Source organism: Haematobia irritans, chromosome 3 (assembly GCF_050003625.1).
Source record: "Haematobia irritans isolate KBUSLIRL chromosome 3, ASM5000362v1, whole genome shotgun sequence".
Classification (NCBI taxonomy): Eukaryota; Metazoa; Arthropoda; class Insecta; order Diptera; family Muscidae; genus Haematobia; species Haematobia irritans.
In genome coordinates, this window is record NC_134399.1 from 38333918 (window position 1) to 38622275 (window position 288358).

At 33.1% G+C, this 288358-nt stretch overlaps 7 protein-coding genes and 2 long non-coding RNA genes across 16 annotated transcripts; 3 read left to right on the forward strand and 6 right to left on the reverse strand.

The window, feature by feature from the left end:
* Positions 1-412: 412 nt before the first annotated feature.
* On the reverse strand, positions 413-102483 carry acj6 (abnormal chemosensory protein 6). 4 transcript variants are annotated; one of them, XM_075300359.1, is made up of 9 exons: positions 100717-102483; positions 72454-72510; positions 64819-64998; positions 7220-7397; positions 6996-7136; positions 6701-6932; positions 4946-5109; positions 4552-4888; positions 413-1411 (listed from the first exon to the last, which is right to left on the reverse strand). In XM_075300359.1, exons 1-8 carry the CDS (start codon positions 100840-100842, stop codon positions 4827-4829), a joined length of 1140 nt encoding a protein of 379 aa, XP_075156474.1. In that variant the 5' UTR covers positions 100843-102483; the 3' UTR covers positions 413-1411; positions 4552-4826. The 4 variants fall into 4 exon arrangements, with proteins under 4 accessions (XP_075156474.1, XP_075156475.1, XP_075156476.1 ...); XM_075300360.1 differs by having other exon boundaries at positions 4946-5103; positions 100717-102480; XM_075300361.1 differs by lacking the exon at positions 72454-72510.
* On the forward strand, positions 102354-114723 carry LOC142229783 (uncharacterized). The gene is made up of 2 exons (XR_012720490.1): positions 102354-102392; positions 114350-114723. It is a non-coding gene; the product is annotated as an uncharacterized LOC142229783 (long non-coding RNA).
* Positions 105042-105973, reverse strand: LOC142230338 (uncharacterized). The gene is made up of 3 exons (XR_012720658.1): positions 105678-105973; positions 105548-105625; positions 105042-105488 (listed from the first exon to the last, which is right to left on the reverse strand). It is a non-coding gene; the product is annotated as an uncharacterized LOC142230338 (long non-coding RNA).
* Positions 114724-115352: 629 nt separating the features above from the next.
* Spg7 (SPG7 matrix AAA peptidase subunit, paraplegin) lies at positions 115353-121163 on the reverse strand. 4 transcript variants are annotated; one of them, XM_075298990.1, is made up of 9 exons: positions 121014-121163; positions 120699-120917; positions 120314-120643; positions 120027-120261; positions 119813-119946; positions 119216-119752; positions 118568-119161; positions 115618-115809; positions 115353-115558 (listed from the first exon to the last, which is right to left on the reverse strand). In XM_075298990.1, the coding sequence occupies exons 2-9, from the start codon at positions 120816-120818 to the stop codon at positions 115409-115411; spliced, it is 2292 nt and encodes a 763-aa protein (XP_075155105.1). In that variant the 5' UTR covers positions 120819-120917; positions 121014-121163; the 3' UTR covers positions 115353-115408. The 4 variants fall into 4 exon arrangements, with proteins under 4 accessions (XP_075155105.1, XP_075155106.1, XP_075155104.1 ...); XM_075298991.1 differs by having other exon boundaries at positions 121007-121128; XM_075298989.1 differs by having other exon boundaries at positions 120699-121092.
* Positions 121164-133090: 11927 nt separating this feature from the next.
* Positions 133091-148112, reverse strand: LOC142229545 (uncharacterized). Of its 2 annotated transcripts, XM_075300111.1 has the most exons (7): positions 147680-148112; positions 142783-142912; positions 142573-142714; positions 136617-136815; positions 136394-136559; positions 133705-133815; positions 133091-133643 (listed from the first exon to the last, which is right to left on the reverse strand). In XM_075300111.1, the coding sequence occupies exons 1-6, from the start codon at positions 147803-147805 to the stop codon at positions 133706-133708; spliced, it is 873 nt and encodes a 290-aa protein (XP_075156226.1). In that variant the 5' UTR covers positions 147806-148112; the 3' UTR covers positions 133091-133643; position 133705. The 2 variants fall into 2 exon arrangements, with proteins under 2 accessions (XP_075156226.1, XP_075156225.1); XM_075300110.1 differs by having other exon boundaries at positions 133091-133815; positions 147680-148111.
* Positions 148113-154251: 6139 nt separating this feature from the next.
* On the reverse strand, positions 154252-170620 carry LOC142228273 (WSCD family member GA21586). The gene is made up of 7 exons (XM_075298662.1): positions 170195-170620; positions 162050-162202; positions 161859-161988; positions 161689-161799; positions 161379-161630; positions 158220-158389; positions 154252-158143 (listed from the first exon to the last, which is right to left on the reverse strand). The coding sequence occupies exons 2-7, from the start codon at positions 162182-162184 to the stop codon at positions 157985-157987; spliced, it is 957 nt and encodes a 318-aa protein (XP_075154777.1). The 5' UTR covers positions 162185-162202; positions 170195-170620; the 3' UTR covers positions 154252-157984.
* Positions 170621-184587: 13967 nt separating this feature from the next.
* Positions 184588-256716, reverse strand: Cngl (Cyclic nucleotide-gated ion channel-like). Its single transcript, XM_075298663.1, has 20 exons — positions 256382-256716; positions 229669-230150; positions 229387-229595; positions 224890-225316; positions 216275-216412; positions 206148-206351; positions 205971-206078; positions 205766-205906; positions 205422-205574; positions 205221-205367; positions 201513-201577; positions 200996-201149; positions 200528-200928; positions 200142-200459; positions 199794-200010; positions 194271-194483; positions 192995-194211; positions 192654-192934; positions 186097-186428; positions 184588-186035 (listed from the first exon to the last, which is right to left on the reverse strand). Exons 2-20 carry the CDS (start codon positions 229810-229812, stop codon positions 185385-185387), a joined length of 5520 nt encoding a protein of 1839 aa, XP_075154778.1. The 5' UTR covers positions 229813-230150; positions 256382-256716; the 3' UTR covers positions 184588-185384.
* On the forward strand, positions 249024-250666 carry LOC142229015 (pH-sensitive chloride channel 2-like). Its single transcript, XM_075299547.1, has one exon. It carries the CDS (start codon positions 249111-249113, stop codon positions 250632-250634), a length of 1524 nt encoding a protein of 507 aa, XP_075155662.1. The 5' UTR covers positions 249024-249110; the 3' UTR covers positions 250635-250666.
* Positions 256717-269464: 12748 nt separating the features above from the next.
* Positions 269465-273499, forward strand: LOC142230845 (uncharacterized). The gene is made up of 6 exons (XM_075301468.1): positions 269465-270387; positions 270978-271612; positions 272449-272517; positions 272578-272894; positions 272981-273140; positions 273210-273499. Exons 1-6 carry the CDS (start codon positions 269465-269467, stop codon positions 273317-273319), a joined length of 2214 nt encoding a protein of 737 aa, XP_075157583.1. The 3' UTR covers positions 273320-273499.
* Positions 273500-288358: the final 14859 nt, after the last annotated feature.

Consider the following 288358-nt stretch of genomic DNA (forward strand, 5'->3'; position numbering starts at 1 on the left):
GATAAAGCGGTAAAATTGGCAGTACTGAAATTGAAATTTTAAAGTAATATGTGATGGGCAAAATATTCAATCTGAAACAAAAGTTTAAAGAAATACCTTGAAAGGTTCGCTAGTTTTTGGCAATATAAAATGTTGAATTTTGCCTTTTTTTGATTCAGTGTATGCACGGGCTACGAAATTCATACGAAACACCATTCGCCATAATAATCATTTCGTCTATTGTCTTCAGAAGACATACCTGAAAAATCGACCAAAACCATATTTGCGGAATTCCCTTGGAACTCTAAGCTTATCGAAGAATTTCTTATTCCGCTGTACACAGTAAAGTAGAATGGTTTTCAACTAAACTTTATTATCCGCTACATTTGGTAATAGTACATCTACAGTTAGTATTTAATTGAAATTAACAAGATAATTTTTTTATATTTATTATTGTTTTTTTTTGTTTGTTTTTGTTAGTTTCATTTTGCTTGTTACATATTTACAAATTTCAATTTGAAAGAAGATGGAAAAAAGAATACTTGTGGATTTGGAATAAAGTAAAACTGCGGTTGGGGTATTAAAATTTATTGCTACTTATGTAGATACAAAACTACTTAAAAGTAAATCTATTAAATTGTTTACTTTTATAATATAATTCTTTCTCTTTAATTTTTATTTTATTCACTTTTTAGCTTTTACATTTTCTTTTATTTATTTGTTTATTTTTTGTTTTTCATATAAAGAATATATGACGTACATAATTTTATATGTACGTATATGTTTCTATACATAGGTATGTATGGATGTCAGTATGTATAGGAATATGTACATACATATCCAAATAGTAAGTTTGTTTGGTTTTTGGTTTTTTGCATTTGTAAATCTAGTATTCTGTACATCTCTAGTCTTAGGAGTATTTTGTAAAAATTTATTAAAAATTTAAAACGGTCTCCATTATGACAGTCATCGATAGATCCGACTAACCAAAGTTTCTTCTGGCCATCGTCCTCATTTGTTATCTCCAAAGGCGACCTTGTCCTCAATTGTTTATAATTAAATTAAATATTAATTGTTATACTTATAGTTTGGCAACAGGTTAAATTCGTTGCATTTCCGAGTGCATGGGTGTGCTTTCATTTGAAGTTCCATCATTCCAGTTTCAAAGAAATGTTCCTCTCTCATGCAGTAGATGTAGGACTTGCACGTACACATACATACATACATACATAGATTGAATGCATTTCAATTAAGTGGCTTGCATGGGTGTGCATAGTACTCTAAAGGAAGCATAGAGACCACGACATTGTTATTCCTTAAAAAAATAAACTTAAAGAGAATTCCAGAAATCCTTGAAGGCTTCCGAATTTGATATACATATTTAATTTCACTATACACATCAATGTCGTAGTTCCCGGGTTTAAAAAATTATCTGTAATGAATAGAAAAAAAAGAGAGAAATGAAAATTCAATTGCTATACTTTGAAAATGAATAAGGATTTCTTCTGTAAACACTGTTTTTCATATATTCAGAAGCAAACAAAAAAATTTTAGAGGTGGAAATTCTTATAAATTCATATAAAATATTTGGGAAACATATATTGGAATGGGGGGGGGTCTACCGTGGTGCACTGGTCAAACCCAGTTTCGACCAAAAATCAAAAAGTTTTTCAGCGGAGAACTATCCCCTCTCTCTGCTGGTGACATTTCTGACCGTTTGGGAGCCACAGTGGTGCAATGGTTAGCATGCCCGCCTTGTATACACAAGGTCGTGGGCATAAGCGTAGGAAGGCCTCTGGGGAGGGGGCTTAGACCCCCCCAGAAAAATTTTAGCCCCCCCCCAGAATTTGAAAACCTATTTACGATTTTACATTTTTCTAAAAATTAAACAAGTATATACAACCGCACAAAGTTTCCGCTTGGTTGTGGTAGCAGTTGCCGATGGCAATGTTTGAAATCTGATATTTATAAAATAAATCTGTGGTTGAACTTTTGATTTAGTTGAATAACTAAAGCTCCTTTATTATTTTGTTTAGTCTGGTTTAGTCAATTTAATTAAAAAATAGTAATTGATACTATTCTTTCATAAATTAATATCTTAATAATGCTGCAAAAAAGCATAGCCAAAAAGAAGTGAAAATCTTCTTTTTGGGTCCGGAAGTGGTGCAAAATTGGCGGAGAAGCGATGAATGTAATATGAAATTGTCATAGAACGAATGTCCACCGTTTCAAAAGCCGTTGAAATGAATTTGCATCACTTCTTAAGTTGTGATCCAAATTCAGTGTTTTGAATGTGAATTAAAAAATTTTGTTTTGTTTTCCCAAATAATTAATTTTTATATTTTTTATGATTTTTAATGCATTCTAACGCTTGTTTGAAACGTTTTCCCTCGAATATTTTCAAAAATTCTATAAAAATTTCTATAATGAATTTAGCATTTTTGTGGCAAAATTTGAATAATTTGTACCATTTTATTTATTCTTACCTTTTTTAAAAGAAAAATTACGCATTAAAATATGAAAAAATGAAGTAAAAAACTTCCTGTGCAGTTAAAATAATTAACTTCTTTGTGAGGACATTTTTGGAAGTGCTTTTAAAGTTGTGACATTAGAACAACTCCCAATTTTTTTGCTGGGAAAAGTGTGGAACTACTTTATTTGCTTTATTATAAATTAATTGTCGAGTTATTTTGATGCCTATATTGTTATTCATTTTTATGAAATAAAACATTAATTGAACCTATAAGTTCAGTATATAAATTTTCAGCTAGGGGGGCTATAGCCCCCCCTAGGAAAATTGTCTAGCTACGCTAATGGTCGTGGGTTCGATTCCTGCTTCGACCGAACACCAAACAATTTTTCAGCGGTGGATTATCCCACCTCAGTAATGCTGGTGACATTTCTGAGGGTCTCAAAACTTCTCTAAGTGGTTTCACTGCAATGTGGAACGCCGTTCGGACTCGGCTATAAAAAGGAGGAATCGGGCAGCACTCAGTGATAAGAGAGAAGTTCACCAATGTGGTATCACAATGGACTGTATAGTCTAAGTGAACCTGATACATCGAGCTGCTACCTAACCTAACCTAACCTAATCTCTGACTGTTTCAAATCTTCTCTAAGTGGTTTCACCGCAATGTGGAATGCCGCACAGTGGTTCCAAATCGCTTTTTTTAGGAAATAATTCTGCAACTTTTGAACGGATAAAGATATCAACATAATTTCTTCTGTGTGTGAAAGCTGAGGTGTTTTTCTCTAAGTTTGCATTTGTGGGTCCCTAGTGGGTCCACGGGCTGACCTGTAGGCGTTGAAAGTTGGTCACCTCGGGGGTATGAAATTTCGTTTTAGCTGTCAACTCCGCTATTTTGAAACGATTTCTGGCTTCTGCAGTAACACCGGATTTTGCCAATATTTTACATGGCCCCAGAAGCCAAAGTTTTGCTTAGATTTGCTTGAACTTCTGCACGAGGAGTCCATTTAGTAGAACCCCACATAAATCGACTCTCCCAATATGGGATTTTGAGCATCGCAATTGTTGTCCGATTTTCCTAAAAATTGGAAATCTATATATAGGTTTATAGGCCCATAACTAGGTATGCTGAATGTGATGTGAATCGGTCCATGTTTAGGTATATCTCTCATATAGACCGATATCCCGTTTTGACTTTTTGAGAGTCTAGAAACTGCAATTTTGATCAGATTTGTCTGAAATTGAAAATCTAGAGGTATTTTACAGGCGAGCGAATATGGTGTACATCGGTCTATGTTGTGCTATAGCCCCCGGTCTAGACATCGTAATTTTTGTCCGATTTACCTGAAATTGGAAATATAGAGGTGTTTATGTGCCGAATATGGTGTGTATCGGTCCATGATTTGATATAGCTCCCATATGGACCAATCTATCGATTTTAATTCTTGTCAGTCTACCGGTGTAACTTCTTGAGGTGATAGATCAGTGCGTCGATCATCCAAATTGTACGACTCTAGGAGTAAACCTTCTAAAGAATTTTTTACATCAGATTTTCTTGCGCTCTTATTCGAGATTCCTGCACAACAAAAATTGTTCTTATAAATCCAAGATCCGAAGTCGGCTCCATATGTAAAAACTTTAAATTTAACACCAGCGTAACATTTGGACCGATCAGCTTGCTAATGTATCTGTGATCAAATCCACCCTCCTCAAATTCTATGTATCCAAAATTGGTCCACTATGACGAAGAGTTTTATAAGGAAACTATAATATTTGATTCATGATGGTGGGTATTTAAGATTCGACCGGCTGAACTTAAGGTCGAACGAATTTTCTGTTCATCAACGTAACCTTTCGTACTATTAACGAATATTTTCATTGTATTAATGAAAATATTTCGTTATATCAATGAACATTTTTTGTTCTCTTAATTTTAATGAAATTTTCTTTTCAGAAGCAATCAAATTTAAATGGGCGATTCTTCAATATATGAAAAACATTATTTTTTGTCTGTCTATAGAAGAAGAGATGTTAGTGCTAAGGGGTATAGAAGAAATGTTTGAGATGTACGATCTTTCTTTGTTTGTCATAAGTGAAAAATTTACCATTAGTTGTAATGTTATTGCATTTGATATGTTGGTCCATTGTTTGCTTTGATCGTTCCATAAATAATCGCATTTGATTGTTGGCATCATAAAGAGTGTGAGTCCATGAAGGCGGTCTTCGAAGTGGGTTATAAGTGCACGCTCTCTGGTGTCCGTCTTCATGGTCATCATGGTTAGGGGGGTGCTCACGTCCTCGTCTAGGGGCTTCTTTGGTGTTAGAGGTGGTGTTGTTGGGTGGAAATCTACATGTAGTGGTCTCCAGGAAACATCGGCTATCAGTAACCAAACCCCGCAGATCCGTGTCCAGTCATCGAGGGTGTAACACTGCTAACTATACCTAATTGTGTTGTTGTATTAGTTGAATGTCATTGTTGTTGTGTTGCAAATTTCATACGTTTTTGTTTTTGTCTCTGATTACAAAACCAGACTCGAACCACATTCTTCTTCAGGTCCAACTTCTCAGCAATGGCAGCTATCTTCTCACCAGATGGTCTCGGTTGAACGGCAAAGTACGCTTCCAGAGATCGCTTTTCAGGTGCCGCAATGGAAGTCCTTTTTCTTGAAAAAAGACTCGATATAGATTACTTTAGAAAAACAATTATTCCAATATCACTATACTCTATATGAAATTTATGGCTACTATAGCTTGTCAGTCAGTTTGTATTATTCTCGATCTGTTTAGTTAATTGTATTACGTTTGTGATACATTTGGGACGATATTAAGATTGCTTAGGTTCAACGCTGGTTTAGCTTTCAGAGCCATCTGACGGTCCATAATAGCATTCTTATGAAAATGAGTCAAGTGGCGGTTGCCAAAGTCGGTAGAATTCTACCAAAAATGGTGAATTTTTTTGGTAGATTGGTAGAATTCTTGATGTTTTGGTAGATTTTGAAAAATATTCCTCTCCAAAAATTTTCTATAGAAATAAAATTTTGACCAAATTTTCTACAGAAATAACATTTTGACAATTTTTTTATAGAAACAAAATTTTGACAAAATTTTCTATAGAAAGAAAATTTGACAAAATTTTCTATAGAAATAAAATTTTGGCAAAATTTTCTATAGAAATAAAATTTTGACAAAATTTTCTATAGAAATAAAATTTTGGCAAAATTTTCTATATAAAGAAAAATTTTACAACATTTTTTATAGAACCAAAATTTTTACAAAATATTCTATAGAACTAAAATTTTGACAAAATATTCTATAGAACTAAAATTTTGACAAAACTTTCTATAGAAATAAAAATTTGACAAAATTGTCTGTAGAAATAAAAATTTGACAAAATTTTCTACAGAAATAAAATTTTGACAAATTTTCTACAGAAATAAAATTGTTTGGCAGTTTGGCAGGTAGAATTTTCTCCAGTCTCGTTAGCTGAGTTAACGAGTGAACGTATGTGTGGTCTTATGACACAGTCGAAAGTTTGATATTATTTTATGGGGGAAACAGAAAGAGAATAGTCATATGTAATGTGATGTTAATTAGAAGAGGCGAATGTAGAATGTCTGTTTAGAATTTTAGCATATCATCGGTTACAGTCCCGCTTTTAAAACGTAACGTAACGTAATTTGGGTTGGAATACAGATACTGAGGGATTGGAGTTCATAATAAAAAAAAAAAAACATAGAACGAGAGAAAAAGTATGTCTGTCGTCATGAGGCTGAGCTGAACCCAATCCTATTTTTAACATAACCATTTGGGAAACGGGGAGTTAAAAGAAATCCTTGACGTTTGGTCAGTGTCTGGTCCCTCTCAAGAATACTGTTGATATTCTATGAGCTGTTCCACACTTTTGTTAGGTGATGCCATGCTCTGTGACAAGATCGCTTTATAATGAACTGCAAATATAATCGAGTTGTACTCTGTATGATGTATGAATCGCTTTAACTGAACAGATCTAAGCTTTGGTCTCAAAAATGTTTTAAGAGTATAGTGACATATTGGGTAAAATTTTGGGCATACTCCAGTGTTCCATGTGAATCACATGGCAACGAAATGCTACGTTTCCAATATCATTCAAATACATTTTTATTTTATTAAATTTTCATTACTGAGGGCATATGCAATTGATAGGCTCACTGGAGTTGCGATGCTCTCTTAATTTCTGAATTGCGATGTATTGACATTAACCAGAACGCTGTCTACCTTTTCTTTTCGCCGGCAGGAAGTACACTCGGTGCATCAGGATCTCGCCGTTTGTTTTTCGCTTGAGCCTCCGCTTCCTCAAGCCAGGCTTGTAAGATAGGCTTTAATGCAATCATGTTATTGTGTGATAGTGTGAGACTTTCAAATCGACATATTGTACTTTGTGAGAGGGCCCCTACTCCAGGTAACTTTAAATTCGCTAGTGCTTTTCCAACATCGGCTTGTGTGACACCTAGATTTTGAAATAGTTTTATTAGTCACACTCTTCCGGATATCAATCCATTCCAAAACATACCCAGTTTTATTCGACGCTGTTTAAATCTTTCGGCAAATGCCTCCAGCTCTCTAGGATCTGTATCGGTGTCGGGATGTAGACCCGCTGCAGCAACTGCTGCCGTTATCACAGGATGATGTACCGCAGAATGACCATGATGACCTAAAGAGCGAAAGAGAAAGATAGTCGATACAATGAATAAATATTCGAACGAAAACGATGGTCAAAACAATGACCCCGCTTACCCGTTGAATGTCCACTTAAACCGCTCGGATGATGATGTGACATCATGTGGTTCATACTGTGGTAGGATCCATGTAAATGCTGGTGCGTAGGTGTTAAAGGTGTTTCTGATATGGGAGCAAGCGTAGTCATCGAACCCGTCGGATCCAACATGTCTAACTGATCCATTGAATGATGCATCTGAAAAATACAACAAAAAAATATTATATGAAATAGATAGCCTGCAATTTGGAATCTAGTATTCTCTTTGGCCTTTGGATGGAATTATTCCCAGCATTGTAAAACTTGTTTAGTTGCAGCCCGATATTTCAGGCTCACTTAGACTATTCGTCCATTGTGTACACAGTAGTGAACTTATCTTTTATCACTGAAATATTTATCACTGAGTGCTGCCCGATTCTATGTTAAGCTCAATGACAAGGGACCTTCTTTTTATAGCCGAGTCCGAACGGCGTTCCACATTGCAGTGAAACCACTTAGAGCAGCTTTGAAATGCTCAGAAATGTCACCTGAAAAAAATTTGGGGTTTGGTCGATTTCTGAGTGTGTGTCACTGACAAGCCCTTGGGACAAAAGACGGCACTGGATACTAGCCAAACATCAAAAATATTTTGACACAAGAAAACAACTATAAAAGGAGATTTACACTGGGGATGCTACACTGAACGAGGTCAAAGAATTTTGCTTAGCATAGGGGACACTTTTCTCTGATATAAATTTTTTTCCTCGTCAATGAAGTCGTTTTGTCCTTACACCCAGAAAAAAGTGCCTTCGAAACCAAAGGAAAAAATATTCATCAATTTAGTTTAGCCATTTTATTTCCATTAAGTTAAACTTTTGTGTAAAATAATAAAATATACATGTTTCAGTAAATAAATCCTAAACTGAAAGCAGTTAGGAATAGTTCATTAACTAAATAGAATAAGGAATGGAATTTTACTAACACTGTTTTCTTCGCTGGGTATAAGAATTTACTACTGAACAAGAAAATTTTATTCACTGATGACAAAGCATTCGTAAAAATAAACAAAATCCGAACTAAAACCAAGTTTCCTCAAATTTAGTAAAATTTCTTATGAAATGATAATTCTGACTTCCTTTATTATAGAAAGCTTATCATACACACAAAAAAAAATTTCTGATTCAATCACGAAATTAATTGATCCAATTAATTTTTTAATTGAAATGTCTTCAATCACGAAAATGATAGTATCAATCACAGTTTTAATTGGGCATAGAAAAAATTCTTGATTAAAAAATTAATTGATGTTATTAGCAATTTTCAATTAATTTTTTAATTGATTCAATTAAAAATTTAATTGATTTTGAATGCAAACCCCAATTAATTTTTTATTTAAAAAGTTAACTATTTTCAATTACTTTCTGAAATGTTCATCACTTTTTTTAACTGACTTAGTCTTCCGAATTTGATTAAAACGTTAATTGTATCAATTAATTTTTTAATTAAAAATTTTAAAATTTTTAATCATTGACTTAATTAATTTAATGTTTCTATCTTGATTAAAAAGTTAATTGTATCAATTAATTTATTAATTGAAAAAACATTCACCTTCAATTAACTTTTTAATTGGAAATATTTTGGTGAAATTTTTTTCTGTGTACATACGAATAACACTTGGCATAGAAAAATATTTTAGTTAATTCATACTATGAAGTATTCAATCCTTTCAAAACTTAAGGGAACACACTTGTTAGAATATAGGAAATTTTCCTATATTTCTTTTATCTACCTGCAATCGATACCTGTCATCGATGTAATCGATATGTTTGCGCGTGTGTTGTTTTTTTAGTTGGAATCGCGTTGTTATGGTATACGGAGAGATTGCTAAAAAATAATAAAACAACAAATAAAATTTTCGTTTTTTGAAAATTATTGAACATAAATAATAATAAGTCTATCAATGTTCGTGATGTTGTATAAACAAAGAAAACACCAACATTTTGGAATCAATTATCAGGTAATATTCAGTGACACTAACCTTTTGTGAAAAAATTGGTTTATGATTTTTTTATATTTGTAGGTATTGAAATTGTAAAAGGAGGACAAAATCGTTACGCAGCAATTTATTAAAAGTGAAATGTACAAGAAAAAGAAAAAAAATTACGTTTCACAGTGGAATAATAAACTAATATTTCAAGGCCAATCGATCCTGTTGATTCTTAATGAATATATTTAATATATTAATAAAACATGTATTTTATTGAAGAAAAAATTATATAGGCAATTTATAAAATTGTATTTAAAAACTAAGGTAAGCAGTTCTAATTTTGAAATAAAAGGTTTACCACAAATATGTAAGATTTGTCCAAATGAATGAAAAGAGATCAATAAAATCATTCATATATGAATTCAATTCAGTTAAATTCTTTCATTCTGTAGTATAGTGGTACAAAAAAATAGGAAAATGTTAACTAATATATGGAATGCATTCTACCTAATTTCGACGAAAATCACATCGTTCAAAAAAATAAAAATGTCTTTGGCGCTATACGAAGTTCAACTTTCTTCACAATGAGCTCATTTTAACTTAAAGAAGGGGTCACTTTTTTCTGGGAGTATAGTTGTGATTCGAGTAAAATTTGGGTATCCTAACATGAAAGAAAATTTCGTTTTACTAAGGTTAACTTGGCTTTAATACTTCTGAAAAAATCTTCAAAATTAATGAAATCGTCTTTAAATTTGTTGGCTTTTTACATCATGGCTACAAAGACAAAATCGTTTAAAAATAGGCGATGTTTTTTAACACTTTATTTTAAAGGCGTCTTTTACTTGAAATATAGCATAATTTTTAATTGCAATCGAGTCGAATTTGGAAATTTATATTGTCGTTAACAAATTTTGGACATTGATAGCACGTGAAGAAAAAAGCTAAAAAACACAATATATTAAAATATGTTTCCTAGAATCAAATAGGCAAAGCTCAAATTTAAAGAGAATTCTGCCCTTACTTCAATTATCACCTTCTTTGGCTCGTAATCAATACAAGCAAGTAAGGAAAGCCTAAAGTCGGGCGGGGCCGACTATATTATACCCTGCACCACTTTGTAGATCTAAATTTTCGATACCATATCACATCCGTCAAATGTGTAGGGGCTATATAAATGTTTGTCCCAAATACATACATTTAAATGTCACTCGATCTGGACAGAATTTGATAGACTTCTACAAAATCTATAGACTCAAAATTTAAGTCGGCTAATGCACTAGGATGGACCACAATGTTAGTAAAAAAAAAATATGGGAAACATTTAAATCTGAAGCAATTTTAAGGAAACTTCGCAAAAGTTTATTTATGATTTATCGCTCGATATATATTTATTAGAAGTTTAGGAAAATTAGAGTCATTTTTACAACTTTTCGACTAAGCAGTGGTGATTTTACAAGGAAAATGTTGGTATTTTGACCATTTTTGTCGAAATCAGAAAAACATATATATGGGAGCTATATCTAAATCTGAACCGATTTCAACCAAATTTGGCACGCATAGCTACAATTCTAATTCTACTCCCTGTGCAAAATTTCAACTAAATCGGAGTTAAAATTGGCCTCTGTGGTCATATGAGTGTAAATCGGGCGAAAGCTATATATGGGAGATATATCTAAATCTGAACCGATTTCAACCAAATTTGACACGCATAGCTACAATGCTAATTCTACTCCCTGTGCAAAATTTCAACTAAATCGGAGCAAAAAATTGGCCTCTGTGGTCATATGAGTGTAAATCGGGAGAAAGGTATATATGGGAGCTATATCTAAATCTGAACTGACCAATTGTAGTGCAAAATTTCAACCAAATTGGGTAAAACTCTCGCTTCTGGGGCCATATAAGTCCATATCGAGCGAAATATATATATGGGGCTATATATAAATCTGAACCGATTTCTTCCAAAATCAATAGGATTCTATTCTGAGCTAAAACACATACTTGTGCCAAATTTGATGTCGATTGGACTAAAACTGCGACCTAGACTGTGCCACCGTGGTGCAATGGTTAGCATGCCCGCCTTGCATACACAAGGTCGTGTGTTCGATTCCTGCTTCGACCGAACACCAAAAAGTTTTTCAGCGGTGGATTATCCCACCTCAGTAATGCTGGTGATATTTCTGAGGGGTTCAAAGCTTCTCTAAGTGGTTTCACTGTAATGTGAAACGCCGTTCGGACTCGGCTATAAAAAGGAGGTCCCTTGTCATTGAGCTTAACATGGAATCGGGCAGCACTCAGTGATAAGAGAGAAGTTCACCAATGTGGTATCACAATGGACTGAATAGTCTAAGTGAGCCCGATACATCGGGCTGCCACCTAACCTAACCTAACCTAGACTTTGATTACAAAAATGTGTTCACGGACAGACGGACATGGCTATATCGTCTCAGGAGCCCACTCTGAGCATTTTTGCCAAAGACTCCTTCTTCTCCTTCTGGGTGTTGCAAACATATGCACTAACTTATAATACCCTGTTCCACAGTGTGGCGCAGGGTATAAAAATGTAGGGACAAAATCTTTGGAAGCGGGTATGCTTTTTTTCAGTGTACATATTATAAATGTACTGTAAAAAGACGAATGCATTTTATGACTGATACGGATCATTATAGAAATATGTTATTTTATAAAAATATAGAAAGAATAATTAGATTTTAGTTGTAAATGTACACTAAAAAACCTGAACTACTTATGTTATTTCACTAAAGCCAATTTAACTTTTTGTTAGTTCATGGAATTATCAACATATATTTGGGAAAAGTTTCCTTTTCTCTTATATTTTTTTGCGTACGTTAGTTAAATGAACTAAACAACGGGAAAAATTATACACAAATAAAGCATGAAGAATTACTAAATTCGTAATTCATTATTTCTTTAAATGTGTAAATTTTACTACAAACGCGCCCGTCTTGAACTTCTTAAGGCACTAAAGACATTCTTGCAATTTTGAACTCCAATTGTTTCCTTCAAACTACAAAATTTTCTTTAACATGTTAAAAAAAATAATTACATTTAACAAATTTCCTTGAATTTGTCGAAAAACATTTACTTATTTTTGTGATATCGTCGTGATGTCAGCGTTTGCAATATTGTTTAGTTACAATTTTCTAAAAATAATTTAAATTTTCTAAAATTAACCAAAATTTTTCTTCATGGTGGGTTCACTGTTTTTTCGGTATACTCTGTTGTGAATTAGTTCATTGGCTTTAATATCAGTATTTTGTCGAATCTTCACTAAAAAAATATTGTCGTAAGGCCAAAGAAGGTAGAAGTCGCATTCGGATATAAAGTTTTTTCCTCGGATATAAATTTTTTTCCTTGTCCAAAAGTCCATAAACTTTTCATTGTAGTCGTTTTGTCCTTAAGTTAAAATTTGATATTTTAACATGAAAGTAAACTTCGTTTTACTAAGGTCAACTTGACTTTAATAATTTTGAACAGTTCTTTAAAACTAATGAGATCACCTTTAAGATTGTTGACTACAAAGCAAAAAGCGTTCAAAAATAGGAGATGTTTTTCAACACTTAAATTTAAAAACGTTTCTTACTTGAAACTTAGCAAAATTTCTATTTGAAGTCGATTCTGAGTGTGGAAATTTAAGTTGTCGATAACACGGTTTTAAAGGACTTTAATAGTACATGAAGGATAAAATTGAAAAAAAAAAACCAAATAGATTAAATTTGTTTCCCAGACTCAAGTACCCAAAACTTAAATTTATAAGAGAATTGTGTTTTAAAATATCATTAGATCAATTCTCCGCTTCTTTGGCTCAGAATCAATATCAAAATCATTAGTGTGTATATACAAAATCTTTGAAACTGGGAATGTTTTTTTAGTGTTGAGATATTTTGTTAACTAAAGGTGGGATTAAGTTCAAGTTTAGCCTAAATCTAAAATCGGAAATTTATCATTAAAAACAGTTTAAAATTATACCCCCTTTGATGCAAATTTTATTAAAACTAGATGGGGAATACCCTAGAATACCCTAGAATGTAATCGTGAAAAAATGAAAAAACTCGAACTTAATACTCACCTTAATGTGTTAATTGTTTTCTGTTATTTGTTAAAGTAATTACTCTGAGGACGAGCATCGGAGATGTTTCGAAATATTGGATATATTTGAATAAAATTACAACAACAACATCTGCTTTTATTCCCATGACCTAGAGCTGAACTAAACAAACATAATTTCTTAAAATTTATAACTTTTGTCACAAATGCGCCAATCTCGAACTTTTTTATATTTTTGGTTCGAAGTTAAGGAAAACATTTCTTACTGTTATAATTTGGGTTTTTAACTGGCATTTATTTGTACGTGAATAGCGATGTTACTATGTTACATGTTCCCCGTGAAAAAGTAACATTATGATCTAGGGCGACAGTTTCTATATTTCTCTTTAAAGGACTGTTCGTACAGACAGACTAAGGTTTGAGAGTTAACACCTGTCTGACTGATGGTTCAACCCATGATGTGATAACAAGATGGCATCCCTGCCATAAATTTTTTTTATAAAATTATTCTCCAAACGTCTTGTCGGTCTTCTAATATTTTCAAATATCGGTAAATTTTATCAGAGACGTTTTCTATATTTCTCTTTAAAGGACTGTTCGTACAGACAGACAAAGGTTTGGGAGTTAACACCTGTCTGACTGATGGTTCAACCCATGATGTGATAACAAGATAGCATCCCTGCCATAATTTTTTTTATAAAATTATTCTCCAAACGTCTTGTCGGTCTTCTATTATTTTAAAATACCGGCAGCCACCGTGGTGCAATGGTTAGCATGCCCGCCGTGCATACACAAGGTCGTGGGTTCGATTCCTGCTTCGACCGAACACGAAAAAGTTTTTCAGCGGTGGATTATACCACCTCAGTAATGCTGGTGACATTTCTGATGGTTTTAAAAAGCTTCTCTAAGTGGTTTCACTGCAATGTAGAACGCCGTTCGGACTCGGATATAAAAAGGAGGTCCCTTGTCATTAAGCATAACATGGAATCGGGCAGCACTCAGTGATAAGAGAGAAGTTCACCAATGTGGTATCACAATGGACTGAATAGTTTAAGTGAGCCTGGTACATCGGGCTGCCACCTAACCTAACCTAACCTAAATACCGGCAAATTTTACCAACAATATTCTATTAGCAGTGAATAAGGACAATGAATAAACAATACTCTGGCTATGACGATTTTCCACTTAAATAAAAAAAATATAAATACTTCCGGTGTAACCGGAAGTTATAATTATTTACTTTTGTAGGATAAACATTTTTCAAGAAAGGGCTCTACCTATCCTATTTTATCACGGCTCAATCCAAGATTTTTAGAGAAGGGATAGATATTCTTAGTAAATGAAAAATACGTTCATTCTAAAACTCGTCGCTGGCTTCCAAAGGTATTCAACATTTAGTTACCTAAGATCGTGTTTTATACTGAAAAAAGTTTAATTAAAATGGAAAATAAATTAAATGCCTTGCAAAAATGTTCCACTTTTAAGAGTGCCCTAGTTTGACAGGTCGGATTGCATATAAAAATATATAGACAACAAGGAAAATCATTGTTCTACAGTGTATTTATTGGTAGCAAGTGTTCTAATAAACCCTTCCATTTCATGCTAGGCCTCGCTCTATCATCTATACTTCACTTGTAATTACTTTCGATAATAGCTCGTAATGCGTTTTTGTGCCGTCCATAGTATTATATGTAAATATTTACACATACATATATAAATTGAAGCGATTGCGGGTGTTTGTATGTGTGTGTGTGTGTGTTGGTGTATGGGTATACTTAAATTAATTAGTAATTTTACTTTAAAATCGTATTTACATAGTTAAATACAATACAGACAGACAGACAAGTGGAGGGATAGACGGACGAACGAATGAACATGTACCACAACATGCTTAAAGCTCTCTTTTATTCAGGAGCAAATAAATTGACACAATATAGAATGGGACAGGAAGACAGCACAAGAGCGAGAATGAAAGAGCTTTGAATATTGGGAAAGAGCACAACGCACACAGGCAACATGTGCAAGAGAGAGGGCACACAATAACAATAAGACAATAATACATAATGTCGTTAAAGTGGAGCTCTTCAATTATAAACCAATCCCAAAATTAGAAAGGCTTTCAATTGGTTTCACCCTTGGCTCTATCTCTATGCGAAATGAGCTGTTATTTATGCAGGAAGCGTGAGTGTGTATACATTCCAGTAAGTAAGGATGTATGTATGTGCGTGGGTATGTACAAATGTATCCATGCAATGGTCTACTGGGAGCCAGTACGCCGTCGCAAAATTTGCAACCCCTTGTGTTGGAATATTTTGAACAGAGCCCAACCACCACCCGAAATATCACCAGTGCGAACTGCCCTTATCGCCACAACTACTATTGTGATGTTTCACTGTAATCGAAATACATATCTACGCCAATACAACTATACACAGCCAGCCACACAAGCCAAAGCATAGGGAAATCATTTGAATCTGTTCTGTGGTTGGCTGGAGTGGCTGTAAAATGTCAGTGTGACGATGGGTATGTTCGTTTAGAATTGAATCAAATCCTCTTCGTTGTTGATGGGGTTTTGTTGCTGTTTCCATTTTTACACTACAACAAATGCGCCAACAACAACAAAAACAACAATGCCATCCAACATTGAATGCATTTTATTGGGAGGTCCATTAACAATTCCATGTTCCATAGTGTATCACCAACAACAACAATATTGATAAGAAAGGCAATACATACGCACGCACATACATAAATACAATGCATTCAGAGAGAATACATAAAACGACATAAAGATGGACGGACATTAGCGCTATGGAACATTTAAATCCTAATACATTGTGGAGCATGGAGAAAATGTGGGTTTTCTATGCATACTGCCCCAAAGGGCTGAGATAGTATTTGGTTGTGCCATAGATAGGCCTATCCTAGAGATTTGTGTATAAATTTTCAGACTGCAAATGCCACACACATTCATTCGGCCAAATTAAAATGCTTTGTATACAAATGATTAGAATATATATGTATGTCCACTGTGTGCGTTTGTAGTAAGTAGGTGGGTGTAGGTGTTAGGGGGCCCATAACTTTGTACTGAAACCCCAGTGAAGTTTCATGCACATTGTTAACAGCACCCTAGGTTTAATTAAGCTCCGATTCGCCATCGCATGGACCCCAAAATTGTATAGGAAATTTCCAAATTCATTTGTATACCATGGGCTGGCTGAGAAGCTAGTGTTGTAGAATGAGAGGAAAATTATCTAATTTGTTCTTTCGACACAAAGTATTGATGGGCGTTTATCATTAACATGATAATTGTATGAGCAATTTTTGTATGGTAATGTATCTAAAACACTAGCATTATGCAGCACACAATAAATTTGCAATATAGGAAAATTTGATTAAATGTAAGCAAGCATCGCAAAACCAAGAGAATACAAAATTTCGTTATATTTGGAGAGACAGACGATATTGGTTTTAATTGTGGGCGAGTATACAAGTTGGGGGTGATAGTGTTGTTGTCAATTCCAATTAGTTGTTGCCAATTTGATAGTGTTGTTGCCAATTCCATTTAAGAACGATTGCAAAATATATTTGTAGTTTTGACTATATATCAACTGGGACTATATAACATACCACCCTGTAGGGCTTGCTATCTATTTCTAAAATTTTAATTAGTTTTTATAGAACAAACCGAAAAACCTAATTTGAATTTAAATTGATATGAATTTAATTCTGGTGCTCTATCTGGTCAAAGTCGTGATTAACGTCACGTTGTGATTAAAGTCGACTTTTCAATAATCGCAAAATTTGATTTTTTTATTAATTTAAAAGAACCGTCATTTGCAAAAGTCGGAAGTCAAAAGACGATATTTCCAGAATTTGGAAAACTCGGAAGTCGAAAGAAGGCAATTTAAAAATTTGGAAAAGTCATCTCAAACATCTCATCTTAAACACAATCACTACACTGAAAAAAATATTAACGTGATATTAAAGATTACGCAACCAAAGACAAGGACAAATTTCTTTAAAATAATTAAAATTTTAATTACAATAAAATTTATAATCTTTGCTTCAAATTTTTTTATTAAATTTGGGACACAAAGTTTGGATATTTATATTTAAAGGCAATTTTTCCATAATGGAAAGAAAGGCATTCTTGATTTAAAGAAATCGTCATTAAATTTACTGAAATAATGAATCTTTAGATTTAAGATAAAAACGCTTCAAATATAGGCTAAGACTGTTTTTTAAGGATTCTTTTTTGAATTTTTATTTCAAAGTATCCGTTATAATGTGGATTTGTAAACTGGCATTTGTTTCTACGTGAATAGCATTTTTAATATAACGCGAAAATAGAATGGAAATTTGATAAATGAGATCTGTATGCTAATATTAATTTTATAGATCCTAGATTTATAGCCAAATAGGTTGCTAAAATGTCTTTATTTTAAAGAAGCCACATCTTTGACTAATCGACTTTTAAAGACAGGCGAATATTAATCGATACAGGAATGTCATGTAGATCTTTTTATGCTGATAACTCAGCAAAATTCAGAACGTCAAAAGTCGAATTTTCAATAATTGCAAAAGTCAAAAATTGAATTTTTCCGAAATTGAAAAAAATGGGCTTTTTCAATTTCTGAAAAATTTAATTTTTGAATTTTGCAATTATTGAAAGTTTTGCAAAACTCGAATATCGGGTTTTTGATTCTAATCACAATCACGAGAGTGAAGCTCTCAGCAAAATTCGGAACGTCAAAAGTTGAATTTTCAATAATTGCAAAAGTCAAAAGTTGAATTTTTCAGAAATTGAAAAAGCCCATTCTGCAAAACTCGAATGTCGACTTTTTGATTCTAATCGCAATCACGAGAGTGAAACTGGAGCTGCACAACTAAAATATTAGTTAATGAAGTAAAATTTTTAATCGAAAATGTTTACATTTTTAATTCAAATATCTATTATCTCAATATTTTAATTTAATAAAAAATATGTCCTATTAAAAATATAATTTAAAAAGGTCGGAGTTTTAAAAATAAAAATTGAATTGATACAGTTACAATTGCATACATCGCCATTAAGGATTTAATTATTTCTATTATATATGTATTTATTTAAATGAAATATTAAAAATATTAAAAAAAAATTATTGCTTCAAGAAAAAATTAGCTGAAAATTAAGTTGAAGTTCAAATAAATATTTTCTAGTATATATAATTAAAAATTTTATTGAATTTTGCGATCAAAATCAATTAAATTTTTGATTTAATTAAATAAAAAGATAATTGAAATGGCAAAAAAAAAATAATTGTTTTTATCATCTATATTAGTTATATTTAATTGAATTTTTGATTGACACTTTCGTTCTCGTAAATAATTTTTTTTGGCAAATTCGCGAAAATTTATTAGACATTTATTATTATTATTATTATTTTATTTATTAATAGATTTATTCAATTCACATTTACAATGTTACTTGTGACGCTAATTGTAATCTATATATGGCATAGCTGATGCGCTGTTGCCAGTGTTAGTGTATAAATATAAATTAAATTATTCGTACATACTTCACATTTGAGTATTGTTTCAATTAAATTCGTTCTGTATAAGGTTTCTGTATTTAATACTAGACTCTAAATATTTATGTAATGATTCGAAGTTTGTGCCGTTTAGTATCTCTATTACTTCTTTTTGGACAGTATGGTTTTACCAAAATGTGTCATTCTATAGTCATTATATATAGGGCATACACCAATAAAATGAAAAGTGTTTTCTGGTTCATCTAGGTTGCAGATTGTACATATCCCATCCGTGTTTTTCTTAAAACATTTCGAGTTAATGTCTAGTAAACCGCCACGGGCTCTTATTATCAAGCTTGTGGCACGAGTGGATAGTTTTTCCATTTTTAAGAATATTCCATCGTGTTCCAATTGGTAGTACATATCATGAAATTGAGAAAGCGATGCGTTCTCCATGAATTCAAGTTTCTCCCTTTGTTTAAGTCGCTCAATTATCTCCACCGAATGGGAGCATATAGAGGCGCCATCATTTGGTGAACGGTACTGAACAAAAGCACATACATTTGACCATTATTTAGCCCAGTAGGTCCCTAGGGAAATTATTTTTTCTGCCAATTTTCTTGGGAGTCTATTCGAATCGAGATGCAATATCTTGTTGATATAGTCTAGATGTATCCCTAACGTTGATGTATATAAAGAACACATTCCTGTTTCTAGATGCAACATATAGTTTGGCGTATTGCTAGGAAGATACAACATCTTTTTGATAAAATATCTTAATAACTTCTCAACATTTTCATCCCGAACAAAGCCCCAAACTTGTGCTGCATAGAGCATGATTGCTGCATAGAGCATCTTTAACTTATTCTGTTTGGAAATCAGAGGGTTATTTATATACTTCGATCATGTAGAAGCGACAGCTATTTTCGACGCAGATAGCTTTTTCAATAGATGCCTTCTAAATGACATGTTGTAGGTAACCTCAACCCCTAAATATATGTAACTGTTCACAATTTCGATATTCTGTTCTCCATAATGCCAAGCTAAATCCCTAGCGATTCTTGTACCTATGCGAAATATTAACACTTTTGTTTTGGACAAATTGACTTTCAGGTCCCACTTATTACAGTAAACTTGTAGCGCATCAATCATCTCTTGCAGGCCAGTTGGGTTATCGGATAGAAGAACAATGTCGTCAGCGTATAGTAATACCTTAACGTTGGTATCTGCAATGTTAACTCCCCCAGGGAGAAAATCCGGCAAGTCATTTACGTATAAAGAAAATAGTACAGGACTAAGTACGCAGCCCTGTTTTACTCCAGTTTCCATAATGAAATCGTCCGAAAATGTATTACCATACCAAATCTTGCTCTTCGTCTCAGCGTACAGTAGTTGGATTATTCTTACTATTTTCGATGAAAGGCCTATTTGAGACAGTTTGTATAATAAGCTATTTCTTGAAAGAGAATCAAAGGCAGTTGAAAAGTCGACAAAGAGAGAGTATGTTTTCTTGTTATTTAGACTATTAAGATGAACTATATTTGTAAGGTTAAAAATATTGTCTACTGTGGAATAGTTTTTTCTAAAGCCCGCCTGATATTCGTTTAAAATGGAGTTCCGAGTGAGCCAATCCGATATTCGATTTAACAGAATATTGCAAAAGATTTTTCCTAGCCCCCTATAATTTGACGTTATGTTCGGGTTGTCTTTCTTATACAATGGTAACAGTATAGAACTCTTGAAAGACATGGGTATTTTCTCTGAGATGAATATTTCATTGAGCACTGAAAGCATTTCCCTCAAAAAACAATACGGTGCATATTTATAAAATTCGTATTGAATACCATCAAATCCTGGAGATTTCCTCTTTTTCAAACTCCTCACTACAGTCTTTATCTCACAAAATTCGAAGGGAGAGTCCAGAATTGGGTCAACAAAACAAGGGAGACACCAATTTAATAATACTACATCCGATTGCTTAGAGAAACTGGTTCGGAAATGTTGTAAGAAATCATTTGCTGTTAGATTTCCTTTTGGAGTAGGTGTATGCATCCGCATCGAGTTTGACAAATCCCACCATTCTTTGCTATTATTGACAAGATCTAATTTTCCGAGATTTCTATTATGATATTCACGTTTCCTTGCCGAACAGATTCTACGGAATTTCGCTCTTTGGGAGAAATAATTCGTTCTATTAGTTGTGTTGTGGTTCCTTCTGTACTTCTTGAGAGCTTTGATCATAAGCTTTCGTTGACGGTAGCATGACCAATCGAACCACTTCTGGCTTGGTTCAAAATGTTTCCTGCAATTGTTCTTGGGGTATGCTAGTCTTATCTTGGTCTTTAAATTCAATATTCTTTCATCTACCGTTACTCTATCTTCGGGATTGTTTCTCTCACATAGATCTCTTAACTTCCTTTTATACTGAGCCTGATATCTATCGTTCCAATGTAGCTTTTTCCAAGCATTCTCGTGACGTACAGTGGATACTGAGGCGGGGAATCTCATCTCAAGACATAGAGGCATGTGGTCAGAGAAAGCTTTTGGAGGAATGGTCAATTCATGTACAAAAGGCAATAAATCTAGTGAACAAATAAAGTAATCAATTACTGAACTCCCCATCGCTCCACAAAATGTATATTTCCCTTCTAAATTTCCCATTGTTCTGCCATTTAAAAATATCCCACCCACATCTTCTACCATAGTAATCAGATCCCTGCCAGACATTTATTATTTTCTTTCACTGTTAAATAATAAGTTGTAGATTGAAGGAAAAATTTACGAAGATGGGCGAATTTGTAGGAATTACGAATTTAGTAAATCTTTATGCTTCATATAATTTCCACTTCTTTTAATTAATTTAAATTTTAATTTAGTTACTATTCTCAAAACATAATAATCCCATTAACTAAAATTGAGTTAAATTGGCTTTAGTACACCGGTGGTTTCACTTTTTTAGAGTGTATGTTTGGTAGACGCTACAATAGAAAAATATATGGTACTTGTTTTACACGAAGTAGTTCCTATTCACATGAATGTAATTCACTTGTGTTTCTGTATGTGTAACACATGTGAGAAAAGAATACATCCATGCAGGTACTTTAACTTGAATTTGCAAAAAAATTTGCACTATTCCTGCCGTTCACACCATGATGTATTTGTTACGAAATGTTTGTTAAAGATTCATGACATTATAAATCATTAATTTATTCATGAGGAGTCATGAGGAAAGATGAAAAAATGTTTGTAAACTGGGACAAAGGTTGATTTGTATTTATATATGCATTGTTAAAGTGACCTGAAAATGATGCATACACTGAAAACAAGTTCATCATCACAAAAAAAAACAAAACATCCTATATTGAAAAAAAAAAAATTGTCATGAGTAATTTAAAAATAAAAGTTATTATGAGTATTTCTTCAAGTGCACATGATTGGATAAATTAAACACATGCCTGACCTTTGAGGAATACAATAAATAAATATTTTAATATATGACGCTTGTATGTGAGAAACACATAAGCTGCAGTATTGCAGTTTATTTTTGAATGGGAGAATATGATATTCGGTCGCGGTCTTTTATATTATATCGTGCACCACTTTGCATAATCCGTGTTGTGAATATGGTTGTTCCCGATTTGGGGACAAAATGTCGACAAAGAGACCTCTAAGCATGTAGGGGTAATCATACACAGATAAAAATAAGTTTGAGAACCAATAACTTTTGTTGGAAAACCAATAACAAAATTTGTTAATTTTCCTGTAACAAACTAATTTGTACTTTTAATAACCATTATGACAAAAAAGTTGTTAGCAATCGTTACCAGCAGAAGGCAACAAATAATTTGTGTTCTCAATAACATAATTTGTAAGTAATTTGTTGAGCATCCAACAGTACAAAATATTTGTTGTTGAACGTTACGTTTAATCCTCAACAAATATTTTTGAATTTGAACGAAAAAATTTGTTTGTGGTTTGTTGGAGTCTATCAATGACCTGTAATAAATGTATTGGTGTATTGATAAAAAATTAAATTGAAATTAAAATTGACATAATTATGCTATGAATTGCACCAAAATTGCAAAATTGCCGGAACAATTTTGGAGATATTTTGTTAAGTACACACAGAGAAGGAATATGACCAAAATGTTATTTTTGGAGGGGAACATGTAACATTTTTGTGTCGAAAATCCTATACTCCGTTTTGTAAATGTTTGAAATTTGAGTATTCCCGGGTCTAGCAAGCATTTTGACAACTTTTTGCCCAGTGCTATATATTCTAGTTAATTAGAATTGTAATAATTCTAATCCCGATATTAATATAGTTTTATTATTTATCTCATACAAAAACACATTTAAGAAACTACCATATTGAAAAATATACATTTTCACAGCCATTTATAAATGCCTTTCTGTATTCTCTGATGAGTGAGCTCTTTGCTTGCTATCATACACGTGCATGTGCTCATACTCATTTTGTTCTAACGGTATTCTCCGCATACTTCTTTTAGCTTTCGTACATATTCTCAGCGATGTGCGCGTAACCAGTCTTGTATTTTTGTTCTTGTTTTCATATCGATAGCAGTCAACTATTTTCGCAACAAAACAATTTGTTAAAAATTCAGAATATTTCTATTATTTCCTCTGTGAAGCATCTACAAACACATTTCAACAACAAATGCCTCATGTTCAATAGACAAATTTGTTGAGCATCAGCAGATTCTACATACAAATAAAGTTGTTAATAGTTATTTGCAATTATTTTTTGTGTGTAGATCTATATATAATACAGAAGATTATGCATCCTATGTTTTTAGAAACTCAATTTACACAATATTAGGAAAATTTCTTTAAAATATTGAAATTATGATTAAAAGAAAGTTTGTAAGCTTCCAAAATTTGTTTCATTAAATTTACGACACAAATCTTGGAAACTTGTGTCCCTCCGTTAAATTTGTAGGTAATTGAAGTAAGGTAAAAAAGGCATTTTTAATTTAAAGAAATCGTCTTTAAATTAAGTGATATATTAAACCTTTAGCTTCGAATATAGCCTTAGAATCATTAGACTTTGCATCTTTGGTTAAAAGTTTTTTTTTTTTTTCTGGAACAGAGAAAACATTTTTTATTTTGAAGTATAAGCTATAATTTGGATTTTCGAACTTGTATTTGGTTTTACGCGATAAATGAGATCTGTATTATAATTTTAATTTTATTTATCCTACACTGTCCCAATATGAAAGTTTATGCAACCTAAATTTAAATCTAAAGGTTACGCAATTTACACAATATTCTTCAAATTTCTTCAAAATAAAGACATTTCGATTAAAAGGAAGTTCAAAATCTTTGCTCTAAAAATGTACGTCTTTAAATTGAACACACGAATCCTTGAAATTTGCGTCCCTTCATTAAAATCGTGTGTCTTTGAAATAAGGAAAATTTCCCTTAAAATAAAGAAAAACATTTTTGATTTAAAGAGTTAATCTTTAAGTTAACTGAGATGTTGAATCGTAAGATTAAAAATAAAAAAATTTTAAATGTAAGCTAAAATTTAGTTTGAAGATTTTGCGTCTTGGTTTAACGTTTTTTGAAATTGGTTTACTTTGATGTATCTATTTTATGTTGGATTTTTAAACTCGCATATGCTTGTATGTGAATAGCTTTATTAATATATCGCAGTGATTGAAAATTTAATAAACGAGATTCGTGTCCTAATTTTAAATGTCCATGGTTAAACTGAAGCCGAATTATAATATTTTTTTTTGTTAATTATTTCGGTTTGGTTTAATTTTATTATTTTATTTCAAAAAATTTCTCTGTCTTAATTTTATGAACTTAACGTTACCTACGTAAAATTCAATGTCTAATGTTCAAAAAGGAAATTTGAAACAAAATATCCTAACGCAACTTAAGGTGGGGGATGCATAAGATTCGGGTATTTATTATGAAGACTCCATGGAATTTTCATTAATATGTTTATGATGTTGTCTTACACATATTTCCCCACAAATAATTTGGATAATGTGGTGTCGTTTTAATGCGAATATTTTTGTTAATTAAGATTTTTACTTCTCCGCCATTAACGCTAGAAGTGCAATGCATTCATATATTTAAAAAGTTCATTCATCAAAGGGAAATTATGGTCAAGTGTAATACGGTAAATATGTGGAAATTTTCTAATTGATTGAACCATTGGGCGTATGAAAAACAGATATTTTTAAAAATCAAATCACGTATACGTATGGCGACCCATGATTTCATGAGAATTATTGTGCACTTCATTGATTTGACTTTAATGTTTCGAGGAATGAAATGAAATTTTGATATGTACGTGGGTGGTCTAATAAATATTTAGCATTACAAAATATTTAGCATTAATTAAAAGCACGCGGTGGCGACAATATCATACCCTACAGCAACCCTACTAAATTAGTAAACCCAAGCATTCGTGGGATTTTATTAAAATGAGTTTGCTAGATACATCCATAACTCAGACGATATGGCTGATGCTTCATACTTCCAAGCTATATTCTAAAACATTGCTTAATAAGTAAATCCGTATTTAAGAAAATTAAGGGGGGCTATTGTTCCGAATTGTTTTTGAATAGTTTTGCGACACATATATATGGGAGCTATCTATGAGTCCGATGCGATATGAACAAGAATTGCAGGGAAGCTTCTTGTAAATTTTTCGTTAAATAGAGTATTATCAATAAAAACAAACAGCAAAATATCAGAAATAAAACATTTTTTTTTTTAATTTAAATTTTTTTCTTGAATATAATTATAAAATAAGATAAATATGAAAAAATGAGACAAATAATTATTGCGTGTGAGTGTATTTTAGGTGGCTAAAAAATGTTTTTGTTTTAAAGAGGCCACACTTTGGCTCGGAAAATATTTGTTTGAGTGTATGTGGTAAATTCGAATCTCCCAACTGTTTTTTTATTTCCTAGTTTCAGTGCCGGTACAACCTTATCTCTTTTCAGGATGTTGAGCTATATGATATTCTCACCAAAGTGCTTCAGAATCCTCGCAGCCAGAACAAATGGAAAGGCTTCCCAACAATAACTCTTGGCATTTCTGAACCCCATAAGCGAGAGTTTAACTTGTTGACGTAGTTATGTTACAAGGTGGAAATGGGTAACCCAAGAGGGCTTTAATTTTGCGGTCTGCAATATTTCTACCATGTTCGTAGAGAATTTTAATAAATGAAAAACATTCTCGAAACGTGTATCGTTCCATTTTTAGTAATGTCTTCTCATTATACCCTAAACCACATAGGGGTCAGGGTATAATAACTTTGCTCCGCCAAAAAAATGTGCATACCAGAAATATTGATTTTAGACCCCATAAAATATATACCGATCGACTCAGAATCACCTCCTGAGTCGATCTAGCCCTTGGTGACCGTCCGTCCATGTTTTTGTTGTTCGCAGGATTCCGGTCGCAATTATTAATCGATTTGGATGAAATTTGGTATGTGGCGCTTTTTTTTGGCACAAGGACGAACGCTATTGAATTGGGAAAAAATCGGATCAAATTTAGATATAGCTCCCATATATGTGTATCGCCCGATTTCGATAAATGGGGTCAGATTGCGCTCCAAGTAATCCAATGGACAACTCTTTAAGTTTGCAAAATTTCATCGAAATCGGTTCAGATCTAGATATATCTCCCATATATATATGTATAGCCCGATTTTGCAAAATTTGGCCATAAGTCCCTTATTTATCAAGCGATCTGACTCAAAGTTGGCCAAATATAATTTTCTATAGCACTTACTGTATGTGCAACAAATCATCGAAATCGGTTCACATTTAGCTATAGGTCCCATCGCTCCATTTTCGAAAATTTGGCCATAAACACCTTATTTATCAACCGATCTTACTCAAATTTGGCTTACTCTAATCTTCTATAGTACTGACTTTATTTGCAAAATATCATCCACATCGGTTCAGATTTAGATATAGCTCCCATATATATGTAGCGACGATTTTCAAAAATTTGCCCCTTATAACCTTATTTTTGACCATAGTGGCCTCATTTCTTAACTGATCTTACTCAAATTTAGCACAAGGTAATCTCCTGTAATATCAACAAAACCTACAAAATATAATCCAAATCGATCCAAATTTACATATAGCTCCCGTATATATAACATACATCGCTCGATTTTCCCAAATTTGGCCATAATATTTCATATTATTCGTATTCATATCTAGCCTATTTTCAGAAAATTGGATTTATTACCAGATTTACTCTTTTTTAATAATGGACTAAATATTAGTCGCATACTAACTCTGTAGGTTCGGAATCAACTATAACTCCTAATATCAGACATTTCTGTTCAGATTGTGATAAAACTCCTATAACCAGGTGCCCCATAAAGTTCTTAAATATGGAAATGCGGTTTATCTCCCAAACCTTACCATTGATACCCCACAAACAATGTTTACTAAATCAGTAGGGGTGGTTTTGGGTATGATATAGTCGGCCCCGCCCGACTTTCTACTTTACTCACTTGTATGAAAGCTTCAGCAGTGACATCTAAAGAAATACTGACCTGAAAAAAATATTGACGTAATATGAAAGATTATGCAACCAACATTTTTGGTAACGCATTTTACACAATATTAAGGACACATCTCTTTCATTTTTCGTGTCCTAGATCTTCTTTAAATTTAGGACACGAATTTTTGAAATGCTATACTAAAGTCAAATGGACAAAATTTAGTATTGATATAATTGGTAGTCAAAAAAAAGTGTTTTCGTATATTGCAATATATGACGGTGGACTCGTCTATCTCAATTGCTGCAAATTATATTGTTCCCTACCATATAGTAGTGTAGTATAGGGGACATTTTAAGCATCATTTAAAAAAATCCGAAAAGGTAAAAAGTGTTACATTGACCAGCTGTAACTTTTTATATCCTAAACTACATAGTGGTCAAGGTTTAATAACTTTGATCTGCTAAAAAATGTGCCGAAATCGGTTCAGATTTAGATACAGCTCCCATATATATGTATCGCCCGATTTTCCCAAATTTAGTCATAAGTCCCTTATTTATCAACCGATCTTAAAGTTGGCCAAATCTAATTTTCTATAGTACTTATTATATGTGCAAAAAATCATCGATATCGCTTCGGATTTAGCTATAGCTCCCACACTCAGGAAAAAATTGAAGTTATACCACAAACATTTCTTTTAAAGCGCATCCCGGAATCGCCCATCAATTTTTTCCACTTCCTTTGTGATAAGTTCACAAACATTTGCTTAAAGCGCATTCCTGGATCCCCTATCGATTTTTTCCATTTCAGATGCAGTTCTTTTGAACAAGTCTTAGTAAGAATGGAATTAGGCCGTTGTAAGTGAAAATTTAAGTTTTAGACAAGTAAACTTCGTAAAAAGAATAGTAAAATCAATAAAAAAAAAAGTACAAAATAATAGTAAATATAAAAACAATCATCCTCGCTGACATTTGAACCTGTGCCGTTTGAATTTTTCCTTCCATTGAAGGTCTTTTGAAAAGGTTTTGCAAATTACGATAATTTTTAATGTTTTGTTGATTTTTAATGAAAAAACAAAAATATTTATACAAAAATATATGGCGAACAAACTAAAATAAAAACAATGTATAACATAAAAATAAAGTATTTTTTTATAAAAAAAAATATTTAATAAAAAAAATTCCGCTGCCGAGATTGGAACCAGTGCTCTTTATTTTTCATTAATAATAATAATAAAGAACATCTCAGGAAGTAGTTAGGATGTCATGCCGTTGTGTCGTATTAGATTCATATAACAAACATTTGAATAGACGTTTTGATCCATCGTGTTCAATGGCGTTTGTGGCTGAGTGTGCTAATGCGTTCTGTAATGGTGCCAACAGACCCAGGTTCAACCCCCGGTGAAAGCGAAGAAGTTCTTCAATTTGTAAAAAGTAGATAATATGAAAATAAAAGTGTAGGACGGAAGTACTCCCTTTTTGGATCCTTTGCATTACTTTAGAAGTTTTGCCCTGGAAGTTAATTTGAATGAAGAAATTTAAAAAGCAAAAAAATTTTTTTTTCTTCAACCAATTTCACTTTTTTTCAACCATATGTTTTATTACACTATTATTTTCCTATTATCTAATTTTTACAATTTGAAAAACGTTTTCGCTCCGACCAGGGGTTGAACCTGGGTTTGCTGGCACCATAACAGAACACCTTAGCACATTGTTTTTATTTTTTATTTTCGGCATATATTTTCGTATAAATATATTTTTTTCATTACAAATTAACAAAAAAAATTAAAAATTCTCATAATTTGCAAAATCTTCTCAAAAGAACTTCCATGGAAGCGAAAAAGTCAAACGGCACAGGTTCAAATGAAATTTATTTTTTTGTTATTATTATTTTTTTACTTTTTTATTAATTTTCTATTTTTTATTAGTTTTTTTTATTTAATTGTCCAAAATTTGCATTTACACAGAAAAAAAAAATATCACCAAAATATTTCCAATTAAAAAGTTAATTGAAGTTGAATGTTTTTTCAATTAATAAATTAATTGATACAATTAACTTTTAAATCAAGATTGAAACATTAAGTTAATTAAGTCAATGATTGAACATTTTAAAATTTTTAATTAAAAAATTAATTGATACAATTAACTTTTTAATAAAATTCGGAAGACTAAGTCAGTTAAAAAAGTGATGAACATTTCTTAATCCAAATAAAAACTCTAAGCCAATTCAGAAAGTAATTGAAAATAGTTACCTATTTAAATAACAAATTAATTGGGGTTTTCATTCACAATCAAATAAATTTTTAATTGAATCAATTAAAAAATTAATTGAAAATTGCTAATGACATCAATTAATTTTTTAATCAAGAATTTTTTCTATGCCCAATTAAAACTGTGATTGATACTATCATTTTCGTGATTGAAGACATTTCAATTAAAAAATTAATTGGATCAATTAATTTCGTGATTGAATCAGAATTTTTTTTTTGTGTATGTTAAAATACCCCGATTGCGTTCTTTCTAATGGCGATTTCGTTTCACAAAAAATATGTTGCCTTGGTGTTACACTACTTTTTCCCTCATTGTATTTTCGGCCAAAAGATAGTGTCATTCCAAAGCTATTGTTAATTCATAATATTCTGAAGGATACAGGACTTAAAATCTTGAATAGTGTTCTTCATATTTTGCAATCAATTCGGAGAATGTTGCACCTTTTATTCCAATCGAAATCGCCATTATACTCGTCCAAAAGGACTGCATCGCAAGTAGAAACAAATCATTGGGGGATCCCAAGATGCGCTTTAGAAGAAATGTTTGTGCACTTGTCCAAAAGGACTGCACCGGAAGTGGAAAAAAATCATTGGGGGATACCACGATGCGCTTTAGAAGAAATGTTTGTGGACTTGTTCAAAAGGACTGCATCGGAAGTTGAAGAAACTCGATGGGGGATCCTAGGATGGGCTTTAAAAGAAATGTTTGTGGAACAACTTCCAATTTTCTTTGCTGGGAAATACTGAATTTAGTTTTTTAAATTTCGTCATCCAAATGAACTTCGAAAGCACAACTTCTAAAGCAATGCAAAGGATCCAAAAATGGAGTACTTCCGTCCTATGACAAGTCCATGTAAAATTCATTGTAGACGATCCAAGTTTGCACTATTTCTGGATCACAAATTGGGAATCAAAACTACTTTTTTGGAAGCTCTTTTTTTGCTGGGTATATATTAGGGCTGTCATTCGGGATCGATTTTTATAAATTCCGGGATTCGGGATTTCAAAATATAGAATCCCGGAATTTTCTGGGATTTGTTTGGGATCCCGAAATTTTCGGGATTCTTTAAATATTTTATGCAATAACAATCTACAGCGCCAAAAAAATTCAATTTTATTAACAAAAAACTAAAAGAACATAAGAGTTCATTAAAAACCAATTACAAATTGCTATCATACTTAACGAACACGTAGTCCAACTGAACAATATGAAGAAAAGAAAAACAAAATTAGGACAAAATAAATGAAAACCCAATTTCATTTCGCTATCTTACTCAGCAAAACATTTTAACCCTTAAATGCACACTGTATCTTTTAAGATACAACCAGAAAAAAAATTCGAATTCTATGAAATCAAGTTTTTTGCATTTACAACATCATAACGCTATTTCTAAAAATATTTTTTTCCGGAAAGTTTTTAGTACTTCTGAATAATCTGCATTCAAATTTGAAAATCAAATTTTAACCAAAAATTCAAAAAACTGCAGATTGGAAGTTAAATAATATTTACCATAAATGAGAGTAATGTTGGTAAAAAAAAACTGTGTAGTGTAAAAATATCTCTATTCTCTATTATCTACTACAATCAAATTGTTTATTTGTAAATAAAAACTTAGTTCAATGCGCACTGCACTTTTTAAGATATCAACACTATTTTTTCAAAAAAACACATAAAAATTTAAAAAAAAATGTGGTATGCAGATGTTCTTTTTTTACCATTTTGCCTATTATATATTTTTTTCGGAGAAATCGGTGATCTTTTGCTTTTAAGGGTTAAGGACTTTGATTAGATTAGGTCTATTTTCGTACACTGTGTTAATCCTTTTGTACTTCATTGTTTTAAGTAACTTCTTAAAAATATCAAAGCATTCAAATTTTTATCAGATAATCTCGATCTTGCCATGAACTCATTGTTCAAAGGAGGACCTTATTTTTTAGTTCGATTTTTTATGAAATTGTGTTTTTTTTGTAGTATACCTCATGTCTAATACATTCTTACTCAGTTTGTACCATAAATTTGTCGGGTATGAAATCTAAGGGCCGTTTGTACTGAATGAAGACTCCAATTTATTAATAACAAATTGAAATTAGTTTTTCGGGATCCCGAAAAATCCCGGGATTAAAAATAAAAATTCTCGGGATTCGGGATTAATCCCCTCCTGAAAATCCCGGGATTTTCGGGACGGGAAATCCCGGGATACGAGTAATGATAACATGTTTTCATCTAGACGTTCGCGTATATTTTCTACAACATCAATTAGCGCTGTAATGCAGTTCCGTTTCTTCCTGAAACCAAATTTCTTTGTTGGTAATAAATCAAGTGTTTCCAAGTAATTTGATAGTTGGGTGTTCATTGTGTGCTCTAAATCTTTGAAAAGAAACGGGAGAATAGCTATTGGTCTATAGTCTTTGTTACCCTTAGGTACGGGTATAATTTTTGCCAATTTCCATCCTTGAGGAAAAATGGACTTGATTAAGCAGGTGTTGAATAAATGTGTGACAAAAGTTTTGGGAGCACAAGTTGAATAAATTTGGCATTTAATTCATCAGCGCCAATAGGCGGATATGCTAACCAGGAGTAAAGTTTAAATCACGAAAAGCCCTGGAAAATCAAAAACGTCAAAAGATTTACACTGATGGAAACTTGGACACCTCTTGAGACGTTTGCTACATGAACTTAACATATTACAATTAACCTCTCATAAATGGACACCTCTCAAATGTGAACAAAATTTAGACAACCGTGGTTATTCATTTCTCGGGGGTTCCACAATATATATAGGGTTCAATATACTTTATTATAAATTTGAAAAAAAAAAATGTGAATTGAAATTTGAAATTTTTTCATTAGACCTTTGAAAAATTCGGACAAAATTCCGTGTTGCACGGTGTTATCAACTATTTATGATATCTAGAAACATGTACTCTAATCTGTCGTAAAGCTTTGATCAGCAATACAGGAGAGCAAAGGCCATGCATGTGAATCTTTGAGGCATCCATTAAAACACAATACACAAACAAGAGCGATAATTGTTAAATGGTTGCATGCATGATGGCCAAAGCAAACATCACAAATCATCGTCATCATCATCGTCGTCAATATGCAACAGCAGCCATCATCTCACCATTCAGTGAGGCAACCATCCAATCGACCAACATTAATTGCAACAAACACTAATGAGTAATTTTCAAGTAGTTTAAATATTTACACAATTGTAATTTGCCCAAACAAAAAGAGAGCATGAATGGACATTTGTTTGCATAGTCCCGGCCGCCACTTGGGAGTGTATGGATGGATGGATGCCAGCACAAGGTCGGGAAGGGTAAAAGAGCTGTGCAAACATCCGACAAGAATCTATTGTCAACCATTAATAATTTTCGACAGTGAATAATAATAGAGGAGTGAGGAGAATGTAGTAGAGCTGTTAGCATCTGTTATTATTCCAAACAAATCAAAACAAGTGCATCAATAGTACGAACTTAGGATTCATTACCACCACCACCATATACCTTGAATCTTGTATCCTTAGAGTACGACCGACCGAGAAGATCCCATAGACAGTATTCAACAACAACAACAACAATGAGTACACAAATCTTTCTAAATTGAAACTGTGGCAGCGGTTGAGTATATCCAATTGAGGAGGCAAAGTAGCATGAGGGTTGCGTACACTGCAGCGGTGTGGTGAAACAAATGGGAAAATGATACACTTTATTTTTACGCATTCTACACAATCATAAAACAACAAATTGCCACATAAATATGGGGTGGTTTGCCACGTAATAGATTTTATTTTCCCCCTTTTGTTTTTTTTTTGATTTCTCAAAGGTAATTCCTGGTCGTAGCATTGCAAAGAGGTTTATCGCCGTAATATCATACCACCAGATACTCTCTATGGGGCATAGAAGCAACAGTGCATAGATGAATGCCACAACCAGCACTGACGACGCGAACGTCAATGTGCAACAGCTTTTTTGGTGTGCCTTTTCCTCCTTTGTATCCTGATAATAAGTACAACGAAAATTTATGAGGATTATGCGGAATATAACTACCCCATGCTGGTACATAGGCAATAACAGGTACTACAGTAAGATCCAGAACGGAAATGGAAATTAACGAATTAATTGTACGCTATTCTCGGCCCAAAAGTATCGGATTTCATATGGCCGATCGGATTGTATTTTAAATTTAAGGGCATAGACATCGCCTTATCAGACAACTTTAGCCACTCCACACGCAAAAAAAATAATTCTTTCCTCCCAAACGAAATTTTAAACAAAGTTCGTTTCTCATTTGATTTTCGCTGTAAGGAAGTGTATTTGGAAGAAAAGTATATACTTTTTGTGATAAACGTTTATTCTTTTCCAGGATGTAAAAACAATTTCATAAAGACAAAGTCAAAAAAAAAAACATTGTTTTCTTGCTAATTGCATTTTCCCTCACATCTTTCTCACATCCACGAGGTTTTTTAGTTCTTAACACCTTTTCCTGTAATACCAACAATGTAGAAGAAATTATACGATTTTATAAATTTTGTAAGCCAACACACTAACCACTGAGCTATGTACCTGTTATGGTCATCAATAGATAAATATCCATATAAGTTATATTTATATAGTATAGCTTGCGGCGCCCACAAAGTGTATTTAACAGAAACAAACATTTAGTTTGGCACCGTGGAGCAGTGGTTGCTACGTCCGACTTGCATGTCAGGGGTCGACCCCTGCTTCGACCAAAGTTTTTTTTTGTTTTTTTTTTTTTTACATATATTCCAGATATGTTCGGAAGATTCCGAAAAAATGTTCAACATTACATTGTAGTATATTAAATTTTGAACTGTAAAATGTGTCTTATTAAAGACTTAAAGTCAGAAAAGAACAGTGTTTGATATAAACGAAATGGACTGTGTTGTTATTTCAAAAATAACTTATTTTATTGAAAAAATAAAAAAATTGTAACAAACGAATTTTTTTGGTGATAAAAGTTTAACATTTTCGAAGCAATTCAAAAAACTCTAAAAAAAAAGAAAAACGTTTTCGGTACACGTTTTCCAAACGTTTTTTTCTTTGCGTGCAGTAACAATATACATTGGAAAATCGTACCTAGGTTTCAAATTGTAGGGGGGCTAATTTTTTCTGGAGGGAGCTAAGCCCTTCCCCCATAGGCCTTTCTACGGGCATGGGCATAAAGAACAAATAGTCAAAAAAGATCAAAATGCGTTTTTTTTTTGTATGGGGAAAATTTTTTTGCCTCAGAAATGTTGTTTTATGGCCAAACTAAAATGCGAATTAGATATACAATGTCCGAGAAAATAACACGGTTGCGACAAACCATTACGCGTTAATCATTCCAAAATAATAGTTTGCTCTTGAGATATACTACTCATATCACAAAAGAAAAAATATAATTCTGTTATTGAAGACATTTCAATTAATAATTAATTAGGTTTTTAATAATAAAGACAAAAACATTTTTTGGTACATATTGAATTGTACGACAATTTTAAACAACGTAAATTCCAAACCACCTAAATTGAAAACATTGGATTTAATAAGAAAGATTACACTGAAAAAAATATTGTCGTGAAGCCAAAGATTTTATATCCTTAAAATACGAATTCGAATTTTGTTTAGGATAGAATATGGATTTCTCTGATATAAAGTTTTTTCCTTGTCCAAAATCTTAGAAACTTTTCAGTGAAGTCGTTTTGTCCTTATAGTTAAGTGATTCTACTTAAAATTGGGTACTCTAACATAAAAAAAAATTTGATTTACTAAGGTCAACTTGGCTTACTTGAAACATATCATAATTTTTACTTGAAGTGGGAAACAGAATAGAATCAATTAGAAAAAAATACACTTGCGACAAAAATGTTTTTGTTCAACGTCCAATTATAACATTTTGCTCTTGAAACATGTTTGAGGTGATCATATTCCTACTCTGCGTGTGCTAGTTGTGGGGAATCCAAATAACCGGTTGTTTTGAAAATTCGGTTGTTGGTTTATCCGGGTTATTATTTTGCTCAAAACCGGGTTAAACAGAAAATATAAAAATTAGTGAAAATTAGTTTTAAATACTCATTTTATTAAAAAAAAAAACAAAGAACTTACAATTCCTTGTAATAAAATGAAAATTTAAATCAAAACAAGTAAGGAAACTCTAAAGTTGGGCCGGGCCGACTATATTATATTATATGCACCACTTGTAGAGCCACATTTTCGATACCATATCAAATCCGTCAAATGTGTTTGGTGCTATATATAAACTTTATGTTCCCATGTACATATATTTAAATCTGACTCGATCTGGACAAAATTTGTTAGACTTATGTTTAGTTAAAATTTAAGTGGGCTAATGCACTGGGGTGGAAGAAAATGTTAGTAAATAAATATGGGAAACATTGTAATCTGAAGGATTTTTTTAGGCAACATTGCAAAAGTGTATTTAAAATTTATCGGTCGATAGATATGTATTAGATGTATAGGAAAATTGGAGTAATTTTTACAAGTTTTCGACTAAGCCATGTCATTTTTATAAGGAAAATGTGGATATTTTGGCCAATTTTGCCGAAATCACAAAAAACATATATATGGGAGTTATATCTAAATCTGAACCGATTTCAACCAAATTAGGCGTGCAAAACTACAATGTTAATTCTATTCCCTGTGCAAAATTTAAAGTAAATTAGGGCAAAACTCTGGCTTCTGGGGCAATATCGGGCGAAAGATATATATGGGAGCCTTAACTAAATCTGAACCGATTTCAACCAAATTCGGCACACTTTACGGCACTATCAATTGCACTTCTTGTGCAAAATTTAAAGTAAATCAGGCTGAAATTCTGGCTTCTGGGGCCATATTAGTAAATATTGGGCGAAAAATATATATGGGAGCTATATCTAAAACTTAACCGATTTCTTCCAAAATCAATAGGATTCTATTCTGACCTAAAATACATACTTGTGCCAAATTTGAAGTCGATTGGACTAGACTTTGATTACAAACATGTGTTCACAGACAGACTGACATGGCTAGATCGACTCAGGGGCCGACCCTGAACAATATTGCCAAAGACACCATATGTCTATCTCGTCTCCTTCTGGGTGTTGCAAACATATGCACGGTGTGGCGCAGGGTATAATAAGGATTAACCCTTTCACTACCGAAATAAACCTAACGTTAAAAACAATAATTTTTCTTCTATCTTTACTTGTACTAACAGCATATACACTGAAAAAACAGTGAACCCACCAGGAAGAAAACATTTAGTTAATTTTAGAAAATTTTTAATATTTTTAGAAAATTTTAACTAAACAGTATTACAAACGCTGACATCACGCCGATATCACAAAAATAAGTAAATATTTTTCGACAATTCAAGAAAATTTATTATACATAATTATTTTTTTCCACTTATTAAAGAAAATTTTGTAGTTTGAGAGACATTTGAGTTCAAAATTGCAAGAATTTCTTTAGTGACAATCGAAGTTCATGATGGTCCAAGCAAGAAGAGCAGCGTATCAAAATTTTGCTCGCGCATCGCGAAAATCCGAGCTACTCGCACGCAAAGCTGGCAAAATCGCTAAAAGTTGCCAAATCAACCGTTACAAATGTAGTTAAAGTGTTTGGGGAACGTTTGTCGACAGCCGGAAGTCTGGATCGGGGGGAAATCGAAAACCGGAAGCCGCTGAGACGACAAAGAGAGTTGCCGGTTGTTTCAAGCGAAACCCTAACATCTCTCTCCGAGATGCCGCAAATAAGCTGGGTGTATCGTCTATAACCGTGCATCGAGCCAAAAAACGAGCCGGACTATCGACTTACAAAAAGGTAGTGACTCCAAATCGCGATGATAAACAAAATACGACGGCCAAAGCGCGATCCCGGAGGCTGTACACGACGATGCTGACGAAGTTTGACTGCGTGGTAATGGACGACGAAACCTACGTCAAAGCCGACTACAAGCAGCTTCCGGGACAGGAGTTTTATACGACAAAAGGAAGGGGAAAGGTAGCAGATATTTTCAAGCACATAAAACTGTCAAAGTTCGCAAAGAAATATCTGGTTTGGCAAGCCATCTGTACCTGTGGCTTGAAAAGCAGCATTTTCATAGCTTCCGGGACTGTCAACCAAGAAATTTACGTGAAAGAGTGTTTGAATAAACGTCTGCTGCCTTTCCTGAAGAAACACGGTTGTTCCGTATTATTTTGGCCGGATTTTGGCATCTTGCCATTACGGTAAAAAGGCCATGGAGTGGTACGCCGCCAACAACGTGCAGGTGGTTCCCAAGGACAAGAACCCTCCCAACACGCCAGAGCTCCGCCCAATTGAGAAATACTGGGCTATTGTCAAGCGGAACCTAAAGAAGACCAGAAAAACTGCTAAGGACGAGCAGCAGTTCAAGGCAAACTGGCTTTCTGCGGCGAAGAAGGTGGACAAGGTGGCTGTACAAAATCTGATGGCAGGTGTCAAGCGTGAGACCCGGCAATTCGGATTTGGAAAAGCGAAAGCCTAACTGAATATTTTTCCTGAATTTTATACTAATTGAACTTGAAAAAGAAATTTAATTTGATTTTTTAAATAAACGATTTCGCCGATTTACACGCGTTTTCCCTTGACCAAAATTTGACCGCATCACCCTTTATATAATAATTCCATGAACTAAGACAAAGTTAAATTGGCTTTAGTGAAATACAGTGTTCACTTTTTTTGAGTGTAGAACAAAGATTATTATTTTGAGGACCTACCTCAGTTACTTCAAGAGCTATATGAGTTTTTTTTTTTGTTTACTTGATGCTTGAATTGTCACCAAATGAGCTTGCGAAAATAAGTACTATTTACTCTGATCCAGGGAAATCAACAATAATTGATTGGTATGCAAAATTCAAGCGTGGTGAAATGAGCACGGAGGACGGTGAACGCAGTGGACGCCCGAAAGAGGTGGTTACCGACGACAACATCAAAAAAATCCACAACATGATTTTGAATGACCGTAAAATGAAGTTGATCGAGATAGCAGAGGCCTTAAAGATATCAAAGGAACGTGTTGATCATATCATTCATCAAAGTTTGGATATGCGGAAGCTCTGTGAAAAATGGGTGCCGCGCGAGCTCACATTTGACCAAAAACAACAACGTGTTGATGATTCTGAGCGGTGTTAACTCGTAATACATCCGAGTTTTTCCGTCGATATTTGACAATGGATGAAACATGGCTCCATCACTACACTCCTGAGTCCAATCGACAGTCGGCTGAGTGGACAGCGACCGGTGAACCGTCTCCGAAGCGTGGAAAGACTCAAAAGTCCGCTGGCAAAGTAATGGCCTCTGTTTTTTGGGATGCGCATGGAATAATTTTTATCGATTATCTTGAGAAGGGAAAAACCATCAACAGTGACTATTATATGGCGTTATTGGAGCGTTTGAAGATCGAAATCGCGGCAAAACGGACCCATATGAAGAAGAAAAAAGTGTTGTTCCACAAGTCATGGAGGACGATGGCAAAAATTCATGAATTGGGCTTCGAATTGCTTCCCCACCCACCGTATTCTCCAGATCTGGCCCCAGCGACTTTTTCTTGTTCTCAGACCTCAAAAGGATGCTCGCAGGGAAAAAATTTGGCTGCAATGAAGAGGTGATCGCCGAAACTGAGGCCTATTTTGAGGTGAAACCGAAGGAGTACTACCAAAATGGTATCAAAAAATTGGAAGGTCGTTATAATCGTTGTATCGCTCTTGAAGGGAATTATGTTGAATAATAAAAACGAATTTTGACAAAAAAAAGTGTTTTTTTTTGTTAGACCGGGGACTTATCAGCCAACCTAGATAGATAGAAATTTCATTGAAATACAGAAACCCGGTTAACCCTTTGTAAAAAACCGGGTTTCGCAATTCCAATTTTTTCGGTTTGCATAATTGAATCCGGTTAACCGGTGTAGGTTTTGAACACTCTAGCTGGTAGGTTACTCTTGCATTAGGCGCTATTATATTCCTCAATAATTTTTTTGCGTTATTAACTATTAACTACAACTACAAAAATCGGATATGAACAAACAAATTTTCGATAGATTTATTAATTTTAAACTCACATTTACGAAATTTTTACTTATCATAAAAGCAAAAATGAACTAAGAGTAAAGAAAAAACCATTGGCGCCAAATCATTATCATATTAACCACGTCGCAGTTCATTTTTACCATTTTTTGAGAAGTGTACGAAGATGTTCTTGCGCCTGAGTTAACATTAAATAAGTGGCTTTTTTCTGTGTAATAATTCATTTGAAAGAAAATAAATTTTTAGAATTGGTACCTTGGATCATTCTCCTTTCAAGCTCTAACGAAATGTACCAAAATATATAATTCCATTCTTGATTTTAGTACAATTTTTGGTTTAGAGTTTCTCCTTAAATTATACATACATTATGTGTACAAATAATTTTTTATTAAACAAATTTCATTTGAAATGTTTTAATCGAAAATTTCAATTTAAAATTTTCAATATAAGCTTATTTTCTTTAGCACCAAATGTGTATATCCTGAATACGTAAAATACTATGCAACCCTGTGCTTTTCATATGGTATAAGTTATTCACAATAAACTACTATTGTGAATCAAGGAAACTTTGTTTTATAAAAATTCGACTGGCAAAATGGACAAAATTTATAATTCATTATTTGTATACACTTATGCATTTGTTTGGAAACTTAAAAATCTATACTCGTATTATCCCTTGTCAATCATAATGCATAAGTCGTTTTATGTCGACCTAAAGTACTTTCACTTATTCTATTTGCTGTTTTTATTTTCAATTTCCCACAAGCGAAAAACAAGAAAAGGAAAAATCAAGACTTTAAGCAATCGAAAAAAAATGCAGGTACTTTTCAGTTCACTAGCACTTACTCACCCATGTAGGTAGGAAGAGACAAGTTTTACAAACCAGTGGCTGCTTTAATACGTTTCTGGGTTAACATATTGTCGGGGTAGTTATTGCACGAAGCGACAACAAAAAATCACCCTCTTGAATTTAACGCCATAATTTTATTCACATATTGCGGTCCCCATGCAGTTCATTTAAACTTATTTCCTACCAAATACCCGAAATAGAACTTAGGTACACTTTTGGGAACCATATAAAGTACGCCCCAACCACCTCACCTATGTTTTGCCATCAAATTTACTGGTAACATCATGCGGCAACAACCTGCGGCAGACGACAACACGGCATGAAAATTGCCGCTACTTTGCCAGCATCTCACGTCACACAGGGCAATAAAAGAACAGTATGTTTGACCGACCAAATGTCAGAGGGGAGGGGGGCGGAAGGACGTGGCATCATGGGACAACAAGTGTAATGGATAACAAATGAGATGATGTGGTGTGGGTGAGGGTTTTAGATGGAAAACATGCGTAACAAACACAAGCACGAGAACAGGTTACCCACGAGCACGGCTAGAATGAAGGAAAGCATTAAGGAAAGATGCATTAAACACATTAGCCAGGGTTATAACCTTGCTCCTTTCTTATTTGGATGTGAGCAGCAATGATGGTGGTAGTGACAAGAGCACATTTAGCGGCAAGCCGAAGTGGAAAGAGGAAAGGGGGCGCACAGAATATTATGATTTATTTTTATTACAGCGGGTGTTTTACGTGGCGAGCCAACCTTGAAGCCTTAACACACAAACCAAAAGCCATGGAAAAGGCAAGAGTGGCAGCAGCAGTACGGGTATCAGCATCACCATCGACTGATAAGCACTTGCTACCCATCCTACTCGAAGTTGTTAATTCGATGGGTGGATTTGCACTTGTTACCGATGCGGCGGCACAAGTTGCCGTTGTTGCTATCATCCTTTTTGAGCCTTTTGCTTTCATTTATTGGTATTGCCTGGGAATTCCTTTGGGATTGTCTAACAAATTGTGTACATTCATAGCCATAAAAAACGATTGTGGCTCTACAAGTTCCCTTTCGTATGAGCACTACTGGCAATATCTGCCACAGACTCATTGTCGCCGCCATGGTATGAATCAACTACAGTGGTTTGCTGGGTCCGATTATTAAGTAGGCCAAAACTCATGAAACTTCAAACGGGATAAAAGGTAAAATATTAAAATCCAGAAATATGACATTTAAGGCACATTTTCTTTAATACAAGGACATTAATTTATTAATGAAATAGTTTTTAAATTAAATAAAGATTTTTGGGATGTTATATCTCTAATTTAAAGTTTTTCTGAAATCAAGATAATATTTTTTTACTTTCACAAGAGAACACGGTTTCCTACTACAAAAAATTATTTGCCTATTTTTAGGCGTCACAATTGTCCGTTTGAGAATGAAAAGACTCAAAATTATAGTATTGAACACTGAAAAAATGTTGTCGTGAGGCCAAAGATTTCATGTCCTTAAAATACGAATGAGATGTTCTTCAACATTTTATTTAAAGACGTTTTATACTTGAAACATAATATAATATCTTGAAGTCGAGTCTGAATTTGAAAATTTAAGTCGTTGTTGACACGTTTTTAGAGGACTCTAATAGCACATGAGGAAAAAAAAGCAGAAAAAATAACGAATAAAATAAAATTCGTTTCCTACACTGAAAAAAATATTGTCGTGAGGTCAAAGATTTCATGTCTTTAAAATACGAATACAAATTTTGCTTAGCATTGATGACGCATTTCTATAAAATAAAGTTATTTTCCTTGTCCAAAAGTCGATAAACTTTTCAATGAAGTCGTATTGTCCTTATAATTAAGTGATTTGACTTAAAAATGGGTATCTTAACTTGAAAGAAAAAATTTATAGGCTAAGATCAACTTGACTTTAATAATTCAGAAAAATTCTTTAAAATTAATGAAATTGTCTTTAAATTTGTTGTCTTTTTGCATCTTGACTACAAAGCAAAAAATCGTTCAAATATATGATGTTTTTCAAAACTTTATTTTAAAGAAGTTTTTTACTTCAAACATAGCATAATTTCTACTGGAAGTCGAGTCCTAATTTGGAAAATAAAGTTGCCGTTAACTCGTTTTTAAAGGTCTTTGATAGCATATGAAGGAAAAAAGCTGAGAAAGCGAAAAACTAAATTTGCTTCCTAGAAGCAAGTACACAAAACCTAAATTTAAAAGAGAATTGTGTCTTAAAAGTATCCTTACTTGTATTCTCCGCTTCTTTGGCTCGGAATCAATACCAAATTTTTTAAAGTAAAGACAAAATCTTTGGAACCGAGTATGCTTTTTTTTGTGTAGTACCACGTACGCAAAAATTTAATTGATCCAATTAAAAAATTAATTGATACTATTAATTTTTGTTTCAATTAAAAAATTTGTTGAATTAATTAAATTTTTAATTGAATATTTTTAAAACTCAATTAAGATTTTCATTGGAAAAGTGTTCGTGAAATGTTTTTCTGTGCGGATGTATGAAATTTTGTTCTAGCTGTCAAATGCGTAATAATGAACCGATTTCACGATATCTCTAAACCATACTTCTAAACCAAAAAACTGTCGCGTGAGAGTGTGAATACACACAAAAAAATTTCACGAAAATTTTTCCAATTAAAATTTTAATTGAGTTTTAAAAAATATTCAATTAAAAATTTATTTGATTCAACAAATTTTTTAATTGAAACAAATTGAAATCAATCACAAAAATAATAGCATCAATTAATTGGAACAATTAACTTTTTAATTGACCTTCAATTAATTTTTTAATTGATACTATCATTTCTGTGATTGAAGACATTTCAATTAAAAATTAAGTGGATCAATTAATTTCGTGATTGAATCAGAAAAATTTTTTGTGTGTACATACAATTTTTTTCTGATTCAATCACAAAATTAATTGATCCAATCAATCACGAAAATAATAGTATCAATTTTTACAGTTTTAATTGGTCACAAAATCAGATACTTGATTAAAAAATTAATTGATTAGTAGTAAAATTCAAATTTTTTAATTGATTCAATTAAAAAAATAATTGATATTGATTGCAAAACTCAATTAATTTTTCATTAAAAACGTTGCTATTTTCAATCACTTTCGATTTAGTGTTTTCAATTTGATTAAAAAATTAATTGTCTGAAATAAATGTTTAATTAAAAATTAAAAACATTGCCATTTTTTTTAACTGACTTAGTCTTCGAGTTTTATTAAAAAGTCGATGGTATCAATTGATTTTTTAATTAAAAATGTTCAAATGTTTAATCATTGACGTAATTAACTAACTAATTGCATGAACGAAAATACAGGTAAACAGCTGAGAAATATGCAAATTAGAAGATTTGGAATCATTGTGCGGGGAGGCGATCTTCCGCCTGTGAGACACCTTCGATTTACTTAATTATATTTGTCGACAAACTTCACATAGAACATTCTTCATGAATGACTAAAGAAACCCCAGCATGTCAGATATATAGCCTAATTCAAAATAAATTCCAAACCACTGTGCAACATATGTTCATAAAGGTTATCATCTGTCTTCATATCTGTCTATGTGTGTGTTTACATTTGTTTCGTACCAATTTCTATTTTAGGATTTATTTGCTCCTTTACTTATGTGGAATTGCCAAGAGTGGCGGACAATTGAGACAGCTCCGCAGAGTATGTGAGCGGTTGTTAAATCGAAAAAGAATGTTTCAACGACTGGCAATATTGGAATTGCATTAATGTCCTTGTACAACAAACACAACAACAAAAGGATTTTTATCCATTCTATTCTTGTCTTTAAACCTCTCAACTATCTGTCCGTCCCCGTCTCTCTCCCCCCTTATCAATTTACTGGTTTCGTTCGATTGTGTTAGATATCAACGTGTAAAGGAAGAGAACCCATATCAATGCCTCATTTGTCAGTGTCTCTTGTTGTTGTTGTTGTGCTCAGCTCTAATTCTATTTTATTCGCTCGTTGATGCTGTTGTTATCCTTCCTTGTTTTAGTTGTGAGTGTTTTTTGTTTTTGTCTTGTGTGATGGGTTGTTGTTTTTGTTTGTTTTGTCTTTTTTGTTCGCTCTGTGATTCATGCTTTTTGCTGTTTTTATTTTCGGTTAATGGAAATCTGCGTATAATCCTCCCCGAGTTGATAAGATGGGTGGGATAAACTAGTTATTGCCATTAATACGATCAATTTGATGTGCATTTCACATTTCGGTGTTCAGCAAGTACCTTGGACCCGTAACAACCTTATTGAAAACATTAAAGCTTACCACCGAGCAAAAGGGACAGACTGTGTGGACGGACAGAAAAACATAGATAGGAGTGGAAAATACAACGAGCAAATACTTAATATTATGCATGTACTTGTCGTAGTACTTTTCTTGTGGGTATATGTATAGAGGGCGAGGGCAACGAAGCGTAGACAACAAAACAAGTGCTTAATGTTACATTTCCGTTGTTGTTTTTTTATTTTTCATTTTATTTGGCCTTTTACCCGTCCTGTTTGGCAGCAGGTTGTTGCTGTCATACCACCTTTGATGGACTCTATGAAGCTGGTGATGTTGCCATTGCCATCCGCCGTCTTTCATCCGTTGGACATTAAGATGTTCTTAAAAAGGTTTAAATACTTTTGAGATGTCAAAGTTCTTGTTTGTGCGTTTGAGCACTTTACGCTTAATGGAAGCTGACTGAATGGATGACTGACTGGTGGAGAGGACATCGTCAGATTTATCAATAAATGTAAGCAGCTTGTACAACTTTAATTCACTTTGAAGTACTTAGGTCCCTTGAATATGGACCGAAGAAAGTGAAATGTAGCAATGGTTTTTCTGTGCTAAATCCTCATCTCTTTACTGGCACGTTTAAATGCATTAAGTGTTTAGTCTCTTTGTCCGGTAATCATATGAATTCGGTTATCATACGACATCTATTACTATTGACATATTTAGGTTAGTTAGTTTTATTGCAAGAACGAATATCATTTTTAGATTTTAATTTTTTTTTTTGATATTCATATAAAAGTAAATGGAAGAGATTATTGACCTTCGCAAAACCTTTTAGGATAATTTAAATGTTACTTTCCCTAAGACCAAATCGCGACTCATTGTGGAGGCAAGAGCTCCACGAAATAATGTCCTAATAAAGCAAACCCTCAAACCAGTGTACAGCAAAAACCAAAAAATATTTCTCAATTCATGATTATGGGGATTGGAAGAAAATGTAAAAAGTAATAGGGCCTCACACAACGATTAAAATCAGTGTTATCTATATCACAATGGACTGAATAGACTAAGTGAGCCTGACTCTTAATCGGGCTGCCACTTTAACTTTAACCTTAGTGTTATCTAATTTACAAAAAAATTTTATTTTTTCATGTACACGGACGAAAAAGCATGTTTTTCATATGTTTGGGTGTAAAAATTTTATGTTTGGAACTCAAATTTTTTAACACAATATTTTTAAGTGCAAGCATATAATGTCCATAAACTAGCATAACATGTTTTGGACATGTATGTTAATATGTTAGAACATAACAGGTTGGCTGATAAGTCCCCAGTCTGACACATAGACGACGTCGCTAATATTAAATGCATATTATTTTTATATAGTACTAACCTTCAAATGATTCGTGTCAAAATTTGACTTCTGTAAGTCAGTTAATTTGTGAGATAGAGCGTCTTTTGTGAAGCAACTTTTGTTATTGTGAAAAAAATGAAAAAAAAGGAATTTCGCGTTTTGATAAAATACTGTTTTCTGAAGGGAAAAAATACGGTGGAAGCAAAAACTTGGCTTGATAATGAGTTTCCGGACTCTGCCCCAGGGAAATCAACAATAATTGATTGGTATGCAAAATTCAAGCGTGGTGAAATGAGCACGGAGGACGGTGAACGCAGTGGAAGCCCGAAAGAGGTGGTTATCGACGAAAACATCAAAAAAATCCACGAAATGATTTTGAATGACCGTAAAATGAAGTTGATCGAGATAGCAGAGGCCTTAAAGATATCACTGGAACTTGTTGGTCATATCATTCATCAATATTTGGATATGCGGAAGCTCTGTGCAAAATGGGTTGCGCGCGAGCTCACATCACAATCACCAAAACCAACAACGTGTTGATGATTCTGAGCGGTGTTTGCAGCTGTTAACTCGTAATACACCCGAGTTTTTCCGTCGATATGTGACAATGGATGAAACATGGCTCCATCACTACACTCCTGAGTCCAATCGACAGTTGGCTGAGTGGACAGCGACCGGTGAACTGTCTCCGAAGCGTGGAAAGACTCAAAAGTCCGCTGGCAAAGTAATGGCCTCTGGTTTTTGGGATGCGCATGGAATAAATAATTTTTATAGATTATCTTGCACTGAAAAAAATTTTGTCGTGAGGTCAAAGATTTCATGTCTTTAAAATACGAATACAAATTTTGCTTAGCATAGAAGACGCATTTCTCTAAAATAGAGTTATTTTCCTTGTCCAAAAGTCGATAAAGTCGTATTGTCCTTATAATTAAATGATTTGACTTAAAAATGTGTATCTTAACATGCAAGAAAAAATTTAAGGTCAACTTGACTTTAATAATTCAGAAGAATTCTTTAAATTTAATGAAATTGTCTTTAAATTTGTTGTCTTTTTTTGCATCTTGACTACAAAGCAAAAAATCGTTCAAATATAAGACATGTTTTTCAAAACTTTATTTTAAAGACGTTTCTTACTTGAAACATAGCATAATTTCTACTGGAAGTCGAGTCCTAATTTGGAAAATAAAGTTGCCGTTAACTCGTTTTTAAAGGACTTTGATAGCATATGAAGAAAAAAAGCTGAGAAAGCGAAAAATTAAAATTTTCTTCCTAGAAGCAAGTATAGAAAACCTAAATTTAAAAGAGAATTGTGTCTTAAAAGTATCCTTATTTGTATTCTCCGCTTCTTTGGCTCGGAATCAATACCAATTTTTTTAAAGTAAAGGCAAAATCTTTGGAACCGAGTATGCTTTTTTTCAGTGTGAGAAGGGAAAAACCATCAACAGTGACTATTATATGGCGTTATTGGAGCGTTTGAAGGCCGAAATCGCGGCAAAACGGCCCCGTATGAAGAAAAAAAAAGTGTTGTTCCACCAAAACAACGCACCATGCCACAAGTCATTGAGAAGGATGGCAAAAATTCATGAATTGGGCTTCGAATTGCTTCCCCACCCACCGTATTCTCCAGATCTGGCCCCCAGCGACTTTTTCTTGTTCTCAGACCTCAAAAGGATGCTCGCAGGGAAACCATTTGACTGCAATGAAGAGGTGATCGCCGAAACTGAGGCCTATTTTGAGGCAAAACCGAAGGAGTACTACCAAAATGGTATCAAAAAATTGGAAGGTCGTTATAATCATTGTATCGCTCTTGAAGGGAACTATGTTGAATAATAAAAACGAATTTTGCCAAAAAAAGGGTTTTTCTTTGTTAGACCGGGGACTTATCAGCCAACCTGTTACATCAATAACAACTACTTAGAAGTTAGCGTGATTTCCAAAGACGGATGGACAGCCGGACAGACGGACGAACATAGCTAGATCCACTCAGAATTTCACCACGACCCACTATATATATATGTACACCTTATGGGGTCTTAGAGTATAAAAATAATATTTTATGAAAAAATTATCGCGGGTCATATTTAAACCTTCGTTCTTTATTTTTTTTAGGTCGAAATAATTTATTATGATTGTAAATATATAAATAAATAAATAATTCTTTAGTTTTTATTTATAATAATAAAGAATATTTCGAGAAGTAGTTAGAAAGTTATGACTTGGTGTCATTTAACGATCATAACATATAATATCACAAACATTTTAATTGACCTTTGGTGGCTTCATGTTAAATAGCGTCTGTGACTGAGTGTGCTAAAGCGTTCTGTTATGGTGCCAACAAAACAGGTTCAACAACTAATAGAAATACAATTTTGACAAAATTTTCTATAGAAATATTTTTTTTTGCAAAATTATCTATAGAAATAGAATTTTGACAAAATTTTCTATAGATATAAAATGTTGACAAAATTTTCTATAAAAATAAAATTTTGACAAAATTTTCTATAGAAATAAAATTTTGACAAAATCTTCTATATAAATATTTTTTTTTTACAAAATTGTCTATAGAAATAAAATTTTGACAAAATTTAAATTTAATAAAATTTTGGCTAAATTTTCTATCGAAATAAAATTTTTAAAAAAATTTTCTATAGAAATAAATTTTTGTTGTTGTTTGTTTTTTGAAAGAATATTCCTCTTCTCAACGCTCAAATAAAACCCAGCCAACTGCACTCAAATCGATGATTTGACAGTGGCATAGGAAAAGAGATATGTTTGTTTCGAATTTATTTCGGCATAAGCCGGCTATCAATGTCAAACCTTTTTTCGGAGGGTTCAAGTGTGGTTTTTGTTGGGTTTAATAAACTGCCTGAATTTATTCTGATAATTGGTTGATAGTTTTGCTGCAAGTATAGGATGCTGATGAGGAATGTGGTAATTCCGAAACGTGCGTCCATCCAACCATCTTGCAGTCTATAGGGCTTTGCCCAAATAAATTTGACAAACATTATTTTCCTCTGTTGGTTAAGCTACACTTGTAGTTTAGTCAATGCATGGTTTTAAGCTGAACTCAAAAAACAACAACAATGATTAAAGAACAAAACCAACAATAACAAAACAAAACGAACGGAAAAATAAAATTTTCACAAAATTTTCTATAGAAATAAAATTTTGACAAAATTTTCTATATAAATATTTTTTTTTACAAAATTTTCTATAGAAATAAAATTTTGACAAAATTTAAATTTAATAAAATTTTGGCAAAATTTTCTATCAAAATAAAATTTTGGCAAAATTTTCTATCAAATTAAAATTTTGGCAAAATTTTCTATCAAAATAAAATTTTGGAAAAATTTTCTATCAAAATAAATTTTTTTAAAAATTTTCAATAGAAATAATTTTTTTTTTTAATTTGGTGGAGTTTTGGTATTTTTTTTAATTTTTTGATAGTTTGTTTTTGGCACGATCACGATCTTTTGATCCCTAATCACGAACTTAATTTATCCAATTAATTTTTACATTTTTTTTCAATCACAGAAATTATAGGGCCAATCACCAACGGCAATTAAGAATAAATATATGTTGATGCAATTAATTTTTGGGTTGATTTTTGTTTTAACTAAAAAGTTAGTTGAATCAATGTTTAATAGAATTTTTTTTAATTATGTAATTATATTATATATATTCGGAAAATTTCTGGCGATAGTTCGTTCTTTAAGGGGAAAATTCCCAGATGAAAATATAAATATTGTACAGAGTAGGGATTGTAATCAAAGTCAAAATGTCGACCTTTCAAAACTTGGAAAAGTTGATATTGCGATTTTTAGATTTTTTTTTTCAAATGTGGCAATAACGACTTTTCGAAATCGGCTTTCCAATTTTTCCAAATAATAACGATAATTTTACTCCAACAGCATATGCAACTCTGCTTTTAAGGGCAATCGCAGCACTTTCATTTGTCGGCGGTGCCCTCAATTTGCCATTGTGCGAGGCCCTAGTTATTTTCATAACAGAATTCCAAGCCTTTTCGAATTGTTGCATGTTTGCCTTAAAAGGTGTTATTACGGTCAAAATGCAAAATAGAGGGGCATATTTTACAAGAAAACGCCATAAGTGAGTCTGAAATATGGGGTATCCACTTTAATTTAAACTTTTATTTTACAGCATTTACTTTTGTTTTGTTAATAAAGAGAAAATCTGAACGAACAAAATTAAATTTTGTATTTTGCGGCTTTGGCGGCAATTCTTCTCCAAAATTTACCTCCAAATATTTAATTTATTTATAAATGGTCTGGTGCAATATATGTTTTTATTTTAGATAAAATTGTGAAAAGTCAAATGAAAAGAAAACGTAAACGTGCTCTTATTTTCTTTGTTTTATTTTTTAATCTTTGGAACTGTCAAACAGCATTTGACACTAATGAGCCATCTATGCAATCTATGGTTATTTCTACATGATATGCTCTATTACATAGATTTCGTTATTTTTTACTTGATATTTATATGTTTTTCTTCATGTGTATAGAGCTACGAAGAAAGAAGGACTAATACGTGAATAAATGGATACAATCGTTTGTGGTTTATACGAGGGCGTTAGTTGGAACCACAAACAACCATACATATGAACTAGCTATGTATGTATGTATATACATATGCATGTTATGAGAATTTATACATGTGTGGTATATGTTTATATATTAGTTTGTGGGTTGTCCATTTGGTTGTTTTTCCACTTTATTTTGCTATCCCTTCGATATATTTCACTTTCCTCTTTCCGTTCACGTCGTTGATAGCACGAATGACAATTTTACGAAACAACGACGTTGTTGTTTTTTTTTGTTCCTTTCACTATAATGTGACATGTGAGAAATATCATAACATATTCTGACAATTGTAATTTCATTAATTTGTTCTCAAATTGTCATCCAATGGTCATAAATCAGTTCTTGAAGAGGGGACATGAAAACTGAGGAAAAAAAAAGAATGGGAGATTTGAGTAAACCAAAAATAGCACGAGAAAAATAATTTAGCAAAAAATGACTACAAAAAAAACTTCTTTGAAGAGATCTAGGTAACATAAACTAAGCTTTGTCAACAAGGAATTTTATTATTCCATCAATTACCTGTAATTAAGTAGGTAACCTATTAGAAGTTGTGGTAAAAATGAAAGTAAAAGTAATTGAAATAAAGTAATCTGGGCGATTATATTCTAATAACTTCAGGTTATATGGTTATTCAATGAACACATTCCACATTCAATAAACACGTCGCATATAACACTGAATACACTCTCTCCACATTACCAATCATTCATCTGGAAAAGGAATGACGAATTTTCTTGTGAATGCAAGGAAAAGCCAAAGAACGAGACATGCATTTCTTTCTACGATCTCTCCCATTCGCCAACAGACAATTTTTTTCTTTTTATTGAAATTTGAAATTGGCAAACCGTTTTTGTGTATATATATGTCAATATCTGTTGGAATATTATTTTTTAGCCAATTCGCCAACTCTAGGTAATTTTTTTGAAGTTCCAAGTCTTTTGAGTATAAACAAAAACTCACTGTCCCCTCAATTGGGAGACATTTCTATAGAAATCTATATAATTTTTATATCTGTGTGTACCAGGTTGCACTGTTGGGAATTAGTGTTTCAAATTTCATGTCGATAAAAGGAATAGTCAGTCGACCACAGCGATAGCTTGCGCAACCGTACAGCCAAGAGGTTGAATCACGATTGCAAAAACAAAAATTTCAATATATTGTTTACAATTTTAAGAAGTCAAAATCAGCTGATAAAAGAATCGTATGGCATTGATAAAAGTGGAAATTATTTATTCTTTCAATTGTCCTGAAAAAAAAAAACAATTCTAAGAAAAGTGAAGGTTCAAAGTTAATTGCGTCACCTATGAGTGATTGTGATGTGGATAATTCATCCGGGGAACGCCGATATGAGACAAATAGAACTATAATACCCACCAAAGTTAAAAATGGAAGTCAGTCAAATGGCTCTTCGCCAGCTATTAACTAAAACAGTTCATGATGCAGTTTAAAAAAATGATGTGCATGGTATTTTGGGACTGGAATATGCTATCAAGATACTAAAGTCATCTTCGAACAATTCTCCAGCTATGAATGCCTGAGTTGTTTTTAGATGCATTTGCTATGCAGTGTCATTTGGAGAGCTGCAACCACCATAAACATATGATATTGACATCTTAAAATTTTGTCGAAATAAAAAAAGTTTAATCATATGGGCCCATGATTTAACCTTCTTGTTCAGTCATGCGTACATCCATTGTTGCAGCTGACTATTTAGCCATTATGTCTAAAGTCAATAGATGCAACATGACATAAAGAGATTCTGTTCCTGTCATACTGATTGTGCCTGAGATACACAAACACGCCATTTGCTGTACTTTATCTAAACTTGTCGACTGTTGAAGTGCCGGTCACCAGACCACTTATACGGCGCGTCTAACCACTGTCACATACAGTCAATACACAATTTTCGGTTTTGCTTTTCTCGCCCTTACAGCAATATTAAACATAAGATACAGCAGCTGTCCAATATAACTTCGAGGTATCTTGTACACTCACCAAAGGGATTTTAATGCCACCTAATTAGATGAACTTAACACTGTGGGAATTTTTGGTTCTTTGCAGTACATGACTACACGGAAAGAAAAAAAAAACGTTTGGAAAACGTGTACCGAAAACGTTTTTCTTTTGTTAGAGTTTTTTGAATTGCTTCAAAAAGTATACACTTTTATCACCAAAAAAATTCGTTTGTTACAAAGTGTTAATTTTTTTAATAAAAAAAAGTTATTTTTTGAACCAACAACACAGTCCATTTCGTTGATATCAAACACTGTTCTTTTCTGACTTTAGGTTTATAATAAGACACATTTTACAGTTCACAATTTAATATACTACAATGTAATGTTGAACATTTTTTCGGAATCTTCCTAACATATCTGGAATATATGTAAAAAAAAAACAAAATAAAAAAACTTTGGTCGAAGCAGGGATCGAACCCACGACCCTTGGCATGCAAGTCAGACGTAGCAACCACTGCTCCATGGTGCCCAACTAAATGTATTTTTCTGTGAAATAAACTTTATTTAATCGGCTCGTGGGCGCCGCAAGCTATGCTATATAAATATAACTTATATGGGTAATTGTCTATTGATGACAATAACGGCTACATAGCTCAGTGGATAGTGTGTTGGCTTACAAATTGCATGGTCCGCGGTTCGATTCTCCGTCCAGGCGAAAGGTATTTATAAAATCGTATAATTTCTTCTACATTGTTTGTATTACAGAAAAAGGTGCTAAGAACTAAAAAAACTTCGTGGAAGTGAGAAAGATGTGAGGGAAAATGCAATTAGCCAGAAAAAAAATTTTTGAGTTAGTCTTTATGAAATTGTTTTTACATCCTGGAAAAGAATAAACGTTTATCACAAAAAGTATATACTTTTCTTCCAAATACACTTCCTTTCAACGAAAAGCAAATGAGAAACGAACTTTGTTTGTCTAAAATTTCGTTTGGAAGGAAAGAATTATTTTTTTGCGTGTACTTCTATGGACAGTCGAGACAGGTGACGCGCAGTAGAATAGCATACAGACCTATCGGATCATTGCCCTTAGAACTGTAACAAGATGTCTCCGCATTGCACCCCTGGATCTTCTTTATGTGGAGATCAAGTTTACACTGAAAAAAATATTTGCGTGATATTAAAGATTACGCAACCTAAATTTTAGGAAGCGAAATTTACAAAATATTAAGGACAAATTCTTTTAAAATAATGAAATTTTAATTAAAATAAAGTTTATAATCTTTGCTTCAAAAACCTTTTTCATTAAATTTAGGACACAAATTTTCTAAATTTAATGAAAAAAGTTTTAGAAAATTTGTGTCCCTTCGTTAAAGTCGCATGTGAACTAAGGCTAATTTTCCTTAAAGTAACGAAACACATTTTTGACTTAAAGAAATTGTCCTTAAATTAACTGAAATATTGACTATATGGACTAAGACTTATTTTGAGGATTTAGCGTCTTTGGTTTAAGGCGCAAGAATGTGAGGTTGATATTAACCTTCTAGAGGGCGAGATCATGGAAGAGAGCATCTAGATCAGGCATTATACCCAGCATGGGAACCACCGTGGTGCAATCGTTAGCATGTCTACATAGCCAAGTCCGAACGGCGTTCCACATTTCAGTGAAAAAACTTAGAGAAGCTTTGAAACCCTCAGAAATGTCACCTCAGTAATGCTGGTGACATTTCTGAGGGTTTCAAAGCTTCTCTAAGTGGTTTCACTGGAATGTGGAACGCCGTTCGGACTCGGCTATAAAAAGGAGGTCCCTTGTCATTGAGCTTAACATGGAATCGGGCAGCACGCAGTGATAAGAGAGAAGTTCACCACTGTGGTATCACAATGGACTGAATAGTCTAAGTGAGCCTGAACTGCCACATAACCTAACCTGGGGTCGTGGATACAATCCCAGTTTCGACCGAACACTAAAAAGTTGTTCAGGGGTGGATTATCCCCTCTCAGTAATGCTGGTGACATGACGGAGTGTTTCAAAGCTTCTCTAAGTGGTTTCACCCATAGACCATATATATTGGTAGATGAACCGTCGGTGTCAAAGGAAGATTAAGATTAAACGAGGAAAATAAGAAAACACTTACGTTCTCTTCGTTTTCTGTTTTGTAGTTTGCTAATTTTACACAAAATTAGAACGTTTATGATACACCCGAGGATTTATAAATAAATTAATATATTAAAAGATCATATTTGAACAAAAAAATGTTGACCGAAACCGCGAAAATACGAAATTTCATTTTGAGTAGCATTGCCCTTTTCGATCAACACAAAAGCAAATGCCGGAAAATTAATGTTTAGGACTGCCTTTTTACGAAAAAATGAGAACGAAATATCATAAAATTAAATTTTAGAACTGGCACAGAGAAGAGGTCCATCTGTCTGTCTAGTGTCTATGGTTTCACCGCAACGTAGAACGCCGTTCGGACTCGGCAATAAAAATGAGGTCCTTGTCTTGAGTTAAACATACAATCGGGCAGCACTCAGTGATAAGAAAGAAGATCACCACTGTGATATCACAATGGACTGAATAGTCTAAGTGTGCGTGATAATAGGCTGCCACTATATATAACCTAACCTAAGGGCTACATGGCACGCATCACATTTTTGCTTGTCCCGGCAAATCTACCGACTTACCACCAGATTACCCTAGGCGCATTCTTTCTTCGTCGCAGATTTCCTTAATTTGGATACACGCTGATCCACCAAAGGCTTAACACAAAATGGATGATAACACTATACACTGTTACAACAACAACTAGCTCTAGATCTTTATAGGATTTATTCCTAAATCCACCTTCGCCTATTTCCCAATCATCCAGAAGACTCACTGTATAATAACTCTAATTGTAGCTGGGAATTTTCCCCTGACTGCTAAACGAGACCATGGTCTACTATTCCTACACTGAAAGAAGAGTTTTCTTCTCCGAGGAACATTTCTTTTGCCACCAAAAAACTTTCTTTAGAAATAAATAAAAAAATTAGAGACAATCGTTTAATTATTTGCATAATAAATTTGGGATTCATTGCTCTCAAAGAGAATACTTTATAAGAAAGGAGAATTTCGTTTGTCTAAAATTTCGTTCTGAAGGAAAGTGTTTTTTCTTTGCGTGTCAATATCATTACGCAACCTGAGTTGTATCCGTGTGGCTTCGGGAATGCTAAACCTTTGATATTTTTAAATAGACAAATTAGTTTGTTTCGTCGTTTTTGCTTATTCCCCTTTTTAGAATGATGGAGACAAGTTTCGAGTTTTAAATCTTATTTGCTTCAACTTGATGGCCTACACCTAACGATGTCAATTTCACCAAACTCTGGGTACGTCATATGTCAAATTCTCAATAATCGCAAAAAAATTGGCTTTTCTAAAATTTGAAAAAGTAGAAAGATCAAAAAGTCATATATTTGATTTTGCTGATCAGAGTATAGTATATGGTCTAGAAGCAAAATGTATAAGCCTACATGGTGTAGTAGTTAATTTAGCTCATATCCTTGAAGCATTATGACGGAACAATTAATACAATACAAAGGGTGAACGTTCTGAAAAAGCAAAAGAATGAAAAACTAAAAGACAAACAGGTGCACCAAATGATTTCTTCCACTAAACCACTTGTGGTTTGTACAATGACACGACAATGTCTACTTGCACAAGGCGTGACCGAGGACGTATGTCCATGGCCCCCAGGAAAATTTGTTAAATGGAAATTAAACCATATGTTAGCCAAATATCAATGGCCTACGAAAACAGCGGCGACGGTGGCGAGTACAACCATGATGATGAGGACAATGTTAACTCCTAACCGGAAGCATATGAGTGTAATTTAAATTGAATTAGATTTCATTAAGGGTGGGTGGATGGGTAATCTGCGGAAGGACATAAAATCGAACAAGGAAAACATTGTTGGTTATATAAAAAAAGGAAACCAGTTTCAACGATACACAAGAGTGTATAAATTGCAACATATTTTTATGATTACAAATCATAATTTGTGTAATCACAGTTTATAGAGTTGCAGTAAGTTGTAGATGTTAGTACTTGTCAGTCTATGCTAATTCGAATACAATTTACTTCCCCAACCCACAATCTTTTTGGTGTCAATTTTTCCTAGGCGAACATTACAAAGTAAAATTACTTTCCTCCGGAATGAAATTTGGAACAAACGAAATTCCCTTTTATTACAAAGTATTTTCAGTAAGAGCAAATAAGCCTCTAATCTCTTTTATTTGCTTTAAAATGAATTTCTTGTGTGTCAAAGAAAAACTTCGTTTGTCTAAAATATGCCATTCAAGATTTAGCTTCAACTACAAAATTAATTGATCCAATTAATTAATAATTAATTGCTGCAATCACAGAAACGATAGTGTCAATTACCTAGGTGAATTAATAAATTAATTGTCTATGTTCCGGTGTAAAAAAATAGGTTCCGGTCTAAATATTTCACGCTTAGGTCTCACACAAACTGCACGACATTCACACAACAGATTTTTAGTTGATTCCTTTTTCTGCGCATCGTGCCCACTCGACTGTAAGTCAGCAACCGCTTATTATAGATGGGGCCATATTTGCTTTGTGTCGTTACAACCCTTGCAATTCTGCCATTGGACATTCGTCATCATAACAGACTCAAGCAGTATAAGCCCGAGGCATACCAACAGAATATAAATCGCCTCGAATGTGTAAAGTAGTTCCTAACCTCGATATTCTCTTTGTAGTCCCCTGGTAATTTCATCCATATTAGGTGAATACTGTACTGCTGAGTTATCTCGTTGAGAGATTTGGGGCAGTCTATCCTGTAGTTGAGAAACACAGAGACCAAGGATTTTATTACACGTTATCAGTCTGCATATGAACTTATGCCATCATTTATTAGGTTAGGTTGACGGGGGAGGTATAAGCCAGTATTCGCCTCGCTTTGGGCTCTAACTTCTTTCCATCGCACCCTTTTTGATTCCAGGAACTCTGTCGCTGGTACAAGTCCCAAATCACCTCTTCACCGCCTTATAAAGGCAGGACAGTAACAAAGGTAGTGTTCCAAGGTCTCATAATTCTCAAAACACGAACTACATGAACCATACTCTGCTGCTCCAATTCGGGGCAGATGTCCTCTCAATTCTAGGGGGTCATTATTTCCACGACCCTCCCGATTGTCGTCCTACTTTCCTTGAGTAGTTTTACAGTTTATTTATAGCCTGGTAATCGGAATAGAATATCGGTGTCTGGGTCCTCCACATAACATATATGTTCAGGGATCCCACTCTCCCATGACCATCTTACTGGCGTCAGACTGTCATACTCAGCAGCTATGGCCACACTCATCAAGTATACAGCCATTAAAACTTTACTTCTCAGGCAATTTGCCACTAAACTCTAGGTGGATTTAATCTAGAGAATTTTTAACATAGTTTGTTTAACCATAAATCAAAAATTTATTTATTGCTGTGGCCCAGCAATGTTTTCAGTTGTTAGAAAGTACATGAATATTCCCCCTTTATCTCATTAACTAGAGAACCTACGCATCTGACATTTTGGAGAGGGGATTCTACTAGCTTGGAGAGCCACCGTGGTGCAATAGTTAGCATGCCCGCCTTGCATACACAAGGTCGTGGGTTCGATTCCTGCTTCGACCGAACACCAAAAAGCTACCAGCACCTCAGTAATGCTGGTGTCATTTCTGAGTGTTTCAAAGCTTCTCCACACAGAAAAAATGTTCACGAAAATGTTTCCAATTAAAATCTTAATTGAGTTTTAAAAAATATTCAATTAAAACTTTAATTGATTCAACAAATTTTTTTATTGAAATAAAAATCAATCACACAAATTAATATTATCAATTAATTTTTTAATTGGATCAATTAATTTTTTAATTGACTGTCAATTATCAGTAATGCAGGTGTCATTTCTGAGTGTTTCAAAGCTTCTCTACACAGAAAAAATGTTCACGAAAATGTTTCTAATTAAAATCTTAATTGAGTTTTAACAAATATTCAATTAAAACGTTAATTGATTCAACAATTTTTTTATTGAAATAAAAAACAATCACACAAAATAATATTATCAATTAATTTTTTAATTGGATTAATTAATTTCTTAATTGACTGTCAATTATTTTTTTAAATTGATACTATCATTTCTGTGATTGAAGACATTTCAATTAAAAAATTAATTGGATCAATTACTTTCGTGATTGAATCAGATTTTTTTTTATGTGTAAGGGAATGCAATGTGGAACGCCGTTCGGACTCAGCTATAAAAAGGAGGTCCCTTGTCATTGAGTTTAACATGGAATCGGACAGCACTCAGTGACAAGAGAGAGAAGGAAGAAAAGAAGTCTAAGTGAGCCTCATATATCGGACTGCCACCTAATAGCACCTTACCTATAAGCTTGGGCCTAATATATCACTTTTAACTTTTCCTATAAATGCCCAAACATCGGTTTTCGGTGTATGCGTAAATCACAATTTTTTAAAAACTGGTTTTCGGTTTTTTATTTTGTTTATAACCGGTTAAAACCGAAAAAAAATTAGTGAAAATAAGTTTAAACACATAAATTTTATTAAAAAAAGCTAAGGATTAATTCATGCTGTAATAGAAAATTTGAATATTTGAAATTAAAAATTTTCCTTAGAAGCAAATAACAATGATTTTGGACAATCGTCACAAAGCTTCCCAGAAGTTGGATCCGGAAATTGTGCCAAATTGACGCAGAAGCGATGAATTTAACATGGGCTTGTCATAGGACGGAAGTCCTCCATTTCAACAGCCGTTGCACTGAATTTGCATCACTTCTTTAGGTGTGATCCGAATTCAATGTTTTGGATGTAAATTAAAAAATTCTGTGATATTTTGTCAAATAAATAATTTTTATAATTTTTTATAATTTTTAATGGATTCTAACGCTTGTCGGAAACGTTTGACCTCAAATATTTTCAAAAATTCACAATTTTTTCAGAATGGATTTAGCATTTTTCTCGACAAAATTTAAATGATTTGTACCATTTTATGAATTCTTACACTGTTTTTAACCTATTTGAAACAAAAAAAGTTAAAGTTATTCATTAAAAGTATGAAAAAACCAAGTTATAAAAAATTTAATTAAAATAACTTCCTGGGTAGTTAAAATAAAGAACATCATTGGAAGTGCTTCTTCTGGAAGTGCTTTTAAAGTTGTGCCTTTGGAAGAACTTCCAAATTTTTTTGCTGGGTTCTAATATATTCGGGTTTATTTGGTCTCAAAAAAAGGACTTAACAACAAAGCGGAATTTCATATGACCAAAATTTCGTTCCGAAGGAGAATATTTCTTCTTAGAGTGAAGGATACAATATATCTCTTCAATTTTATCGAATAATGTGAAAATCAGTTTACGTTTAATTCAGATATTTTATTAAATATTGATAAATTCATATACCGTACAGAAGAACGATGGAGCTTCGATGATGGATAAAAAGAGAAGGAAAGTTTTGACAGACGGAAGTACAAAAGTTTGATTTATCTTTTAAAATATCATATTTACATGATTAGAATTTAGATAACGTCAAATAAAAATAATTCAGAAAGTTGTCATATTTATAATTTAATAAAAGCTCTAAATTCAACAAAAACTATGGAGAATAGAGTAGTAAAATATTATTTCGTGTTACTCAGTGAAAAAGAGTTGTAAGTCGTCAGTTGTAGCTCATTTTCAGTACTTTTCTACAAAAGTTCGACATCGGAAGAAACAAAGAAACCCCATTGAGGTATACAAAACCGTTTAACCGATGGTCAAAACCCGGTTTTTGCGGTTAACAGAAAATACCAATTTCTTCAAAACATACGCCTCTTCCTTCTTTAAGGTGGGTATTAAGTTTGAGTTTAGCCGCTAAAATCGAATATAAATCTGCAAAAGCAGAATGATATCACAACTCTTATGACAAATTTTTACTATAACTTGGTGAGGAATGATCCAAAGCAACAATTGGAAAAGTTAATTTTCTTTAAAATGATTACTTTTCTTAAAGAGGAATTAAATGCCCGAAAAGTCCCATGAATGTATAAGTGACTCCCCCAAACATAAAACACAGCTAGGCTCATTAAAACTTCAGAATAGGATTCTACAGCCTTAAGGACAATATTCTCAATTAAATTCTTTTTTAATAACTGTGTCCAGCAATCTTTGTAACTAGATGACCTACGGTTCTGGAATGTCAGAGAGCACACTCTCCATGAGACTAACATGCTATAAACCTTTTGACTCATTTTGGACATGCCTGAAAATAGAAATATCACTCCCCCAGACTTAAAGCTCAGCTAGGCCCATGAAATAGGAATAGGGTTAGGTTTTTCAAAATTTGGAATTTCGAGTTAACAACTTAAAAAAAAATGATGTTATCGACACACATTCTCACAGTTAATAAAAAGATTTGCATTATATTCCCTCTATTGATCGATTTGATTTTTTGACTTTTTCACAATTTCGACAAAAATTAAATAATCGAAAAGTCGATTTTTGTATCCCTAATTCGAATGGAACTAGTCACATTTTTGGAAACTCTTTTTCACTAGAATTGTATACCGATACATGGAATATTTATCGTAGAATTTAATATACGTGAGTACAAGAGGCAACCCTTAGCGAATACATAGAGGTTAACGGTGATTACAGGTAGCGAATGAGTTGCAGATTATTATACTCAATGTCATCAGTGGATCTCATCGTTGCTCTTAACTCCTTCATTATTATAATTATAATATGAAATGTTTCTGAGTTGAAAGATGTTGTTGTTGTTGTTGTTGTTGCTGGTGTGTTTGCTGTTTGATTAATTATTATTAGTGTTGTTATGGTTGGTCGTAATTGTAGCATAATACCACCTAAACCACCCACATTCTCAACCACCACCAAACTACAATCACTCGGGCACACACACTCTTCCTCTCTCTCTCTCACATCGTCTTGTCATTTTCCACCGGCGAAAGATAGAACCCTAGCTCAAGCAGTCCTAGTTGATTTTATTGTTGTTTTAATTGAATTTTTGACAGTTTGGCTAATAACGAGAATGAGTTTCATTTGGCTTTCGATTTTTTAATACAATTAAAGCAATACACATACATACATATGTATAGAGTAAACTAGACACACACACAAACATAACTGGCCCAACGAGTGTTACCAAACACGGTGGTTTTCCTCCTGGGAAATGGACACGTGACGGTCGTTCGTCAGGTAAGTACTGGGAATTGTGTCGTTAATTGTATTGTTGTTACACGGGTACTTCTGTATGTCTGATGGAGTGAGTCCAACTTGGCACAAACCCATACCTGGCCGTTAAAAATGTCAGTGAAATACATAAGGCATGTGGAATATTCTCATCGTACAATTGCTACTTTATCAAATCAAGGGGTTCATCGCTCAAAGGCTCTTAAGTTATTGGTTTGCCTAAAACTTGATTGTAATCAAATTTCAAATTGCACAACCTGTTTGTCTTTTCATTTCTTCTCTGGGTGGAAAACAATGAACCGGGGAAGGAAGAAACTATTACAAGTACGAAGTGTGTGGATGTTTACACGCCCATTCCTTGAACACGCTCCCACACTTCAATCAAATTGTAAGGTGTCGTCTGGAACTTATGTCAAGTGGAACGACGCGCTTTCGATGCAACCCCTGACGCCTGTAATGATGATGCTCTTCATTATGTCTTTCCATTCGAGGAAATTTTCCAATTATCTACGTATGCTAATCGCAAGATGCCTTGAAGGTCCAATGCGGCAATTCATCAATGGGGCCGTAATACTACAACTCAAAAAAGGTTACTCGGATCCAAAGATGTTCATCCTCATTTAAGGATTTTTGTATTGATTCCAAGTCTGTGTCAAAGGGTCTACAGATCATGCATTTAATCTTCTCTCCGGAATCAAACCAATTAGTTTGTGTTGGGTCTTCTCTCTTTCTCAATCCAGATATTAATTACGCAGTCACTCTGATTTCACCGAAAAAAAGTAAACTGTTTTATAGTATTAAGAATGAACTACCTCGTGCGAAAATTGAACTAAATTCTACTCCACATTTTGAGATTTCCACAAAGCGTTGCTAAAATCAGAAAAATTGAATGGCCTGTTGTACATTTTAACTGCAGTTCACGAAATTACATCCTCCCATGGAAGAAGAAATTAACTAAAAGTAAAGAAGAAAATCATTGGCGCCAAATCATGACCATTTTAACCATACAGTAGTTCATTCTTACTTTTTTTGGGAATTGTACGAAAATGTTCTTTTGTCCTAGTTCATATTGAACTAATGTGTACGCTTATTGAACTTTATACCCACGTTTAGTTCATAAAATGTTTGAGACATACTCAAAAATTGGGAAAATTGGAATTTCAATGGCCAGCTGCGGAACATTTCAATGTTGGCCAGCTGTTGAATATTATTTCTTTAAAAAAATATTCTGAAAAATATTCAGAAACTCATAACGGCTATAGAAAATTGCACAAATATTCTTTAGTACCTTGCAAAATAAGCAAAGTGATGTCTATAATTATTTTAATACATTTTGATAATAATTAATATATTTTGATTATTTGGCGGATACATTTTAATCGAGGTAAGTCGCCATCATCCTTAGCGACGCCGTTTACTCAAAAGTAATCGGCAGTAGCTAAAATCGGCGGAGTGACTCGGCAGTTTCATTCTCTGCCAACAACCCAAAAAAAAAAAATAAATCAGGCCTGTTCCCAATTTCACAAAATTTTTGCGATTTATATCGAAAATAAAATCGTGCGATTTATAATTGCTTGTTCTGGAAATCGCGGGAAAGTGTATGGAATTGAAAATCGCAAAATTTCAATTCCAAAATGTGTCATAGCTGTTAAAATCAGCTGTTAAAGAAAAAACATTTTAGTCCAGCAATTTTTTTTTGAAAAAGAAAACAATAAATGAATCTGCAAGTTACAACGAATGGCTTTGTGAATGCAATTGTCTGTTTCGAAATACATCGACGCCGCAAAATTAGCAAAATTACAAAATAATTATGGCGCCACGCTACTCAGTGTTGCATTGAGTTTCATTCTCACCAGTTTCTAAATAAAATCGTAATATTTGGAACACGATATGCGAATCGCAAAACTTTCCTTCAGTAGATTGTGTCAAAATGGGGTCGCTCCAAAATATACACGATTATTACTTTACAAGTACATTATTTCGATATTTTATATTTTTGATTTACTGCCAAGACATATAGCAATTAATTGTTAAGCATGTTTTATCCAAACTGCACAATATCTTTGAAAAAATTATTAATTTATTTTGAATGCACAGAGGCAAGTCTTATCGATTTGAAATTGGAAAATTTTTGCGATTTGCGATGACCGGAACAAGTCTAATTGGAGAAATCGCAAATTTTTTGCGATTACGATTATGGGAACAGGCCTGAATATCAGTGCAATGAAAATCTCTCGTCACCTTCAATCAATTGATTTTACTCAACAAAAAAAAAAATAATAATAATAAATAAGATTTTAATCGAAATTAGTCTGGAATTCTGACTAAAGGTTTAATTCAAAGAATGACATGAATTCATTTGGATGTGAGTGAAAAAGAGGACATGGTATAAAATGTGCGATATAAAGGAATTTCATATGAAATGATGTGAAGATAGCGAATTATGCTCATTCTTTTTCTGGGAAATTGTTTTAACATTTCCGCCACCCCACAAAAAAGAATTTAATTCATTTTTATCTCTGGAGTATTTCATTCCTACACATAGTTTCTTCATTAACATTGCCATATAAAAAAAAACTCTCGCATGTCGGCAATAAAACGATTCCTTCCGTTTCCCAAGGAAACAAAAACTGGGAGCATACATCCTGTTTGTCGAGCATGTTATTTTTTATTTTTATTTGTATAATTTTTCTTTAAACACAAACCTACAAATTTCAATGAAATGCAGGGGGATAAATGCTTCAGTTTTATGCCACATTGCAGACGAAAGAGTAATAAATAAAAAATGACTTCGGTGAATGGCAGACAGACACATTGCCCCAATTGGATTGTTGACTAGCTGAAATTGGTACTGGTATACCTCCCACACACACACCCACGCCTCTGTTTCGCACTCAAATTAAACTTTATAATCAAGTGTTGTGTTGTGTTGTGTATAGAGGAGTGAACGAATGACTATATTTAATTTATTTGCCATGGTAATGTGTCTGCATGAGAGATCTTACCTGCAATGGCCTTTGCGGAGGACCTCCCATGCTATGATGATGGTACATAACATCATGTTTCATTTGGGAGGTCATTTGCGAGGGATGTACATGAGGCGCTTGGTGTTTTCCTATGTCTATCGCTGAAAGCGCTTCCGCTCTGCTTAATATGCCATCATTGATTCCAGCAAAAATATCACCCTGTAATGATAGAAAATGCATTCATACATAATTTCAGTAGAAAATTTAAATAAAAGAAGCTTAGAAAAGTGTATAAAATTGGAATAGTACTATAAAAACTTTTGAATTTAATTAAATATAAAAATTAAAATTACAATAAAATTAATAAGAAATATTAAAATATGGACGGAGCTGTACAAGTAAAAAATTTTAGACCAACGAATTTTTTTCGTTCTCGTTGGGGACAAATGTGGCAACGGGTGCCAATTTATTTTCCTTTTGACATTTACCAATAAAAAAACTTTCATTTCGGAGGAAAAAATAAATAATTTTCTGTGCGTATACAAGATAATGTTAGTAGGGTTCGAAGATAGGCTATATTTTGAGATAGCCCCAATATAAAACAACACCCCGATTTGGGGTTTTGAGCATCTAAGCACCGGAATTTTCATCCGATTTACCTGAAATTGGAAATCTAGAGCTATTTTAGGTCCACAAAGATGTGTGCCGAATATGGTTTATATCGGTTCATGGTTTGGTATAGCCCCCATATAGACCGATCTTTCGATTTGACTTCTTGGGCGTCTAATAACCCCAATTTTTCTCCGATTTGGCTGAAACTCAAATTGTTCTGAAATTTTAAATCTACAACAACAGTATTACAACAGTGAACCCACCAGGACCCAACAGTATTATAAACGCTTACATCACGCCAAAATAAGTAAATATGTTTCAACAAATTCAAGAAAATAGTTTAAACATAATTATGTTCTTTTTTTTCATTTCTTAAAGAAAATTTTGTAGTTTGAAGGAACAAGTTGGAGTTCAAAATTGTAAGAATGTATTTAGTACCATACGATGTTCAATATGGGCGCATTTGTAGTAAAATTTACACATTTAAAGATATAATGAACTATTTTGTGAGAAGTACGAATTTGCGAAAAAAAGTGAAATCTCTATTTCACTAAAGCCAATTTAACTTTATTTTAGTTCGTGGAATTATTATGTTTGGAGAAAGTTTCTTTTACTCCAATAATTTTTTGCGTACGTTAGTTAAATTAACTAAAACCCAAATGAAGCATAAATATTAACTAAATTCGTGTCTTCCACAAAATAGTTCAGTATTTCTTTAAATTTGCAAATATTTTTACAAATGCGTTCATCATGAACTTCGTATGTCACTAAAGACATTCTTGCAATTTTGAACTCCATTTTTTCCTTCAAACTACAAATTTTTCTTTAACAAGTGAAAATACTTAATTATGTCTAATAAATTTTCTTGAATTTGTCGAAAAATATTTACTTATTTTAATGACATCGGAGTGATGCCAGCGTTTGTAATACTGTTTAGTTAAAATTTTCTAAAAATATTAAAATTTTTCTAAAATTAACCGAAAGTTTTCTTCCTGGAGGGTTCACTTTTTTTCAGTGTGGTGGTGGGTATTTAGAAAATATTTTTTTTACTTTAAAGTAATAATTTTGATTTTTTAAACTTGCATTAGTAAAGGAAAAAAAATCATTGCCGCCATATCATGACCATTTTAACCATACAGTAGTTCATGGTTACTATTTTTGGGAATCGTACGAAAATTCACTTCTGCTTTAGTTCATATTAAACTGATATGTACGGTCATTGTACTTTATACCCATGTTTAGTTCATAAAATGTTTGAGACATACTTAAAAATATAAATAAAATGGGCTGCGGAAAATATATTATAAAAAATAATAAATTTTATAATAAAATAATAAAATGTAACTACCCTACGGGAAATGGATCAACCACAGAACTGGTACAGGACTAGTCCCTGGTGTGTATGGACCAGTCCCAGTTCTGGTCTAAACGTATGGAAGGGACCGGTCACTTTAACATGGGTTTGTCATTGACGGGGTAAATTTACATTTTAAAACGCGTCTTAGACTCATCCCAAAGGAAACGTCCTGGGACAATTTAGCAAGAGCACCCCATAGACAGGTCCTCAGGAACCAGTCTCGGACAAACTCTTAGAAATCTGTTTCAATTTGGGCATCCCAATCGAACCCGAAATGAAAGCAAGTACATACGGCCGTAAGTTCGGCCAGGCCAGGCCATGGATTGCGTAGAAACTTCTACTGAAGACTGTCATCCACAATCGAATTACTTGGGTTGCGGTAACACTTGCCGATGGCAAGGTATCTTAAAACTTACTAACACCGTAATATATACCACATAGTCCATACGTGGTATATATTAAACTAAATAAGGCGGATTAAATACGTATATAATTAAGTTTAAAGTTTCTATAGAAACAAAATTTTGACAACATTTTCTATAGAAGTAAAATTTGGAAAAAAAATTCTATAGAAATAAAATTTGGAAAAAATTGTCTATAGAAATAAAATTTGAAAAAATTTTCTATAGAAATAAAATTTTAACAAAATTTTCTATAGAAATAAAATTATGACAAAATTTTCAATAGAAATAAAATTTGACAAAATTTTCTATAGAAATAAAATTTTGACAAAATTTTCTATAGGAATAACATTTTGACAATATTTTCTATAAAAATAAAATTTTGGTAGATTATTTTTGGCTCAAGTGGCAACCATGATTATGAACCGATATGGACCAATTTTTGTGTGATTGGGGATCGGCTATATATAACTTAGACCGATATGGACCAATTTTGGCATGGTTATTAGCGGCCTTATACTAACACCACGTTGCAAATTTCAACCGGATCGGATGAATTTTGCTCCTCCAAGAGGCTCCGGAGATCAAATCTGGGGAACGGTTTATATGGGGGCTATATATAATTATGGACCGATATTGACCAATTCGTGCGTGTTTGTTCGAGACCACATTCTAACACCATGATCCAAATTTCAACCGGATCGGATGAATTTTGCTCCTCCAAGATGCTCCGGAGGACAAATCTGGGGATCGATTTATATGGGGGCTATATATAATTATGGACCGATATGGACCAATTCCTGCATGGTTGTTGGATACCATATACTAACACCACGTACCAAATTTCAACCGGATCGGATGAATTTTGCTCCTCTAAGAAGCTCCGGAGGTCAAATTTGGGGACCGTTTTATATGGGGGCTATATATAATTATGAGCCGATGTGGACCAATTTTTGCATGGTCATTAGAGAACATATACCAACACCATGTACCAAGTTTCAGCCGGATCGGATGAAATTTGCTTCTCTTAGAGGCTTCGCAAGCCAAATCGGGGGATCGATTTTTATGGAGGCTATATATAATTATGGACCGATGTGGACCAATTTTTGCATGGTTGTTAGAGACCATATACTAACACCATGTACCACATTTCAGCCGTATCGGATGAAATTTGGTTTTCTTAGAGGCTCCGCAAACCAAATCGGGGGATCGGTTTATATGGGGGCTATATGTAATTATGGACCGATATTAACCAATTTCTGCATGGTTGTTAGAGACCATATACTAACACTATGTACCAAATTTTAGCCGGATCGGATGAAATGTGCTTCTCTTAGAGGCCTCGCAAGCCAAATCTGGGGGTCTGTTTATATGGGGGCTATACGTAAAAGTGGACCGATATGGCCCATTTGCAATACCATCCGACCTACATCAATAACAACTACTTGTGCCAAGTTTCAAGTCGATAGCTTGTTTCGTTCGGAAGTTAGCGTGATTTCAACAGACGGACGGACGGACGGACATGCTTAGATCGACTCAGAATTTCACCACGACCCAGAATATATATACTTTATGGGGTCTTAGAGCAATATTTCGTTGTGTTACAAACGGAATGACAAAGTTAATATACCCGCATCCTATGGTGGAGGGTATAAAAATATATTCCTATTTTGTACTACACTTCCATTATCCATTACCATTGTTAAATATATTTCACACATTGAAGAAAATATTTACGTGGTAATAAAGATTGCGTAACCTAAATTTGATTGCGTAACCTAAAATGCGCAATTTACACAATACTAAGGACAAATTACTTTAAAATAATGAAATTTTAATTAAAATAAAGTTTATAATTTTTGTTTTTATTAAATTTAAGACACAAATTTTAGAAAATTTCGTCCCTCCGTTAAATGTATATATCTTTGAACTAATACACATTTTCTTTAAAGTAAAGAAAAACATTTTTGAGTTAAAGAAACATTGAGTCTGTTACACCCAGAGAAGAAATATGATCCCTCAAGCATGTTTCAAGAGCAAAATGTCATTTTTGGACGGCAAACATGTAACATAGTTTCCGCAACTATGTTATTTTCTCGGAAATTATGTATATTATTTCAGCAACCATGTACATTTTTGGCGAGAAAATAATATTTTGCTCCCGAAATAGATTGGATTTTTAAAATGGAATTTGTTTGTACATGAAATTCTTTATAATATATTTAATATTATTAATATATCGTAAAAAGAGAATGAAAATTTCATAAGTGAGATCTAATTTTAATTTAATTTAATCCCAGATTTAAAGGTACACTGAAAAAAAGCATGACCGGTTCCAAAGATTTTGTCTTTACTTTAAAAATTTTGGTATTTATTCCGAGCCAAAGAAGCGGAGAATACAAGTAAGGATACTTTTAAGACACAATTCTCTTTTAAATTTGGGTTTTGTGTACTTGTTTCTAGGAAGCAAATTTTAATTTTTCATTTTCAGCTTTTTTTTCTTCATATGCTATCAAAGTCCTTTAAAAACGAGTTAACGAAAACTTTATTTTCCAAATTAATACTCGACTTCCAGTAGAAATTATGCTATGTTTCAAGTAAGAAACGTCTTTAAAATAAAGTGTTGGAAAACATGTCCTATTTTTGAACGTTTTTTTGCTTTGTAGTCAAGATGCAAAAAAGACAACAAATTTAAAGACAATTTCATTAAATTTAAAGAATTTTTCTGAATTATTAAAGTCAAGTTGACCTTAGCCCAAACATTTTTTCTTTCATACCCATGATACCCATTTTTAAGTCAAATCACTTAACTATAAGGCACAACGACTTTATTGAAAAGTTTATCGACTTTTGGACAAGGAAAAAAAAACTTTATATTAGACAAATACGTCTTCTATGCTAAGCAAAATGTGCATTCGTATTTTAAAGATATGAAATCTTTGACCTCACGACAATATTTTTTTCAGTGTACAAAAAAAAAACTTTATATTAGAGAAATACGTCTTCTATGCCAAGCAAAATGTGCATTCGTATTTTAAAGACATGAAATCTTTGACCTCACGACAATATTTTTTTCAGTGTACAAAGATACCTAACAAATTTCCTTTTTTAAATAAGCCGCATCTTTGGCTTGGAATCAATACCAAAATCCTTAAATGACGGTCAAAATCGTTGGATCCAAGTAAACTTTTTTTGAGTGTAAATGATTTGCTTTTGAGTAAAACAACTGATAATTGTGTGTTATCTGTTGCAAGTTGTTTTCTGGAAAAACAATTTCCTGTCTTTGTTGGAACAATTCTGGAAACCGTGATCCCAATTTTAATTTTTAGAGCCTAGATTTAAATTTAGATAGCTTCCTAAAAAAGTTTGTATTTTAAAGTCGCATCTTTGGCTCGGAATCAATATCAAAATCAATGTTAGGATCCCAGCAAAAAAAACCTGCTGAATTTTCAGCAGCTTTGTAAGGTGTTTTATATAAAACACCATCAATGATAAGTTTTTCGACTTTTGGTCAAGTAATAAATCTTTTTATCAGATAAATTCCTCTTTTGTTCTAAACAAACATCACATCCTATAAGAAATCTTTGTGTTCACGCCAAAAATTGTTTTAGTGAACATTCGTCTAACAGATATTGGTCTGACTCTTGAATGGCATTAAATTCCTAAGGTACGAGTATGTCTACTCTGAATTAAAATACCTGGTCGAATGAAATGTTATGCGCTTTAGAGACTATCAGTTATTCCGGACGGAATGTCGGTGTTTGTAAAGAATCTTACAGTGTTTCGGATCGATACGACTTGTCGGCGATGACTAAATAATCGGTAAATGTGTTATCGATCCCATAAACATGTAGCAGTATCGATTATGCCTTCGGACTTAACTTATAATGTGCACAATACGAGTGTATGGGATATGTTCGACACGAGCACTGTCGTCCGGAATAACTGATAGTCTGTAAAGCGCATTAAATGTGGTTCATGGCAAGTTATTTTTTTGTTCACTTTTGCTTTCGCTTGATGTTTTAATTTCGTAATAAACAAACGCAATAATAGTGGACAATGCGACAGTAAACATAAAATTCAGTAACACAGCAACAAGACCGGAATAGTAAAAACGCCACAAAACGCTTGTATTTTTATTAAATATTTGCATGTTTTATGCACACACACACACACAATCTCTCGCATATTCATACACATTAAACCTATTTAGGTGTATGTGTGTGTGTCTATGAGTAAATTCATGTATGTATAAGTAGATGCAACGGATATCCTTAAATTCGACATACACACTCATAAAAAGTATATGTGTAAAATATACACATAGAAGATGCCATGTTAAAATACATGTTAACCTCTGCCTATATGTATGTATCGCACTCGCTTGTATACTAGAGGTGTGCACGTGAGTAATAGTTTACTCACGCTCACGCACACTCACGACTGAAAAATCATATTCACGCACACTCACGCACGATATTTTTTGGTAGGACTCACGCTCACGCACACTCACGAAAAGAAAATTTGTACTCACGCACACTCACGCACGAAAACGTCGTGAATCACGAAAAATACCGTGACACACGAAAAATATCGTGATTCACGAAAAATATCGTGACTCACGAATAATTTTATGATTAATTTACCTTACCGAAGTGTCGGAAAACATGAGCATTATTAAAATCGAGAGTGTTATTAAACTCTTAACATCCTAGGTGTCACTAAAATTGTAATTGAATTTAACTCTTAAGGGTTTTATGTTGGTGAGCAGGAATATTTTCGTGAGTGTAATTGGTTACTCACGCACACTCACGAAGATATTATTTTCGTGACTCACGCTCACGCACGACATTTTGGTTTGTTAATCACGCTCACGCACACTCACGCTGTTTTCATGAGCGTGACTCACGACTCACGCACGAATCACGAAAATGTTCGTGAGTCACGATAATTTCGTGTCACGTGCACACCTCTATTGTATACACAACCATACCTGGCCATGTATATGAGAAGGAGCTTACATACATATATACTTCACCTTATAAGTATGCATATCGCAGAGCTTATAAATCATAAATGTTTAATTTAGTTTTTCTTTTCTGTTTTTTTCCTCTTCTTTGTCCTGAACAACAAACAATAACAAAAAAAGGAGGAGAATAATCACTGAAATTTTTGAGTCGGCACACATACAGACAAACATACGCACAAAAGGGCTTTCTTTGGCATACAAGTGAGAATGTTTATATGCAGTGGCACACATGGAGATATGGAAAGGAGATTGTTTTGTCTGTTGACTTCACTTACATTTTGGCGTGCTGACCATGAATTACATAGAAGGGATGCATCTTCTAACAAGCGGCTCTGAAAAGATTGAGAGAGAAAGAGATGGAACAATACACAGAGAGTTGTAAGCATGGTTGAATATATTATTTATTTATTTTTTGTTTTGTTTTTTTTTGTTTTGTTTTTGTTTGCCTAGTTTTAATTTTTCATTAGATTACATTCATATGTTAGTTTAAATAAAGAGATAAATTTATTCTTTAAACAAAATGAAATATTTTGTATGGTAATCAAGGTCAATAGGCGCTTGATAATTGCTGGTCAATAACTCTATTTTTAAATCGTATATTTTAAATTTTATATACGAAGTACTTCTCAATGATACAGCATCGCAACCTGTATTTTTCCTAGGCAATAGGAATTCGATACTTTCTGTAGCTTTCTTGGATTATACTCTGGTGCTATTAGGCAAATATTATAGCAATATCCAATAAATTCAACGGTCCGCTACATCAAGGGAATTATAATTAAATGCAAAATCGAAATGGCTTTAAGTGACATATACTGGGTGGTTGGTATGTGATGTACTATAGTAATGCGTTATATTTTCTTAATTTTATTGTTCAAAAGCAAAAAAGAAATAACATCAAATTTTAGAATCAGTTTATATTTGCTCGGCGCTATGAATGTGGGCCCATGAAAATTAACCCCACACCCTAAATCAAATGGGACCCCAAAAAATTATATGCTTTCAAAAAAAGTGAGGCCTCTAGGCCACTAAATTAGCTTTGGCTCTATTTTAGTATATGGAATTATTATGGTTTTGAGAAAGTTTTCTTGATTTTTTTGCGTACGTTAGTTAAAATTGTTCACAAATAAAGCATAAAGATTAACTAAATTCCTATTTCCCACAAAATAGTTCAGAAATTCTTAAAAGATGTCAATTTTATCACAAATGCTCCCATGTTGAACTTCGTATGTCGCTAAAGCATTTTTTTTCAATTTTGTACTCCAAATTTTTTCTTCAAACTACGACATTTTTTTAACAAGTGAAAAAATAATTATGTTTAAATAAATTTTCTTTAATTTGTCGAAAAATATTTACTTATTTTTTTGATATTAGCTTGATGTCGGTGTTTGTAATACATTTTAGTTAAATTTTTCTAAAATTAACCAGAATTTTCCTTTCTGATGGGTTCACTATTTTTTGAGTGTAGAAAACAACAACACTACATTTTTGTGTTTTATCGGGAGCAAGTTCATTTTCAGTTTTGGGGCGATTCCCAAGGGATTCGCATTCATGAACATATATTTAATTTTTTTTTTTATTAAAGCTTCATATTTTTCATCAGTTAAGGTGGGTACTAAGTTCGAGTTTAGCCGCTAAAATCGCTAAAGTGAAAACTAAATCAGTAAGAAAAAGGCATAATATTATACATATTTGTTGCAAATATTTTTATAACTTGATGGGGAATAGCCCAAAGCAAATTTTCACAAAGTTTGTATTCCTTCAAATAGATTATTAAAGAAAAGTAATCGTGAAAAATTGACGATTTTAGCGGCTAAACTCGAACTTAATACCCACCTTTAGTGTTTATTTTCAGATGATATTTTAAATCAAAAGAGAAAATCTTTCATATTTTTTCATCAGTTAGTGTTTATTTTCACACGATATTTTAAATCAAAAGCAGCGTTGCCAGAATTGTTTCACCAAAAAGCGCTAGATGTGTCCAAAAAAATAGCTAAAAAATAGCTAAAAAAAAGCTAAATTTTTTTGTATCAAAAGTCACATTTTTGATTGAAATTTAACAAACTTAAAGGCTTTATTTCACTTAAAATGCATATTAGTTTCATTTTAATTCCACTTCTGTGAGACTGTAACAATATCTAAGTCATATTAGCTCTATTTTTTCAAATTTTTACTGGAAGTCCTTCGTTTTGTGGGAACTACCTTCCCAACACCTCTATTTTATGTACATGTTATTTTAAAATATTAAATAATCTAAGTATGCTTTGGAGTTGGTAAAAAAAATGATTTGTCATTTTTTTTAAATAAATTTTTAGTTTCGTTTTGAAATTGTGAGAAATTCGAAATAAATTCCTTTTATTTAAATTGTAGGAAATACCTACAGTTTAAATTTCCCAGTAAAAACATTTTCCTTTTCTTCATGAGCTATCAAAGTGCTTTAAAAAGCGTGCTAACGCCAACTTAAATTTCCAAATTCAGACTCGACTTCAAGTAGAAATTATTGTATGTATACGTTTTTAAAATAAAGTGTTGAAAAACATCTTCTATTGTTGAACGCTATTTTGGTTTGTGGTCAAGATACAAAAACTCCTCACATTAAAAAAAATTAGTTTGTTAAAAATTTTTTATTTTTTCAATAAAAAAAGTTATTTTTGAAACAACAACACAGTCCATTTCGTTTATATCAAACACTGTTCTTTTCTGACTTTAGGTGTTTAATAAGACACATTTTACAGTCCAAATTTTAATATACTACAATGTAATGATGAACATTTTTTCGGAATCTTCCGAACATATCTGGAATATATGTAAAAAAAAAAAAAAAAACAACAAAAAAAAACTTTGGTCGAAGCAGAGATCGAACCCACAACCCTTGGCATGCAAGGGCGTAGCAACCACTGCTCCACGCTGCCAAACTAAATGTTTGTTTCTGTTAAATAACCTTTGTTTATTCGGTTCGTGGGCGCCGCAAGCTATGCTATATAAATATAACTTATATGGATAATTATCTATTGATGACCATATCAGGTACATAGTTCAGTGGTTGGTGTGTTGGCTTACAAAGTGCATGGTCCCCGGTACGATTCTCCGTCCAGGCGAAACGTAAAAAAAAATTTAAAAATTTATAAAATCGTATAATTTCTTCTACATTGTTGGTATTACAGGAAAAGGTGTTAAGAACTAAAAAACCTCGTCGATGTGAGGGAAAATGCAATTAGCAAGAAACCAATGTTTTTTTTTTTTTTTTTGAGTTTGTCTTTATGAAATTGTTTTTTACATCCTGGAAAAGAATAAACGTTTATCACAAAAAGTATATACTTTTCTCCCAAATACACTTCCTTACAGCGAAGAGCAAATGAGAAACGAACTTTGTTTGTCTAAAATTTCGTTTGGGAGGAAAAAATTATTCTTTTGCGTGTATAAATGAGAAATTCACAAATGCTATTATAACCAAAATTCGCGTTCGTATTTTAAGAAGACGAAATCTTTGGCCTCACGACAATATTTTTCAGTATACGAAGCAATTCACATCTACTATTTTAATTTAGTAATATCGTAATAACTTTAGAATATTATAATAAAATAACAAGTATATACGGCCGTAAGTTCGGCCAGGCCGAATCTTATGTACCCTCCATCATGGATTGCGTAGAAACTTCTACGAAAGACTGTCATCCACAAATTTCAACTCACATGGTTGTTAAATATCATTTACTACCACCACTTACCAAATTTCAACCAGATCGGATGAATTTTGCTTCTCCAAAAGGCACCGGAGGTCAAATCTGGGGATCTGTTTATATGGGAGCTATATATTATTATGGACTGATAGGAACCAATTCCTGCATGGTTGTTGGATACCCTATATCACGTACCAAATTTCAACCGAATGGGAAGAAAATGGGAAGAGGTCAAATCTGGGGATCGGTTTATATGGGGCCTATATATAATTATGGACCGATATCGACCAATTTTTGCATGGGTGTTTGAGGCCATATATTAACATCACGTACCAAATTTCAACTGAATCAGATAAATGTTGGTCTTCCAAGAGGCTCCGGAGGTCAAATCTGGTGATCGGTTTAGATCGGGGCTATATATAATTATGGACCGATATGGATCTATTTTTGCATGGTTGTTAGAGACCATATACTAACACCATGTACCAAATTTCAGGCGGATCGGATGAAATTTGCTTCTCTTAGAGGCTCCGCAAGCCAAATTTGGGGATCCGTTTATATGGGGGCTATATATAATTATGGACCGATGTGAACAAATTTTTGCATGGTTGTTACATACCATATACTAACACCATGTACCAAATTTCAGCCGGATCGGATGAAATTTGCTTCCCTTAGAGGCTTCGCAAGCCAAATCGGGGGATCGGTTTATATGGGGGCTATATATAATTATGAACCGATGTGGACCAACTTTTGCATGGTTTTTAGCGATCATATACTAACACCATGTACCAAATTTCAGCTGAATCGGATGAAATTTGCTTCTCGTAGAGGCCTCGCAAACCAAATTTGGGGGTCCGTTTATATGGGGGCTATACGTAAAAGTGGACCGATATGGCCCATTTGCAATACTATCCGACCTACATCAATAATAACTATTTGTGCCAAGTTTCAAGTCGATAGCTTGTTTCGTTCGGAAGTTAGCGTGGTTTCAACAGACGGACGGACGGACGGACGGACATGCTCAGATCGACTCAGAATTTCACCACGACCCAGAATATATATACTTTATGGGATCTTAGAGCAATATTTCCATCCTATGGTGGAGGGTATAAAAAGGATAATCGAGTCAAATGCTAATATTCCCAATAATTTACTGACAGTTTATCTAACAAAGTTGTATGGTAATAGTAGATTTAAAGTTTACAATAACTTTTATGAATATGAGGAAAAAACTTTACAACAAGATGTATTTGCTGCAAAAATGCCCGCATAATGGCTGGAATCATTATTAATGTTTCAACTGAGCTTTGAAATATGTGGAAACCCTAGGAGTTAAATCGGGAGATCGTTCTTATGGGGGCTATACTAAAATATGGACCAATACTCACCGTTTTCGGCACACCTCTTTATGACCCGAAAATACCTCTAGATTTCCAATTTCAGACAAATTGGATAAAAACTACGGTTTCTATAAGCCCAAGACCCCAAATCGGGAGGTCGTTTTATATGGGGACCATACCATAACATGGACCGATACTCACAATTTTTTGCACACGTATTTGTGGTCCTACAATACCTCTAGATTTCCAATTTCAGGTAAATTGAATAAAAACTGCGGTTTCTATAAGCCCAAGAAGTAAAATCGGGAGATCGGTCTATATGGGGGCTATACCAAAACATGGATACTCACCATTTTTAGCACACCTCTTTATGATCATAAAATACCTCTAGATTTCAAATTTCAGGCAAATTGGATAAAAACTACGATTTCTATAAGCCCAAGACCCCAAATAGGGAGGTCGGTTTATATGGGGACTATACAAAATCTGGACCGATATAGCCCACCTTCGAACTTGACCTGCCTGCAGACAAAAGACGAGTTTGTGCAAAATTTCAGAACGATTGCTTCATTATTGAAGACAGTAGCGTGATTACAACAGACAGACAAACGGACATCGTTGTATCGTCTTAGAATTTCTCCATGATCAAGAATATATATACTTTATATAGTCGGAAATCGATATTTCGATGTGCTACACACGGAATGACAAACTTATTATACCCCCGTCACCATTCTATGGTGGTGGGTATAAAAAAGCCAAATCTAGCGGGAAAATAGCTAAATTGGCAACGCTGATCAAAAAAGAAAATAAGAACTAATTTAATTTAACTTGAGGGCCGATTTGCATGCTTCAGTTATGTTTTTGGGACTCATATTCATTATAAAACGTCACCCCCCATTTGGGACCTTGGGTTTTGGGGCACGTTTTCTAGGGCCCATTTTCATATCTCCGATTCGCTCGAGTTGGTACGGATTATGTCCTTCAAACGGCCGACAAAACCATCACGCGCTGCATGAAAGTGGCGTGCCCTATTTTTGGAAACCTTACTCTTCAAAATGTGTCAGGCGCAAAAGTCTAACGGATTGAGGAACTTCCATTTTAAGTAATTTTTGTTGTAGGCATGCTGAGTTCTGTTGGAAGGTCCATGGCCTGCGGGTGGAATATTTGTCCTCCCAGGGCTTCTATACTGTCTTTAGGACATTTTTCCGATAATATTCGTTGGTTAAGGTTAGCCTAATTATGTACCTCTATATTCAATGTGTTATCTTTGTATTCAGGCTCCTTTTCAAACCTACCGTACTTCTACATAGAGGAATTTATAAAAAGTAGCGCATACCGTGAGAGTTTTTTGAATGTCTGCGAAACGTTAAAACTTTTATCACCAAACAAATTTTTGTTAAAAATTATTTTTGCAATAAAAAATAATTTTGGTCCAAAAACACAGTCCGTTTCGTTTATATCAAGCACTGTTACTTTTTTGATTTTAAGTCATTTTGAAGTTTCATAGAAAAAATTTAATATAGTAATGTTGGAATATATGTAAAAAACAAAAAAACTTTTTGGTGTTCCGTCGAAGCATTGATGAACCCACGACCCTTTGTATGTAAGGCGGGTATGCTAACCATTGCTCCACCGTGACCAACTAAACCGATGTTTCTGTTAAATAAAGTTTCTTTACATCGGTTCTTGGGCGCCCAAAACTATGCTTTATAAATCAACTGTTTGACTGCTTGCGTTGCTTGTGCGTTGATGGCTATAGCGATAATTGTTTGATGATGACAATAACAGCTACGCAGCCCAGTGGCTTTTAAACTGTCATCTTCGTCCATGCGAAAGACACTACTGAGGTATTTAAATCACAATACAGAATCAGATATGGGCATCTTAAGTTTCAGGAATTCTGAAAATTTATTTAAATCATTTCCGATGATTGTTTATTAATTGCTGCAACAAAAAAATCTTGCTCGACAGCGACAACAAGAACAGTAAAAATGTTAATTTAAAACCAAAAAACCCTCAATTTCACTAAATCTAACAGATAGCCAAACACAATGTGCCAAAATAAAGGCCAAGAGTTTTCGGTGGTTCATAGAGTGATGTTCAAGCTAAAATGCATTTTTCATTTTGTATTTTTGGTCAATGTGGGTACGGATATCTCTGTTCTTTTTGAAAACTACCACAAAATTTATTGGTTAATTAATTGTTTTGGCTGTGTTTTTGTTTTTTTTTTTTGTTATTGCACTGGAAATTAAGATAAATGAGCGTTGGTCCTTGACATTGAAATAGAGAAGCATTCACCACTGCCTATGGAATAGATTGGCTGGTATGAAACAGCAGCTAGCATAGGAAAAATGAAGTAGTAAAACAATAGGAAAATGCTCATCATAAATTTACTGTTGGCGCTTTAGACACAGAAAAATTACCTGTTGTTCTGAGGGAGTTATTGTGGCAGTTTCGTTACTCAACACAAACAGACAAAGTTTTAATGGTGTAATTTGTTTCTTCGATAAGTTCAAATAAAGCTGTAATTATGATAATCACCCTCACTTACCTCAATGTTCCAATTAATAAATGTTCACATTAATTTTATTTGTTCTCAAATCGGGAAAACAGGGGAATACTATTGCCGATGGTAACGCAACAAAGTGTAAAGACTAAATTAAATGATTTTTTCTTTGTGAACATGGCGAAACTTTCTACGCCCAAAGAAAAGTTAATATGGTTATGGTTCTAAAGATTGTGATCTTTATTGAAGGATTTTGATATTGATTCCGAAAGAGGTAGCTCATTAAAAAATGGCATTTCAAGGAAGGACATTGTTTATATTGCATAATTGTGCTATTTTATCAAAAGATCGCCCTAAAAAAGCTCACCAAGTTACATAAACTACTTTGGATTCCGAGCCGAATTCTATTGATTAATTTACGACATAATTCACTTTTACAATTTACTACGTACTTGGTACTGGAACACAAATATTAATTTTTTCGTTTTCCTGTCTGTTTTTGTCATGTACTTGTAAATTTTAAATCTACTATTACCATACAAATTCCTTCGATAAACCTACAGTAAATTATTATGAATATAGTCATAAGACTTTGAGCTTCACACTGAAAAAAAAGCATACTCGGTTCCAAAGATTTTGTCTTTACTTTAAAAAATTTGGTATTGATTCCGAGCCAAAGAAGCGGAGAATACAAGTAAGGATACTTTTAAGGCACAATTCTCTTTTAAATTTAGGTTTTGTGTACTTTCTTCTAGGAAGCAAATTTTAATTTTTCGCTTTCTCAGCTTTTTTCTTCATAGGACTCGACTTCCAGTAGAAATTATGCTATGTTTGAAGTAAAAAACTTCTTTAAAATAAAGTTTTGAAAAACGTGTCCTATATTTGAACGATTTTTTGCTTTGTAGTCAAGATGCAAAAAGACAACAAATTTAAAGACAATTTCATTAAATTTAAAGAAGTTTTCTGAATTATTAATGTCAAGTTGACCTTAGCCTATAAATTTTTTCTTTCATGTTAAGATACCCATTTTTAAGTCAAATCACTTAATTATAAGGACAATACGACTTCATTGAAAAATTTATCGACTTTTGGACAAGGAAAATAACTTTATTTTAGAGAAATGCGTCTTCTATGCTAAGCAAAATTTGTATTCGTATTTTAAAGACATGAAATCTGTGACCTCACGACAATATTTTTTTCAGTGCACTTAAGGATTTTGATATTGATTCCGAGCCAAAGATGCGGCTTCTTTAAAATAAACTTACTTTTTAGGAGACTACACTAAAAAAGTGAACCCTCTAGGAAACTAAAGCCAATTTAACACTGCTTTAGTTTATGGAATTATGTTTTGAGAAAGTTTCAATCACTTTAATAATGTTTTCTGTACGTTCGTTAAATTAACCCTTCATTGCATGATTTAATTTGAGCAAGGATAAAATTTTTTTGGTATGTTAGAATTGTTGTATATGGAGATATGATACCGTAAACCAATTTTCGTACGATTCTGATCACTGGAGAAAAAGTTGCGTAACATTGCATATATGCAATTTCATGCAGATAATCAATTTCTTCAGTGCACGTTGTTATCTTCACATATCACAGGCAGAGGAGGAATGTGATCAGATCAAACATGTTTTAAGTGAAAAATTTTATTGCTGGATGGGGAAAATGGAACACTTTTGCTAAAAAAAAATTGTTTTCTCGCCAAACATAAAATGTTTGCCAAAATCAGATACATAATTTCTGAGATAATAGCATGGTTGTGTCAAACATGTTACATGTTCTCTATCGAAAACTAACATTTTACTTCTGAAACATGTGATCATATTTCTTTCTGCCAAAAGTCAAACTTTTGGGATTCTAAATAATTTCTGTCTTTTTTGATGCATTTTTGAATTTAACGCAAAGGGAAGCGAACTTGGAGAACGCAATCCCATAAAGGCGGGACCCTTTGGCGGGCTTCGCAAAACTGTTCCACGTGGAACAGTGCAACGGTCGGAAGGGCGACAAATCTTCTAGGGGGTGACCCAAAACATGAAAAAGACTGGAGAACTACCATGCTTAAAGAAAAGAGGATGGCGAACAGAAACGTCATAGGAATCATTACCGGACACCTAGAGTTGGATCTGTGCTGAGTAAGAGCAGCGGATTATTGTGTATGCAACCGTATTTTGACGAAAAAGAGATTTTGGAACTCTGTATATGTCAAATACTACGCTTGTACAAGATATAGAAACCGCCATATCTTATAAAGGGTGGTTGAATTTTAAGGGCCGATGTTGAATGTGAACCGCACCTAAACGCCAAGTTTTTTTCCGAATTTTATTTGACATTTCTCTATTTCAGACTTACTCAATTTGAACCATGGAGAGATACACAATCCAACAACGCTGCAATGGTTCCAAGAAATGGCAACAGTGGATGATCAATTTTCGAAGAAAATCATCTTCAGTGATGAGGCACATTTTCACCTCAGTGGATTCGTCAATAAACAGAAATGCCGCATTTGGGCGAATGAGAATCCAAGAGTGATTGTCGAAAAACCAATGCACCCACAAAGAGTGACTGTTTTTTTTAAGAAAGTTAATAAAGTTTTAAGAAAGTTTCATAATATTAAAACAAATAAGTTAAATTTTTCGAGCTACTCAAAATACTTATTTTAATTTCGCTTTATTTAAATGAAAGTGTTACGATACTGGATAAAATTCCTATAAAATATAATCTACGGCTTCCAAAATGTGAATAACAAAAAAAAAATGGTAAAATATGTAAAAGAATAGGAGCTAGACAGGCAAGAAACTAACATTGCATATATGCAATGTCATGCAACGAAGGGTTAAATAAAAAAGGGAAAAACATTATACACAAATGAAGCATAATAATTTACAAAATAGTTCATAATTTCTTAAAAATTCAAAATTTTGCCTCACATGCGCTTATCCTGAACTTCGTATGGCGCTAAAGGCATTCTTGCAATTTTGAACTCCATTTTTCTTTCAAACTACGAAATTTTCCTTAACACGTGAATAAAATTATGTATGTCTAATAAATTTTCTTGGATTTATCGTAAAATATTTACTTATTTTTCTGTGATATCGGCGTGATAATGCAGTTTAGTTAAAATTTTCCCAAATTAACCAACATTTTCTTGTCTAGTGGGTTCAATGTTTTTCGAGTGTATTTTGTGCAAGTTTAAAATCCAAATACGCCAATAGCGTTAATTGCTAGCGCCTACCTTAATGTATTGTAATCTTAATTGTGATAAATCTGTAAATAAAAAATGTCTTCATCCAAATGAACTTCTAAGGCACAACTTCTAAAGCAATGCAAAGGACAAGCACATGTTAATTCATTGGAGATGATCCAAGTTTGCACTACTTCCGGATCACACCAAACTACTTTTTTGGAAGCTCTTTTTTTTTGCTGGGATGTAACGCGAAGAAGGACCAGTCTGTATCGTGTTAGAATTAAATTCTGAGTCGATTTACCGATGTCTGTCGCAGTTTACGTCCGTTTCGTCCTTAAATTTGGCTCAAGAACAATTTCTATTGATTTTGAAGAAAATCGGTTCACATATATGACAGATATAGCCTCTATGTATATTTATCAGCAATCTGGTCAAATCGACGTGTTTATCAGCCGATTTTCTTTAAATTTCGTACATCCGAATGTTTTTTAGGTCTCGCAAATCCTGCCAAATTGGTTCAGATTTAGATATGGCTCCCATATATATCATTCGCCCGCTGTGCACTTATATGGCCCCAGGGGCTAGAGTTCTATATTGATTGGCTTCACATTTTGCACAAAGTGTACATTTGATAATCCAGTCTAGTACACCCAGAAAAAAGTGGCTTCGAAACTAGAGGAAAACATGTTTATCAATTTAGTTTAGCCATTTTATTTCCATTAAGTTAAATTTTTGTGTGAAATAATAAAATTTACTTGTTTCAGTAAAAAAATCCTAAACTGAAAGAAGTTAGGAATAGTTCATTAACTAGAATAAGGCATGGAATTTTACTAATACTGTTTTCTTCGCTGGGTATAAGAATTTACTACTCAACAAGAAAATTTTATTCACTGATAACAAAGCATTCGTAAAAATAAACAAAAACCGAACAAAAACCAAGTTTCCTCAAATTTAGTAAAATTTCTTATAAAATGATAACACTGACTTCCGTTATTGTAGAAAGCTTATCATACATACGAATAACACTTGGCATAGAAAAATATTTTAGTTCATTCGTACTAAGAAGTATTAAATCCTTTCAAAACTTAAGGAAACACACTTGTTAGAATATAGGAAATTTTCTTATATTTATTTCTTTTATCTACCTGTAATCGATACCTGTCATCGATGTAATCGATATGATTGCGCGTGGGTTTTTTTTGGTTGAAATCGCGTTGTTATGGTATACGGAGAGATTTTTAAAAATATAATATAGTAAAATAATATAATAAATAACAAATAAAATATTTGTTATTTTAAATTAGTGAGAAATTTTTTCGTTTTTTTTCAAAATTATTGAACATAAATAACAAACATTCATTCGTCTTCAGTTTGGAATCTTCAATTATCAGGTAACATTCATACAGTGACGCTAGCCTTTTGTGAAAAAATTGGTTTATGATTTTTTATATTTGTAAAAGGAGGACAAAATCGTTACGCAGCATCTTATTAAAAGTGAAAGGAACAAGAAGAAGAAAATCATTACGTTTTACAGTTGGTAACTTTACATGGAAATTGGAAATAGTGGAATAATAAACTAATAATTCAAGGCCAGTCGATGCTGTTAATCCTTTATAAAAATATATTTAATATATTAATAAAACATGTCTTTTATTGAAGAAAAAATGCTTATATAAATACATAAAATTGTATTTAAAAACGAAGGTAAGCAGTTCTAATTTTGAAGTAAAAGGTTTACCACAAATATGTAAGATTTGTCCAAATGAATGAACAACTTTCAATAAATTCATTCCATATATGAATTCAATTCAGTTAAATTTTTTCATTCTGTAGTATAGTGGTACATAAATATAGGAAAATATTAACTAATAATAATGGAATGCAGTCTACCTAATTTCTACGAAAATCACATCGTTCAAACAAATAAAAATGTATTTGGCGCTATACGAAGTTCAACTTTCTTCACAATGAGTTCATTTTAACTTAAAAAAGTGGTCACTTTTTTCTGGGTGTATGCCAAATTTGATTGAAATCGGGTGAGATTAAGATAAAGCTCGCATATATATCTTTCGCCCGTTATACAATCTTATGACCGCGAATGTCAAAATTTCACTCCAATTAACGTGAAATTTTGCAGAGATAATATAAAAATAAAATATGAATTTATACATAAATTGAAACATTTTTAAAAATTTATAGAATCTTCCATACAATAGATGTACGTTTACGTAATATATTATTGCGTAAATACTAAAATTATTAAATTTTTAATAATGTACATGGACTCTTTCATACAATTTATGAAATTTTACATAATAAAATGGAAATACTGGAAATAAGTAATATAATATATTCATTAGTAGTCACTCAAAACCAGTATTTTTTCATACAATTTATGAATTCCATGTTTGGAAAATTTTTGTGAACACTATTCATAAAATAAATGTATTATTTTTTTGTGTGTAACTATGCATGCCACATATATATATATATATATATATATATATATATATATATATATATATATATATATATATATATATATATATATATATATATATATATATATATATATATATATATATATATATATATATATATATATATATATATATATATATATATATATATATATATATATATATATATATATATATATATATATATATATATATATATATATATATATATATATATATATATATATATATATATATATATATATATATATATATATATTGGGCCCATGTACACTTATATGGCTCTAGAGTCCAGAGCTTCACCTTGACTTGCTTCAAATTTTGCATATGCCAAGTATCGGGACTCATAATAATGAGTCCATGAGGAAATATGCTAAATATCGGTCAATTTTTGATTCCATTAACCCGTTGGCCACTACATAAGACATTCGAAAACTCCTCCTTTAAAATTTAATCTAAATACTCTAATCAACGAAAATGCGCAATATTGTCAATTAATTCCACCTTTATCCCCCATTCCACATGATTTATTTAGCTTTCACTACTTTCTTTTCTGTAAGAATCGAATCATAAACCATTAGCTTACAAAACTATACATATTGCCAAATAGCTCTTCTAGTCATCAACACATAAGTAACGCATACAGCCAAAGAAACTTCGTTTAAAGAAAACAAACTACTTTAGTTACAAATGTCTCCTCGTCTCTTTTTTGCAAACGATGGACCAAATACAATCTCTGGTTTACCGCTAAAAGACTAAAAAAATCAGATCTAGCAGGAAAAAGAGAATTTGGCAACACTGCATGATAAATTCAGATGTGTTATATATGTGGCGTAAAGGCCGGTATGCACCTCTAGCGAAATTTTCGGTAGCAAAAATTTATTTATGTCTACAACAAAAAAACAGGGCTGTGTACACAAATTTTAAACCAGCTAATCGCTTTTAAAAATTGTTAATATATGTTCCAAATATTCCTCAAATAAATTGTTTATTATTTACAGACCTTTTAAAACTTTTACGCACACAATGATTGTAATAAATTAAATGTTTGCTGCCAAAATATGCTTTTGACAACCCTGTTATTTTCATTAGAGGTGCGTACCAGCTTACGAAATTGAACGCTACCGAAAATTTCGTTAGCATAAATAGCAATGCATTTCTTATGGGAATGAAATTTTTCGCTGGAGGTGCATACCGGCCTTAAAGCCAATCGCTGTTTAGAAAAGAACTACAATTACCGGAGTCTATCGATTAAAATGTATGGTTGAAATTTGGCAAGTTTTGAGCCCTTCCGAACACAGCACCGCTTTCACTTATTATTTTTCTAGTAGTGAAATATCTCATTTTATTACAAATTTGGACGTTAATTATTTATAAAGCAATAAGAGAAAACAATCTTTTACACTTTAAGATGGGTACTATGTTCGGTTTTCGAGTTGAAAATCACTTTATTTTCGCGATTACTTCTCCTGAAATAAACACAATTATAAATGAAAACAAACATATTCCCATAATGTCTAACCGAAGTTTAGAAGAACAAGAAACTGCGCATGGATTGAGTTAATTTATCTGCTTTATATTGAACTGTTTTAATAAAGTAACCGCGAAAAATTCAATTCGAAAAGCGAACATAGTACTTACCTTTAAATGAAAAAGTACTCTTTTTATATACACTTTATTATTATTAATTTTTTTGTAGTTGCCTTTTCCTAGCTCAGTTTTTTTTCCAAGGATACAAATTATCCAAAACCAAGCAGTTGTGCAGCCAATCAACGAAAGTTGACCACCACTCAGATTCAACAAAAATAAAAAATACCTAAATTAATATTAATGGGAAGGACACAACAATAAAATCAAGTTAACGCTCAAAATCCTTTTAATGGCACAAAAAACTACCACCAATTACACTGCAAACCATAATGCGATGGACGAAACCCATCGACAGAAAAGTATTTAAGATCGCTTATGCTAATTTCTGCTGTCTTATCTCATTAAGAAACGATTTATGGCACACTCACTTGACACATTTTTGTTTTCACTTAACATTTTCTAATAAGCAATAACAAGTTTTTTTATTCCTTTGAAACAAATTATCGCTTACAATTATTAATTAAAATCTGGTACATCATAGTAGGAACATCTGGCCGAAAAGGGATATTTGAGATGGAATATTGTATTTTACAATTTCCAATTGGTAGTTTTGTACCCTATCTGTGTTACTACTTTTTTGTTCCAATCGAATGCTGTGAATTGATAATTATTTAAAAAAAGGTTGAAAAGTTTTTTTTTAATAATAAACTTTTAAATAAGTAAGTAGGACCGCCTTGCATTCCAAAAGATTTTCAGTGGTGGGTTTGGACCCAGTAATTCTGGTAACCTTTCTGAGTGTTTCAAAGCTTCTCTAAGTGGTTTTACCGTAATGTTAAAAGCCATTCGGACTCGGCAATAAAAAGGAGGAGGAGGTGAATAGTCTAATTGAGCCTGAAGTAACGAGCTGCCACACCTAACCTAGCTTAAAATAAAGTCTTCGCCAATTTAATGCCTTTTAATTTCAGGCTGATAAATAATAATAATATTTGCGCGATGTTTTTTCCAGACTTCGATGAACATGTTTGGGCTAGTTTAAATATAGTGACATCCCGTTATTTTAGGCTCAATTAGATTATTCGGTCTATTGTGATACCAATCATTGCTGCCCGAGTATATGTTTAAGTATTGAATCTGAACCTAATTCATTTCATTTCATTTCATTTTATTGAGTACCTACACAACAAGATTAAAATCTTATAATTACAGTGCAGGATTATAAATGTTAAAACATCTCCGATTAATAATAAGTACAATAATTAAATTTAAAGATAAAAAGAAAATAAATTAAAATTAAAATTAAAATAAATAAAAATTGTATTAATAGTAATAGAAAAAAAATATATATGGGAATTACTTTTAATATTCAATTGCATTGTATTATTGATGATTGAAATTGAAATTGTGATACTATATTATATCTACAAGTAAATTTTTAATAATAAATATTCTAATTTTGAAATAAATTTTGAATACTCGTCTTAAAAGATGATGCGTTGCTGATGCATTGTATATCGGGTGGTAGAGTGTTCCAGAGACGTATTGTGCCAATAAAGAACTGCCATTCGGATACAAGACTTGTCCTTATAAAGGGTATTATATTCCTATTTCTATCAGATCTGGTAAACCGAATTTTATCATAGAGATAGCAGGGTTTCCGTTTGTAAATCAAATTACAAACATTAAGCAGGGTATTAAAACTAAAGCCAAAGAGGGAGTTTGTAACATGCGAACCCATACCCATAACGAACTATACTATTGAATGCCACGTTAAGTCTATTTTTGCTCACGGAGTCACAATTCGCGAAGAGTTCAGATCCGTAAATTAAACCCGGTAACAAAAGACTTTTCGCCAGGAGAAGTCGAATATTGACTGGTGTGTAGGAATGAGTAACACATAAAGCACGTAGTTTTGCATATGTTTGTCCAACGGCTGTGACTTACATGACTTGACTAACTCAATGTGCTATTGAATACTACTCCAAGATTCTTAGCTAGTGACTACATCGATTTTTTTACCATTCAACATAATGTCAGCATTGGACAAAGAGAACCTTCTATTCTTGTGTATAATCAAACATTTAGACTTTTGTGGATTTAGTAGCAGACCATTCGCTGTTGCCCATCGAAGCACACGATCAAGGTCGTGGTTAAGTTTCCCCAAACACTCACTAGTATCACCTACCGGACTACTTAAAAAGATTTGTATGTCGTCTGTAAACATAAGTATCTGACTATGGACTATATCTAGAGGGAGGTCGTTTGCGTACATGCAAAATAATAGAGGTCCAATTATAGAACCCTGTGGAACCCCTTTCGTAACTGGTAATGGCAATGAAAAAGTATCTCTGGTGTAAACCGTCTGTAACCGATTGTTAAGATATGAAGTTATGAGAGAGGTAGCAGAGGGTGAGAAATTGAAAAATCTTTGAAGTTTTAGACATAACATTTTGTGATCAACAGTATCGAAAGCCTTTGAGTGATCTAAGAGTACAAGAAAACTAACATGGTTCTCATCAATATTTCTCCTAATTGACTCCGATACTTCGATCAGTGCACTCACACAATTATGATCTCTGCGGAAACCAGACTGCCTTTCAGATAACAAGTTACCGCGAAGAAGATAATCATATATCTGCTTATGTAAAATCTTTTCGAACACTTTAGAAACATAACACAAAATAGCAATGGGTCGTGACTCTGAATTAGATTTCGGTATCGGAATAATCTTTGCATGCTTCCATATCGTGGTATAAGTACTGGAGGTCAGAATTGTGTTAAATAAGTAGGTGAAAAGAGGTATAAGTTGAGGGAGCAGTATTCGTATAAACCTGGGGTCCATTCCATCCAGGCCAATAGCATTCGACTTAACCATGATAAAACTCGCTATAACCTCATCTTGGGTAACGCACCTGAACTCGAAATCGTTCCTCTCAGCCTTGATAACCGCCCGATGACCTAGACTTCCCGACGCCAATATCATGTATAATTCTCCATTTTTCTCTGGAATCCACAGCAGAGTTGAAACGCATAGAGTAATATTCAGTCTTCGCCGCATTGATATTTCTGTTCGCTATTCACCGCGCCGATCGATACTCCTCTAGAAGATGTGGTAATCTAAAGCGCTTCCATGGTGAGTATGCAATATCCCTTTCCCTAATAGCAGTCTTATGCCCTGTTCCTGTATATCGAAGGAAACCCCATTCGAAAGAAAGGCAGTCACTCGAATTCGAATGAACTTGAGTTTTTACATTTTTGAAAGTTCGTTTCGTTTGTATGAGAATACATTGATTGTCAAAAATGATTATTTTCAAATTTTTGGCCTGAGAATTCATTCAAATGTTAACAATGTTTTTACTTTTTTCTTGACACTTATTGTATATGTTCGTTTATTGCTCGACAACAAAATATGAAGTGACTTGCCTTTCGAAATAGGAGAACAAAACTCAATTTTCTTTCGTTTGGAATACGAATGAAAGCTTTCGTTCGATATACAGGAACAGGCCATTAATCATGTCGTTAAACCATGGTTTAGTACCTGATTTCACTTTGATCCTCTTAATAGGCACAGTTGCGTTATATAGATCTCATATAGCATTTCGCAAAAATTCGAATTGCTGGTCAACAGATATGAGTCCATACATGTCATGCCAATCTATTTGTCCAAACATATCCTGCAGTCCAATATAATTCAAATTACGAAAATCACGGTACGTGTATTCGATCTGATCCTTCTGTAATTCAAGATTATAAGACAGGAATATAAGGTCGTGTTTCGAGAAACAAGGAGCCGAAATCTGGTCGTATAGGAGGACGTCAGACAAATTATTTACAAAGAACAAGTCCCGAAGAGTATTAGAAGAGGAAGAAAAATGTGTCGGATTCGTTTTATTAGGTGTATATAACCCAATAGCCGACATATTATCTGTTAATGTGGAATTGACGAGAATATTCGAATTAAAATCACCGGTAATAATTACGTCTTCATACCCCAATGTAATGGATCCTAATTTAATCTGAAACTGATCCATACTTATCGTATTATTGGGTCGATAACAACATCCAACTAAAATCTTCCTTGAAGTAGACACAAGTTCAACAAATACATACTCTATTCTCTCATCGCGGGTAGATTTCGTACGAAACTTTGCCTTCAAGGTATTCCTCACAAATATTGCGACCCCTCCTCCACGGCTTTCCCTATCATATCTGAACACGGAATATCCCCTTAAATTTATCAATCCAATGCGAGTGGATGAGCTTAACCAGGTCTCTGAGACGCATATAATGTCAGTACCCGTATCCTCAAATATGTATCTGAATTCGTCTATCTTATTCGCTAAACTCTGCGCGTTAATGTGACAGATTGATACACCGTTCCAGATACTTTAAAGTCAAAAATATTTTTTTTTAATTGGAAATAAAAATCTTCAACCTAAAATGCAAAATTCTCAAAATATATACTACACTCAAAAAAAAGTGAACTCTCTATTTCACTAAAGCCAATTTAACTTTATTTTAGTTCGTGGAATTATTATGTTTGGAGAAAGTGTCCTTTACTCTAATAATTTTTTGTGCACGTAAGTTAAATTGACTAAAACCGAGGAAAAAAATATACTCAAATGAAGCATAGAGATGAACTAAATTTGTGTCTTCCACAAAATAGTTCAGAATTTCTTTAAATTTGTAAATTTTACCAAAAATGAGTCCATCATGAACTTCGTATGTCACTAAAGACATTCTTGCAATTTTGAACTCCAAGTTTTTCCTTCAAACTACACAATTTTCTTTAACAAATGAAAAAACTTAGTTATGTCTAATAAATTTTCTTGAATTTGTCGAAAAATATTTACTTATTTTTATGACATCGGCGTGATGCCAACGTTTGTAATACTGTTTAGTTAAAAATTTCTAAAAATATTCAAAATTTTCTAAAATCAACCGAAAGTTTTCTTCCTGGTGGGTTCACTGTTTTTTTTAGTGTAGTCTATATTCAAAGCGTTTTTATCTTTCATAAATGTCTTATAATAAAGATATTTTAAATAAATTAAAATTCTTTGCTATAAATTTGTTTCAGTTTTTGTAAAGTAATTGTAAGTAAAGTAATTTTTTCAGCAAAAACAATTTTGGTTTAAGAAATACTCTTTTAATTAACTGAATTATTGAATAGTTAATTTAAAGATTATTTCTTAAACCAAAATTGTTTTTGCTGAAAAAATTACTTTACTTAAAATTGCTTCAGGTTAGGTTAGGTGGCAGCCCGATGTATCAGGCTCACTTAGACTATTCAGTCCATTGTGATACCACATTGGTGAACTTCGCTCTTATCTCTGAGTTCTGCCCAATGATAAGCTCAATGACAAGGGACCTCCTTTTTAAAGCCGAGTCCGAACGGCGTTCCACATTGCAGTGAAACCACTTAGAGAAGCTTTGTAACCCTCAGAAATGTCACCAGCATTATTGAGGTAGGATAATCCACCGCTGAAAAACTTTTGGTGTTCGGTCGAAGCAGGAATCGAACCCACAAACGTGTGTATGTAAGGCGGGCATACTAACCATTGCATGGCTTGCTTTAAGAAAATTGAAACAAATTTATAGCAAAGAATTTTTAATGAAAGTTGCCCTTAATATTGTGTAAATCAAGTGTATTAACATTTCGCTTGCATAATCTTTCTTTTTTTTCAGTGTGCAATAGATGAGATATCATGCATCATACATGAACTCCTTTGGATAGAAATCGGACTACAAAGAAAGATTCGACACCCTGAAGAAATTTTCGCAACACTCAAAAAAGTGTAACTGGATCCAAAGATTTGTACCATCCCTTAAGGATTTTGGTATTGATTCCGGGCCAAAGATGCGGCTTCTTTAAATAAATGCAGTTTCTAGGGATCAATCTAGCTTTAAACCAATAACATTGAAACGATACAGATCTCATTATCGAGATTTCATTTTAGTTTTGCGACATATTAATTATGTTATACACGTACAAACAAAATAATCGAAGTTATATCAGATACTTCAAAGTAAAAAATGTTTTCTTATTTCCAAAAAATTAAACCAAAGACGCAAAATCTTCAAAAGCAACATAGGTCGCTAAAAAATGTCTTTATTTTACAGAAGCAGCATCTTTGGCTCGGAATCAATACCAAAATCCTTAAGGGAAGGTCAAAATCTTTGGTTTTAAGTTAATTTTTTTGAGTGTATGATAAAAGTTTTTTTATTTCAATCTTTTTTTTACAATTATTGTATTTACGAATTCCTTTTCCTTATAGAAAAGAGTAAAAAATGCTAATATCAACCAGAGTCGATATTAGCATTTTTTTAGTTCATTTAACTAACGTACGCAAAAAATATTAGATCAGTGCGCCTTCTATATCCTCAGGAAGTGAAATTGGTCTATATGGAGGCCTTTACCAAGTGGACCGAAAAAAACTAAATCCGTTACACGTTTTTGTGAGTCTAAAATACCAGTATATTTACAATTTCAGGCAAATCGGATAAAAAATCTACGGTTTCTATAAGCCTAAGAAGTAAAATCTGGAGATTGGTCTATATGAGGGCTATATCAATATATGGACCTATACTCGCCATTTTTGGCTGGCATACATTTTTATGGTCCTAAAACAACTCTATATTTCTAATGTTCACGCGAATTTGATCAAAACTACGGTTTCTGTAATCCCAAGAAATAAAATCTGGAGATCGGTCTATATGGGGGCTATATCAAAACATGGACCGATACTCACTATTTTCGGCATACCTCTTTGTGATCGTAAAATACCTCTAGATTTCCAATTTCAAGCAAATTGGATAGAAACTACGGTTTTTATAAGGTCGGTTTATATGGGGACTATATCAAAACTTGGACCGATATAGCCCATCTTCGAACTTGACCTGCCTGCAGACAAAAGAGGAGTTTGTGCGAAATTTATTGAAGACTGTAGCGTGATTACAAGAGAAAGACCGATAGACAGACAGACGGACATGGCTATATCTAGATTTCCAATTTCAAGCAAATTGGATAGAAACTACGGTTTTTATAAGGTCGGTTTATATGGGGACTATATTAAAACTTGGACCGATATAGCCCATCTTCGAACTTGACCTGCCTGCAGACAAAAGAGGAGTTTGTGCGAAATTTATTGAAGACTGTATCGCGATTACAACAGACAGATGGACATGGCTATATCGTCTTAGAATTTCTCAATGATCAAGAATATATAACTTTATATATATATTTATAGTCGGAAATCGATATTTCGATGTGTTACAAACGGAATGACAAACTTATTATACCCCGTCACCATTCTATGGTGGTGGGTACACCCTCAAAAAAAATCGCTTCTCTAACATATGTTCCAAACATATTTTGCAGGAAGCACATATATTATTGGATACTGCCGAAACATTAATATGTTTGTTTTATGTGAACATATTATATGTTTGGAAGCGTTTGAACCCAAAAATATTATATGCTTGGAAGAATTTTCCCCAAAGAAGATTGTGCTCATTCCCTCCCATAACTTTCACTTCCACGAAATTTTTAGTTCTTGGTACCTTTTTCTGTAATACAAATAATGTTGAAGAAATTATTCAATTTTATAAATTTTTTAAATTTTATCTTTCGTCTGGACGGAGAATCGAACCGAGGGCCATACAGTTTGTAAGCCAACACACTATCCACTGGGCTACGTAGCAGTTATAGTCACCAGTAGACAATTATCGTTATAAGTTACATTTATATAGCATAGTTTGCAGCGCCCACGAGCCCATGCAAACATAACATTATTTAAAAGAAACATACATTTATTGGCCACGTGGAGCAGTGGTTAGCATGTCTGCCATGCATGCAAAGGGTCGTGGGTTCAATTCCTGCTCCGACCGAACCAATTTTTTTTGTAATTTAGACATTTATACTATATTAAATTTTTATATGAAACTTCGAAATGCGGGTTATTAAATATTTACAGTCAGAAACAGTGCTTGATATAAACGAAATGGCTTTTGAATAAAATATTATTTTTTTACTGCAAAAATAACAATTTTATAACAAAAAACTTTTTTTGGTATAAAAGTTTGAAATTTTGGAAGAAAATCAAAAACTCTAACAAAAGAAGAGTACACAGAAAAAAATATCACCAGAATATTTCCAATTAAAAAGTTAATTGGAGTTGAATGTTTTTTCAATTAATAAATTAATTGATACAATTAACTTTTTAATCAAGATAGAAACATTAGGTTAATTAAGTCAATGATTGAAAATTTTAAAATTTTTAATTAAAAAATTAATTGATAGAATTAACTTTTTAATCAAATTCAGAAGACTAAGTCAGTTAAAAAAAGTGATGAACATTTCTTAATCAAAATAAAAACTCTAAGCCAATTCAGAAAGCATTTGAAAATAGTTACCTTGGGGTTTGCATTCAAAATCAATTAAATTTATAATTGAATCAATTAAAAAATTAATTGAAAATTGCTAATGACATCAATTAATTTTTTAATCAAGGATTTTTTCTATGCCCAATTAAAACTGTGATTGATACTATCATTTTCGTGATTGAAGACATTTCAATTAAAAAATTAATTGGATCAATTAATTTCGTGATTGAATCAGAAAAATATTTTTTTGTGTGTATAAACATACATAAAAAATTTTATAATGTACACATAAATTTATTTAGGCGTGAACCGTTTTTTTTACTAGCATTTTACACAATTTTAAATGCCTTTAAAACTTTTGTACTTAATTTCATTTTTACCTTTAAGGCCGTTAAAAATGTGTGTCCATAATGCCAAAATGATAAACAAAACACTTGTCCACGCATACATAAAATTCTCCTCTCAAGGCGAAAACACATGCTGTTTTTTTCAAATCTCTATGCTCTTGGTTCCGAATGTCTATTCTCTTTACTCCAAATACTCATTCTAATATTCAAATTAAATAATATTTAGACTTAAGCATATCAAATTATTGGCCTTATCATAAAGCAGTTTCCCGAAACAAGATACAACCGGTTCACAGAAATTGTAAACAAATATATGTTTACTCGAAATTTGTAAATTTATATATGTTTACATTCACACATATTATTTTTATGAAACATTCATGTCCCAAACATAATATATTTTAACATATTAACATATGTGTCCCAAACATTTAGTGTTAGTTTAGGAACATTACATGTTGGCACTTAAATATATTGTGTTTAAAAATTGTGCCCGAAAAACATTTTGTTTATATCGGAACATATGAAAAACATATTTTTCTAACAGTGTATAAAAATGTTACGGATTGTTGACCGCTAGACCACCAAATACAAAAATATAACAGCAAACACCGACTGTGGCTTTAGCAGAAATTTCTATGGGTATAGGGTTCCAAATTTGAGACTTCCCCGCAATTTATGAAACATTCTCAAAACAAAATCCAATATACATAAGAATCAGATACACAGAAAAAAAGTAAACTATAAACTGAAAATTTAAATAAATTGTACTTCACATTCTGAGATTTGTACAAAGTGTTGTTAAAATCAGGAAAATTGAATGCCTTCAATAGCCATTTTAATAAATTTTTGGGTACGGTCATTGAACTTTATACCCACGTTTAGTTCAAAATGTTTGAGACATACTTTAGTTAGGTTAGGTTAGGTTAGGTTAGGTGGCAGCCCGATGTATCAGGCTCACTTAGACTATTCAGTCCATTGTGATACCACATTGGTGAACTTCTCTCTTATCACTGAGTGCTGCCCGATTCCATGTTAAGCTCAATGACATGGGACCTCCTTTTTATTGCCGAGTCCGAACGATGTTCCACATTGCATTGAAACCACTTAGAGAAGCTTTGAAACACTCAGAAATGTCACAAGCATTACTGATGTGGGATAATCCACCGCTGAAAAACTTTTTGGTGTTTGGTCGAAACTGGGTTTGAATCCACGACCCTGTGTATGCAAGGCGGGCATGCTAACCATTGCACCACGGTGGCATACTTTAAAACGAACATTTCTTTGGGCTGTGGAAAATTTCGAAAAAAATAAAATTTAACTACAACCAAATTATTTTTGGCAATAGAAATAAATAAATTTATCGTTAATTTAACTACTGGCTATTTTTCAGTGTTCCTCCGTCGGCAAACTTTTTATTTATTTAATTTTTAACTTTTATTTATTATTGATTTTTTCTGATTTTTTAACAGCCGATTATAAAAAATATTTTCTTTTTATGAAAACAGAGTAATGTTACTTTTGTTAAAACATGTTCAAATATACTTTTTCTATTTTAAAGTAAAAACTACAGATATTTTAGCAGCATGTTTTCTGTATGTGAAAATGTTCATTTTTCTTAAAGTTGATAACGGATATAGGCACCTCTCATATATACTTAAAAAAAATATTATTAATAGTAAAAAAATAATGCAGCCTAAATTTTAGGACACGCAGTTTACTCAATATTAAGGTCAAATAAAAAAATTAATTAATAGAAAATTCATAATATTTGGTGTAAAAATTGTTTTCTCAAATTTAAGACACGAAATAAAAAAAGCAATTTTGATTTAAACAAGTAATCTTTAAATTTCAATATCTCAATTTTTGGATTATAGATAAAAAATCTTCAAATGTAGACTATGGATTGAGGGTTTTGTATCTTTGGTTTAACGTATTTCTGAAATTGATAAAATATTATTTTAACATAACATTTGGATAATATAAGCATTTTGTTGTACATGAAGAGCTTTTGTTAATATATCGTGAAAAGAGGATGAAAATTCGGTAAATCTGTATTAAATGTATTAAAATTTTAATTTTATAGAACCTACACGCAAAAAAATAATTCTTTCCTCCCAAACGAAATTTTAGACAAACAAAGTTCGTTTCTCATTTGCTTTTCGCTGTAAGGAAGTGCATTTGGAAGAAAAGTATATACTTTTTGTGATAAACGTTTATTCTTTTCCAGGATGTAAAAACAATTTCATAAAGACAAACTCAAAAAAAAACATTGTTTTCTTGCTACTTTTCCTCACATCTTTCTCACATCCACGAGGTTTTTAGTTCTTAACACCTTTTCCTGTAATACCAACAATGTAGAAGAAATTATACGATTTTATAAATTTTTAAAATGTTTATACCTTTCGCCTGGACAGAGAATCGAACCGCGGGCCATGCACTTTGTAAGCCAACACACTAACCACTGAGCTATGTACCTGTTATGGTCATCAATAGATAAATATCCATATAAGTTATATTTATATAGCATAGCTTGCGGCGCCCACGAACCGAATAAACAAAGTTTATTTAACAGAAACAAACATTTAGTTTGGCACCGTGGAGCAGTGGTTGCTACGTCCGACTTGCATGCCAAGGGTCGTGGGTTCGATCCCTGCTTCGACCAAAGTTTTTTGTTTTGTTTTTTTACATATATTCCAGATATGTTCAACATTACATTGTAGTGTATTAAATTTTGAACTGTAAAATGTGTCTTATTAAAGACCTAAAGTCAGAAAAGAACAGTGTTTAATATAAACGAAATGGACTGTGTTGTTGTTTCAAAAATAACTTTTTTTATTGAAAAATTAAAAATTTTGTAACAACCGTACCTTTAGCTCAGTATCAATACTAAAATCCTTAAAGGATTTTAGCGTAGCCAAAAAAGTAGTGAAAATGTTCTTTTTGGATCCGGAAGTGGTGCAAAATTGGCGTAGAAGCGATGAATTTAACATGGACTTGTCATAGGACGCATGTCCACCATTTAAATATCCGTTGCACTGAATTTGCATCACTTCTTAAGGTGTGATCCAAATTCAGAGTTTTAGATGTGAATTAAACAATTTTGTGATATTTTGCCAAATAAATAATGTTTATAACTTTTTATGAATTTTAATGTATTCTAATTCTTTTACCTCAAATAAATATATTATTTCTAGAATGGCTTCATCACTTTTTTTCGATAAAATTGTAATAATTTTTATCATTTTATTGTTTCGTAATCTGTTTTTGACCGATTTGAAAAAAACAAACTTAAAATTACCCATTTAAAATTTGATAAAAGCGAGTTATAAAAATTTGAATTAAGAAATTTGAATTAAGAAATTCCTGTACAGTTTAAATAAAGACCATCTTTGGGAGGACATTTTTGGAAGTCATTTTAAAGTTGTGCCTTAAGAAGAACTTCCAATTTTTTTTTGCTGGGTATATAAGAATCTGATAACCCCGGCGGGAAAATGTTTATTTTGTTTTTATTTTATTTTTAATTTTTATGCGACGGCAACTATTTTTAATCTCATCACTACAATGCATTTATAAGAATTTTTGGTTATAAGAATTTTTGGATATATCGGACCCCTCAGAAAAAATTCAACGAAATTTTCTATAGCGGATTTCATTTTACTTTAGTTCGTAAAATTTTTGGATATAATAAAAAATTTTGCGAAATGTTAGAAAATTTTACTAAAATGCGAAATAGAGTTTTATAAAAATGGAATATATCATTTTACTAAATTCGACACTAAACAACATTGTACATGGATCCAAAGATTTTGACCTTCCCTTAAGGATTTTGGTATTGATTCCTAGCCTAAGTTGCTGCCTCCTTAAAATAAATACATTGTTTAGCGACACATCTGTTAAATCTGGGATCAATAAAAGTAAAATTAGGATACAAATCTCATATATCGAATTTTCATTTTTTTTCGCGGTATAACGTGCAATCACATGCCAGTTTAAAAATCCAAATTATGACGGATACTTCAAAGTAAAAAATGTTTTCTCAATTCCGGACAAACTTTAAACCCGAGATGCTAAATCCTCAAAAAAAATCTTAGTCCATATTTGAAACGCTTTTATCTTAAATGTAAAGATTTAATATTTCAGTTAATTTAAGGACGATTTCTTTAAATCAAAAATGTGTTTCTTTACTTTAAGGAAATTTTGCTTAGTTCAAAGACATGTAATTTTGACGGAAGGATGCAATTTTATAAAATTTTCGTCCTAAATTTAACGAAAAAAATTTTGAAACAAAGATTCTAAACTTTATTTTAATTAAAATTTCATTATTTTAAAGAAATTCGTCTTTAATGTTTTGTAAATTGCGCATCCTCAAATTTAGGTTTGCTTAATCTTTAATATCAAGCAAATATTTTTTTAGTGGAAATTCGTACAAAATATGGTGGGTTCACTTTGATTTGAATGACTCTAGAAAGCAATCCGGTCCTTATCCTTTAAAAAGATTTTATGGTCTAATGGCGATAAAATTTAACACTTTCTGACGAGTGATACAATGATTGCTCTCAATTTTATTTATTTTCTTGTAATGAATATTTTTTTGTGTTAAAAAAAACTATAGTTGTCTAAAATTTCGTCCTTCAGAAGAGAAGGACGATTTTAAATTGAAATCACATTACACGTAATTCAATCTTCTTGGAATAAAAAAAAATAATAATCGTATAGATGAAAATGTTGTGCAAATATTAATATCAGATCAATGATGTAAGTTTTTTATTATCTAAAAATATGTTTGCCATTCTAAAAAAATGTTTACCGATCTAATTTCTCTTATATACAAAACTAATTCATTATATTTTCATTATTTGTCTTTTTATTAATTAATTATTAATTCTATTATGACAGTAAACAAACTGATTTAATAATTCTATTACATTCATTGTATTGAATGATTTCTTTTTTTTATAACTAATATGCTGTTTTTTGTTGATAGTTCGTATTAATTTTTAATAGAGTTCTAAATACTTACCGAAGGATTTGGCATGCAGCGCCTCATTTGTTCGGAACTTCTATAGGAAGGACTGTAGCGACCTGGAAAACAACTGGGCGCCGACATTTTCATTTTATCCGTCGATGAATACATCGACATGGTCATGCAGCCTCCCACGAAATCTTCTTCTAGTTTGAACGCCCTGGAGGCGTCAAAAGTCGTTGGAGAGTAAATTTTGAAGCACTTTTAGATAATTTCAAAAACAAATCCTGCTCAAGCAAAGCAGGACAACACAAATTTTGAACCGGTTCAAGGCCAGTGAAGGCTTTATATTTCTAAGATTTTTTTTTGAGGATCCAAAATTTGGGTACTTTAACTGCAATTCTGGGGTTTCTTTGTTTGTTTTGATTTGATCACCAGTTGCTGGGGCTTAATAGGGATTCCACGTACACTCACTCACACACACTCACATGCCTTGGAAAAAGGCGATTTTTTTCGATATATTCTAAATTTATTTAATGCACAATTAAAGGACGCAACACTTGAGAGGACAAACAAGGTCCTTTGGACGCCCTATATATTTTTTGTGTTTTCAATACGATTTTCCACTTGTTATCCTGGTATTTTGGGATGTATGTCGCTATGCAAATCATTCATTAATCATCATCTTCATCACCACCGCCGCCGCCGGATATGAAACTTTAATTATAAAATTGATCACAATTGATAATGAAATAACGAAGAATACTAACTATGAATCACAAATAAGCTTGATAAATTATGAAGTAGGTTGTTTGGCTGCCTTTTGGCTCGTTGGTTGGTTGGCTGGCTGGTTGACTGACTGCCTAGCTGGCTGCTCGGTCGTTTGGTCTGGTGGTGGTCGTGGTCGGCCACTTGGATAACAAACACGCACTGTTATGGGTATAATTATTGTATCTCGAGTAGGATTTGTTGGCCCACGAGTGAGTTGCAAGAAGCACTAAGTAAGTAAGTAAGTAAGTGTAAGTATCTGCTGCTATTGTTTAAACTAAACGGACCCGAACAGATTTCACAACTAGACAACGGCCGTGTGATAAAGAATTCTATGATGAGTTTTACTAACTCCAGTTTATTTTGGGGAGGACATGTTTCCATAATTTATAAGAGGCGTGCCCAGGCGCAAGTTCCACCCCCAATTTTCCAGAGGCCAAAAGGTGTCCATCAAGTGCCTCTGCCACGCCATAGTCTCAATCCTCATTGGCTCATCATGCATATTGTATGACAAACGGAAGTTTCTCGTTAGCTTTTTATCACAACAGTGTATATACAGCTATATTGACGATTCCAAGTATGCGTGTCTGTGTGTGAGTGTGATTGTATAGAGAGCCTATTTCCACATCACGGCAGTGTATGCAATATGCATGCATACAAATTCACCATCGAGAAGGGTTTGTTTTATTAAAAAAGCTTTTTTTCTCCACTTTCACTGCTATACACTCGCACTCACAAATCCAACTAAAGAAAGTAAGCGAACATGAAATCACACACTCGCTCACACACACACATACTCATATCAAACACAATCGCAGCCGCTAAAAAAGGATGTTCTGCTTTGTTTTATGGTCATGCGCATTGCAACTCTGCACCAATGGATTTCAGTTGAATGTTTCAATTTAAACCGGATACAACAAACGGTAGACGGCAAAGGCCTCCACATCGCACAACAGTTTTTGACGGTAACGACGACCATAATCTAGCTCAACCACTAGCCTGCAGCAGAGCCAGTACACAATATTCGTCATCTAAATACAGAGTCCAAGACCATTACATTGTTCTATGTCCGAGATTAGGCTACGTTTCTAGTTCGATCCTTTTGTTGTATTTGTCTTCGATGAATTGTCGAGTTTTCTTTTTTTTTTTTTGAAATGTAGTGGCAATTATTCGTTAACATTGTAAGGATTTTAGTTGAATATATCATCAATACATTGGGGTTTATTACATACGAATACTTGAGCAGAAAGTCACATCCGTTTTGCTAACTCGATTGTGTCCGAACTTTGTCCTCTATTCCATAAGGATTCATCATCAATGCACTCGAAGTTCAAATACATTGTTGGGCCGTGTTTGCCTAGTGAATATCTTCAAAGATTTGCATGAATAAAATGGAGCGTAATAAAAATACAGTGAAACCTCTTAAAGTTGGACACTGGGAAAAATGGATAGCCCTCAAAAGTGGACAATTTTTGTGATAATTTCATCACGTTAAAATAAATCTCTTACAAGCGGATACCTTCGAAATATGGGCAAAATATAGGCGACCGTTGGAATGTAATGAAATTCCGTCGGATATAAGAGATTTTTTGTTTGTTTCCTAATTGAAGAATATTTAAATTTGCATGCAAGAAAATAATTCTTTCCTCCCAAACGGAATTTTATGGCCATTTCGATTGGGAAAAAGGGGCAACATCCTCGAAATTGATTGCAAAATATGAAGGACACTATCATAGATTTTGGACCCTGTATCCTTCAAAATATTATGAATTAGCAATAACTTTGGAACGACACTGTCATTTGGGCGAAAATACAATGAGGAAAAAAGTAGTATAACACCAAGGCAACATATTTTTTGCAAATCGAAAACGCCATTAGACAAAGAAATATCGTTTCCCATTTGCTTTTCGATGTAAGGAAGTTTATTTGGAAGAAAAGTATATACTTTTTGTCATAAACCTTTATTCTTTTTCTGGCTAATTGCACCTTCCCTCACATCTTATTCACTTCCAAGAGGCTTTTTAGTTCTTTTTTACCTTTTTCTGTAATACAAACAATGTAGAAGAATTTATTCGATTTTATAAATTTTTAAAATTATTCCTTTCGCCTGGACGGAGAATCGAACCGCGGACCATGGAATTTGTAAGCCAATACACTATACACTGGGCTACGTACACGGAGGAAAAAGTGTGCTTTTTATATGTTTGGATACAAAATAAGAAGTTTGGGACAAAAAAAAAATTAACACAATATGTTTGTACCCACACATATTGTGTTTGAAAACTAGTATATTATGTTTGTAATCGATATGTTAATATGTTACAACATAATATGTTCACGTGAATAAATTTTTTAATACAAAAAATGTTTGCACAGAATCATATAATTCTTACAACGAACGTCCAAACGCGATATTTTTGGGAAAGTTACACTAAAAATAGAAATAATACTTGCCGCGGAAAAATATAATTTGACGACATTTAAAACATACATTTTATGTTTTCAGTAAAATTAAACTTAATTCCCAGCTTTTCAACCTACTCGAAATTATTAATTCCAATTTAGTGGTTGTGGTTGCGGTTGTCACCAATTGGCACAGAAAACTATTTTCATTTCGAAGATTTTATTATTAACGTCGTCTTTGCATCCAACCTGGAAATTACGTACAAAATCTAGAAATGATTAGAAATATAATATGTTTGAATATAAACAAATATAAATTTACAAATTTGGAGTAAACATATATATGTTGTGATATAAGACTTCGCCAAAAATTTGATATGCTTAAGTGAAAATATTATTTAATTTGAATATTAAAATGAGTATTCGGAGAGAATATTCATTCGGAACCAAGAGAAAAGACATTTGAAAAAAGCATGAGTTTTTTTATCATTTTCGCATTATGGGCACAATCATGATACAATGATTGTAAGGTAGCCTCTGTAGAAAAAAAAAAAATAACAACAAAAACATAAAAGCAGCTCATCATAACGTCAAACTAAATGTCGGTAAAAAGTAAATAAACAAATACTAAAATGTTTGTTTTGATTTTCTGTTGCTCATGAGAAATGTTTTTTTGTTCGGTATTGAAAAAACACATTGTGAGTGAAAAGATTCAAACGCGTGCAATATTTTTGGAATTCCTGTATCCAGTTATGCCCACTGTTTGGGGCATGTACTCGCCCAGTAACGCTGTTGTTGAACTAACTCCTTCCAATTTTGATCGGCTTATGGATCAAGATGATGTCATTTGGATTGTTGAATTCTATGCAAACTGGCGTGGCCATTGTCAGAGTCTAGCAAAAAAATGGCCAAAGCTTTCAGGGTATCATCAAAGTAGGAACTGTGAATGCTGATGAGCACAAACATTTGGGCGTTGTTTCCCTACAATTAAGATATTAGGTGCTAATAAACGCTCGAAGTTAAGAAAAAAAGACTATTGGTTGGTTACATTTTCCGCCCCTTGTTGCGGTTATTGCAAAAATTTGGGTGAGAAGCAGTTATGGATTGTAATAGCTTGATGTTAACACATTTGGACAAATTCAGTCTCTTACTGCAGATCCTGAGGCCTATTGTTTTGCGACTACTTTTGAATAAGTAAATGGGACCATAAATAATAATTATATTGGTTTATTGTTAGCATTATAAATGTACATTATAAATTAATTTTGAGTAATTTTTTATTTTTTAATAATCTTTGTTTTGGTCTCGAGCTCCTTAATTTTCTTTCGCAATTGAGAATTTTGGTGATGATTACATTTCGATTCCATCTCTCTAAATGAGGAAAATAAAATCATTGTAAAACATGTAAGGAACTTCTAAAGTCAAAAGAAAATTGGAAGTGATGTCTAAAAAGTAACCGATTTAGATGAAACTTTTAAAGACTCATTGAGAATGCCATAAAAATCGGAACAAGTCTATCTCCATATCAGAGAAAACCGTATATGGGAACTTTTTCCGAATATAACCGATTTTTGGTTTTGATGTATTTTGAAAAAAAAAGTAGTACGTAGTCATAGTCTTACTCTTCTTGCACTTGTTCAAGGATCTCTTCGAATTCTCTAAAAAATATGTGGTCAATATCGCTAAAATATACAATGATAATGTAATGTTTGCATACCCCATCGCTGTATCTGTGTCTTCCAAATAAGCTCCAGAAACATATTTGGAATCATCAACCATCGGTAGATGAATTTCCCTAAACACAAATATTATTATGGTTTTCGTTGATATAACTCCAAATTACTTACTCTTTCATTAAAATACTTTCCACCATGAATGGCTCTGCAGTTGGAAGAAGCATAAAATTATTGGCGCGTTTTATAATGTATTCAGGCAAAAAGTGGTCCCCACAGATAAAATCATTTTTTTAAAAACCTTTTGAAAAATTCCCATCCATTTGCACTTTCTTCGTTCGTCTTTGGGAATAGAAAAAAATGGACCATTTTCACCATTTACCCGCTTGTTACACAGACAACACTTTCGCATTTTCCGTTGAATTTTGTTTTTCCGAATTTCAAATACAATTTAAATTTAAGACGTTAATTACAACAACATAATTTAAAAATGTCAACAATATTTTTGACATTATGATGAGCCGTTCAAAGTCACCTGATGGATTAAGGCTACTTACAATCATTGTATCATGGGCACAATTTGTTTTTTGTTTCGTCAAAACAAATCGGAACGTAGGACGAGTAAGTCAAAATATTCAAACAAAGGAAATTAAAAACAAAAACAGTGGAAAATATAAAAATTACAAAGGGATCTTCATAAAAACTAACGAAAGGGCACTATACACTGAAAAAACATGTCCGGTTCCAAAGATTTTGTCTCTACTTTAACAATTTTGGTATTGATTCCGAGCCAAAGAAGTGGAGAGTACAAGTAAGGATATTTTAATTATACAATTCTCTTTTAAATTAGGGTTTTGTGTACTTGACTCTACGGAGCAAATTTTAATTTTTCGCTTTTACAGTTTTTATACCCTCCACCATAGGATGGGGGTATATTAACTTTGTCATTCCGTTTGTAACACATCGAAATATTGCTCTAAGACCCCACAATGTATATATATTCTGGGTCATGGTGAAATTCTTAGTCGATCTGAGCATGTCCGTCCGTCCGTCTGTTGAAATCACGCTAACTTCCGAACGAAACAAGCTATCGACTTGAAACTTGGCACAAGTAGTTGTTATTGATGTAGGTCCGATGGTATTGCAAATGGGCCATATCGGTGCACTTTTACGTATAGCCCCCATATAAACGGACCCCTAAATTTGCCTTGCGATTGCTCTAAGAGAAGCAAATTTCATCCGATTTGAAATTTGGTACATGGTGTTAGTATATGGTCTCTAACAACCATGCGAAAATTGGTCCATATCGGTCCACTTTAACGTATAGCCCTCATATAAACGGACCCTCAAAATTGACTTGCGATTGCTCTAAGAGAAGCAAATTTCATCCAATCCGGCTGAAATTTGGTACATGGTGTTAGTATATGGTCTCTAACAACCATGCAAAAATTGGTCCACATCGGTCCATAATTATATATAGCCCCCATATAAATCGATCCCCCGATTTGGCTTGCGGAGCCTCTAAGAGAAGCAAATTTCATTCGATCCGGTAGAAATTTGGTACGTGGTGTTAGTATATAGTCTCTAACAACCATGCAAGAATTGGTCCATATCGGTCCATAATTATATATAGCCCCCATATAAATCGATCCCCAGATTTGTCCTCCGGAGCCTCTTGGAGGAGCAAAATTCATCCGATCTGGTTGAAATTTGGAACATGGTGTTAGAATGTGGTCTCTAACAAACACGCAAGAATTGGTCCATAATTATATATAGCCCCCATATAAACCGTTCCCCAGATTTGATCTCCGGAGCCTCTTGGAGGAGCAAAATTCATCCGATCCGGTTGAAATTTGCAACGTGGTGTTAGTATAAGGCCGCTAATAACCATGCCCATATCGGTCTATAGTTATATATAGCCGATCCCCAATCACACAAAAATTGGTCCATATCGGTTCATAATCATGGTTGCCACTGGAGCCAAAAATAATCTACCAAAATTTTATTTTTATAGAAAACATTGTCAAATTTTATTTCTATAGAAAATTTTGTCAAAATTTTATTTCCATAGAAAATTTTGTTAAAATTTTATTTCTGTAGAAAATTTTGACAAAATTTTATTTCTATAGAAAATTTTTTCCAAATTTTATTTCTATAGAAAATTTTTTCCAAATTTTATTTCTTATGTTGTCAAAATTTTATTATTATGTTGTATTTTATTATTATGTTGTCAAAATTTTATTTCTATAGAAACTTTAAACTTAATTATATACGTATTTTATCGGCCCTTTTGTAGTTGAATATATATAACGTATGGACTATGTGGTATATATTACGTTGTAAGGAAGTTTTAAGATACCATGCCATCGGCTTCAGTAGAAGTTTCTACGCAATCCATGGTGGAGGGTACATAAGCTTCGGCCTGGCCGAACTTACGGCCGTATATACTTGTTTTTTTTTTCATATGCTATCAAAGCCCGTTAAAAACAAGACTTGCAGTAGAAATTATGCTATGTTTCAAGTAAAAAACCTATTTAAATTAAAGTGTTGAAAAACATGTCCTATTTTGAACAATTTTTTGCTTTGTAGTCAAGATGCAAAAATGCAATAAATTTCAAGACAATTTCATTAATTTTAAAGAATTTTTCTGAATTATTAAAGTCAAGTTGACCTTAGTCCAAAAATTTTTTCTTTCATGTTATGATACCCGTTTTTAAGTCAAATCACTTAATTATAAGGACAACACGACTTCATTGAAAAGTTTATCGACTTTTGAACAAAGAAAAAACTCTATATATAGAAATAAGTCTTCTTAGCTACGCAAAATTTGTATTCTTATTTTAAGGATATGAAATCTTTGGCCTCACGACAATATTTTTTTCAGTGTACTCTTTTTAGAGTTGACAGTAAAATAAAAACAGGAGGAAACTGTGAAAAATTAAACAGTATGTTAAGATCTATAAAAGCAATGTTTAGTTCCTCTTTATTAACAAGTAGTCCAAGAGGAGTTGACGGATACTTTCGAAAATAAAAGCATTGAGTTCGAGTTTTGCCGCTAAAATTATTTCTCATTTTGGCGGCAAAACTCGAATTGGTAAAACCAGAATAACATTATAACTTTTCGGCAAATTGTATTATAACTTGGTTGGGAATGATCCAAAGCAACAATTGAATAAGTTTATTTTCATTAACATAAATTATTAAAGAAAAGTAAAAGGGTAAACATGGTCATTTTAACGCGATAATGCCAACTTTATACCGGTCTTAAAAATGAAATTAAGTACAAAATTATTCGTTAATAGAAATTCATATTTATTTGTATGTCTAAATTAATGGTGTTACAAGCTAGCAAACAATGGTTCACACCTAAATAAATTTATGTGTTGGTTGTAAAATTATTGTTTAGAATTTAAATATAATGTGCTTTTGAACGACTATCGTTAACTTTAGGATTCGATAGAAAAATATTTATATATATACTCGACTTCACGTTCTTCTTTTGTAAGAGTTTTTAATTTCCTCGAAAATTTCAAAGTTGTATACAAAGACCTTTTTTTTGTTACAAAATGTTTATTTTTGCAATACAAAAATAATATTTGATTTGAATTTCCATTTCGTTTATATCAAGCACTGTTCTTTTCTGACTTTAAGTCTTTTATAAGGCACACTTTACAATTTCGTAGTAAAAATGTAATATAGTAGGTTATGTTAGGTTAGGTGGTAGCCCGATGTATCAAGCTCACTTAGACTATTCAGTCCATTGTGATACCACATTGGTGAACTTCTCTCTTATCACTGAGTGCTGCCCGATTCTATGTTAAGCTCAACGACAAGGGACCTCCTTTTTATAGCCGAGTCCAAATGGCCGACGAAATGTCACCAGCATTACTGAGGTAGGATAATCCACCGCTGAAAAACTTTTGGTGTTCGGTCGAAGCAGGAATCGAACCCACGATCTTGTGTATGCAAGGCGGGCACGCTAACCATTGCACCACGGTGGCTCCCTAATATAGTAGTAGTAGTAATAGCTAATATAGTAATATGTAATGTTGAACACCTTTTCGGGATCTTCCGAACGTATCTGGAATATATGTAAAAAAATACATGTACAAAAATGGTGTTCGGTCGAAGCAGGGATCAAACCCAGGACCCTTGGTATGCAAGGCGGACGAACCAACCACTGCTCCACGCCGGCAACAAATGTATGTTTCTTTTAAACAAAGTTATGTTTGCATCGGCTCGTGGGCGCCGCAAGCTATGTTATATAAATATAACTTATATGGATAATTATCTATTGGTGACCATAACAGCTACGTAGCCCAGTGGATAGTGTGCTGGCTTACAAACTGTGTGGTCCGCTGTTCGAATCCCCGTCCGGCAAAAGGTAAAATTTAAAAAAAATTATAAAATTGAATAATTTCTTCTACAATGTTTGTATTACAGAAAAAGGTGCTAAGAACTAAAAAACTCGTGGAAGTGAGAAAGATGTGAAAAAATATACAATTAGGCAGAAAAAAAATTTGAGCACAATCTTCCTTGGGAGAAAATTCTTCTAAGCATATAATATTTTTGGGCTCAAAATGCTTCCAAACATAATAAATGTTCACATAATAACATATAGTTTTTTTGGAAGGCAACATTATTGAATTTGGATGGAAAAATACGAAATGTTTGGAACTTAGACTACTCAAACATATTATATTGTTTACACCAATATGCTTTCAAACATATTATATATTGGAAGAAATCAAATATATAAATGTTTGGACAATCCCCAAAAATGTACATGCTTGAAGTGTGCAGTGAAGTTTTACATGCAAAATGTGTTTGGGAGTATATGTTACAGAAGCGATTTTTTGAGGGTGTAGCTGTTATTGTGATCAACAGACAACTATCGGTATAGCCATCAACGCACAAGCAACGCAAACGGTCAAACAGTTATATTTATATAGCATAGTTTCCGGCGCCCACGGGCCAAAGAAACTTTGTTTAAGAGAAACATACATTTATTTGATCGCCGTGGATGAATGGTTAGCATGCCCGCTTGCATACCGAAGGTCGTGGGTTCAATCCCTGCTTCGACCGAACACCAAAAAGTTTTTTTTTTACATATATTTCAAATAGCTTCGGAAGGATCCATAAAGATGTTCGACATTAACATACATACTACTATGTTACATTTTTACTATAAAATTTCAAAATTTTTCTTATTAAACTCTAAAAGTCCGAAAATAACAATGCTTGATATAAACGAAATTGACTGTGTTTTTGGATCAAAAATTATTTTGTTTATTGCAAAAATTAAAATTTTGCAATAATTTTTTTGTGATAAAATTTGATATTTTCGAAGAAATTCAAAAAAATCTAACAAAACAAAAGCTTTTTCCAAAGGTTTTTCTTTGTGTGTACCAGAAGTTTTAGCAATGAATTTCATCAATTAATCTATGTGTGTAGTATTTCACAATCATGAAGAATGTAATGTAATTTATCATTGTAAAAAAACTATAGTAACATGCAAATCACTTATACAATAAAAACAAGTAAGGAAAGTCTAAAGTCGGGCGGGGCCGATTATATTATACCCTGCACCACTTTGTAGATCTAAATTTTCGATACCATATCACATCCGTCAAATGTGTTGGGGGCTATATATAAAGGTTTGTCCCAAATACATACATTTAAATATCACTCGATCTGGAAGAATTTGATAGACTTCTACAAAATCTATAGACTCAAAATTTAAGTCGGCTAATGCACTAGGGTGGAACACAATGTTAGTAAAAAAATATGGGAAACGTTTAAATCTGAAGCAATTTTGAGGAAACTTCGAAAAAGTTTATTTATGATTTATCGCTCGATATATTTGTATTAGAAGTTTAGGAAAATTAGAGTTATTTTTATTATTAGAGTCATTTTTACTAAGCAGTGGCGATTTTACAAGGAAAATGTTGGTATTTTGACCATTTTTGTCGAAATCAGAAAAACATATATATGGGAGCTATATCTAAATCTGAACCGATTTCAACCAAATTTGGCACGCATAGCAACAATGCTAATTCTACTCCCAGTGCAAAATTTCAACTAAATCGGAGCAAAAAATTGTCCTCTGTGGTCATATGAGTGTAAATCGGGCGAAAGCTATATATGGGAGCTATATCTAAATCTGAACCGATTTCAACCAAATTTGGCACGCATAGCTACAATACTAATTCTACTCCCTGTGCAAAATTTCAACTAAATTGGGCTAAAACTCTGGCTTCTGGGACCGTATTAGTCCATATCGGGCGAAAGATATATATGGGAGCTATATCTAAATCTGAACGGATTTCAATAAAATTTGGCACAATTGACTATAGTACTAATTGTTCTTCTTGTGCAAAATTCTAAGCAACTTAGGGTAAAACTCTGGCTTCTGGGGCCATATAAGTCCATATCGGGCGAAATATATATATGGGAGCTATATCTAAATCTGAACCGATTTCTTCCAAAATCAATAGGGATCTATTCTGAGCCAAAACTCATACTTGTGCCAAATTTTTCGATTGGACTAAAACTGCGACCTAGACTTTGATTACGAAAATGTGTTCACGGACAGACGGACATGGCTATATCGACTCAGGAGCCCACCCTGAGCATTTTTGCCAAAGACACCATGTGTCTATCTCGTCTCCTTCTGGGTGTTGCAAACAACACCCAGTGTCTATCTCGTCTCCTTCTGGGTGTTGCAAACATATGCACTAACTTATTATACCCTGTTCCACAGTGTGGAGCAGGGTATAAAAAGCATAGAAAATTTCGTAGTTTGATAAAAAAAATTGAAGTTAAAAATTTTCAATATTGTGAAAATTTACAAAATTAAAGAAATTCTGAACTATTTTGTTGGAGACACGAATTTAGTAAATATTTATGCTTCATTTGTGAATAATTTCTCCCTTTTTGGTACATTTAACTAACGTACGCAAAAATGGTAAAGGTCAAGGAATCTTACTCAAAACATAATAATTCCATGAACTAAAATATAATTATGTTGGGGTCAGATTGCGTTCATTTACTCACCGATTAGCGTCACATTGGCCACAAAGTAATCTAATTTACCACCCTTTAATTGTGCAAAATTTCATCGAAATCGGTTCAGATTTAGATATAGCTCCCATATATATCTTTCGCCCGATACCTACTAATATAGCTCCAGAATCCAGAATTTCAGCCTGATTTACTTTAAATTTTGCACAAGGAGTGCAATTGACAGTGTCGTAAAGTGTGCTGAATTTGGTTGAAATCGGTTCAGATTTAAATATAGGTCCCATATATACCTCCGATATGGACTTATATGGCCCCAGAAGCCAGAGTTTTACCCCAATTTGGTTGAAATTTTGCACAGGGAGTAGAATTAGCATTGTAGCTATGCGTGCCAAATTTGGTTGAAATCGGTTCAGATTTATATATAGCTTCCATATATAGCTCCGATATGGACTTATATGGCCCCAGAAGCCAGAGTTTTGCCCTAATTTGCTTTAAAGTTTGCACAGAGAGTAGAATTAATATTGTAGCTTTGCATGCCAAATTTTGTTGAAATCGGTTCCGATTTAGATACAGCTCCCATATATATCTTTCGCCCGATATACACTTATATGGCCCCAGAAGCCAAAGTTTTGACCTAATTTGCTTCAAATTTTGCATAGGCAATAGAATTGATATTGTAGCTATGCATGCCAAATTTGGTAGAAATCGATTCAGATTTATATGTAGCTCCCATATATATCTTTCCCCCCGATTTTCACTCATATTGCCACAGAGGTCAAAATTGTAATCCGACTTACGTGAAATTTTGAACAGGGAGTAGAAATAACATTGTAACTATGCACACCAAAAATCGGTTCAGATTTAGATATAGTTGCCAAATATATGTTTTTCTTATTTTCCTTGTAAAATCGCCACTGCTAAATCGAAAACTTGTAGGAGTTACTTAAATTTCCCTATACTTCTAATACATAGCTATCGACCGATAAATCATAAATATACTTTAGCGAATAATAATAAAATTTTGACCTTACACCATTGATGGTTGGCGCATAATTACTGAGTATATATGCAACATCAAGAAGGAAACAAATTACATGGTTTCAAATTTTATAATTTAAGGCTATAGCATATGAAAAATTTTGATAAAAAAGTTGGTATTTGGATATAGGTTCCGTACACACAAAAATATTATTTACTTCCACCACAACGAAATTTAAGACAAGCGAATATCATTGGCGATTTTCTTTTCGTGGTAAAATTTTGTTTTTGGAAGAAAAATTAAGGGGGGGGGGGCTATAGCCCCCCACTAGGAATATTGTCTAGCTACGCTAATTTAATTTAATAAAATTTTAAACAAAACGGACTAGTTTTGCTTTTAGCTATTCTATTCTAGCTATTGGGGTAAAACTCTGGCTTCTGGGACCGTATTAGTCCATATCGAGCGAAATATATATGGGAGCTATATCTAAATCTGAACCGATTTCAATAAAATTTGGCACACTTGACTATAGTACTAATTGTTTTTCTTGTGCAAAATTTTAAGCAAATTAGGATAAAACTCTGGTTTCTGTGGCCATATAAGTCCATATCGGGCGATTGAAGTAGATTGGACTAAAACTGCGACCTAGACTTTGATTACCCTGATTTGGCGCAGGGTATAAAAAAAATGAAATTGTAGAAATGCTTGTCAAGAATTGGTCGTATGAATTTGGTATGTAGTGGAAAGTTGTTCATAATTTTTAGGCTACATTTCTTCCCTTCCCTTCCCTTACAAAACGGAATAAATCTGTGATAAAAGTGGTATTTTTTCGACATTTTTGCAGTTTTCATCACGAAGAAAAATTTCCGACTTAATATATTCATCATTTCTGTTGGTCGAGTTAAGAGCTACAACTTTGCTGATGACTGCAAAAAAATTGCAAAAACGTGTCTAAAATCGAATTTGGCGAAAAAACTTTAGAGGCTCATTAAAATCGAACGGCAACTAGTTGTCCAAATAATACCCTTCCTTCCACCTTATCAAGATTCAACCCATCAAAAGCAACTCATTCAAAATTTGGCCGTTTTGAATGGTGTATCCAGTTAGTGACCGGGCTTATATTCAAGTAAAAACTCTTATTACCAAACAAGCTTGGAGTTAACGTAGTTCAAAATTGATAAGTAATAACAATATATTTTACGAGAAATAAACAATAAATCTACTATTTTTATATAATTAATTTATTGTTCAGGCTTTAATTAATTTATTATTCAAGCGTGGTAGTATCCTGCGTATTACATTGCTGGGTGCATGGCACAAATGCTGAAAACCTTAATAAGAACATTGGACGAAATGGAATTACAAAATGCAAATTTACTGAAAAATTGCTTCGTTTCTTCATAAATGTACTCATTGCCATATCAATAGAGCAACAGAATTCTAAGAAGGATCTATTTACCATTTATTTGAAGGAACCGCTTCAGCTCACATTTGCAAAAGTTGATTAGTCGAATTTGAAAACTATCAAAAGTCAATTAGTCGACCCCTAAATATCAATCTGAATTGACTCTGTAGATGGTGAATAAAATTAGTTCTTACTTTAGGCGCTTACATATTTAAAAAGTGAACTTAACATTCTTTTTCATACACATACTTCGAATTGGCCTTCTACCGTTGAACTCTGTAAATAAAGTGGAACCACATAATACATCTTCAGCTCATCTATTTGAGGTCATTAAACATCATTCATGCTGTTGTCTATGGTGTAAAAAACGAACAGAATACAACTTTCAAGTTTTACAATTTTCAAACTTTTAACGGAACCTTCAAAACGAACGACATTATCCTTTGTTTTGTATTCAATACTTTATTATATAAAATAAAACAACAATAACAAATACAACTATTTCGTATCTTCACTTAAGTTCTTCAAAGTTTGTTCGAACTCAACTGGTTCTACAGTACGTTTTGAAGCATCATATGCGGGTGGACCAATCAGATTAACTACTTCTTCATAGTTTAACGTTTCTTTCTCCAGTAATGCTTCAGCCAGCTAAAGAATACAAAAACAATTAGAAGATATTTATTAGAACGCGGGTTATTCATAATTACCGTTTTCAATTTATCGCTGTTATCCTCTAAAATCTTTCGTGTCTTCTCGTATGCACTGGAAATAATTGTTCTCGCTTCCATATCAACTACATTTTCGAGAGCCTTAGAGTAGGGTTTGTAATATGTTCCAGATTCTTCAGGGTCTTGGATGTACATTGGTCCTACTTTATCATTCATTCCAAATTTTTTCACCTTAAAATAATTTTATTATATACTACATGATTGACAAAACAAACAAGGAACAAAATAATATTGCATACAAAATAAATAGTTATGTGTTATTTTATTAACCCGATATGTAATTGTAACTGCACGTGGTAAAAATGAGTTTTGTATCAGATTGCCCAAAATTCATAACTACAACAAGATTGAAAGTTTATAATTTTATCTTCACATCATATCCATGGAAGAGGAGAAAGTCAAGCAATATCCCTGACAAAATTTTGTATAGAAATAAAATTTTGACAAAATTTTCTATAGAAATAAAATTTTGACAAAATTTTCTATAGAAATACAATTTTGACAAAATTTTCTATAGAAATACAATTTTGACAAAATTTTCTATAGAAATAAAATTTTTACAAATTTTTCTTTAGAAATGAAATTTTAATTTCTATAAAGTCAATAAGTCAACATTTTCTCGTTTTAGGTCATACCAAGATATATTTAGGAAGGTATTTTCAAGCTATCAGGTGATTACAATTTTTTCATTTGAGCAGAACTTTGTCGGTATTTGCTTAATGGCATAGGCGTAGCTAAAGGGGTTTTATGGGTTTGTCATCTCCCCCTACCAAATACCGTGCAGTAGTTCTTTAAACTATGATTATAACAGGTTGGCTGATAAATCCCCGGTCTGACACATAGATGGCGTCGCTAGTATTAAATGCATATTATTTTTATATAATACCAACCTTCAAATGATTCGTGTCAAGTCTGTAAGTTAATTAGTTTGTGAGATAGAGCGTCTTTTGTGAAGCAACTTTTGTTATTGTGAAAAAAAATGGAAAAAAAGAATTTCGTGTTTTGATATAATACTGTTTTCTGAAGGAAAAAAATCGGTGGAAGCAAAAACTTGGCTTGATAATGAGTTTCCGGACTCTGCCCCAGGGAAATCAACAATAATTGATTGGTATGCAAAATTCAAGCGTGGTGAAATGAGCACGGAGGACGGTGAACGCAGTGGACGCCCGAAATAGGTGGTTACCGACGAAAACATCAAAAAAAATCCACAAAATGATTTTGAATGACCGTAAAATGAAGTTGATCGAGATAGCAGAGGTCTTAAAGATATCAAAGGAACGTGTTGGTCATATCATTCATCAATATTTGGATATGCGGAAGCTCTGTGCAAAATGGGTGCCGCGCGAGCTCACATTTGACCAAAAACAACAACGTGTTGATGATTCTGAGTGGTGTTTGCAGCTGTTAACTCGTAATACACCCGAGTTTTTCCGTCGATATGTGACAATGGATGAAACATGGCTCCATCACTACACTCCTGAGTCCAATCGACAGTCGGCTGAGTGGACAGCGACCGGTGAACCGTCTCCGAAGCGTGGAAGGACTCAAAAGTCCGCTGTCAAAGTAAAGGCCTCTGTTTTTTGGGGTGCGCATGGAATAATTTTTATCGATTATCTTGAGAAGGGAAAAACCATCAACAGTGAGTATTATATGGCGTTATTGGAGCGTTTGAAGGTCGAAATCGCGGCAAAACGGCCCCATATGAAGAAGAAAAAAGTGTTGTTCTACCAAGACAACGCACCGTGCCACAAGTCATTGAGAACGATGGCAAAAATTCATGAATTGGGCTTCGAATTGCTTCCCCACCCACCGTATTCTCCAGATCTGCCCCCAGGGACTTTTTCTTGTTCTCAGACCTCAAAAGGATGCTCGCAGGGAAAAAATTTGGCTGCAATGAAGAGGTGATCGCCGAAACTGAGCCCTTTTTTGAGGCAAAACCGAAGGAGTACTACCAAAATGGTATCAAAAAATTGGAAGGTCGTTATAATCGTTGTATCGCTCTTGAAGGGAACTATGTTGAATAATAAAAACGTATTTTGACAAAAAAATGTGTTTTTCTTTGTTAGACCGGGGACTTATCAGCCAACCTGTTATGTCATTGAATTAAATATTCTGGTTTCTTCCCATCTACAAGAATTTATTTTTTCTCTTTTTGAGGTATCTTCACAATGAGCATACATTGTAGGTTTTACCCCTTACGAAAATGTTGCTAGCTACGCCAATGTTTAATTGACAATTGTGACAAATAAAAATAAAATTATTTTATACCAACAATTTTGAAATTTTCAATTTGCTTTAAATTTATGGCAGAAAAGTATCGAAATAAATTGTCCTCATAATTGATGGTAAGAATTACTTCACTTATTCTTGCGAACCATAACACATAACTTGCGAACCATAACTATTTTAAATTTCCCAATTGTTGAACATATTGTTCAACAAAGGGTAATTTAATTTAATTTGACTGACAATCAAAGTTTCAATATGGCGACTGACATTTTTTTATACTAAAACTACCTTACTAAATATGCCTTGGGTCATACTGTCAAAGTCGATTGTGGGTAAATTCTCCCTTTTTAGAAGTAGAAATTTTTCCTTGTTAGTGCTAGCTAAAAATATTTAAAACTTCGACACATTTATAATTCAAGGGTTATTTATACACCTAAATAAATTGCTGCTTTGGAAGTGATTATAAAATAATAAATAAACAACAAACAATTGATCAAAAACTGCAAAATAAGAATTTTTTGATTTGACAGTTGTTTTAATAGTTTTGTTCAAATTTTTGTAAATTATTTTTGGGCAACTATCATGCAACATACTACAACACAAATTCTTTATATGTGGATCTATATCCACTTCGTCTGGTCCACTCTTTATCGGAAAATGTTTGTATTTAAAAGGCATTCGTATGACAATGATAATTTACCTGCGCATATGCCATTTTTGTTACTTTCTCCAAATCGTTTTGGGCACCTGTTGTTATACGACCAAATGTCAAATCTTCGGCTGCACGACCACCCAATGCCATGCACATTTTGTCTAATAATTCTTCTTTTGAATACAATTGTTGTTCGGTGGGAGTATATTGTGCAAATCCTAATGCCAAACTGGTTCGAGGTACTATGGTTACTTTCAAGAGAACATCACTCTTTGGTAATAACCAACCAACTAAGGCATGACCAGATTCATGATAGGCAATCACTTTACGTTCCACGGGGGAAAGCGCATGCGAACGTTTCTCTGTTCCACCTACTAAACGTTCCACGGCATATTCCAGATTTTGTGTGGTCACTTTATCTTGACTATTTCGTGCTGCATGAAGAGCCGCCTCGTTGCAAACGTTTGCTATATCGGCTCCCGAGAAACCGGGTGTCAAACGTGCTAATCGATGTGAATATTTTGAGGGTTCCTCTTCCAGCTGCACTGAGGATAGATGTTTTTCAAAAATCTGTTTCCTTTCCTCGAGAGTGGGCAAATCTATCAGGATGTGGCGATCGAAACGACCGGGACGCAATAAAGCCTAAAATCAACAGAAAGTTTAGGTTTTGATAGAATATTAAGATGGCTCACTAACTTTGTCTAAAACGTCAGCCCTATTTGTACTGGCTAACATAAGAACTCCTTCCTTAGATGCCATACCATCCATTTCGACCAAAAGTTGATTCAATGTTTGCTCCGACTCACCCGAACTTCCTTGACTAAAGCCTTCAGTACCAGAACGCTGTCTACCAATGGCATCAATTTCATCAATGTAAATAATACATGGGGATCTCTTTTTACCCTCTTTGAAAAGATCACGAACACGGGCAGCACCCAAACCACCAATCATTTCAATAAACTCTGATCCATTCATACTTAGGAATGGAACTTGGGCTTCTGTAGCAACAGCTTTTGCTAACAAAGTCTTACCGCAGCCGGGAGGTCCCAATAGTAAAGCACCTTTAGGTACTTTGGCACCCAATCTTTGGTATTTTTCGGGATCTTTCAGATAATCTACAAACTCTTTAACTTCTTGCTTTGCCTCCTGCAAACCGGCCACATCTTTGAACAGGACTCCCCGTCCTCCTTCGAAGGGATCCACTAAGGTGAATTTAGCTCTACCCATTTGAGTCTGAAAGTGTGCAAGAGATTAAAAATTTGAAAGCTACAACTTTTCACAATATCTACTTACAAACGAATCCATACTTAGGGGACTCTTCATGCCTTTCATTCTTGATGAAAGTGCCATAAGTAAACCAACAACTAGAAGTAGGAGGAGAATTCGGCCAGTGACATCACTTTGGCGATCATATGTAACGGGAACGCCTATAAATATAAATAATGAGGTAAATATGATTCAAATGCTTAAAGTTTGACTTGCGACTTTTTCCCTTTAACTTTCTTACCATCAGAAATTCCCAGTCGCTTTTCAACATCACGCAACTTTTCTTCGAATTTCGAAACATCAGCCACTGACATATGAAAAATGGTGGAAGAAACTTTCCTCCCCTTTACTATGGCGCCGTCGTGTAATATTATGGTTACCATTTCCATGTCTGGGCGGATTATTAACTCTTTAACTTCTCCCGCAGCTAACATGTGATGTACAAATTCATTCCAGGAAACATAGCGGGTGGATGCCTGTTTTTTATAAAAGTAATTAACACACAGAAACATTTTCAAATAATTGAACTACCTCGGGGCGATCACTTCGTGGTGACAATATTAGCGATATAAATGCTACAAACATATAAATGGTGAACATCCACATTATTGTTTTAGTCAGAACTGACTTGATTTTGTCATCATTATCATTTTTATTGCCATTCTGGCCACTACCACTACTCCCAGTGTTTTTTCCGGTGGGATCAGATGATTTACCATCGCTTTTATCACTACTGCCCGGTTTTGGGGAGTTGGAACATAAACTAATATGAAACCTTCGCACATCATGCGGAGACAGTCCCGACGACCTGGATATTAGATCCACTACCGCTTTATACTCATCTTTGAATTGCTTGAGCTATAAGAATAATATCAAATTAGAAAACTCTTTCTAACTCTTCCACTGAACTCACCCTTTTGCCAGTTAACACTGTAGAGAAACAATGTTTGGTAGAAGTAGGTGGTAGTTGCATATAATTGTTTCTGCCAACAATGCCATTTATTTTATTAATATTTCTTAACGTTTTCCACATAGCTGTATCACATAATACAACTTTGGCTGAATTTCGCAATCTAGACGACAAACCACAACAGCCAAACTATATACCGGCACAATCGAAAATTCACTATTTCTATATGTCAAAACACGATAAAGGTTACTGTTATGAAATCTTCAATTCTCAATAACTTTAATTATTTATGTATTATTAAAATCTATTACACTGTACATTGTGGTTGCTGCTGCTAGCTTGATGATGGATATGATTACGTCTTTCCAACGATTCCACCAAATTGAAGAAGAAGAAGTAAATAATCATACCCTTAGACGATCATATGCTGTCAGGACATATATCGGGACCGGCATCGTAAAAATTGACGCCGTTTAAAATGCGTTGGTAAGACGTATACTTGAATTGGTGATGATGGAACGACTTTTAATTGACAAGTAAATTGATTTTTTTTTTCAATCATAGTTTTACATATGTAAAAATACATAATCTACCCAAATATCCATAATATGTATCCTAAAAATACATAATCTACCTAAATATCTATGGAAAACATACTGTTATTTTTAAAATATTTTGTACACAGATCACAATTTGACTCGGCTCCATTGTCTGAAAACAGCTGATCAAATGTAACCTAAATAAAGACGCACTTTCTTGTAATACACGCTCAAATTATCCCAATAAACACAGGATGCAACATTTTAAGCCTAGTACTAAGATAACGTTTTCGCACGAAAAACTGTCATACTGCATATAAAAAAAGTTAGCGCGGAATAAATGCGGAATCTTTGTTTTGAGCATTTTTAAACACACATTTGTACAACCCTGGTTTTCTCACACGAAAAAATAAGCAGGCATATTATTTCACATAAATAAGTTAACATCCGTGCGTTTGAGACCCTATTTACGGAGATATGCTTAATACTAAGTTCGTTTCTGCGAAAACGAATATCTTCATTTATCTTTGTATATACCCTGTCAGCATTTCAAAATTCCATTTCATCCTCATCGCTGCCACAGACCCGTAAGTGACACTGAAACAATCGCCAACTGTGATGGGGGAAGCGTATGAAACAGTATGAAATGTACATGAAAGTATTTTGCAATCACTATTGTTACAAGAGCCATTTTATATTTTGTGAAACACCAAGCGCAACTACCCTGCCAGCATTTCAAAGTTCCATTTCATCCTCATCGCTACCACAGACCCGTAAGTGACACTGAAACAATCGCCAACTGTGATGGGGGAAGCGTATGAAACAGTATGAAATGTACATGATAGTATTTTGCAATCACTATTGTTACAAGAGCCATTTTATATTTTGTGAAACACCAAGCGCAACTACCCTGCCAGCATTTCAAAGTTCCATTTCATTTTCATCGCTACCACAGACTCGTAAGCAGCGTTGCCAATTTAGCATTTTCTCGCTGGATTTGGCTTTTTTTAAAGTCGTTTAGCGGGGAAAAATGAATTTAACTTTTAGTTTTTTTTCTGGCTTTTTTTCATTACCGTTTTAGCTATTTTTGGCTTTTTTATTTTCGACATGTTTCTATTGAAACATGGATTAACCCTGCCAGCATTTCAAAGTTCCATTTCATTCTCATCGCTGCCACAGACTCGTAAGTGACACTGCAACAATCGCCAACTGTGATAGTATTTTGCCATCACTATTGTTACAAGAGCCATTTTATATTTTGTGAAACACCAAGCACAACTAGCTTCTTACAATTTATTTAAATAAAAACAAAAACAATGTTATTTCGCTTAAAATTGTGAAAGGTATATTGGTGAACAATTTTTTACTTTCCAAATGGAATAAAGGGATAGTTTTTCAAATATTTTTCCAGACACGCTGTCTCCATTTGGAATAAAAGCACTGGCTGATAGACGCTACAACATGTAACTTGCAACTCAACATCAATCTTTTATTAATGCATAAAAATATGTTAAATGTGATAGTCGTATAAATGTTATATTTATGAGAATTTATAAATGTTTAATAAAATTAATAAACATCTAAACAATCGTGTTTTCCTTGACCACAATGATTCTTTTACAACTATGTTAAAATGCACTTTGTCTGATTGCTTGAAGGGGCTCTTATTGGCGTCTTTCTAAACGTATGCAGAAGGGCACCTAATAATTGCACTCATGCGATACTTTTTTGTAGTAACTTGGTGTGGTACAACTTCTCAATAGTGACGGCGCTTTTCTGAGGAGTTTTGGATATCGTGTACGACTGCTTTCGACGTAGTGGGGATTCTCAGAAGCGCTCCCAAATTCAAAAAATGTTGGCAAGGATTTCTTTTGGTAAATTTGTATAAACGCCATGTCATAGTCGCACACTTTGAAATTTCTGTGGAATTCCAATTGTTTCAGTGTTTAGCTGAGTACTATGTTCAGTTTTCAAGCCGAAAACCAGTTTTTTCACGGTTACTTTTCTTAATTAATTAATTTAGAAATATAAAATGATTATCAATCAATTCATTGGATCTTTTCCATCCATTATTTGATAAGACTTGATAAAAATATATAGTCTTCATATATATTTTTGTACTTTTAATTTAGTGTTTTGGTGGAAAAACCGAACATAGTACTCACCTTTAAGCTGAGTACTATGTTCAGTTTTCAAGCTGAAAAAACAGCTTGTTTTCACGGTTACTTTTTTAAATTACTTAGACTATAAATATAAAATGGTTCACAATCAATTCCTTAGATCTCTTCCATTCATTATTTCACAAGACTTCATAAATATAAAATCTTCTTCATATATATTTTTGTACTTTTAATTTAGTGTTTTGGTGAAAAATACGAACATAGTACTCACGTTGAGAAATTGTTGAGAAAATCGGGTTCTCACAAAAAAAAAACAGACATTACCCTTAACAGTAAAATTCAACACATTAGCCATTTTCGATGCGAGCCAATTAAAAATGAGCATTGTTGCAAATACTTTTCAACCAAAATTTTTATTAATGATATCCCCACTTCTAACTGAAAGTCAAAGCCAAAATTCTATGAATTTTGTATAATTTATTCATTTTCATCAAAATAAAATATATAATAATACACTACACTACATAATACACTACAATACTAATTGAAACAAAAATAAATATCTTATTAAACATATCAACAAATAAGAACAAAACATAGCATAGATAATTCGATTTCCTTCCTGTTGGTGTCATAAAACTACATTAAAATTAATTAATATGCGTGCAATTTGAAATTAGGAACGTACTGGACCGCGTGTTAGAATAGATTTGAAGCAGAAGGAATTCACATAATATCCATTTTAAACTGATAATAGGATGCAAATTAAATTGACGATGTGATGCACATATTTATCCAGAAGTTAATGATATGGAATAATATCAAGTTTTTAACAACTTTAATTGGTTGCACTTTGAAATGTTTCTCAAAACTTTTTCTTGTCGATAAGTCACTCAATTTTCATCGGTCAGCTTCTTAATGTTTGCAAGAATGTACATCCAAAGATTTTAGTTTTCTGCAAAAGATTTTAATTTAGTGATTTCTCTAAAATGTTGATTTAATTTTTCATATTTACTTACCAATTATTATAAACTATTTGAAGTAGTTCCAGTTTTCCAACATTTTTTCATCGGTCAGCTGTTTAATGTTTTCAAGAACGTAGAATCCATAATTTTAGTTGGCAAATATATATACATTGTGATTTCCTTAAAATTTTATTTCATTTTTTATTTTCACTTACCTATTATTATGAACTATTTTAGAGTAAATTCAGTTATTTGTCTAAAATTTTCCAATTTTTTTATTTCTTCCAATTGACCACGAACTTCGTTGCCCAAAGAAGTATTAAAAACCACACGGGGTTTTCGTTGCATTTTAGGGTTTTCAAAGTTTTCTCATATTATCTTCAACACCGTTTTAAAGATTGCGTCAATATTTTGGCAAATTGGAAGTAACTCGCAAACAATGTGAAGATATGTTGAAGATGAGCTGTTTCAAATCAAGTTGAATTTGTCAAAGTTTTCTCATATTATCTTCAACACCGTTTTAAAGATTGCGTCAATATTTTGGCAAATTGGAAGTAACTCGCAAACAATGTGAAGATATGTTGAAGATGAGCTGTTTCAAATCAAGTTGAATTTATGTTGAAAATTACATTTACCCTCAAACTGAGGAATTATTGCATTTGAAAAACGCTCATCCTGTGTTTATTGGGATGCGTTCATGACATATTTCAGGATTTGCTGGCAAATATATCAAAGGTAATTTTAGTTTCAATCTAGACGAACGATTCGTGTCGAGTCGATTTTGTGTTTCATGAACAGGCAGTAAATATGTTAGAGCCCCTGAAACTTTCTCCCAAGATGGCTGCGATGATTTTATATCAAGTAGTCCTTCGAAAGTCGGAAACCTAAACTCATATTTACTGGCAATTACTTCGGTTATGACAAACAAAATTTAGATCTGAGTTGGCAATCACTTTCCTAGTGCCTTTCGATACTAGGAATTTGGGTATCGCCATGGACATTAATTTGGGTATATTTCGCATCACAGTTGGCGATTGTTATAGTGTCACTAAAGAGAGATAAAGATTTTGAAATGTTGGCAGGGAATACACCCTTGAATAGTGTTGGACACTAACCGCGAACTGATAATAGGTTAGGTTAGGCTAAAGTGACAGCACGATTAAGATTCAGGCTCATTTAGACTATTCAGTCCATTGTGATACCACATTAACTAAAAGTACCTATTACATGTGGGCACTTCTAGTTTTAACCGCTGAACCTTCTCGATTATTTTCTTCTGTTGAACCAACCAGATTGTTCCAAAAACATTATCAGACTGCTTAAGTTAACGTTTTTCAGGTCCGCCAGTAATCTAAAGCTATATGCCCCTAAAATTTACTTACGCCTTACACAAAATGCAGGACACTAACACAAGAGGTGTTTAATTGATTCATTTTCCTCCGCATCGCGATAGCTCATACAATAGTCCCCAGCAAAAAAATTTGGAAGTTCTTCCAAAGGCACAACTTTAAAAGCACTTCCAGAAGATGAATGATGTTCTTTATTTTAACTACCCAGGAATTTCTTTTAATTCAATTTTTTATAACATACCTTTTTTATATTTTTAATGGGTAATTTCAACTTTTTTTGTTTCAAATAGGTTAAAAACAGAGTAAGAATTGATAAAATGGTACAAATTATTTAAATTTTGTCGAAAAAAAATGCTAAATCCAATCTGAAAAATTGTGAATTTTTTAAAATATTTGAGGTTAAACGTTTCCGAGAAGCGTTAGAATCCATTAAAAAATATAAAAAATTAGTTATTTGACAAAATATCACAGAATTTTTTAATTTACATCCATAACATTGAATTCGGATCACACCTAAAGAAGTGATGCAAATTCAGTGCAACGGCTGTTGAAATGGAGGACTTCCGTCCTATGAAAAGCCCATGTTAAATTCATCGCTTCTGCGTCAAGTTTGCACCACTTCCGGATCCAAAAAGAACATTTTCATTACTTTTTTGGCGACGCTTTTTTTGCTGGGTCATTATACTTCGCGCCAATAGTTTTTGCAAAATCGCCTATCAGGCAGCGGCCCGTTAAGCAGATATCAGGAGTGATATCTGACGTCTCAAGAACACTAGCATATCTAGTGTGCGGTTTAAGTTTAAATGGGGCCATATTTGCTTGGTGTCGTTACAACCCTTGCAAGGTTGACTGTCTGAGTATATATTAATGCCAACATTTGTGTGGAATATTACTTCTCAGCTAATTCACCACCTCTCTTATTGCTAATATTTCAGCCTGAAAAACATTACAGTGATTAGGTAATCTTTTCGCTATTCGAAGTTCCAGATCTTTAGAATATACTCCGAAACCCACTTGTCCATCCAATTTGGAGCCATCAGTGTAGAAATCTATATATTCTTTATTCCCCGGGGTCTGTGTGCACCACGTCTCACTGTTGGAGATTAGAGTCTCAAACTTTTTTGTCGAAAAGTGGACTAGCCAAAGTGTAATCCACTACGTTAGGCACATCTGGCACTATTTTGAGGACCGAACTGTGACCGTAACTTTTTTCCGACCACAGCGATAGCTCGCGCAGCCGCACAGCCCTTGTTGCAGCCTTTGTTGCTGTTTGGCCAAAATGTCTAAAGGCAATAGATGCAGCATGATATTAAGGGAATTTGTTCCTGTCTTGCTGAATGCGCCTGAGATACACAAGCACGCCATACGCTGAACTTTGTATAAACTTGTCGGCCGGGCACCAGACCACCACACCATATAGCATTATATGTGTAACCACTGCCGTGTATAGCCAATGCACAATTTTTGGTTTTAGTCCCCACGTTTTTGCTATTGCCTTTTTGCACGAGTACAAAGGTACCGTTGTTTTCATCGCCCTTTCTTCAATATTAAGTTTAAAGTTCAGCTTCCTGTCCAAAATAACGCCAAGGTATTTTGCACACTCAGCAAAGGGAATTGCAATACCCCCTAAGGAAATGAGCCTAACCGTTTTGCGATCTTTGCAGTACATGACTAGTTCTGTCTTTGCAGGATTTACCCCCAGATCATTATCTTTTGCCCATTTCTCAGTCATACGGAGGGCTCTCTGTATAATATCTGATTGTGGATGGGAATTTTCACCACTTTTATCCTTTCTTTTTTAAGGAAACCAGAAGGTTGTTTATAGCAACATTCCAAAGAAGAGGTAATAGAACTCCTCCTTGGGGAGTGCCTGTGTTCACATACATTTGTATGTTTGCTTGTCCTAGTGTGGCTGAAATACGTCGCTTCGTTAGAAGTTCGTCTAACAGCCTAAGTATACCTGGATCAACATTCAGAGTTGTCAGTCCATTTAATATGGAGCTCAGATGGATGTTATTGAACGCCTCTTCGATGTCTAGAAACGCCACGATTGTGTATTCTTTGAAAGTTAGTGAGCTTTCAATAAAGCTGACTAGTTCATATAATGCGGTCTCAGTAGACCTGCCCTTCGAGTATGCATGCTGTCGTTTCGAGAGCAAACTTGAATTGACGCTAGTTCTATGATAGATATCTATCTTCCTCTCCAGAGTCTTAAGTAGGAATAAGGACAAGCTGATTGGTCGGAAATCCTTCGCACTCGAGTGAGAGCCTTTTCCCACTTTAAGGTGGGTACTATGTTTGGTTTTCGAGTTGAAAACCACTTTATTTTCGCGATTACTTTTCCTTATATAATCAAAATTATAAATGAAAATAAACATATTCCTGTAAAGTCTCGCCGAAATCTTTAGGAAAAAGAAACTGCGCGTCAAGTAAGTTAATTTTTCTGCTTCATATTGAAATGTTTTAATAAAGTAACCGCGACAATTTCAACGCGAAAACAGAACATAGTACCTACCTTTAGGTATGAACACGACTTTTGTTTCCCTCCACTTTCCTGGGATATATGCTAAGTTGATACATCTTATATATATCGCCGACAACCAGGGGATGATTCTGTCAGTCACTGCTTGTAACTGCGCCGGAGTAATTCCATCAGGTCCGGGGATTTGAATGATCCAAAGCTATTTAACGCCTATTTTATTCTAGATTCCGATACAATTTCCTCGATAGGAAACGACCGCTGAGCTACTGTGGCTACTGACCTCTGATTTCCAGGAAAATGTGTGTCCAATAGTACCTCCAGCGTCTCCTCACTGAACGTTGTCCAATTGCCCTCCGATGTTTTAATGAAACCTGGAGCGGAGTTAGTGGAAGCCTCGGACGTATTCTCAATACTGCTGCAGTAATCATTCCAAGAGTAGGTTAGGTTAAAGTGGCAGCACGATTTATTTCAGGCTTCCATTTACTAAAAGTACCTATTACATATAGGTTAGGTTAGGCTCCCTAGTTTTTACTGTTTAAACCACCCAATTATTTCTTTTTGTTGAACCAACCTGATTATTGCGAAAACATTAGCAGACTGCTTAAGTTAACATTTCCACGTCCGCCAGTAATCTAAAGCTATATGCTCCTAAAATTATCTTACTCCTTACACAAAATACAGAACAAGAGGTTCCTCCGCGTCATGACAGTTCATGCTGTAGTCATTATATTTCACGTCAATAATTTTTGCAAACTCGTCTATCCGGCAGCGTCCCGTTATAGCAGTTATCAAGAGTGATATGTGACGTCTTGAGAACTGTAGCATATCTACTGTGCGGCTTAAGTTTAAATGGGGTCATATTTGCTTGGTGTCGTTGCAACCCTTCCAATTCTCCCATCGGATATTCAATCTTTGAGTAAGCATGTTGTCATTTCAAGAGAAATCTTGAATAGATGTTAGTTCTAAAATAAATATCTGTCAGTCTCTTCAGAGTCTTAAGAAGGAATGACGATAAGCTGATTGGTTTGAAATCCTTCACACTTGAGTGAGAGGCTTTTCCCGCTTTATGTGTGAAAACAATTTTTGTTTCCCTCCACTTTCCTGGAATATATGCTAAGGTGATACAGTCTTTGCATATCGCCGACAACTACGGGATAATTCTGTCACTGTTTCTAACTCCCCCGAAGTAATTCCATGAGGTCCAGGTGATTTGAAAGACCCAAAACTATTTAGAGCCCATTTTATTGTAGATTCTGGTACAATTCCCTCGATAGGAAATGACCACTGAGCCTCTATGCCACCGCCAGAACATGGTTCAACCGTCTGATTTCTAGGTAAATATATATACAATAGTATCTCCAGCGTCTCCATACTGGACGTTGTCCAATGGCTCTCCTATGTTTTAATGAAACCCGGAGCGGGGTTAGTGGATGTTAATACCTTCCGTAGTCTGGAAGCTGGGATGTATTTTCAATACTTTTGAAGTAATCACCCCCAGAGTTGTGTTGAGCCCTTCTCCGTTCTCGCCTATTTCCTCTCAGATTCATCTTGTAAACGTCCCAATCCTTCTGAGCTCTGGTGTACTTTACCCTGTTAAAGATCTTCCTGCAGTTTTTTTCATATTTCTCATGCTACATAGTACCTTCCGTAGTCTGGAAGCTCGGATGTATTTCAATACTGCTGCAGTAATTATTCCAAGTGTTGTGCTAAGCCCTTCTCCGTTCTTGCTTATATCCTCTCAAAATCATCTTGTAAGCGTCCCAATCCCCCGAAGCTCTGGTTGAATTTGCCCTTTTAAAGAGCTTCCTGCAGGATTTTCTCATATTACGGTACTCCGTAGACTACCATGGTGGTCGAATTTTCTCCTTTGGCTTTCTCCTAGAGCATGCAGCTGCCTGCCTGTGAGATATTGAAGAACTTTTTAACTCGCTCCAATCTGTTTTCCTTACATTTGTCTCTAGACTGACGACAGTGTCTCTATTGCTCAATGAAGGATGCAGGAATATGTTTAGTTCATTTCAATTATACAAGCTTGCTTTATATCTTTGCCAGTATATTGCAATAGTTTAAAACCCGGTTTTTAATTCACAGATCTTGTTCTTACCGCTTTCATCAGGAGGACTTTTAAGGCAGATCAAGCAGTGAAGATTTATCTAGAGGAACCGTAGAACCATCCAAATTTTCAACCACAATCACAACAGTCGTTTCGACTGCAAATTTTTGACGGTAGGTTAGGTTAGGTTAGCCGATGTATTAGGCTCACTTAGACTATTTAGTCCATTGTGATACCACAGTGGTGAACTTTTCTCTTATCACTGAGTACTGCCTGATTCCATGTTAAGCTCAATGACAAGGACCTCCTTTCACATTGCAGTGAAACCACTTAGAGAAGCTTTGAAACACTCAGAAATGTCACCAACATTACTGAGGTGAGATAATCCACCGCTGAAAAACTTTTTGGTGTTCGGTCGAAGCAGGAATCGAACCTACGACCTTGTGTATGCAATACGGGCATGCTAACCATTGCAGCACGGTGACTTTTTGCACGCAGAGAAGAAACATGATTGTCACAATCATATTTGAAGAGCAAAATAATATGATAGGAGCTATTTTTGCGGCGACCATGTAACATTTTCACCTGCAAGCATGTTAGCTCAGTGAACATGGTTCTAAGAAAAATACAATTGTCCTCATCTAAAATGTTACGATGTTACAATGGTCACGATTTAAAATGTTATGGCATTCATTCAAAATGTTTTTCTTCTAGTTAAAAGAACATGGTTACAACCTAAAATGTTTTGATCTTTATGAAAAAACTTTTTTCGTCGTCGAAAAAAGGACACCACTTGAGAAAAGAAAACACAAAATTAACTTTATTTATTTGTTTTTATGTATTTATAAACTAATTCATTGTTTATTTGTATTTATAATGCCGTTCAAGCAAACATCATATATTTTTACACACTCTATTTTATTTCAATTTCAACAGTAAGTAATTATACCATATTTACATCGTGCCCATCAAATGTACAAACGCAGACATCATGTAACTGCAAATAAAAATAAATGATCCATATAGCAAAATGCAGAACAAAAAACAGGTACATTTTTTCAATTACACTTTCCTTTTTTGTGTTCACAAAAAACCACGTGCCACTTCTGAATAAATAAATTAACACAAAACACAGTAAATCCGTATTCTCCGTCCATTCCAAGAAACAATCAACACACGACTGACGCGCAAAATGAAAATCGTGTGTACCTGCTCAATGTTTTTATAAAATTCTTTTCGCTGCAAAAAAGTTGAAAAATTAAATGGTCACAACAAAATGTAAATGGTCTTTATGGCCATGTAATGGTTCTAGACATGTCTATACTTAACCTATAAGAATACTTTTTTCCCTGAAAAAATTTAAAAAATTGAATGGTCAGGTAAATGATTTTCCCGACCATATAATGGTCTCAAATTCTATCATTTAAATGATAGAACATGTTTGCGGTATTTGAGAACCATTCAAATGCTTATTGCCACCATACATTTAGACCATACATGGTTTTAGCGGGAATTACATGCTCTAGATAAGCATTATATGGATGCGGCAACCATGTCCAAACATGGTTTTCCTGTGCGTGTGACGGTAGAAAACCCAAAAAAATTGCTAATTGGACCATCTCTGGGCCTAACTCTTGGTTAGGTCATCCACTGGGCTGAAGATGACAGCCCAGTGGATGACTTCGAATTTCGCTGCATGGTGGCTTGATATACCACCACAATTGAAAATCGTAGTAAGTACTTATTACGCTAAATTTAATTAATCCAATATGTGAAAACACCGTTCACATCCGTTCGGTTCGACGGTTGAAGCATAATCATTTATTTGCAGGTATAGTATTATATCTTTTATGTTTATAACGTTCATGTTTATTATTTTAGTGAAGAAGAGAATTCATTTTTTACATTTTTGTAAATAAAAATATAGTATATCAAACTATTTTAACTATTTTTTTTATTTTATAGAATGTGGAACCGAAAGTTTTTCGTTTCACTATATTAAATATGGCACGCAAATATATTTAAAAAAAAACTTAAAATAATTGTGAAAGTTTATGAAAATATGAATATATACGAAGAATTCTACATTAACTTTCTTTCGCAACAAGTTCGTAATATATACGAAACTTTCTTCAAATTTAGCAATTAGTACGAAGAAGTTTTTAAGAATTTATGAATATTTTACGAAACATTCTGTGATAAAACATCTTCTTAAAAATACAAAATATTGTCGTTGAAATTATGAAGTAGTTTCTTTACATCCAGAAAAAAGTGTCTTCGAAATATAATTTCATCAATATAGTTTACCCATTTTATTTGCATGAATTTAATTTTAAAGTAGTGAGTAAATTTTTGGGTTTTTTTTGGAAGGAACGAAAATCAATAACAAAATTCTATGAGTCTGCCAATATGTAAGTAATGCATGATTTAAATAAAACACCAGGAGAATAACAACACCATTCATGTGTCTACATTTTGGAATCTTTTATTGCCAGGTAATAACATTCAGTGACGCTATCCTTTGAGGAAAAATTATATTATATTTGTAGGGATCGAAGGAGGACAAAATCGTTAAGGCAACATCTTTATTAAAATTGGAATGCGGAAGTACTTATTTTATATAGTTGAGAAAAGGTAATATTACTTGGAAATTTATTAGACATAGTGTATTAATAAACTAATATTTGAAGGTCAGCAGATGCTAGTATGATTCTTAATGTATCAACCTGAGAATAAATTCGTTGAACTTAAGAAACCCAAATAGAATTCAACTCGAACTAGACTTCTCAATTCCTAACTATATAAAAGTGAATGTAAAATATAACCTCAAATCAATCAATGTTCAAAGTATAATTAAAAACAAAAAATAAATAATAGAGTATAGCCGTTTTATGAAATAATTTTTTATTTAAAAATGATGTGTTCGTCAATGCTTTTTACGAAATACCTATTAATATATTTTGATGTGTGTGTGTTTGTTTGTGTGTACTACAATCATATCATGGAAGACAAAGTTTAGTTTTTACAAATTTTTACTTATTTTAAATATTAAACTTAAACAAACTGAATTTCTATACAAATACATTAATATGTTCTACATAACAGATTCGTTCGTTGATAGATTCCATAACAAAGTCATGTACATACATATCTAGTATATGTGTCTCTTTTTTTTTTGTTTAATCACTGCACAAGTCTTTCGAATTAATTATTAATTATTCTTATGATTATGGTTGCATTTAATTTCAAATAAACAAAATATATATGTGTATATGTATATTATAATAAATAATTTTCATGTGTTTCACTAGAATTTTCGTCTGTCGTTCTACCTGAATTTGACAGATCTCTCTATAAATCGACATAAACATGGATTGTGTCGAAACTCGTTACTTTAATTTTGAGTACAGTCTGGTGGACATCAAAAATTTTTTATGAACCTATGGGAAGAAGACGTATTGATTTGTGATATTTAAAGTTCATTTTCCGCTTTGTTTTCACCTTAGTAATTGTATGGACCATATTGTGACCCATGATAATATGGACCGGCAAACATTTGAGGTTGTGGGTAATTGGCGTAAGGTGGGTATGGAGCCTGTTTTTGGGAATATACTGAAAAACAAAAACAAATAAAATTGTTATATAAATAAAGTGTCGTAAAAGTGACTTCTGTGCCAATTTACATATGCTAAATCGTCTTTTGTTGTAAAGGGTGATACGGTCAAAATTTGGTCAAGGGAAAACGCGTGTAAATCGGTGAAATCGTTTATTTAAAAAATCAAATTAAATTTCTTTTTCAAGTTCAATTAGTATAAAATTCAGGAAAAATATTCAGTTAGGCTTTCGCTTTTCCAAATCCGAATTTCCGGGCCTGACGCTTGACACCTGCCATCAGATTTTGTACAGCCACCTTGTCCACCTTCTTCGCCGCAGAAAGCCAGTTTGCCTTGAACTGCTGCTCGTCCTTAGCAGTTTTTTTGGTCTTCTTTAGGTTCCACTTGACAATAGCCCAGTATTTCTCAATTGGGCGGAGCTCTGGCGTGTTGGGAGGGTTCTTGTCCTTGGGAACCACCTGCACGTTGTTGGCGGCGTACCACTCCATGGCCTTTTTACCGTAATGGCAAGATGCCAAATCCGGCCAAAACAGTACGGAACAACCGTGTTTCTTCAGGAAAGGCAGCAGACGTTTATTCAAACACTCTTTCACGTAAATTTCTTGGTTGACAGTCCCGGAAGCTATGAAAATGCTGCTTTTCAAGCCACAGGTACAGATGGCTTGCCAAACCAGATATTTCTTTGCGAACTTTGACAGTTTTATGTGCTTGAAAATATCTGCTACCTTTCCCCTTCCTGTCCCGGAAGCTGCTTGTAGTCGGCTTTGACGTAGGTTTCGTCGTCCATTACCACGCAGTCAAATCAAAATAGGAGCAACATTCTACACACACACACCTTCAAAATGAGGGGTGTTCAGGTTTTTTAAATGCAAAATTGAAAGAAATACGTCAAGTTTATATTGACCAAATTTTGACCGTATCACCCTTTGTAATTGGACCAATTAATTTTTTAATCGATGTCCATGATTGACAAATTTATTGGATCAATAAATTACGTGTTTGAAGATATCTATATTAGACCACTTTAAGCCAGTTGCCTCAGATTGTTTAGATACGCGGACTATAAAAAAATCGAACAATCTATAGGAATAACAATAACGAAGAGTAGTAGTATAAAAATGACTACGAATCATATAACAACCATAAATATGACAACCAGGATCTTTGTGTAAGCCGTTATTTGGCTCGGAATCAATACCAAAATCCTTAAGTGAATGTCAAAATCTTTGGTTCTAAGTAAACTTTTTTGAGTGTATATGAAAATATATTGCTGTATGGCTCAAAAGATATCAGAGTAATAGAAGAAAATGTGGGCCACCGGATTTGCTGGAATCATGGTTGCCACTCGTGTCACAAATAATCTACCAAGAAGAAGAAAATTTTACCACAAATCAACCAAATTTCAAAAAAAAAAACAATATTTAAAGTTCTGATCAAATTTTTGCGGATAATTTTTTTTTCGAATAAATGAATGATCTCTCCTATTAGCGACATTTTTTTGTTTTGGGTGTATAAATACCCCTTGCATTGTAAATGAGTCGAATTTTAAATGTTTTAACGATTTGCTTGCACGGGACTACATCTACAAAAAGCGAGAATTTACTCACAATTGATCGTATGAAATAACACGAAAATTAAAAATTTCAAAGCAATTGACTTTTGTCAAAATTTTATTTCTATAGAAAATTTTGTCACAATTTTATTTCTATAGAAAATTTTGTCAAAATTTTATTTCTATAGAAAATTTTGTCAAAATTTTATTTCTATAGAAAATTTTGTCAAAATTTTTTTTTTCTATAGAAAATTTTGTCAAAATTGTATTTCCATTGGAAATTTTGCCAATCTTTTATTTCTATAGCAAGTTGAAGTACCTCTTATTTGATGAGGAATATTTTGCAAAATCTACCAAAACATCAAGAATTCTACCAAGCTACCAAACAGTAAAAAATCTACCATTTTTGGTAGATTTTGGCAACCGTGAGTGGAATGCAAGCAGACGGCCATATGTTACACTGTCGTGAGGCCAACGATTTTTTGTCCTTACAATACGAATGCGAGTTTTGGAATCAATACCAAAATCATCAGTGTAAAAGTAAAATATTTGGAACCGGGAAGGCTTTTTTCAGTGTATGTTGAAAAAGATAGAATTCACATCATCTGGTAATCCTATGATAATAAAAAATAGCCGGAACTTAGAGAACGCAAGAGCAATACACCCGCCTTTGGCAGAAATAGGTTCTTGGCACACTTGAAAATCTGAAGAAGTTGAAAATCAGAGAACTATTGGAAAAAGTATGAAATCGATGTCCCTTTTCAACCTAACCTAATCCAGTAGTAGAAATCGAAATAATGACAAATCATCAAACAAGAAATTTGAAACATTGCTCAATTTCTGAAGGGAAGAAAAAAGGTTACTTAAATATCTACCAGGACTTTGCGGTTGTAGTTTTTCCACTGTCGTTAAGTTCATAGTTAACCGATTCGAATTCTCTGAGTCAAGTCAATCGTCCAGAGATTGTTGAAATACAAATGAAATAAAACTCTCATTGAAATCGATTAAATATCGAATAACTTACCTGGCATAAGATATTGTAAATTAAGTTGTTCTTCCTTCTCACGTTCGCTTCTCAAGCATACAGCAGCTCCTGATAGTAATATGGCTGCTAATAGACACGAACCAACGCCGGCCCATGCAACAATATAGGACCAATCATAGGTAATTTTTGTATTGTCTCGTAATACCTGTGAATAATAGAAAATATTAATTTCAATATTCCAGGATATTGATTTTTTATTTACCGTATTCCACTGCTGGTAGTAATCTTCACCTACGACTTTCTCCTTTTCAAAGAATTCAACAGTATGCCAAAGACCCATAGCACCGGCAGCAAGTAAACATGTTGCAAGCAATAGTATCGAAGTAGCGGTAATCGCACCCGATGATCTTTTCCAACATCCAGAAAGACCGGTCCAAAATGCGCAGAAGGTTGTAATAAAGCTAAAGAAGAGACCAAAATCAATTAGATTTTTAATTGAACCAATTAAAACAAGTATTCTACATTACAATTTTAAATGCCAGCTAAATGGACATGAAGATTAAGGAATTAATATTATTATGCTATTGAAAAGAAAATGCCAGACATCCATCTTACAAGCCTGACTATACATATGTCTCAGTGTCGGCTAATCCATATATGGTATATACGGCCGTAAGTTCGGCCAGGCCGAATCTTATGTACCCTCCACCATGGATTGCATAGGAACTTGTACTAAAGACTGTCACCCACAATCGAATTACTTGGGTTGCGGTAACACTTCTTAACACCGTCTTCTCAATTGTAAGTTAGTCCATACGGGGTATATATTAAACAAACAAAAAAGTCGATTAAATACGTATATAATTCAGCTTGACAAAATTTTGTATAGAAATAAAATTTTAACAAAATTTTCTATAGAAATAAAATTTTGACAAAATTTACCTATAGTAATAAAATTTGGCAAAATTTTCTATAGAAATAAAATTTTGGTAGATTATTTTTGGGGATCGGTTATATATAACTATAGACCAATTTTGGTATGGTTGTTAGTCGCCATATACTAACGCAATGCACCAAATTTCACCACATACCTAATTCCAACCGGATTGGATGAATTTTGCTCCTCCTAGAGCTCCGGAGGCAAAATCTGGGGATCGGTTTAAATGGGGGTTATATATAATTAAGACCATATACTAACACCACGTACCAAATTTCAACAGTATCGGGTGAATTTTGCTCTTCCAAGGGGCTCAGGACGTCAAATGGGGGATCGGTTTATATGGGGGCTACATATAATTATGGACCGATATGGACCAATTCTTGCATGGTTGTTAGAGACCATATACTAACACCATGTACCAAATTTCATCCGGATCGGATGAATTTTGCTCATCCATGAGGCTCCGGAGGTCAAATCTGGGGATCGGTTTATATGGGGGCTATATGTAATTATGGACCGATGCGGACCAATTTTGGCATGGTTGTTAGAGACCATATACTAACATCATGTACCAAATCTGAGCGTCGGTTTATATGGGGGCTATACGTAAAAGTGGTCCGATATGGCCCATTTGCAATACCATTCGACCAACATCAATAACAACTACCCAGCAAAAAAAATTGGAAGTTGTTCCACAAACATTTCTTTTAAAGCCCATCCCAGAATCCCCCATCGAGTTTTTTCAACTTCCGATGCAGTCCTTTTGGACAAGTACACAAACATTTCTTCTAAAGCGCATCGTGGGATCCCCCAATAATTTTTTCCACTTCCGATGCAGTCCTTTTGGACAAGTGCACAAACATTTCTTCTAAAGCGCATCTTGGGATTCCCCAATGATTTTTTTCTACTTCCGATGCAGTCCTTGTGGACAAGTATTAGGTTAGATTAGGTGGCAGCCCGATGTATCAGGCTCACTTAGACCATTCAGTCCATTGTGATACCACATTGGTGAACTTCTCTCTTATCACTGAGTGCTGCCCGATTCCATGTTAAGCTCAATGACAAGGGACCTCCTTTTTATAGCCGAGTCCGAACTACGTTTCACATTGCAGTGAAACCACTTAGAGAAGCTTTGAAACCCTCAGAAATGTCACCAGCAATACTGAGGTGGGACAATCCACCGCTGAACAACTTTTTGGTGTTCGGTCGAAGCAGGAATCGAACTCACGACCTTGTGTATGCAAGGCGGGCATGCTAACCATTGCACCACGGTGGCTCCATAGTATTAGAAACAAAGCAATCAGGCTATTTTAAGTGCAAATTTTGTACAATTAAATTTTACAAAAAAAAAAAATAGAAAACTAATAAAAAAAACTAAAAACTAAAAGTAAAAAAATAATAATAAAAAAAATAAATTTCATCCCCGCTAGGATTTGAACCTTTGCCGTTTGACTTTTTCGCTTCCATGGAAGTTCTTTTGAGAAGGTTTTGCAAATTACGAGAATTTTTATTTATTTATTTATTTTTGATTTTTAATGGAAAAAATATATTTATACGAAAATATATGCCGAAAATAAAAAATAAAAACGATGCATGACATAAAAAAATTACTTTTTAGAAAAATATTTGATAAAATAAATTGCCACTGGTGAGATTTGAACCTGCGTTTCCTATTTTTTCGTTCATACTAATAAAGAACATCTCGAGAAGCAATTATAATGTTATTCCTTGGTGTCGTATTACGATCATATCACAAACATTTGAATTGAACTTTCGACGCTTTATGTTCAATGGCGTTTGTGGCTGAGTGTGCTAAGGCGTTCTGTTATGGTGCCAGCAAACCCAGGTTCAACCCCTGGTCGGAGCGAACAAGTTTTTCAAATTGTAAAAATTAGATTATAGGAAAATAATTGTGTAATAAAACAACATATGGATGAAAAAAAGTGAAATTGGTTGAAAAAAAATTGTTCTCTTCGCTATTTAAATTTCTTCATTCAAATTAACTTCCAGGGCACAACTTCTAAAGCAATGCAAAGGATCCAAAAAGGGAGTACTTCCGTCCTATGACAAGCCCATGTAAAATTCATTGGAGATGATCCAAGTTTGCACTACTTCCGGATTACAGATTGGGGATCCAAATTACTTTTTTGGAAGCTCTTTTTTGCTGGGTACTTGTGGCAAGTTTCAAGTCGATAGCTTGTTTCGTTCGCAAGTTAGCGTGATTTTAACAGACGGACGGACATGCTTAGATCGACTCAAAATTTCACCACGACCCTGGATATATATACTTTATGGGGTCTTAGAGCAATATTTCGATGTGTTACAAACGGAATGACAAAGTTAATATACCCCCCTAAGGTGTAGGGCATAAAAATTAACGGAAAGTGTCGAAGAAATCAATATTTTTTTATTTAAGAATAGTTTTAATTTCCAATTAATTCTGTGATCTATGCTATCATTTTCTTCTTTGAAACAAATAAAAAATTAATTGAATCAATTCATTTCGTGATTGAATCAGACATATTTATCTGTGTAGGTTAACTTGCACCCAGAAAAAGGGGCTCTAATGCCAACTGAACTTTATATTAGTTCATGAAGATTAGTTGATTTTAGTTAAATTTTGCACAATATGAGTAAATGTTCCTTATTTGAATAATTTTTTGCTAACTTTAATAACGTGAACTAAAAATAAGAAAAAAAGTTGTATACAAATATAGTGCACAATTTTACTACAAAATAAAATAGTTCACATTTTCCTAAAATGGCAGAAGTATGCTTAAATTTAGTTCATAAATCTCTCAAATGAGTAAATTTTACTAAAATTGTACCTGTCTTTAACAATTTTTAAATCCAATTTTTTCTTTCAACATTTGAAATTTTCTTAAACACCAGAAAAAATTAATTATTTAAAAAAAAGTTCTTAAGTTTGACAAAAAGTATTAACTTATTTATAATATGTTGCAATTAGAAAACTATTTTGGTTAAAATTTTCTAAAATTAACCTACATTTTCTTCCACGGTGGGTTCACTTTTTTGGGTGTGGTTTTAATAATTCACAAGCGATTCGTAAATATTAAAGAAATCGTCCTTAAAAACGTTTAATTTGCCATTTGTTTCTTAAATTTAAAAGTGAATTGTGTCTTAAATCTCTAGAGTTGCTCCTCTTCTTTGGCTCGGAATCAATACCACACTGAAAAAAATATTGTCGTGAAGTCAAAGATTTCATGTCTTTAAAATACGAATACAAATTTTGCTTAGCATAGATGACGCATTTCTATAAAATAAAGTTATTTTTCTTGTCCAAAAGTCGATAAACTTTTCAATGAAGTCGTATTGTCCTTATAATTAAGTGATTTGACTTAAAAAGTGGTATCTTAACATGAAAGAAAAAGTTTATAGGCTAATGTCAACTTGACTTTAATAATTCAGAAAAATTCTTTAAATTTAATGAAATTGTCTTTGAATTTATTGTCTTTTTGCATCTTGACTACAAAGCAAAAAATCGTTCAAATATAGGACATGTTTTTCAAAACTTTATTTTAAAGAAGTTTTTTACTTCAAACATAGCATAATTTCTACTGGAAGTCGAGTCCTAATTTGGAAAATAAAGTTGCCGTTAACTCGTTTTTAAAGGACTTTGATAGCATATGAAGAAAACAAGCTGAGAAAGCGAAAAAATAAAATTTGCTTCCTAGAAGCAAGTACAGAAAACCTAAATTTAAAAGAGAGTTGTGTCTTAAAAGTATCCTTACTTGTATTCTCCGCTTATTTGGATCGGAATCAATACCAAATTTTTTAAAGTAAAGACAAAATCTTTGGAACCGAGTATGCTTTTTTTTCAGTGCAGAATGGTTGCAGTAATGACAAGCATGAACTAAACCCATTGAACTTCCAAAATTCCAAAAAAGAAAGACTGGAAAGAGCCAAGGAGTTGCTTCGATACCGAACTTGGTTTCTGAGAAGTCATTCCAAATTGAGCAGTTGGTGAACAAGCAAAATGATCTGGTTTAATTTCCAAAGAGGTCAGGTGCAAATATATACCTTCGATTGGCCACCAGAACTTAAGCGCCACCTATGGTAATGGTGTGGACCGCTCTCCGCTAGTCGAATGTCGAATATTATCGGGAAAATGTCCTAAAGACAGTATTGATTTCAACAGAACTTAGCATGCTTAAAACAAGAATGGCTTAACAAGGAAGTTTCTTGTTTCAATGGCCACAAAAATCCTCGGATCTCAATCCGGCTTTTGCGCCTGGGACATTTTGGAGAGTAAGGTTGCCACTAAAAAATACCAATGTGTAGATCCAATTTCGTGCATTGGCTTAGCAGACGTTTGAAGGTCATAATTCGTGCCAAAGGTAGCAAATTGAAACAAATCTTAACTCATTGTAAAATTTGATGTTATTTCCGACTTTTTTGCTTTTGGACGATAAAATACAAAAAAAAAAAAACAATTTAAAAAACATAGTGCTGTACTGTGCTACGTTGCATATCAGCAACCCTATAAACAATAAATGTTCGCTGACTTACTTTCGTTCGCTAATATAACGAAAATTACGTTAATATAACGCAACCAATCGTTGTACTAACGAATTTGTATATTGGTTGATTATCGACGATCAACGAATTAATACTAAAGATTACCCAACCTAAATTTTAGTAATGGAAATTTACAAAATATTAAGAACAAATTTCTTTAAACTAAACTAGTGTCATTTGTTTGTACGTGAATAGCTTTATGAATATACCGCGAAAAGAGAATGAAAAGTCGATAAATAGAATCTGTATCTTAATTTTAATTTTATTGATCCTGGATTTAAAGCAACATAGCTCGCAAAAAAGTCTTTATTTTAAAGAAGCCGCATCTTTGGCTCGGAATCAATACCAAAATCCTTAAAGGAAGGTAAAAAACTTTGGATCCAAGCAAAGTTTTTTTTTTGAGTGAAGGAACCCTCTGCACTCGAAGGCCATACTCTGATTTACTCTCCCACCGGCCAGAAAAATAATGGCCAACATTTTTGAGAGAAATGTAAACATATAGCAGGGCTGAAATATATCGAATTTTTGGTAAAGGAGAAAGTGTTCTTTCCAATTGTCTTTGCCAATGTGAAATAATTGGAATCAGCAGTTGAGCTTGTGAAAATCCGAAACAGATGTCTACATTACATGTACAGGAGGAATATTGGTTGGATTAATTTTTTACAACACATAGTCTTTGAGTAAAACTATAAAGTTAATACTAATCTTAAATAAATGAATACATTCAAAATTAGCTTACCTTAGAATGAACATTGCAATACATGAACGTGCCAAATGCAGTCTTGATGTTACATCTTCACTGGATATTTTATCTTCCTCCATTTGTGGAAAATAGTCAATGTTAGAACAATGTGTCTCAATTGGTGATAAATAGGTTGGAACTGGAATATCAAAAAAAAAATTAAATACACACTCCTCTAAATGTATCTCTAAAAAGTATGTCACATACCTGCACTGGTTGGAGGTTTCTCCTTGGGATAGCATATTCTAAAAAGACCTCGGGTTCGTGTGTAATAATAATATTTGTTATTCATATTCGCCAATATGGTTTCCGAATCTGAATGTTTTGCAGCGAATGCCTGAAAAAGAAGGAAATTATTAATACTTATTCAAAAGAAATCGAATATTGTAATCAAAATCAATTGTGATTATAGATATATAGTCCGTCCAAGGTCCGTTGCGAATTCGGGAATATTGAGTCCAAAAACTTATTTACAATTTTTCTACATTATACCACGGGAGCCACCGTGGTGCAATGGTTAGCATGCCCGCCTTGCATACACAAGGTCGTGGGTTCGATTCCTGCTTCGACCGAACATCAAAAAGTTTTTCAGCGGTGGATTATCCCACCTCAGTAATGCTGGTGACATTTCTGAGGGTTTCAAAGTTTATCTAAGTGGTTTCACTGCAATGTGGAACGCCGTTCGGACTCGGCTATAAAAAGGAGGTCCCTTGTCATTGAGCTTAACATGGAATCGGGCAGCACTCAATGATAAGAGAGAAGTTCACCAATGTGTTATCACAATGGACTGAATAGTCTAAGTGAGCCTGATACATCGGGCTGCCACTTAACCTACATTATACCATCGTATAACTTATATATGGTGCTAAGAAATGTTTTGAAAAAATGTGATGAATTACATCTAAATGTTATTAGAATAACTATTGGTTTAAAAATTGTTTAAAATTGTGTTCATCAGTCATGGACCCAATCAAATCCGGCTAGGACCTAATCTAGAGTTTATCTCCCAAGATAATTATTTCTAACGACAATTGTCCACTTTTGAGAGGTGTCCGGTTGTCAACATTATCGAATAACAAGCCATTACATGTTTTTATTCAACTTTAATGTTTACTACTGCAAAATAATGATGTATTGGCAAAAACAACACTCGGAAACATGAAAAAAGGAAATATTTGCCGACAGGCCTATTGTATTTGTCGTCGAGGACAAAATGTTTCACTTAACGCCTATCGCTATGGTTATATTTTTGCACCCTGAGACTCCTCAAAATTTTAATATTCTGGATAGTCGGTAAATTGTGTCATCAGCCCTACTGTTTTTCACGGTCGTGTAAAACTGAAGCTAAAATTATTCTATTTTAGTAACATTTGTAATTTTATTTTAATTTAAGTCCATATTTTTTTTTTCAAAAATTTCTCCAGCCTTATTAAATTTCCTGTATCTCAAGTATGTCTTAAACATCCCAGCAAAAAAATTTGGAAGTTCTTCCAAAAGCACAACTTTAAAAGCACTTCCGGAAGATGCACTCCCAATGATGTTTTTTATTTTAATCCCCCGGGAAGTTCTTTTAATTCAATTTTTTATAACTTGGTTTTTTCATACATTTAATGGATAATTTTATTTTTTTTTCTTCAAATAGGGTAAAAACAGAGTAAGAATTCATAAAATGGTACAAATCATTTAAATTTTATCGAAAAAAATGCTAAATCCAATCTGAAAAAATTGTGAATTTTTGAAAATATTTGAGTTCAAATGTTTCCGACAAGCGTTAGAATCCATTAAAAATTATAAAAATTATTTATTTGGCAAAATATCACATAATTTTTTAATTTACATCTAAAACATTGAATTCGAATCACACGTAAAGAAGTGATGCAAATTCAGTGCAACGGCTGTTGAAATGGAGGACTTCCGTCCTATGACAAGCTCATGTTAAATTCATCGCTTCTGTGTCAATTTTGCACCACTTCCGGATCCAAAAAGAACATTTTCATTACTTTTGTGGCGACGCTTTTTTTGCTGGGATTTTATAAACTAAACGTGAGTACAGAAATCAAAGACCATACAAAGAAGTTCAAAGTCAACTAAGAAAGTAAGAATAAAATGCGACATGCTTAATATGGTCATGATTTGGCGCCAATAATTTATGGAAATAACAACATTCCAACTGCTTTCAAAGATTTTTTGCATATATGGGTATGTGTAGGAATATATATTTATATACTATCCAATTTATCATTCAAATGCATCCAAATATTGGTTTACTTCCATAAAGTACATATTTATACGTTATTCTTCTTCATAGAGGAGTTATGTGTTAAACTAGTCTTGTCTGTCCGATTATCTATCAAAATTGCAATATCTTTCAAGAGGAACGAAGTTTTGTTTTGACTCAAAAAATTTTCTTTAACCCGTCATCCTTCGTCAAAATGACGACGCTAAATTTTAATTTGGACGTAAAGTGTTTTTTGGTCGCTTGGAAAATGATAAATTTAAGTTATATTAAGTCAACCAATATATAAATCTTTCTTTATTATTAATAAAAATTGAACTGATTGAAATTGTTGTTATCATTTTTGATCATGGTGCAATTTATAGAGCCTTGAAATAGGCCGTAGTCAAAATGACGAATGATGACTTTAGTACAAAAAAAAAAATAAGGATGACTTTCCTGGGTTAAAGCAAATTTAATATATAAGAGACACACTTTGAATGAAGGATTTTGATAATACATTAGGATAATCGACGAAAAAGCGAATAAATTAAAATTTTTGTCCTAGTATAAGGTACGCTAAGCTTATATCTAAAAGTGAATTGAGTCTCAAATGAATCCTTAAGTCTCCGCTTCTTTGGCTCGGAATCAATACCAAGGTGTAAAGGTAAAATCATTGGAACATAGTAAGTTTTTTTCAGTATATAAGTGCGTTCAATTAATGAGCAGAAAATTATATCCCCTGACTCCACTGCCGATTGCATTTACTCATACCGACTAAGTAGATTTTTATAAGGGAATATTAATAATAACTCTAATATTACATTAATAAAATTATTAAAGGTTAAAGTGGCAGCCCGATTTGATTCAGACTCACTTAGACTATTCAGTCCATTGTGATAAACAATAATGAATAACATCATTAATTCACTCCCAGCAAAAAAATTTGGAAGTTCTTCCAAAGGCACAACGTTAAAAGCACTTCCATAAGATGCACTCCCAATGATGTTCTTTATTTTAACTACCCAAGATGTTCTTTTAATTAATTTTTTTACAACTTGGTTTTTTCATACTTTTAATGGGTAATTTTAACTTTTTTTGTTTCAAATAGGTTAAAAACAGAGTAAAAATTCATAAAATGTTTAATTTAAATTTAAAGTTTGTCGAAAAAAATGCTAAATCCAATCTGAAAATATTGTGAATTTTTGACAATATTTGAGGTCAAACGTTTCCGACAAGCGTTAGAATATATTAAAAATTATAAAAAACTATAAAAATTATTTATTTGACAAAATATCACAGCATTGTTTAATTTACATCCAAAACATTAAATTCGGATCACACCTAAAGAAGTGATGAAAGTTCAGTTCAACGGCTGTTGAAATGGAGGACTTCCGTCCTATGACAAGCCCATGTTAAATTCATCGCTTCTGCGTCAATTTTGCACCACTTCCGGATCCAAAAAGAACATTTTCGTTACCTTTTAGGCGACGCTTTTTTGCTGGGCTGTTAAAGGTCAAATTTTTTTTTTGCTGGGCTGTTAAAGGTCAAATTGGTTAAATATCGTTTTTAATACCTTACATTAGAATTACTGATTAGGCAATATGCCTTCGGTTCAATTACTAAGCCGCCACCGCCGAGGATGCAAATTTAGATTTAATAGCAGTCGACAAAAATTTGGCCATCTTTATTCTCCGCTTATGACATCAATTGTTATGCTATTGATATTTAATCCATAATCAATAATGAAGGGTACAATTATTCGGTTCGACCTCACTTTCGGCCATATTTACTTAGTTTATTAGTGCAATTTTGCAAATTGGTAATTTTTGTAGGTGTTGCCAAACAAAACACCCCCAAACTTAATGGTCATGCGATCAATTATGTTTTCCATGTTATAATGCTATATTGCGAGGTCATGTCTCGAATCAAAATTACCATTTCAAGGGTGCCAAACGGCCCAAGTATTTTTGGATGCCCATTCGTAGACGATCGAGCATGTTGTATTTATTAAAATATGAAATTTCTCTAGCCTTTGCAAACAGTTTACAAAATAACCCAAAATGAGAAAGTCTATTTCCGAAAGTGAAAACAGGAAAGAGTTTAGTAGAGATGCACCATACACAAATATTTCACAACTTATACATTCATATTTCTTTGTTATGATTTCTCCGTAGAGCTAACATAAACTCTCAATATATATGGATTAGCAGCTTTACAAATATTTGAGATAATAATGAGATGTTTGAAGAAAGAAAAACTAATGCAAATATTTTAGCACAATTGCAATTGAGTCTTGGTAGGCAATTTTCCGAGCGTCTATTTTCCATCTATGAAAATCTACTCTATTTGTAAAGTCCCTTTCGGTGTTCGATCAAAGAGAGCAACTAAGAGATGGTAAAATGAGAGTGCGTGTGTGTATTGCTCCAAGATAGTTTTTATTCTCTTGAGCACACATACGTACATGTCTAATATCCAGTATTGATTTGGATTTTTTCTTTCTTTGTGTACAAGTCAAGTCGCATTCCATCCCAACTCACACGTACTCACAAAGCCTTTAAATATAGCCACCATAACCATATAATAATGGCCATTTGGTTCGCATATATACAAGTTTTGTACGTTTGTACTTTATGAAAATGTTAAATCTTTGTACGTACATGCATGCATATGTCATAATGTATGTGCTAGGTATGTTCAATAACCAATCATTAGATTAATTTAGATATTAACTCAAAATGTTGTAGAAAGTTTTCTACATATTTTTGATTGATACTAACGAGATTTTTTGTATATTTTCTTTTTTGCATGTTCTCTGATTACTATGTCGGTCGTATTTTCTTTCGGGGATTTTCGTAGGATCATTCTAGTTTATTAGTGGATACACACCTGTATGTTGCTTCTTTTCACCTCATAGTGTAACCAGTTATCTGTAGAAAATGCAATGCAAAGCAAAGCTGTAGCTATGATGGCGGATATTGTAGCTATAGAAAGCGTAACAGCCGAACAGGGCATTTTTATGATCGATTTCTTTTACTTCGTGCCTTTGATTTATATATTTTTGTGATTTATATTGCACCTTTTCGATTTGTTTTGTAACTTTTGTTTTTAAATTTGTCAACGTTTATTTTTTGTTAATAATAGTATACGAATGAGTGTTTCATCTTTAAAGAACTAAAATGAAATTCCAAAATGATTAGGCAGTTGTGTTTGTTCATGAAACCAGTTTTAATATCTTTTTGGTATGTACGTTTTCACAATCTTCAAGAAAAACGCAACGATTCGAATCTTTGTTTCACTCCTATGGCGATGATTTTACTACTAACCGTCTAGAGACCAGGTAAATAGAAACCAAGGCGGAGATCTTTGTAAGACATGTCTACTACTTGAGAGAAACCTGTATTGCTTAATATGAGAGAGCGAGCACAGTGAAACTCATCGTTATGAATATATCTTACTGCATACTTCTACCTGTTGGCGTTGTGCTCTTACTCAACCTCCATTGGATTGTGTGTATTCATATACCTGGCCCTTAGGGAAACACAAATTTTGGAATAATGAAAATGTAATAAGGGCTGCCAGGTGTTTCTATGAAATATCATCGGATTGAAAAATTCCTAATATTAAAAACAGTAACGAAAATGTAGTTGTATCATTACTTCCAGCAAACGCCCACTTCTTTTATCAGCTGTGGAATCGCTGGTATTTCAATGATTTTTTGCTCTAAGAGCAACAGCATTGTGCTAAAAAGTCGGGAGCAGCTTACTAATTTCAGGCATTTTATTTCTCGATCCAAACTAATGATGGTTTCATGTATGTTCTTAATTTTGAATTTCAACTATGCTGAACGAAGTAGCGTCTAGGAATACAAAAGTCAAAAATCGATTTGTCGAAAAATCGACGAAAAGTCCAAAAGTCGACATTGTATGAAAAGGTAACAAGATGTAAATGTAATCTGAGGAGTATATATAGAGATAAGATTTATTAAAAAAATTTTAAATCAAAAATTGTATACCCTGTTTATACAAATGAAAATTATGAAATAAAGATACTACTACTACAATTATTTGTCCAGGAAAAGGATCCTGGGAATTCCCGAGATTTTATAATATTTTCATTCCTTTTTTCGGAAATTAAATTTAGAAATTTCCCGTTTTTTCACAATATTTTACTGGAAAAAATAGCTAACGTTTGCAATTACACAATTACAATATATTCAGTGAAAAAATGTCATCATAATATTTCCAATTAAAAAGATAAAAACGCTATCAATTAAACAATTAACTGATACAATTTACGTTTTTAATCAAATAATAAATAATGTTTAGAAAAATATTGATTTTTTTTACATTTTTTATTAAAATATTTATTATCCCAATTAACATTTCTAATTAAAAATATAATTGAAAATTTATTTATTTATTCGTTGAATCTTCCTAGTACATTAAGACATATGTCTTATAACTTTGCACTAGAAATTTTGTTCTGAAATAATTAGTTACTTTTCTCGTTATTAAACATGTTCCATGTTTACCGCTCAAAAAAAAATATTTTACTTTTGAAACATGTTTGGGGTGATCATATTCCTTCTCTGAGTGTACCATAAATACCATCTTCCTTTAGGAAAACTTCGCCTTTAGTGGCCTTGGATCATATTGACCTAATATAAAGGATTACATTTTGGGACACTCAATTTACTCAATGTCAAGGGCGAATTTCTTTAGAATAATACTAAAAAGAAAGTTTATATTCTTTGATTCAAAAAATTGTTTAAATTTAGGGCACAAATCCTATGTTTCAACTAAGAAAAATGTTCCTTAAAATAAAAAAGACATATTTGATTTAAAGAATTCGTCTTTAAATTTACTGATATATTGAATCTTTAAATTTTAGAAAAAAAACGCTTCATGTACAGGCTAAGAATTATTTTGAGGATTTTGTTTCTTTACACAGAAAAAAATTTCACGAAAAAATTTCCAATTAAAATTTTAATTGAGTTTTAAAAAATATTCAATTAAAAATTTAATTGAATCAACAATTTTTTTAATTGAAACAAAAACCAATCACGAAAATTAATAGTAGCAAATAATTTTTTAATTGGATCAATTAATTTTTTAATTGATACTATCATTTCTGTGATTAAAGACATTTCAATTAAAAATTAATTTCGTGATTGAATCAGAAAACAAATTCTTGTGCGTAGTTTAATTTTTTGTTTGTTTTGGAATTAAGAAACCTTGTTTACTTTGAAGTATCAGTTATAATTTGGATTTTAAACTGGAATTTGTTTGTGCGTGAATAACTTTTTATATATATCGAAATGAAAATGAAATGAAAAAGAAATGAAAATTCGATAAATGAGATATGTATCCTAATTTTAATTTTATCGTTCCTATATATAGGTCCCTAAAAATGGCTTTATTTTAAAGAAGCCGCACCTTTGGCTCGGAATCAAATAAAACTTTATTAGAGCTTGGACCAGATGAAATAATTTTGACATGTATTCCAGAAAAATAAGGAAAAAAAATGGAATGAAAAAAAGGGGTTTTCATTGGGTATTCATAGTATTTAGCTTCATGTTCCCAAGTTGTATCATACATTTTGATTTGAGATGAAGTATTGAATGCTTATTTTGAAAAGGTATTACAAAAACATTAAGAAATTACATCAGTTTAGATAAATGTTATGGTCTAATATTAAGTGTGAGTTCATACACTTAAAAAAATATTGTCGTGAGGTCAAAGATTTCATGTCTTTAAAATACCAATGCAAATTTTGCTTAGCATAGAAGACGCATTTCTCTAATATATAGTTGTTTCCTTGTCCAAAAGTCGATGAACTTTTCAATGAAGTCATATTTTCCTTATAATTAACTGATTTGACTTAAAAATGGGTATCATAACATGAAAGAAAAAAATGTTTGGGCTAAGGCCAACTTGACTTTAATAATTCAGAAAAATTCTTCAAATTTAATGAAATTGTCTTTAAATCTGTTGTCTTTTTGCATCTTGACTACAAAGCAAAAAATCGTTCAAATATAGGACATGTTTTTCAAAACTTTATTTTAAAGAAGTTTTTTTACTTGATACATAGCTTAATTTCTACAGGAAGTCGAGTCTTAATTTGGAAAATAAAGTTGTCGTTAAAGGACTTTTATAGCATATAAAGAAAAAAAGCTGAGAAAGCAAAAATTAAAATAGGCTTCCTAGAAGCAAGTACACAAATTTAAAAAAGAATTTAAAAGAGAATTGTGTCTTAAAAGTATCCTTACTTGTATTCTCCGCTTCTTTGGCTTGGAATCAATACCAAATTTTTCAAAGTAAAGACAAAATCTTTGGAACCGGGCATTCTTTTTTTCAGTGTATAATTGAATTTGTACTCAGTTCTGAAAGTACGAAATTTTTTTTTATGAAAACGAAATTATGAATTCATCACTGCAATATAAAACACAACAAGTACGCTTAGAAGAAAGAGAACCCTCTAGGGTAATAAAGCCAATTTAACTCAAGTTCATTTCATGGAAACATTATGTTTAGAGAAAATTTCCTTTATATTAATAATTTTTACTGTACGTTAATTAAATGAACTAAAACAGGAGAAAAAATTATACACAAATGAAGCATACTGATTTATTAAATTCGTATTTCCCACAATATAGTTCAGAATTTCTTAAAATATGCAAATCTTAAACTTCGTATGCCGCTAAAAGAAATTCTTGTAATTTTTCATTCATACGAAAATTGTTTAACAAGTGAAAAAAAAATTAATTATGTAATTAAAATATTTACTTATTTCGTGTGATATCAGCGTACGAAATACTGTTTAGTTAAAATTTTCTAAAATTAAGTAAAAGTTTTCTTCCTGGTGGGTTCATTGTATTTTCAGTGTATTCATGGCATTCATAGTTTTTTTTTTTTTAATATAAGTGAAGTCTTAAATATTTATCTCCATAGGTGATAAAGTTTATAAATTCTTTTGAATATGGGCATCATGTAAAAAATACATCCTAATTTATTTTAACTTCATTCATCCAACAGTTATTCATTTTATTTTGCCCAACATAAGGGACTGCCATCATGTTCTGGATAGTATACTAATGCATCGATACTCTGAATAAGTTATAAAAATTGTATAACTGGTAGTAATTTACAAAAAAGTGGCGGAAAGGATTAAGAGAATCGTTATATGATTTGGTTGACAAAATGTTTGTTAAAATTGTAGCATGCTTTTGGGAGTTTAATTAAATACAGGGTGGTACGTGAGTTTAAAATACTTAAATGTTAAAAATTTTAGCATACTTTTAGACGGAATCGAATGAATTCTTTGACAACACTGTTGACGCACGTTTCGTGTTTGGTTTCACTATCAAAAAACTTCAGTTTGGACTACAGTTTAACGTAACGACATTTATTATGAAAATACGTGCTCTATTAAGAAAGTTTATCGGGAACTTCTTCCATTTTATAATCAGTTTAATCCACCCACTGAAGTGGCTATTCGGGCTTTTGTGACTAAATTTCGCACCAAATCCACATTGTTGGACAGTAAACGAACAACTGAAATTAAGAAAATATCGCAACAGTATCACTCAGAATTAATGATGGCCACCAATCATCGATTCGTTGCCGTTTGCAGAAGCTCATTTTGGGCTCAATGAGTACGTAAATAAGCAGAATTGTCGATTTTTGAGTGAAGATCAGTCAGAAACATTGCAAAAGCTACACAAAAAATAGTGACCTAATATGAAAGATTATGAAACTTAAATTTAAGGAGACGCAATTTACACAATGATGAAGGACAAATTTCTTTTAAAATAAGGAAATTTTAATTCAAAGAAAGTTAATTTGTTTCTTTAAATTTAGGACATAATCATTGAAAGTTGCGTCCTTGAAGTTAGACAATTTTTCCTTAAAGTAAATAAATAATATTTAAATTAACTGAGATATGGAATCTTTGAACTATGGATAAAAAGGCTTCAAAAATAGGTAAACCTTAATGTGAAGATTTGCATCTTTGGTTTAAAGTTTTTTTTTTTTTTTTAATTAAGAAAACGTGTTTTGATTTGAAGTGTTTATTATATTTTTTAACTGACACTTAAGTGTACTTTAATATATGTTTTTATTTCAGAGAAGATTTTAAATTTTAAAGTCTAGATTTAAAGCTACACTCAAAAAAAGTTTACTTGGATCCAAAGATTTTGACCTTCCCTTAAGGATATTGGTATTGATTCCGAGCCAAAGATGCGGCCTCTTTAAAATAAAGAAATTTTTTAGCGACCTATCTGGCTTTAAATCTAGGACCAATAAAATTAAAATTAGGATACATATCTTGTTTATCAAATTTTCATTCTCTTTTCGCGTTTTATTAATAAAGGTACTCACTTGCAAACAAATGCCAGTTTAAAAATCCAAATTATAAGGGATACTCCAAATTAAATTTTTTTTTAATTCCAAAAAATAAAACTTTAAACCAAAGACGCTAAATCCTCAAAATAAGTAAGCCTAAATTTGAAGCGTTTTTATCTTAAATCTAAAGTTTCAATATTTCAGTTAATTTCAAAGACATGCAGCTTTAACGGAGGACGCAAATTTACAAAATTTGTGTCTTAAATTTAATGAAAAAAAAATTTGAAGCAAAGATTATAAACTTTTTTAAATTTTAATTAAAATTTCGTTATTTTAAAGAAATTTGTCCTTAATATTTTGTAAATTGTAAAATTTAGGTGGAATAATCTTTAATATCACGTAAATATTTTTTTTCAGTGTAGATAGCTAACTATAAAATGTTTTTATTTTAAAGAAACAACATCTTTGGCTCGGAATCAGTACCAATTTTCTTCGTCAAAATCATTGAATTCAAGTCAATTTTTTTTTGAGTGTACCAACGCATTCAGAAAAAGTCCCTAAATTGGTTGAGGAATTGTAACGTAAATTTTTCTGAATTTAATTTTGTTTTGAAAAATTTATGTGATATTTAGTTTTAAATCTGATTATTTTCAGCAATTATATAAAGTTTTGTGTTTGTCTCATATCATATGTTAGCGAATAAGAAAACTTTATAATTGCAATAGAAAATAACCTGACGAAAGATTAAATGTAAGTGTATTTCCTTTTACTAACCAGTTGATATAATAATGTAAAATTAAAAATAATAATTGTTATATTATAAAATTGCCAGATTCAATAAAAATACCTTCCCTGAAGAAGCTGGAATCGCCCAGCGCAACGTTGGATGACAAAAATGGAATAAATTAATCTTTTATTCGCATTAAAATACCTGACCTTAAAAGCCCAAAAATAACAATAGATGTTTGAAAATAATTAAAAAGGTCGAATCGAAAATAAAAAGAAAATTTTTTGTTTGATAAATTTTCCTATATATCTTAAAAAATCACCCTTTATAATTGTAAATATGCGTTTTCTGACACATTTATATCAGCTCTAAATTAAAATACTTATGGATTGTATATTGTTTTCATTTATTGATTATATTTTTATTGTGTTGAATACATATATATGTAAATACATAAAATAAAATTATTGAAAAAACCAAAAATAATTCAACATCTATAATTAATGAATATAAAATTCTTTGGAGGTGCTCCAATCAAGCAGGAAGATTAGATTGCCGACATATTCAAACAATCTTATTTAACTTATCTAATATTGATTTATTCTACATTTATTGTGTTTAGTTTTTTTTTATTGTATATTCGAAGTTTCATTCATTCGATAGTGAAGTTATGTCCGTTTTGCAAGGGGACATTGTGCTCATTCTAGAGGAGTCGTTTTACGAATTAGATGTAGGTGTAAATATTTAACATATGAATGCGTATGTGTATAAATTATATGGTTATATGTATATGAATACATGATTTCTTTAATACATGAATATCAATTTGTTGTTGTTTTTTTTCAAAAAGCTTTGGTGCCGAGAAGTTGCCCATTACATTAATAATTTGAGAGGCCACGTGGTGAAATACCGAGAACCATGAGCTCAATCCCAATATCTCCCGAATTCCACATTTACATTCACCGGTGGTTTGTAAAGTCTCAGCAATGCTATTAACAGTTCCAGCGGAAATATCGAAATAGCGAGAATAAAAACATATGTATGTTATTTACAAAAGAAACTTAAAAAAAAAAAACAATTAGATTTAAAACCTTCCTAATCTCCATTTTCATGAAGCTTCGTTAGTGGTACACGGACGAAAAAAACTGTTTTTCATATGTTTGGGTGTAAAAATCATGTTAATATGTTAGAACATATTATGTTTGGGACATAAAATGTTTGTAAATATAATATGCTTAGATGCAAACATATATTAATTTAGAAATAGCCTATAAACATATATGTGTTTAGAAAGAGAGACCTGGAGAGTATGGAAGTATAAAGGGTGATACGGTCAAAATTTGGTCAATATAAACTTGACGTATTTCTTTCAATTTTGCATTTAAAAAACCTGAGCACCCCTCATTTTGAAGGTGTGTGTGTGTAGAATGTTGCTCCCATTTTGATTTTGGAATTCACTCTTCAGTTGTCAAATTTCGTCCAAGCAAGAAGAGCAGCGTATCAAAATTTTGCTCGCGCATCGCGAAAATCCGAGCTACTCGCACGCAAAGCTGGCAAAATCGCTAAAAGTCGCCAAATCAACCGTTACAAATGTAATTAAAGTGTTTGGGGAACGTTTTTCGACAGCCAGGAAGTCTGGATCGGGGGGAAATCGAAAACCGGAAGCCGCTGAGACGACAAAGAGAGTTGCCGGTAGTTTCAAGCGAAACCCTAACCTCTCTCTCCGAGATGCCGCAAATAAGCTGGGTGTATCGTCTACAAACGTGCATCGAGCCGAAACACGAGCCGGACTATCTACTTACAAGAAGGTAGTGACTCCAAATCGCGATGATAAACAAAATACGACGGCCAAATCGCGATCCCGGAGGCTGTACACGACGATGCTGACGAAGTTTGACTGCGTGGTAATGGACGACGAAACCTACGTCAAAGCCGACTACAAGCAGCTTCCGGGATAGGAGTTTTATACGGGGAAAGGTAGCAGATATTTTCAAGCACATAAAACTGTCAAAGTTCGCAAAGAAATATCTGGTTTGACAAGCCATCTGTACCTGTGGCTTGAAAAGCAGCATTTTCATAGCTTCCGGGACTGTCAACCAAGAAATTTACGTGAAAGAGTGTTTGAATAAACGTCTGCTGCCTTTCCTGAAGAAACACGGTTGTTCCGTACTGTTTTGGCCGGATTTGGCATCTTGCCATTACGGTAAAAAGGCCATGGAATGGTACGCCGCCAACAACGTGCAGGTGGTTCCCAAGGACAAGAACCCTCCCAACACGCCAGAGCTCCGCCCAATTGAGAAATACTGGGCTATTGTCAAGCGGAACCTAAAGAAGACCAAAAAAACTGCTAAGGACGAGCAGCAGTTCAAGGCAAACTGGCTTTCTGCGGCGAAGAAGGTGGACAAGGTGGCTGTACAAAATCTGTTGGCAGGTGTCAAGCGTGAGGCCCGGCAATTCGGATTTGGAAAAGCGAAAGCCTAACTGAATATTTTTTCTGAATTTTATACTAATTGAACTTGAAAAAGAAATTTAATTTGATTTTTTAAATAAACGATTTCACCGATTTACACGCGTTTTCCCTTGAACAAATTTTGACCGTATCACCATTTAATGGAAGTAACCAATTGGCGCCTCAAAAATATATCCACATAAAGAAAATTTCATTAAATTTTCTTACTACCAGTGTATAAGGTGAAACATAATATGTTTGAACAATACAAACTATATTTTGTTTGGACCAATCACATAACATAACATGCCAGGCCAGTTAGAAACATAACTGTTGAAAATGTTAAGCGCAGAGACGATATTTGGAATTTATTTTCTGTTATCTGACAGTTTAAGCCTATGCGAGCTACATGAAAATGATCGAATGTAGATTCACACTTAGTGTATAATGCCCTTTAAACTCAGCTATTAGAAAGGGGAGACATATTATTGACCTATACATAAAATAGGGCTGCACACATTGCTAATATTTCTTTATATAATCTCAGAATAACAGAGTTAGATTGGAAATGGGGAAAACAGCGAAAATTCAATTTGGATTATATCTTCATGAGCATTGTTCGATTTCGTTTTAGCATAAAGAAATATAAATCATTCCTACATTTCAACAGTACAGAGCTCTTTGTTCTAACATAGCCCAAAAAATGTTTTTTTGTTTAATAAATCATCCTTCATTTGCCAATATTTTTTCTGCCCAAAAAATGATTTTTTGTTTAGTAAATCATCTTTCATGGATTGCCAATATTTTTTCAAGCGATGAAACATTTGCATGTCACCTTTTTGTCATGTTTTACCACTTTTTAATTGGTTCCTTTTATATTGTAATAAATAGTATGAAATATTTGATCCCGAAGATCAGTTAGGTTAGGTATAGTGGCAGCCCGATATTTCAGGCTCACTTAGACATTTCAGTCCATTGTGATGCCACAGTGGTGTACTTCTCTCTTATCACTGAGTGCTATCCGATTCTATGTTAAGCTCAATGACAAGGGACCTCCTTTTTATAGCCGAGTCCGAACGGCGTTCCACATTGCAGTGAAACCACTTAGTGAAGCTTTGAAACACTCAGAAATGTCACCAGCATTACTGAGGTGGAATAATCCACCGCTGAAAAACATTTTGATGTTTGGTCGAAACTTGGTTTGAACCCGCGACCCTGTGTATGCAAAACGGGCATGGTAACCATTGCACCACGGTGGCTCCCAACACCAGTAAAATTTTAATTACTTTTCCTGTGCATGCTATGGAGATTTGGAATTGATACATATACTGCCTAAAAGGAGGCAAAAGGAATTACTATAATATGTTTACTCCTTCTGATATAAATGAATTTAATTAAATTTAAAAAAAAAAAGCGTGAAACTTTTTTTAATTAGGGTATCACCTTTTAATATGAAATCCAATTTTGTTTGATATCAGGACACATTCTGATACATTTAGGTTGGAATCAACGCTATATATTCTCCAAGAGAATATCAAAGAAAATCTTCTATTCGTTGACATAGAAGTAAGTAATATTCCAAAAAAAAAACTTCCCACGCCCCAAAGCGTTTCGAAAAAAAAATTGAGTTACACTGATACTTAAACATACTTTAGTGAGCTAATATTATTTATCTAATTCATTGTTAACGTTCGACCCAAAACGCTGTAGACATACTGTTTGCGATCTTCAAGATTTGCTCGCATCGCTGGCGTGTATGGATCGAAGGATAATACGCGTTTCTTTCTTCTGAAAATACCCTCTTTTCTTGCGAGGGCACATCTTAGGAGGCTCTGTAATATATAAACAATAGAATAATGTTGTGATTAGCTTTACACAGAAAGAAATGATTAATGGTGAATAAATTACCTCATTAATTGGAAAATCAAGGAAGTGTAAAATGCTTCTTAATACTGGTTCAATATTGTTAACTAAGTCATCATAAAATACAATTTTAACACTGCCAGTAAAGTTTCTGGCCCAATTCAGATTCATCAATTCCCATCCACGCAATTTGTTCGTAACAAATTGCTGCCAATCTGAAAGAATTATAAAACAGAGAATTAATTTTATATTACATTTACATTTTTAGATCACAATTTCATATACTCTTCAAGAGTGTGAAATTGTTTTTCCTCCTTAAAGGTGAGTACTATGTTCGGGGTTTTCACCAAAACACTAAATTAAAAGTACAAATATATTTAGGAAGACGATTATATCTTGATCAAGTCTTGCCAAATAATGGATGGAAAAGATCCAATGAATTGGTTGCATATAATTTTATATTTCTAAATTAATTAATAAAAAAAGTTACCGTGAAAATAAGCTGGTTTTCAGCTTGAAAACTGAACATAGTACTCAGCTTAAAGGCCGGTATGCACCTCTAGCGAAAAATTTCATTCCCATAAGAAATGCATTGCTATTTATGCTAACGAAATTTTCGGTAGCGTTCAATTTCGTAAGCTGGTACGCACCTCTAATGAAAATAACAGGGTTGTCAAAAGCATATTTTGGGAGCAAACATTTAATTTATTACAATCATTGTGTGCGTAAAAGTTTTAAAAGGTCTGTAAATAATAAACAATTTATTTGAGGAATATTTGGAACATATATTAACAATTTTTAAAAGCGATTAGCTGGTTTAAAATTTGTGTACACAGCCCTGTATTTTTGGTTGTTGTAGACTTAAATAAATTTTTGCTACCGAAAATTTCGCTAGAGGTGCATACCGGCCTTAAAAAAAAAACACAAAAAAAAAAACAATATTTGAAATTGGGGAACAAAAAAATAGTTTTTTTTCATTTCTACACAAATTAATGTGACATTGATGGAACTGAGGGAAAGAACTCATATGTCATTGGCAACTGCAAATTTCTAAACGATATAGCTGATCAGTTCAGTATTGTCAGTATTTTGGAACTCTCTTTTATATTTAAGTTAATTCAGTAATAAATTGCATATTTTATACTTCAAAAAGCCTTTTTTCGAAAATAAAAATAACTACTTTAATAATCCATTTTAAGGAATACAAACTTTGTGAAAATTTGCTTTGGGCTATTCCCCATCAAGTTATAAAGAAATCTGCAACAAATATGTATAAGTTTATGCCTTTTTTTTACTGATTTAGTTTTCACTTTAGTGAAAAAATGACAATTTTAGCGGCTAAACTCGAACTTAATACCCACCTTAACTCACAAATTAAATTCATTACATATCTTTCCATTCTCGACAACATAAGCAACAAATAAGGATCTGCAACATTTCTATGCAAGAAATTAAATATTGTGCAGCAGTTTCAACTCAAAATTTCATTTCGATTATATGTTGCGGCAACATTTTGAAAAAAACACGCAGTATTAAAATGGCTGATGTACACTGAAAAAAGATTACGTTTTAAAAACACGAATGCTAGTTATTCTTAGCATAGAAGATCCATCTCTCTGATATAAAGTTTTTTCCTTGTCCAAAAGTCGATAAACCTTTTAATGAAGTCGTTTTGTCTTTATAGTTAAGTGATTCGACTTAACACGGGTCTTCATATTAAAAAACAGTTTGTTTGACTAAGGTCAACTTGTTTTTGATAATTAAGATAAATTCATCAAAATTAATGAAATCGTCTTTAAATTTGTAGACATTTTGTGTCTTGATCACAAAGCAAAAAAGCATATCAAAATTAGAAATTTTTTTCAAAACGTTATTTCAAATATGTTTTTTACTATGACAAATTGCAGATTCTTCTTCTTACATTTACACAAGCGCCACGTAATCGAATCAACGAGTGCAAACTGCTACCAAAAAGTCTGCGTCCACTATATCTATTCAAATTGTACCGTTACATTTTTGATTTTTTTTTCAGTTTTCTCTTATTTCTCTCTCTTTTGTTATTACATTTGATCGTTTTGCGAGATCGTTTCCTCATTTAACTCACAAAACTAAACGGAAATTAAGGGTAAAGAAATTAGCGTTGACGAAAGAAAAATAATAATTAAATTATGGAAAGGAGGCAAAATTTTTCGAAATATTGGTAAAATTGTAGGTAGATCATATTCATATGTACAAAGAATTATAAACAACATTTGGAATTTTAACACCACGCCCAGGTCTGGTCGCCCAAAAGTATTATCAATACGGGAAGAGCGTATTGATAATACGCTCTTCCCGTAATCCCTGGATAACCTCTTCCAAAATTATGGAAAATGTTAAAGTGACATTTAAAAAAATATATTTCTGCAGAAACAGCCAGAAAAGTATTGCAAAAAGCTGGATACCACTGTAGGGTTACCCGTCCAAAACCATACATATCGTTTGTGAACGGAAAAAACGCTTAGAATTTGCTCATGAATACATAAACAAGTCCCCAGAATTCTGGAAACAAGTTGTATTTTTAGACGAAAGCAAGTTTTGTATTTTGGAATAAATGGACGTCAAATTGTTTGGAGGAAAGCAGGAACTGCGCTTGAAAACGTTTTGGTTCCAGCAGTATAACGATCCAGAGCATACAGCTGAGATCGTAAGACTTCGACTTCTATATAATGTCCCAAGACAGCTTAAAATACCCCCACAATCGCCTGATCTTAACCTAATAGAGCACATGTGGGATCTACTGGAGAAAGGGATACGACAGGGAAACGATACGCAGGACTATGCAAATGGAGTGGCCAAAATAATAAGCGGAGGAAACAGAAAAATTGGTAAATTCTATGCCAAACAGACTATGTGAAGTTCTAAAACAACGAGACTATCTCACCAAATACTAACATTCGTTTATATAGAGTTTGTTTATATATTTTTAATGTTTTTATATAATTTTGTTTGATTGAATAATTATATGATGAACGCAGACTATATTTATACCAAAAAAATTATACCCTTATATTGTCGCTCATGTAAGACAGATAATTTTTCATCATAAGGTTAATATTTTTCAGTGTAAGTATTAAATGGGCTCCTTTGGCCATGTGTTCTGTGTCTTCATTATTGCGTAAATAATTAAGAATAGTTTTTAAATATGTATAGGTTTTCTCTTACATTTTCCTTTTGTTCTTTTATAACGGTCGGGAGAAGCGAATCCAACATGGCCCCCACTCTGGCGATTAAATTCGGCAATTATGGCCTTATCTGGATCTCTAACTAATAGGATTGCCTTTGAAAATGGGGCCCAGGCCTTTGGACCCCATTCGTGGGTTTTCACAAGTAACACAGAGCTGTTGCATATATTTTCTCCAGGAAAGCCAGTTTTTAGTAAACCATAATCTTTGTAAATACTTCCTGTCAAAATTCCTGCAAATAAAAGACAATGCAATGATCAATTTTACTTCCACCTTTTTGTTTTACGAACCTGTGGACTGCTGTAATAAATATCTAAGCCATGTGTTACCACTACCCGGAAATGACGCTAATGCCGTCAATCCAGTCTTAGCGTTATCATCGTTATCGCTTATATTCGGATCTGAAAGGTAAAACATTTGAAGAATATCAAAAGGATTTGCGCAAATGCCAGTAGCTTACTATTAAACTCGGAAGCTGCGTCTGCAGGTTCTGCTGGAAGCTCTGGTTGCATATATCTTAGTTCTTTGCACCATTTAATTGTCATCTTTTGGTTAATACCACCATGTTTTTGATTGCGATAGTTAGGAAACTGAATGAACGAGCAACGTTATTAATTCCGAACAGGATCTTCATTAATCGGAGTTTCTTACCTCTGCAAAACGTTCAGTACGTATGCGTCTAGGATGTGAACCAGGAACATTATTCAAGGAGAGAAAGAGAACACCTCCAATATATATAACAATTGTTACCGTCACGCCGCAAAGTCGCCAACCTTGTAATGCCATGCCGCTTCTTTTTCATTACTGAAAATAAGAAAAATTCAATCATTTGCAAACGTTTACAAAGGAGGAGAAAGCCAAAAAGAATTTCTCCACTTCTAGCTCGAGAATATGGTCGAGCCAAAACGGCTTGCTGTCAAATATTTGTGTTTGGATACACTGGGAAAATAACAAACACAATAAGTCTTAACAACAGACTGATACTAATATAAGCGAATAAAGTAGAAAGTCGGGCGAAGCCTGCTATATCATAATCTAAACTAACCCTGGTGAATTAGCAAACATGAACATTTGTGGGGTATTACTAAAATTAATTTGGGAGATAAACCATATCTCCTAAATTTGAACAGATATGCCTGATATTTCTCAAATCCAAAAAGTGATGAAAAATATTACTCTGTGGTCTGGTATTTTGCAATAACATCGATCTGAAATCTTCTGATACACAAAAAAGAGGAAATCGCACATTAGTGTTGGTAATGTAGCCAAATTTGAGAAAATCGGGAAATATACCTATATAAGAGCTATATCTAAAATTGAATTAGATTCGTTCTACATCTGAATGTGATACCTATATGCACTGAAAAAAATATTGTCGTGTGGTCAAAGATTTCATGTCTTTAAAATACGAATGCAAATTTTGCTTAGCATAGAACACGCATTTCTCTAATATAAAGTTTTTTCCTTGTCCAAAAGTCGATAAACTTCTCAATGAAGTCGTATTGTTCTTATAATTAAGTGATTTGACTTAAAAATGGGTATCATAACATGAAAGAAAAAAATTTTGGGCTAAGGTCAACTTGATTTTAATAATTCAGAAAAATTCTTTAAATTTAATGTAATTGTCTTTAAATTTGTTGTCTTTTTGCATCTAGACTACAAAGCAAAAAAATCGTTCAAATATAGGACCTGTTTTTCAATTCTTTATTTTAAAGACGTTTTTTATTTGAAACATAGCATCATTTCTACTGAAGTCGTGTCTGAATTTGGAAAATAAAGTTGTCGTTAACTCGTTTTTAAAGGACTTTGATAGCGTATGAAGAAAAAAAGCTGAAAAAAACGAAAAATTAAAATTTCCTTCCTAGAAGCAAGTACACAAACCCCAAATTTAAAAGAGAATTGTGTCTTCAAAGTGTCCTTACTTGTATTCTCCGCTTCTTTGGCTCGGAATCAATACCAACATTTTTAGAGTAAAGACAAAATCTTTGGAACCGGGCATGCTTTTTACAGCGTGGGAGTTATATCCAAATCTGAGCCGATGTGGATGATTAGTTTGATTAAAAAATTGATTATTTGAAATGAAGTTTTAGTTAAAAATTAAAAAAAATCCATTACTTTTTATACCCTCCACCATAGGATTGGGGTATATTAACTTTGTCATTCCGTTTGTAACACATCGAAATATTGCTCTAAGACCCCATAAAGTATATATATTCTGGGTCGTGGTGAAATTCTGAGTCGATCTGAGCATGTCCGTCCGTCCGTCCGTCTGTTGAAATCACGCTAACTTCCGAACGAAACAAGCTATCGACTTGAAACTTGGCACAAGTAGTTGTTATTGATGTAGGTCAGATGGTATTGCAAATGGGCCATATCGGTCCACTTTTACGTATAGCCCCCATATAAACGGACCCCCAAATTTGGCTTGCGAGGCCTCTAAGAGAAGCAAATTTCATCCGAACCGGCTGAAATTTGGTACATGGTGTTAGTATATGGTCTCTAACAACCATGCAAAAATTGGTCCACATCGGCCCATAATTATATATAGCCCCCATATAAACCGATCCCCCGATTTGGCTTGCGAGGCCTCTAAGAGAAGCAAATTTCATCCGATCCGTCTGAAATTTGGTACATGGTGTTAGTATATGGTCTCTAATGACCATGCAAAAATTGGTCCACATCGGTCCATAATTATATATAGCCCCCATATAAACCGATCGCCAGATTTGACCTCCGGAGCCTCTTGGAAGACCAAAATTCATCTGATTCAGTTGAAATTTGGTACGTGGTGTTAATATATGGCCTCAAACATCCATGAAAAAATTGGTCGAAATCGGTCCATAATTATATATAGCCCCCATATAAGCCGATCCCCAGATTTGACGTCCGGAGCCCCGTGGAAGAGCAAAATTCATCCGATTCGGTTGAAATTTGGTACGTGATGTTAGTATATGGTATCCAACAACCATGCAGGAATTGGTTCATATCAGTCCATAATTATATATAGCCCCCATATAAACCGATCCCCAGATTTGACCTCTGGTGCCTTTTGGAGAAGCAAAATTCATCCGATCTGGTGGAAATTTGGTACGTGGTGGTAGTATATGATATTTAACAACCATGCCAAAAGTGGTCCATATCAGTCCATAATCAGCAAAATTCACCCGATAGGTTGAAATTTGCTACATTGTGCTAGTATATGGCCGTTAACAACCATGCCTAGCGACCCCCATATTTCAATTCTGGCTCTCTACGTACCGTGCAAAAGTCTATGTCGATTCGTAATTATTTGTAGACTTACCTATACATAACTTTTTTGTCTAATATATACCCCGTATGGACTAACTCACAATTTAGAAAACGATGTTAAGAAGTTTTAAGATACCACAACCCAAGTAATTCGATTGTGGATGACAGTCTTTCGTAGAAGTTTCTACGCAATCCATGGTGGAGGGTACATAAGATTCGGCCTGGCCGAACTTACGGCCGTATTTACTTGTTTTAATTGACTTAGTATTCCGAGTTTGATTACATCGTTACCTGTATCAATTATTTTTCTAATAAAAAATTTTAAAATTTTCAATCATTGACTTAATTAACTTTAAGTTTCCATCTTGATTATAAAGTTAATTCTATCAATTAATTTATTAATTGAAAAAAAAAAAAATCAGTGTAAATTCGGAATATGACCCCATGTTTTGAAATCGGCCGATACATGTACATTAGGAGGTTGTATATAAAATTGATCCGATTTTTTGTTTGTTTTCGTTTATTTTTAAAATTTTTTATGAAAGTGTTTGTCAGACCAATGAAATTTTCTTTATTCCAAGTATGTGCCAAAAAAATGGTTATGGTTTAATGCTAACTAACGAAGAAACAAATTTTCGAATACTTCTCAAATTTACCAAGAATGAACTACAGCGTGGTTAATATTTTTAATTTCAACTTATATGTTAATAAATTCCAACTTATATGAGCATAAATAAGTACGTAATTGGTAGATACAACTTTTTATGAAAATCTCAACAAATGGAGTAAAATTTACTTAAATTTTCGCACGAGTACTTCATTTTTTCCATAAATATAGCATGATTTTTCAATATTCAACATTGGAGTTGAACAAAAAATATTATCGTGAGGCCAAAGATTACATGCCCTTAAAAGTCGATAAACATTTCAATGACGTCGTTTTGTTCTTATAACTAAGTAATTCGACTTAATAGTTGAAAGAAAAATTCTTTTTAATAAGGTCAACTTGGCTTTAATACTTCTGAAAAAAATCTTTAAAATTACTGAAATCGTTTTTAAAATTTTTATCTTTTTGTATCCTTACTACAACGCAAAAGAGCGTTCAAAAATAGGATATGTTTTTCAATACTTTCTTATACAGACATTTTTTACTTGAAAATCATCACAATTTTTACTGTAGTCGAGGCAGAATTTCGAATTTTAAATTTAAACATGTTTTAGATGGCCTTTTCACATGAAGAAATAAGCTGAAAAAAATAATAAATTAAAATATCTTTAATTTATTAACTAAATTGTCTTTGCCATGGGTTCAATCAGTGTTGCCAGAATTTTTTTCTAGTTCTTTTCCCCAAATTGGGTCGCTTCCGTCCCAAAAAATCTCCAATTTAAATTAAAATTTCTTAAAAAAATATGATCACGATTTCGAAACACAAAACAAAGAGAGCGGTGAAAATGGAGTTCAGTCTCCGTTTTTTTATGTACTCAAATTTATTTTTAAATACTTCAACAATCAATATGAAGGTACTGCATCTCAATCCTTTCTATATTGATGGGATATATGCAGTTCAAATCATTAAGGAACATTAATGAGGCCCGAGGCCTCATGAAATGATTTCACAATTGCCGAAAAATTTCTTAGCCAAATTGAGTAAAATTATAAATTAGCGCTGGCGACTCTAAAATAAAAATTCGACCAAACACCAACATATTTTCAGTAATGCTGGTGAGATTTCTGAGTGTTTCAAAGCTTCTCCAAGTGATTTTATCGCAATGTGAAACACCGTTCGGACTCGGCTATAAAAAGGAGGTGCCTTGTCATTGAGCTAAAAATAGAATCGCTGGATTCTCATTAAAAAGAGAGAAGATCATCAGTATGGTAGAAGTTCTATTACAATGGAAAATGACCGAAAGATAGTATTGAACCTCTACACCCGGAAAAAAGTGCTTTCCAAGCTAAAGGAAAAAATTTTTATCAATTTAGTTTAGCCATTTTATTTCCATTAAGTTAAATTTTTGTTGGAAATAATAAAATTTACTTTACTTTACTTTCGGTAAAAAAATCCTAAACTGAAAGCAGTTAGGAATAGTTCATTAACTACACACAAAAAATTATCACCAACATTTTTTCAATTAAACACTTAATTGAATTGAAAACGGATTCCATTAATATGTTAATTGATTCAATTAATTATTTAATCAAATCCGAACAAGTATATACGGCCGTAAGTTCGGCCAGGCCGAATCTTATGTACCCTCCACCATGGATTGCGCAGAAACTTCTACGAAAGAATGTCATCTACAATCGAATTACTTGGGTTGTAGTATCTTAAAACTTCCAAACATCGTTTTCTAAATTGTGAGTTAGTCAATAGGTGCACGCTCACAAAAAATCGCTTCTGTAACATATACTCCCAAACATATTTTGCTTCAAGCATATACATTTTTGGGTATTGCCCAAACATTTATATGTTTGATCTCTTCCAATATATAATATGTTTGAAAGCATATTGGTCTAAACAATATATGTTTGGGTAGTCTAAGTTCCAAACATTTTGTATTTTTGCATCCAAATTCAATAATGTTGTCTTCCAAAAAACAATATGCTATTATGTTTGGAAGCATTTTGCACCCAAAAATATTATATGCTTAAAAAAAATTCTCCCAAACAATATTGTGCTCAAAATTTTATTTATTTATTTATATATTTACAATCATAATGAATTATGAAAATAAACAGGTAATAATATAGGTGCTAACAACATAGGTTTTCGACCTGAATGCTCAAAATTTTGTTTCTGCCCAATTGTATATTCCCCCACATCTTTCTCACTAACCTAACCTAACCTTCTCACTTCCACGAGATTTTTTAGTTCTTAGCACCTTTTTCTGTAATACAAACATTGTAGAAGAAATTATTCAATTGTATGATTTTTTTTTATTTTAATTTTACCTTTTGCCGGACGGGGATTCGAACAGCGGACCACACAGTTTGTAAGGATCAAAGAAGTAGCTGATCAATTGCCCAAGGAAAAATAAAATGTTAATTTTGTAATAACAAGCAACAACCACCAACTTAATTCAATATCGCTCCGTTAAATAGCGCTCCAAGCTACTAAACACATATATGTTTATAGGCTATTTCTAAATTAATATATGTTTGCATCCAAGCATATTATATTTACAAACATTTTATGTCCCAAACATAATATGTTCTAACATATTAACATATATGTCCCAAACATGTTATGCTAGTTTATGAACATTATATGCTTGCACTTAAAAATATTGTGTTTAAAAATTTGTGTTCCAAACATATAATGTTTATAGCCAAACATATGAAAAACAGTCTTTTTCATCCGTGTGGTAAAGAGCCAGAATTGAAATATGGGGGTCGCTTATATGGGGGCTATATACAATTATGAACTTGATATGGACCAATTTTTTTGTGATTGGGGATCGATTTATCTTAGGGCTATATATAACTATAGACCGATATGGACCTAGTTAGGCATGGTTGTTAACGGCCATATACTAACACAATGTACCAAATTTCAACTGACTCGGATGAAATTTGCTCCTCCAAGAGGCTCCAAAACCAAATCTCGGGATCGGTTTATATGGGGGCTATATATGATTATGGACTGATATAGACCACTTTTGGCATGGCTGTTAAATATCATATACTACCACCACGTACCAAATTTCAACCAGATCGAATGAATTTTGCTTCTCCAAAAGGCACCAGAGGTCAAATCTGGGGATCGGTTTATATGGCTATATATACTTATGGCCTGATATGAACCAATTCCTGCATGGTTGTTGTATAACATATACTAACACCACGTACCAAATTTGAACTGAATCAGATGAATTTTGGTCTTCCGTAGGTCAAATCTGGTGATCGTAGGCTCCGTAGGTCAAATCTGGTGATCGGTTTATATGGCGGCTATATATAATTATGGACCGATGTTGGCCAATTTTTACATGGTCATTAAAGACCATATACTTACATCATGTACCAAATTTCAGACGGATCGGATGAAATTTGCTTCTCTTAGAGGCTCCGCAAGCCAAATCGGGGGATCGGTTTATATGGGGGTTATATATAATTATTGACCGATGTGGACCAATTTTTGCATGGTTGTTAGAGACCTTATACCAACACCATGTACCAAATTTCAGCCGGATCGGATGAAATTTGCTTCTCTTAGAGGATTCGCAAGTCATATTTGGGGGTCCGTTTATATGGGGGCTATACGTAAAAGTGGACCGATATGGCCCATTTGCAATACCATCTGACCTACATCAATAACAACTACTTGTGCCAAGTTTCAAGTCGATAGCTTGTTTCGTTCGGAAGTTAGCGTGATTTCAACAGACGGACGGACGGACGGACATGCTCCGATCGACTCAGAATTTCACCACGACCCAGAATATATATATACTTTATGGGGTCTTCGAGCAATATTTCGATGTGCTACAAACGGAATGACAAAGTTAGGTTAGGTGGCAGCCCGATTTATCAGGCTCACTTAGACTATTCAGTCCATTGTGATACCACATTGGTAAACTTCTCTCTTATCACTGAGTGCTTCCCGATTCCATGTTAAGCTCAATGACAAAGGACCTCCTTTTTATAGCCGAGTCCGAACGGCGTTCCACATTGCAGTGAAACCACTTTGAAACCCTCAGAAATGTCACCAACATTACTGAGGTGGGATAATCCACAGCTGAAAAACTTTTTGGTGTTTGGTCGAAGCAGGAATCGAACCCACGACCTTGTGTATGCAAGGCGGACATGCTAACCATTGCACCACGGTGGCTCCCTCTGTAATATACTTACAAGCTCCTAAATACGATCAGCAAACATTTTGTTTGCTGTTATGTCTCAATTCGATAAATATTCAGATTTTTGGTCAAATACTATAGATATTTATAAAATATTGTTTTAATTATGTTAGGATAGCTCCTAAGTTGACATGTTTATTTGTTTTAGCCAAAATAAAACATGTTTTAGTGTAATCGAGCTTAAAAAATAGAAGGAAATGTTTGCTATTTCAACAAACCAGCAGCCTTTCTGCTGGTTTGGTAGACTTTTCTGCTGTCCCTACTAACAATTTTTTTTTTTGGGTGCACTAAAAAATATCTTATCGCAAGACGGGAATGGACCAAAATACCACAGAGCCACTTCCAAGTAGCGTGTAATTCGTACCATGTAGGCTTTTCTAAGCCTTCCTTATTTTTATCATCTATGTCAAAAAGCTCTTCAAGAAAATAACACTGTGATCTATGTTCAAGGGTTTATGAACTTCCACAAAATTAAAGTAGTGGGGTGTAAGTGGCTTGAATTATGAAACATTGTATATCTCTAACACTATTGCATCTCTATTATAAGACCTAAATGAATTTCTATTCTATTGCCCAGCATTTGCATTGGCTTCTGCCATTTGGAATTGCCCATTATGATTTAAGATGACCAGATGTTATTCATTCATTATGTACATGATTTGTACACACACAAACACACACACACACACAACTACTCACTATTATTGGATAATTTTGCAGGTTTGAATGCACATTGTCGTTTTCATGTTACAGCAAAATATTTTTCTTTAACTTTTTCGCGGAACAATGTTGGTCGGTTGGCTGTCACTTAATTTCACGTTTTCTTACACACAGAATTTTCACTACAAAATTTCACTACTGGCTAGCTATTTGTCGGGTGGCAGGGTGTTTTCGGGGGTGTCACCTGGATGAATGAACGTTTACGTTTAGACGATGTTCATTATTCCGTTTTGGCTAGAAACCGTATAAATAGTGGTTGGCAGTTATCTGTTAGTGCACTATAAACACAATTGATTTAATGCTATGGAAAAAATTATTCTAATTTATATTTTCTTGTTTTTTTTTTTTTTTATTCACTTGGTTACGGGGATGATTTACTGACGGATGAGGATGGCGGAGTACTCTGCGAAAACAAATAATATTTTGATAATGCTGGGTTGGTCATAATGCGCATGTCATACCACAATAAAGTTTCGTGCTCTTTTCCTTTGATTGGCAACTATGTTGTGAAAGTTTCAAGGTACCATAAAAAGCTTTAAAAAAACTGGCAAAAGCCAAAAGTTCAGGGTGTCGACGTTGCCAACTTCTGTAATTTGAGTATCGGATGCTTATTTTAACGGGTTTCCAAATTCAAATAAACTCTTTGATATAAAGATTAGTTTCTCTACAAAAAGTTGCAGTGTTTCAATTGAAAGCAATTTGAATTAAGAAATTCAAATTGATTTTTGGTATTTTCATATTATTTTTTTATTATTAATGTTGTATAAAGTAATATAAATTTTGTATAATGTAAAGTAAAATGTACACTGGAAAATTATTAAACTAATATAAAAGATTATACAACCTAAATTTTAGGACACTCAATATTAAGGATTAATATTAAGACCAAATATTTTCAGAATAAAGAAATTTTAAATTTGCTATGAAAATGTTTTTCTTTACATATAGGACACGAATATTTGAAATTTGAATCCCTGCTTTGAAGTCGTTTGTCTTTCAAGTAATGAGAAGTGGAGAAACACATTTTTGATTTAAAGAAATAATATTTGAATTCAATGAGGTATTGAGTCTTTGGATTAAATATACCCAGCAAAAAAGAGCTTCCAAAAAAGTAATTTGGATCCCCAATCTGTGATCCGGAAGTAGTGCAAACTTGGATCATCTCCAATGAATTTTACATGGGCTTGTCATAGGACGGAAGTACTCCCTTTTTGGATCCTTTGCATTGCTTTAGAAGTTGTGTCCTAGAAGTTAATTTTAATGAAGAAATTTAAAAACCGAAAAAAATTTTTTTTTCAACCAATTTCACTTTTTTTTTCATCCATATGTTTTATTACACAATTATTTTCCTATTAAACAATTTTTACAATTTGAAAAACTTTTTCGCTCCAACCAGGGGTTGAACCTGGGTTTGCTGGCACCATAACAGAACGCCTTAGCACACTCAGCCACAAACGCCATTGAACATAAAGCGTCGAAAGGTCAATTGAAATGTTTGTGATATGATCGTAATACGACACCGAGGAATAACATTCTAATTGCTTCTCGAGATGTTCTTTATTAGTATGAACGAAAAAATAAGAAACGCAGGTTCAAATCTCACCAGCAGAATTTTTTATCAAATATTTTTCTAAAAAAAATATTTTTTTATGTCAAGCATCGTTTTTATTTTATATTTTCGGCATATATTTTCGTATAAATATATTTTTTCCATTAAAAATCAACAAAAAAATTAAAAATTCTCGTAACCCCAGCGGGGATGAAATTATTTTTTTTTTACTTTTTTATTAATTTTCTATTTTTTTATTAGTTTTCTATTTTTTTGTAAAATTTAATTGTCAAAAATTTGCACTTAAAATAGCTTGATTGCGTTCTTTCTAATACTTGTCCACAAGGACTGCATCGGAAGTAGAAAAAAATCATTGGGGGATCCCAAGATGTGCTTTAGAAGAAATGTTTATGCAATTGTCCAAAAGGACTGTATCAGAAGTGGAAAAATATCATTGGGAGATCCCACGATGCGCTTTAGAAGAAATGTTTGTGGACTTGTCCAAAAGGACTGCATCGGAAGTTGAAAAAACTCAATGGGGGATTCTGGGATGGGCTTTAAAAGAAATGTTTGTGGAACAACTTCCAATTTTTTTTGCTGGGTAAAAATAAGGATACAGTGGACTCGCGGTAACGTGAACTAATTAAAACCAGGAGAGTTCACGCTAGCGAAAATACTCACGTTAGCGAATTTCAGAACACAATATCGCCATATTCGGGAGTTTTACACGTTCTAGCGTGATAGTCTTTTATTTTTGTTATTAGTAATATTAAAAACTTAATTTAATTTCATGAAAAAATTAAAAAAGAGATCGGAAATTATCAGTGGGTATGGAATTATAAAGCAATTTAAATTAATAAATAGTCAAAATTTACGAAAAAAAAGCCAAACTATATCACTAAAAAAATCCATAAGTGTATTTGAAATTGAATTGTATATCACAGAAATGATAGTATCAATTAAAAAATTAATTGATACTATTAATTTTGGTGATTGATTTTTGTTTCAATTAAAAAAATTGTTGAATCAATTAAATTTTTAATTGAATATTTTTTAAAACTCAATTAAAACTTTAATTGGATAATTTTTCGTGAAATTTGTTTCTGTGTGTCAGAAAAAGCGTGTTCACGTTATGCGGAGTTCACGTTAGGCGGTGTTCACGTTACCGCGAGTGCACTGTATTTGATATTTCAACTACACAGAAAAAAACATAATCAAAATATTTCCAATTAAAAAAGTAATTGAAGCTGAACACTGCTATTATAAGAAAACTAGAACATTAAGTCACTTCGGTCAACGATTGAATTTTTTTTTAACAAAAATTGAAAAATCAATTGATACAACACAGTTTTAATCAAAATAAAAACAAAAAGTCTATTAAGAAAGTTTTTGTAAATAGTTACGACAATTAATTTCGTGATTGAATCAGAAAACATTTTTTTGTGTGTATAGGTTACGACTTATTTTGAGGACTTTCCATCTTTGGTTTAAAGTTTCTCGAAACTAACTATTTTTCGGGATTAGATAACAAAAACAAATAATTATCTTCGAAAATAGCTTTATTGTTTTTACGGCATGTCCAGTTTTTACGAAGAAAAACAAAGTCACCATTTGCTTGGAAGTGCTTAGTGCGGCTTTGGCTCATCTTGAAAACGTTTTGAGTACGTGGAACCTCAAAAATGTCAAGCTTTACGACAGAGCTGTCAATTGGCAGATTGCAACACTAGGGTCGCCCAATACCGGTTATATAGAAAACAGAGGATTGTGCAAGCAAACCACACTTGGATCCAAAGACTTTGACCTTCTTTGAATGGTTTTTGGTATTAATTCCAAGCCAAAGACGCGGCTTCTTTAAAATACAGATATTTTTTAGGGACCTATGTAGCTTTAAACCTAGGATCAATAAAATTAAAATTAAGATACAGATCTCATTTATCGAATATTCATTTCCTTTTTGCCAGTTTAAACATCCAAATTAATACGTATACTTCAACGTAAAAAATGTTTTCTTAATTCCAAATCCAAAAAAAGAAAACTTTAAACCAAATACGCACAATCGTCAAAATAAGTCCTAGCCTATATTTGAAGCACTTTTTTTTTTAAATCTAAAGATTCAATATTTCATTTGATTTAAGGATGGTTTCTTTGAATCAAAACTATGTTTCGTTATTTTAAGGAAAACTGGACTGGAAACTTAGTTCAAACATATACGACTTTATCCGAGGTACGCAAATATCCAAAATTTGTTAAAATTTGGGGTCCACGCTCTAATTTATAATTTTACTCATCTTGTCTATAACATTTGTCTGCAATTGTGAAATCGTTTCGTGGGGACTGAATGTTGTCAGTGTTCATCACTGATTTGGACAATATATCCCATAAATATAGAAATATGAAGATGGTTCACTTGAGTATTTAGAAGTAAATTTTCGTTCATAAATACACTCAAAAAAAAGTTTACTTGGATCCAAAGATGTTGACCTTCCCTTAAGGATTTTGGTATTGATTCCGAACCAAAGATGCGGCTTCGTTTAAAATAAAGACATCTTTGACGGACCTCCCTGGCTTTAAATCTAGGATAAATACAATTGAAATTAGATACAGATCTTATTCATCGAATTTGTATCCTCTTTTTGCGACATATTAATAAAGGTATTTATGTTATGACAGGTACTTCAAAGTAAAAACAGTTTTCTTAATGTAAAAAAAAACATTAAACCAAAGATGCAAATCCTTAAAATAAGTCTTAGCCTATAGTTGAAGCGATTTTATCTTAAATTTAAAAATAAAAATGTCAGTTGTGTTAAAGACGATTTCTTTAAATTAAAAATGTTTTTCTTTATTTGAAGGAAAAGTTGCCTTACTTCAAAGATCTACAACTTCAGCAGAGAGACGGAAAATGTCAAAATTTGTGTCCTAAATTTAATGAAAAAAAATTTGAAGCAAGGATTATAAATTTCGATTCCTAAAATTTAAGTTGCATAATCTTCCATATTAGGTCAATATATTTTTCAGTGTACATAGTGATCGAACTTCCATTTTCATTTCTCGAGCATTATTAAATTATTTCTAATTTTCTACAGCAGATGCTTTTTCTCTATTTTTTTTAATAATTTAAATTGAAATTCAGTATTTTTAGGGAATGGTTAGCATGCCCGCTTTGCATACACAAGGTCGTGTGTTCGATTGCTGCTTCGACCGAACACCAAAAAGTTTTTCAACGGTGGATTATCCCACCTCAGTAATGCTGGTGACATTTCTGTAAAATTTCATTTCTATAAAAATGTGTACAGTAGTACACCAAGCATCTCCTAAATAGAAGTGTCCAGAGGCCCTGAAATATTTGAATACAACTCGGATCCAAGTGAGTCGGTAATAATATATGTATTATCTTTGAAACTCTCGTCCAAAAATTGCCGCTCAGATATCTAATGATTCAATTTCTGCAAGGTAAATATAATATTTAAATTTCTAACTTATTTCTAACGATGAAAGTTAATCTGTTGGTTCATCTCCACCGTTGGGCCAACGAGGTAAAACCTAAATTGAATTTTAGAGATGAACACATTTAAAAATGTTCTCCATTATTTACTTACCTTCACTCTTATTATGGCCGAGAGTAATTATAAAAAAAACACTGTATTTTATATATTTTAATATTTTCGTTACTGCTTTTATTCTGTGGGAATGCTGTGGTTCTTGTCTTCACTAAATATTTAAAAGTAAAACGTTTAAAATTTACTCAAAATATGTATTAGTTTTTTGTCATGAAATTGTTCAACTACTGCTTTCGTAAATATACTTCTTTTCTTTAAATTCAATGGATTTTTATAGCTTTTAATACAATAACATTCATTCGTTTCTCTTGTTTTTGTTGTTTCATTTGTAATGTTTCACTATAGTTTATTGGTTGGGTTTTCTTTCATTAGTTAAAAATGTTTTTGTTTAGTACTAAATTTCTTCACTAATTAACATTATTAGAGTATCAATTTGTTTGTTTTAATACTTATGCATAATAAAAATATAAACAAAAACAAAGTGATTTTTTTCTTATATCACCATAAGAAGTTATTGACTGCAGAGATGCTAGCGGCGTTTTTCCATAAATTACAGGGCCACTCGTTTTAATGCTAGCATTACACCCAAGGATGTTAATAAACCTAAAATATTATTTATTTATTTCTTTTTTTGTAAATTGCCATCGAATACGTTATCATAGAAGTTGTCTTAAGATATCGTCTGACAAGAGACTTTCGAAAATGTTCGTGTATATATTGCATATACATACATATTAGCAAAAAAAATATTCGAGTGCTGTAAAAACAAGTGTTACAACTTTGTGCAGCAAATATGCCACTTTTTTCAAGGCTTTGAAATTGTGCCACTCCGTTTGTATTTTTATTTTTATTGGGATCCCAAATCGCGTTAAGAATATGAATGTAAGTAGTGCCTAAAGGTAGGTATTAAGTTCGAGTTTAGCCGCTAACATCGCTAAAGTGAAAACTAAATCAGTAAAAAAAGGCATAAAATTATACATATTTGTTGCAAATTTTATTATAACTTGATGGGGAATACCCCAAAGCAACTTTTCAAATAATTTATATTCTTTATAATGGATTATTAGAGAAAAGTAATTGTGAAAAAATTGAGATTTTAGCGGCTAAAATCGATCCTAATACCAACCTTTAACAAATGGTATCCATATTAATGAACCCTTTTTCATTCGTGTTTTCAAATTGTTACGTGTGCCACCTAAAAATATGCAAAGAAAATTTCCCGTAGTATATAAACAAAGAGTACACTGAATTGCCAATTTATGTCAGTGGTAAATTGGCAATTCTCATACCCTAGTCTTTTCAAACTGTGAAGTGTTTCGCCGGCAAGTATGCAAAGAAATTTTCCACTATTAAATATAAACAGAAGACACCCTGAATTGCCAATTTCTAACAGTGATGATCTAATTTCATTTAGATCTAATTTCAGATAAATCGATTCCAGAATTCTAAATAGAAATATGTTTAAAAAATAATGACTAAATGTTTTTAATTAAACTTTTTCTTTATGAAATAAGTGTTCCGCTGTTTGTAACGCATTTTTTTAAATGAGTGGCACCAAAAGTTTCATTAGCAATAAAAATGACGCTTTTTCAACCACTAGCGCCGATGAGAACTGATGAGAAAAATCTAACTATACACGTACAAAAACGTAAGGATTTTTTTACATAATGTAAAGAAATACTACTGAGGTTAGCTACCATGGTGCAATAGTTAGCTTGGTTGCCTTGTATATAAAGGGTAAAGGGTTCAATACCAGTTTCGACCAAACACTAAAAATATTTCAGCGATGGATTATACCTTCTCAGTAATACTGATGACATTTTGGAGTGCATAAAAATCTTCTGTAAGTGGTTTCGTCGCAATGTGAAACATGGAATCACCACTATGGTATCACAATGGATTGAATAGCCTAGTGGCGTTTTCTTTTCCTGTAAAATGCCTGCATATTTTTTCATTTTGCCAGGAATATTACCTTTTTTAGGTTCTTTTGTAACCTAAACAAGATCACAAATTGTTTTTCACTTGAAATTTTGATGTATTTTCGTTAATTCCTAATTATTGTAAGGATTTTTTTTATCGAAAAACTGTTTATACGATGATATAAAACGAATATCCGAAATCGACAACGTAACGATGACAATTTAAATAATTCCAGGAATAACTGAAAATTTATAATTATTATTTTAGATAATTATTAAAATAAATATTTGACTACATATATTTAAGATTGTGTGTGTAATATTGTTTTTAGTTGTTTAATAATTGACATACATGTAAAATATGGTTCTATTTACTTCACTTTCTCAAAAAAAGAAAATTTGGTAATTGTATTTTTATTCTCTTCGGACAAATTTTTATTCGTATATAAATAATGCCACAATACATCCAAATATAAATGCACACAATTCATTGAGATATCGATAGAATTTAAAAAGGTTTAAAGTATGCAATAATTTGTCTATTATTTTTTTTTTTAATTTGTCTCCTTCGAAAATTCTCTTTCCCATAAGAAATGCATAGTTAACGAAATTTTCGGTTAAGGCCGATTGCACCTCTTGCGAAAACTTTCCTTCTTATAAGTAATACATTAGCATTTACGGTAACGAAATTTTGTGTAGCGTTCAATTTCGTAAGCTGGTACATTCCTCTGAAGAAGTTTGGAACAAATATTTAACAGGTTGGTTGATAAGTCCCCGGTCTGACATATAGATGGCGTCGCTAGTATTAAATGCATATTATTTTTATATAGTACCAACCTTCAAATGATTCGTGTCAAAATTTGACGTCTGTAAGTCAATTAGTTTGTGAGATAGAGCGTCTTTTGTGAAGCAACTTTTGTTATTGTGAAAAAAATAAAAAAATGGAAAAAAAGGAATTTCGTGTTTTGATAAAATACTGTTTTCTGAAGGAAAAAATACGGTGGAAGCAAAAACTTGACTTGATAATGAGTTTCCGGACTCTGCCCCAGGGAAATCAACAATAATTGATTGGTATGCAAAATTCAAGCGTGGTGAAATGAGCACGGAGGACGGTGAACGCAGTGGACGCCCGAAGAGGTGGTTACCGACGAAAACATCAAAAAATCCACAAAATTTTGAATGACCGTAAAATGAAGTTGATAGAGATAGCAGAGGCCTTAAAGCTATCAAAGGAACGTGTTGGTCATATCATTCATCAATATTTGGATATGCGGAAGCTCTGTGCAAAATGGGTGCCGCGCGAGCTCACATTTGACCAAAAACAACAACGTGTTGATGATTCTGAGCGGCTGTTAACTCGTAATACAGCTGTTAACTCGTAATACACCCGAGTTTTTCCGTCGATATGTGACAATGGATGAAACATGGCTACATCACTACACTCCTGAGTCCAATCGACAGTCGGCTGAGTGGACAGCGACCGGTGAACCCTCTCCGAAGCGTGGAAAAACTCAAAAGTCCGCTGGCAAAGTAATGGCCTCTGTTTTTTGAGATGCGCATGGAATAATTTTTATCGATTATCTTGAGAAGCGAAAAACCATCAACAGTGACTATTATATGACGTTATTGGAGCGTTTGAAGGTCGAAATCGCAGCAAAACGGCCCCATATGAAGAAGAAAAAAGTGTTGTTCTACCAAGACAACGCACCGTGCCACAAGTCATTGAGAACGATGGTAAAAATTCATGAATTGGGCTTCAAATTGCTTCCCCACCCACCGTATTCTCAAGATCTGGACCCCAGCGATTTTTTCTTGTTCTCAGACCTCAAAAGGATGCTCGCAGGGAAAAAATTTGGCTGCAATGAAGAGGTGATCTCCGAAACTGAGGCCTTTTTTGAGGCAAAACCGAAGGAGTACTACCAAAATGGTATCAACAAATTGGAAGGTCGTTATAATCGTTGTATCGCTCTTGAAGGGAACTATGTTGAATAATAAAAACGAATTTTGACAAAAAAAATGTGTTTTTCTTTGTTAGACCGGGGACTTATCAGCCAACCTGTTAGCGATGATTGTTGTTCTACAATATTTCAGATCAAATTTCGTATAATTCTAAAATAAAAATAAGTCCACATGACGTTTGATGAAAGTTGTCATAAAAATTGTAATCAGCTGTTTTAAAGATGGCACCTTATTATACCCCCATGTTCTAAAATTCGGAATACCAAAATTTTCATTTGGCAATAATTTCTTAACCCTTAAACGTATAGACTAAAGTCTTGGTAATACAGTTCTCTTTAATAAGAAGTTAAAATTAAAATTGTATTGGAGTCCGAGAGTATCTCTATTTTTTCGTTAAAAGAAAAACATATTATTGCAATTTGCGATTCCGAATATCGGAACATGGGGGATTATGTCAATTTTGTAGAGAAATACAAATCGCAAACGATGTTCGTTTGTCTAATATTTTGTTTCGGAGGAAATAATTATTTTATGCGTGCATTTTTAACGTTTGGATGTACTATGGACAGCGATCATACAAATGCATTTTCATAAATAATCTTGTAGTTGTAAAGTTCACAAAGACGTATGTATGAATGGAAATTGAAAACTAAAACAACATAACCTGTATTAATAAAATATATAAAAAAATATTTATATGTTATAATAATTATATTACTAAATGTCATCATCAATATACATATACTACGTGGTCCCTGATGTAGTTTACAAATAATAAAACAAATTCATGTGACACAAATACATTAGTAAATAATGGGGATTTCGACAAATATACATGCATACATACGTGTACATAATATGTGTATGTCAAAAAGTACATACACTACATTTATTTAGTATAAATTCTAGTTTTTAAGTTTTTAAAAAAATCACTTGATTTTCATATATGAACGGATTGTTTTCAATGTACATATTTTATGTTAGTCAGATACACATATCCATACATATCTTGGCATACGTATTTGAGAAAAAAAGTATCAGAAGTGTACACCAAGAATGTATGAATTTACAATGATATTAGAATCATTTGTTTAAGTGTAAAAATTGTTGTATAGTATTCATAGAACATTGAAGCAAAAGGTGTAGAAAAAGTAATAGGCCTGTTTGCTTTTAGTATTGCGAAGGACACAAAAATGCATAACAAGTATTTACTAAAAAATGCAACCCTGGCATTAACTGTTTAACTAGAATCAAGTTAATGGTAACAAATAATGGAAGGCAAATAAAACATGTCATTGATTATTAAGAATAATCATAATATTTGCAGAATAATTTTGAAATAATAAAATTCCTACATGAGGTTTGGAGAGTAAATTCATCATAAACATTGGAGTCGCCTGTTTCGGAGTTGCCACCTTGTTATTACATCGTGATCGAGACTCAAGTAATGGTGAGTTTATAAAAGTGGTATCTGATATTACCATAGTACTTTGTATTGGATAGAATACTAGTTCTATGATATAATTAAACAACCTAGGAAATAATTTTCCAAAATGGATATGCAGAAAGGAATTAATTAAATTTCGTTAATTAAATTATATCGCTAAATTAAATTATATCGTTATTAAATTAAATTTCAATTATTTTTATATTCTTTTCAAGATGCAAGTAGTTACTTTTTTTTTAAAGTCCACAATTGAAATCAATTCAATCCACAATGAATTACTATCCACTCTATTTTTTTTTTTTTGCTTATATAGAGTTTACTCCAAGGAAAGTTTATTACCGAAAATGGGCAAGGAGTTTTGGAATTAGTTACAAGCATATAAGCTTCTAAAAGAATGATTAATTAGTGTCACTTCTATCCAGTACCAAAAGAAAACAGGTCTAATATATATATGTTGCCAAAGATTGCGTATGTGTGCAAAAGTCTATTCAATAGTATTGCCGTAAGGATATTTTATGGACGAATTTCTAAAGTGTGAAAGGTAATCTATTCTTGATAGTTGTAATTTAAGTTAATATAGTTATTAATATTCTATACTTGAAACAAATATTGTCGTAAATATAAAAGTGTTTATTTTATATTTGCAATGTAATGAGATTTTTTTTAACTCTCAAGTCTTGGAGCTAACATTTTCAAATTTATTAAAAACTTCCTATTAAATTGAAATATTGTTTACTTTAACATGTGTAATGTACTTCTCTATAGCAGTACCGAAAGCAGAGAATAAAACCGCCGAGGAGCGCCACTGATTTTAGTCAAAGCCGACTATTTTTGACCAGTCGAAGCATTCGCCGATTATGTATCTAAACTAAATTTCCCTTTCTTATTAAATATTTTATTTCAACCCAATAAACCAATATACTCGAATTTGTGATAAGCTATGCAACTATTGTCTCTAATATTTTTAATTTGATTTTATTTAAAGGAAAATTTGTAGTGTAAAAAGGAAACTTAGCAAGTCTGAAAATTGCATTCCTTGGATAAAAACATTCCTCTTTCAGTGTAGGCTCATCTCGACTGAAATGTAGCCAACAATTAATACAAATTTAAATTGTTGGTTTTTATACGACCTTGATTGTTTTATTATTTTTGGATTCTTTTAGATTAATTCTAAATCGGGCTTTTAAGGTCTCTAAATATGCAAATAAAAAGACTTTACTTCATATTTTTATCCGACGTTTCGTTCGTAATTTCCAACTTCTTCTGGGATGAATTTTATTGAAATCTGGCAACGATAGAAATAACAAAAAGGGGACAAATTACATCTATGTGGATACAAATTGTTTTCATTTCAATCTGAAAATTTTCTTACAGTTATTTTTTTTTTGTCTGTCGTCATTTATTTCATTCATTAGTTGGTACAAATCATCTCATAACACTTCAGTTTCCATTAAATTGACTTTTAGTGGACAATAGACTAGCGCCGAATGGCGGTAAGTGGCCGACACCGATGGCTATAAGATTCATTTTGAATGTTATTTCAAAGTTCGAACCTTTATTTGAAGGTTTTGGAAATCACTATTTTGACTAGGAATACTAAAGTCGAAAATCGGCTTTTTATAATCTTCAAAATAGAATTTTGAATTGTTTTTATATAGTGACTAAAGTCTACTAATTAAAATTTAATGAAATATTTGACTTTGGATTGAAATTGGAAAATGTGATGTATCTCAGAGAACTGCAACCGGTGGCTTTTTTTCGTATTGCAATCTTACCCACAAAATATGGGTGGCAGTGATTAAGACACCAATTACCATGCGATCTTTTACATTGATACAAATGCGAGAATAAAAACATCACTAGTATATAACAATGTTCGTATGCAGTGTCTTGTAATCTTAAACCAATCGACACCGTAACAATGCTCGGTAAACAAAAAACGAGTTTGGCACTTAAATGTGATTGCACTCAACAACAACAATTACCAGCAGTTGGCATTAGTTCAAGAGTATTGATAGAGTACCAAATAAGAGAATCCTAAACTGCTGAGGTATGATAACCAATTTGTTTCATTGTTTTACTACGGTGTTTTCGAGAGACCGGCACTCATACTAACAAACACCGACAGTCGTCGGTTGCATTGGATATTGGTTGTTGATTTTTTTTTTACCAATTGGTGTTTTAAGATTGCAAATATTGGTATTTACTAAATACACTGGTCGGTTGCGGTAGATCGCAGCCGTTCTCTGATGTATCTCTTCTTGAGCTGAAAATTCGCCAAAAATCGATAATAAAATTCGAAATTTGACTTTTTTTAAACATTTTAAAATGTTGAGATGGTGCAAAATTTTTTTATTCTCATTACAGTTTCCACAATACAGATTTTTTTCTGATTCAATCACGAAATTAATTGATCGAATTAATTTTTAATTAATAATTTAAAAGTCTTCAATCACAGAAATGGTGCTATAAATCACAGTTTTAATTGGACATACAAAAATACTTGATTAAAACATTAATTGATTCCATTAGCAAATTTCTTTCAAAAAATTAATAGATTCAATTAAAAATTTAACTGATGTTTATTGCAAAACTCAATTAATTCATTAATTAAAAACGTAACTATTTTCAATGAATTTCTCAACTGTGTTTTTAGTTTGAATAATATATTGATTGTATTGATGTTTAATAAAAAAATATACAAATTTCCATTACTTTTTTAACTGATTAAGTCTTCCGAGTTCGATTAAAAAGTAATTATATCAATACATTTTTTAATTAAAAATTTAAACATTTCCAATCATTGACTTAATTAGCTTAATATTTCTATCTTGAGTAATTAACTCAATTAGTTGTATCTATTAATTTATTAATTGAAAACTTTTCAACTCCAATCAACTTTTTAATTGGAAATTTTGATAATTTTTACTGTGTATCGAGCGGAATTAATTGTTTCTGTATCGCTTCGCTAATGTCAAAAAGAAAATTAAGACCCGGCAAAGGATATTTGTACGGGGTATCTTTTTCGTTAAGTCCATTCGCGTACCCTACAATTTTTGATAACCACACACAAAGAAAAAATACTTTCCTCCGGAACGAAATTTTAGACAAAGTATATAGTTATAAAGTACTCTCTTTGAGAGCAATTAAACTCTCAAAGAGATTCAACGATTGTCTCTAAAGTTTTTTATTTGTTTTTAAAGAAAGTTTTCTAGCGTCACAACAAATCATCGCTTCCTTCCTTCCTTCACTCCAAAAAGGCTGCAAAAGGTGCCAATGAGAGATAGATACAAAATAGATAAGTTGCAGGTTTTTGTTGGAGTTTTTGTTTCCCCAATAAAAACTCGCAAGAGTTAGCACAGAATTACTAGCTGTTTTCTATTCATAAAAAAATCATATGTGTAATATATTACACAAACTCAATAATATATAAATTGGCTTAGAAGCTTTAAATTAGTTCAAGGTATATTGGCACTGCAAGGAGTTCGCGTACGTATCTGTTAATTTTAGCAAAGAGAGTAAAATGTATTTTTACTCTCTTGCAAGTTTTTAATAGAGAATTACGCAAACAGACCTCTTGACACGAAAAAAAAATCAATAAGAGACATATCTTCATAGATCTACGACAATATAAAAAATGCTTTCATTTGAGGCTTCAACGGTTATCTAAATTCTGAGATATCCTTAACGGCTTTCTATTGAATAATTAACAAATTCGTTGAATAAACGATGGCATGAGAGAATAAGTACATGAGAGAATAAGTGTAAAATAAAGTGATTGAGGTTAAGGGAAGCAATGTAAGAACCTTGGAAGTATGAAATTATGGCCTTAGGGTGTTTCGGCTAGTAGTGGTAGTGTTGGTGGTGGTGAATAGTCATAAGACATTTTACAAGTAGTCAGTTTTTAGTATATGGATTCATACGTTTTTGTTTTCTTCTTCTTCTTCTTCTTCGTCTTATTTTTATTTTTGTTATTCTTGGGAAAGGGAGATAATACAACAAGTATCATATTATGTTAATACATTTTCAATAAATCTATATAAGATATTAAAGCTTTCAGATTTCATTATTCTAAAGTAGTATTCTTAAAAATATAGGCCATTATATTATTATTATTATTATTATTATTATTATGTTTTTTAAGAGGTATTTATATGTACAGATTCTGTTTTTTTTTTTTTGCTTCATTTACATTGAGGCTTGGCTTTTCTGCAAAAACAATGTAGTGCAGATTTCGATGGTTGCCTCGTTCTGGATACATCGATTGGTATTCGTTGGTATCTCGAGTAAATGAAATTTCCTTAACATATTAAGGGGACACAGTGATAATATATCATTTGTTGGGAGAGGGAAAGAGTGTAGGGAGAGAGGGGATTAGGGTTTAGAGCTTTTGTTTTCTCCAGCCCATGGTGACGTTGTACTTTGTTTTTGTTTTTCTTTTTCATATATCAGCAGGAACACGTTGAGTTGGCGACCTGGTCAGTCGGGTTCGCTGTCGTTGGGCGGCACTGCCACTGTGGTCCCTTAATACAGATTAAATGCTAATGGCGATAATACGCGGTCTTTAGTTGAATTCCTAATTTTTTTGTTTTGTTGTTGTTACGAGTATGCTTGTTGTTGTTGCTGACAATTAGACTAAAATGTAATTGTACGTCTCAATACTGTGAAATTGCTTTATATTACTGACTACAATACTATCAACATAAGAATTGGATTGGGTGTTGTAATTAACTGGTTTTCAAAGTTTATCCTTATCACGATCGATGCTCATGGCCTTGAAGATGCCACCACGACCAATGCCATATCTTAAATTGAACTGATCGAGACTAGAGGCACGGGGTCTTGTTTGGGAAGTTATATGCTCGGCTTCGGTCTCACTACATTCGGTTTCAGTTTCACTGAGTTTTCTACGTCGTCGCAGGAATGTTGCCCCCAGTTTGGTATTACTCAATTGGGAGTGATCGGAGAGCGATAGGCCGCGTTTCCGTTCTTGTTTCTCCATTTCGGCAGCCAGCATACGGACTTCCCAATCATTGTGACGCATTTGTGGGCCTGAATTATCTTTATTACCCTCGATCTCCTCATCACCATCCTCAGCTTCTTCATGTAAATCCAATTTTTCCGAAGATAAACTAGAGCTGGAACTACTTTCACCTATATCGAGTACGACACTGTCACCAAGTCGTGTTAAGTTACCAGTTATATCGGCGGCCATGGAGTTTTTATTGGATTTATTTTTACTATTGCTGGAACTTCCCGACTTACCATAAGGACTATAGTCATAAGAGAAATCCTCACGACTTCGACTAATACTGGGGGAGCATGTATAATGTTTTCTCGATTGAGTTGGGGGAGAGGATGTGAACACGGTATCAAGAGAGTCACCACGCTGGAATGAACAAAAAACACGCTAAGTAACTCAATGTACTATCCACAAAAGTTCCACATACCATGAATAGCAATTCAGCAGATGATCCTGAACTACTGTCATCTTCGGCATTTGCATCTGATGGACTATCATCTTTCACAGCCGAGCTGGATGCCCCTGTCCCACTGATCTTCTCTCGATGAGTTTTCCTTCTCGATGTCGATGAAGCATTTAACTCTAATGACCTAACTTTCGACTGCAGGTGGGCTATTAGAGCATCTCGTCTCTGCACCTCTATAGCCATGCTAGAGAATTGCGATTCAAATTTGGAATGCATTTCGTTGACATGCGTTCGTATGACATTGTCAATGCCACACAAAATTTGTTGGAAGCAGTCTGGGCCCTGAGAAACACCTAAATACGTAGTGAGATAAAGGAATACTATATTTAAACACTAGGGAATATAACCGCAATAAGAGTGTGAGTGCATTTTAGTTAATCATTTTGTTGAAGATCGGCTGTATCGGGTGTATCCAATCAAAGCAGGGTAGATGACCTAGAAGCTACTTACGATAAACATACAATGTGTGTTGGTGGTGATTACGAAAGTGCTACAAAAAGTTTGTCAATACATGCGTTGCATATCCGTCGTTTGTACCTACCTTGGGATGGTCATGGTTACTATCATCAGGAGTTTTGTGAAAGTTTTTCATTTGTGTTAATAATTTTATAATCATGCTAATCAGTTTTTAATAAAGTCGATAATACAGTTATAACGAGTTCACTGGGCACGAGATTGTAATAAACGTAGTTCTCATTAACTGAAGTAAAAAATAATTGAAAAAATATCCTTAGAAACTGAAAAACTGAAACTGAAAAGTACACCTGTAACTAGTAAAGTAGTTCTGCGTATTTTTTGATCTACGCATATTTTTATTTAAATTAAAATAATTAAGCCAACATAATATTGTTAAATATAATTACAAAAATTACTAAGAACCAATAATGAAAGAGTTAAAAAAATTCTTGATTTAACTAACAAAATATGACACGAAATTTGCTCTAGTTAACCCTTAAATGCACAAGGTCACCGATTAATCCGAAAAAAAATTATAATATGCAAAATGGTAAATAAAGAACATCTGTATCAGAGAACTGCAACTGGTGGCTTTTTTCGTATTGCAATCTTACCCACAAAATATCGGTGGCAGTGATTAAGACACCAATTACCATGCGATCTTTTACATTGATACAAATGCGAGAATAAAAACACCACTTGTATATAACAATGTTCGTATGCAGTGTCTTGCAATCTTAAACCAATCGACATCGTAACAATGCTCGGTAAACAAAAAATAGTTTGGCACTTAAATGTGATTGCACTCAACAACAACAATTACCAGCAGTTGGCATTAGCTCAAGAGAATTGAGAGAGTACCAAATAAGAGAATACCAAACTGCTCAGATATGGGTAACCACCCTGTAGGAAGTCTGGGGACATGTGTCTCTATGTCACCACTTTTGTCAACTATTATGGTGACATTGTCGATAATTTGTCTACAGCTTGTCTACAAATATTTCTCTGGCTTTAATGTGTAGAGAAATTTATGACAAATGAGAGTCAATGCTTCTTCTTCCTTTTCATTGTTTCGCTTGTTTTGTTGTGAAAACACGTGGTATCGCAATAATTGGACAATAGTTTAAAAAGAAAAGTGAGTTTTATAAGTGAATTAAAAAATGAATAAAAGAAATTACAAAAGACTTGTGAAAAAGCAATTAAAATTGTACAAGGATAGAGCAAATGCTGAAGCGGAGTTAATTTCTAGAGAGAGCACTTTCAGTGATTTTGTGCTGCCAGAAGCAAATTGTGAAACTTTTGAAGATTTTGAGTTAGCTAATTTGCCCACTCCAACTCTGAATTTGAGGGAAAAACTGAAACAGTGGTACATCGAAATATCGCCTTCGAGAAAGTGTTTGGAGAAGCTGCTCAGTATATTGCAGGAGGAAGGCCTAGACGTTTAATTTATTTAGTTAAATATACATAATTAATTTAATTTGAATTAATTAAATATACACAATAAATATGATTTTAATATCTAAATTTACGCCTTTTTGTTTGGTAAAAAAGTGTTGACAAAATGGTGACAATGGACTATTGATTCAGTGGTTCCAATGTCTCCATATGGTTCCAAAAGTACCACCTAGTCAGTAGTTCATTCTCAATGACAAGTACATGTTAAATGTCAGTAGTACAGGCGACACAGTCAATAGTAAGTCAGTACTGTTTCACTATTGACATTTCCTACAGGGCAATTTGTGTGATTGCTTTACTACGGTGTTTTCGAGAGACCAACACTCATACTAACAAACACCGACAGTCGTCGGTTGTATTGGACATTGGTGGTTGAATTTTTTTTACCAATTGGTGTTTTAAGATTGCAAATTTGGTGTTTACTAAATACACTGGTCGGTTGCAGTAGATCACAGCCGTTCTCTGATCTGCATACCACATTATTTTTTTTTTTAAGTAGTGGTTGTATCTAAAAAATACGGTGCGAATTAAACTAAATTTTTATTTACAAATAAACAATTTTGATTTTAGTTGAGAATAGATATAAGATTACACTACAAAGCTTTTTTTATCAACATTACTTTCATATTTGGTAAATATTATTTATCTTCCTATTTTTTAATTTTTTGAATTTTTGGTCAAACTTTGATTTTTATTTTTACTGCAGATTACTCAGAAGTACAACAAATTTTCCGGAAACACACACATTTTTAGAAATAACGCAATGATTTATTAAATGCAACAAACTTGATTTCATACAATTCGGTCAAAATTTTAAGGCGTAAGAATTTTTTTTCTGGTTGCATCTTAAAAGATACAGTGCGCATATAAGGTTTAAAATTTCTTCAAAATGATTTAAAGGACGTATTTTTGTCACTATAGTTCATGGTGAAACTATTACTGGTGGTGCATTAGATACAGGTGCTCGTGGCTGATTTACTTACAGATATCACAGTGAAATGGTTCCCATATATCAAATATAGTACCTCTAATATTTGTATCATTCTCTAGTGCAAGAAAATATTCTAGGTAAGGCTCACTTATTCTGTCATTGCGATACCACATGTGATGAACTTCTCTCTTACTAAAAACAAGGATGTGTGATAAAAAGTCACTTTCCAAGGAAAAGGAATATTAGGCAGTCAGAATAGAATTCCCTCATAGAACTAAAGATGATACAGAAAGATACAACTCATGAACGACAGGGAAATAAGCTATACAAATGTCTATTAAGGTAAATATTAGACTTGTTTTCTCTTAGTATTGGATAACCAAGCCGTGAGGGACTAATTCGTTTATCCAGGACATGCCCCAAATGTGCAACACTGGCATCAGCTGTTTAAAAACAATCACAGGAAACAAGTGAAATCTTACATTTTTAATGTATGATGCGGTTTGCACTGATGAGATGTTCTGGATAGAACACCAGTGTGACAATGTTCTGGCTAGCTCATACACATGAGGCACCCAGTACTAAAAAGGAAAACAGCCCTATTTGTAAAAAAAAGAAAAACGAGGAAAAACGACAAGCCAAATCTGGGGATCGGTTTATATGGGGGCTATATATAATTATGGAACGATGTGGACCAATTTGTGCATGGTTGTTACAGACCATAACTAACACCATGTACCAAATTTCAACCGGATCGCATGAATTTTGCTCCTCCAAGAGGCTCCGCAAGCCAAATCTGAGCGTCGGTTTATATTGGGTAGAGTGACCGCAACTTATACGGGACAAAAAAATGTCGGAATCTTGTTCGCCTTAACCACACAAAACGAATCCCCTTTCCAAATATTGGGATAGCCAAAATTTGAGCCCGATTAAACGACGTTTACACGTGCCGTTCGTCGCTCAAAATTTGAAAAAAAAACGAATCAAACGAAAAAACCAATTGGCGCATTACGAAAAAAAACGGTCACTCTAATATGGGGGCTATACGTAAAAGAGGTCCGATATGGCCCATTTGCAATACCATCCGACCTATATCAATAACAACTTCTTGTGCCAAGTTTCAAGTCGATAGCTTGTTTCGTTCGGAAGTTAGCGTGATTTCAACGGACGGACGTACATGCTTAGATCGACTCAGAATTTCACCACGACCCAGAATATATATACTTTATTTTTGGGATGTAGCTGTTTTGGTTGAAGGGTCATACCGGCTACACCAAAAGCACATGCATACAAACCTCCGGCTCCTATTTTTTTTTGGGCAGAACGAAAGCAACGTTACGATTGATCTCAGGCTACTGAGCCTGATTTATAGCTCCTCTAATATCCATATGAATATTTACAGTGTCGAACCCAACGATTCAAATCTGAGGGAATATTTCTGCCGATATACAAGTGGAGACTGAAATATTTATGCCGTTGCTATCATCGATATACAAAGGCTATTTTAACTTATATCGTATCCCAGGAAAAAGGGGTTAGAAAATTGGTTTTCATTCTTAAAGGAAGAAAATCCCTTCATTCGAGAGACTCCTGGGAATAAAGGTTACTTACATTCTTTTATCCACCTTTGATGGGTAAGTAGTTTTTGGGGTCCACGTAAAAACACGAGAACCTAAGTTTATCTAATTAACGTGGATTTCTGGTAAAAATTGGTAAAATATTAAAAACATAAACCCTCTAATCAAGACTGGATTCTGTATTTCCCAAAGGCCACAGACTGGCACAAATCTGTCAACGCGGTGGCTGAACAGTTCAATATTCATATAATGAGGTTTTCTGACCACAAGAAAATACCAGAGAACTGTAAAGCAAATGAGTTAGCAATACACGCAAAGAAAAAAACGTTTGGAAAACGTTTACCGAAAACGTTTTTCTTTTGTTAGAGTTTTTGAATTGCCTCGAAAACTATACACTTTTATCACCAAAAAAATTCGTTTGTTACAAAATGTTTATTTTTTTAATAAAAAAAAGTTATATTTGAACCAACAACACAGTCCATTTCGTTTATATCAAACACTGTTCTTTTCTGACTTTAGGTTTTTAATAAGACACATTTTACAGTTCATTGTAAAAATTTAACATAGTAGAATGTAATGTTGAACATTTTTTTGGAATATTTCGAACATATCTGGAATATATGTTAAAAAAAAACTTTGGTCGAAGCAGGGATCGAACCCACGACCCTTGGCATGCAAGTCGGACGTAGCAACCATTGCTCCACGGTGCCCAACTAAATGTATTTTTCTGTTAAATAAACTTTGTTTAATCGGCTCGTGGGCGCCGCAAGCTATGCTATATAAATATAACTTATATGAATAGTTAGCTATTGATGTGTGTTGGCTTACAAATTGCATGGTCCACGGTTCGATTCTCCGTCCAGGTGAAAGGTAAAAAAATTTAAATTTATAAAATCGTATAATTTCTTCTACATTGTTTGTATTACAGAAAAAGGTGCTAAGAACTAAAAAACTTCTTGGAAGTGAGAAAGATGTGAGGGAAAATGTAATTAGCCAGAAAATTTTTTTTTGGAGTTAGTCTTTATGAAATTGTTTTTACATCCTGGAAAAGAATAAACGTTTATCACAAAAAGTATATACTTTTCTTCCAAATGAGAAACGAACTTTGTTTGTCTAAAATTTCGTTTGGGAGGAAAGAATTATTTTTTTGCGTGTACTATTAAATGTTTTAGATATTACAGAGGAACAAGAATCTATTACTATGCCTCTAGGCATCCACAAGAACACTTTGCGTTTGATTTTTTAATTTTCCCTATACTAATGAAATTGTTTTCTGACAAGTATGCCCCCCAAATTATTTTACTTTATTTTTGTATTTGCAAACTATTTCCCAAAATTTTAGAAACTAATCGTGCGTATACAAATCAATTACCTTACAAATAGGTTCAATGTAAACTAAAATGGAAGAAAATCTACGTACAATTAGGATGAACTACGGTAAGTTAATATGGCCATGAATTGGCGCCAATGATTTCTTCTTTATTTTTAAATCATTTTTTTTTGTTTTTACGAATGACGAAAGAATGACGTATGTATTTCGTAAATGTTGGGGACCTAAATGTAAACAAAATTGGGGCCACCATGGCTGCCCACTTTTGGGAAGTTGAGCATTTCTGTGACTAAAGCAATTTCATATAAATATTACTTGGATTAGTTGATTCTTCGTGATTGACGTCAAGAAAAAAAATATTATTTAATATATGTATTAATAAAAAATTAATAAATTACAAAAATGGTTCATGTTTAGGAGCTGTGTTAACAACGCCATTTTGTATGCTGTTCGAAAATGGTTTTGGCAATTTTTTTTATAGGTTTTCGATTAAAAGTATTTGCCAATACTAACCAAAACTCTACGTTATGTAACTGTGCATGTGTATAATTGCATATTTACTTACTAGGAATATGTATTAGTATGTTTCAGTTACCTAACTACTTGAGATTCATTCTATGTTAGTTTCAAGGTTGCATCACATTACCTAGTTGCAAGCATTTGGTTTGGTTATAAATCGTAAGTAGGTGGAACATCGAAGCTTTTGGGTTATCGTGTGGTATACAGGGTGCCTGAGAATTTTCTCATGTGAATTAAATAATTTATTTACCTTTTTGTGATGGACTAGGAATCTGACAGGTGGAATGATTGGTTTCAGTGAGCGGGTACAAATTTGAGGGATACATGGTAAGGGTGCTACTACTATTCATTTGAAATGTCTGAGAAGCATTGGCTGCTGTGTATGTTGCTATTGATTCAGCTCGCAAAATATCGGGCGGCGACATCACCGATTCGCCATAAAATGCACTTGCGGGGGTGGTTGGAGTTAATGACGGAGATGGCAGAGGTTGCTCAGATACGGCTGTATCCTCGTGTGCACTGCCGGGTGGGCTAGAAAGAGTTGAATTGAATGTTACACTCTTGAACAGTTTACTGTGCCGCTCCACGTACCCTTCAACCGTGGGTTCCATCGAGAGGCCTCTATGATTCAAATGAGGGTCTATGGTTGCCAGAGATCTTCTTTGTTCTCGTTCATGACTGATTTTCTTTAGGATACTTTTCAATTTCCTTCGTTCGAGTGTCTCGTTCGATTCCGGACTGAGTGGGGCATAGTCATGATGAACCGTATCCAAGCGGTGGTGTTGTTGATAATGAATCGGAACACATTTCGGGGTCTCCGAAGCCGATGTATTCGTTGATGTGGTTGAGCTAGACTCGTAGATTGACATGAATTGCGAATTTATACCGGCCGTATCACTATGACATCGGTACAATGCTTCAGATATGGGAATTGTCGTCTTCGAACTATCCAGGCTGAAACTGCGAGTTTGTAGAGCACTCTCCAGCTCGGCTAGCTTTTGTCGCTCGTTCAGTATCTTGAGCCTTTTTACAAACGGCAAACCACTGTACTCTGGAGATAAATCGAATACTGATTGATATAGTTTTGAATTGCCCATAGTGGTGTCCGATGTTGCCCCATTCCCCCCGTTTCCATTTCTCGAGATGTGTTTGGCGTTCTCAGACGTCCTGGTAACGGTAACATCTGGGTGTTGGGGTCTTTTCCTCGCAGGAACTGGTGGAGGTTTAGAGCCTTTCAACGGTCGACCCTCTTTCGATACTTGCTGTGGTATATTGCCATCTGAATAATTTTTCAAAGGAGAAAACACATCGTCCGACGAGGTGTTTGATGTGGCCAAACTGGTGTAGCTCGATGAAATCATTGTGGCCAATTTGAGTTTCGACCATGGTTTTATCGGAGTATCTGTATCGGATACAACAGAGGGAGTTGCTATGGACGGCTTTAGGATTTGACTTGAGATGGAGGAGATTGCTTTGTGCGATTTTTTGGACCCATCAGTTTTTCGTTTGTTCACCCCCTCCGTTTCCACTTCGCCGCATTTTGTAATGGGCAATGAGGTGGGAGGTTCTTTCTTCGCACTTCCATTGGAAGGCATTATTTCCGTAGTGGTCGTGCTTGATTGGACTTTTGTACTTTCGCTACTCCCTTCGGCAACTCCTTGAAGTTTTTGTATCCTTTGTCTGAACGAAACCTTCATCATGGGCTTGATTTGTGCCACGGCCAAAGTTGATGGCATATTAGCCACATTGCTGGTGCTTGCAATCGATATGTTTTCTGGTTTATTGGAAATTTCAACTACGGAAGTAATCTGTGAAACAAAGACTCTTTCAATGTTAGCAAATGGAAAGGAAGGGCTCTACTTCTTACCGGTAAACTACTCACTTCCTTCCCCTGAACCATTGGGGGAGGATCATTCTTGATCTTCAATTGCTGCAACCGTTGTATTAACGGCAGCCCTTCGTTGATTTCCCTCTCTGGCTCTTCCTGTATTGATTCCTGTGGTGATAACGTACAGGTTACATGTGAATTAGGTGGAGATTTCTGTGGTGGTGTAGACTTAACAGCTCGCTCTTCGCGATCCTAGTGCAAGACACATAAAAACACATACAAAACTACTTTTAGGAGCGGGGATTGACACTCAGTAATATTTTGAGTATGCTGTGTATATAAATTCACTTTATTTGAAATTAAAAGAAATCAAAAATAAAAGAAGCAAGGATCACATATGAATTTAACTTAACCAGGCAATACACAAAAAGCCAAAATAAAAACAAAAATTATGAACACTTCTAAACACTTCCAAATGGGGAATAACAAATATTGGAGCATGAACACTTTTAATTCGGTTGATTAGCGACAATTTGAAGTGACTATAACGTTAATTTTACTTAGTGAGTGTGTGGTTGCCGCACTGTGTATAGTGTTACTGTGTTGCCGATGTGCCATATATAGTGGTAAATTTGACACTTTTTGCATCCGATCATGTTGATAAAACATCTGATCCCATATAAAATATTATTAACCGGTAGTCTATCCTCCGGGTAAGTATTAATCGGAGGATGGGACGCTAGCCTTAAATGTTACATTTTTTTAATTTCTCCACTGTCTAAATCTTCATCATTTTATGGTTGTAAGTGATGCTTTAAAATTACTACTGATGAAAGTAGTCATAAATGTGATTATAATTTGGGAAGCAGAGGTTAATGATAACGGACTGAATAGTCTAAGTGAGCCTGGAACTTAATCGGGCTGCCACTTTAACCTTAATGATAACGGAACAACGGGCTTATATGTTAACTTGATAAGGAATAGCCCAAGCAACTATTTATGTTATAAAGTTTATATTCATTAAAATGGGTTGTTAAACAAAAGCAATCGTAACAAGTATATACGGCCATGGATTGCGTAGAAACTTCTACTAAAGACTGTCATCCACAATCGAATTACTCGGGCTGTGGTAATACTTGCCGATGGGAAGGTATCATAAAACTCTTCTAAATTGTAAGTTAGTCCACACAGGGTATATATTAGACAAAAAGATGTATATACGGCCGTAAGTTCGGCCAGGCCGAATCTTATGTATCCTCCACCATGGATTGCGTAGAAACTTCTGCGAAAGACTGTCATCCACAATCGAATTACTTGCGTTGTGCTAATACTTACCGATGGCAAGGTATCTTAAAACTTCTTAACATCGTTTTCTAAATTGTGAGTTAGTCCATACGTGGTATATATTAGATAAAAAAGTTATGTATACACGCACAGAAAAAACATGTTTGGACATGGTTGCCGCATCCATTTAATGCTTATTTAGAGTATGTAATTGTCGCGAAAACTATGTATTTTGTCTTTGTACAAATAATTTTCGAGCGGAGAAAAATATATGTTGGCAATAAGCATTTAAATGGTTCTCAAATGCCGCAAACATGTTCTATTATTTAAATGATAGAATTTGAGACCATTATATGGTCAGGAAAATCATGTATCTGACAATTCAATTTTTTTACTTTTTTGCAGAGAAAAAAATATTTTTATAGTTTACGTATAGACATGTCTACAACCATTACATGGCCATAAAGACCATGTACATTGTTTTCGTGACCATTTAATTTTCTAATTTTTTTGCAGCGACAAGAATTTTATAAAAACATTGAGCAGGTACACACGATTTTCATTTTGCGCGTCAGTCGTGTGTTGATTGTTTCTTGGAATGGACGGAGAATACGGAATTATTGTGTTTTGTGTTAATTTATTTATTCAGAAATGGCACGTGGTTTTATGTGAATACCAAAAAGGAAAGTGTAATTGAAAAAAATATACCTGGTTTTTGTTCTGCATTTTGATATATGGTATAATTTATTTTTTATTTGCAGTTACATGATGTCTGCGTTTGTACATTTGATGGGCACGATGTAAATATGGAATGATTACTTATTGTTGAAATTGAACCAAACTAGAGTGTGTAAAAATATGTGAAGTTTGCTTGCACGACATTATAAATACAAATAAACAATGAATTAGATTATAAATAAATAAAAACAAATAAATAAAGTTGATTTTGTGTTTTCTTTTCTCAAGTGGCGTCCTTTTTTCGACGACGAAAAAAGTTTTTTCATAAAAATCAAAACATTTTAGGTTGTGACCATGTTCTTTTAACTAGAAGAAAAACATTTTTGACGAATAACATAACATTTTAGATCGTGACCATTGTCTTTTAATGGAAACAAAATTCTTTTTATCAATATAATAACATTTTAGATGAGGACAATTGTATTTTTCTTAGAACCATGTTCACTGAGCCAACATGGTTGCAGGTTAAAATGTTACATGGTCGCCGCAAAAATAGCTGCTATCATATTATTTTGCTCTTCGAATATGATTGTGGCAATCATGTTTCTTCTCTGCGTGTAGGTAAGTCTACAAATAATTACGAATCGATATGGACTTTTGCACGGTACGTGGAGAGCCAATTATGAACTTGATATGGACCAATTTTTATGTGATTGGGGATCGATTTATCTGAGGCCTATATAACTATAGACCGATATGGACCTAGTTAGGCATGGTTATTAACGGCCATATGTACCAAATTTCAACTGACTCCGATGAAATTTGCTCCTCCAAGAGGCTCCAAAACCAAATCTCGGGATCGGTTTATATGGGGGTTATATATGATTATGGACTGATATGGACCACTTTTGGCATGGTTGTTAAATATCATATACTAACGCCACGTACCAAATTTCAACCAGATCGGATGAATTTTGCTTCTCCATGTGGCTCCAAAGCCAAATCTCGGGATGGGGCTATATATAATTATGGACTGATATGAACCAATTCCTGCATTGTTGTTGGATACCATATACTAACATCACGTACCAAATTTCAACCGATTCGGATGAATTTTGCTCTTCCAAGGAGTTCCGGAGTTCAATTTTCAACTGAATCAGATGAATTTTGGTGTTCCAAGGGGCTCCGGAGGTCAAATCTGGAGATCGGTTTATATGGCTATATATAATTATGGACCGATGTGGACCAATTTTTGCATGGTTATTAGAGACCATATATTTACACCATGTACCAAATTTCAGCCGGATCGGATGAAATCTCGGATGAAATCTGCTTCTGTTAGAGGCTCCACAAGCCAAATCTGAGGGTCCCTTTATATGGGGGCTATACGTAAAAGTGGACCGATATGGCCCATTTGCAATACCACCCGACCTACATCAATAACAACTACTTGTGCCAAGTTTCAAGTCGATAGCTTGTTTCGTTCGGAAGTTAGCGTGATTTCAACAGACGGACGGACGGACATGCTTAGATCGACTCAGAATTTCACCACGACCCAGAGTATATATACTTTATGGGTTCTTAGACCAATATTTCGATGTGTTACAAACGGAATGACAAAGTTAATATACCCCCATCCTATGGTGGATGGTATAAAAAATGGCTATTTAAGCGGCTAAACTCGAACTTAATACCCAACTTTAGTGTGTAAATCTAACCATAGCGATAGACGAACACTTGTTTACGGGCATTTCCTAGCTCAAAATCTGCTACGAAATATCGGGACGGCTAGTGGCGTGTCGTGTAAAAATAGCCATAGCGATGGGCGTACTGCCCAGTTGTTTACGTTTATTTCTTATGACAGCCCAAAATCTGCGAAAGAATACCGTATCGGCTAGCGGCGTTTGCCTAAAATCTATTCTTATTCCATGGCAAAAAATGGAATAGTGTTGCCACCGCTTATCAAACCACGTGGTCACGTGGAAATTATTTTTTCTTGAAATAAATTAAGACATTACATGTTTTTATTCAACTTTAATGTTTAATATTGAAAAATCATATTGACAACAGAAGCACTCAGAAACAAGAAAAGAGGAAATTTTTGCCGACACGGTTGTTTTATTTGTTCGTTGGGGAAAAATGTTTCGGGTATCGCTATGGTTATATTTAAACACTAGTCCCTGAGTTCCGTTGTTTCAAGGAAAACGAATTTCCGTGTGGCTAGACAACAACAATGCCTAGTGGTGAGTTCAAAAATTTGATTAGCAATGTCAACACTATACCATTTTCCGACAAAGGAATAGAAGCGATTTTAATTCGGCAACACGCTGCTAGCCGCCACTGTATTCCGTCGTTTCCATAAGAAATGCATATAAACACGTGTTCGCTATCGCTATGGTTTTATTTACACACTGTATTACAAAAGGTAAAAAAAGCGACATTTAAGATTTAATATCACTATAATGAACTCGCGGTGCAACCTAACCAATGGCCAGTTTCTCACCCTCCGATTAACTTAACCGGAGGATAGACCACCGGTTTGGGGAAATGTATGGGATCAGCTGTTTTCTCGACACGATAAATAATAAGAAGACATTGAAAAATCGGTTCTAAGAACAAAATTATGATGAAATGACAAGCCTTAGTTACAAATTTTATTCTCCAGATACAATTAAGTTATTTTTTCATTTCTCGTCAGCATAATTTTCATTCATTTCATTAAGGTGCGATTTCGTTTCGGTAATGTGGCCGTTTGTGAAAAACTTTGCCGTGATTGTGCATGTGTCGAATAGGGACGCCATTAAATTTATTAGTGCATAAATATTCGTGATGGTTATTTTTTCTTGACTAAGAGTGTTTTTTTGTAAAGCTTCTTATTCGTGAATGTGCATGTGCATTTTAAGATTTTGTGGTAAATAAAAATATTGCTCCTGCTATCATCTCTAAACTTAGGACATTTAGGTACAAATTCCTCAAACTGACTAATATAGTCAGTTTGAAGAATTTGAGGATAACTAACGCATAGCTGATCAGAAAGACTGGTGTAGTGTTCTAAAATTCTTATGCTACAAATCGACCATTGACCATGTCAACCAATTTAAAGTATTTGGAATTAACAGATAAATTGTTTTATACGAGAATATTGTGAACAGAAACAAAAATCCAGAAGTTCTCGTAATAAGTTTAATTAAATATTAGCTTCACTCGAGTACCCAATAAACTGTGGTAACTATACTTAATATTTACTGGAAGTCATTAGTTTACACCAAAAGAAAGCTAATAACAGCCTGTGGTATATGTACGCTTTATCTTTCTGTTAATTTATAAAAAGAACACCCTCCTACGATGCGACCAAAACCGCGAATATGCTAAATTTGGAGCGGATTTTGGGTGTTGAGGAACGCTTTTTAGCGAAAAAAATTATATCAATGTCACTTTCGATATTGCTTATTGGTGATACATATTAAAGTGTGTACATGGTTAATGTGGGTAACTCAATATGCACATGGAAACAATTAATAATCTTGAATAGCAGTAACTGAAATGAGGTTGCAAATAAGAAAACTAAAATCTACACAGACGGGGAAGTCGTCATCATACCTGTTTTTCTTTAAGTAAACGCAGTCTTTGTAACAGGGGCAAACCGGCTCCAATAGGGCTGGGTGTTTTGTCATGCAATTCTGCTTTTACATCTGTTGTCTCTTCTTTCTCATCAGAACGAACGCGAGACATTCGTTTCAGCATGGATTTACCATTTTTCGGTGAGGTGTTATGCAACGGTTGCATTTCCAATGATTCGTCGCTTCTTCGAGAGGTCCTTATAAATACAATAAAAACAAAACGGAGGTAAAACCAATTTGGCAAAAAAGTCTACAATTTTAAATTATTGAAAAGCATGGTCCAAAAATGTCACGGCTTCATTCTGTGATGGCGGTGATATATTTTTACCTTGATTTTTTAAGTACACTTCGGAATCCTTTGACATCATGTCTCAACTTATCGACCATTTTCTTTGAGGCACTATTTTCGCTGCTATCACTGTGATTTACATGATGGCTGTGGTGGTGATGATGATTTGCAGCATCTTTATCAGCCTTGGCCTTGGCATGTTTCTTATTCACACATCTGACCTCCATCAGACGTTTTCTACCCAAAGTCTGTAAAATTTCCTGGGCTTCTGGATAGTCTTTCATAGCAGCTAAAACATCTTCGCGTGATAGTGAAAAAAGCTCGGAATAACCAACTGATCGTACATCTGCTGTCCGTCTAGAATGCGTGATTTAGTTTTATGGTTTATGGTTAAGTAATAAACCCTATTCAAAATTCACACATACTTGTTCAGTCCATCCAAGTTGAGTATTCCAATTTCACCAAAGAAATCTCCAGCTTTCATAGTGGTCAGGACTTTCCCTGTTTCACTGAGAACTTCCAAAATACCATCGGCTATTATGAACATCTCTCGGGCCACTTCACCTTTGCGACATATTGAGTCGCCTGGTGTAAAAATGTAGGCCTTCATTTTTAGCACCAAATCATGTAGGAATTCTGGCTGGCATTCCTGGAAAATTGTTACCTTCTTCAAAACGCTCAAATTTACATGCAAAGCCAATTCTGTCTTTAGCTTATCCGGTAATAAACCAAGAGCCGTATTAATATCTCCTCCTCCTTGAATTCGTCCTCGGGACCAACTGTAATCGTACCAACGTAATACTCTACGTTTCATTCCACCTGGCACCTAGAGAAAAGATTGAGATACGACAAAATTGGTATAGAGTCTCAAAAGTAATAAAATGCCAACTTACTTTGTGGTGTCTCATGTACGTTTTTGCTCCATCCAGTAGTCTCTCAAACTCTAGACGATTTGCATTGCGATTAGTAATTACATTACCAACTTGACCAACAATGGTAGCGAAAATAAAAACTCCTATTAAATAACTGACAATGGTGAACACATATCTGCAATGAAAGGAATAGTGGTTCGATTAAATCATCTGCGTACTGGGTTTGGTGGCTAACAGCTCATCAAAGTTTTCGAAAACAAGGATGACTTTATTTAATTTTTAATTTTATTGGAATGTTCCATGAAATCAATATCACAAACAATGTTTAAAGGCTGTCCCATTTTTCGAAAACTTTGATTCTTTTTGTACTCTTGGGCGAATGATTGATTGACCAAACACAATCTATTCCGACAGATATTTAATAGCAATATATTCTATATTCATTGGTAACAATATTCATATTGGCGGACAGCCCTCAAAGTGTGATGATATTAATTCCAATGACATTCCTTGCTTATGCTTAAACAATTATGCATACCCATAGCTTGAGCCGAATTGAAGTAAGCGGGATTTGATACCACGCCGCGGTATTGATCGCGGGCCGTCCACCGAAAAATTCTGCCTTTAATAGCATTGGAGAATAGGAAATATAAAATTATTTTCATATTAATTGTTCAATTTTTATTCGCAATACACTGATAAAACAAATATTGGCATAACCATAGAGATTTCTTGTCCTAAAAATAGTGAACACACCCAGAAAGAATATTTTAATTCATTCATTAGATCAAAAGTCTCCAACAGTGAATTGAAGTAATTCAAAGAAGCAGCTTCTTTAAAATAAAGACATTTCTGAGGGAGCTATCTGCCTTTAAACCTAAGCTCTATAAAATTAAAATTTGAATATCGAATTTTCATTCGCTTTTGCAATATATTAACAAAGGTATTCATGTACAAATAACATTCATCTTAGTAACCCGAATTATAACAGGTACTTCAAAGTAAAAGTATTTTCGTAATTTCTAGAAAACATTAAACCAAAGATGCAAAATCCTCGAAATAAGTATCCACGTAAATTTGAAGGTTTCTTATTAATTAATCCAAAGATTCAATATCTTATGACGATTTCGATTGGGGAAAATGGAAATTATTTGCAAACTGTGAAGGACACTGTCATAGATTTTGGATTTTGTATCCCTCACAATATTATGAATTAACAATAACTTTGGAATGACACTATCATTTAGGCGAAAATACAATGGGGGGAAAAGTAGTGTAACACCAAGTCAACGTATTTTTTGCGAAACGAAAACGCCCTTAGTGAATATAAAGATTTTTTTCTATAAACCAAAAATGTGTTTTTCTTTACTTTAAGGAAATATTACATCAAAGACTTATGGAGGGATGCATATTTCAAAGATTAATGTCCTAAATTTAACGAAAACAATTTTTAAGCATTTATAACGAACTTTCTTTCAACTAAAATTTCTTTATTTTAAAGTAATTTGTCTTTAATATTGTTTAAATTATGTGTCCTAAAATTTAGGATGCAATATATTAGATCAATATCCTTTTTAATGCATGTTATACTGAATCCCACATATCTTTAATAAAAACTATACTACTTCATCATTTGTAAAATTTTCCCAGTGAATACACTGGCAAATTATTGACCTAATATAGATGAAAATGCAAACCAAATTTTAAAAGACAAATTTTACACAATATTAAAGACAAATTTCTTTAAAATAAAGAAATTTCAATAATAAAAAGGCCATGATGAAACAAAAATTGACCTAATATGAACGATTATGCAAACTAAATTTTAAGACATGCAATTTATATAATATTAAGGATAATTTTCCTTAAACCAAAGAATTTTTAATTAAAATTTTTGGTTGCTTTAATTTTTTTTCAATAAATTTATATCACCTCCGTTAAATTCTTATGTATTTGAAGTACGGAAAATTTTCCATGAACTAAAAAATATATTGAGTCTATGTCAGATAAAAAGGCAGATTATACACCCAGAAAAAAGGGGCTCTAATGCCAACTGAACTTTATTTTAGTTCATGAAGATTAGTTGATTTTAGTTAAATTTTGCACAATATGAGTAAATGTTCCTTAGTTGAATAATTTTTTGCTAACTTTAATGACATGAACTAAAAATAAGAAAAAAAGTTGTATACAAATATAGTGCACAATTTTACTAAAAAATAAAATAGTTCATATTTTCTTAAAATGGCAGAAGTTTGCTTAAATTGAGTTCATAAGTCTCTCAAATGAGTAAATTTTACTAAAATTGTACCTATCATGAACTTCGTATAGCGCTAAAGACATTTTAACAATTTTTAAATCCAATTTTTTCTTTCAACATATGAAATTTTCTTAAACAAGAGAAAAAAATTAATTATTTTTAATAAATTTTCTTCAATTTGACAAAAAGTATTAACTTATTTGTAACATGTTGCAATTAGAAAACAATTTTAGTTAAAAATTTCTAAAATAAACCTACATTTTCTTCCACGCTGGGTTCACTTTTTTTTTGAGTGTATACGTATGCAAGCCTCCTCAGGTCTTTATCGGTTTTTATGGAGGAGTCTATAAATAAGTATGAACCGATATGAACCAATTTTCGCCTAGTAATTAGAGGGCCAAATTTCAATCGGTTCGGATGAATTTTGCTCCTCCAAGAGGCTCCGGAGGACAAATCTGGGGATCGATTTATATGGGGGCTATATATAATTATGGACCGATATGGACCAATTTTTGCAAGGTTGTTAGAGACTATATACTTACACCACAAACCAATTTTCAACTGGATCGGACGAATTTTACTCCTCCAATCTGGAGGTCGGTTTCTATGGGGGCTATACGTAACAGTGGACCGATATGGTCCATTTGCAATACCATCCGACTTACATCAATAACAACTACTTATGCCAAGATTCAAGTCGATAGCTTGTTTTGTTCGGAAGTTAGTGTGATTTCAACAGACGGACATGCTTAGAACGACTCAGAATTTCACCACGACCCAGAATATATATACTTTATGGGGTCTTAAAGCAATATTTCGGAATGACAAAGACATATACCCCACATCCTATGGTGGAGGGTAAAAAAGCGTTAAAAAATAGGAGCTTTTTTCAACACTTTATTTTAAAGACTTGTTTACTTGAAATAAAGCATATTTTCTACTTGAAATTTTAAAATTTAAGTTGTCGTTAACACGTTTTTAAAGGACTTTGAGAGCACGTGAAGATAAAACGCAAATAAACTAAAATTTGTTTGCTAGAATCAAGTAAATTTAAAAGAGAGTTGTGTCTTAAATTTGTCCTTACTTCAATTCTATTGGCTTAGAATCAATACCAAAATCATTAATGTAAAGAAAAAATCTTTGGAACCGGGCATGCTATGGTAGAGGGCACCGTGGTGCAATGGTTAGCATGCCCGGCTTGCATACACAAGGTCGTGGGTTCGATAACTGCTTCGACCGAACACCAAAAAGTTTTTCAGCGGTGGATTATCCCACCTCAGTAATGCTGGTGACATTTCTGAGGGTTTCAAAGCTTCTCTAAGTGGTTTCACTGTAATGTGGAATGCCGTTCGGACTCGGCTATAAAAAGGAGGTCCCTTGTCATTGAGCTTAACATGGAATCGGGCAGCACTCAGTGATAAGAGAGAAGTTCACCAATGTGGTATCACAATGTACTGAATAGTCTAAGTGAGCCTGAAATATCGGACTGCCTCCTCCTAGCCTAACCTAGAGGGCACACAATAATATCACGTACCATTTTCCAACTGAATCGAATAAAATATGTCCCTTCAAGTGACACCGGTAGTCAAATCGGTTTATATGGTAGCTATATGTAAGTCTTGCATTGTTGCGTATCAAATTTCAAACGGGTCGGATGATATTTGATCTTCCAATATCATTCGACTTACATCACAAAAAAATTTGGAACTGGTTTGTTATTCGCCAGCATCAGAGATATATTTTAACATGTTTTATGTTGAATTATTCCTAAATATTTATTTATTATACGTGAATCGTTGTAAAATAATACGAGATTTTTTTCTTACTAAATGAAGTTCAATAATATTCAACATAATTTAGGGCTTAATGTTTAGTAAAAAAAAGTTTGCTGAACACAAATTTTGGGGAAAATGGAAGAGTCTTGCTGATATTATCGTACAATCCCTTTCCCAAGAGTAACAAAATAGAATGAATAATTGTGGTAACTATGGACAATATTACATACTCGGCATTTGTCTCGGGTGTAGGCAAATCTCCAATTGTAGTTAGGGTCAATGTTGACCAATATAAACTTCCTAAATATTTCCTAGTTAGTGTAGCATAATCACCAGGACGGTATGGATAAACCCAGTCACCCTGCAAAACATAAATTAGTTATTATTTTTATAAAATTTAATACGATGCAATTACCTGAAATCCTTCTGCTTCGGAGAGCAAGTAATAGAAACAGCCAAACCAATGGGCTAATATTAATAGAATATGAATTAGATTAACAACACGCCATAAATTTGGCCAAACGGTTCTACTTTCGACGATATAATAAAAACGAACAGATCTATAAACCTAGAAAAGATTTTAGAATTTTTTTTCAATATATTGGCATCATTACGTCCATGTTTATCAAACTGTTTGTTACTCAAAGAGAAAACACAAGATTATCATTTATTTTCACAAGACATTAATATTTTGCAACCCTAGTTATTGTGTATGTGACATTTGAGGGTATATTTAGCAATCAGCTGTGATCGACTTACCTTAAAAAATCGAGTGAAACGTAATAACGGTTGTGGACCCATGCGAAGTTGCAATAGGTCAAAGGGCACTAGGGAAACCATATCTAAAACAAAATTCCTAGAGTGGACATAATGACAAGCCAATTTTTTATCATCGTACACCTAATAAATTAAAAAAACAAAAACATTGAATAAACGCATACTTTTTTCATAATTGAGCTCTTACCATGAGGCCCTGTTCCAGATAACCGGTGCGTAGTTGAACCAAAATATCGAAAACGAACACCACATCTGTTAATGTATCACAAATGAACCAAAATGTTGGCACTGCTTGCTAAAAATTTAAAATGGAATTGATAAAATGAAGTTACTTTGTTTTTAAAGTATTCGAAAAACCACGCACCTGCAATTCAGGAAAGCTCTGACGAACAATTAGAGTCCACAAATTGTACAGGACACATATTGTTAAGACCATAAGCCAATAAAAATGAAAATTTTCATCGGGGTTAACAACGGAACGTCGTTTTTGAAGGTAACGCCTACGCCTCTTAATGGTCTTGTCGGCATCCCCTGAGGCACTTTCTGATCCAGTATCTTCGACGGTTTCCTGGTGAAAAAAAAATAGTATAAATTATATATTGTATTGGAATTTAAAAAAAATGGCATAAAGATACTACTGTGTGCAGGAAGTAAGGATATAGATTAGGCTTGCCAAATCCAATTTACCAAAAAGCTTGACATTGAGGCCTTTTACACGATGCAATTTCTTCGTGCAATAATTGCATGCAACTCTTGTTTGTAGGCAAACGGTGTAGAGAAGCAAAGGGGGTAGAAAAAATTTCACGTTTTCCGTTCCTCTTGCAATTTTTTGACATTTCTCTTCACTGTCGTTTGTACTCTTGTTCATTTGCTTTATTTGTATTCTGCTTTCAACGTGTTGAGGTGTTTTAAAAATATGAAAACATGCGTGTTGTGGTGATTCAATGATTTTTTCGTTATTATCTTCCATTTTTATTTTTGCAATTGCTTAAACAATTTCTTTCACTATGTATTTTATTGTTACGAATTACCAATTAAAGAAGATTGAGCGAATAAACGTCAAAATATTTCAAGCCTATTGCATGCAAAATTGCACCGTATAAATGCTGATGTTTTTAAGAAGCAACTTTAAAAGAGTATATACGGCCGTAAGTTCGGCCAGGCCGAATCTTATGTACCCTCCACCATGGAATGCGTAGAAACTTCAACTCACTCGGATGAAATTTGCTCCTCCAAGAGGCTCCAAAACCAAATCTCCGGATCGGTTTATATGGGGGCTATAAATGATTATGGACTGATATGGACCACTTTTGGCATGGTTGTTGGATACCATATACTAACATCACGTACCAAATTTCAACCGAATGGGAAGAATTTTGTTCTTCCATGATGCTCCGGAGGTCTAATCTGGGGATCGGTTTATATGGGGCCTATATATAATTATGGACCGATATCGACAAATTTTTGCATGGGTGTTTGAGGCCATATATTAACATCACGTACCAAATTTCAACTGAATCAGATGAATTTTGGTCTTCCAAGAGCCTCCGGAGGTTAAATCTGGTGATCGGTTTATATGGGGGCTATATATAATTATAGACCGATATGGACCAAGTTGTTAGAGACCATATACTAAAACCATGTACCAAATTTCAGCCGGATCGGATGAAATTTACTTCTCTTAGAGGCTCCGCAAGCCAAATCCACCATCCTATGGTGAAGGGTATAAAAATATGGTTCGATTTATTTTGCACAAATAATAATAATAAATATATATAATAAGTACTGTATACTCGTGACAAAAATAATCTACCAAAATTTGAAGAAAATTTTACCAAAAAATGTACCATATTAAAAAAAACTTAATTTGAAGCTTGGCACTAAATTTTTTCAACATTTTATTTCTATAGAAAATTTTGTCAAAATTTTATTTCTGTAGAAAATTTTGTCAAAATTTTATCAAAATGTTAGTTCTATAGGAAATTTTGTGAAAATTTTATTGCTATAGAAAATTTTGTGAAAAGTTTATTTCTATAGAAGATGTTATCAAAATTTTATTACTACACTCTTAGAAAAATATGTTTTTCATATGTTCCGATATAAACAAAGTGTGTTTCGGGCACAATTTTAAGACACAATATATTTAAGTGCAAACATGTAATGTTCCTAAACTAACACTAAATGTTTGGGACACCTATGTTAATATGTTAAAATATATTATGTTTGGGGCATAAATGTTTCATAAAAATCATATGTGTGAATGCAAACATATATAAATTTACAAATTTCGACTAAACATACATATGTTGTGATAATTTATCCAAAGCGACAGAGAGAGTATAGAGAAAGAAATAGAGATGGAAACCGGGAGAGTTGACGAAAGATATCAACATAACACAGCGAAAGAATCCAAAGAGAGAAATTTTTGTGAAACTGCTTGTATGTTGTTTCGGAAAACTGTTTTATGATAAGGCCAAAAATTTGATATGCTTAAGTCTAAATATTATTTAATTTGAATAAAGAGAATGGACATTCGGAACCAAGAGGATAGACATTTGAAAAAAAGCATGTGTTTTCGCCTTGAGAGCAGCATTTTATGTATGTGTGGACATGTGTTTTGTTTATCATTTTGGCATTATGGGAACAATTTTTTTCTTGGTTCATTAAAAGAAATCAGGGGTCTTCATAAAAATAACGAAAGGGCACTATACTCTTTTTAGAGTTGCGACAGTAAAATGAAATAAGGAGGAAATAGTGAAAAATTACACAGTAAAATGTATAAAAACAAAGTTTAGTTCCTCTTTATTAATAAGTAGTCCCAGAGGAGTTGACGGACACCTTCAAATATAAAAGCGGGCATTAAGTTCGAGTTTTGCAGCTAAAACAATTTAAAAAGTTTATTTTCTTTAAAATGAATTATTAAAGAAAAATAAAAGGCATTTTAGACCGATGGTGTTAAATGCTAGCAAAAAACTGTTCACGCCTAAATAAATTTATGTTTATGTTATAAAACTATTTATGTATGTTACTACTCGACTCCACGTTCTTCTTTTGTTAGAGTTTTTGAATTCTTTCCAAATTTTAAAGTTTTGTACCAAAAACAGTTTTTTGTTACAAAATTGTTATTTTTGCAATAAAAAATAATATTTTATCCAAAAATCAGTCAATTTTGTTTATATCAAGCACTGTTAATGACTATAAAGCTTTAATAACCCACATTTCGAAGTTTCATTATAAAAATTTTATATAGTATAAATATAAATGTGTAAATTAAAAAAAAAAAAAAAAGTGTTCGGTCGGAGCAGGGATTGAACCCACGACCCGTTGCATTCAAGGCAGACATGCTAACCACTGCTCCACGTGGCAAACAAATGTATGTTTCTGTTAAATAATGTTATGTTTGCATGGGCTCGTGGGCGCTGCAAACTATGCTATATAAATGTAACTTATAACGATAATTATCTGCTGGTGACCATAACAGCTACATAGCCCAGTGGATAGTGTGTTGGCGTACAAACTGTATGGTCCTCGGTTCGATTCTCCGTGCAGGCGAAAGGTAAAATTTAAAAAATTTATAAAAGTGAATAATTTCTTCAACATTATTTGTATTACAGAAAAAGGTGCCAAGAATTTCGTGGAAGTGAAAATAACGAGTATGTTAGGGAATGAGCACAATCGTCTTTGGGAAAAATTCTTCCAAGCATATAATATTTTTGGGCTCAAAATGCTTCCAAACATATAATATGTTCACATAAAACAAACATATTAATGTTTCGACAGTATCCAATAATATATGTGCTTCCTGCAAAATATGTTTGGAACATATGTTAAAGAAGCGATTTTTTTTGAGGGTGTATAGAAATTGTATTTTATTTCTGTAGAAAAATTTGTCAAAATTTTATTTCTATAGAAAAAATTTATCAAAATTGTATTTCTATAAAAAAAATTGTCAACATTTTACTTCTATAGAAAAATTTTGTCAAAATTTAATTTCTATAGAAAAAATTTTCCAAAATTTAATTTCTACTAGCGTAACCCGGCCCGCTTCGCTGCGCCTTCCGAAGCGTATTTGTAGGAACAGTTTTCGTTAACTTAGTCAACCATATCCTTCGTGCTGAAAACAAATTCGAAAATATTTGAATTCTTTCAAACAAAACGGACAACTTTGCTTTTTCGTTTATAGGTACAAATACGGCGGATATGCATATGTAAAACGGTTCGTCTTAAAAAATGTCGGGGAGAGGGTGTACTCCAAATTTCCTCCAAATTTTTTAAATAATATTCTGTATTCAAGTAGTTGGACAATCTTCTATATTTCTTGTGAATTTTAAGTGTGGTTTGTCAAGCAAAGGTATCCTTCTCCTCAACATATCTGAAAATTAAGCACTATATTATAATAACATACAAAGAATTACTGTTTCCCATCCAATAAATCGGAAAAAGCAAAAGTAGTAAAAAATTTTACCACATTAACATTTGCTAAAATGTTGGAAAATTATGCACCCTCTACGTTGGCTACCAATTTCATGTAAATTTAAGTTCTTTACTAAAAAGAAGTCTGGCAGAAGCCTGTGCAAAAATCATAAAATTATGTACCGAGTTCCCATTTGCGGACAACCCTCTACTTTCAATTTAAGAAAAAAAAACGGATAAAAGGGAACCCTCTCCCCACCTTCGCTACACTCCGACCTGATATCGGACTTTTACGTACCCTATATTAATTTCACAACTACTCAATGGTCCCTATAAATTCTATCGAAGTAAATCGACAAAGTTTATTTCAATTTTTCCCTTCCCCAACCAGATATCGAAAAATTATATACTATTTTAAAAATCATGTATAAATTTAATAACCTCCTCCCACGTTCCCTGTAAATTTCAAGTAGATCGGAGATGTGTAAATTTTGCTCTATTGTTTTTAAGGGACGTCACTTTCCCCGATACAATATCGACATACACCGTAGTGAATAGCACCCCTAACCTTCCCTAAAAATTCTTGAAACTTTCCTTCAAGTGTGGGGCAAGGAAGGTTGCCTCTTCGATCATAACCTTCCCCCACTGCCTTTGTAAATTTCAAGAAAACTTAAGCATTTTTGTTTGTTTTTTTTTTGCAGTTTTAGAGGAGCCCCTCCTCCCCGACCAAATATCAAAAAGTGATGTAGCGTATCTTTTGTAAACGTCCCAGAAAATGTCAAGCAAATTATAAGCCTAAAGAGGCGGCCTCTTTTCCGTCCAAATATCACAAATCCAAGTATCAACTATTAAACTCGTAACTTCTCACCAGTCCTCTGTAAATTTCAAGTAACTCGGTAAATTTTAATTGTTTCTCTGTATGTACTTAAGAGAAGCGGATGTCTACTTATGCCCTTTTATTTTTATTAAAAAATCAGTAACCTGATATAAATTTCATAATCTCACCCATTTTTTTCGTAAAATTTCAGTAGGGGGAGTTTAGTTTTGTTTTCACTGTACTTAAAAAAAAAAGTCGGGCAAAGGGGGTGGTCTCCATCCCCGACCAAATATCGAAAAATAATGAAGCGGATTTTTGCCTGGGTGCCAACCCCAACATTCAATGAAAATTTCAAGCAAATCGCATAATTTTGTTCCAAGTTGCAAAAAGTAGGGCAAGGGGGAGGTCCCCCTCCCCGTTCACATATGAAATCATCAGGTAACCCATATTAATTCCATAACCTCACCGCATGTTCTCTGTAAATCTCAGATAATTTAGAGAATTTTAGTTTTTTCACTGTACTTAAAAAAAAGTCGAACAAAGGGGAGGTCCTCTCCGCCACCAAATATCGAAATATAAAGTAGCGGATCTTTGTCTAGATGCCAACCCCAACCTTCAATGAAAATTTCAAGCAAATCGGTCAACTCTGGTCCAATTTTCAAAAAGTCCTCCGCGACCAAGTGTCAAAAAATGAGGTATCCTATTTTCACCACATAAACGCCCCCTACGATCTCTGAAAGTTTCAAGTAAATCGGTTCACCCGTTTCGGAGCCAACTCGGAACATACAAGCAATCAAACAAACAAACATAGATAGAACCTTGCAACAGTCGCATAATAGTTTTGTCATTAATAGGGTAGATAGCATTTGTATTGAGCATATTTTGGAGATGCTAGATGGTAGGAAATCCCCAGGTTGGGACGGAATTACGGCGAAGATGTTGCTGGTTAGGAAAGTGTCTATCTCTGAGGCCCTATCGAAGATATTCAATAAAATGATTGATGAGTCGATATATCCTACGGTAATGAAAACACACAAAATTGTTCCCATTCCCAAACATCACGCTTCGACTAAGATAATGGATTACAGACCAGTCTCAATCTTACCAATTTTTGATAAGATATTTGAAAAAATTGTTTTTGATCAACTGACATCCTATGTTAATGAGAACGGTATTTTGTATAATCGTCAATATGGTTTCCTGAAGGGATCAGGTACTCAGGATGCATTGGTTAATGTTTTAGATTGTATATGTAAGGGTCTGGACGACGGTTATAGAGGCGTTGGTGGCGTTTTCTTTGATTTATGTAAGGCTTTCGATTTGGTAGATTTTGGGATTTTGATTGAGAAGTTGCTATTGATGGGTTGCACAGAGTCCACATTGAAATTCTTTGCTGATTACCTGAGGAATAGGCAGCAATTTGTACAAATTGGAGATTATAGGAGCAGGACACTTCCTGTAAAATGTGGAGTGCCACAAGGGAGTATACTGGGTCCACTATTGTTTAAATTATTTATTAATGATATTAAGGATATTGGATTTATAGGGAAGCTTTATATGTTTGCAGATGATGTAGCACTTTTTATACCCTCCACCATAGGATGGGGGTATATTAACTTTGTCATTCCGTTTGTAACACATCGAAATATTGCTCTAAGACCCCATAAAGTATATATATTCTGGGTCGTGGTGAAATTCTGAGTCGATCTAAGCATGTCCGTCCGTCTGTCCGTCCGTCTGTCCGGCTGTCCGTCCGTCTGTGGAAATCACGCTAACTTCCGAACGAAACAAGCTATCGACTTGAAACTTGGCACAAGTAGTTGTTATTGATGTAGGTCGGATGGTATTGAAAATGGGCCATATCGGACCACGTTTACGTATAGCCCCCATATAAACCGATCCCCAAATTTGGCTTGGGGAGCCTCCCGGAGCAGCAAAATTCATCCGATCCGGTTGAAATTTGGTACGTGGTCTTAGTATACGGTCTCTAACAACCATGCAAAAATTGGTCCATATCGGTCCATAATTATATATAGCCCCCATATAAACCGATCCCCAGATTTGACCTCCGGAGCCTCTTGGAGGGGCAAAATTCATCCGATCCGATTGAAATTTGGTACCTGATGTTAGTATATGGTCTCTAACAACCATGCAAAAATTGGTCCATATTGGTCCATAATTATATATAGCCCCCATATAAACCGATCCCCAGATTTGACCTCCAGAGACTTTTGGAGGGGCAAAATTCATCCGATCCGGTTGAAATTTGGTACCTGATGTTAGTATACGGCCTCTAACAACCATGCAAAAATTGGTCCATATCGGTCCATAATTATATATAGCTCCCATATAAACCGATCCCCAGATTTGACCACCGGAGCCTCTTGCAGGAGCAAAATTCATCCGATCCGGTTGAAATTTAGTACGTGGTCTTAGTATACGGTTTTTAACAACCATGCAAAAATTGGTCCATATCGGTCCATAATTATATATAGCCCCCATATAAACCGATCCCCAGATTTGTCCTCCGGAGCCTCTTGGAGGGGCAAAATTCACCCGATCCGGTTGAAATTTGGTACCTGATGTTGGTTTACGGCCTCTAATAACCATGCAAAAATTGGTCCATATCGGTCCATAATTATATATAGCCCCCATATAAACCGATCCCCAGATTTGACCTCCGGAGCCTCTTGGAAGAGCAAAATTCATCCGATCCAGTTGAAATTTGGTACATGGTGTTAGTATATGGTCTCTAAAAACCATGCAAAAATTGGTCCATATCGGTCCATAAATATATATAGTTCCCATATAAACCGTCCCCAGATTTGACGTCCGGAACCTCTTGGAGGAGCAAAAGTCATCCGATACGGTTGAAATTTGGTACATTTTGTCAATATATGGCCTCTAACAGCCATGTAAAAATTGGTCCATATCGGTCTTTAGTTATATATAGCCGATGACTTATTACACAAAAATTGGTCCATATCGCCAAAAATAATCTACCAAAACTTTATTTCCATAGAAAATTTTGTCAAATTTTATTACTATAGAAAGTTTTGTCAAAATTTCATTTCTATAGAAAATTTTGTAATCTACCAAAACTTTATTTCCATAGAAAATTTTGTCAAATTTTATTACTATAGAAAGTTTTGTTAAAATTTCATTTCTATAGAAAGTTTTGTCAAAAGTTTATTTCTATAGAAATGTTTGTCAAAATGTTATTTCTATAGAAAATTTTGTAAAAAAATTATTTCTGTAGAAAATTTTGTCAACATTTTATTTCTATACAAAATGTTGTCAACATTTTATTTCTATACAAAATTTTGTCAACATTTTATTTCTATAGAAATTTTTGTCAAAATTGTATTGCTATAGAAAATTTTGTCAACATTTTACTTCCATAGAAAATTTTGTCAACATTTTATTTCTATAGAAAATTTTGTCAAGTTTTTATTTCTATAGAAAATTTTGTCAAATTTTTATTTCTATAGAAAATTTTGTTAAAATTTTATTTCTATAGACAATTTTGTCAAAGGTTTCATTTCTATAGAAAATTTTGTCAAAATTTTATTTCTATAGAAAATTTTGTCAAACTAGATTATATACGTATTTAATCGGCCTTTTTTTGTTTAATATATACCCCGTATGGGCTAACTTACAATTTAGAAGACAGTGTTAAAAAGTTTTACGATACCTTGCCATCGGCAAGTGTTATCGCAACCCAAGTAATTCGATTGTGGATGACAGCCTTTAGTAGAAGTTCTTACGCAATCCATGGTGGAGGGTACATAAGAGTCGGCCTGGCCGAACTTACGGCCGTATATACTTGTTTATAATTACAATTCTCCTACAGTTTTAAGAACCCAAATTGAATATGATGCTGCGCTTTTGTCGGAATTCTTAAGGATAAATAAATTAGTGTTGAATTCGAATAAGACGAAGTTTGTAAGGTTTAGACCCCATCTTATGAGGGATGATATTGATATGTTTGTGCATATAGATGGCAATGTAATAAGGGAATCCACGTCTGTATGTTATTTGGGGGTGTGGCTGAGTTATAATCTGACATGGGACGAACACATTGCTCGATTGAAGTCACAGGCTTCATCAGCAGTTGGTATACTCCATAAATTTAGGTGGAAACTTGATACTAGGGTGAAGCTTATGATGTATCAATCGTTAATCCAGTCGCATTTATGCTACCTCCCTTTAGTATATGGGTCTAAGATGAGCCATTCACTACGAGCATTGCAATCCACTCAGAACAAAGCTCTAAAGATTGTATACAATCTTCCAATCCGATTTCATACAATACATTTATATAAAAATTATGCGAGGAATATTTTGCCCATAAGAGGTCTTTTTAAATATCAACTTCTGATATATGTTTTTAAGTCCTTGAGGGGACTGGGATCCTATGGAATTCAGTTTCGTTATAACATATCCCATACGAATAGAATGACGAGACATGCTATGGAATTAAGTACAGTAAGATGTCGCCTTGAAGCTACTAAGCAGAGAATATCTTATTCTGGTCCTTATGAATATAATCAACTTCCGTCTGACCTTAAAGAAATACGAGTGTTGTCTGCTTTTAAGACACGCCTCAAAAACTTTCTTCTTAATAATATGGAAATACTTCTTTCATAAATCTTACTTTAAACTGAACATTTTTTTTATAGTTGATTGATTATCTATGTATTAATTATAAGCTCAAGCAGTTGCTCTTTTTTAGCCTCTCTTAAGCCCCTGGGCGCTGAGGCATTACATATTTGAATATTGTAATACACTGTATATAAATGAAATAAATAAAAAAAAAATTATATATATATATATATATATATATATATATATATATATATATATATAGATTCTAAAGAAATTGATTTCTAAAGAAGATTTTGCCACTCTTATTTCATTCTATAGATATATAAAACCTCTTAGTTGTAGTGGAATATTTTATTATCTCTACCAAAACCTCAAAAATTCTAACAATCTACCAAAGAGTAAAAAATCTATTCTAACAATCTACCAAAGAGTAAAAAATCTACCATTTTTGGTAGAATTCTACCAACTGTGGCAACCGTGTCTTCAACATCCCATTTCGATAAAAAAAAAAAAAACTAATTTCAAGGCGAATCCAACACTGGATAATATTACTCTTATTAATATCAAATGTAAAAAATAGAACCCACATATAAATGTATTTCATATAACAAAATTTGTATTTATATTTGTCCCAAAAGTTTTGTGTCAATTACCTGTGCTTCCGGTATTTGTCGCGTGGAAAATCGTTTGAGAAAAGAATCTTCCCTCTTCAGCGGTGGTTTCTTTTGCATTGCAGACGAGATTTGAACGGTGGTTCGCAGCTTCATCCATCGTTGATTCGATCGTGTCCTGTTGTTTTAAGAATCATACATTAATAGGCAGTCTTTCAATAAATTCACTTTACAAAAATCACATTTTCGAAAGCCAATAACACACACATAAAATAGCACATAAACAAATTTCAAAACGAAATTACAAAATGTAACGAAAAAGGATAAACGAAAATGATATTTTGACTACTTACGTTACAGAAATATAGACTACTTACAAAAGTCAAAGATGACACAGATACGGATACGGAACGAACGAGCGAGTTAATCAACATTAAGATGAAGTGAAGTGGTGGAGACTATGATGTACTTATCTACACATATAGTTTGAGAAACACTGACTGACAGAGTGGTAGTACCGATACGAGTAAGGAGTAACGGTACAAGATTAGGAGAGTCTGGTATTCGGCATATCAATGTAGTACTAAACTCAAAAGCAATTGAAACATAAAGGAACGAAACGGAACGGAAACAATATTTGCTACGCGACATACAATAAGGATATGCCTGTATGCCGCTCTGTCTGTCGGTGCCACAACACACAAACACACGTCACATGCAATTCCACTTCACACCGATTTCTAAAAAAAGAATAGCATTAACATTAACATAAAAATCGAATTATGAAAAACAACAAAAATCGATACAAAAGCATCAAAATCACATCAATCATTGTTATAACAGATATTTGAAAAAATTTATCTAAATTTTAGTTTAAATGGGTTAGTATTCATTTTGCAATAAATAAAAGAAAATATGTTATCATTCATTCCAAATTAGAGGTTTTCTTTATTGCTAACTCTGTTTCATCTAATTTTATGTTTTTTTTTTATTGAATTCTACGTTTGTCATGGAGGTTGTTCTCATTACTACACATCCTACATACGTTTCGTTAGAGCGTTGTAGTCTGCGACTCTATTGAGGTATGAGGCTATGATTGAGAGTCCTTTGTTCTCTTCGTTTAAGCTTGGACTTTTGAGTAAATTGGTTAACGGATTTAATGTTAAAAAAAAAAAAACAATTTGCTTTAACGTATTTACAGGGTTTACACATTATGCAACACTAGCGACTCATTAACTGCTGAACATGAGCATCATCAACAAAATTACAAAGTTCAGTTAAATGTACGGACTAGAATGGAAATACATAAGGATACGAGAAACAAACGGAAATAAAACAAGCAGCAATTTGTTGACGATATGGCCTAATGTCAACATAGAACTTTGATACTTTGCTGAACCACTATTTAAAAGGGGGAGCGCTAAGCGTACAAAAATGTCAATTTGCCATTACGCTTTGGGTTTTGAACTCTAATTTATATATTTATGTATTGATATATGTAATTTATTATGTAAAAAAACAAAATAATTTTTCAAAAAAAAAATCTTTTTTTTTGTATTTAATATTATTACGAATGTGTGCTTTTGTTAACGATCTGGCTTTAAATTATTTTTTTTTGGTTTTGATTTTTGTTTTAACAAAGCGTACATGCCGATTAGCCAACCCATTATTTTTTAAGCTGTTCTTTTAGTACGTGTTCATATGGACTTACCAATCGGATTCTGGATCCGAAGTTCCATCTCCGATACGCGATTTCCTAAATGGATTTAAATGTCATTGTCATTAATTACTCAAGTCGTTTCAACATATTAAGCTACATATATGCATTTTTCCAAGTAACAACTGAAATTTAATGGTTACAAATGGTGCAGGTAAATTATATTTCGAATTTTTATTTATTGATCATTTGAGTATCGTAGAGGACTCTTGCAAGAAATCTTAACACTTGAAAGAAAATTACCAAATAATTTTTGTAGGCGGAAGAGCACTTCCCAAAAACATCAATAGTTTAGTTTCTACTTTACAAACACACATTTATGTATTTTATTAGAGGTTACATAAAAAAATATAATTAAGACAAAAAAAGTTATTGTTGTTGTTTGTTGGAATATATTTATGTGTATTACTTTATATATAAGGAGGCTAAGGTCGAATGGGAGAAAATTCTCCTTATATGTTTACTAAAATATTAACACATATTAAATAAGACATGATATATAAAATTAGATCTCAAACTGAATTACATTAACCTCCTCATACATTGTTTAAATTTGTATATAAATTTTAAATTTTATTGAGATGGCCCGTTTGGGTTAAGTTAATTTGGATAGGTTCAAAGATTTAGAACACACATCAAAAAATTACAAGTAAGCATTAACCATGAAAACTTAAATTTTAATTTCCACGAAAATTTATTTTTATAAAAAAGCGAAATTAAATTAGAGTAATTTACGGGTCATCTATGTAAATTTAAAATCTATAGGTCTGTAAGAATACGCAGAAAAAGAGAGAGAAAGTATATATTTTTGTTTTAGCTTAGTTAGATTACAGATAAGAAGAATTAGAGAAGAGGAAAAAACTGTTGACGAATTTTTACAGAGTCTAAAATGTATCTTATTTATAGATGCATTGATAGCACATCCCTAGAAGTTCTTTTGCTAAACTTATGTACGAAAAATACATTTGCCTTTTGTCGAGCAAATTAGACCAAAATCAAAGCAAGTTGTGTCTTATACAGTATGACACAACATTCAGCTAAATATATAAGCGGGAGTAGGTCTCTACATGAGGTATAACAATGGACTTGCATTTGCTAGTCAAGAATATCCTAGATACGAAATTTTCGCCATAGTATTTTTACGCAGTTTTAATAAATATAAATGATTTGGAAAAGAAGAAAAACACAAACCGGAAAAGAAAAACTCTTGGTGTAATTATGGTTTTAAAATTTTACGGTAATGGTAAATACTATGGATCCTCTTTCAAAAACATCACAAATATGAGAATGAAGTCTGTTCGATTTATAAAATTTTGTAATACTTTCGGCTTTATCGATTATTGAAAACACAACTTTTGACGTCACGTAAGGATGCCAGACATGCTCTTTTTTACAAAATGTGCTCTTAAAACAAGATAGGCCAAAAGAGTACGCATCACAACAATTATTACTCCAACGCGATTCAATAAATGGTAAAAGTAAACTGCAAATACGTAAATGTCACACTACGAGATTTTCCTACGCCGTTATTTTCTAATAAAATTGTGTTTTACTTTATATAACAGAGTCGAAGAAGAGCACGCCGATGTTGCTTCTTCACTTTGTAGTCTGTTCTAAATGTAAACAAACTTCTTTCAATTACATTTTTCAAAAAACCACCAAAAAAGTGACTTACAAAGTATTGTAAGAAAATTAGCTTGAGTTAAAAGTGGGTTATTTTATATTTATGTTATGAACCCTTTTGTTATGTTTAAATAATTACGGCCATTTTTATGTAGCTCCGTTTAGCTTTAACTTCAAGTCAACGGAAAGTAAATTGCAAATATCTTCTCTACGGTTAACGTTAACTGAAAAAATTGTGGCAGTTAAGTTCCTAACTGGCATATGGAATATATCGACAAGATGACAGCTATGTCCATAATACGATTTAAAAGTTCGTTAGTTAACGGAACACTAACGGAGCTTCATGAAAATGGGGGTTATATTTCAATAAATTGGAATTAAATGTTTTTATTTCATTTGAAAAAGTGTGCTCTTTTTTCGTATATGCTCTTTTTATAAGCTGAATGTGCTCATTTTGCCTCTTCAAAATCTGGCATCCCTAACGTCACCTCAGTTGTCAACATTAGAAAAATTCCTCAATCCTCCCTCCACCCATTTCACAATGAAAAGTGGATTTTGGGCAACATTAAAAGTCGAACTCGATTTTCAAAACTCGAAGAGTCGACTCTTTGTATATCTAGAATTATTAGGTGGGTTTAACGATAATAACTAGTAAAACTGTTTATGTAAATGTTAATTTTCTATTAATGTTGCATCTAAAGTAGCTGTGAGAGTATTTTGAGAGAATATATACAAAATACAAAAAATATATATACAAAATATACCAATAGGAAGCTATCCAGGAAATCTTTATGACAAGCCCGGCGCTTGCCAACAGCCAACATGACTCTACATTACTTCTAATAGGAGAACGTGCTTGAAATCCATAAAAGCCCAACAAAACTTTCATTATTTTAAACATAACAAGTAAGGAAAGTCTAAAGTCGGGCGGGGCCGACTATATTATACCCTGCACCACTTTGTAGATCTAAATTTTCGAAACCATATCACATCCGTCAAATGTGTTGGGTGCAATATATAAAGGTTTGTCCCAAATACATACCTTTAAATATCACTCGATTTGGACAGAATTTGATAGACTTCTACAAAATCTATAGACTCAAAATTTAAGTTGGCTAATGCACTAGGGTGGAACACAATTTTAGTAAAAAAAATATGGGAAACATTTAAATCTGAAGCAATTTTAAGGAAACTTCGCAAAAGTTTATTTATGATTTATCGCTCGATATATATGTATTAGAAGTTTAGGAAAATTAGAGTAATTTTTACAACTTTTCGACTAAGCAGTGGCGATTTTACAAGGAAAATGTTGGTCGAAATCAGAAAAAAATATATATGGGAGCTAAATCTAAATCTGAACCGATGTTAACCAAATTTGGCACGTATAGCTACAATGCTAATTCTATTCCCTGTGCAAAATTTCAACTAAATCGGAGTTAAAAATTGGCCTCTGTGGTCATTTGAGTGTAAATCGGGCGAAAGGTATATATGGGAGCTATATCTAAATCTGAACCGATTTCAACCAAATTTGGCACGCATAGCTAAAATGCTAATTATACTCCGTGTGCAAAATTTCAACTAAATCGGAGCAAAAAATTGGCCTCTGTGGGCAAATGAGTGTAAATCGGGCGAAAGCTATATATGGGAGCTATATCTAAATCTGAACCGATTTGGCTGATATTTTGCAAGTTTTTGGAGACACATAAAATATTCGGATGTACGGAATTTGAGGAAGATCGGTTGATATACACGCTAATTATGACCAGATCGGTGAAAAATATATATGGCAGCTATATCTAAATCTGAACCGATTTTTTCCAAAATCAATAGGAATCGTCTTTGAGCCGAAACAGGACCCTATACCAAATTTTAGGACAATCGGACTAAAACTGCGAGCTGTACTTTGCACACAAAAATACATCAACAGACAGACAGACGGACAGACAGACAGACAGACGGACATCGCTAAATCGACTCAGAATTTAATTCTAAGACGATCGGTATACTAAACGATGGGTCTCAGACTTTTCCTTCTTGGCGTTACATACAAATGCACAAACTTATATACCCTATACCACAGTAGTGGTGAAGGGTATAAAAACTATATTTTCTTAGATGACGGAGATCAGGGCATCCAATGAATTCACAATTTAACTAATTAAGTTAAACGTTGTGTTTTTTTATATACTAGAATTACAAGAAAATATAGCTTCATATGCCTCGTAAAAAGTGAGGTTTTATAAAAAAAAATACTTTATACAAAAACACAAAGCTAACCGATGGTATGTATACTTTTGATTTTGCTCAAAGAAATAATCGAATGGGGCAACTAACAGGTTGGCTTATAAGTCCCCAGTCTGACACATAGATGGCGTCGCAAGTGTCAAAATTTGACGTCTGTAAGTCAATTAGTTTGTGAGATAGAGCGTCTTTTGTGAAGCAACTTTTGTTATTGTGAAAAAAATGGAAAAAAAGGAATTTCGTGTTTTGATAAGATACTGTTTTCTGAAGGGGAAAATACGGTGGAAGCAAAAACTTGGCTTGATAATAAGTTTCCGGACTCTGCCCCAGGGAAATCAACAATAATTGATTGGTATGCAAAATTCAAGCGCGGTGAAATGAGTACGGAGGACGGTAAACGCAGTGGACGCTCGAAAGAGGTGGTTACCGACGAAAACATCAAAAAAATCCACAAAACGATTTTGAATGACCATAAAACGAAGTTGATCGATATAGCAGAGGCCTTAAAGATATCAAAGGAACGTGTTGGTCATATCATTCATCAATATTTTGATATGCGGAAGCTCTGTGCAAAATGGGTGCCGCGCGAGCTCACATTTGACCAAAAACAACAACGTGTCGATGATTCTGAGCGGTGTTTGCAGCTGTTAACTCGTAATACACCCGAGTTTTTCCGTCGATATGTGACAAAGTAATGGCCTCTTTTGGGATGCGCATGGAATAATTTCTATCGATTATCTTGAGAAGAAAAACCATCAACAGTGACTATTATATGGCGTTATTGGAGCGTTTGAAGGTCGAAATCGCGGCAAAACGGCCCCATAGTTTAGGTTAGGTTAGGTGGCAGCCCGATGTATCAGGCTTACTTAGACTATTCAGTCCATTGTGATACCACATTGGTGAACTTCTCTCTTATCACTGAGTGCTGCCCGATTCCATGTTAAGCTCAATGACAAGGGAACTCCTTTTTATAGCCGAGTCCGAACGGCGTTCCACATTGCAGTGAAACCACTTAGAGGAGCTTTGAAAGCCTCAGAAATGTCACCAGCATTACTGAGGTGGGATAATCCACCGCTGAAAAACTTTTTGGTGTTCGGTGGAAGCAGGAATCGAACCCACGACCTTGTGTATTCAAGGCGGGCATGCTAACCATTGCACCACGGTGGCTCCCCCATATAAAGAAGAAAAAAGTGTTGTTCCACCAAGACAACGCACCGTGCCACAAGTAATTGAGAACGATTGCAAAAATTCATGAATTGGGCTTCGACTTGCTTCCCCACTCACCGTATTCTCCAGATCTAGCCCCCAGGGACTTTTTCTTGTTCTCAGACCGCAAAAGGATGTTCGCAGGGAAAAAATTTGGCTGCAATGAAGAGGTGATCGCCGAAACTGAGGCCTATTTTGAGGCAAAATCGAAGGAGTACTACCAAAATGGTATCAAAAAATTGGAAGGCCGTTATAATCGTTGTATCGCTCTTGAAGGGAACTATGTTGAATGATAAAAACGAATTTTGACAAAAAAATGTGTTTTTCTTTGTTAGACCGGGGACTTATCACCCAACCTGTTATCTATAGGTTTGCAACTCTAACTCGATCCCAGGTTGTATATCAAATCTACTGCTTTCGGAAGCACTTTTTTACTGAAGTTTATTTTATTATTAATATTTATTAAAAGGTGATTTTTTAGCTATTATATTTTTGGCAGCACTGGTTTAAAAAGCTGATGCACGTTTCGTGTTTTGTTTCACTGTCAAGCATCTTCAGTTTAGTGCGATTGATGGGTACTAATGAGCGCTACCGTCAGATGATATCCAAAAACACTGGACATATGGTTTCAATAAGACGGTGCTACATAGCACACAGAGTTTTTAAGAGTCGAGTTCTCAAGTTCGAGAACCGGTTAATCGGTTCTCTATATTTTGTAGGACTATGTAAAAGCTCTTATCTATGTTATACAGACAATCCCGCTTCGATTGACTCATTGGAAGACAATATTGAAGCATTTTTTCGAAAGACACGGACCGAAATGTTGCAAATAGCATGCCAAAATTGGTCTAAGCGGATGAACCATCTTCAAAATTAAATTATATGGACTGTACAATCGGTTCAAATAAAGATTTCAAGAATTTTTCTCAATTTTATGTTTTTTAAACTTTCCTATAGCTCTTAAAAAATCACCCTTTATTACCAATTATTAATGTCTATTAAATATTAAGCTTCCTGTTAACGTCCATGTAATAACTTCAGAAGCAATGGAAATTACGCAAGTATTTCCGCCCTAGAACAAGACTACATCACGATCTCAAGTAGAATATCACTCAAGTAGAAAATCACTTTATGAAAACACCTTTTGACCTTTACTGTGATGTATTTTTCTTAACATTTACTATAAGAAAATTTAACAATGAATTGATTGTCTAAGTGATTATGAACCAACAAGCTGCTAATCTAAACGAACCTTTAACCCCTGAAACTAATGATTATATGGGCTAATTTGAAAACATCAAAACGGCGGAAAAACAAAACAAAGTTTCAACTGTTTATCGTATTGAAGGATGACGATAATGATTCAAAATGGCGGCGCGCAAATATTTTATTGGCAGCAGATTTTAGATCGATGGACGGATGCATAAACCGTGAAAAAGGGAAATCAAATACGAATAAAAGATTATTATATGTATGTGGAGTTTTTATTAGTAGTAGGATGGCATTCCTTACATCAAATAGAAAAATAAAATATAAAAAAAATATATATGTTTATATATATGAAGGAGAAAATATGTATGGTTATGTACTACCAAATAAATGACAGAGGAGAGGAGGTCAAGAAAAATGTATTGGTTGACTGGGTGAGTGTGGTTGAATGGATCTATGTTGTCCATTTATGTGTCTGTATATAGGTGAATATTTATGTGTATGTTAATATATAAAATATCATCATATCATTATCAATTGAGGAACTAAGCTGATATTTCAGTTTGATATATAGTAAATATGATTGGATAGATACGAGTATTTTGATTAAGTATGTAGATACGAATAGGAAATTTTAAGTGAATTTAAATGGACCGTTCCTCTTAATACGCCTCAATGAACAATAATAGGCCATGACAGCTCGAACACTTTTCCATTTTTGATTTTGATTGGGACTAGTACCATTACTATTAGCCGTTGCTGTACCACTACCCCTTCTTAGAATACCAGGCGGCTGATCGGTAGAGCCCTCCGGATGATGGCATTTAAGTGAATTACTGGTAGCAGAATTGGCAATACTGTTTAGTATCTCTGATGATGGACTATTAAGTAGCAATGTAACATGACGCCGATTCGTATAATCGAGTGATGAATGATCCGACAATGTTAGACGATCTCTCTCCGTATAGTGTTTGGGGCCTTTGGTGTTGAGCGCTGTAAGACTGCTCTCCTTATTTTGCTTTCGATCTGAGGAGGGACATTTATTTCCCATAGTGTGAGAAAATGTTGTCGACGAAGAGGAAGGAGATCTTAAGAAATTGTAAACATTTAAACGTTGTATCAGTCTTTATTTTTCTTTTTTTATTATAGGATATGAGTAGAGTAGAAATTAGTAGAGGATGAATTTGTTTTAGGCAACTAAAATAACAACTCGGCTTGGTTGAGTCAAAAAATCTATAAGTAGGACTAATGTATTAATATCGCCAACATGTTATAGCATAAGCTTTACAATTTGATGCTGCTTTTCTTGAAAGATGTAACTTAAAAAATGAAATCCAACACTTAATATTTATTTATTATTTATAATATATATCGTAAAATCCTAAGCCTAAGAATAAAGCTGAATCATTTTTGTGACCGGCGACGATTTGACTACTAAGGCGATACAAATTTATTTATACGACGACCGCTGTAGTCCATTAATAAATCAATATGATGGTATCAGAGAATGAAGCACAACAGCCAAAGCTAGCCTTTATTGATTAAGACGGCTCATCTCGGCTGAAATGTAGTTGTCACTCAATCAATTTACATTTTTAATCGTTTACTCAACCATGAAACCTTCTTCGCCGGTGGCGAAACAATGCGTATAAACCGCCGCTGATCACACAGATCGACTTCATTCTCTAAAAGGTATACGAGCAAAGAATAAAGCCGCCAAATTTTTCGCATTTCCTGCTAAAAAAAATAATCTTTTTACCGAAAATAATGGTGTTTTCTTTTCTGAAAAAAAAAATATTTGCCTTCATTTTGTCATTACAGAGTGTGCTTTTACAATGCTGCCAGCAACCTAAAAAAATCTACAATTTTAACGGGCAAAAAATATATAAACAAAAATTAAAAATTCTTCAAAAAGTTTTTGTGTATTCCTTATTTCTGTGCAATATATTTCTTTCTTATAAAATACGGGTAGAAACGTTGAAACTACTCAATTTTCATTAAATCAAGGCACAATCAACAGCATATGCAACTCTGCTGTTGAGGGCAATCGCATCGCAATCTCTTTTGTCAGCAGTGCTGAAAGTGCCCTCGATTTGCCACAGTACAGGACACTATTTGTCACAGCAGAATTCGGACCTTTCCGGACTACTGCTTATATTCTACAAATGAAGTTAAAAAGCTAAAACGCCATAATCCAATACTAATATTTTATAACAAACCAAACACAACTGAGTTAAATAAAATGTAAATTTAATTTTACGATTGGTCGTACGATTTATCTCACAAACAGATTATGCACAACAGAGCAGAGAATGAAGCCGACCCATTTTCGGCGGTGGCTTCGACTGGCAAAAAATTGTCGGCGGAGACTGAAATCAGCGGCGCGATTCGGCAATTGCAATAGAGATAAATATAAATTTAATTTAACGATTTGTCGTACGATTTATCTCATAGCGGATCGGATACTTTTAGTTTGATGTTTTACTGGTAAATTGACCGACGCCAAACATACATATTTTTATTGGCTCAGCCGTCAAGCCTCCTCCATCGGATCGGCTTCATTCATAAATTATTCCTCAAATATAAAAAACATTTGGATTACTTGGCGGCTACTTTTCAGTCAAGATGATCTCACATGATCGACAGAGGCATCGACTTGCCAAAACAATTTGGAGGCGGTTAAAATTAACTGATAGACGATTGATGTAATATAAATTGTTCTATTCGGCGTACTGCACTAAATTTTTGACTCCGGCTACTAAGCCGATATAAATTTGTGAATTCGGCGGCGGACAATTATCCATCACAAAATAAATTTGAAGCAGAGAATGAAGCCGACCCATTTTTGTCGGCGGCGGCTGACACTAAAGTTTTACCTCTTGTGGCGGCGGCTTGACGGCTAAGCCGATATAAATTTGTCCATTCGGCGGCGCACAATCATCCATTATAAAATCAATTTGAAGTTATAATGAGATTAGTTGTACAACCAATCTTACAATCAAATTTTCTGAGCTAAATATTTGCAAAAATGTTATAGCAGTTTGAAATTGATTGATTGTGGATGGAAGGTTCAACATTTTGGCAAAAATTCTACAATTATTATTATATTTTTCTGATTTAAATCGTTATTTTTGATTAATTGGCGGATTAATTTGAGTCGAGATGAGTCGACATATTTGGCGGCGGCGTCGACTGGCAAAAAATGGTCGGCGGCGACTGAAATCAGCGGCGCGACTCGGCGGTTTCATTTTCTGATTTGAAACTATCCGAATGGTAATGTGATTAGTTGTACAACCAAACTTAAAATCAAATTTACATTTCATTCAAATTTTCTGGGCTAATTTTTCCGAAATTATTATAGTATCTTGATACTGATTGATTGTGGGTGGAAAGATCAACATTTTGGCAAAAAATAAAGTAATTAGTAGCATAATTTTCTAATTTAAATCAATATTTTTGATTACTTGGCGGATAAATTTGAATCGAGATGAGTCGACATATTAAGCGGCGGCGTCGACTGGCAAAAAATGGCCGACGGCGGCGTGAATCGGCGCCTTCATTCTCTGCTGATAAATATCATTATAGTTATCAGATTAGTTGTACAACCAATCTCAATTTCAAATTTACATTATATTTATATTTTTGCAGCAAAATTTTTGCTAAATTAAAAAAAAAATGTTTAGTAACTTATATTAAAGTGTGGATGTGATTATGTTCATTAGAGTGAGTATTTTCATATGCGTTCTGAAAATCTTTAGTCACGACAATTACGAGTCACTTAAATTCCCCCATTTTGTCTTAATATACACACAAAAATTTTTTTTTTCTGATTCAATCACCAAATTAATTGATCCAATTAATTTTTTAATTGAAATGTCTTCAATCACGAAAATGATAGTATCAATCACAGTTTTAATTGGGCATAGAAATTTTTCTTGATTAAAAAATTAATTGATTTTTTCAGCAAATTTCAATTAATTTTTTAATTGATTCAATTAAAAATTTAATTGATGTTGATTGCAAAACTCAATTAATTTATTAATTAAAAAAGGTAACTATTTTTAATTACTTTCTGAATTGGCTTAGAGTTTTTATTTGGATGAACAAATTATTGTTTGAAATACATTTTTAATTAAAAATTAAAAAATCAGCGCTTTTTTTAATGAATTAGTCTTCCGAATTTGATTAAAAAGTTAATTGTATCAATTAATTTTTTAATTAAAAATTTTAAAATTTTCAATCATTGACTTAATTAACTTAATGTTTCTATCACGATTAAAAAGTTAATTGTATCAATTAATTTATTAATTGAAAAAATTGTCAACTTCAATTAACTTTTTAATTGGAAATATTTTGGTGATATTTTTTTCTGTGTACATAACATATACAATTTTCATTGTGAAACACTACATAACTTTGGAAAATATGACAAAAAATGTCTGGATACAAAATAAAAAAAAACAGCGTGTAAAAGTGAGATGATTTAATGAAGGAGGGGGAAGGGGTCATTAATATTTCTCTCGTTCTGACAAACATATAGAACTTTATTGGTAATTAACAACTAATAAGCTATATTTTCATCTCTAATATGACGCATATTAAAATCCTACAATCGCAAAAGCAATTTTTCCTTTATTGTCAATTTGTTTGTTATGAAAACGAATTTTCTCTTCCCCTAACGATGGTGTATAGCAGTAAACGTGTTTATAAACTGTAAACTTTTCCGTTAAAATTCCTTTTCTTCTTAAAAACAAAAAAAAAATTTTTCTCCCCAAAGAAGATTGTTTGCAGTGAATTGGGAGCAACGAATTATTTTTTTCGTGAGAACCCGAAGAAACTATACTTTCCTCCGGAGAGAAATTTTAGACAAACGAAATTCTTCCTTTTTTATAAGTATTTTCGTTAACAGCAAATAAAGCCGATAAGTATTTTTCTAATCTATTTTATCTGCTTCAAAGTGAATCTTCGTTTGCCTAAAATGTTCCTCACTTATTTGGAATAAAAAACTTAGAGAGCAATGTGATTCAGAAAGAAACTATAACGGGCCTCCTGAAATGCTATTAATTGCAACTATGAGTAGGTTGAAAATAGTACAGTATATGTCTTTTTCTGTCGTAAAGTAAGAAAAGATGTTCCTAATGCCAACTTTAGAAATTACCTCTGACTTGGGCTTTTGCTATCCGAAGAATGGGCATTGCTATTTTGGTCATCGTCTCGTCGTTTCGATCGACGTTTATTGTCGATGCGAATCTGGTCATGCCCCGAACTGCTGGTACCTGTGGGGCTTATCACATCCGAATCACTATTATTGCATTCTATTGGGTTCTTCATGGTTTGCGGAAACGGAATCGGACCACTTGCTTCAATCTACAACAAGGCAAATATTTCCATTAGATGTGCACAAATTTTTTCAAAGTGATTTATCACCAATTACACTTACCGCATACAAACCGGATGTGGAGGCAGTGGATGATGAAGCTGCCGCTCCAGTACTTCCGTAATTGAGTTGCGAATGGTAGCCACTGGACAAAATTTTCTTGTGGGCCGATGCGTGTGCGCGATACGCACTCACGCTTAGTTTCATTGTGGTATGGACATAAAATGCACATACATTGACTTGACGTCCGACAATAGCTCCAAATATGCGACCACATTTACTACGATTTGTGCCACTTCATAGTGTGTTCTAATTTGAAATCCGTTATGCTTCTTGTTTTGGGGATATTCTGAGAGGGTTTTCCCCAGTTTTTGTTTTTCAATAAACCTTGAAATGCATTAAACTGTCACACCAGGAGTGCAGTGAGTTGTGACAGTGTTATTACTTTGCTCGTACATCGGATCCGATGAGTTCATGGTACTGGTGTGAAAAATCAAATCGGTCTTGGCAGGTGAGGTATGTATCAAATCTTAAGGCCTCTTCAACTGCAAAAATAAAACGTATGTTATTGTATAATGCATACCAAAACCTCTAATGCAATACAGTGGGTCATTTGTATATTTAAACAATCATATCATATCAAAGTGAAACCGGAAACAGGAAACTATTTTAATCTTCAAAAGTGATTTATTTTGTGCGATATTATGATACTATAACAATACCCGCTGGTGTTAGAAGTATCAATCCACAAAATATAATAGGTTCTTCCACAATAACTTTACAGACTAACTGACTACGTGTGGCTCCTGCCCCTTCAGAAAACGGGAAACCCGTTTTGAGTCAGATGAAGACATTAACCCTTAAATGGTAAAAAAAAGAAATTCAGTGTAACGGGTTGGCTGATAAGTCCCCAGTCTGACACATAGACGGCGTCGCTAGTATTAAATGCATATTATTTTTATATAGTACCAACCTTCAAATGATTCATGTCAAAATTTGACGTCTGTAAGTCAATTAGTTAGTGAGATAGAGCGTCTTTTGTGAAGCAACTTTTGTTATTGTAAAAAAAATGGGAAAAAAGGAATTTCGTGTTTTGATAAAATACTGTTTTCTGAAGGGGGAAAATACGGTGGAAGCAAAAACTTGGCTTGATAATGAGTTTCCGGACTCTGCCCCAGAGAAATCAACAATAATTGATTGGTATGCAAAATTCGAGCGTGGTGACATGAGCACGGAGGACGGTGGACGCCCGAAAGAGGTGGTTACCGACGAAAACATCAAAAAAAAATCCACAAAATGATTTTGAATGACCGTAAAATGAAGTTGATCGAGATAACAGAGGCCTTAAAGATATCAAAGGAACGTGTTGGTCATATCATTCATCAATATTTGGATATGCGGAAGCTCTGTGCAAATTGGGTGCCGCGCGAGCTCACATTTGACCAAAAACAACAACGTGTCGATGATTCTGAGCGGTGTTTGCAGCTGTTAACTCGTAATACACCCGAGTTTTTCCGTCGATATGTGACAATGGATGAAACATGGCACCATCACTACACTCCTGAGTCCAATCGACAGTCGACTGAGTGGACAGCGACCGGTGAACCGTCTCCGAAGCGTGGAAAGACTCAAAAGTCCGCTGGCAAAGTAATGACCTCTGTTTTTATATATAACATAATTTTTTTTTATAAAGGGTGATACGGTCAAAATTTGATCAAGGGAAAACGCGTGTAAATCAGTGAAATCGTTTATTTAAAAAATCAAATTAAATTTCTTTTTCAAGTTCAATTAGTATAAAATTCAGGAAAAATATTCAGTTAGGCTTTCGCTTTTCCAAATCCGAATTGCCGGGACTAACGCTTGACACCTGCCATCAAATTTTGTACAGCCACCTTGTCCACCTTCTTCGCCGCAGAAAGCCAGTTTGCCTTGAACTGCTGCTCGTCCTTAGCAGTTTTTTTGGTCTTCTTTAGGTTCCGCTTGACAATAGCCCAGTATTTCTCAATTGGGCGGAGCTCTGGCGTGTTGGGAGGGTTCTTGTCCTTGGGAACCACCTGCACGTTGTTGGCAGCGTACCATTCCATGGCCTTTTTACCGTAATGGCAAGATGCCAAATCCGGCCAAAACAGTACGGAACAACCGTGTTTCTTCAGGAAAGACAGCAGACGTTTATTCAAACACTCTTTCACGTAAATTTCTTGGTTGACAGTCCCGGAAGCTATGAAAATGCTGCTTTTCAAACCACAGGTACAGATGGCTTGCCAAACCAGATATTTCTTTGCAAACTTTGACAGTTTTATGTGCTTGAAAATATCTGCTACCTTCCCCTTCATTTTGCGGTATAAAACTGCTGTCCCGGAAGCTGCTTGTAGTCGGCTTTGACGTAGGTTTCGTCGTCCATTACCACGCAGTCAAACTTCGTCAGCATCGTCGTGTTCAGCCTCCGGGATCGCGCTTTGGCCGTCGTATTTTGTTTATCATCGCTATTTTGAGTCACTACCTTCTTTTAAGTCGATAGTCCGGCTCGTTTTTTGGCTGGATGCACGGTTGTAGACGATACACCCAGCTTATTTGCGGCATCTCGGAGAGAGAGGTTAGGGTTTCGCTTGAAACTACCGGCAACTCTCTTTGTCGTCTCAGCGGCTTCCGGTTTTCGATTTCCCCCCGAACCAGACTTCCTGGCTGTCGACAAACGTTCCTCAAACTCTTTAATTACGGTTGATTTGGCAAATTTTAGCGATTTTGCCAGATTTGCGTGCGAGTAGCTCGGATTTTCGCGATGCGCGAGCAAAATTTTGATACGCTGCTCATCTTGCTTGGACGGCATTTTCACAACTGAAGAGTGAATTCCAAAATCAAAATAAAGGGTGATTCTTTTGAGGTTAGGATTTTCATGCATTAGTATTTGACAGATCACGTGGGATTTCAGACATGGTGTCAAAGAGAAAGATGCTCAGTATGCTTTGACATTTCATCATGAATAGACTTACTAACGAGCAACGCTTGCAAATCATTGAATTTTATTACCAAAATCAGTGTTCGGTTCGAAATGTGTTTCGCGCTTTACGTCCGATTTATGGTCTACATAATCGACCAAGTGAGCAATACGTAAATAAGCAAAATTGCCGCATTTGGAGTGAAGAGCAACCAGAAGCCGTTCAAGAACTGCCCATGCATCCCGAAAAATGCACTGTTTGGTGTGGTTTGTACGCTGGTGGAATCATTGGACCGTATTTTTTCAAAGATGCTGTTGGACGCAACGTTACGGTGAATGGCGATCGCTATCGTTCGATGCTAACAAACTTTTTGTTGCCAAAAATGGAAGAACTGAACTTGGTTGACATGTGGTTTCAACAAGATGGCGCTACATGCCACACAGCTCGCGATTCTATGGCCATTTTGAGGGAAAACTTCGGAGAACAATTCATCTCAAGAAATGGACCGGTAAGTTGGCCACCAAGATCATGCGATTTGACGCCTTTAGACTATTTTTTGTGGGGCTACGTCAAGTCTAAAGTCTACAGAAATAAGCCAGCAACTATTCCAGCTTTGGAAGACAACATTTCCGAAGAAATTCGGGCTATTCCGGCCGAAATGCTCGAAAAAGTTGCCCAAAATTGGACTTTCCGAATGGACCACCTAAGACGCAGCCGCGGTCAACATTTAAATGAAATTATCTTCAAAAAGTAAATGTCATGGACCAATCTAACGTTTCAAATAAAGAACCGATGAGATTTTGCAAATTTTATGCGTTTTTTTTTAAAAAAAAGTTATCAAGCTCTTAACAAATCACCCTTTAGGAGCAACATTCTACACACACACATTCAAAATGAGGGGTGATCAGGTTTTTTAAATGCAAAATTGAAAGAAATACGTCAGGTTTATATTGACCAAATTTTGACCATATCACCCTTTATATAATATATAATATAATTTTTATAAAGGGTGATTTGTTAAGAGCTTGATAACTTTTTTAAAAAAAAAAACGCATAAAATTTGCAAAATCTCATCGGTTCTTTATTTGAAACGTTAGATTGGTCCATGACATTTACTTTTTGAAGATAATTTCATTTAAATGTTGACCGCGGCTGCGTCTTAGGTGGTCCATTCGGAAAGTCCAATTTTGCGCAACTTTTTCGAGCATTTCGGCCGGAATAGCCCGAATTTCTTCGGAAATGTTGTCTTCCAAAGCTGGAATAGTTGCTGGCTTATTTCTGTAGACTTTAGACTTGACGTAGCCCCACAAAAAATAGTCTAAAGGCGTCAAATCGCATGATCTTGGTGGCCAACTTACCGGTCCATTTCTTGAGATGAATTGTTCTCCGAAGTTTTCCCTCAAAATGGCCATAGAATCGCGAGCTGTGTGGCATGTAGCGCCATCTTGTTGAAACCACATGTCAACCAAGTTCAGTTCTTCCATTTTTGGCAACAAAAAGTTTGTTAGCATCGAACGATAGCGATCGCCATTCACCGTAACGTTGCGTCCAACAGCATCTTTGAAAAAATACGGTCCAATGATTCCACCAGCGTACAAACCACACCAAACAGTGCATTTTTCGGGATGCATGGGCAGTTCTTGAACGGCTTCTGGTTGCTCTTCACTCCAAATGCGGCAATTTTGCTTATTTACGTAGCCATTCAACCAGAAATGAGCCTCATCGCTGAACAAAATTTGTCGATAAAAAAGCACGAAACACATTTCGTTCGGTTCGAATTTGGTAATAAAATTCAATGATTTGCAAGCGTTGCTCGTTAGTAAGTCTATTCATGATGAAATGTCAAAGCATACTGAGCATCTTTCTCTTTGACACCATGTCTGAAATCCCACGTGATCTGTCAAATACTAATGCATGAAAATCCTAACCTCAAAAGAATCACCCTTTATACATATAATATAATTTTTATTGATTATCTTGAGAAGGGAAAAACCCTCAACAGTGACTATTATATGGCGTTATTGGAGCGTTTGAAGGTCGAAATCGCGGCAAAATTTGGAAGGTCATTATAACATAATCGTTGTATCGCTCTTGAAGGGAACTATGTTGAATAATAAAAACGAATTTTGGTAAAAAAATGTGTTTATCTTTGTTAGACCGGGGATTTATCAGCCAACCTGTTAAAACATTAAAAAAATATATGTTTTTTTTTTAAGAGTGGCTGTATCTTAAAAATTAAACTAAGGTTTTATTTACAAATAAACAATTTGATTTAAGTAGAGAATAGATATATTTTTACACTACACAGTTTTTTACCAACATTACTGGTAAATATTATTTAACTTCAAATTTGTAGTTTTTTGAATTTTTAGTCAAAATTTTCGATTTTCAATTTTGACTGCAGATTACTCAGAAATACTACAAATTTCCCGGAAAAACATATTTTTAAAAATAGCATTATGATGTTTTAAATGCAATAAACTTGATTTCGTAGAATTCAATCAAAATTTTAAGAATTTTTTCTGGTTGTACCTTAAAATATACAGTGCGCATTTAGGGGTTTAACGTACATCGCTACACCCATTGAAGGCTATTTCGTACTAAATAATTTTCCTGCCATGGTTTGCTCATCGTAGTAGATACAGTGAATTCTTTTTAATCCATATGATTATTTTTCCTAGATTACCAATTGTGTATTCCAATTTATTTCGTAAAAAGTATTGTTATAGATATGTTTCAAGAGTTTAATGTTAGTTTTGGATAGGGGACATACAATACTTTAAAAATATTGAAACTAATTAATCGTTCAATGAATCAATCAATTCAATCAATATGTGTCAAATTAGACAATATCGTATTATCATATCATAAATCATCAATCAATTTTAATTTATTAAATAATTAAAATTGATTTAGATATTATTTTTAATATTTTTTCATAAAATTGATCTTTTATTAAAACACCAAAAAAATCATATTATTATATCATATAATTTGTAAATTTAATTTAAACACAAGCCTTCGTTCAAACTAATTGGTTCATTATAATAAGTGAAGATATTTAATAAAAATCAATGCCGTGCACTATACCTGCTCTACATTTTTTGATATCGTGAAAGGTATTCACAAGTTCGAAAGCTAACTATTTTAATTTTTGTTTTAATTCAGTTGGCACAAATACGGCCACTGTGCCTGGTCTACATTTTTTGTTCTACATCAAAGAAAGATCTTGACGAGTTGTTTTCATTCTCGGAAGCATGCAAATATTAGCGAGAATAGCAAGATTTATTTATTCGATCTCAACCAAATATCAGTATGAAAGATCATTGTTGTTCTAATAAAACTTCTTAGCATATCATCTTAGGAAAACAATTCCCAAACGAATTAGTTTTTTACTTTATTTGTGATTTGTGTAGTAAATTAAATTAAATTATGCGACTAACACTACAAGTATTTATGCAATTCATTGTTATGAAAATTAAATATTATAAAAAATATTATAAAAATTTTAATAAAAAAAATTAAAATTTTATAAAAAGTTTTAAATATAAGAAACTTCATTTGAAATATACCTCTAAAAACCTCCAACTTTGAAACATTATCCCTAGTTCTCTTTTCGCTATTCTTAAATCATTACTAAGAGACTTTATTAACTTTATAAAAAAACTTAAATTCAACCAATTAATGTTATTTCAGTTTTAATGGAAACTACTAAAATTTCAGTCATTGTTTTAAGGCCGGTATGCACCTCTAGCGAAATTTTCGGTAGCAAAAATTTATTTAAGTCTACAACAAAAAAAAACAGGGCTGTGTACACAAATTTTAAACCAGCTAATCGCTTTTAAAAATTGTTAATATATGTTCCAAATATTCCTCAAATAAATTGTTTATTATTTACAGACCTTTTAAAACTTTTACGCACACAATGATTGTAATAAATTAAATGTTTGCTGCCAAAATATGCTTTTGACAACCCTGTTATTTTCATTAGAGGTGCGTACCAGCTTACGAAATTGAACGCTACCGAAAATTTCGTTAGCATAAATAGCAATGCATTTCTTATGGGAATGAAATTTTTCGCTAGAGGTGCATACCGGCCTTTAATTGGAAAATTTTTACAAAAAGTTGAATTGAATCATATAATTTATTGAATCAATAGTCTAAATGATCAATCACTTGTCTAATTGAAAACATTTTCCAGATATACAAGGTGGCAAAAATATATTGCAACCAACTTCGCGTTGCTATCATTTCTAAACCGCTCGTATAACAACTGGCAGATTTATTCCAGTGACAGTTATTGTTTACAATTCGTAATGGAATTCCAGTATGATAGTGTGAACGTGTTTTTATATTTGGCCGTGTTTGAATTTGCATTAATGTAAGCAAACATGTTGTTAGTCTGAAGAAATAATATTTAAACTAATTGAAATATTGAATCTTCCGATTAAAGATAAAAAACTTCAATATATCCTTCATTTAAAGGGGGGCTTTAAATAAAATTAAATAAGATATAGCAACATATAACAAGAAAACAATTCTTACGTCTTAAAATTTTGACCGAATTCTATGAAATTAAGTTTGTTGTGTTTAATACATCATAACGCTATTTATAAAAATATGCTTTTTGGAAAAAAATGATGTACTTCTGAGTAATCTGCAATTAAAATTAAAAATCAAACTTTGACCAAAAATCCAAAAATCTACAAATTGGAAGTTAAATTACCAGAGATTAAAGTAATTTGGTAAAAAAAACTACACCCTCAAAAAAATCGCTTCTGTAACCTATACCCCAATCATATACTCTAAACCAAATATTGTATGTATTGTTCAAACATGTTTCACCATAGGCATACACTGGTAGACAAAAATTTTAATGAAATTTTCTTTCTATATATATTTTTAAGGCGCCAATTGGTTAATTCCATAATTTTACTTGCAGCATACTCTCTTGGTCTCTGTTTCTAAAGACATTTATATTTTTATAGGTTATTTCTAAATTAATATATTGTTACGTTTTTATATTGTAGCGTGTTTAATAACTCGACAATTAAAACACTGTTCTTTTCAAATAACGACAATCTACAATTTATTCGCTTAACTGATAGGTTCCACTAATTTGCTCTTTAATGTGTTATTTATATAGCCAAGACATAACGATTTGGAATATTCTGGCAAGATGGTTACAACCATCTTGTATTTCTTGTCTAGTCTTGTGTACAACCATCTAGAATAAATAAACGGTTTTCATCAATTTCGATCATAGCTAAATTTTAAATTCGTCTGGGCCATATTTACTTATTTTTAATTTACAATTCTTGTATTTAAATAGTACAATATATTATATATTGATATTATATATCATGCTGGTTGTTTTATGGATGACTTGAAAATTTGTTTGGTGTATTTTAAATTAAAAGAAAAAAAATACTTAACATTATTTACGATCGTATGCTATTCACAATGTTCCTTCAATCCATACTGATTACAAATCAATACTTCAATTAAGCGATTTTAACATTTCTCTAGAGGTTCTTAATGCAAACAACATTTATTTTTCTATCAATATTGCGTATTATTCCATTATCCACATAAATGTGTTTCCAAGACCTTCAACGTTGAACGATCCAATGAATGGCCACTTATAAGAATTGAGTTACTCAAGTGAGCGAGCCTCCATAAGCATATTAAATACCTTTTACTTAAGTGTTATTAAAATGTGGGAAAGTGTTTATCATATGGAAGATATGGTACTCAGGTTTTGTACTGAATTTAATGTTGTGAGTAACAATAAAAATGTGTGCATGAGAAAGAGTTTTTGAAAAATTGCGCTCGTTTTATATGAGCGAAATTCAACCAAGGAAATTTTTGTAAGGATTTGTTGTTGTACTATGTTCATTCTTGCGAAAAAAATTATAGAAACCATTATTTCGCAACTAGAAAGCGGTGTTTATTTAGGTAACAGGGAGCGATATTGAATTAAGTTGGTGGTTACTGCTTTCTATTACAAAATTAACATTTTATTTTTTCTTGGGCAATAATCCTTTGTATATGATCCGTACCTGCGTTATAAACCCACACAAATAGTTTTAATAAATAAATTATTTCTTAATTCACATTGCAAATGGCGCCATGCTATAAATGTCAGTTTTTCAACTCGAAAAAAAAACAAAGTACCACAAATGGAAAAAATTTCGCTAGTTTTTCGCATTTTTTGGTTTTGTATGGAGTTTCAACGTGAAAACCGAACAGATTACTGGCCTTAAGATCAAGATTAATCTTTAATAATAACAATAAGAAGGGTTGTTTAAAACTCTTCCAAGGCTACCGCTTATTTGGTGTTATGGGAAATTGAACAAAAATTCGAAAATAATCAAAAACAAACTAAAGCAACTAGAAATTTTTATTTTCAAATTATGGAGAGTGTTGCCAACTATTGAGAAGCGAACATAAATAGATCAAAAAATATTTATAGCAAGTTTTGTAAAAGCTACAATCAAAAGAATGTTTACTTGTATCCAAAGATTTTGACTTCAATTAAGAATTTTGGTTCCGAGCCAGAGATTCCGTTTCTCTAAAGTAAAGACTAATCAAAGACGAACATAGGTTAGGTTAGGTGGCAGCTCACTTAGACTATTCAGTCCTATGTGATACCACAGTGGTGAACTTTTCTATCTTATCACTTAGTGCTGCCCGATTCCATGTTGAGCTTAATTACAAGGGACCTCCTTTTTATAGCCGAGTCCGAACGACGTTCCACATTCCAGTGAAACCACTTAGTGAAGCTTTGAAACACTCAGAAATGTCACCATCATTACTGAGGTGGGACGACCTTGTGTATGCAAGGCGGGTATACCACAGTGGTTCGAACATGGTGGAAACCTACGCACAACTGAGGAACAAACATGCAGATGGAAACAACATTTTGAATCGATTAGCAACGACATCGGAGTTTACGAAGACAACAGGTATAGCGAACACAACGAATCAGAAGACATAAACGTGGACAGGGCAGACATTAATAAAATAGACAACGCAATCCTCAATAAAAACCAACAAGTCTCAAGGAGAAGACGGCATTCCACCTGAACTCCTACAAGCAAACCCTCCGGTATCAGCGGAAATACTATCCCCACATATACAAAAAGCATGGATGATAGAACAACAGACAGAAGCGTGGACAAGAGGAACAATATTAAAACTACCAAAGAAATACGATCTGACGGCCTGCAATAATTGGAGAGGCATCACCCTGATGAACACGATTTACGAAATACTAGCGAAAATTCTGAATAACAGAATGCAAGGTATAGAACAAGCGTTAAGCGAAGAGCAGGCAGGTTTCAGACCGCACAGAAGTTGTTTAGATCAAACAAACACACTCCGCATAGTTATAGAACAATGTATTGAATGGCGCACACCGTTGTATATGATATTCATAGATTTTAAAAAATCGATTAATTCAATAAAAAGAAGATCAATATAGGAAGCTTTGAGACGCAAAGAGGTCCCGACGAAAATAATACATATCATCAAAGTTATGTACACAAACTTCACCCTACAAGCACGTCACAATGATAGAATCAGTGACCCATTTTACACAAATGCCGGAGTTAAACAAGGCTACCCACTTTCGCCACTTCTGTTTGCAGTAGTCCTAGATGACATCATACTAAAGTTGTCTCAACGGAAAAGGGGGATAGTATGGAACATGCACAGGCATCTTGAATACCTAGCCTACGCAGACGACATCTGCCCGGTTCCAAAGATTTTGCCCTTACTTTAAAGATTTTAGTATTGATTCCGAGCCAAAGAAGCGTAGAATTGAAGTAAGGATACTTTTAAGGCAGAATTGTCCTTTAAATTTAAGTTTTGCGTACTTGATTCTAGGTAGCAAATTTTTTCTTCGTATGCAATTAAATTCAGACTCGACTTTAAGTAGAAATTATGCAATGTTTCAAGTAAAATTGTCTTTAAAACAAAGTGTTGAAAAACATCTCCTATTTTTAAATCCTTTTTGGTTTTGTTGTCAAGATGCAAAAAGACAGAAATTTTAAGGACAAATTCAATAATTTTAAAGAATTCTTCAAAATTATTAAAAACAAGTTGACCTTAGTCAAACAAAATTGTCTTTCATTTTAAAATACCCATTTTTAGTTGTATCGCTTAATTATAACGAGAAAGCGACTTTATAGAAAAGTTTATCGTCTTTTGGGCAAGAAAAAAACTTTATATCAGAGAAATGCGTCTTCTATACTAAGCAAAAAAACGCATTCGTATTTTAAGGACATTAAATCTTTGGCTTCACGACAATATTTTTTTTCAGTGTACTATCCCATAAACATTCTGACATGCAAAATAAGCTAAACAACCTCGTCGCCATGTCGAAACAAGTAGGCTCGGAACTTTCCCAATGCGCATAAACCAGCTATGTATGTTATAGCAACTTCACCATCACACTGAAAAAAAGCATGTCCGGTTCCAAAGATTTTGTCTTTACTTTAACAATTTTGGTATTAATTCCGAGCCAAAGAAGCAGAGAATGCAAGTAAGGACATTTTAAAGACGTAATTCACTTTTAAATTTGAGTTTTGCGTACTTGCTTCTAGGAAGAAAATTTTAATTTTTCGTTTTTTTCAGCTTTTTTTCTTCATATGCTAGCAAAGACCTTTAAAAACGAGTTAACGACAACTTTATTTTCCAAATTCAGACTCGACTTCCAGTAGAAATTATGCTATGTTTCAAGTAAAAAACGTCTTTAAAATAAAGTGTTGAAAACCATGTCCTATTTTTGAACGATTTTTTGCTTTGTAGCCAAGATGCAAAAAGACAACAAATTTAAAGACAATTTCATTAATTTTAAAGAATTTTTCTGAATTATTAAAGTCAAGTTGACCTTATCCCAAAAATTTTTTCTTTCATGTTATGATACCCATTTTCAAGTCAAAACACTTAATTATAAGGGCAATACAACTTTGTTGAAGAGTTTATCGACTTTTGGACAAGGAAAAAATCTTTATATTAGAGAAATGCGTCTTCTATACTAAGCAAAATTTGCATTCGTATTTTAAGGACGTGAAATCTTTGACCTCACGACAATATTTTTTTCAGTGCACCAACCAGCCCATTTCCTTTGTTAACAACTTTTGCTATTTGGGTAGTACGACGTGGACAACCGGCTGAAAATCCACGATCCGTCCGACCTACATCAATAATAACTATATGTGTGAAGTCTCAAAAAGATATCTTTTTTTCGTTGGGAAGTAAACGTGATTTCAACAGACGGATAAATGATAAACACAAAAAGTTTATAAATATAAAAAAAAAAAAAAATAGCAGAATTGAAATCAAAAATGCTTGATGAAAATTTACGCTTGTGTACTTTTTGAGTAAAGCAAGTGCCGCAATAACGCCGCGACAGTTTATTTCTTACAATAAATACGGAAAATTTTCACAAATCGTTTTGCAAATTTTATATGCGAAAGCCTGAAGCTGAATCTAGTTGACAGCCTATGCAGAGAATACACAATGATTATGATCCTACATGTAGCTATATTTTATGTCATCAATGATTTTATTAGAACTAGAAAATTCATAAGTCGAACTATTCCAAATTTAGTTTATTTTATTGTTCTATGAACCCCGTGAAACATTGTGCTCCATAAACTTGTTTGAGGTGCACATTTTCTTTCTTTGGGTGTAGAAAATGAAGCAGTTGTCTAAGATTTGATTTGATGTATGGTAATATTAATGACCTATGTCACAGATAAGGAATAATTGATACAATTTCCATGGATTGACAGACTAGACTGACTATACTGAACTGAAGTGCTTTTTAATGAATATATTTGTACATTTTAATTTAATCTATTATGCAAAAAATATTTTTTTATAAATACATGCTTAAGTGTAGTGTAGACTACATATACATGGCTAGATAGGGACGTAAATATACATTTTTGTAAGAGTTCGAGTGCAGGAATTTATTTAAAGAAATTTCCTAGTCGTGGGTGCTCTATCAAAATTTAGACATAAGCAAATATTGATATTCTAGGCGAAAGACAAAAGAGTTTTGATAAGAATTTAAAAAAATCGTCATTTGCTGCCACTCTTACGTACGCGTAACCCACTCGACACTACAATTAGCCACTCATATCTTCAATTGTTCTACGGCAGGGAAATGTTTGTGAGGGGCTGGAAGGGGTATATACGTCTCTACTATGCCCTATTGTGATATATCATGAAGATAAGAAAAAGAAATGAATTTATATTAAATTAAATTATATTAAACACTACAAGTAATGAAAATAATAAATAAAAGCCCAAATCAAAGCAGAGAAGCACTCACACATTACTCATACGCACGGTGGGCTAGTACTATTTCAAAACATAAAAATCATTTCAGATGTTATAACCCGTATAAAAAATATTTTAATATTTTTTGGCAATGAGAAATACGAATTTTCTGATGAAACAGTTTCTACTTTTTTACTGTACACACAAAGCCATTTAAAGAAAACAAACGTCATTACACTCAAAAAAAAAGTGAACTCACTATTTCACTAAAGCCAATTTAACTATATTTTAGTTCATGAAATTATTATATTTGGAGAAAGTTTCATTTACTCTAATAATTTTTTGCGTACGTTAGTTAAATGAACTAAAAGACGTGAAAAAATTATACACAAATGAAGTAAAAAGTTTTACTAAATTCGTACTTATCACAAAATAGTTCATTATTTCTTTAAATTTGTAAATTTTACTACTACAGCGTCCATCATGAACTTCGTATGTCACTAAAGACATTCTTGCAATTTTGAACTCCAATTTTTTCCTACAAACTACAAAATTTTCTTTAAAAAGTGAAAAAAATTATTTATGTCTAATAAATTTTCTTGAATTTGTCGAAAAATATTTACTTATTTTTGTGATATCGGCGTGATGCCAGCGCTTGTAATACTGTTTAGTTAAAAATTTCTAAAACTATTCAAAATTTTCTAAAATTAATCAAAAGTTTTCTTCCTGTTGGGTTCACTGTTTTTTCAGTGTAGATACAAACATCTGATGTAATTTTACATATGTTCCAAGCTTTTTCCTACACCCTCAAAAAAATCGCTTCTTTAACATATGTTCCAAACATATTTTGCAGGAAGCACATATATTATTGCATACTGCCGAAACATTAATATGTTTGTTTTATGTGAACATATTATATGTTTGGAAGCATTTTGAGCCAAAAATATTATATGCTTGGAAGAATTTTTCCCAAACACGATTGTGCTCATTCCCTAACATACTCGTAATTTTCACTTCCACGAAATTTTTTAGTTATTGGCACCTTTTTCTGTAATACAAATAATGTTGAAGAAATTATTCACTTTTATAAATTTTTTAAATTTTACCTTTCGCCTGCACGGAGAATCGAACCGAGGACCATACAGTTTGTAAGCCAACACACTATCCACTGGGCTACGTAGCTGTTATAGTCACCAGTAGATAATTATCGTTTTAAGTTACATTTATATAGCATAGTTTGCAGCGCCCACGAGCCCATGCAAACATAACATTATTTAACAGAAACATACATTTGTTTGCCACGTGGAGCAGTGGTTAGCATGTCTGCCTTGCATGCAAAGGGTCGTGGGTTCAATCCCTGCTCCGACCGAACATTTTTTTTTGTTTTTTTTTTGTAATTTACACATTTATATTTATACTATATTATTTTTTTTAAATGAAACATCGAAATGTGCGTTATTAAAGATTTATAGTCAGTAACAGTGCTTGATATAAACGAAATTGAATGATTTTTGGATAAAATATTATTTTTTATTGCAAAAATAACAATCTTGTAATAAAAAACTGTTTTTGTACAAAACTTTAAAATTTGGAAGGAATTCAAAAACTAACAAAAGAAGAACGTGGAGTCGAGTATAAACATACATACATAATTTTATAATATAAACATAAATTTATTTAGGAGTGAACAGTTTTTTACTAGCATTTAACACCATCGCTCTAAAATTCCTTTTATTTTTCTTTAATAATTCATTTTAAAGAAAATAAACTTTTTAAATTGTTTTAGCTGTAAAAGTCGAACTTAATGCCCGCTTTTATATTTGATGGTGTCCGTCAACTCCTCGTGGACTACTTTTTAATAAAGAGAAACTAAACTTTGTTTTTTTACATTTTACTGTGTAATTTTTCACTATTTCCTCCTTATTTCATTTTACCGTCCCAACTCTAAAAAGAGTATAGTGCCCTTTCGTTATTTTTATGAAGACCCCTGATTTCTTTTAACGAACCAAGAAAAAAATAATGCCAAAATAATAAACAAAACACATGTCCACACATACATAAAATGCTGCTCTCAAGGCGAAAACATAAGCTGTTTGTTTTTCAAATGTCTATTCTCTTGGTTCAGAATGTATATTCTCTTTATTCAAATTAAATAATATTTAGACTTAAACATATCAAATTTTTGGCCTTATCATAAAACAGTTTTCCGAAACAACATACAAGCGGTTTCACAGAAATTGTTCTCTTTTGACTCTTTTGCTGTGTTATATTGATATCTTTCGTCAACTCTCCCGGTTTCCGTCTCTATTTCTCTCTATACTCTCTCTGTCGCTTTGAATAAAATATCACAACATATGTATGTTTAGTTGAAATTTGTAAATTTATATATGTTTGTATTCACAAATATGATTTTTATGAAACATTCATGCCCCAAACATAATATATTCTAACATATTAACATAGATGTCCCAAACATTTAGTGTTAGTTTAGGAAAATTACATGTTCGCACTTAAATATATTGTGGTTTAAAATCGTGACCGAAACACATTTTGTTTATATCGGAACATATGAAAAACATATTTTTCTAACAGTGTACACTTTCGAAAAGGTAAATTGAGGAAATTGTAATCGCGCTCATTTGCCAATGCTGCTTCAAGTGCTGACCACGAGTCACATGAAAATGTGATAAACTTTTAAGGTTTTTACAGGATCGAAAAACATTTTTTTTTTAATTTTCAGTCTAATTGCAGTTCTGTCAAGACCACATGATTTTATTTAGCTGTTACCACTTTCTATTCTGTAATGATAATAATATGGAAGTAAATATAGGGTTTAATAAATTTGATTCATATTTTACCGAACAGAGAAACAGACAATCCTATCTACCAAAATTTGAAGAAAATTTTACCACAAATCTACCAAATTTAAAAAAAAAAGTTGAAGTTTTTGTTCAATTTTTTTGTGGTTAGATAAAAAAAATGTTTTACGGATGAATCCCTCATATCCGCGACAATTTTTTGGGTGTATAAGTATCCCTTAAATTATAAATGAGCCGCATTTTAAGTACTTTAAGGATTTAGTTAGGACTACCAAATACGAGATCTTAGTCAGAATTGATCGAAATAACACGTAAATTATTTTTTTTAAAGAAATTTCATTTTGTCAAAATTTTATTTCTATAGAAAATTTTGTCAAAATTTTATTACTATAGGAAATGTTGCCAAAATTTTATTTCTATAGAAAATTTTGTCAAAATTTTATTTCTATAGTCAAATTTGTCAAAATTTTATTTCTATAGAAAATTTTGTCAAAATTTTATTTCTATAGAAAATTTTGTCAAAATTTTATTTCTATAGAAAATTTTGTCAAAATTTTATTTCTATAGAAAATTTTGTCAAAATTTTATTTCTATAGAAAATTTTGTCAAAATTTTATTTCTATAGTCAAATTTGTCAAAATTTTATTTCTATAGAAAATTTTGTCAAAATTTTATTTCTATAGAAAATTTTGTCAAAATTTTTTTTCTATAGAAAATTTTGTCAAAATTTTACTTCTATAGAAAATTTTGTCAAAATGTTATTTCTATAGAAAATTTTGTCAAAATTTTATTTCTATAGAAAATTTTGTCAAAATTTTATTTCTATAGAAAATTTTGTCAAAATTTTATTTCTATAGAAAATTTTGTCAAAATTTTATTTCTATAGAAAATTTTGTCAAAATTTTATTTCTAAAGAAAATTTTGTCAAAATTTTATTTCTATAGAAAATTTTGTCAAAATTTTATTTCTAAAGAAAATTTTGTCAAAATTTTATTTCTATAGAAAATTTTGTCAAAATTTTATTTCTATCGAAAATTGAGATACCTTTTAGTTGGGGAGTAATATCAAAATTCTACCAAAATATCAAGAATTCTACCAATCTACCAAAATTTTCCATTTTTGGTAGAATTCTACCAACTGTGACAACCAACTCTGTGCCAACGCACAGATCTATGTACACTGAAAAAAAAGCATGCGCGGTTCCAAAGATTTTGTCTTTACTTTAACAATTTTGGTATTGATTCTGAGCCAAAGAAGCGGAGAATACAAGTAAGGATACACAATTTTCTTTCAAATTTGGGTTTTATGTACTTGCTTCTAGGAAACAAATTTTAATTTTTAGTTTTTTTCAGATTTTTTCTTCATATGCTATCAAAGTCCTTTAAAAACGAGTTAACGACAACTTTATTTTCAAAATTCTGGCTCGACTTCCAGTAGAAATTATGCTATGTTTCAAGTAAAAAACACCTTTAAAATAAAGTGTTGAAAAACATGTTCTATTTTTGAACGAATTTTTGCTTTTTAGTCAAGTTGCAAAAAGACAACAAATTTAAAGACAATTTCATTAATTTTAACGATTTTTTTCTGAATTATTAAAGTCAAGTTGACCTTACCCCAAAAAAATGTTCTTTCACGTTATGATACCCATTTTTAAGTAAAATCACTTAATTATAGGACAATACGACTTCATTGAAAAGTTTACCGACTTTTGGACAAGGAAAAAAAACTTTATATTAGAGAAATGCGTCTTCTATGCTAATCAAAATTTGCATTCGTATTTTAAGGACATGAAATCTTTGGCCTCGCGACAATATTTTTTTCAGTGTACCCTTTACACTCATCAACATACAATTATCGCGTTAGCCCTCAGCACAAATGAATGCATACAGACAAATATATCTATGATTAGAGCAGAAAGTAATGCGCACACGAACCCATTTAAAGGAACTTCATATAACTTACAACTTTTGGGTAGAACAAAAACGAATATAATGTAATTTTACATATATTCCAAACTTTTTCTTACACTTTCAATTTTTCATCCGTTTATATATCTTAAAAATGTACGCAGAAATTCTAACTACTGAATTAATCCACAAAGAAGATACTGTTTACTTCAATATAACGATTTTAACCTTCTCTAAAGGATTTTGTATTGGTTCCGGGCCAAAGTTGAAGCTCCTTTACAATAAAGATATTTATAGGGAGCTATCTAGCTTCAAGCCTAGGCTCTATAAAAATAAAATTTAGATACAAATCTCATTTACAAATAAATTTCAGTTTAAAAATTCAAATTATAACAGATTTTACAAGGTAAAAAATAATTTCTTAATTTCAAAACATTTAAACCAGAGATGCAAAACCCTCACAATATGTCTTAGCATATATATGTGAAGAGCTTTTATCTTAAATCGTAACATTCTTTATATCAGTCAATTTAAAGACAATTTCTTTAAATAAAAAATGTTTTTCTTTAAGGAAAATTTTACTTAGATTATAGACATCCGATATTAACGTTAATTTAATGAGAAAATTGTTTTGAAACTTTATTAAAATTTAAATAAAATAAAATTAAAATTTAATTTAAAGAAATTTGTTCTTAATATTGTGTAAATAAAGATGCTAAATACTCAACATAAGTCTTAGCCTATATTTGAACCGTTTTCATCTTAAATTTAAAGATTCAATATTTCAGTCAATTTAAGGACAATTTCTTTCAATCAAAAATGTGTTTCGTTACTTTAAGGAACATTTTCCTTAGTTCAAAGACATACGACTTAAACGGAGAGACGCAAATTTCTAAAATGTGGTAAAATTTAATAAAAAACATTTTTTGAAACAAAGATTATAAACTTTATTTTAATTTAAATTTCATTATTTTAAAGAAATTTGTACTCAATATTTTGTAAACTGCGCATCTAAAATTAAGGTTGCTTGATCTTTAACATTACGTAAATATTTTTTTTCAAAGTACAATACGGCTGGATGCTCCCAAGCCGTTGGTCCAGGATGAAATCATGAACTTCCAAGGCACAACTTCTAAAGCAATGACGAGCCCATGTAAAATTCATTGGAGATGATCCAAGTTTAAACTACTTCCGGATCACAAAATACTTTTTTGGAAGCTGTGTTTTTTAATGGAATATATAGCGCTCCTTACTTTAAAATTTCAGCTACTAGACACTAATTTTTGTATATTTTTGATAGGAGTGTTGAAGACCCACTGTCTTTATATTAAATATAAAAAAATATTAACACAAGTGTATGGCAATCAGGTGTTGGTATATTCAGTGGGAATTTTCTTTTTTAAGAGCATTGCCTTTCAGAGTTCTGGGAAAGTTTAGATACGAGACATTCTAAATTTCGCAAATCGTTTGTCCAGTATGAAAAATCTTGTCCTACAACGCGGAGGCAATTTTGAAGCACCCGGTAAAGTCATTGTTCGGAGTAGGTTATGAATTTAAAATTCATCGCGATCAATGTGTGGCTATACGCCGTCGGTATAGCTGTTCCAACCAAGGCTAATGTTGTGAATGAAACGGTGTGGGTGGCAAGTGCATCCCCAATATTGATTGACTCGAATGTGACAGATGTAACTTGTCCCTCACTGGACGATGCTTCCCAGTTAACGCAAACACAATTGATAAATCGTCTAACAGCTGCTTGCCGATATGATCGTTTGGAACGACCATATGTTGTGGAAAATGGTAGTGTGGTAGACACTCCATTAGATGTATATGCCCGAGTCTATATCTATGTCTTACAGAACTTGGATTCCAGCGATCTCCAATTCAAGATGCATGGTTTAATGCAGTTACGCTATAAGGATCCACGTTTGGCCTTTGAGAAATATGCTTCGGATAGGTCACAGTCGATATTGGGAGAATCCTCGCTAAGAAGTGTCATCTGGGTACCGCACATATTTCTGGCCAATGAACATGATTCCAGTGTGCTTGGAACAAGCGAAAAAGATGTACTCACATCCATTAGTCCCGACGGTACTGTCATTATTTCATCACGCATACAGGCCACACTCTACTGTTGGATGAAATTACAAAAGTTCCCATTCGATGAACAATACTGTCCCACAATTCTCGAAAGCTGGATGTATAATGCTTCGGAATTACGTTTGAATTGGGAGGATAATGCTCCTGTTACCTTCGACCCTAAAATGCATTTAACCGAATATGCTCTTCAGAATGCCTGGACAAATGAGACCATTATCAATGCCGATTTAGATGATTTGCGACATGGTGCATTTGCGGGAAATTATAGTTCGTTAAGTTTTACCGTTCATTTGGTGCGAGAGGTCGGATACTATGTGATGGACTATTTCTTGCCATCGATTATGATAGTTGCTATATCCTGGGTATCCTTTTGGCTACAAGCAGATCAGACTCCTGCCCGAACTACCTTGGGATGCACTACTATGTTATCCTTTATAACATTGGCATCTTCTCAAGAAAATAACCTGCCCAAGGTTAGCTACATTAAAGTGTCTGAGGTGTGGTTTTTGGGATGTACCGTCTTCATATTTGGCAGTTTAGTGGAGTTTGCCTTTGTCAACACGATATGGAGACGCAGTCACAGTGTAGAAGTGAAGAAAATGAAAGGCAAATACATATTGAAGTCGACCCTAACACCTCGCATGAAACGGCATAAAATGATCGACAATGTTAATCAGCCAGCTCGTCCCAATTGCGACCGTTTCCTATCGGTGGATACTCCTCCAGTCATAATCACCGTGGGTGACGATCCCTTAAATAAATTCACATCTTCCGAGTCCATTACTACCATGACTTCCAGCATAGGCGACAATGAAATCGATAGTGAGAAAAAACAAAACGAACGCAATTCATGGTCTACAATGACACCACATGAAGTATCCCTTTGGATCGATCGGAAGGCACGCTTCCTGTTCCCTATAGCGTTTATAATTTTCAATGCCTTCTTTTGGACATTTGTCTACTGTTTGTGATAATTGATATTGAAATAAATAATTCTAGCGAATTTTACAATCTTTCATTGAAACAAAAAACACTACAGGCGCAACAGCTAGTGACTAAAAAGTAGATCGCTAAAAAAAAATATGTATTTTTAATTTAAATAGATTTTTACTATAATTTTTTACAAACGTTTGAATTTATTTGATCTCTTTGGATCAATGGGAAACCTCGCTTTCTGTACCCTATAGCATTTATATTTATCAATACCTTCTTTTGGACGTTTGTCTACATTCAAAAAACAGTTAACTTGAATTCAAAGAATTTTACCTCCCTTAAGGATTTTGGTATTGATTTCGAGCCAAAAAATTCCGATCTTTTAAATAAAGACAGTTTTAGGGATTTATCTAGCTTAAAATTTGGATACAACTCTCATTTAAAAATGTTTCGTTCTCTGTTTACGATGTATCGAGAAAAAAGGTATTAATGTGCAACTAAATGTCAGTTTAAAAACATACACTTCAAAGCAAAAAGGTTCTATTAATTTGAAACAAACTTTAAACCAAAGATTCAAAATCCTCGAAATAAGTGTTTGCCTATTTTTGAAGCTTCTTTATATTTAACTCAAAGATTCAATATCTTAGTTAAATTACCGATTATTTCTTTAAATCAAACATGTTTTTCTTATTTTAAGAGACATTTGTCTTACTTCGACGGCATACTACTTTAACGTAGGGACGCAAAGTTCAAAGATTCGTGTCATACATTTAAAGAAAACAATTCTTAAAGCAAATATTATAAACTTTCTATTACTTTATTCTTTATTTTAAAGAAAGTTCAAACATTTATAACACAAAAAAAACAATTCTGTTACAAAATTTATATTTTTGCAATAAAAAATAATTTTTATTCCAAAACTACGATATATTTATATCAAGCTCTGTTGTTTTGATGTTTTAATTGATATAGTTCCCAAACACCATAAAAAAAAAACTAGTAATGATAGGCAAATAAATAAGTCATGATATCATACGGTATGTGTACTTCGTACAAACAAACTGTCTCGACTATGCTACTATTTATTTTTATACCCTGCGCCACACTGTGGAACAGGGTATTATAAGTTAGTGCATATGTTTGTAACACCCAGAAGGAGACGAGATAGACACATGGTGTCTTTGGCAATAATGCTCAGGGTGGGTCCCTGAGTCGATATAACCATATCCGTCTGTCCGTCCATCCGTCTGTCTGTGAACACATTTTTGTGATCAAAGTCTAGGTCGCAATTTAAGTCCAATCGCCTTCAAATTTGGCACATGTTCCCAATTTGGATCAGAATAGAACCCTATTGATTTTGGAAGAAATCGGTTCAGATTTAGATATAGCTCCCATATATATCTTTCGCCCGATATGGACTAATATGGTCCTAAAAGCCAGAGTTTTGGCCCAATTTGGTTGAAATTTTGCGCAGGGAGTAGATTTAGCATTGTAGCTATGCATGCCAAATTTGCCAAATATGCACTTATATGCACCCAGAAGCCAGAGTTTTATCCCGATTAGCTTGAAATTTTGCACAAGGAGTACAATTGGTAGTATAGTCATGTGTGGCAAATTTGATTGAAATCGGTTCAGATTTAGATATAGCTTCCATATATATTTTTCGCCCGATATGGACTTATATGGCCCAGAAGCCAGAGTTTTGGCCCAATTTGATTGAAATTTTGCACTAGGAGTACTATTAGTAATATAGTCATGTGTGCCAAATTTGATTGAAATCGGTTCAGATTTAGATATAGCTCCCATATATATGTTTTTCTGATTTCGACAAAAGTGGCCAAAATACCAACATTTTCCTTGTTAAATCGCCACTGCTTAGTCGAAAAGTTGTAAAAATGACTCTAATTTTCCTAAACTTCTAATACATATATATCGAGCGATAAATCATTAATAAAATTTTGCGAAATTTCCTTAAAATTGCTTCAGATTTAAATGTTTCCCATATTTATACCCTGCGCCACACTGTGGAACAGGGTATTATAAGTTAGTGCATATGTTTGTAAAACCCATAAGGAGACGAGATAGACACATGGTGTCTTTGGCAATAATGCCCAGGGTGGGTCCCTGAGTCGATATAACCATGTCCGTCTGTCCGTCCGTCCGTCCGTCCGTCTGTCTGTGAACACATTTTTGTGATCAAAGTCTAGGTCGCAATTTAAGTCCAATCGCCTTCAAATTTGGCACATGTTCCTAATTTGGATCAGAATAGAACCCTATTGATTTTGGAAGAAATCGGTGCAGATTTAGATATAGCTCCCATATATATCTTTCGCCCGATATGGACTAATATGGTCCTAAAAGCCAGAGTTTTGGCCCAATTTGGTTGAAATTTTGCACAGGGAGTAGATTTAGCACTGTAGCTATGCATGCCAAATTTGGTTGAAATCGATTCCGATTTAGATATAGCTCCCATATATATCGTTCTCCCGATATGCACTTTTATGGACCCAGAAGCCAGAGTTTTATCCCGATTAGCTTGAAATTTTGTACAAGGAGTACAATTGGTAGTATAGTCATGTGTGGCAAATTTGATTGAAATCGGTTCAGATTTAGATATAGCTTCCATATATATTTTTCGCCCGATATGGACTTATATGGCCCCAGAAGCCAGAGTTTTGGCCCAATTTGGTTGAAATTTTGCACTAGGAGTACAATTAGTAATATAGTCATGTGTGCCAAATTTGATTGAAATCGGTTCAGATTTAGATATAACTCCCATACATATGTTTTTCTGATTTCGACAAAAGTGGCCAAAATACCAACATTTTCCTTGTTAAATCGCCACTGCTTAGTCGAAAAGTTGTAAAAATGACTCTAATTTTCCTAAACTTCTAATACACACACACATATATATATATATATATATATATATATATATATATATATATATATATATATATATATATATATATATATATATATATATATATATATATATATATATATATATATATATATATATATATATATATATATATATATATATATATATATATATATATATATATATATATATATATATATATATATATATATATATATATATATATATATATATATATATATATATATATATATATATATATATATATATATATATATATATATATATATATATCGAGCGATAAATCATTAATATAAATTTGCTTCAGATTTAAATGTTTCCCATATTTTTTTACTAAAATTTTGTTCCACCCTAGTGCATTAGCCAACTTAAATTTTGAGTCTATAGATTTTGTAAAAGTCTATCAAATTCTGTCCAAATCGAGTGATATTTAAATGTATGTATTTGGGACAAACCTTTATATATAACACTTAACACATTTGACGGATGTGATATGGTATCGAAAATTTAGATCTACAAAGTGGTGCAGGGTATAATATAGTCGGCCCCGCCCGACTTTAGACTTTCCTTACTTGTTTTTTAATATGAAACTGCAAACATATTAAAGACTTAAAGCCAGAAAAGAACAGTGATTGATACAAACGAAATAATTGGAACAAAAATTATGTTTTTTATTGCAAAAGTAAACATTTTGTAACATTTTTTTGTTATAAAAATTTGAATTTTTCGAAGAAATTTAAAAACCTTTAAAAAAGAACAACGTTTTGATAATTGGCTTGAGACATTAAACCGAGCCTACGGAGGAGACTGACCTATTAAGTCGATATATGGAATAAAAACGGGAAGACACACAGAAAAAAATTCCGTAGTAGTAGTTTTATAGGAAGAATGAATTACCACGCACGAAAATTGAACTAAATTTTACTCTACATTGTGAGATTTCCACAAAGCGTTGTTAAAACCAGGAAATTTTAATGCCCTGTTGTACTTTTTAACTGCAGCTCACGAAATTACATTATCTCATAGAAGAAAAAAATAACTAAAAGTAAAGAAGAAAATCATTGGCGCCAAATCATGACCATTTTACCCATACAGTAGTTCATTCTTCATTTTTGGGAATCGTACGAAAATTTTCATTTGTTTTAGTTCATATTGAACTTATGTGTACGGTCATTGAACTTTATACTCACGTTTAGTTCATAAAATTTTTGAGACATACTTAAAAATAAGTAGGATTTCATTAAGCTGTGGAAAATTTCGATAAAAATAATAAAATTTAACTACAAGCAAATAATTTTTTCCAATAAAAATAAGTGAAAGCGACCACAACGTTAAAAAAATATTATCGCCAAACTGAAATCATCTCAAATTTGAACAAAACAAAAATCATTTCGTCGATGAACAATTTCATCTCTAAGACACTCTTCTTACAGGACAGCCAAATTACTTTACAATTGAATGTAATTTTCTCTGTGTCATATACGTACTTATAGTAATGTGTTATACATTACTACCCGCCTTAATGTGCATAGCATGTGTACAATGCATAAGAAGGTAGTGTCTTCATAAGGGTCCACATTGAACATTTCTCTGACCTCCATGTGTATGTGATGGTGGCATAGTTTAGTTTAGGTTTTCTCATTGTTGTGTATATTCATTTTATTATATAACTTTTTTTATATTAAAAGCAAATGTTACTTTATGGTACAATGAGTGCCCATTTTACATTTTGTGTTCTAAATTAAAGGTTTTGATGCTTTAGATTTTGTGTCCGAATCATGATGATATTCTAAGGATGTTATATAAATAAATACAGAAGTGTGAAAGTGTTGAGGGAGGGGTGGTATATTCCAAGGCGAAGGTAAAGGCATTTTTACTGGTGGTTATTAAATGACCTGCATTCCATTAAATTCATTACACCGAAAATACTATGTTTATTTGTCAAGCCTACATATACATACATACATATGTAAAGGACAAACGCATGGTATACAAGGCGCTCACTTGAACACACATTCATACATTCCTTTACACCACTGGACTTTGTGAACGTGGGTGCTGTAAAGTATGCTTTAAAAAACGGTAGTAGTCAATGAAGAGTGTCTTTCCTGTAGTGTAGCTGTGTGTGGTTTTTCTTTTTTTCACAATGTTTTATTCATCATTCTTTCATTACCATTCTTCGTATGTAGTAGTTTTGCTCATCATTCTTAGGTTATATGTATGTCCTTTTCAAAATTCAGTCACACAACTCGTCCGCCCCTCCAATTTTGGGTGGGTTCCAATCATTTCTTTTTTTTCATTCTTTTTCCCTTTGATATTGATTTGTAATTTCACACTCAATGTCTTTGATTTGGGGTTACTGTTGTGGTTGTTTTTGTTGTTGCTTTTTTTTCTTTTATCAGACAAGTCAAGAAGTGTTGGCCCAATTATAAAAATTATTAAAGTGCATTTGAGCATAACATAAGAGATTTTACAATTAAACAATCATGCTTATACAAAACTCTCAGGTACATATCGATGAATGTGTGAATGTATATAAGCAAGTGTACTCACGCATACACATATACGGTGGCTTACATTGTGTAAACATCCTGCAGTAGAAAAGTACAACTAACACAAGTCACACAATTGTGTCCCTCTAGCTTTGCACAGCGGGGGTAATAAAGGCAAGTGAGGCATGGGAGCAATAGAGGACATGTTCTCGCACATATGACAGTTAACGAACTTACACACACCCACTCTTATGCAGACACACACACATACATACACGTACAAATTTCCATTCACTTTTCATTTTAAGGCAATTATGATTCTTTTTTCAATTCAATTCTTTTTTAAATGACCCACTTAAATTGTGACAGAAATATTGGTGATACTAACTTTTCCTTGGCTCTAATTTTCTTTTCCTTTTTTTGTATTTTAGCAATTAATTAGTTATGTATGCATATAATATACACATATACTTTCACGGAGTTATACACTTCAGCATATTCTATTGCCGATTCATACGTATTTTGGTATACATATATGTTTTTTACATTTTTTTTATTTTCATATGTATTTTCTTTTATTCGTAATGGAATTTCATCTTTTTCCTTGTTATTTTGTGATAATAAATAAAAGTTATTTTTTAAACTTTTTTGGTATCAATTCTATATTAATTGGGTATATTTTTTCATCTTTTGTTTTTCTATCTGAATATGTATTTCCTTTTTTAATCCACTCTTGTCTGTGTATAGTTTGGCACTGATTGTTAGCTTATGAAACTCAAGTCGAGAAATGACATCTCTGTGTATGGATATACTTTCACTGATTTGCTCGTCCATTTCTCACTTCCTGTTCGTTTTAGGTTCTCTCCTCTCCGTAATGTAGCAGCACTCTCAATTATTTGCTAAGGGCAGTTACATCAAGAAAATGGTTATGACCATAGCCGTAAGCTATCTGCAACGTGCCTCCAAGGAAAATCACAGAAGTTCAAGCAAAGTAGAAATAATCTTTTCCATTGTGTGCATGTGCGAAGAAAATTGGTTAAGTGGAAAAAGGCTCTTTTTGCCACACTTGAGAGATGCGCATGAGTGCTACCAATAACACAAAGCCTCATGATGGCATAAACACACAAACTGACGCCATCAATGTAGGGGGAGCGCCACTGAAGGATGAACTATCAGTCATACATATGTAGAGGAATGCTGTAAGCCTCTTGCCGAGAGTGCTTAGACATTGAAGCACGTGATTGTGTTTTATTTATCGAATCATGCTGTTGAGAAGAATGGCTGTTTACACATTTGTACGGAAGTGCCTTATGATTTAATTAATCTATTACAAAAGTATGCTCATCGGAGAAGAAAGAGGAGACATGTAACAATAGCGACATAATGAATGATAATCTTTTAATTGCAATATCGAACACTCGTTTTGCTTCTTTCAACGTGGGTGTTTGAAGAACCAATTGCATTTGTTCGTTTCGTGTGTTTACTCATATTTAAATTAAAATGGAAAACAAATTTAAAGACCTTGGGATAGTAAAGAAATTAAAGAGCTCGTACTCTCTCGTACAAATATTGATCTTTTGAAGATTTTTGTTTAAACAGTTTCTTTTTCAAAATATTGAAAATTTAGAAAACTCTCCTTTCCGTGTAACAAATGCAAGTTTTGTAATTGCACATATATTCCAAATTTTTTCGCAAGATTTCAAAAGGATGTACGGCATTACATGCTACTATATTAAATTTGTAACACAAAAACTCAAAATTAGTCGCACCCTCAAAAAAAATCGCTTCTTTAACATATGTTCCAAACATATTTTGCAGGAAGCACATATATTATTGCATACTGCCGAAACATTAATATGTTTGTTTTATGTGAACATATTATATGTTTGAAAGCATTTTGAGCCAAAAATATTATATGCTTGGAAGAATTTTCCCAAACACGATTGTGCTCATTCCCTAACATACTCGTAATTTTCACTTCCACGAAATTTTTTAGTTATTGGCACCTTTCTCTGTAATACAAATAATGTTGAAGAAATTATTCACTTTTATAAATTTTTTAAATTTTACCTTTCGCCTGCACGGAGAATCGAACCGAGGACCATACAGTTTGTAAGCCAACACACTATCCACTGGGCTACGTAGCTGTTATAGTCACCAGTAGATAATTATCGTTTTAAGTTACATTTATATAGCATAGTTTGCAGCGCCCACGAGCCCATGCAAACATAACATTATTTAACAGAAACATACATTTGTTTGCCACGTGGAGCAGTGGTTAGCATGTCTGCCTTGCATGCAAAGGGTCGTGGGTTCAATCCCTGCTCCGACCGAACATTTTTTTTTTTTTTTTTAATTTACACATTTATATTTATACTATATTAATTTTTTTAAATGAAACATCGAAATGTGCGTTATTAAAGATTTATAGTCAGTAACAGTGCTTGATATAAACGAAATTGAATGATTTTTGGATAAAATATTATTTTTTATTGCAAAAATAACAATCTTGTAATAAAAAACTGTTTTTGTACAAAACTTTAAAATTTGGAAGGAATTCAAAAACTAACAAAAGAAGAACGTGGAGTCGAGTATAAACATACATACATAATTTTATAATATAAACATAAATTTATTTAGGAGTGAACAGTTTTTTACTAGCATTTAACACCATCGCTCTAAAATTCCTTTTATTTTTCTTTAATAATTCATTTTAAAGAAAATAAACTTTTTAAATTGTTTTAGCTGTAAAAGTCGAACTTAATGCCCGCTTTTATATTTGATGGTGTCCGTCAACTCCTCGTGGACTACTTTTTAATAAAGAGAAACTAAACTTTGTTTTTTTACATTTTACTGTGTAATTTTTCACTATTTCCTCCTTATTTCATTTTACCGTTCCAACTCTAAAAAGAGTATAGTGCCCTTTCGTTATTTTTATGAAGACCCCTGATTTCTTTTAACGAACCAAGAAAAAAATAATGCCAAAATGATAAACAAAACACATGTCCACACATACATAAAATGCTGCTCTCAAGGCGAAAACATAAGCTGTTTGTTTTTCAAATGTCTATTCTCTTGGTTCAGAATGTATATTCTCTTTATTCAAATTAAATAATATTTAGACTTAAACATATCAAATTTTTGGCCTTATCATAAAACAGTTTTCCGAAACAACATACAAGCGGTTTCACAGAAATTGTTCTCTTTTGACTCTTTTGCTGTGTTATATTGATATCTTTCGTCAACTCTCACGGTTTCCATCTCTATTTCTCTCTATACTCTCTCTGTCGCTTTGAATAAAATATCACAACATATGTATGTTTAGTTGAAATTTGTAAATTTATATATGTTTGTATTCACACATATGATTTTTATGAAACATTCATGCCCCAAACATAATATATTCTAACATATTAACATAGATGTCCCAAACATTTAGTGTTAGTTTAGGAACATTCCTTGTTTGCACTTAAATATATTGTGTTTTAAAATTGTGCCCGAAACACATTTTGTTTATATCGGAACATATGAAAAACATATTTTTCTAAGAGTGCGTATTTAAGACATAAAGGCAAAAACAACAGTGATTGATATAAACGAGATGGACTATGATTTTGGATGGGAGCCACCGTGCCCGACTTTCATACACATGGTCGTGGGTTCGATTCCTGCTTCAACCGAACACAACGGTGGATTATCCAACCTCATTAATGCTGGTGATATTTCTGAGTGTTTCAAAGCTTCTCAAAGTGGAACGCCGTTCGGACTCGGCTATGTCATTAAGCTTAACATGGAATCGGGCAGCACTCAGTGAAAAGAGAGAAGTTCACCACTGTGGTATCACAATGGACAAATAGCCTAACCTAACCATGAGTTTGGAAAAAAAAATATCTTTTATTGCAAAATTAAGAAGTTTGTAACAAAATGGTTTGAGCTTTTTTTAAGAAAAAACCAAAAACAAACTAACCTAACGAAGAAAAGTTCTTCCACATTTTTCATAGTTTGTACACGCAAAAAACGTTTGGAAAACGTGTACCGAAACGTTTTTCTTTTTCTTTGTTAGAGCTTTTTGAATTGCTTCGAAAATTTTAAACTTTTATCGCCAAAAAACTTAGTTTGTTACAAAATTTTTATTTTTTCAATAAAAAAATTATTTTTGAACCAACAACACAGTCCATTTCGTTTATACACGGATAAAAAAGACTGTTTTTCATATGTTTGGCTATAAACATTATATGTTTGGAACACAAATTTTTAAACACAATATTTTTGAGTGCAAACATATAATGTTTATAAACTAGCATAACATGTTTGGGACATATATGTTAATATGTTAGAACATATTATGTTTGGGACATAAAATGTTTGTAAATATAATATGCTTGGATGCAAACATATATTAATTTAGAAATAGCCTATAAACATATATGTGTTTAGTAGCTTGGAGCGCTATTTAACAGGGAGCGATATTGAATTAAGTTGGTGGTTGTTGCTTGTTTTTACAAAATTAACATTTTATTTTTCCTTGGGCAATTGATCAGCTACTTCTTTGATCTTTACAAACTGTGTGGTCCGCTGTTCGAATCCCCGTCCGGCAAAAGGTAAATTTAAAATAAAAAAATCATAAAATTGAATAATTTCTTCTACAATGTTTGTATTGCAGAAAAAGGTGCTAAGAACTAAAAAATCTCGTGGAAGTGAGAAAGATGTGGGGGAATACACGGATAAAAAAGACTGTTTTTCATATGTTTGGCTATAAACATTATATGTTTAGAACACAAATTTTTAAACACAATATTTTTGAGTGCAAGCATATAATGTTCATAAACAAGCATAACATGTTTGGGACATATATGTTAATATGTTAGAACATATTATGTTTGGGACATAAAATGTTTGTAAATATAATATGCTTGGATGCAAACATATATTAATTTAGAAATAGCATATAAACATATATGTGTTTAGTAGCTTGGAGCGCTATTTAACAGGGAGCGATATTGAATTAAGTTGGTGGTTGTTGCTTGTTATTACAAAATTAACATTTTATTTTTCCTTGGGCAATTGATCAGCTACTTCTTTGATCTTTACAAACTGTGTGGTCCGCTGTTCGAATCCCCGTCCGGCAAAAGGTAAATTTAAAATAAAAAAATCATAAAATTGAATAATTTCTTCTACAATGTTTGTATTGCAGAAATAGGTGCTAAGAACTAAAAAATCTCGTGGAAGTGAGAAAGATGTGGGGGAATATACAATTAGGCAGAAACAAAATTTTGAGCATTCAGGTCGAAAACCTATGTTGTTAGCACCTTTATTACCTGTTTATTTTCATAATTCATTATGATTGTAAATATATACATAAATAAATAAAATTTTGAGCACAATATTGTTTGGGAGATTTTTTTTAAGCATATAATATTTTTGGGTGCAAAATGCTTCCAAACATATTATATGTTCACATAATAACATATTGTTTTTTGGAAGACAACATTATTGAATTTGGATGCAAAAATACAAAATGTTTGGAACTTAGACTACCCAAACATATATTGTTTAGACCAATATACTTTCAAACATATTATATATTGGAAGAGATCAAACATATAAATGTCTGGGCAATACCCAAAAATGTATATGCTTGAAGCAAAATATGTTTGGGAGTATATGTTACAGAGGCGATTTTTTGTGAGGGTGTATCAAGCACTGTTCTTTTCTAACTTTAAGTCTTTAATAAGACACATTTTACAGTTCATAGAAAAAATTTAACATAGTAATATGTAATGTTGAACATCTTTTCGGAATCTTCCGAACATATCTGGAATATATGTAAAAAAAAAACCTTTTGGTGTTCGGCCGAAGCAGGGATCGAACCCACGACCCTTGGCATGCAAGGCGGACGTTCCAACCACTGCTCCACGGTGCCCAACTAACTGCCTGTTCGTGGAATTTTCGTTCGCCTCCAGACGAACGGTTCGTCAAAAATCACATATTGATATCTCGAAGACCAGAGTCTGTGAAATCTCAATTGTTTCGGTGTTCGATAGTAAATCATAAATAATGAGTTCATTACAAAAAAGGTGCTAAGAACTAAAAAACCTCGTGGAAGCGAGAAAGATGTGAGGGGAAATGCAATTAGCCAGAAAAGATTGTTTTTTTGAGTTGAGTTCTATTCTGATCCAAATTAGGAACATGTGCCAAATTTGATGGCGATTAGACTTAAATTGCGACCTAGACTTTGATCACAAAAATGTGTTCACAGACAGACGGACATGGTTATATCGACTCAGGGACCCACCCTGAGCATTATTGCCAAAGACACCATGTGTCTATCTCGTCTCCATATGCACTAACTTATAATACCCTGTTCCACAGTGTGGCGCAGGGTATAAAAATGTACCTGGTGTTTGTTCTGCATTTTGATATATGGTATAATTTATTTTTATTTGCAGTTACATGGTATTTGCGTTTGTTCATTTGCACGACGCAAATATGGAATGATTACTTATTACTGAAATAGAGCCAAAATAGAGTGTATAAATATATGTGATGTTTGTTTGCACAACATTATAAACATAAGCGTAGGAAGGCCTCTGGGGAGGGGGCTTAGACCCCCCCCCCAGAATTTGAAAACCTATTTACGATTTTACATTTTTATAAAAATTAAACAAGTATATACTCGTACAACGCACAAAGTCCTACTAAAAACTTTCATGCACAATCGAATTACTTGGGTTGTGGTAGAAGTCTGATATTTATGAAATAAAGCTGTGGTTGAACTTAAGATTTAGTTGAATAAAAAATAGTAATTGATATTAAAACTATTCTTTCATAAATTAATATCTTAATAATGCTACAAAAAAGCGTCGCCAAAAAACGAAGTGAAAATGTTCTTTTTGGGTCTGGAAGTGGTACTAAATTGGCGGAGAAGCGATGAATGTAATGTGAACTTGTCATAGAACGAATGTCCACCGTTTCAACAGCCGTTGCAATAAATTTGCATCACTTCTTAAGGTGTGATCCGAATTCAGTGTTTTGAATGTGAATTAAAAATTTTGTGATATTTTCCCAAATAAATAATATTTATACTTTTTTATGATTTTTAATGCATTCTAACGCTTGTTTGAAACGTTTTCCCTCGATTATTTTCAAATATTATCGATATTTCTATAATGGATTTAGCATTTTTGTGGCAAAATTTGAATAATTTATACCATTTTATTTATTCCTACTCTTTTTTAACTATTTGAAAAAAGAGAACAAAAAATTACGCATTAAAATATAAAAAATGAAGTAAAAAAACTTCCTGTGTAGTTAAAATAGTTAACTTCTTTGTGAGGACATTTTTGGAAGTGCTTTTAAAGTTGTGCCTTTAGAACAACTCCCAATTTTTTGCTGGGAAAAGTGTGGAACTACCCTACGGGAAATGGATCACCCACAGAACTGGTACAGGACTAGTCCCTGGTGTGTATGGACCAGTCCCAGTTCTGATCAAAACGTATGGAAGGGACCGTCCACTTTAACATGGGTTTGTCATTGACGGAGTAAACTTACATTTTAGGACGCGTCTTGGACTCATCCCAAAGGACACGTCCTGGGACAATTTAGCAGGAGCAACCCATAAACAGGTCCTCAGGAACCAAACTCTTAGAAATCTCTTTCAATTTGGGCTCCTAATCGAACCCGAAATGGAAAAAAAAAACTTTTGTCGAACAAAAGGTTATTCTGATAATTTTATTTCACTAAATGTGAAAATTGCAACTAACTGGAGCACAGGTAGCAGTTCTGTGATAGGTCCGTCAGTGGCAATTTGCACCAATTTCCCGTAGGGTACTTTTAGTTGCTTTATTATAAATTGATTGTCGAGTTATTTTGATGTCTAATTTTATTCAATTTTATGAAAAAAACATTAGTTCAACCTATAAGTTCAGTCCATAAAGTTTTAGCTAGCACCCCCTAGGAAAATTGTCTAGCTACGCTAATGATTATAAATACAAATAAACAATGAAGTATTTTATAAATAGATACAAATAAATAAATAAAGTTAATTTTGTGTTTTCTTTTCTCAAGTGGCGTCCTTTTTTCGACGACGAAAACAGTTTTTACATAAAGATCAAAACATTTTAGGTTGTGACCATGTTATTTTAACTGGAAGAACACATTTCTGACTAATACCATAACATTTTAGATCGTGACCATTGTCTTTTAATGGAAACAAATTTCTTTTTATCAATATAATAACATTTTAGATGAGGACAATTTTATTTTTCTTAGAACCATGTTCACTGAGCCAACAGGTTGCAGGTGAAAATGTTACATGGTTGCCGCAAAACAGCTCCTATCATATTATTTTGCTCTTCGAATATGATTGTGACAATCATGTTTCTTCTCTGCGTGTAGTAAAGATTTGCATTGAAAAATTGAATAAAGGAAAAATGTCCGTCAGCCAAATAAAATTGTCTTTGATAATGTGCTTGAGTACATTATCAAAGACAATTTTATGTGGCAGACGGAAATTTTACAACTTCAATGAAACTTCTTCGTTATTTCAAAGAAAATGTTTCGTACTTTTTATGAAGAAATTTTAACGCAGAATGTTTCGTAAAATATTCATAAATTTGTAAAAACTTCTTCACAAAAGTCATGAAATTAGAAGAAAATTTCGTTAAAAGTAAGAACTTAAAAGTAAGAACTATATTCGTAAAATGTTCTTCGTAAAATTTACAAAAATTAACGAAAATTTCATCGTTTTAATGAAGAATTCGCGAAAATTTCATCGTTTTAATGAAGAATTCGTTTTAATGAAGAATTCACGAAGAATAGTTAATGAAGAATTCTTCGTAAAATTAACGAAGAGAATTCTTTCGGTGTAGAAGAAAATAACAGCGTTTGTGATACTCGTTTTCATGTTCTAAGGTACGTTAAAAGTACTTCGTAGAAAGTCGGGCGGGCCGACTATAAACTGACCCTAAACAACCCCTACCGAATTTGTAAGTCTATGTTTAAAACAAGTATATACGGCCGTAAGTTCGGCCAGGCCGAAGCTTATGTACCATCCACCATGGATTGCGTTGAAACTTCTACTGAAGGCTGTCATCCACAATCGAATTACTTGGGTTCCGGTAACACTTGCCGATGGCAAGGTATCTTAAAACTTCCTAACACCGTAATATATACCACATAGTCCATACGTGGTATATATTAAACTAAAAAAGGCCGATTAAATACGTATATAATTAAGTTTAAAGTTTCTATAGAAATAAAATTTTGACAAAATAAAATTTTGACAACATTTTCTATAGAAGTAAAGTTTGGAAAAAAATTTCTATCGAAATAAAATTTGGAAAAAATTTTCTATAGAAATAAAATTTTAACAAAATTTTCCATAGAAATAAAATCTTGACAAAATTTTCTATAGAAATAAAATTTGGAAAAAAATTTCTATAGAAAATAAAATTTTGACAAAATTTTGTATAGAAATAACATTTTGACAAAATTTTCTATAGAAATTAAATTTTGACAAAATTTTGTATAGAAATAACATTTTGACAATGTTTTGTATAAAAATAAAATTTTGGTAGATTATTTTTGGCTCGAGTGACAACCATGATATGGACCAATTTTTGTGTGATTGGGGATCGGCTATATATAACTATAGACCGATATGGACCAATTCTTGCATGGTTGTTAGAGACCATATACTAACACCACGTACCAAATTTCAACCGGATCGGATGAATTTTGCTCCTCTAAGAGGCTCCGGAGGTCAAATATGGGGATCGGTTTTTATGGGGGCTATATATAATTATGGACCGATATGAACCAATTCCTGCGTGTTTGCTAAAGACCACATTCTAACACCATGTTCCAAATTTAAACCGTATCGGATGAATTTTGCTCCTCCAAGAGGCTCCGGAGGACAAATCTGGGGATCGATTTATATGGGGGCTATATATAATTATGGACCGATATGGACCAATTCCTGCATGTTTGTTAGAGACCACATTCTAACGCCATGTTCCAAATTTCAACCGGTTCGGATGAATTTTTCTCCTCCAAGAGGCTCCGGAGGACAAATCTGGGGATCGATTTATATGGGGGCTATATATTATTATGGACCGATATGGACCAATTCTTGCATGGTTGTTAGAGACCATATACTAACACCACGTACCAAATTTCAACCGGATCGGATGAATTTTGCTCCTCTAAGAGGCTCCGGAGGTCAAATCTGGGGATCGGCTTATATAGGGGCTATATATAATTATGGGCCGATATGGACCAATTTTGGCATGGTTGTTAGAGACAATATACTAACACCACGTACCAAATTTCAATCGGATCGAATGACTTTTGCTCCTCTAAGAGGCTCCGGAGGTCAAATCTGGGGATCGGTTTTTGTGGGGGCTATATATAATTATGGACCGATATGGACCAATTCTCGCGTGTTTGCTAGAGACCACATTCTAATACCATGTTCCAAATTTAAACCGGATCGGATGAATTTTGCTCCTCCAAGAGGCTCCGGAGGACAAATCTGGGAATCGATTTATATGGGTCTATATATAATTATGGACCGATATGGACCAATTCTTGCATGGTTGTTAGAGACCATATACTAACACCACGTACCAAATTTCAACCGGATCGGATGGCTCCGGAGGTCAAATATGGGGATCGGTTTTTATGGGGGCTATATATAATTATGGACCGATATGGACCAATTCCTGCGTGTTTGCTAAAGACCACATTCTAACACCATGTTCCAAATTTAAACCGGATCGGATGAATTTTGCTCCTCCAAGAGGCTCCGGAGGACAAATCTGGGGATCGATTTATATGGGGGCTATATATAATTATGGACCGATATGGACCAATTCTTGCGTGTTTGCTAGAGACATTCTAACACCATGTTCCAAATTTAAACCGGATCGGATGAATTTTGCTCCTCCAAGAGGCTCCGGAGGACAAATCCGGGGATCGATTTATATAGGGGCTATTTATAATTATGGACCGATATGGACCAATTTTTGCATGGTTGTTAGAGACCATATACTAACACCACGTACCAAATTTCAACCGGATCGGATGAATTTTGCTCCTCTAAGAGGCTCCGGAGGTCAAATCTGGGGATCGGTTTTTATGGGGGCTATATATAATTATGGACCGATATGGACCAATTCTTGCGTGTTTGCTAGAGACCACATTCTAACACCATGTTCCAAATTTAAACCGGATCGGATGAATTTTTCTCCTCTAAGAGGCTCCGGAGGTCAAATCTGAGGATCGGCTTATACACACAAAAAATTATCACCAAAATTTTTTCAATTAAACACTTAATTGAATTTGGAAACGGATTCAATTAATATGTTAATTGATTCAATTAATTATTTAATAAAATCCGAATAAAAACCAATTAAAAAAATGATTGATATTTGTTACGTTTCCAATTAAAATATTAATTGATTCAATCAATTTGGTAATCAATTCGGAAATAATTTTCAATTACAAACGTGATTGAAATTTTTTCCGTTTCCAATTACACATGTGATTGATCCAATCACCTTTGTGATTGAAACTGAATAATTTTGAGCAATGGAAAGAGCGAAAAGAGAACAAGAGAATGGGTATTTATTCAACAATGTATGATGGAGAGATCAGTCTGTGGAAGTAACTCGTAACGAACGGTTGGGTTTTTGTTTTTCACGTAAATTGAAAAACATGATTGGCGACATTCTATCTGCTGCATTCAAAATGTGTGCATAAATATTTTGAACGCAACAACAAATCATAGCAAAGGGTTGAAATAAATAAAGTGTGCAACAACAAACGGACACGTGGTAAAGGTTTGAAAAAAATATATGACAGAACGCATTTGAAATTACCTGTGTTTGTGGTATTGTAAAAATGGAAAACAATCTACGTTTATTGAAGGTAAGAGATTATGAAATGTGAATACCGTTTTCCATTGAAGCCTGTTTACATTAAACGGACTAAAATAATATATTTTTTATTCATTTCTTTTAGTGACCAATTTTATTTCGTGAAATTGACCAATCAATCCCATCGACTCCATCATTTTATCAAATATATAATAATATGTTTGCAATAAAAAAGTGGGTACCGTATTGATCTTTTAAAATTATAAATTTTTTTCACTCCTAGTTTTCTTAAAACCAAGAGCGGTATGGGTTTGTTGGAAGATTCACCTTGAAGTTGCGAAGTAGCGTTGGCATTAAATTGCATTTTTGTTTTACCTGTCTTTTTCAGTTTGAACCCAAGTAGAGAGCAGTATATCTGGTATATAAACTAATGAGCTGAATTATGTAATGGTAAAAAAGTTCTTTCTTTTGGATTTAAAAATATGAAAAATATCCGATAATAATAAAAATATGTATTTTCCATTTATATTTTTTTCTATTTCCAGAATTTGCAAAGTATCATCAATATAATACCAAATATTACATTGCTTTCCCATTATTTTTGTCTTTGATTGGTTCAAATTTTAATAGACGATTTTAATGTGTGGAAATTTTGGAAAGGAATTGTTACTAAATTTAAATTACCGAGCTCCTTAATACACCTTTTTATGCTAAAAGACTACAACTGCAAAAGAAGATTATAAATCTGCAACCTGGAACTAAGAATTTAACTTGATATTCTATGCAGGTAATGTTTAACAAAATTAACTTTTAATTGAACAAAATTAAATTCGAATTATTCTGTTTACTTTCAGAAAAACTAATTTAGCTTACAGGCTGCTGAATTATTGGAAATCTAGGCGCATCTACATATTAGAAGGAACATGCTAACATGGTTATTATTATAAGGAAGATAATGATTTATATAATTTATTTGTTCACCATATAGTTGTTATTGATAGTAATTGTATTTGTAAGTTATGTTAGAACAAAACACAAATGACAAGAACCAAATTTATTTGTCTATTCCCAGCTAGCATTTGGGTGATTGTTTTGACAAAAATCATCTAAATGAGTCATATTCGAGTACTTTAGGAGACCAAAATCTGCTATGTCAGTTACGTGATTATAATACGATACGAAAATGACTCGCGCTAATGGGCGTAAAATGAGTTCGGTATAGAATTTAACAAAAAATAACAAAAATCTGACAAAAATCGTCTAGCGGAGTCATCTTCGAGTACTTTTGGTGATCAAAAACTGCTTAAACAGTTACGGGACCAGAAACTGACACGAAAATGACTCGCGCTAATGGACATAAATTGTGTTCGGTTTAAAATTGTCTAAAGGAGTCATCTTCGAGTACTTTTGGTGATCAAAAACTGATGTAACTGAGTTATTGCAAGTGTTTTTTTTTTTATTTAAATCAGAATTTTAACGGGGCAATCTCTATAATATTGTCAGAAAATTAAAAAAAAACTTAAACTTCTGTTCACTCCGAAATAGTCACTGAAAGGTAATAAATCTTTAACAAATTTAACTAAAAAAACACAATGTCGTCTAAAACTAAAAATGCCAGAATGGAAAGAGCCCAAATAAAAAGATTGGCAAAAGAAGAGGCAAATAATTTAATTTCACAAAAAAAAAATAAATCTGAAAAAAAGACAGTGATTATTGAAGAGAACATTCAAGAATCTGAAGAGATTTGTGAACATGAGAATAAAAAAAGTGTTGATAGCGACAGTTTTGACAGTGACAGTGACAGTGACAGTGAAAGTGAAAGTGAAAGTGAAAAAAGTGAATTTAATATATGTGATGGACTAGCTAAGTGGGCAATTGAATTTAAAGTGAGCTTTGTTGCAATTAATGCTCTATTATTATTATTACTAAAATGTAACATGAAAGTTCCAAAGGACGCAAGGACACTTTTAAAAACGCCAAGTTTTACAGAGGAGAGAAAAGTAGGTGAAGGAACATACATTCACTATGGATTAAAAAATGGACTAACCGATTTTTTGGTTAGAAACAATTGGAAATCGTTGGATATTGTCCTAGATTTTGGCATTGATGGCTTGCCGTTATTTAAAAGCAGCTCTAAACAAGCTTGGCCGATTTTAGGAAGTGTTGTTGGATCAAGCTATGTATTTCTTATCGGTGTGTTTGAAGGAATTTCAAAGCCCAGTTGCGCAAACAATTTTTTAAAAGATTTTATAACAGAACTTAATGCGCTTATGCAAGATGGATTAATTTTTGCTGATAAGTTTTTTAACATTAAAGTTCGTTGCTTTGTAATGGATGCGCCAGCTAAGTCCTTTGTTTTGGGAACTAAGGGACATAGTGGGTACTATTCCTGCACTCGATGTACACAGAAAGGACAAATGCTCAAGCACCGTTTAATTTTCCCGACCGAATGCGAATGTACGCTAAGAACCAATGACACTTTCAGGAATCGTCTTCAACCCGAACATCATTTGAGGTAGAGGTGTGCACGTGAGTAATAGTTTACTCACGCTCACGCACACTCACGACTGAAAAATCATACTCACGCACACTCACGCACGATATTTTTTGTAGGACTCACGCTCACGCACACTCACGAAAAGAAAATTTGTACTCACGCACACTCACGCACGAAAACGTCGTGACTCATGAAAAATACCGTGACTCACGAAAAATATCGTGACTCACGAAAAATATCGTGACTCACGAATAATTTTATGATTAATTTACCTTACCGAAGTGTCTGAAAACATGAGCATTATTAAAATCGAGATTGCTATTAAACTCTTAACATCCCAGGTGTCACTAAAATTTTAATTGAATTTAACTCTTAAGCGTTTTATGTTGGAGAGCAGGAATATTTTCGTGAGTGTAATTCTTTACTCACGCACACTCACGAAGATATTATTTTCGTGACTCACGCTCACGCACGACATTTTGGTTTGTTAATCACGCTCACGCACACTCACGCTGTTGTCATGAGCGTGACTCACGACTCACGCACGAATCACGAAAATGTTCGTGAGTCACGACAATTTCGTGTCACGTGCACACCTCTAATTTGAGGCAGTCTGTTTCACCTTTAGAAACCCTAAATATAGATATTGTTCAACAGTGCTCTCTAGATTATATGCACGTTATATGTTTAGGTGTCATGAGAACATTATTAAATGCTTGGGTAAAGAAAAAAGGTGAAGATTATTCTTTAATGTCATGGAAATGCGAAACAATTTCAAAAGAGCTGTGTTTTAACTCAAATAATGTTACAAAGGAGTTCCAACGAAAACCACGCAGCTTAAGAGACCTTGAAAGATGGAAGGCAACAGAGTTAAGACAATTCCTTCTTTACACAGGGCCTTTTATATTAAGAAATGTTCTAAGTTCAAAGAGATATAACCATTTCTTAAAATTATCCTTGGCTTTGAGAATTCTTTTAGATTGTAATGACTGCAGAAAAAACAACAAATGTGCTGAAAAATTATTAAAATCATTCGTTAACGAAATTCCATTACTGTACGAATCTAGTTTTTTAACCTACAACTTCCACGCCTTGTTACATATTCATGAAGATGCTAAACGTTATGGCAATTTAGATGAAATTAGTGCTTTTAAGTTCGAAAACTATCTGCAAACAGTTAAACGCCAAGTAAGAAAGGGGCAAAACGTTGCAGCTCAAATTTATAAAAGACAGGTAGAAAAAAGTATGTACCTAGAAATGGAAGAAGAAAAAAATCAACAATTTATTGAGAAAATAAAAACGGCAACATTTTAAACGTAAATGTAAACGGTTTTTATTTTTCATTACGAGAACCTGACAACTTTTGCCTAGTTCAGGATAAAATTGTTAAAATTGAAGTAATTAATAAAGAGAAAAATCTTTTAGTTTTTGTTGGAAAAGAAATAAACAATCTTAAGTCTCTTTTTTTGCTTCCAATTGACTCAAAAAACTTTAACATATACTGTTCAGATGACATTGCCTTAAATAAACCAATTAAATTCACCGTTAACGATATTAATAAAAAAGTTGTATGTTTACGGAATTCTTGCGATAACAGCTACTTCTTTACACCTCTATTAAGCAATGTCGCAAAATAATATTTTTCCATTTAAAACATTTTTTTAATTAAATTTTATAAAATTTTTTTTTAATTTAATATGAATTGTTATTATTATTTTGTTTTGCATTTAAAATTATGAATAACTTTTATGAATTTATTCATTGAATGTAATTTTATATCTATATAAAAAGAAATCGTAAGTTATTGTTAATTGGCTATTGGTTCAATTCTTCAAAAGAGGTAGGTGTTGAGTTATAAACTTAACTCTCCAATAAGTTTTTATTTTTTATGATAGCATGCCATGACTTTGAATGTATATAGCTTTTGAACTAACATTTTCATATTACTCTGTAAATATACTTTGTTATTTTCACTTTACAATTAAGTATCAGTAGGCTGTGGTTATTTTGAAGAGTTTGAAATACATTTTATGAAAATAATTCTTCCGACAACATCTACTTCTTTAACCCTCTATTAAGCAATGTCGCAAAATAATATTTTTTCCGTTGAAGACTTCCAATATACACCATCTAGTAATGTTACAGCATGTAAGTTAAATTATAGGTAAATTTTATTGTTAATCTTTATACAGAAAACTTTATTTACAGTGCAACAAGTTTACGTCCCACAATCGGATAACATTGTAAGACTACTAATGGAACTGCGGACTGAAGTGGCTTCATTAAAAACTGAAGTTGTGGACTTAAAAAGAGAATTAAAGGAGTTTAAGGATGGAAACAAGCGGCAGCTTATAAAATTGACGGAGGAAGTTTTAGAAACAAAATTAGAATGCCGAAAACACCACGGTCAAAATTTAATAGTGGACGAATTGAATGAGGCCCAGAAACTTCCATTTAATAATAAAAATGATTTAAATGAATTTGAAAATTTGCTACAGGAAAATGAAGAAAAGCTAAAACAATTTGTAAGTATGAGAGACGACGAAACAAACTAGCAAATAAATTTGATAATTAATTTATAATTTTTCTTAACACTTTTTACATTTTCTAGAAAGAGTTAATAGCAAAAACCGGCGGAAAAGGACCCGCACAATTTTTAAGGTCTTCAGTTCGGAAAGTATATTCCGATGAACTGGCCACATTATATAGCTGGAAGGGAACTAGCACTAAGCCCAGTGCTGAAAAATGTTTCATAATAACTTTAATTAAAAGTAAGTAAATATTTATAATACTAATAATAATTAAATTTTATTACAAGAAAATCTCTTATATATTTTTAGATATATGTCATCTTAAATACAAAACAACAGACAGGGAAATGAATGTCATATTACAAAAACATTTTGTCCATGCTAAGGATCGTCTGACAAAAAGGAAAAGAAATGACTAAATATATATGCATATATATATTTTTTTTTAATTTTATAAAAAATGGATTGTTTTTGTTTTTCTTTTTTAATTTAAAGGAATATTAACAAATGATTTTTATTTATAATTTTGCTATTAAATAATATGTATTTTAACTAAAATAATAAATATTAATAATATTAAATATTTATATTAATAAAAACCACGTATTATTAATTAAAAGGAAAAGGTTCAGAAAACCGACTCAAAAATTCACTTAGAAGAGTCATTTGCGATTAGAAATATGACTATTAAATGACTCATAAATAGAGTAATATGTGACTCACTAAAGACTCGTAAGGGATTATAATCATAATTGAAAAACGACTCGAAAAAGAATCGCAGATGAGGTGTATTAAGACTAAAACTGATCAAAAAACGATTCAAAAAAGTCTTTAATGCTACTAGAAAATGATTCGAAGAAATCTCTAAAATAATACAGAAGAAGACTCATAAATGATTTATAAAGAAGAGTCGCGGGTAGTCACGTTTTTCTCCCGACAAAAGAGTCTTTTATGTTCATAAAATGAGCTCATATTCTGCCTTTTTAATCGCCCAGTAGACTCGAAAAAGACTCGAATGTGCTTAAAAAACGACAAAAATGCTAGCTGGGTTGCATAATTCAAAAAATAATAAAATATTAAATATGTTTTATAAGAAACACATATTTTCTTTTATTTCAAAAGAAAAAAACTAAATACGATTTTGGGTTCGCAAAATATAAATTTTTTGATCGAAATTTATAGCCAATTTCAAATAATTATTTAATTGAATGAATCAAATAGTTGATTGATTTTTGTCGCGAAATTAATTAAAATTTTAATTGATTCAATTAAAACTGTGATTGAATTTTATGTTAAAAATCAATCACGTTTTTAATTGATTCAATCACACAATTAATTGATTCCGTGACAAAAGTCAATTAAATTTTTAATTAAAAATCGTGTTGGTTTTCAATCAAAATGGGTGATTGATACTATCATTTTCGTGATTGAAGACATTTCAATTAAAAAAATGATTGAATCCGCGATTTTCGTGATTGAAATCAAAAATTTTTTTTGTGTGTATAGTAGAGGTGGGCACGTGACACGAAATTTTCGTGACTCACGAAAATTTTCGTGACTCACGCGCGAGCCGTGAGTCACGATGGAGTCAATCTCGTGAGCGTGCGTGAGCGTGATCAAGCTGAAAATTTTCGTGCGTGAGCGTGAGTCACGAAAAAAAATTCTTCGTGAATGTGCGTGAGTAAAAATGTTTGATAATTACACTCACGAAAACAAAATCACGCTCACGATTTGAATCACGATAACTACTTTAATCACGCTCACGATTTAAATCACGCTCACGATTTTAATCACGCTCACGATTTCAATCACGCTCACGACTTGTATCACACTCACGATTTGAATCACGCTCACGAGTTGAATCACGATCTCGATTTGAATCACGATCACGATGTCAATCGCACTCACGATATCAGTCACGACCACGATTTGAATCACGCTCACGACATTGGTCACACTCACGACTTTGGTCACACTAAACCTTCCAATGTATGGATTGTGTAATAGTTTTTTTTCATTTAAAATTAATTGATTAAAAAAGTAATGTTGAAGCGCTGGTTTTCGGTGCAAAAACCGAGTATAGTGCCGTTCCTTAAACAATAAAACCTTTTATAAAATATTGCTGTGTTTTTTTATTTTTCTAACGAAAATGAGAAATTTTGTCGAAAAAGTGTACCATAAAAAATTGGTAGATTAAATAAAATTCGAATTAACGAGTAAAGTAGAAAGTCGGGCCGGGCCGACTACATCATACCCCAAATCACCCCTACTGAATTAGTGAACATTGTAGGGTATCAATGATATAGGTTTGGGGAAAACCACATTTCCAGATTTAATAACATTACTGGGTACATGGGAGTTTTATCATAATCTGAACAGAAATGTCTGATATTAACATAGGAGTATAGTTGATTCTGAACCTACAGAGTTATTTAGTATGCTACTAATGTTGAGTCCTTTATTAAAAAAACTGGAAATCACTCAATTAGTGTGGGTAATAAATTCAAATTTCTGAAAATAGGGTAATAGATTTATGTAATAGCTACATACAAGTCTCAATACGATCGGCTAATAAAGGGTGATTTGTTAAGAGCTTGATAACTTTTTTTTAAAAAAAAACGCATAAAATTTGCAAAATCTCATCGGTTCTTTATTTGAAACGTTAGATTGGTCCATGACATTTACTTTTTGAAGATAATTTCATTTAAATGTTGACCGCGGCTGCGTCTTAGGTGGTCCATTCGGAAAGTCCAATTTTGGGCAACTTTTTCGAGCATTTCGGCCGGAATAGCCCGAATTTCTTCGGAAATGTTGTCTTCCAAAGCTGGAATAGTTGCTGGCTTATTTCTGTAGACTTTAGACTTGACGTAGCCCCACAAAAAATAGTCTAAAGGCGTCAAATCGCATGATCTTGGTGGCCAACTTACCGGTCCATTTCTTGAGATGAATTGTTCTCCGAAGTTTTCCCTCAAAATGGCCATAGAATCGCGAGCTGTGTGGCATGTAGCGCCATCTTGTTGAAACCACATGTCAACCAAGTTCAGTTCTTCCATTTTTGGCAACAAAAAGTTTGTTAGCATCGAACGATAGCGATCGCCATTCACCGTAACGTTGCGTCCAACAGCATCTTTGAAAAAATACGGTCCAATGATTCCACCAGCGTACAAACCACACCAAACAGTGCATTTTTCGGGATGCATGGGCAGTTCTTGAACGGCTTCTGGTTGCTCTTCACTCCAAATGCGGCAATTTTGCTTATTTACGTATTGCTCACTTGGTCGATTATGTAGACCATAAATCGGACGTAAAGCGCGAAACACATTTCGAACCGAACACTGATTTTGGTAATAAAATTCAATGATTTGCAAGCGTTGCTCGTTAGTAAGTCTATTCATGATGAAATGTCAAAGCATACTGAGCATCTTTCTCTTTGACACCATGTCTGAAATCCCACGTGATCTGTCAAATACTAATGCATGAAAATCCTAACCTCAAAAGAATCACCCTTTACATGTTTATTTGAAATTTGAGCAACATAGGTTAATAAATAAGAATATTATGGTCAAATTTGGGAAAATCGATCGACGCATTTATATGGGAGCAATATCTATATATTGGTTGATACCACAGAGGGTTGCCTTGTGCTAAATTAGAGTAAGATCGGGTATTAGATAAGGCTACTATGGTTAGAAATAAAGTTACAAGGGGTACATTTTTCAAAAACGGGCGAAAAATATATATAAGAGCTATATCTAAATATGACCCGATTTGGATTATATTTTGCAGGTTTTGTTGATATTACAGGACATTACCTTGTGCTAACTTTGAGTAAGATCGGTTAATAAATGAGGCCACAATGGTCAACAATAAGGTTATAAGAGGCAAATTTTGAAAATTGGGCGCTACATATATATGGCAGCTATATCCAAATCTGCACCGATTTGGATGATATTTTGCACATAGAGTCAGTGGATCACATTGTGACAAATTTGACGCCGATCGGTTAGTAAATGAGCGCAATCTGACCCCATTTATCGAAATCGGGCGATACATATACACAGTCTTACACAAGTTTACATACGGTTTAAGAAATTGTATTTTCTTTAATTATTAAAATATAATAAAATATGCATATATATATATGCTTTAGATTTTGTAAATTAATTTGAAAAACAAAGTATTTGTCCATTTTCAAGAAGATGTTTTTAGTCTGGATTATAAACAACAACAAGAAACATGTTTAGTTATAAGGTAAAAACCTCAAGGGTATGTAAACTTATGTGAGACTGTGTATATGGGAGCTATATCTAAATTCAATAGCGTTCGTCCTTGTGCCAATAAAGAGCCACATACTAAATTTAATCAAAATCGGTTAATAATTGCGACCGGAATCCTGCGAACAACAAATACATGGACGGACGGACACCAAGGGCTAGATCAACTCAGGAGGTGATTCTGAGTCGAACGGTATATATGTATTTTAATTTCCATTAAGTTAGCATAGAAAAATATTTTAGTTCATTCGTACTAAGAAGTATTCAACCTTTCAATTAAGCCAACTGCCTAAACATTTGAGAATAACAATTCGAAAATTACCAAGAAGTATTTATTTTTGTCATTACAAATAAGTCATTATAACTCACCGCAATGTAATGCAACGTGTAATGACAGCTTTACTCCTGGTAATGCCAATTCTAATGAGATGTGGTTGCCTAGTTTTTGCTGGGTATATATATTATTTATCGTCAAATTAGCATTTCTACAGTCGTGAATGTGCATAAATTCTTCACAAAATTTTTCGTGCATTTGTAACAATTCTTTGTCGCGAGTGTGAGCTTCAAGAACAATTTTCGTGCGTGAGTTTTGGAAAATAAATTCCTTCGTGAGTGTGCGTGAGCGTCTTGAAATATTTTCGTGCGTGAGCAAAAAATTTCTTTCGTGAGTGTGCGTGAGCGTGATTTTTTAAAATAAATCCATTCGTGAGTGTGAGCGGCTCGAATATTTTTCGTGCGTGAGCGTGCGTGAGCAAAAATTTTCTTTCGTGAGTGTGCGTGAGCGTGATTTTTTAAAATAAATTCATTCGTGAGTGTTCGTGAGCGTGAGCGGTTCGAAAATTTTTCGTGCGTGAGTAAGATTTTTCCGTCGTGAGTGTGCGTGAGCGTGAGTAAAATATTACTCACGTGCACACCTCTAGTGTATAGGGGCTATATATAATTATGAGCCGATATGGACCAATTTTGGCATGGTTGTTAGAGACACTATACTAACACCACGTACCAAATTTCAATCGGATCGAATGACTTTTGCTTCTCTTAGAGCAAGTTTCAAGTCGATAGCTTGTTTCGCTCGGAAGTTAGCGTGATTTCAACAGACGGACGGACGGATGGACATGCTCAGATCGACTCAGAATTTCACCACGACCCAGAATATATATACTTTATGGGGTCTTAGAGCAATATTTCGATGTGTTACAAACGGAATGACAAAGTTAATATACCCCCATTCTATGGTGGAGGGTATACAAAATGTTTTTCTTCCAGTTAAAAGAACATGGTCACAACCTAAAATGTTTTGATCTTTATGAAAAAAACTTTTTTGTCGTCGACATATAAGTTACATTTATACAGCATAACTTGCGGCGCCCACGAGCCGATTAAACAAACTTTATTAAACAGAAACATACATTTAGTTGGGCACCGTGGAACAGTAGTTGCTACGTCCGCCTTGCATGCCAAGGGTGGTGGGTTCGATCCCTGCTTCGACCGAACACCAAAAAGTTTTTTTTTTTGTTTTTTGTTTTACATATATTTCAGATATGTTCGAAAGATTTCGAAAAGATGTTCAACATTACATACTGCTATGTTAAATTTTTCCTTTGAACTGTAAAATGTGTCTTATTAAAGACTTAAAGTCAGAGCACTGTCCTTTAGTGCTTGATATAAACGAAATGGACTGTGTTGTTGGTTCAAAAATATTTTTTTATTGAAAAAATAAAAATTTTGTAACAAATGATTTTTTTTGGCGATAAAAGTTTAAAATTTTCGAAGCAATTAAAAAAACTCTAACAAAGAAAAAGAAAAACGTTTTCGGTACACGTTTTCCAAACGTTTTTTTTTTTTTTGCGATAAAAAATATTTTTTTTTCAAAATCATGGTTAGGTTAGGTTAGACTATTTGCCCATTGTGATACCACAGTGGTGAACTTCTCTCTTATCACTGAGTGCTGCCCGATTCCATGTTAAGCTCAATGAGGACGCCACTTGCGAATAGAAAACACAAAATTAACTTTATTTATTTGTTTTTATTTATTTTTAAACTAATTCATTGTTTATTTGTATTTATAATAGTTGTGTTACTTTACTTTACTCGTAGTAAAAAGTAGAAAAAGAGAGAAATATTGAAAATCCTCTCAGAGTTAAAAATTTGTTAAATGTGCAGGAACGAAAATATAGTAGAAATTTGTAAAAATGTCAAATAAAAAACAAAAGAAGTATTCTGATTTGAATAAACATTTTCAAAACATGGAAGCAGGTAAGTTAAATATTTTTATATCGCAATTATTTTGAAAAATGACAGATTTTTTGTGCAGGGAACTTTGAAATCCTTATTGCGATGGAAAGCAGCTATAGTTTTTACTGTGTTATTAATATTAAAATGCAAAATTTGAAATCAAAGTAAAACTCTGACTACTGGGCCATATAAGTACAGTAATAACGCATATAGTCAGAATCCTATATGGGGGTTTGTCATTCCGTTTGAAACATATACAAATAACGATTTCTGACTATAGAAACTATATAAAGTCTTGATTAGGAAGAATTTATAAGACGACATAACGATGCCCGTCATTCTGGCTATCTGTTGTAAGCAGGCTACATCCTTCAATAATGAACATATAGTGCTGAAATTTTGTGCAGGCACGTATTTTGTCTACAAGCAGGTCAAGTTCGAAGATGGGCTATATCGGCCTAAGTTTCGATTTTGCCCCCATATAAACCGACACCCTGGATTTTTCGCAAGAAAAAATAGGCAGGCGTATTATTTCGCATAAATAAGTTAACATCCCTGGGTTTGAGACCCTATTTACGGAGATAGATGAATATATTCGATCTTCGCAGAAACGAACTTAGTACTAAGCACATAAGCGTATGAAGGCCTCTGGGGAGGGGGCTTAGACCCCCCAGAAAATTTTTAGCCCCCCAAAATTTGAAAACCTATCTAGGTTAGGTTAAAGTGGCAGCCCGATTAAGATTCAGGCTCACTTAGACTATTCAGTCCATTGTGATAAAAAAAAACCTATCTACGATTTTACATTTTTATAAAAATTAAACAAGTATATACTCGTACAACGCACAAAGATCCACTAAAGACTTTCATGCACAATCGAATTACTTGGGTTGTGGTAGAAGTCTGATATTTATGAAATAAAGCTGTGGTTGAACTTATGATTTAGTTGAATAAAAAATAGTAATTGATATTAAAACTATTCTTTCATAAATTAATATCTTAATAATGCTACAAAAAAGCGTCGCCAAAAAACGAAGTGAAAATGTTCTTTTTGGGTCTGGAAGTGGTACAAAATTGGCGGAGAAGCGATGAATGTAATATGAACTTGTCATAGAACGAATGTCCACCGTTTCAACAACCGTTGCAATGAATTTGCATCACTTCTTAAGGTGTGATCCGAATTCAGTGTTTTGAATGTGAATTATACATTTTGTGATATTTTCCAAAATAAATAATTTTTATACTTTTCTATGATTTTTAATGCATTCTAACGCTTGTTTGAAACGTTTTTTCAAATATTATCGATTTTTCTATAATGGATTTAGCATTTTTGTGGCAAAATTTGAATAATTTGTACCAATTTATTTATTCTTACTTTTTTTTAACTATTTGAAAAAAGAAAACAAAAAATTATGCATTCAAATATAAAAAAATGAAGTAAAAAACTTCCTGTGTAGTTAAAATAGTTAACTTCTTGTGAAGACATTTTTGGAAGTGCTTTTAAAGTTGTGCCTTTAGAACAACTCCCAATTTTTTGCTGGGAAAAAGTGTGGAACTACCCTAGGGGAAATGGATCAACCACAGAACTGGTACAGGACTAGTCCCTGGTGTGTATGGACCAGTCCTAGTTCTGATCAAAACGTATGGAAGGGACCGTCCAATTTAACATGGGTTTGTCATTGACGGAGTAAACTTACATTTTAGGACGCGTCTTGGACTCATCCCAAAGGACACGTCCTGGGACAATTTAGCAGGAGCAACCCATAAACAGGTCCTCAGGAACAAGTCTCGGACATCGAACCCGAAATGAAAAAAAAAAACAAAAGGTTATTCTGATAATTTTATTTCACCAAATAAACTAACTGGAGCACAGGACCCAGTTCTGTGATAGGTCGTCAGTGGCAATTTGCACCAATTTCCCGTAGGGTACTTTTAGTTGCTTTATTATAAATTGATTGTCGAGTTATTTTGATATCTATTTTTTTATTCAATTTTATGAAATAAAACATTAGTTGAACCTATAAGTTCAGTCTATAAAGTTTTAGCTAGGGGGGCTATAGCCCCCCCCCTAGGAAAATTGTCTAGCTACGCTAATGACTAAGCATTAAGGTGGAAATACGTACCATCCGGTCGTGCGTGCGTACGTTATATGCTATCAAAAAAGAAATGTGGGAAATACTATTGTTTGAGTTACACTATACAACGTAACGGACGCATATGACGTATGGAGTTGACGAAATTCTAACTTTTCAATGTGTCGGGTGCATTGACAAAAAGTAAACAAATAAACAAACGAAAAACAATCTAAAATATGGACGAGGAACATAAAGTCCTATCCTTTAAAATGTGCGTGGAATATAAAAACATAACAAAAAGCGCAGGGGCAACGAATGCAATCAGCAAATCTATTGGTGTTACGACGCACACTGTGTAACTCAATTAAAAAATCGTATTCGTCAACGCATTCAAATATAACATACGCATACATGACTGGATGGTATGTAATTCCGTCTTTATGCTATTAGTTCGGCAATTAATTACAGTAGTCAACGGATATAAGCACATCTCATATAAGAAAAAACGAATATAAGAAAGTTTAGCAAAACACTATGTCTCTTTAGTGATTTACCACACGCAAAATGTTTCGTATAAGAAAAACGTTTATAAGAACTGATAAAAGGACACTTTGACAATCACGACAGACGACAATCCCATTACAAATTATTGCCTCACGAAAATTTTCGTGACTCACGCGTGAGTCGTGATTCACGCTGGCAACGGCGTGAGTGTGCGTGAGCGTGATTAACCAACCAACTGTCGTGCCTGAGTCACGAAAATAATATCTTCGTGAGTATGGGTGAGTAACGAATTTCGGAAAAACACACTCACGAAAATAATCCCGCGTACGAACATAAAATGCTTACGAGTTGAATTCATTTATAATTTTAGTGACACCCTACACAGAAAAAAACTGTCTCGTAAATTTAAGAAGATTTTTACAATAATTTATTACAAGAATTTTCCAGAATTTTAGTTCATTTTTCGTATCTTTAACGAAAATTAACTACTCGGAAGGAAATTTTACAAATTCTAAGTAGCAATCGTTTAGTTCATGGCCTACAAAATACGATGGAAATTTGCTTAAAAAATTTCTTAACTGGTAGTTAAAAATTCGTTTGTCATGCTATAAAACTACTTGTGAAATGTAAAGTATTTTCTAAATAATAAGTGCAATTTACTATAAGATTTTTTTGTATGAGAAAATATTTTTTTACGAAAAATGAACTTGAAAGTGGATAGCAATTTCTTACTGACAATTCCTATAGTTAATAATTGTTGGTAAAAAATTACCCAATGAAATATTTTTAGTTCACATGTAATTAAATTTATAGACATTTTCGTCAAAAATGGTAGATAACATTTCATGAAGTTTTTGCAAATTTTAAGTTAAACGTTTCATCGTTCATAAACTGGTGTGCCTTTACGAATATTATTCTTAGTGTAAATTGTCAGCAGATGCGATGAACTAATGCATAGTACAGAGATCTTTATCGGAATAGTGGAATGTGATTAATGTAAAGATGATGTTACTTGAGTTTTGTTGTGTATACATGAGCGTGGGGTTGTTTTTATTTTTGTTCATTTAGTGGTTTGTGTGTGTGTTTGTTATTCGTGGATGGTTTATTTGGCTGGACGAGGTGTTATTTTCAATAAAGGTACATGTGTTTTTGTTGTTGTAGGAATGTTTTGGCTTTGCTTGGTTTTGTTTGGCATGCTTCAGTTGTATAGTTGGCGTTGGCGTGGGCTGTTGCATCTTTTAAGTAGGTATGCAACAAGGGCATATAAAGGCATGGAATATTTTGGATTTTTGAGACATATATTGGTGTTTGTTTATTAAACCTTTTAAATGAAAGTTATTAATATTTTATCGGTAGTTTAGAAAAAAGTTATTAAGAATATTTAGGAAAATATGTTGAAATTGAAAGTGTATTGATATTTTTATTATTCTATGTAAAAAAATTAATATTCAATTCCAGATGAATTTGGAAAATTTTTGTTATATCTCAGCGTATAGTTTATTCATAAATTGGTAAGTATTTTTTTTAATATGACTTTCTTTTAAAAAGAATATTTTTTATGTATATTATTATTTGTTAATTATTTTTTTTTGGAAACCAGTTTATTGTTTTTCTTTGTTGTAAAAACAATATTTAATTTCAGAGCAACTTCAGATGGATTCGAACAAATTTAAAAAATAGAGAATTGGTAAGTTTCCTTTTAAAAATTGGCTTTATTTCAACTAGAATATTTACGTTTTTGTGACCTTTTTATCATCAAAATTACAGCTTTTTAATACCTTATTTTAGTATTTTTTTAATCAAATTTTTTGGAAACCAATGTAATATTTTTAATGTAAAAACAAATATTTAATTTCAGAATAACCCCTTAAAATTTGGACAAATTTTTAGTACTCCTTTGCCTGTAATTTAATAGTGAATTGGTAAAGATACTTTAACTTTCTTTTAACCCTGGACGGTGATCCTTATTTTTTGTACATTAACGTCATCCTTCGTCATTTTGACTACGGCTGATTTCAAGACGCTATAATTTTCATCGTGAGCGAAAAAGTGAACCAAACTTGAATTTATTTTTTTATTCAATTTGGTTTTAAGTAGTATAAAACAAAAATTCATAAAACGGTCGAATTAGTATAACTTAAATTTAACATTTCCCAATAGACTAAAATGCATTTTAAATCGAAAATGAAATTACGTGTCGTCATTTTGACGAATGATGACTGTCTAGGGTTATCAAGAATATTTTCTTTTTTATGCATATTATTATTTTTTTCATTAGATTTTTTGAAACCCTATTTAATAATTTTATTTAATATAAAAAATAAATATTTAATTTCAGAGTAACCCAAATAAATTTGGACAACTTTTTATATTTCCCCTCAGCGTACAATGTAATAGAGAATTGGTAAGTTTTATATTAAAACTTTAGCTTTCTTTCAACTAGAATATTTATTTTATTATATCCTTCACATCGATAACAACACAGTTTTATGAGTTTATTTAGAATACTTCATTATTTCTCTAATTGTTTCAGGTACAAATTTTATGAGATATGTTTTCCAAAGAAAAGTTGAATTCCTTACACCATTTGATAAATTCCCCAAATATGGTAAGTTACAAGCTAAAATGAAGAACTAAAAATTATATTTCACTACATGGTGTTAATTTTTAACAATTTTCATTATGTTTCCATTTTTTCCAGCAAGATATGTGAAAAAATTACCTACGATGAGTAAAAAAAAACATAAGTCAAAATGTCCAAACAGCGGGTTCAAATGAACTACTCTCTGTTCCACGTGGTCATAATTTTTGATCACAAAAAACATTGTATTAAGAACTTTCATCATAAGTTTTTATAATAAAGTAGTTTTGCTTAAAGAAAGTTTAATTTTAATGTATGAAAATTTTCATAATAGTAAAACGGTTTGTTGTTCCTTTAATTATTTTATTTCTCTGTACTGTGGAATGATTGATTTAAAAATAGTTTAGTCGTCGAGATTTTAAAGAGACTGATAACCAATTTTTATTATCAGGTTTCCCTAAAAATAAACAAGTAAACCAAAATAATACTGATTTCTTAACTTGGTAGGGGTATATAAATCTTATGGTGTTGTAAAAATGAACTAAAATACAATGTTATAGATGAACTACAATTTAAGAGAATTATAAACTAGACAAGTTGAAAAAAAATCTTAAGGGCTAAATCATGGTCAATATTACTACAGTTTAGTTCATTTTGCAATGGAAAAGGGTTCACTGTTTTTTCAGTGTAGGTGTAAAGAGTTTTATAACGCTCTCGATTTTAATCATACTCATGTTTTCAATCAGGTTCTATAGGTAAATTACTCATAAAATTATTCGTGAGTCACGAGGTTTTTCGTGAGTCACGACATTTTTCGTGAGTCACGATATTTTTCGTGAGTCACGACATTTAAAAGATTTTCGTGCGTGAGTAGAAATTTTCTTTTCGTGAGCGTGCGCGAGCGGGATTCCTACCAAAAAATATCGTGCGTGAATACGATTTCTCCGTCGTGAGTGTGCGTGAGCGTGAGGGTGAGCAAAATATTACTCACGTACACACCTCTAATTTCTACTAGTTTTCATTTTGAGAAAACGAAGATTTAATTTTGTTAATACAACATTTTAATATATTTTAAATATTTTAAAATTATAAAAGTATATTCTTAATTTTCTATCTGCAATTGATTTTTTTTGGCATATAAGATTTTTCCAATTTATGTATGCTTATAAGAAACTTTTTCTTATAAACAATAATTTTCTATAAGAAAAAAACGCATATAAGAAAAAAGTTGTGGGGTTTTCCGACTTTCTTATATCAGTTATCTACTGTAACAATATCTTAACTATTATTTTTATACCCTCCACCATAGGATGGGGGTATATTAACTTTGTCATTCCGTTTGTAACACATCGAAATATTGCTCTAAGACCCCATATATTCTGGGTCGTGGTGAAATTCTGAGTCGATCTGAGCATGTCCGTCCGTACGTCTGTTGAAATCACGCTAACTTCCGAGCGAAACAAGCTATCGACTTGAAACTTGGCACAAGTAGTTGCTATTGATGTAGGTCGGATGGTATTGCAAATGGGCCATATCGGTCCACTTTTACGTATAGCCCCCATATAAACGGACCCCCAAATTTGGCTTGCGATTGCTCCAAGAGAAGCAAATTTCATCCGATCAGGCTGAAATTTGGTACATGGTGTTAGTATATGGTCTCTAACAACCATGCAGAAATTGGTCCATATCGGTCCACAATTACATATAGCCCCCATATAAACCGATCCCCCGATTTGGCTTGCGGAGCCTCTAAGAGAACCAAATTTCATCCGATCCGGCTGAAATGTGGTACATGGTGTAAGTATATGGTCTCTAACAGCCATGCAAAAATTGGTCCACATCGGTCCATAATTATATATAGCCCCCATATAAACCGATCCCCCGATTTGGCTTGCGGAGGAGGAGCAAAATTCATCCGAACCGGTTGAAATTTGGAACATGGTGTTAGAATGTGGTCTCTAACAAACACGCAAGAATTGGTCCATATCGGTCCATAATTATATATAGCCCCCATATAATCCGTTCTCCAGATTTGATCTCCGGAGCCTCTTGGAGGAGCAAAATTCATCCGATCCGGCTGAAATTTACTACGTGGTGTTAGTATAAGGCCGCTAATAACCATGCCAAAATTGGTCCGTATCGGTCTATAGTTATATATAGCCGATCCCCAATCACACAAAAATTGGTTCATTTCGGTTCATAATCATGGTTGCCACTCGAGCCAAAAATAATCTACCAAAATTTTATTTTTATAGAAAACATTGTCAAAATGTTATTTCTATACAAAATTTTGTCAAAATTTAATTTCTATAGAAAATTTTGTCAAAATGTTATTCTATAGAAAATTTTGTCAAAATTTTATTTTTATAGAAAATTTTTTTCCAAATTTTATTTCTATAGAAAATTTTGTCAAGATTTTATTTCTATAAAAAATTTTGTCAAAATTTTATTTCATTAGAAAATTTTTTCCAAATTTTATTTCTATAGAAATTTTTTTCCAAACTTTACTCCTATAGAAAATGTTGTCAAAATTTTATTTTGTCAAAATTTTATTTCTATAGAAACTTTAAACTTAATTATATACGTATTTAATCGGCCTTTTTTAGTGTAATATATACCACGTATGGACTATGTGGTATATATTACGGTGTTAGGAAGTTTTAAGATACCTTGCCATCGGCAAGTGTTACCGCACCCTCAAAAAAAATCGCTTCTTTAACATATGTTCCAAACATATTTTGCAGGAAGCACATATATTATTGCATACTGCCGAAACATTAATATATTTGTTTTATGTGAACATATTATATGTTTGGAAGCATTTTGAGCCAAAAATATTATATGCTTGGAAGAATTTTTCCCAAACACGATTGTGCTCATTCCCTAACATACTCGTAATTTTCACTTCCACGAAATTTTTTAGTTATTGGCACCTTTTTCTGTAATGCAAATAATGTTGAAGAAATTATTCACTTTTATAATTTTTTTTAAATTTTACCTTTCGCCTGCACGGAGAATCGAACCGAGGACCATACAGTTTGTAAGCCAACACACTATCCACTGGGCTACGTAGCTGTTATAGTCACCAGTAGATAATTATCGTTTTAAGTTACATTTATATAGCATAGTTTGCAGCGCCCACGAGCCCATGCAAACATAACATTATTTAACAGAAACATACATTTGTTTGCCACGTGGAGCAGTGGTTAGCATATCTGCCTTGCATACAAAGGGTCGTGGGTTCAATCCCTGCTCCGACCGAACATTTTTTTTTTTAATTTACACATTTATATTAAATTTTTTTAAAGGAAACTTTGAAATGTGTGTTATTAAAGATTTATAGTCAGTAACAGTGCTTGATATAAACGAAATTGACTGATTTTTGGATATAATATTATTTTTTATGGCAAAAATAACAATTTTTTAATAAAAAGCTGTTTTTGTACAAAACTTTAAAATTTGGAAGGAATTCAAAAACTAACAAAAGAAGAACGTGGAGTCGAGTATAAACATACATACATAATTTTATAATATAAACATACATTTATTTAGGAATGAACAGTTTTTTACTAGCATTTAACACCATCGCTCTAAAACTCCTTTTATTTTTCTTTAATAATTCATTTTAAAGAAAATAAACTTTTTAAATTGTTTTAGCTATAAAACTCGAACTTAATGCCCGCTTTTATATTTGATGGTGTCCGTCAACTCCTCGTGGACTACTTTTTAATAAAGAAGAACTAAAGTTTGTTTTTTTACATTTTACTGTGTAATTTTTCACTATTTCCTCCT

What these genes read in the sequence shown, in the direction of transcription:
- acj6 (XM_075300359.1), bottom strand. Translation starts at nt 100,842, where the DNA reads ATGACCATGTCGATGTATTCATCGACGGATAAAATGAAAATGTCGGCG. An exon ending in CATGGTCAGCACGCCAAAAT is followed by an intron (nt 64,999 to 72,453) that starts GTAAGTGAAGTC and finishes CTATCATTACAG; the next exon opens with GGTGATATTTTTGCTGGAAT. An exon ending in TCAGAGACAAAAACAAAAAC is followed by an intron (nt 4,889 to 4,945) that starts GTATGAAATTTG and finishes CAACACAATTAG; the next exon opens with GTATAGTTAGCAGTGTTACA.
- Spg7 (XM_075298990.1), bottom strand. Translation starts at nt 120,818, where the DNA reads ATGTGGAAAACGTTAAGAAATATTAATAAAATAAATGGCATTGTTGGC. An exon ending in GGGCTGACGTTTTAGACAAA is followed by an intron (nt 119,162 to 119,215) that starts GTTAGTGAGCCA and finishes TGTTGATTTTAG; the next exon opens with GCTTTATTGCGTCCCGGTCG. An exon ending in ACAGCGATAAATTGAAAACG is followed by an intron (nt 115,559 to 115,617) that starts GTAATTATGAAT and finishes TGTATTCTTTAG; the next exon opens with CTGGCTGAAGCATTACTGGA.
- LOC142229545 (XM_075300111.1), bottom strand. Translation starts at nt 147,805, where the DNA reads ATGCCCTGTTCGGCTGTTACGCTTTCTATAGCTACAATATCCGCCATC. An exon ending in TGAAAAGAAGCAACATACAG is followed by an intron (nt 142,913 to 147,679) that starts GTGTGTATCCAC and finishes CTTCTTTTTCAG; the next exon opens with GCATTCGCTGCAAAACATTC. An exon ending in GAAACCTCCAACCAGTGCAG is followed by an intron (nt 142,715 to 142,782) that starts GTATGTGACATA and finishes TTGATATTCCAG; the next exon opens with TTCCAACCTATTTATCACCA.
- LOC142228273 (XM_075298662.1), bottom strand. Translation starts at nt 162,184, where the DNA reads ATGGCATTACAAGGTTGGCGACTTTGCGGCGTGACGGTAACAATTGTT. An exon ending in CGCAGCTTCCGAGTTTAATA is followed by an intron (nt 161,800 to 161,858) that starts GTAAGCTACTGG and finishes TTTACCTTTCAG; the next exon opens with ATCCGAATATAAGCGATAAC. An exon ending in TAAAAGAACAAAAGGAAAAT is followed by an intron (nt 158,390 to 161,378) that starts GTAAGAGAAAAC and finishes TAATTCTTTCAG; the next exon opens with ATTGGCAGCAATTTGTTACG.
- Cngl (XM_075298663.1), bottom strand. Translation starts at nt 229,812, where the DNA reads ATGAAACTAAGCGTGAGTGCGTATCGCGCACACGCATCGGCCCACAAG. An exon ending in CCACATCCGGTTTGTATGCG is followed by an intron (nt 229,596 to 229,668) that starts GTAAGTGTAATT and finishes GCCTTGTTGTAG; the next exon opens with ATTGAAGCAAGTGGTCCGAT. An exon ending in ATCTGGAACAGGGCCTCATG is followed by an intron (nt 205,907 to 205,970) that starts GTAAGAGCTCAA and finishes TTAATTTATTAG; the next exon opens with GTGTACGATGATAAAAAATT.
- LOC142229015 (XM_075299547.1), top strand. Translation starts at nt 249,111, where the DNA reads ATGAATTTAAAATTCATCGCGATCAATGTGTGGCTATACGCCGTCGGT.
- LOC142230845 (XM_075301468.1), top strand. Translation starts at nt 269,465, where the DNA reads ATGTCGTCTAAAACTAAAAATGCCAGAATGGAAAGAGCCCAAATAAAA. An exon ending in CAACCCGAACATCATTTGAG is followed by an intron (nt 270,388 to 270,977) that starts GTAGAGGTGTGC and finishes CTCTAATTTGAG; the next exon opens with GCAGTCTGTTTCACCTTTAG. An exon ending in TAAAAGACAGGTAGAAAAAA is followed by an intron (nt 271,613 to 272,448) that starts GTATGTACCTAG and finishes CCCTCTATTAAG; the next exon opens with CAATGTCGCAAAATAATATT.